Source organism: Aulonocara stuartgranti, assembly GCF_965226115.1.
Source record: "Aulonocara stuartgranti genome assembly, chromosome: 20".
NCBI lineage: Eukaryota > Metazoa > Chordata > Actinopteri > Cichliformes > Cichlidae > Aulonocara > Aulonocara stuartgranti.
This window is the reverse complement of record NC_138956.1, coordinates 28,898,316-29,139,772: the sequence shown is the minus strand read 5'-3', so window position 1 is coordinate 29,139,772 and position 241,457 is coordinate 28,898,316. Positions and strand designations below refer to the sequence as shown.

Below are 241,457 nucleotides of genomic sequence, written 5' to 3'. Positions count from 1 at the left end.
TCTGACCGCCAGTGTCAGCCTCGCTCCCAGGCTGGGTTGCCCCCTGTCAGTTCCCCACCCCCCCAGTTCAGCCGTTCTGGCCGTTTGCTTAAGCCCTGGGTCCTGGACTAGTTCTGCTGGGTGTTCGGGGGGGGGGGGGGGGGGGGGGGCATGTGTGGTGGACCACTAGAGGGCTCCACTCACACCCAGTGTATAGGAAGTGTGTTCCTGTGTTTTGTGGCGCGATATGCGCAGTTGATGTTGGAGACGAATAAAGAAGGAGTGAGAACTGAGAGCTCTGTGTCGTTGATGCTTACCTCCACAATGGCATGCTAGTTCAGTTTGCCAAAAAAATAAATAAAATGACTGCGGGTACTCAGAAGGGTCCTTAATAGTTTTTATGGCCCCCATGTTCTGGCGGATGGTATCCTGGGGGATCACTGAGCTCCTGAACATTCTGAAGTGCAACCTGGTGCCAGAGGATGGACATGAACATAATGTCCCAGAGGTGTTCTTATAGATTTAGGTCAGGCGACCATGGGGGCCAGTCACTGGTACCTGCTCCTTCATCCTCCAGGAACTGCCTGCATAATCATGCATCAGGAAGAACCCAGGGAGCACCGCATCATTGTAGGGTCTGACAGTGGGTCCAAGGATTTCATAGCACAGTTTGTAGAGGTCTTGTGTCCCTCCATGGATGTGCCTCCCCCCCAAAAAAACACTCACCCAGTGATGAGCCAGGCAACATAACGTTCTCATTGGCTTCTTCAAACTCTTTCGTGTGCTAACTGTGAACTTGCTCCCCTCATCTGTGAAAAGCACAGGACACCAGTACTTTTCACCTGCTAATTCCATGACAAATTGGCATTTGCCATAAAATACCACAGTAGTGGGCAGTGAACACAGGGTCCACTAGAGGACATCAAGCCCTCAGACACTGTGCACATTGTCAGCGATGTAGTTTAAGTTTGTCAGCCGTTGGTCCCCACACTGGTCTGTGTTGACTGATGGCAAGCAGATTTTCCAGTTTCACCAAAAACTCCTGAAAGCTCAGGTTCCACATGCAACAATTACAGTTTAGAAAAAAACAAAAATCACAAAAAAAAAAAATTTGTCTGATGTGAAATCACGTGTGAGATTTTTTTCCTGCTGTCATGCTTGTGTCATGGTCCTGGGTCGTGCGACCCAGTGTTTTGAGTTTTAGTCTATTTTGATGTTTATTGTTTGTTTAGGTTCATTAAGTTATTCTAGCTCATTTGTTATTATATTACCCTTGTGTTAAGTCTCCCTTGCCCTTCATGTGTTTATGTCTGTGTGTCTTATGTTGTCAAGTTCATGTTGTCGTTTCTGTCATCTTCCCCTGTACTCGGTCTCCCTGGTTCGTACGCCTACCTGTTATGTGTCATGTCTGTGTGGCTCTTGTTGTCTCGTTCGTTTCATGTCTATGTCTCCGTGTTTCCTGTTTTATTTTGAAAGAGTCTGTTCTTTGTTCACTACATTTAGATTACTCTCCCCTGTGTTGTCATTATGTTTCATTCTAGTCAGCTGTGTCCCCATGTGTCTCCACTTCCCCCGATCACCTCGTGTGTACTTAGTCCTCAGCCTTGCTGTGTTCAGTGTCGTGTCGTCTGTGTTATCTCCCCTACCCCTTGTCACAGTTTCCCAGCCATAGTAAGTCATAGTTTGTATATTGTTTAGTTATAGTCTAAATTCTCAGTAAGAGTCATAGTTTTCTAGTCTATGTTCAGGTTTTCCTTCAGTTACTTTGTTGTTGTTTTTTCCGTGAGTTTTCGGCCTAAATAAAGGCTCGCTTTTTGTTAAGTCCAGTTTTGTCTCCTCGCCTCTGTCTGCTCTTGGGTCCTCAACTCACTCCACATGGTCTGCCCCGGCAGTCCGTGACAGCTTGTGTATACCTGGATAATGAGAACATAAATAGCACCATCCACACTGTGTCCAGTAAACCTGCACACAGTAGCTGAATAACTATAATAATAGTACCTTATCAGAGAGAGAAAAATCTGCTTATTGGTAACTATTTATAATTTTAACTAATTGTTAAATAATAGCTTATGAACTGTGACTCCTCATGACAGTCTGAAGTGTATAGTATTATTTTCAATTCTCTGTTGAGGATAATTTACTGTAATTAATCCAGTTAGAATGTGTGAAAGTCTCTCTTTATTCATGGTCCTGCTGTTGTTTCATGTTGCAGGTGAGTTATTATTCCCATTAAGTGGATTTTTGCAGAACCCCAAGATTATTGTCATTATTGTCCAAGCTGACCTGTCACACTCTTTTTTTTTTTCCACTGTGGTAAAGCTTTATTGTGAAGTTGTATTTTACTAAAAAGGTTTCTGCTGTGAACTGGTGCTAATGATTAAATGTTAACCCTGCATTAATACCAATTAACCCAGTGTTTGAACAAAAATGAAATTGCTTAAAAAATGTAAGTGCTTTTAATGTGAACTGTTACAGTGCTTACTTTTTGTTACTTGAAAAGCTAAGAGTTTGGAGAAAAGCCACAAAAACAATATTGTGATAGCAAAGCATTAACGCTATGCGTAGAGTTACTAATAATGTTTGAGACCTCATAGAGGTCATCATCTTCTCATAGCACTAACCAGGTAGTTTTGTTGTCTCACCAAATAAAAAAAAATGAAATGTTCTCATATGGGAAACAAATGAGGTGATGTGCGGTCTGTGGCTCGGCTGCAGGGCAGGGGTAGTGCAGTGGGTTCAGGGGTACAAATGTAGCAACCACTTCATCCTCCCAACAACATCCCTTGACCCTTCGTTCTGTCAAAAAACACATCACGTGTCCATGATTTTTCACCACTATTTATTGAGTTCATAATGGTGCATTGAGATCTAGGAGGTGGAGGAGGGTTACTGGGGTGGCTGTAACTGAGCTGTGGCTCAGAAGGCAGAGCAGGTCGTCTACAAGTTGCAATGTTGGTGGTTCAGTGTGTGGCTGCAAAGTGTATGTTTTAGAATTTAAAGGTTTTCAAGTAACAGTAACAATAATAGAGCACAGTTGTCAGGAAGTTAATAAATAAGATTATGTCAACCCCTCCTACCTCTCAGCTGAGTTACACCCACTGCATGTATTGGTTATTCATGTGACCCACATGGTCTGTAAATGCTGTAGCAAATCCAGCGAGTCTTTGTTTTATAGTGAAAGGATCCAGTGAAATAGATCAAGCATGACCGTTCAGGTTCATCAGGTTCAGGTCTGAAGTGTTAAGAGACCACCTGACTGTGAGTCTTCTCAGCATTTCTATATGGAAAAATGATGATGGAATAACAATGTGCTGACACAATCTACATGTGTTTCTGGTATCATACCCAGCCTTTTGCTTAAAAAAGTTGATTTCTTAGTCTATAAATGTCAGCATTGCACCTACTGACATTTAATTCTATTGGGAGACTTCATTCCATTAAAACACAACAACACAAAGACAATTCAAAAGTCTAGTTCAGTGACTCCAATTAGATGAGAGAGCTGGTTCCCTATGCCTTTGGTTTGGGGAACGTCCTGTCAGCTCAGAGTCTGTGGCCTTCTTGGAGTCTCTGTGTGGGGTGTTCAAATGTGCTCCACCTGGAGACTCTGTGGTCCTCCTGGGAGAGTTCCACACTCATCCCTATACAACTGCTGCAAGTGCTTAGTCCACATTCAGTTGTATAGGGATTGAAGCAGGGTAATTATCTTTTTAATATTATTATTATTATTATTATTATTCACTATAATTATACAATCTTATTCATTAGAGTCACCTCTTTGGGTGTGAGGCAGGATAACCTTCAACAAGCTGCCAGTCTGCCACAAGGCTAACACATAGAGACAAATGATCATATATCATATGTGATTGGGTCATATGATTGTTGGGTTTTTTCACTGTATGTATTATTATAGGGTCTACCTTACAATCTAAAGCACCTTGAGGTGACTGTTGTTGTGATTCGGCGCTTTGTAAATAAAATTTAATTGAATCATTCACTCTGTCCAGTTTAGAATATGCATGCTTTTGGACTATAAGAGGAAACCCACACACAGGGAGAGCATGGGATTGTTTTAGCTTATTAATTAGCCAGCTTCTCTTATTTCTTTTAGTCTTATTTCCTCTTGTCCTGTGTGTGGGTCCTGTTCCCTGTCATAAACAATGACAACTAGTTTCACGATTTTGTCAGTGAGTGGAGGCAAATTAGAGATCAAATTCAATCTTAGGAAAGCAGGGCAGGAAGATACCTATCTGTTACAGGAACAATATATAATTAAACAAAAACCCATGTTAAAATACACAACTTAATGGCAGAAATGAGCCTGCTTTGCAACCTATCCTAACCTACACCACAGCACCACAGCTTTATGGTGATCAGGCAAATATGGCCTTATGTGTGATTACAACTGGCTCATCGTAAAAGTCTGGCTGAAATTGTATCCATCCATGTATCCATTTTATTTCGCTTATTCAGCGCTGGATTGCAGGAGTAGCAGCCTGAACAAAGAAGCCCAGACCTGAAATTTTACTGTTTTATTTTTTGTCAGTTGACACAAGACACTGACATGTGTCTACTGACACCCTGGTTTATGCTGTTGTCCTCCAGCCCCTGCAGCGAGGCTTGGCCACTCAGCTTTGGTTTTTTAAAGTAAAAGTCTTTTATTAAGGTCTGCGGGATTCATTAATCATGAACTGTTGCTGACACAACTGTAGTTTGAGTTCTTCTATCAACATTTGACACTATTTGGTTTCATAGGTGGTAGCTATTTTGATGACGCCACTTAGACCCAGGTGTGTTCGATGTGACTAATCACTTCCTGTCTCATGCACAGAAAAAGAATACACCTTCAGGATTCTACGCCCGTTTTTGTGAAAGATGGTCAGAGCACACAAACTGTTTTTTTTTCTACCAGCAAGCCCTCCTCCGCACAGAGAAGAACAGACCCTGAAACTCTGAATGCTTTGCTCTACAGAGTACAAGATAAATCTGAGAAACAAAGTAACTCCCTTGGATCTGTAATTGAATTGGAGCATAGAACACAACAGTTACTATGGTTACCATGACATACTTTTTCACCTGCATTCATCTAGCTTAAATTTTTTTCATTTGGTTTTAATTTCACTGAAAGACTGGTCAAGCTGGAAATTGTAGCTGTTGTAACAGGATGTAATCGTTACAGAAGGTTAATTCTACACTTTTGTGTGCAGCATAACTTCTGCACTGCCATGAGTCATGTCCTTTTGCTAAATTTCAATTTGTTTATGTACGCAAAGACTCTTCTTCATACACAAACTTTAATCATGTAATTCTGCAGCATTCTGTGTTGGGACCAATACTTTTTTTATGATATTGTTTCACATTATCCCGAGCATCCTCCAGCTATTAATAACACGTATGATTCAGTGCAGAGAGGTCTATTAACACCACAGTGAGTGAGAAAGGTCAGTGAAGAAGAAACACCCAGTGCATCATGGGAATCCCCCAGCAGCCTACACCTATTGCAGCATAACTAAGGGAGGATTCAGGGTCACCTGGTCCAGCCCTAACTATATGCTTTAGCAAAAAGGAAAGTTTGAAGCCTAATCTTAAAAGTAGAGATAGTGTCTGTCTCCTGAATCCAAACTGGAAGCTGGTTCCACAGAAGAGGGGCCTGAAAACTGAAGGCTCTGCCTCCCATTCTACTTTTACTAAATACTCTAGGAACAACAAGTAGGCCTGCAGAGCGAGAGCGAAGTGCTCTAATAGGGTGATATGGTACTACAAGGTCATTAAGATAAGATGGGGCCTGATTATTTAAGACCTTGTGTGTGAGGAGCAGGATTTCGAATTCTGGATTTAACAGGGAGCCAATGAAGGGAAGCCAATACAGGAGAAATCTGCTCTCTCTTTATAGTCCCTGTCAGGACTCTTGCTGCAGCATTTTGGATTAATTGAAGGCTTTTCAGGGAGTTTTTAGGACTTCCTGATAATAATGAATTACAGTAGTCCAGCCTGGAAATAATAAATGCATGAACTAGTTTTTCAGCGTCACTCTGAGACAGGATATTTCTAATTGTGCAAATGAAAGAAAGCTCCTGTCTTTTTGTGAATCCTGCTGTCTCCATCCATACATTGTAGCAGGTCTCACTTCCAGCTGGTGTCCAGCTTCTGAGGCATACACACTGTCAACATTCAATATCACACCTTCGACTTCTAGCTTAAAAGTCATGATTCTGTCTAACACTCCCTTCACCTCCACAATACTATTCACATGTTTTCCTTCAGAATTACACCTTCTCCATTTTTCTTCTTTTACATTTCAGTAGAACAGTTTCAATTCACCCTCCATGCTTTTGGCCTTGCAAACAACATTGGAGGTTCAGACTGTGCAGAATGCAACAGTTAAACTCAAAAGTGCTAAAAGTCAGCAGTCACCTCTATGAGCTGTTAAAAGTAAGCCACTGATAATCTTCATAACAGCAGTCTGTCAATATTTAAAAGAATAAAATAAGCAGTTGTAGGAAATATTGATTTAAAACACTTGATTGGGGTGAAGGTTGCAAGGTGTACTCTGTCTCTGAGCGATCAATCAGTGTCAGGCCATTACATGCAGGACTGCAGGAATCTTCTTAACTTTGTACTTTATATCACTGAAAAGTTTTATATAAATAAATGTTACTTATTTAAAATGTTCATGCTACTTTTACACACTACTTAACAAGCACATGAACTAACCTGTGAGGACTGATCGTATAAAACAATAATGACATCAACCACAAAGGGTGCAAAGTCTCACAATGTGTCAGAAGATAACCCTTGAAAGCAGTCGAATTTCTGCAGCAAGACTTGCAACCAGTTACACAACATGCATAATGTACCTAATATTTGTGCAGCCCTTGGTGATGTCTAGACAACCTTTCATAGTTTTCACAGAAGCGCCACAGTTTTGAGTGCATCATTAACATCCTTATGATGCAAACTCACCTTTTCAAAATCTGCTGAAAGAAAAGTGCAGGCATGTTCTGAAATTTAATAAATTTGACAAAATCCAATGAAACGCGTGTATTCATCATTATTTCTAAAGTTCAGGAATAATAATTCTTTTTCAGTAGGTGCTGCCAAAACAAAGACAGATGCCCACAAATAATAAGGAGGAAAATACACTAAACACTAAATGCTGATAAACCACAGAAATGACCTGTGAGAAGATCAGCAGCATGAAACAATACAAAGAGAAACCAAACAAGTGTTCATAGGAGGGTTGATCCATATGAACATGATGATTGGTCACTTCATTTTTAGGACCTTTGTTCTGTGAAACCAGCTTCCAGGTTAAATTCCAGTTATTTTCCTAAACATAAGCTGCCCTGACAGCTTTTGTTTCTTATTTTTTCAGCTGCTGGTGTTTAAGGGTTTGAGACTGAGACAAAGATTAGATATAAAAGCATAATTCAATCAGAAGTGTATTTTGTGTACAAATTTGATATGAGATCAGCAAGCAGAGTGTAGGTGCTATTTTAGCATCATGTATTAATGCTCGTAGAACAATGGAAAAATAAAAATCATGGACTAAAGTTCCATCTATGAATCTGTGTTTATTACTGATGCACATCAAGGAAACACAAAGACTTTAGACATATATTCCGATCTTCCAGCAACAGGGATGCTATTTTCTCGAGAATCAATCGGCAAACCTGTTAATCTCTAATTTGGAACCTACTTGGGTCTGCAGCATAAGCTTCCTTTACAATGTACCCCTCTTAGCCTTCTCTCTCTCTTAGCAGGTGCCTCATAGCAAACAACAGAAGTGTTACAACTGAGTTACAACAAAAAAACAAACAAAAAAATACAACAGTCAGTTTTCTTGCTGTTGTTGCCATGACATCATGGATAAATATGGTGTGGTTGAATTTATTTATGGCTTTTGATAAATCATTTCATGGTCAGATGTGGTTAATGTAGTTAGCTGTACTATAAAATAATATGTAATGTTTTCACTGACTGAACTAACGTTTTGTATGCCATCCTCAGCTGTAGTGTTAGCAACACACCCACACTGCTGCAGCCACTTAATATATCTTTTTTAACGGCAAAGTTATTTTGGGAGTAAGCATGGCCTAACAGAGTGACCTTGATATGCAAGTGTGACTCAGGTTCGGAAAAAAGCAAACATTTTTTGACTTGAGGTCAAATGTTTGTGGTGAGATGTGAATCCTTAAACTGGGCTGACTCAAAGGCGACTGCTTATGTATGATACGTGGATACATCAACAGATTTTATAGACTCAAACTGAACTCACACTGTGTTCATTTTTAAAATATAGAGTACTTTGCTAAAGTCTTGAGCTATCCTTGTATCTTTTATGTTTTTCTTCTAAGGAGCTAGCATTTGCTATCATTTCAAATGGTCAAGTGGACTTGAGCAAGAAGTTCTCCATACTTTCTAAAAGTATTAAAAAATCTCTTTTGACATTTGCTGCTTTTCCATTTTTAGTCCAGTCCTTTGTTTGTTAAGCCTCTTAACATTAACCGATGAATCATTCAAGCATATAACTGAAAGGATAAATGAGTGTTGTGTTAGCAAAGAACCAATGTTAAACTGCATTATTATTCACTTTGTTGCTAAAAGTCAGTCACTGAGAACTAAAGGAGATATATTATGTGATACAGATAAGCAGTCTGTGAAAGTCTTACAGACATCTGTAGATAATGGTTGAGGCTTTGTCACATTTTTTGGCTGCATGTCAGTCTTACTTGCATTACATGTAAGTAAGACTGACCCATCATGCAAAAACATCAGAAATAGTTTTGACTGGCATCAGCTTAAAGAGCCAACAGAAATCGAGAGCTTGATGCTTTTGAATCATTTCCTTGTGGCTGACAGTCAGTTAAAAACACTCCAGGCTCTGATCATCGTGTGTTTTTCTTCTTCTTCAGGCTGCTCTCTTTATAGGTCATCAAATCTGCCTCCATCTCATCTTATCCCTTGCATCCTCCGCTGTCACATGCACATCCCCAGTTCCAGCAAAGTTGTGATGAAGTTGTATTTTGTTTACAATAGAACATAGAAAACATAACAAACATAACAAACACACAGAAATGCAGAAAATGTACTATTTTTTTCACAGCTGTGGTGTTTGGTCCATTTAAATCGAACTGTGGTTTATTTTTCCTCTTGATGTGGTTCCTTTTCCAGATGTGCACATTGCACTCGGGTGTGGACCAAAACAACCACACTGAGACCTGTTGGAAGAGGTGGTCTGGGGGGGGGGGATTCCAAAGCAGTTTGTTTATGGTATGAAGGTGATCTGATCCCAATCTAAGCCGGTATGTGCAGGTTTGAGCTGATGTCTGCAACTCAGCATTTTCTGTTTCTTACGTTATATTGAAATATGTTAAGTTCTTGTGATGTTATTCTTAGTTATGATTTAGTTGAAGTTTAGTAGAAGTTTGGTGGTGATCGTGGCTCAAGAGTTGGGAGTTCGCCTTGTAATCGGAAGGTTGCCGGTTCGAGCCCCGGCTTGGTCAGCCTTGGTCGTTGTGTCCTTGGGCAAGACACTTCACCCGTTGCCTACTGGTGGTGGTCAGAGGGCCCGGTGGCGCCAGTGTCCGGCAGCCTCGCCTCTGTCAGTGCGCCCCAGGGTGGCTGTGGCTACAATGTAGCTTGCCATCACCAGTGTGTGAATGGGTGGATGACTGGATATGTAAAGCGCTTTGGGGTCCTTAGGGACTAGTAAAGCGCTATATAAATACAGATCATTTACCATTTAGTCTAGTTGTGTTATCTCCTTGTCTATGTAGGTTTCTCTCCTATGTGTCCCTCTCCCTCTCTCGCTCCCTCTCTCATTGTTAAGCTTGTGTGTCCCAGTTCATGTTTCTCTGTTTCCTGTTTTATTTTGAAAGTCTTGTGTTTCCACGTTCAGTGTGTTTGGTTTTGCTTCCCCTGTGGTGTCTTGTTCATCTGTGTCAGCTGTGTCTCCCTGGGTGTTTCCACTTCCCTCATTACCCTTCTGTGTATTTAAGTCCTCTGTCGTTCTTTGTTCAGTGTCACATCATCTGTTTTGCGCCCTCCGTGTCATGTTAGGTTTCAAGTGATTCATGTTCATGGTTTGTCTCATAACTTCTCTCATAGTCCTGCTATGAATCATGTTCATGCCTCTCTTGGTCGTAGTTATTATAGTCTAGTTTTTTCCTGTTAAGGTTTCAGTTTTTGCCACTATTTGTTTTGCCTTGATTTTGGATTCATGTTATCAGCTAAAATTAAGGCTCACCTTTTGTTTAAACAGCATGTTCATTTCTCCAGTGGCTGCTTTTGGGTCAGCTTCACAAGCACACCGGCCATCCCAGCTGTGACACCTGAAACCTCGACCACGTATGCTTTTCATTCTCAATGTGACAAGATACTATAGATGTACAAGGGTCTGTACAGACTAGCAACTAGCAGTGAAATGAACATAAATTCTCCATGTTTTCAAACAGACCAGAACAGCACCTTTTTCCTCTTTTACTTTTGTTTTCCTGCTCCAGGCGTATCTCTATATTTTGTAGTGACACATTTCGATTCACTTGGAGTTAACTTGGATTTTTCCCCTGTGAAAACAAACCAAACCACAGGAAAAAGCAGCAAGTTTACAAACTCATTAGCTGATTCAGACCAGAGTAAATCAACTATATGTGTAATATTAGCTCATGTTGAATTTGAAGGCAGAAATGCATTGCAAAAATGTTGGGATAGGTACACATTTCCCCCTGTTCTGTTAGCAACAGTCCATAAATGTCAGGTGTCAAAAATGGGTTGCATGAGAGTTTGGAGATCCAAAAAACAGACAAAACGCAAACTCAATAAAACCCTTTAATGCGGAGCTCCTACAGAGAAAATAATGCAGGTCGAAGCGACCTCAAGTTAGGCAAGCAGTGTTGGTCTAAAAGTAAACATAAATAAAAAAAAAACTGACCAAAGTAAATCGATCTCTTTCGCGTTTCATCTCCTGGTTTGTTTACTTCCATCCTTTACATTACTGCCATCTTGTGGCTACAGTCAGCTACTGGAGTTGTGCAAACTGAGGGGCAAACATATTTTCTGGTCATTTGCACATGCACATTACGGACAAACCGGTGGTTTTTCAACCTCTGCTAAGCTGATGGAAGACCAGCGCGCCAGGCAAGCTGGCAACGCCTCCGCTTTCACTGCTCTGAGATCAGTTACAGTCTCCAAATGGAAACACAGCTACCATTAGCAAGTAAAAGAACCTTCAGTGATTTATCATCGTAACAGATACGTTTTGTCTTGCTAACCACCTTGGCCAACACGTGTGATGTAGAGAAGATGAGTTCAAAACTCCTTTAGTACATGAACAAGGAAAGCGCCGATAATGTTGGAGAAGGGACGACAACTCTGACCAGATATCTAGGCAAAACCTGATGTTCATGAGCTCAGACACACAGACTCAACTTTAAAAAAATATGTTTTTACAAAAAAAAAGCTCATGAACAATACCTGTGTGTCCTCAGAGGACAGCCACCAACAGCATATGCTTTATAGAATATGATGATAGAGTTTAAAAAGGATTTAAAGTATTTCAAATAAGCTCTGCCTTAAACATATGGAATCACATTTAAGACGGATGGGGAAGATTTTTCTCAACTTTGTTTTTCTTAATTTTACTATAGAAGTAATAATATTATATAATCCTTTAGCCAGGAAAGAGTGCCGAAAGGCGAAGACCCATGTAGATAACCCAAGGGAATTGATAAGGAATGAAATTGATAATGAAATTGGAATAGCTAAATTCTCACCATGTGCCATACCTTGATGGGTTTTTGTCTAGTTATTTACAGTGCAGTGGACCTCATCGGGATAAAGGACAGTCAGTGGACTGGTTCTTCTAGAGTGCTTTTCTATTCGGAGTACTAAAAGCCCTTTATGCAATTGCCTCATTCATCTATCATTACTTTTCTATCCAACATTCACACACATTCATTCATGCATAGGCGAAGAGATTGGTGTTAGTATCTTGCCTAAGCCTAAGAACTGGCATGGCCATGGATGTGAGTGGGACACCTGATATGGTAAATCGTAAATGGACTGGTTCTTATATAGTGCTTCTCTACACTAGTGCTGGTATCAATAATTTGGCTGTGTGATTCAAATAGTTTGGCAATATAGTGTATGGTTTGAAAGGGGAGTAAAGGAGGGGGCCGTTTATGTCCACTGCGAACAGCCATCATTGAAAAGAGGTGCTGGCTACAATGCATCCTTGAGTTCCCCTCCCAGGTGCATCAACCCCCTCAGGTGATCTCGAGAGGTCACATGATGAGTTGGGGCAGGGTCTCCCAGTGGTTTCACCCTTAATGAGTAATGGTAATGACCCATACTTTTTTCACAAACTGCCAGATGTAATGACTGAACAATAGTGGGTCAGTCCTTAGGATCGCATCCAAAAGGGACAACCCACACAGGAGGTTAAATACCTGGGTCACCTTTCAAACTGAAGCTCGTTGTGTGACAGATGAAATATCTTCATAAATCTGAGGAAGTCTGGTTGCCTGTTTTTCAAGCTGTCAATTATAATATTTTGAAGTTCTTCAGCCAGGAAGGTGTGCAGGAAGGTGAATATGTCCAAGGACAATGCAGCCATTTAAATCCACAGTCCCCCATTTGCAGAGAATATTAATTACAAACAAAGTAGACAAAGGTTTGCATTTGCATTTTATAGTTTTTCACTGTAATTTGAAATACGAGGCCCAGAGATATGTTAGTGCAAGTGAGGAGGGTTGAAATAACCAAATAACCAGACTACCAGAGAGGTAAAAGAAACCACTCAGAGCCACTTGAATCTCTGAGGTCGTTATCTCTGATGCTGAGACTTTTCAGAGGAAGCTGATTTCTGCTAATTGATTTTAATTTTAATTTTAATTATTTTTATGAGCTGACAACCCATGAAAAAGTGAAAATTTACCACCAAAACATTCCAACAAAGTACTGGCTGTAGAGAACTGTTTTATTCTCACACACCCACACCCCTCTTCTCTCTCTCACACACATACACACGAGTATCGTATATGGCTCTGGTTTCATAAATGCTCCCCCTTTCTCTGTTTGAGCAGCCTTGTTTGCATTTACATTCCCCAGTAACCTGGAGACACCTGCATGTCACACAGACCAGCCTACTACTCTGACATTCTACTGCTTTCAACAAACACACACACACACACACACACACACACACACACACACACACACACACACACACACACACACACACACACTACACTATATGGCGTTATCTTGCAAGTCATGGTTTACAGCACAATTAAACAGATAGTAATGCTGTAATGTTTGTCTTGAGTTCAATGAGCATAAACCTTCTTCTTTCCATTTCCCTGCTCTCTCACTGTGATTTACTCCTGTAGGTTCCACATGCACACGATCATTGTGTCAAGGTGGCTGAAAAAGTGCTTTAAAGTCAACCTCTCCTCAGGCTTTTCCATGCATCATCATCATCACACTTACACCCTTACACAGTTTACCTCTATCCCTCCCACCCACCGACTCCTTGGTGACGCCTCACACCTCCGCCAATGAAAAAGATCTGTTGTGAGACAAAAGCGAGGTGAGCACACAAGTGACAACAACACCACCAACCTGAGCTATACACCGTATTTGGTGTGAAAGTAACCATAGCAGCCGTTAAGAAAAGCTGCCACTGTGACCATAAATAAAACTTCCTGATAGGTGGAAGATCATGGTATTTATTTCATAACAGCAAACAGATACGCAGCTACACAATGTAAATACACAATTTAATGCTACAGACTTTAATTTTTCATTAATGCCACTCTCCACTTGAACAGAGCTAATGTATTAATAAAAAAGAGTTTTTTTTGACTTCTCAGAGTTGCGACTGTAGATGAAAGCTGTGTGTCCAAGGGAAAATATTAAGTGCCAGCCTCTGTATGTTTGAATTGAAAACATCAAGTGTGCTTCAAGGCAAGAGTGTCTTAAATACAACAAGATAGATATGCTCCCGAACAAAGCAAAAATAAAGCAGAAGTATGTGAATCAGCAGACTTGATGCTGAATATCAGAAGACTAAGTTTAAAAAAAAGTGCCATGTCAACAACATACTTCACTGAAGATGGATTTTTTTTACATGTATGCCTTTATAGCAGGTATAGTTCTGGGACACGACTTCTGCTGCTAGGAAACTGTTTTTCCCCTTAAATAATGCCACATTTGTGATGAAAATGCATGTGTTTGTTGAGCAGCAGAGCCGTGCCCATGAAAAATTAGCCAAATCTTCTCTGCCAATGCCAAATTACTTATTCTGCTATGGACTCTTGTTACAAGATTTTGGTACCCCTGGTCCTGACAATCCGGTTCCTCTTTGGGGGCTGATTAGCATACATGTGAGTGCGTATCCTGCTACAGCAGTCAGTTGGTGTCTGCTCTAGGGATGGGTATCGTTTAGGTTTTATCCGATACCGGTGCCAAACCAGTACTTTTGAAACGGTGCTGGTGCTTAAACGGTGAGAACACAAACTTTGTCCAAAAACCTCTCATGTTCAGCTGTTTTTTTTGTAAAAAGATAACAATGTTAGCCTTTTCTGCAGCTATAGGGTATATATGGTATCACTCTTGGCTGGAAGCAGTGCATAAGCAATGGTTGTTCAAAAACCTCTCATGTTTAACTGTTTTCTGCTTTTTCTTTGGTCATTTTAGCTTTTTTGGCCAGGGTGAAGTTAGTATCATCAAACAAGAAGACAGCCGTATGTAACTACGACGCTGTTTGCTAGTTCACCTTATATGCATTAATTTAATAATGTGGTTAGCCTACTCAACGTAAATTACCCACGAACAACATTAATAAGCTACTCACGCAGAGAAGAACGGCTGCTGCTGCATCATCATCCGTCATAATTTCTGCTACACTGGCAGGGCTAGGGGCCAGGACTCTCCTCTTCGGGTTCTTGGGGGATGTTGCTAACTCCGGGGCCAATAACAGGCACCACACCCGCAGTAGATGTGCTTGGTGTGAGGTCTTGCAGCAAGCTATCAAATACGGTGCATTTCTCGGCTTTTAAAAAAACGCTATGCGTCGCCAGGTGTTTCATCAGATTCGAGGTGTTCCCTCGTTTGCACAGTATCAGCTTAGAGCATTTGTTGCAGGCTGCTGAGTTTACATCTTTTGCTGTGAAGTACAGGCATACTTTTCACTGCTTCGTCTTGGGCATTTTTAATCTGTATCTCTGCTCTAAAAGAACGTACGTACCTGGGCCCTCCTACTATCCTTGGAAAGGTAAAATGATTGGCTAGAATCCAAAGTGTATGACATCTCAGGAAAAAAAAAGCACTGAAATAAAGCACCGAAATGTGCGCTGCTTTTCGGTCTGGTTACCACCGTTTATGTCAGAACTGGTGCCATAATGGCACCGGATACTGGTACCCATCCCTAGTCTGCTCCAAGCATGCCACATTTAACTGATCTGGATGGGGGCAACTTCAAGATAGTGTCCGCAAAATCCAAGTTGCTGCATTATTTGGAGTGAGCCCGAGTACAGTCACTAAGCTGAAAGCCAACTTTGATATACAGCCCTCCCTCGCTATAACGCAGTTCACCTTTCGCGGCTTCACTGTTTCACAGATTTTTTGTGTGTGCAATTTTGCAGGCTTTCTTTTTTTTTTTTTTTTTTTTTTTTTTTTTACAGCGCATTGTGTTCTGCATCCTGATTGGCTGTAGACCATTGTCAATCAATCTCCTCTGTGTCTCCTGTACAGTACAGAATGCGTTCAGCTTGTCAAATTTACATAAATCTTTGTTCGCTAGCAGTGTGACTCTGAAGTGCTGCACTGTATGTTTGTAAGTTTTCTCCCCAACAAACACAACAATGTCGACGAAACGTTTTGTACCGTCATCTGGGTACTTATGACCAGAGTGTGTCTCAACAGCATTTTTCATTTTTCAACTTCCTCCATTTACTTCTTGCCTCTATCTCTTTCACACACACACACACACACACACACACACACACACACACACACACACACACACACACACACACAAACACACACACCCACACAGGGCAGATTGTTGATTGTTTTCTCCTTTCTTTTCACTTACAGGTGCCTTGGTCATTGTCATACTATACTATGTTACTAGGGGTGCAACAACACTCGTATCGATATTGAACCGTTCGATACAGTGCTTTCGGTTCGGTACGCATATGTATCGAACAATATAAAATTATTTATTTAATTTATTTAATCTACATTCCTCACAAGCCCACAAAGTTCAAGTCTCAGCCTGGCACTCTTTTTGCCTACAGGCAACAAAACTATTTGCCTGCTGAACAAAAACAGTGTTGTGCCTGAGTTTGATGAATGTGGGTTGGCCAGCACAGATCAAGTATGCCTTCCAAGAACCGGGATATCAGTTTAGAGGAAGATGGAGCTCAAGACGTATCCATGAAGCGTCTTGAGGCAACTTTTGTTGTGATTTGGCGCTATATAAATAAAATTGAATTGAATTGAATGTGTAGTGGGTTTTTTTTGTTGTGGATCTGCTTTCGACTACTCCGCCTAGGCTGCACTGTCGAGTGCAGATGCACTGAGCGCAGTGCAAGCTAAGCTCGTTGCAACATGGCAACTGCCTCAACGCTACCTGAAATTGAACCTCCCCCACCCTCTTTCAGATCTGGCCTTTGGAACTATCTTGGTTTTCATGTGAAGCATGACCCTGATGGTAAGCGCGTCATGGACAAAAGTAAAACAGTATGTCGCATGTGCCATGCAATGCTCAATTGGTGGGAACTAGTGCGTTAGCGCAGTTAGCTTGTTAAGGTGTTGATGCCATTCAGCCCCACGCACGGGGCGATCCGCGGTAACTTGTTAAAGGAGATTTGCCGTGTTGTGGCGTTAACGTCATTTCAACGAGATTAACGCTGACAGCACTAGTGTGAACACAACGAATATGACTGCACATTTAAGCCGACATCATCCTAGTGCAAAGACAAATGGAAGCAGACAAAAACAACAAGCACGCATGCTACTAACTTCACCCGAGTCATTTAGACAGCCGTTAGCACATGATTCTCCTTATGGGGACCTGATATGTTTAATATGCTGCTGAGAATATAGCCCAGAAGAAGCGTATAGTATAGCGTTTATTTTGGAAAGAGACATTTCTCTGTAATAAACTCTCTTTTCCAAAGATGAGTGATTTCTCGATCAGATAGATTTATTTTTATTATTATTATTTTGTTGTTTCAGCAACATTAAATTAACATTAAATCTATATTTATAATTTTAATAAATGACAAATTAAAAAGGCATGAACATTTTTTTGTATCGAAAAAATATCGAACCATGACACCAAAGTATTGAACCAAACCGAACCGTGAATTTTGTGTATCGTTGCACCCCTATATGTTACATATAATGTAATAACTGAAATAACACTAATAAAAATAATTAAATAAACAGTTAAAAGAGATACATAAACAAGAGAAGCCTATTTATAAAATTTATAGAGCACATCTTGGAAAAGCAAAATGTGTTTGGGACAACAAGGCGATTAGATCACGATTCAGATCGCAAAAGCTGCCAAGACAGGACAGAATTTAGAAAAAAAAAGAAAGTTGCACTTTATGCTTAGGTTTTAGCTCCAATTAACTTTCCAATTCTACAACTCTAACCACAAACACTCGATTTTCATATAAATGTTACAGATAAAAGCACTAACCGGTATACAGGCAGCTGTGGCTTTTGCAGCCGAAATAATCCAAAAAAGTTCCAGTGGAACAAACACAAACATTTATTCCAAGTGTCACAGGTTAAAACTATGTGGCTAGATGGGACGATGCACAACAAAACACAGTATGGCAAGTGTTTATGTTCAATTGGAATCCACATAATCTGCAGATTTCTTTTCTCATCTATTAATCACATATTTAATCATATCACATTAGTTATAGTAACATCACTTTCTCACTGTACCATAGTAAGAGCACTCCTGTCACTAGTTTACATGCATGTGGAATGTTAACACAGTGAGGTCATTGTAATGGGAGACGTTAAACAGATACTGGGACTCCTTCGGCTTATCAGGGATGTAAATCCTTAGGTGATGGGCACTCAGAAAACAAGGTCATAATTCACTCTGTGAGGGAGGAGGTATAGCCCCCCCCCCCCACCCCGTGAGAGGGCCCCACATGTGAGTTTGTGGAATGTTCTTTGTCTGTGTGTTTGTATACTGTATAAGATGTAAGGGCGGTGGCCGCAATTCAGAGCTGTCCTGGTGTTTCACTGGGATGCTCTCTCCACATTGCAATGTGTTTATTAAACCCACTTCAAATCAAGCTCACTGGGTGTGTTGCAGGTTATTGTTAAATTTTCCACAACACAGTTTAGTTAAATCAGTGGTATTAGGAAACAAAATGAATATAAAATATCAAAAGAAAATATGAATTTAAAGTAAAATAATTCCCCATTATGTTTAGTTTCTGGTGACAGAGTGAAGAATAAAATACTATAACACATGCAAAAGTTTAAATCAAAGGTAAGCCTGACGTCCAGAAAAGCACAGAGCACATATCAGCATAGTAGGAGAGCAACATTTCTGGATTACAGTTTTTATAAGAACAGCATTAACATTAATACTTTGTTTCCAAGCCCTTTCTGTAAAGTGGATCAGTCTCAGGCAGTGAATATAATGCTGATGTACAATGGTTGAAACATGGTGAAAACCTCGTTTGGTGCCTGCCTTCCCGTTTTATCCCACTTCATAGTTCAGGAAGGTAACTTTCCACTGTTGTGAGACACTAATAAATGATGCATCAGGCAGTCACCTGCTTGACTTCCCACATTTCCTTTGTGTGGTTTTGAGACAGCATGTTGCCATGACTTCCTACAAGGCATCTAAAAGCATTTTGCCATTTCCTCAGTACTGACTGCTCTGACCTGGAGGCTCATCCCAAACAAAATCACACAGAAATCCCTGCCTAATACAGAGCGGCAGGACTTTACTTCTCCTGCATGCTATGTGGTCTGTTTCAGTTAGCAACTTCAACTAACAAAGTTCATTATCAAACTCACGGCTTGATGAAAGGTCAGAGGAGCTAGGGTTGCTGTTGTTGAAAGTTCTCCTAATAATCTTTGGAACACTTTCACTGTGTGTGTTTTGATTTGTTTTTCCTTAAAAATCTTACCAGGTTTCTTTGGATGAAAAGGTTTCTGTTTTTTTGTGTTGGATCCATTTCATGAACCCAACTGCAGTAACTGTATGAATGTATGTATCGTTTCATCATAAGAAAGTGGCTTGGCTGTCATACAGCAGATATAGAACTAAGAACTGAGCACAGTGAAAAACTAACCAATACTCCCAGAGTGTGTCCTCCAGCAAATCAAAGAAAATCTTCTGGATTTATACCATAATCTGAACTGTTATTTCTTTGCCTGTACTCTCAGCCAGTGCTCATCCTCTCACCATGTTTCATGAAATATAGATTGGGAGTTTCTGGGTCAGACAATCAAACCACAGCCTTGGTGGTTCTCACCTTGGTGGAGAAACTACAAAGTGGCTCAATACACTTTGTGTTGAAACACAGGCTGTATCGAACTTGTCGTTCAAAACAAGTGGTGCACTCATTCTAGTGGTGTTTTCTATCAGACACAGGACTCCACGACTCCCTTTCTGTTGTGTTAGTAGGGATGACTGTTAAAAGCATGTAGATCAGCGCTTAATTTGACTGAGACTGTCCTTTTTTTTAAATTATATTTTTATTGAAGAAAAAAAAAGGGACTTGTTACAATAAAGTGCATTGACATTATTTAGTCAAAAAAAAGAGAAAAGGAAAAAAACAAAACAAAAAACCCCCAAACAAAACCCTTTTTCTTAGTCCATTTGTTTTACATTCTGATAGCAAAAAAATAAAATTAACTCATTGGCTTGACAATGTGTTAAATAATGCAGCATGTTTAACTTATTTACAAAAACTACATTAGGTACATATTATGAAGTTGAGGGTCAACCTGACATTGTACGACACATGGGAGATACACCAAGATACACCAATTCAGGGCTGGTCTTACCTAAATTCAGGGCGGATGGGGGACACAAAGCTAATCCATTTAATCCATATTTTGTAGAATTTGTCTTTCTGAATTTTTAAAAAGAATGTCAATTTTTCCATTTTAAATATTTCGAAAACCACATTAAACCAATCCTCAAGTGTTGGCGGAGTTGGATTTAACCACTTTCTGGTTATTGATTTTTTGCTGGCCGCTAATAGCCCTTGTAAGAGTTTTGTGTCCCCTCCCCAGACCGAGCCAGCAACCAAGCCCAAGTACAAATTTACAAAATTGATGTCAAATTTTATCTTAAAAACCTCACACAAAGTTTTATGGATTCCCAGCCAGTAATTTTTTAAGTTAGGGCAGTCCCAAAAGATATGATAATGATGTGCCTCTTCTGATCCACATCTTCTCCAGCATTCTGCTGTCCCATTTTTATATTTAGTTTGATCTAATAATGTTCTTCCAACAGTCAAATGTTCTTTATCCAAGATAAAGAACTTGTTGAGTACCAATGAAAATTACAAATCCTCTCCCAGTTCTCGTTTGTTATACCCATCCCCGATTCCAATTCCCATTTAATCTTAACATTTTGAGTAGTATCCTTCCTTGCTTGAAGGAGCACATCATATAGTTTGGAGATTGCCTTTCTCAGAGAAATATCATATGCTAATTTAACTTTCTTAAAAATTTCTGACTCAACCATATTTGGGTTTGGGATATTGCAGTGTTTATTAAAGTAATCCCTCATTTGAAGAAACCTGAAGAAATCTACTTGTCTTAAGCCATTTCTTATTTGTAAAGACTGGAAACTCTGTAGTGTGCCTTTATGTGTGAAGGAATGGAATGTGGGGGCAGCACGGTGGCACGGTGGTTAGCACTGTTGCCGCACAGCAAGAAGGTCCTGAGTTCAATTCCAACATCAGGCCGGGGTCTTTCTGTGTGGAGTTTGCATGTTCTCCCCGTGTTTGCGTGGGTTCTCTCCGGGTACTCCGGCTTCCTCCCACCGTCCAAAGACATGCAACTTGTGGGGATAGGTTAATTGGATAATCCAAATTGCCACTAGGTTTAAATGTGCGAGTGAATGTGAGTGCGAATGGTTGTCTGTCCCTGTGTGTTAACCCTGCGACAGACTGGCGACCTGTCCAGGGTGTACCCTGCCTCTCGCCCTATGACAGCTGGGATAGGCTCCAGCACCCCCCGCGACCCTGAAAAGGATAAGCGGAAGCGAATGGATGGATGGATGGAATGGAATGTTGTTAGTCCACTCTCTATCCAGGACTGAAATCTATTATCACTTTCATTTGGTCTAAAAACTGTGTCATAAGCACACCATCTAAATACTTTTAGTATTCGTTCACTACCACATATTTTAGTCACTTTATTCCATATTTTTAAAGTGTGGCTAATCCATGGTCCTTTATCTTCTAAACGGTCTGCCAATTTTTTATCTGCAATTGAGGCTTGTAGTTGGAATTTAGGGGTTGTATTGAATTCTATGAATTTCCACTTAGCTTTCAAATTCGGGTTACACCATTGCAGCAGGGGGATGACCTGAGATGCATAATAGTAGTATTGTAAGCATGGGAGCATTGCCCCCCCCCCCCCCCCTTTTTTTGCCTTGCTTAACGATCTAAATTTAATTCTTGGTTTTTTCCCATGCCAAATAAAGCGCGAAATCCATTTGTCCCATTCCCCAAACTGTGTTTGACTTACTTCAACAGGCAAAGTTCTAAATAAATAGAGGAGTCTTGGGAGTACATTCATTTTCACTGCTAATATCCTTGAGTTTAAATTTAAGAAAGGCACCAGATTCCACCTATCTAAATCAAATTTTATGGCCTGTGACAAGGGACCATAATTTACTTGTGATAGATTAGAAATATTCTTAGTTAGAATTATTCCCAAGTATTTAAGTGTTTCAGCTTCCCAATTTATATTATAATTATCTCGTAAAGTGTTAGATGCTGTATAGTTTAGTGTCATTACCTGTGTTTTGTTTAGGTTTAGTTTATAACCAGACAGTTCTCCAAAAACGGAGAGAGAGGACATCAACTCCTCAAATGATTCTTCAGGTTCCTTCAAAAAGACCAAGACATCATCTGCAAACATTGCCACTTTTTGTTCTTCCCCAGCAACTACAATACCTTTAATTTTGGTATTGTTTCTTATAAACTGACCAAGAGGCTCAATATAAAGTACAAATAAAAGTGGTGAGACTGGACAACCCTGCCTGGTCCCTCTTTCTAGAGTAAATGATTCAGATAAATCTCCATTGACTTTCACGCGAGCCCTTGGTTTATCGTAAAGGGATTGTATTATTAAAATGAATTTATTGTGAAAACCAAAAGTCTTCAGTACCCTATAAAGAAAAAGCCATCTGACTGAATCAAAGGCTTTCTCAGCGTCCAGTCCCACCAACATTGCCTGGACCCCATCTCTGTTTATTTGTTCAATAACATGTAGGGAACGCCTTATGTTGTCCAGTGTTTGCCTTTGTTGGATGAAACCACACTGATCCAGGTCTATTATGTCAGGTAAGATTTTTTCTAATCTCCGTGCCAGAATTGCTGTAAATAGTTTATAGTCCAAATTTAATACACTAATCGGTCGATAACTGCTACATTCTGTCCTATCTTTACCCTCTTTGGGAATGATGGAAATAACTGCTTCCTTCCACGAAGGGGGTAATTTACCCTTTTGCATAATCCAGTTGAATGTATTCAATAGAATAGGAAGCAAGTCCTCTTTAAGGTTTTTATACCACTTTGCAGTGTACCCATCCAAACCCGGGGTCTTGCCTTTTAATTTAGATATTGCCAGGTGAAGTTCTTTGGTTGTTATTGGTTGGAGTAAACTTTCGTTTTGGAGATTCGTTAAAGTTGGTAGTTTTAATTTGTTCAAAAAATTATCAATTTTTATTTCATCCGTTGTTTGTGGTTGGGTATACAGTTCTTTATAGAACAACTCTAAGCTCTCTTGAATTTTCTCTAATTGATTTTCCATTATCTTTGTTTGAGGATTTTTTATTTTAAGAATTGTGTTTTCCAATCTCTGTTTACGCAGTTTATAGGCTAAGACTTTAGAGGATTTGCTTCCTATCTCATAATATTTCTGCTTTAAAAGAATAATTTTCTTTTGAGTTTCTTGTGTATAAATTTCATCAATTTCGACCTATATTTTTTAAATTTCTTTTTTTAATCTCAGAATTACCTTTGCATCCATCTTCCCGTTGTAGTTGTTTTAACTTTGCCTGAAGGTTGACTAATTTTTGAAGCTTTATCTTTTTCAGATGGGAGGTCATTGAAATTATTTTTCCTCTCATTACTGCCTTTAAGGTATCCCATAATATGATTTGCAACACTTCCCCGGTATCATTTAATTCAAGAAAATCCTTTATTTCTTCTCTTAACTTTTGTTTTAGTATGGGATCGTTTAATATGGTTGAATTCAGTTTCCACAGCACCTTCCTTGCTTTCTTCTCTAAACTCAAAGACAGTGAAATAGGGCTATGATCTGAAAGATCTATCGTTTTAATTTGACATCCCTTTACTCTAGTACATTCTTTACTGAACATAATGAAATAGTCTATTCTAGAATAAGTCCTATGGGGACAGGAGTAGTGGGTATAGTCCCTGCTTTTAGGATGTAACTCTCTCCAAACATCAATTATCCCCAATTCTTCCATCAATTGATTAAATTTTTTTGTAAGAGCATTTGAGCTAATAGATGCTCCAGACACATCTAGTTTAGGATTCAATCTAATATTAAAATCACCTCCACAGATTACCAGACCTTGTGAATTCACCATTAAATCAAATATTTGTTTATATATTGTCCAGTTACTTCCAGGAATATACACATTTATAAACGTCATTTCCTGACCTTCAATTTTACCCGTAATTTTTATAAACCTTCCCTCCCCATCCTGTAGTTCTGATATATGTTCATTATTAATTGTATTTGAAATAAGTATAGCAACTCCTCTCCTATGTCCTCCCTTGTATGAAGACGAAAATACGTTTTTAAAACCTTGTCTTCTCAATTTATCATGTTCTGATTGACTCAGGTGGGTCTCCTGGAGGAAAGCCACCTGTGCTTTTTCCCTTTTTAATTTAGACAAAATCTTACTTCTTTTGACCGGATTTAGAACTCCATTTACATTGAAGGATATTAATTCAATTGGTTCTCCCTGCATTCATACCTTACAATTTCCCCTTTTCTCCCCCACTTCATATAAGCTGCTGCCTCGTAAACACAGTAAAACAAAAATTGCCACCAACAAACTAACAAAAATAAACAAATAAATAAAAATAAATAAATAAAGTTGTGAACACTTAACAGTTCTCCCTCTTCTGACTTCCACACGGTCCTCTTTCTGACCTGTAGCAAGTCCGAGGGAAAGCATCCAACCCAAAATGAGTTGCAGGGCCCTCTACTGTGGCAACAGTCATGATGGTCCTCTCCCCTTTTGTCCCTTTACTTCGATCAAATTACTTAACACATTTATGTTAAGTGTGGCTCTTTATCTTGTCTTAACCGTCGATTATCACTACTAAAGTCCATTTGTTATAGTTAGGATTAAGTTTAACCTGTATTATCCAGTGATGAACGTCTGAACGCTCGCAGTTTGTCTTTGAAGCTGCGTGGCTTCGCCGCCTCCGAAGTACGCCTTGTTCGCACGGGCTGCCATGCTGCTCGCTGAATCCTCGCTGAATCCTCTCCTCGCTGAATCCTCTCCCTCTTTGGTTTTTCAATCACTTTTACCGGCAGTCCCCGGCTCGCCATGTCCGCCGTTGCCTCTTCCACCGTGTCTTTCCATCTTCATAATGTACTCTCAAACGGGCTGGATACAGGGTTTGGAAACGTATCTTGTTTTCCTTTAATGCACGCCTGGCTTCAGCATATTCCTTCCGCTTTTTCAGAATTGCTGAAGCGTAGTCATGGTCGATGCTAATTAGGTGATTATCCATAGTGAAACCTTTTTTCTGCCATGCCAGACGGATCACCTCTTCCTTCATTTTAAAACTCTGGAATCTAACAAGGATAGATCTGGGCTTCACGTCTGGTGGAGGCTGTGGACCCAGGCCCCGGTGCGCTCTTTCAATGTGCATCTCCATTGAGGCAGGGATTCCCAAATTTTCTTTCAGGACTTTCTCGATAAACGCTACCATTGCTTTTGCGTTTCCTTCTGCGCCCTCAGGTATTCCATATATTCTCACATTCTCTCTCCTCGAGCTGCCCTCCTGGTCTGTTAATTTCTCTTGTAGCTGCTCTTGCATTCGCAGCAGGCTTGTTAACACTTCTTCTATATCTTGTAGTTTCTTCTCATTTCCCTCAATCCTGCTCTCAGCTTCATCCAATCTAGCATTTGTCTTTGTGAACTCTCCCTTAATTTCTTGTCGATATTCACGTAGTTCTTTAAGTATTAATTTGTTCGTCACTTCTTCCTCCGTGTTAGCTTCACCAGACATGTCTTCTCCGGAGCTAACAGTAGCGGCATCATGCGCTACCACATTTGCCTCTTTTGTCGTTTGCGTAGTAGTCTTCCTGCTTTTTTGTTTCGTGGCCATCGTTCCCCTATCCAGAAATTCACTAAGACTATTTTTGTCGTAGTAAATTGACTTTATGGGGTGATTCCTGGATTTTGATCGAGAGACTACGGTCTAAGCTACCATCGCTTAGTTGCCCCTGGAACCGGAAGTCCGACTGAGACTGTCCTGATGTCCTCTGAAAGCTCACCAGTGGATGATATAAGGACATATGTTCAAAAGTGTATGTCAGGAAGCCCTCTGCTAAGATTGGACAAATCTGTGAAATGTCATTGAAAAGAGTACAAAGAAAACATATGGTTATGAATGCTCCATGCTGAGTGATTGCTGGTTGCAAGCAGCTCAGGTATATTTTCTTGTTTTTTAGTATTTGTTATTCTTCATTGCTACTCAATACACCTTTGTTTTTACTGTTTTTTGGCAATTAAAGCTGTTTCATTTACACAGCTGCCAAAAAGGTGTTGGGTGTTTATTCTGTGGAAAGAGGAAAGAAGACAAGTAGTGGGACGAGGAAGTACAGGAACAAAGAAAGATGTTGGCAAATAAAAGGTGGGACAGTCAGGGAGATGAAGAAAATAGGTAGGAGTACTGGGAGACAAGATGTATGGCAAAGAGAGATTTCAAAAGAAAATGGTTACAGTGAGTTTTCTGTAACGCTGAATACTAAAAGAAGGCTAGGGATGTTAAGGATAATGATGGAAACGTAATGAATGAAGAGTGAAGACGGGAGGAGTTCTTTGAGTAGCTGATGAATAAAGAAAATGAGACAGAAACATGGATGGAGGGCAGTTGTTGAATCAAGAACTTCAGGAAATTAGTGAGCTGGAAGTGAAGGCAGCTATCAAGACAATGAAGAGCGGAAATGCAGCTGGTTGTGATGACTTACCTGTGGAGATGGTTAGCAGACAGGGCAGTGGTCAGCCATACCATGAACATATGGGAAAGAGATGTTGATGCTAGGTTAAGAAGAGAGGTGGTGATTGGTGATCAGCAGTATGGCTTCATAGAGTGAAGGAGCACTACAGATATGATGTTTGGTTTGAAAGGGTTGAGGATTGCTTTTGTGGATCTATAGAAAATGTAGGTTGCTTATCTAGGAACTGTGGTACTGCACAAGGACGTTAGAGTGGCAGAGAAGTGTGGGGATGGTAGGACATGTATGAAGGACGGCGAAACTGTCACATGGGTTTGAAGTGGGGGTGGGATCTGAGCCCCTTCTTTAGAGTAGTTTAAAACAGCTAACTGATCATCTGGAGGTGAATAGTTTATTTAAAGAGTGTGGCGGGTATGGTGTTAGGGGAGCCTGGTTGTCACAGCTGATCTCCATCATCTCATCGTGCCTCCCCTGGTTTTGATTAACTGCCAGGGCCCGGAGGAGAGAGCTGTGTCATGGTCCAAGTGAGTGCCTGGTGTGTGCCGTGTTTTTTCGTCGCAGCTCTGGTATCCAGGTTCTGCATTCGGGGTGGAGTTCCGCTCTCACACATGTTGCTCCCACCTGCAAGCCATCAAGCAGAAATCAGCTGACTAGCATTTAAAACTAGCATAAACTTCCAATCTCTGCCAGATTACCCCATGGTGGTAAATTGGAGCCTATGTTCTTCACTTACCTCACATCTCCGTATGCTTTGGTGCTCGGTCCAGGATCAGTATCCAATTTACCTGATGTTTTTGTCACTGGTCACACATCTGCTGCACAACTCACCTGTTAAATCAGCCTTGCTCAATGATTCCTGCCACTCAACTGGAAATAAGTAAATCTCAGACAATCTTACCTGCATGCCTTCCTGCTTGCCAATCACTTCTGGATTACTGGAGAAAAAGTTGGATTATCTGTTCCACTCACCTTGCCAGTCCTTGCTAGACACTTGCTTGGCCACTTTCTTTGGAACTCCTGGTTTTTTGGTTTCACAGGTAAGCACTCACCTTGTCAAGATTCACCTACTGCCAACCATTTACTGATTGGTAATAACTCCCCTCTAATCCTGAATTTTTAAAAAAGCTTTGATTTCTTGCAAACCTGTCTGTCCTTTGAGTCTGGTTTGGGTCCACTCCACGTACCCGCCCCTTTACATGGACCCAACAGACCCAATTCGGACCACTATATCTAAGCAGGATGCCATCATTGGGGAGGATGAGCAGGCACTACAGTGTCAGTCAATTTGTGATAAACAGGAGGAAATTCTCACAGCTCTAAAGGAGATTCACTCTAACACCACCACCACTCCCAGCTAGTCACCTCCACTTAAGGTCCCTTTTGTTGCACCTGAGGCAGTTGCCCAGCTTTCCCTGCAGCTGTCCAAATAGTGCCCATATCTGTGATGCCATGTTGTCAGCCACCATTTTCTGGTGAGTTGGGTTGCTGTGGGGGATTCCTGTTACAATGTTCTCTGGCAATCGGCCACTCACCCTGCTCGCTCTGATGCTGCTGCAAAACTCTCTAACTTTGGAGGATTGCTGTGTGTAAAAGAGCTGAAAAAGACTTTCGTTCACCCAGTTTCTGAGGGCTGCACAGCCAAGAAACGATTGCATTTACGACAGGGTAATCACACTGTGACCGGATTCATTATTAGTTTCTGCACAGGAGCTGCTGAGGCCTGCTGGCTCGATCACGCTCTTCAGGACATATTTTTTCAAGCGTAAATTCATCAAATGAAAGATTAGTTAGAATCATGAACCCGTCACATTCAAAGATTTAGCTCTCTCTGTCTCTCTCTGGATAAATAAACTCCTGAGGGAGAGAGAGGCTGAGAAAAACCACAAATACCATAAGGGACTGTTTTGATCATTTCCGGTGTACGTCTCCACTCTCTCCCCTCTGTTAGCAGCTTCTGCTACCACCTCCTTACACTTTTTACCTTGTTCACTTGCCGAACCCATACAGACAGGCTGGTCACTCAGGAGCTGAAGGAGAAGTGCTTCTGTGCCCGTGAGTGTTTTTATTGTGGCCACTCTATTCCTTACAGGTACTTTGACTCCACCCACTGGTAGTTTTGGAAATGTGGGGGGCAGCTCCATGGCTATGTCCAAGCCCTGTTTGCGATTACCAGTTACCCTTTGCCTCAACCAGCATTCCAACTCTCTCCATGCACTTACTTACTCTGGCGCTAAACAAAATCTCACTGATACTGAATTAGCTTAAAAACGAACCCTTCCTCTAATAATGCTAGATCCACCAAACCCTGCCACCGCATTAAACAGTGACATTTTGCCAAGATTACCCACCAGACCGACCCTGTCAGATTTATATCCTCTAGAAATCACTGGGAAACCATTACGTTTCCCTCCTCAGGCACCCCGTGGATTCTTGGCTATCCCTGGTTGGAGAAATACAACCCTTATATTCAACCCTTATATAAAATCAAGAGTTGGAGTCTGTTTTGTCTTGCTAACTGTTTAGAATCTGTGCTAACTACAAGTTCAAGCAATTCTCCCTCTTCACTTACACAACCGCCGTACCTGTCCACCATCCTGGAAGAATAAATTGACCTTCAGGAAGTATTCAAAGACAAGGCTCTCTCTTCCCCCACACAGACCCTAAAATTGTGCAATTCCCTCTTCTGTAGCCCGGCACCCTTTGAGTTGCCTTTAAAATCTGTCATGGCCATGTATTGATTACCGAACAGTGAAAAATAAATACTGATCCAGTTTTGCTAGATGGGGATCGGTCCGCCAGGACCTCTGCTCCTGGCCGCCGCCCAGCTCACAATGCACCCTACCCCTACAGTGCCTCCTGTGGGTAGTGGGCCTGCAAGAAGATGGGCCCCTGTTCTGTGCTAGACTGGGCCCCATTGACTAAGGCCCAGCCACCAAATGCTCGCCCACAGGCACCCTCCCCGGGCCTGGCTCCAGGGCGAGCCCCAGTAACCCTATCCAGGGCAGAGTGAACTGTTCCCTCGATGGTCTTCTTATAGGGGTCTTCTGAATCGCTCTTTGTCTGGTCCCTCACCCAGGACCAATTTGCCACAGGAGACCCTACCAAGGGGCAAAAAGCCCCCAGACAACATAGTGCCTGGGATCCCTGGGACACACAAACCCCTCCACCACGAAGGTAGCAATTTGTGGATGATGTGGTTCTGTTGGCTTCATTGGGTGATGACCTCCAGCTCGCTTTGTGGGAATGAGAATCAGCACCTCCAAATCCGGACGAGGCCATGGTTGTCAGTCGGAAATGGATGGAGTGCCCACTCTGGGTCAGGGACGAGTTTCTACCCCAAGTGGAGGAGTTTAAGTATCTCTGGGTCTTGTTCACGAGTGAAGGGAGAAGGGAGCGGGAGATCAACAGACGGATTGGTGCTGCGGCTGCAGTGATGTGGTTGCTGTAGCGGTCCGTTGTGGTGAAGAGAGAGCTGAGTGTAAAAGCACAGCTCTTACCGGTCGATCTACGTCCCGACCCTCACCTATGGTCACGAGCTGTGGGTAGTGACCGAAAGAATGAGATCGCGGATACAAGCGGTGGAAATGGGCTTCCTCCAAAGAATGGCTGGACTCTCCCTTAGGGATAGGGTGAGAAGTTTGGCTATCCGGGAGGGGCTCAGAGTAGAGCCGCTGCTGCTCAGGCTTTTTTTGGGTTTTTTTGGTTTTTCTTTCTCTCACCCTCTCTCTCGTACTTTTTTTCCGCTTCACTCGCACGTGAGCCTTGTGCTTTGCGCTGGGCAGAGGGGGGAGGGGCGGTAGTTACACTCGCAGTAGCACAGGAACAGAGCGGGAGGGAGAAAGAGAGCCAGGGACAACATCGTCACATTAGAAAGGTATAGTAATCATCCACAACTATTTTCAGTTGTGGATGATAAAGGATTCAGAAAGTTTATTCATGCAGGCCCATATGACAGAGAATATGCATGTTCTTTTTGTTTTCATATTTAAATTTATATTTAATTGTGTTGTGGTTTGCAGTGTTTTGTGTTGTTTCACTTTAAATTGGTTTAAAAGGAAAAAGCTGAACATTTATAGTTAAAAGTTGAACTGTGACTAGTTGGTTTTTGTATTATATGATTTATTTATTACATTTTATGTGGAGTGAATAAATAAAAGTATATTTACGGTGACCCTTAGAGACAAAGCACATACAAACTCCAAAACACGTATGAACTCTGAAGCACGTACAAACTTTGAAGCACGTACAAAACACAACAGAAGTGCTCCAGGATGCTGGGCGCAGTGTTGAGCTTGTGAGCTAGTGGCTACACAAGCCAGCAAGTACCAACGACCTGATTTGGTGTGTGGTAGTAACAGGTAAATGAACATTTTTGTTTTTAATTATTTGAATATATATATGAGTGCTTGTGTATAAATACACAAACAATACACATTAGCTTTCAATTGTGTAATTTAAGTGATCTAGGTAGCTCTGTTTTGGAAGTTCAGTTAACTCTAGGAATGTGTTTTGGAGTTTGTACGTGCTTTGTCTCTAGGGGCCACCGCATATATTTATATATAAACCAATATATATAAAAAAAATACTTTTTTTTTTTACATTAGTAATTCCTTTTGTGCCTAATTTTATATTATTGTTAATAATAAATTAATTAAAGCAACAAAACAACCTGAAGAGCCGGTTCGGAGCCGAAAGAGCCAGCTCTTTTTAGTGAGCCGAACCGAAAGAGCCAGTTCTTCCCAAATGGATTGTGCTTTTTGAGACCCTCAAAGTGCTTTACAATACCACGATTCATTCACTCTCATGTTCATACACTGGTGAAGGCAAGCTACATTGCAACCACAGTTGCCCTGGGGCAGACTGACAAAGGCGAGGCTGCCATATCGCGCCATTGGCCCCTCTGGCCATCACCAGTAGGTGGTAGGTGAGGTGTCTTGCCCAAGGACGCAACGACCGAGACTGTCCGAGCCGGGGCTCGAACCGGCAACCTTCCGATTACAAGACGAACACCCAACTCTTGAGCCACGATCGCCCTACACATCAGCCCGGCAACATCTTCAACAGGGGACACATGATTGGATGATGGGGTCAGGTGTGGTGTCAGCCTCCCCTGACATCACATCATAAACCCACTGCTCCACCCTCCCCTGCAGCTGAGCCACAAACCACACCCCACACATATTCTTTATAGATATAGCTCTTACAGGTTACTCTAGTGTTTTATATTATAACATATGATAACTTTTCCCCAGAGGCCTGCTGTCCAGAACTCTGAAATCCACCCAGAAATTACAACGCTGTGATCAACAGGGGAACTGCAGTTAACAGGCTGATAGAATTCGACTCATGTTTGCTTATCTTATCATTGTGAGCAGGGGAGACACCTCGCCCAGTACGTCCCCTCACCCACATCGGATCCATCTGAACTCAGCATTAACTACTGGGTAAGGCTCATAGGATCTCATAGTTAGGATCTTTTAATCACAGAGATGAAGCAGACTTCTTTTATAGGGGTTGTTGGCTCTGCAGATCGACACTCCTTTGACTAGTGTCCTGACAAAAAGTAGCTGGAGATGACTGCCGTCTACTAGCCCTCACCTCTGCTACTTCATCTCATTAGACTACAGGGAGTGCAGAATTTTTAGGCAAGTTGTATTTTTGAGGAATAATTTTATTATTGAACAACAACCATGTTCTCAATGAACCCAAAAAAACTCATTAATTTCAAAGCTGAATGTTTTTGGAAGTAGTTTTTAGTTTTAGCTATTTTAGGGGGATATCTGTGTGTGCAGGTGACTATTACTGTGCATAATTATTAGGCAACTTAACAAAAAACAAATCTATACCCATTTCAATTATTTATTTTTACCAGTGAAACCAATATAACATCTCCACATTCACAAATATACATTTCTGACATTCAAAAACAAAACAAAAACAAATCAGCGACCAATATAGCCACCTTTCTTTGCAAGGACACTCAAAAGCCTGCCATCCATGGATTCTGTCAGTGTTTTGATCTGTTCACCATCAACATTGCGTGCAGCAGCAACCACAGCCTCCCAGACACTGTTCAGAGAGGTGTACTGTTTTCCCTCCTTGTAAATCTCACATTTGATGATGGACCACAGGTTCTCAATGGGGTTCAGATCAGGTGAACAAGGAGGCCATGTCATTAGTTTTTCTTCTTTTATACCCTTTCTTGCCAGCCACGCTGTGGAGTACTTGGACGCGTGTGATGGAGCATTGTCCTACATGAAAATCATGTTTTTCTTGAAGGATGCAGACTTCTTCCTGTACCACTGCTTGAAGAAGGTGTCTTCCAGAAACTGGCAGTAGGACTGGGAGTTGAGCTTGACTCCATCCTCAACCCGAAAAGGCCCCACAAGCTCATCTTTGATGATACCAGCCCAAACCAGTACTCCACCTCCACCTTGCTGGCGTCTGAGTCAGACTGGAGCTCTCTGCCCTTTACCAATCCAGCCACGGGCCCATCCATCTGGCCCATCAAGACTCACTCTCATTTCATCAGTCCATAAAACCTTAGAAAAACCAGTCTTGAGATATTTCTTGGCCCAGTCTTGACGTTTCAGCTTGTGTGTCTTGTTCAGTGGTGGTCGTCTTTCAGCCTTTCTTACCTTGGCCATGTCTCTGAGTATTGCACACCTTGTGCTTTTGGGCACTCCAGTGATGTTGCAGCTCTGAAATATGGCCAAACTGGTGGCAAGTGGCATCTTGGCAGCTGCACGCTTGACTTTTCTCAGTTCATGGGCAGTTATTTTGCGCCTTGGTTTTTCCACACGCTTCTTGCGACCCTGTTGACTATTTTGAATGAAACGTTTGATTGTTCGATGATCACGCTTCAGAAGCTTTGCAATTTTGAGACTGCTGCATCCCTCTGCAAGATATCTCACTATTTTTGACTTTTCTGAGCCTGTCAAGTCCTTCTTTTGACCCATTTTGCCAAAGGAAAGGACGTTGCCTAATAATTATGCACATCTGATATAGGGTGTTGATGTCATTAGACCACACCCCTTCTCATTACAGAGATGCATATCACCTAATATGCTTAATTGGTAGTAGGCTTTCGAGCCTATACAGCTTGGAGTAAGACAACATGCATGAAGAGGATGATGTGGACAAAATACTCATTTGCCTAATAATTCTGCACTCCCTGTAGGCCTTTTCACTCAGAGCAATAACTCACTGGGGAGAAGCCAAACCTGTATGTAAACGTTCCTTTGAGCAACTCCTCAGTGGACCACAGTCCAGCCCCTTTCCAGGAGACTGGTTTCAGAACCAGAGTTTAAGGTGCCACTTCGCCACATCTGGCAAGTATTTGTCAAAGTCACACATTAGTTCCTTTCCCACCAGAGAAGTGTCATTCCATGTCCCTGTAGCCAGTCACAGAAACTGGTCATAGACCACGAGGGCCTTCGCCCCCGACTGCTGCACAGGTCACAGAACATTAGTATCTCACATCTCAGTAATGAAGACAGGCTTAGATGTTACCAGGTTTAAAAGTGACTCATGTGGCAAAGTTTTCTTTTTATATTTCCATTTTCAATTTTATTTATATCTGTCACCTCATTCATATTGTGAGGTAAAGACTGGACAATAATACATTTTGTAGTATAGATTTGTTTAGAGGCAGAAAAAAACACTGTGTTTTGTGATAAAGCAGTAGTATTGTGAGAGTTTTTGAGCTCTCCCACATGGAAAAATTAAGTGCTATACATAAGTCGTGACAGTGACTTCATGGGGGTGGGAGCCAGCTCTCACTTTGTTGCTTCCACTCACTGTCAGCACCTGAGAGCTACATCACATTACTGAAATATAAACAGGAAAACAAAAGCAAATGATGCAAAAAAAATATACTTCATATACTTATTACAGTTCTGGTTGCTGCCATAGCAATGAAGACACATGGTTGAGAGTGAGAGTGCTGTAAGGTTGCATGATAGAGAGTGATACAAAGAAAAACTGAATAATGGAAGGTAACAACAAGCACGGGGCCAATAGGGCTGTACTACTGCAACCAGAGTATGTACAGTTACATTTTTAATGCTAGACAACTAGAGGCTACCCCTCTCTGAGTCTGTTAGACGTCTCTTCCTGTTAAAAGGGTGCTCTTACTCCCCACTATTGCAGTGGATGCTCATATGATTGTTGGGTTTCTGTCTCTTATACTATATGATATTTGTGTTGAAACAGTTGAACATGACTGTTGTTGTGAGCTGATAAATGAAACTGAATTGAAATTTAATTAAGTACTCTGCCAATTAAGTATATTTGATAGCTATCAGTGAACAACAGATATAAAAATAATGTGTCAACTCACATTCAGCTGTCAGCTCTCCACATGTGTCAGTTTATCAGTAAATCATTGTGTTTCATGTAGTAAGAAACGTCTTAACTTTTTAATCTCTTAATCCTTTTGACTTTTTAGCCCATCCATCCATCCGTCCGTCCGTCCGTCCTCTTCTTCTGCTCATCCGGGGCCGGGTCACAGGGGCAGCAGCCTAAGCAGAGAAGCCCAGACCTACCTCGCCATGGCCACCTCCTCCACCATGTCCGGGGGAACACCAGGGTTTTCCCAGGCCAGCTGACAGATATAATCCCTCCAGTGTGTCCTGGGTCTGCCCCGGGGCCTCCTCCCGGTGGGACATGCCCAGAACACCTCACTGAGGAGGCGCCCAGGAGGCATTCTTGTCAGATGCCTGAACCACCTCAACTGGCTCCTTTTGATAATGTAAACAGAATTGGTCCTAGCACTGAACCCTGTGGAACTCCATAATTAACCTCAGTGTGTGAAGAGGACTCTCCATTTACATGAACAACTGAAGTCTGTTAGATAGATATGATACAAACCACTGCAGTGCAGTACCTGTAATACCTACAGCGTGCTCTAATCGCTCTAATAGAATATTATGGTCAACAGTATGGAACACTGCACTGAGGTCTAGCAGGATAAGCACACAGAGATGAGTCCACTGTCTGAGGCCATAAGAAGATCATTTGTAACCTTCACTAAAGCTGTTTCTGTGCTGTGATGAGCTCTGAAACCTGACTGAAACTCTTCAAATAAGCCATTCTTGTTAAGGGAATTTAAACAGGTGGATTTAGTGGCAGAAACACACACGGGTTCGGGATAGCGGTGATGCAGATTTATTTACAGTGATAGGGGAATATTTACAAGGGATGGGGCTATACGGGTGGCTGTAGCTCAGGTGGCAGGGCAGGTCAGCCACTAATCAGAAGGTCGGTGGTTCGATCCCAGGCTGCCTCCTGGCTGCATGCCAAATATCCTTGGGCAAGATACTAAGCCCATGTTTGCCTACTGGTGGTGGTCCGGTGGCCCAGTGGCGCCAGTGTCCGGCAGCCTCGCCTCTGTCAGTGCGCCCCAGGGCTACAATTGTAGCTGTGGCTACAATGTAGCTTGCCACCGCCTGTGTGTGAATGGGTGGATGACTGAATGTAGTGTGAAGCGCTTTGGGGTCCTTAGGGACTAGAAAAGCGCTATACAAATGCAGGCCATTTACCATATACAGTGACAGGGTAAATGTGCGAGGAGACAGGGCCGAGGGGATGAGCTGAGGTATGCGGGAGGATAGATGGCGCACCGGAGCTACCTGAGGACGAGGGACAAACAGAGTTAGGGGATAATGTCGAAAGTCGAGAGTTAAACTTAGGTGGACGGGGAGAGTTGGAGAGCTTACTTGAAACACAGAAATACAGGTATGGGCAGTGGTCACAGGCCGGTGTGAGGTAAATCTCCGTCACAGATCCAAAGAGGCCAACACAAAAGAAACAGGCAGGCGAGCAGGCGGCGAGACAGGCTAGTGCAGAGGGAGAGCAGGCAGGAGACAGATCTTAAAACATGCAGCTCAGGAGCTCATTCATCTTGCAAAAACACGTTACCACTTGTGGAAACGACAAAACTCCGACACCAGACATCCGTCACACACAACTCCATAAATGCTCCCACTGATGACGTCCGATGCACCACAGGTGTGCCGGAATGCCATCAAGCACCGCCCCGCCTACCTGTGCCGAAAAGGGAAACAAAACCCAGGAACAACAACACACATGCCCACCAACTCCTAATAATCCCTCTGCAGATGATCTGTTAGCTGTTTGACAACTACTCTTTCAAGGATGTTTGATATGAAAGGAAGGTTGGAGATTGGCCTATAGTTAGCCATTTCCTCTCCAGCTTACGAGTCATCTGCTTTAGGCTACGTGTTTGAGAATTATACCATGGAGTCAGGTACTTCTGATTTGAGACCTTAGTTTTCACCGGAGCTACAGTATCCAGAGTCGTACGTAGTGAGGAGGTGAAATTTTTAACAAGATGATCGACCTCTGTTGGAATAGCGTTCAGGTAGCTGCTCTGCTCTATGTTGGTACAGGGCATTGAAGATGATAACAGTGGGTGGATTATATTCTTAAACTTAGTTACAGCGCTTTCAGAAAGACATCTACTGTGATAAAGTCTACTCCCCACTGCTGTGTAATCAATTATTGTAAATGTTATCAGGAAATGATCAGACAGGAGAGGGTTTTCAGGAAACACTGTTAAATGTTCAGTTTCTATGCCATATGTTAAAACAAGATCTAGAGTGTGATTAAAGTGATGGGTGGGTTCTTTTACATTTTGAGAGAAGCCAACTGAGTCTAATAATAGATGAAATGCCATGTTGAGGCTGCCATTATTAGCATCTACATGAATGTTAGAATCACCCACAATAATTATTTTATCTGAGCTGAGAATTAAATCAGATAAAAAGTCTGAGAAATCAGACAGAAACTCTGTGTAAGGCCCAGGTGGACGATAGATGATAACAAATAGGCCTGGTTTTTGAGTTTTCCAGCTGGGGTGGACAAGGCTAAGCATCAGGCTTTCAAATGAATTAAAAGTCGGTCTGGGTCTTTGGTTGATTGATAGGCTGGTGTTGAGGCAAGAGTAAGGCAAAGTAAATCGATTTGTTGAACAATTATTAATTCATGTACTAACAAAGACTTGGAAGAGAGAGAGACCTAGTGTTTAATAATCCACATTTCACTGTTTTACTCTTTGGTGCAGATGTGGATACTTTTTGTTCTTTCTTTGTGATTTTTTTTTATGTTTAAGTTGTTTCTCCTCACAGGAGAGGCTGATGGCTGATGACAAAACACGGACAGATGGGACAGCTAGATGCAACAATGCATCTTAGATGATGTGGAGTAACAGAAAATGCTAACTTTGGGGCTTTAAAATGCTGAGTCAAGAAAGCATCATGGTGGCTTTATCTGTCTTTTATATTTTGTTTATACAGATACAGATCCAGCTTTTCACTGATAATGAGGACCGAGATAACTGCCAATATCCAGCAAAACTTTATATTTTTGTTGTCGTTTTAATTGAGAGATTACATCCATGTGAATGTAACTATGGGCAACCTATAGCCTTAACCATGTTTTCTTTTATTGCGACCATAGAGACAAGGGTCTGCAAACTGTGATAATGGGCTTATTTAAAGCCAAAAATGGGCTTTACTCAAACCCAACTGAGGAGCATTTGTTCCTTCACCTATCAAAACTTTTCCATCGTCAGAAATGGTTTTGTTCTTTTGATTTCAACAGGAATTTTAAACACTGTATATATGGAACATTTGCAGCCTCTCTGCCATAAACAAATAATGCGTGATTGTTTAGGCTGGAAGACTTTAAATTATGGTGTGTTGTATTTTTCTGAGCCAGTTTCCTCCATATAGACAGCCTATCTCACTCATTTTGCAAAAGACATTAGTTTTCTTCTGGATTGGAGTTTTTTTTAATTACATTTTTGTATTGCATATTAATGAAATTATATTTTGTGTCATTTTTCATGTATCCACTGGTTAAAAAAAAAAAAAAAAAAATCAGACATATTCAGACTCTGTAGCTGGACAGAAAGTGTCTCATCTCAGCTGTCTTTTCAGGGCAGTGTTCACAAGCCTTTATCACCTCCAGTTAATCAATTCACTCCAGAGGAAACTCCAGACAAAAGACACCAATAGACAAGCATCTCTCTTTCTCCATCCATGCAGTTCTACATTAGCAGTACTGGCCTTCAAGTTGCCTTGGTAACGCAGGTTGTAATCGTGTCTGAGTCAGAAGCTAAAGTGAATGTCCCTGAAACTTGTAAAAGATATTTATCCGGAAGGAGAGCAGTGAAAAAAAAGTACAGGCAGAACTCGGCTCCAACACAAAACCTCTGAAGGCAAACAGAGGAGCAGAAAGAAGGCAAGGTCAGACCCTTCCCCCAACGCCCCCTTCCACCCCACCACCGAATATCCACCTCCACATGCTCACGATTTTTTACACACACACACACACACACACACACACACACACACACACACACACACACACACACACACACACACACACACACACACGAGTTTGAATGTGCGGCTCTTTAAATCAGAAACGTAAACTGTTACATCAGTGCATTGTACTGATAATGAATTCACGTTGCAAGTATATCACCAGAGATCTTTAGGGCCACTGCACATGAGCTCCAACTCATCACTTTTATCTCCAAATAGAGACTTATCGATAAGTGAGTGCTTGGAAGTGTCATTTAGAGCATATTTTTCCAACTCAGCCACAAGAGGTCAGGAGAGAATGCTGCTTTTCAAGTGCTCGGACTAAAGCCATTGTAATAAAATGTCCTACATTATGTGCAATGTGAAACATTTTTTATTACACTCTCATTATGACGAGCACAGCGAATCCTTATTTAGAAGCACTAAAAGAGGAATAGTGCTTCTATCTATCTGAGTTCAGAATGATTGTACAACACACTGTTTATGGTGCTGGTTAATGTTCAGTTCAATTCAATCAGGTTTTATTTATATAGCACCAAAAACTACAGTAACACAGAGAAAGCAGAACAATTAGACGACCCCCTATGACAGGGGTCGGCAACTTGCGGCTCTTTAGTCCTTATAGTGCGGCTCCGCGTGGTTTGGGAAAATAAATTAGAAGTATTTAGCTGAAGTGTAATTTATTTATGTTAGTTCTTTTTTTAACTTGCACTTCTAAGTTGGAAGATTATTGTGATATTGAAATATAAAAATACAATTATATTCTATTATTTTTTCATCGCTCAAAATAAGCGTCACACTCGCGGAAGCCGATGTACCAGCCGAAACGCCGTGCATTTATCCAGACTTTCAACCCCAGGTAGGCCAATTATGGATCCACATTATGTCAGCAGCTATTCTCCTCCGTGAACTATGTTAAAAACAAACACCGCTCACGCCTCACAGATGACAGCTTACAGTCCTGCGTAAAGATAAAAGTGACTTCGTACAGCCTCGATTTGCAGACACTGTGCGCAGAGGTTCAGGAGCAGAAGTTCCATTGTAAACATATCACGGCAGACCCGACAATGTTTGCATGAACACGCTTTTTAGCATCTCTCTATTGACCACTTTTCACACACGGTTGCTGTACGCATACAGCCGGCTGTAGCTTTTCAGCTCACAGCCCGACACATACCAACACAACAGCAGAGATAGCACAGACGTTAAGGCGGCGAGGCGTGATTGCGGGTGCCGCTCAGCTGCGTCCGCCTCCCCTGCAGCGGCGCTGCAGACGACGCCCCGCCACACATATTAACCAGGTAAAATACATATTTAGGCAGAATTTTGCAAATATCTATTTTTCATCTTTTAGCAGCATAGTGCTTTTTTTCCAATAATTTTTTTTAAAAGTCAGGTCAAGGCTCCAAAAGCCCAAAGGGTGGCAGCTCACAACAGTTTTTGTTTGCTGGATCATTTTAGTTCAGCTGGGTGTCTTTCCTTTTGTTATATTTCTTTAAGAGTTCAAAATGTGTTAATTACAGAAATAAAATGTAATTTTCTCATTAGCACTTCAAGGATTTCATAAGCAACACACCTTAGTTGTTCACACAAAGCATAAATATCGCGCGGTGCCCCGCGCTTCACTCGGACTTTCTGACCACGTCATGATCCACCTAATCCCTGCGTACAGACAGAGGCTGAAGCTCTCCAAACCTGTCATGAGGACAAAAAAACTGTGGAGCAACGAGGCCGTGGAGGAGCTTCGCACGTGTTTGGAGTCCACAGACTGGGACACAATGAAGGCTGCTTCTAACAGCTTGGACGAGTTTACGGACACTGTCACCTCCTATATCCACTTCTGTGAGGACAGCATTGTGCCATCACGCACCAGGGTGAGTTATAACAATGACAAACCCTGGTTTACTCCTAAACTCAAAAAGCTGTGGCTGGAAAAGAGAAAGGCGTTCAGAAGTGGAAACAGGGACTGCTACAGAGAGGCCAAGTACAGGTTTACTAAAGAAGTGGACATTGCTAAACATCAGCACTCTGAGAAGATGCAGCAGCAGATCTCAGAGAATGACTCGGCCTCTGTGTGGAAAGGTTTTAGGAATATCACCAACTACAAGCCTAAAACCCCCCACTCCACTGATGACTTGCTCTTGGCCAACACCCTCAACGACTTTTACTGCCGTTTTGACGAGCCATCAGGCAGCCTTCACACCTCCAACGGCCCCAACAATAGAGGCACTTTGGACACTAATTCCCCCACCTCTCCCCCCTCCATAGAGCCATCACCACCTTCAAACTGTTCACCTACAACACCCCCCTCCTCACCCCACACAAAAGAGGATTTCACACCACCTCCTCCCACCACAACTCTTCATATTCATGAAGCAGATGTGAGGAAGCAGTTTAAGAGTCTGAATGCTCGAAAAGCTCCCGGCCCAGACGGTGTGTCTCCTGCCACCCTCAGACACTGTGCAAACGAGCTGGCCCCAGTGTTTTCTGGCATTTTCAACTCCTCACTGCAGGCATGTCATGTGCCTGCCTGCTTCAAGTCCTCTACCATAATCCCTGTCCCCAAGAAACCTAGGATCACTGGACTAAATGACTACAGACCCGTGGCTCTGACATCTGTGGTCATGAAGTCATTTGAGCGCCTAGTTCTCTCCCATCTCAAGACCCTCACGGCCCCCCTCCTGGACCCCCTGCATTTTGCATACAGAGCCAACAGGTCTGTAGATGACGCCATCAACATGGCTCTACACTTCATCCTGCAGCATCTGGACTCCCCAGGAACCTACGCCAGGATCCTGTTTGTGGACTTCAGCTCTGCCTTCAACACCATCCTTCCAGACCATCTCCGAGGCAAGCTTTCCCAGATGAATGTGCCTGATCCCATCTGCCGGTGGATCACTGACTTCCTGACGGACAGGAAACAGCATGTGAGGCTGGGAAAGAATGTCTCGGACTCTCGGACCATCAGCACTGGCTCCCCTCAGGGCTGTGTTCTTTCTCCTCTGCTCTTCTCCCTGTATACTAACTGCTGCACCTCCACCCACCAGTCTGTCAAGCTAATCAAGTTTGCAGATGACACCACCGTTATTGGACTCATCTCGGACGGGGATGAGTCTGCCTACAGGAGGGAGGTTGAACGTCTGGTGTCCTGGTGCAGCCACAACAACCTGGTGCTGAATGCCCAGAAGACAGTGGAGATTACTGTGGACTTCAGGAAGCACACAGCCCCACTCCCCCCCATCATCCTGACTGACACCCCCATCACCTCTGTGGACTCATTCCGCTTCCTGGGTACCACCATCACTCAGGACCTGAAGTGGGAGCCCACCATCACCTCCGTCATTAAGAAAGCCCAGCAGAGGATGTACTTCCTGAGGCAGCTGAAGAAATTCAACCTGCCAACACGGACGATGATGCAATTCTACACTGCAATCATCGAGTCCATCCTCACCTCCTCCATCACCGTGTGGTACGCTGGAGCCACTATCAGGGACAAACAGAGACTGCAGCGTGTTGTGCGCTCTGCTGAGAAGGTGATTGGCTGTAGACTCCCATCTCTGCAGGACCTGTACACCTCCAGGACACTGGGGTGTGCAGCTCGGATCTCAGCTGACCCTTCTCACCCTGGATACAGTCTGTTTGACCTGCTCCCCTCAGGCGGGAGGCTCCGGTCCATTCGCACCAGAACCTCTCGCCATAAGAACAGTTTCTTCCCCTCTGCTGTTGGACACATGAACAATAAACGTACGACTGTTCCCACCACTAACACATGACCCTACGCTGTGTTCACTGCATCATTCCATGTTTTGGCACTGATCACCACCTGCACTCATGTATATATCTTTCTACGTAGCACTTTTAATTCTTATTCTTACTTTTATTTTTTCATGTCTATTTAAGCGCAATTTATAACAGTATGGTTGCACTGAAGCACCGCAGCAATTTCCTAATGTTGTAAACCTGCTCAACATTTGGCAATAAAACCCTTTCTGATTCTGCTTCTGATAAAGGTCAAAAACAATATATACAGTGTTATCTTCATTTTAGATGTCAAAAAGTATTTGCGGCTCCCAGTGTTTTTGTTTGCGTGGAAACCGGGTCCAAATGGCTCTTTGGATGTGAAAGGTTGCTGACCCCTGTCCTATGAGAAAGCACTTTGGTGACAGAGGAAAGGAAAAACCAGGATCAGGAAGGGGCGGCCATGGGCCATGACCAGTGGTGGCTGAGGGGAGGGAGACAGGACAAAAGACCCTTTGTGGAAGAGAGCCAGAAATTATTAACTATTAATTTAATGGAAAGTGGTATATAAACACATGGTGTTATACACATGAGGTGAGAGAAGGAGAAACTCTCAGTGCATCATGGGCCTGGCTAACTTACATTAACCAGAGTTAATCAGTACTAAAATGTAACATTGGCTCAATCTGGGAATGGTTGTGTTAGCCCTGCAACAGACTGGGAACCAGTCTAGGGTTTTCCATGCCCATGACAGTCACATTTACATTTACTCAAGTACAAATGGAAACAGTAAAATTTGTGTTGTTTTGAAAAACGCTGAAAAATATTTCATTGTGTGATGTTTTTCTGTTTCACAGACAGGGAGCTCCTGCCAGCAATCTAGCCTACCGTAACAAGCACATTAAGCACCAGTTACTTGGGAATGGCATGACTGTTAGTGTCCAACAACAGGATCGTTTTAGAGAACTGCACTGAAATATTCTTAAATTTTTCAAAAGTCTCATGTTCCCATTCTTGAAACTTAATAATGAACAAACAACATAGCTGTTTAAAAAGTGACATCATCCATGTTTAAATTACAGCATTATTCACCTGTTTATATTTCATCTGTTTAATTTCCTGGTGGGATTCAAATTTTTATTTGTAGTTTCTGACTGCTGAAGTAACACTGGTGTAGTAATCTAATAGTCCTGAGCTGTCTACTAGAGAAATAAGCCTTTTGCACACCGGTCACATAAAATCTGCAAAATCTCTAGCCTCAGTAAAGTTTTTGTGTGTAAATCTGTGATTCAGCTTAACCGATCTTTCTTGTGACTAGTTTTCCCGGACCCGTAACCTACCCACTGTGTGGACGTGTGTGGAGAAGAGAGCACGTGTGAGGAGAGAGCTTCCCCTTCCCGGATTTCCCCCCCTGGACCCTAGGAACCCCCAGATTCCCCACTGTATATATTCTGCACCTGGTAATTGTGGAAATAAAACTCTGGTTTTGGAACTGAATTCTGCTCTGCACTTGAGTCCCTGCCATCGCTTGTGACAAGATCACTACATTTGGCAACAAGTGTGCTTGTAACAAACTGTGCACCGGGACTGAATATACAATGAAGTGGAAATTGTAAAATAATGTTATTTCACCTGAAACACACTGCTAGATGCTACACCTGGCCAGCTGGCTATCGAAAAATAATTCTCTGCCTCCTCAGATGTGGTCTTAACTCTGCCAACAAGAAAACCTGCCCTGCTGACGTCTGATGTCAAATATAGCCATGAGCCATGGATTCTCCCTGCTGCTGCCTTCTCCTGAGAACTGGGTGGACCAAGAATCTCAGATTCTTACTTTTGTTGATAGAAACATCAAGGCCAACTCATCATGGCTTTTTTCCCCCCACAGTACAGTTTTTGAGAATGAATTTTCCACAAAAGTAATATTGATTCCACCAGGGCCCTAACACCTTCCTCTGGTCCAGGAGGGATGAACAGCATTCCGGTAAGTTGCCAAGGGGAATACGCCAGGCCATGGTGAACTCTGAACCTTAGTCCACCAAACACCAAACCATCTGTGATGGCGAGGGACAGGTGACAAGTGAGTTGTGATGCTCGCATGGTGTCACGGCTCAACGGCACGAGGGAACAGGGATGGACACAGGCGCAGAAACCAACCCGGAAGCGAGGTGACAGAAAACAAATGATTTATTTCCGCCCACAGGTAAACAAAGGTGAAACACAAAGCGACGCCACCACACTAGTGGCGCGTAGGATTCGTCGGTGATAATGAGGGCGACCTAGACACCTCTAGGAGACGGCTGAACAGTGGGGACAGCGGGGAGGTAGAAACAGGACTAGGTAGGGGCCGGGGGCACTGGAACAAGAGGAGATCACGATCAGAGGGATCCAGCAGACAACCAATAATCCTCCGCAGTTGAATTGAATTGCCTTACTTGGTTTCAGATGGAGGGGACAGGTGGAGCGGAAAACCCGGAAGCGGTCGAGGCGTGGGGAGGCAGGCAGGTGAGCGGTGGGCCGGCAGGCCACGTTGTGTAAGCAGCTGGCGGCCCAGGTCCAGGAGGACGGGAGCGAGGGGAACAAGATCTCCACTCCGGGTGCTATCGCTGAGGACAAGAAAAGACAGGTCAGTCATCACACGGCGTTAAGACAAGGTTTAGGATGCTCCACTGAACTAACATGGGAATAGCAGATACTCAGGCGATGAGTGGTTGAGAGCGCAGGTCTGATATACCGCTGGCACGATTGCTCACAGGTGGTCAGCCAGGGAGGGGCAACCGGACTCCGCCTAAAGGAGGAGGAGCCGCTGTCTGAGACCTGCAGGTGCCCAACCAGACCATGACACCACCCCCCCCTCAAGGGTCGCCTCTCGGCGACCGGCCTCTGCCGAAAGCAAGGCGGGGTCGAGAATCCGGGACCGGGGAACCCAGGACCTCTCCTCCGGCCCGTACCCCTCCCAGTCGACCAGGAACTGCCTGCCCCTCCCCCGGCGGCGTACATCCAGGATGCGGCGGACCGTGAAGGCAGGATGCCCACCGATGAGCCGGGCGGGCGGCGGGGCAGCAGGAGGCGGGCACAACGGACTCACCACAACCGGCTTGACTTGGGAGACGTGGAAGGTCGGGTGGACCCGTAACGAGGAGGGCAACTTTAGCCTGACCGCGGAGCGGCCAACCACCCGCTCCACCTCAAAAGGACCGATGAAGCGTGGGGCCAACTTGCGGGAGTCCGTCCTGAGGGGAATGTCTCTGGCGGATAGCCACACCTTCTGTCCCCGGGCGTAGGCAGGTGCCGCCTTGCGGCGGCGATCCGCGTAGCGGCGCTGGCGGGCGACGGACAGGCCCAAGGCCCGGCGGGTGCGCGACCACACCCGTCGGCAGCGTTGCAGATGGTGCTGGACGGAGGGGACCTCAAGGTCGGTCTCGCGCTCCGGAAAAAGGGGTGGCTGGTAGCCGAGAGAGGCCTCAAAAGGCGAGAGACCCGTCGCTGACGAGGTGAGGGAGTTGTGTGCGTACTCCGCCCACGGCAATAACGATGACCAGGAAGCCGGGTTGGAGGCAGCGACGCAGCGGAGAGTGGCCTCCAATTCCTGGTTGAGGCGTTCAGTCTGACCATTAGTCTGAGGGTGGTGTCCAGAGCTCAAACATGGCTTCGCTCCCAGGGATGTACAGAACGCCCTCCAGACCTGCGATGTAAATTGCGGTCCCCTGTCTGAGACGACCTCCGAGGGTATCCCGTGCAGCCTAAACACATGGTCGACTAGCAGATTAGCGGTTTCAGTGGATGTGGGGAGTCTCTCGAGGGCGACAAAGTGAGCTGCTTTGGAAAACCTGTCGACCACAGTGAGGATCGCGGTCTTGCCAGAAGAAACAGGTAGACCAGTAACGAAATCCAAAGAAATATGCGACCAGGGGCGCCGTGGAATAGAGAGAGGCTGCAGCAACCCAGCCGGGCGTTGCGTGTTAGATTTGCCCCTAGCACAAACACAGCAGGCGGCCACATACTCCTTGACATCTTTATCAATAGACCCCCACCAGAAATACCTTTTAATGAGGGCACTCGTCCGCGCGCCTCCTGGATGGCAGGAGAATCTCCCCTTGTGGACCCAGTCGATCACTTTGGAGCGGGCCGCCTTAGGGACAAAGCGGCGGTCAGGGGGCCCTGTGCCGGGGTCCGGCTCGGTCTCCAGTGCCCGACGGATGTCCTTCTCCACCTCCCACGTGAGGAAACCAACCTTGACGCTCGCAGGGAGGATGGTGGGCACGGCGGACGACTCCCCCGCGGCGTCAAACTGCCGGGAAAGGGCATCCGGTTTCACGTTGCGGGACCCTGGGCGGTAAGAGATTGAAAAGTTAAAGCGACTGAAAAACATGGACCAGCGTGCCTGACGTGAGTTCAGTCTCTTGGCTGCACGAATGTACGTCAAGTTCTTGTGATCTGTCCACACTATGAATGGGTGCTCCGCCCCCTCGAGATAGTGCCGCCACTCCTCCAAGGCCAGCTTCACAGCCAACAGTTCCCTATCCCCCACGTCGTAATTCCGCTCAGCAGGTGATAAACGACGGGAGAAAAAGGCGCACGGATGGAGCTTGGACGCCGTGCCGGAGCGCTGGGATAACACCGCCCCCACCCCGATGTCAGATGCATCCACCTCGAGAATAAACGGTCTCCCGGGGTCGGGGTGAACCAAAACCGGCGCCGAGGTAAACAGTGCCTTTAACTTGGTAAACGCTGCTCCGGCCTCCTGGCGCCAAATAAAAGGGAGCTTCGGTGACGTCAGCCGGGTCAGCGGCGCTGCTACCTGGCTGTAGTTCCTGACGAAGCGCCGGTAGAAGTTTGCGAAGCCCAAGAAGCGCTGCAGATGCCGCCGGGACGCAGGTACGGGCCACTGCACGACTGCCGTAACCTTAGCCGGGTCGGTCTTCACCTGCCCCCCCGCGAGGACGTAGCCCAGGAAGGAGACGGAAGGTGAGTGGAACACGCATTTCTCCGCCTTGACGTACAATTTGTTTTCCAGCAACCGCTGCAGCACGGCTCTGACGTGCGCCCGATGTTCCACCACGTCTTTGGAAAAAATCAGAATATCGTCGAGATAAACGAAGACGAAGCGGTCCAGGAAATCTCGCAGGACATCGTTCACCAGGTTTTGAAAGACCGCCGGGGCGTTTGTGAGACCGAAGGGCATCACTAAATATTCGAAGTGCCCCAAGTGAGTGTTAAAAGCGGTTTTCCACTCGTCGCCCTCCCTGATTCTGACGAGGTGATATGCATTCCTGAGGTCTAACTTGGTAAAAATGGTGGCACCGTGAAGCGGCTCAAAGGCGGAACTGATCAGCGGCAATGGGTATTTGTTTTTTACTGTTATGTCATTAAGCCTCCTGTGATCAATACAGGGACGGAGCGAGCCGTCCTTCTTACCGACAAAGAAGAATCCGGCCCCGACAGGCGAAGAGGAGGGTCTGATGATGCCGGCCGCCAGGGAGTCCTTTATGTACTTTTCCATGGCTGCCTTCTCAGGATGAGACAGATTGTAAAGGCGGCTCGTGGGTAGGGGGGAGCCCGGTAACAACGTAATGGAACAGTCATATGGCCTGTGCGGGGGCAGTGCTTGGGCTTTGTCCTTGTTAAACACCTCCCTCAAATCGTGTTACACTGACGGTACGACAGAAAGGTCCACGTCAGCACTCGCGTCACGTGCGGGCTCGGCAACGGCTGACGGCGGGGCTGAGACGAGACAATTGGCATGGCAAAACGGGCTCCAACTTATTACTTTTTGCCCAGCCCAATCCAGATGTGGGTTATGTAGCTTTAGCCAGGTGAAACCAAGGACGATGGGGATGCTGGAGGAATGGAACGTCAGGAAGGGGAGCCTTTCCCTATGGTTGCCTGAGGCGACTACAGTAACAGGAGCGGTACGGTGAGTGATGTGGGAGAAAACTTGGTTATCCAGTGCTTTAACTGGGAGGCTAGACTCCAACTCGAACAGGGGAATATTCAGTTGCTTGGCTAGTTTCATATCAATGAGACTCTGCTCAGCGCCCGAATCGATTAACGCTCGGGACGTGTGGGTTGCGGAGCCGAGCAAGAGCGTAACCGGCAACAGGAAGCGGGGCTTAGAATCACTATAGGTACCGCCCACCCGTATCCCCGGACTTACCGGCGGGCGTCCCCTTTTCCCTTCTCCGGACAGGCGGCAATGAAATGCTCCGCGGAACCGCAGTAAAAACACGAACGAGCGCGGCGACGTCTCTCTCTCTCTTGCGGAGACAACCGGGATCGCCCGAGCTGCATGGGTTCCGGTTCCGGGTCAGCCCTCTCCCCAGCGACTGGGGCTGATGGCTGAACCGGAAGCGGCGACGGGGGAATGTAAACAGGTGACGCACGCCGCACTGGCCGACGGGTACTGGAGTTCCTCTCCCGCTCTCGCTCCCGCAGTCTGTTGTCAATGCGAAGCGAGAGCGTGGCTAACTCCTCGAAGGTAACCGGTTCGTCATGGGACACTAGCTGATCCTTCATGTCCTCGTTAAGCGACTGCGAGTAGACTCCCTGAAGGGCTTTATCGGGCCAGCCGACTGCCGCTGCGGCGGTGCGGAAGTCGATCAAGTAGTCCGCGATGCTACGGCGGCCCTGGCGGAGATTTAACAGCCGGCGAACCGCACTGCCCACCGAGACGGGGTGGGCAAAAGTCCTTTTGAATTCGCCGAGAAAAGCATCGTAGCTACAGGACGGCAACGGGTGTGTGCTCAGGTAAGCCTCGGCCCAATTCAGGGCTCGGTCGCGCAGTTTCCCGATTATATAAGAAACTCGAACCGTGTCCGAAACGAAAGAGCGGGGCGAACGTCCGAACGCCAGCTCGCACTGTAACAGAAAACCGCTACAGGCCCCTGGGTCACCCGCATACGGCTCCGGCTCCGGGGAGGCCGCGTCGTGAAACAGGTGACCCCGCTGGGGCTCGGGATCCGCCGCGGGCTGAGGCAACGGCGCGGTCGGGGCGGGCAGCGCTGAGCTACCGGCGGCGGGTTCCGACTCCGCCGAGGGTTGAAGGGACTGAATGTCGGATTGCATTTTAGCCTGCTCGTCTGTGAGTGTGTGCACTTGAGCCAGTAGGTACTGCAGCGTCTGTTCGTGGCTACCGATAATAGCCCCCTGCTTACTGATCGCTACGCGGGCTGGGTCCGCTGTGTCCATATAACTGGCCTGAGTATACTGTCACGGCTCAACGGCACGAGGGAACAGGGATGGACACAGGCGCAGAAACCAACCCGGAAGCGAGGTGACAGAAAACAAATGATTTATTTCCGCCCACAGGTAAACAAAGGTGAAACACAAAGCGACGCCACCACACTAGTGGCGCGTAGGATTCGTCGGTGATAATGAGGGCGACCTAGACACCTCTAGGAGACGGCTGAACAGCGGGGACAGCGGGGAGGTAGAAACAGGACTAGGTAGGGGCCGGGGGCACTGGAACAAGAGGAGATCACGATCAGAGGGATCCAGCAGACAACCAATAATCCTCCGCAGTTGAATTGAATTGCCTTACTTGGTTTCAGATGGAGGGGACAGGTGGAGCGGAAAACCCGGAAGCGGTCGAGGCGTGGGGAGGCAGGCAGGTGAGCGGTGGGCCGGCAGGCCACGTTGTGTAAGCAGCTGGCGGCCCAGGTCCAGGAGGACGGGAGCGAGGGGAACAAGATCTCCACTCCGGGTGCTATCGCTGAGGACAAGAAAAGACAGGTCAGTCATCACACGGCGTTAAGACAAGGTTTAGGATGCTCCACTGAACTAACATGGGAATAGCAGATACTCAGGCGATGAGTGGTTGAGAGCGCAGGTCTGATATACCGCTGGCACGATTGCTCACAGGTGATCAGCCAGGGAGGGGCAACCGGACTCCGCCTAAAGGAGGAGGAGCCGCTGTCTGAGACCTGCAGGTGCCCAACCAGACCATGACACATGGAAGAGGAACACACCCAGTTGCTTGTGAAAAAAGCCGTCGAGAAATTCTTTCCTTATCCATGATTGGTTGTATAAATTCCATAAAAATGGTCTCTCTTCCTAGATTTTTATATATTTGCCAGAACCTTCCTATTTATCTCACTTCCTCTTTCTCCAAGGAATTGGACTCGATTATCACTTCTTAGATATGGAACAACAAGAATCCTAAGATTTTGAAACCAAATGTACACAAATCCAAACTGAAGGGAGATCTGAGTTTACCAATATTCAAACATTATTACTGGGCTGCAAATCTGCGAGCGTTGTCCTTCTGGCACCAGACGTCCCCAGACGTCTTAGTAATTCTAATAACCCCCTTTGGGTTAAAATGGAGGCTGACGTAGTAAGGGACTCCTCTTTAGAGGCCCTGCTTTTCTCAAGAGTGCGGGAGGCTGACAGTTTTAAGAAAGTTTTGTTCCAAAACAATCTGTGCGTATTTTGAACCAAATTAGAGGTTTCCTTGAGCTGCTAAACTCACATTCACATTTTTACCGTTACCTACAAATTAGGCATTTTGTGCAATCCAATATCAAGAATTATCAAGATATTACAAATGAACATAACTTTTTAATGTGCTCCTGGGCCCTCCTTACTTCAAACATCTGATTTCTACAGTTGTACATTTGTTTGATGACAGTGTTGAGGCGCGGACTACGAGGATAAGAGATGCTTGGAGGGAGAAACTGGATATAGAAATATCAGAATAAATGTGGGACAAGTGCTTATCAAAAATTCATTCCTGCTCTGTTAACAGCAGACATCAATTAATACAATTTAAAGTTGTCCATCGGCTGCATTACTCCAAGGCTTGACTACACAAAATTTACTCTTTGACTTCCCCCATATGTGACAGATGTAAAATATCAGATAGCACACTGGCTCATGCTTTTTGGCATTGTCCCTCATTGACTAATTTCTGGTCCAGAATATTTGATTGGTACTCTAAAGCTTATGGAATCTTCATCCCACCCAATCCAGAAATTGCAGTTTTTGGCTGCATATGTTTCAGAACTATTGCTGCAACTACGCAGGTGCCAGTCAAACATGTACCATGGTGCTGCGGTTTCTCTGTTTGTTACATATTCATGATATTTGATTTACTCTGGATACTGGTAGTTCTTATTATTACTGTGCTATTTCTCGTCTTCTTGTCTGAGCACCTGAGCTGTATTTGTTTGTTGATGGGGTTTTTCTGATTTGAAAAATGTAAATAAGATATTGCAAAAGGAAATGTTTTTCCATGTGCCTCACTAATACACCATGGCGGTGTATATGAGATATGAAAAAACTCTGGAGCGAATAATGGCCTGAGTCGGGGGATCTGGGGGAACGTGTGCCGGTGGTGAGCGTCCTGCCCTGAATGGTAAACGGACTGATTCTTATATAGCGCTTTTCTACTCTCCTGGAGTACTCAAAGCGCTCTATACAACATGCCTCATTCACCCATTCACACCCACTCATCCAAGCACTTCTAAACTCAAGTGCAAACTAAACTACACTCACACACATTCATACTCCGATGAACGCATCAGAGGGCAACTTGGGGTTAGTATCTTGCCCAAGGATATTTGGCATGCAGACTGGGGAAGCCAAGGATCGAACCACCAACCTTCTGATCAGTAGCTGATCTGCTCTACCACCTGGGCCACCCCTAGCTGGTGAACCAGCAGGCCATTCCTAAAGTGCCCACTACCTTCCACTGAGGTTTCGTTGGAGAACATTTGCATGGAAATCATTTGGCCATTTCACCACAGTGCAAAGGGAAATAATTTTTTTGTTATTTCTTGTGGTTTATGCAATGCAATATTCCCAAGCAGTGCCGCTGAGCAACATCTGTTGTTCACACTGTGGGAGGTGCCCCAGGCCTCCATGGGATTGTCTCCCTTTGAGTTACTGTTCGGCAGGAAGCTGCAAGGGGTGTTGCACCTAATTAAGAAGACTGGGAGGAAGGCCCAAGGACAGCTGAGAATGGATTTCAGTGTGTTCTGGACCTGAGAGCAAAGCTTGGGTAGGTTGTCATGGCAGAATGTTCTCCAGGCTAAGGAACGGCAGCAGTGCCCGTAATACAGTGGGGCTAGACTCATTTTAACAGGGACATAAAGTACTAGTATTGCTCCCTTCTTCTAGCTAAAAATTACTTGCCAAGTGGCAAGGACCCTTTGTGGTCACACAGGGAGTAGGGGGCATTACTACAAGGTTGTGCAGTCAGACAAAGGAGGAGCCACACAGGTATATCACCTTAACCTCCTCAAAGTGTTCTTCTCTAGTGAGCCTGGTGAAAGAAGGAGATTAGGGCCAGAGCTGGCAAGTTCCACCATTTCTGCCTCCCTCCATCTCACACAGACCCACAGAGTGGATGTTGCTGCACTGCAAAAGCAATTTGTAGACATGTTTTCCGGCCTGCCTGGTCACACCAACCTCATAGAGCACCATTGTGAAGCATGCCCTTGTGCAACTGTCACTAAGCACAGATCCTCACAGGGCTGCATTCGGAGCCTCTTATTGGAGCGTACACCAACCCACCCAACCAACCAACGTCATTGTCAAGTATACCGATAACATCACCATGTCTGGGATCATCTCTGATGGAGATTAGACAGGGCAGAGAAAAAATTGTCCTGTTGGTGCTCAGAAAATAACCTAATGGTGAACGTCCTTAAAAGAAAAGCCATAATGGTCTTCAGGAGACACAAACTCAAGCTACTCACACACACACACGGACTCTAGTCAGACCAAGTCTTTTTCTTTGCACTACTTCCAAGCACTTTGCAACTTTTTCTCTAATGTCTACCTTTCTATTTAAAAATCATCTCTGTTTTTGTATATCCCTTTTGATTCTATATATTTCTCCTGTGTGCTATTCATTCCTGAGGTATTCAGTGAACACATTTGTACTGCTAGACGCTCATGGAGTGCAGTCAGCTTTTTCAGCTGGTGTGAATCATGCTGGGGGCCTGGTGCTGCCCAACTCTTCATACTGGAGAACCTTTCTTGGATGTCTGCCACTGTGAAGTTTTATGGAGGTTGCTGTGGTCTGCGGCAATGCTCACTAGCCACTGAGCAGTGCCGTTATGGGTTGCGTGCTTCTCCCATATGCTCTTCCAGTATTGCTTTGTCTCCAGCCTCGGTGGTGCTGTTCTCATCTTGTTCTCCTGCCCCTGAGAGTACACCTTGGATGGTTCTGTGGAGAACAAGAAAGAAATTGTCAGAATGGGCAAAACACTAACTACTGGTAAAAGCAGTTGCTTGGGGCTGTAAGATCAGAAGAAGAAGAAGAAGTGTAGTCGGATGGATCACCGCAGATCACGCCCCACCACACCCATTAAATGGCAACACGCTTATAAAGAAAATGCATTTGAACAGAAGAGTTGAGTATTTGTGTCCACTTGTCAGATCTTTTCTGGCAGTCCTGAAAAGCTCATTCTGCCACTGGTGCTTCGTATTAGGTGGCCAATGTGCTGCTAATCAGGTAACTGATTGGTGCATGATTAGCAGTATCTGTAAGCATGGACTCGGCTACAACGGTCAGTTGGTCTCAGCCCCAAACATGCCACATTTGACTGATCTGGGCCTGTGCCACAGGATGATTTCACACAGGTGTTCTTCAAACCAGCTTGATGTAGGAATATTTAGAGTGAGCACTAACATTTGCTCCAAATTGAAGGACAATATAATTAGGAATGTCAGAGACAGACGGTGAACATCCCATGGAAACAAAACCACAAGAAGACTGTTTCCTCACCCTGTCTGCATTTAGGAACTGTAAGCAGTTTTCTACAGATTTGCAGTCAAGGTTTGCTGGACGATGTGGCAGACATTTCTCTACTCAGAGAATCCAAAGATTAGGATGTAAATAAACAGAAAAATAAAATGCAAACCATATAACAAACCAATCAGGCATAAAATTATGACCACTTGCCTAATATTGTCTGTCCTTTTGCTTCCAAAACAGCCCTGAGTCATCGAGGCATGGACTTCTCTAGACAGCTGAAGGTATGCTGTGATATCGGGCACCAAGATGTTAGCAACAGATCGTTTAAATCCTGTAAGCTGCAAGGTAGGTATTACAATCGCATGGTGAAGGCAGATGGTGTGTATTTTTGTGAGGACCACAGGAGGCAAAAACTGGGAAAAACTAAATAAATAAATGCAAAACCCGAAACACAAGAACACCTTGGAAGCCAAGGAAGGATTCACAAGAGAAACACAGCTGCACCGACCAAGGCGAAACTGATGCAACATATACACACAAGAGGGAGATCAGGGAAGTGGAAACACGTGGAGAAACAGCTGGGACCAATCAGGTGCGACGACACAGTGGGAAGCAAAACTGAGCACACTGAACATGGGACGCAAGACTGTCAAAATAAAACAGGAAACATGGGGACATAGACCTGAGACACACAGGCTTAACACAACATGAACAAACAGAGGAAAAAGATGAGACACAAGGTGATGAACAGGGGAAGACACGTAAGAGAAACAGTGACAGGACTTAGATACAAAGGGGGAGAGGGAGAGAGACTGAGGGACAGAGAGACAGGTCACACTGGCGACACAGGAGTGAGACAAACACACAAGAGAAACCTCACAGAGAATAAACCACAATCTGAGCACATACATGCGTGTATTTACATATATATTCATATTGTAAATGCAAGTATGTGTACTTGTGTATATATTGTTTTTTTGTTTTTTTTCTGTATATGTCTGAAATAAAGATACAATACAATGTGAGAAAACCACGTTAATCCATTGGATTGAGATCTGGGGAATTTGGAGGCCAAACCAACACCTCAAACTTGCTGTTTGTCCTCAAACCATTCCTAAACCGTTTTTGCTTTGTGGCAGGGTGCAGTATAACTTTGAAAGAGAAAACCTGGCTATCTATTTAATGTAAAAGAAAATGTGATTTATCAGACTAGGCCACCTTCTTTTGTTGCTCTGTGCTCCAGCTCACAGACACATTGTGGACAGAAATCAGCATGGGCACACTGACTGGTCTGTGGCCATGCAGCACCATACAAACTGTGATGAACTGTGTATTCTGACACCTTTCTATTATAACCAGCATTAAATTTTTCTCTCAATTTAGGCTACAGTAGCTCGTCTGTTTGATCAGACCACACGTGGAAGCCTTCGCTTCCCACATGCATCAGTAATCCTTGGCAGCTCATGCACCAGTCACTGGTTCATCTCTGTTTCTTCTTTGGACAAGTTTGATAGATACAAACAGACTGAAGACTGAAAATAAGCCACAAGAGCTGCAGTTTTGGAGATGTTGTGACCCACTGTTTTAGCAATTTGGCCCTTGTTAAACTCACTCAAATCCTTATGCTCGCCCATTTTTCCTGCTTCCATCACATTAACGTTGAGGACAAAATGTTCAGTTGTTCCCTGTAACACAGAGGACCTGCCAAGACTCAGAAGCTTGTGTTTTGCTTTTAATTTCATTCACCATGTCTCTGTGGCTCTTCACTGTGCACTTCAGCACGTTGCAGTGCTCTCTGCTCCAGCAGCTCTCTCGTCCTCTCCGCCCCAGCAGTAACTGAAATAGCGAAGGTATGATTAGATGATGCTCGCCGGCTGCGAAAACCAGCCTGGTCTTCAGCAAGTTTTCTCAAAGTTTTTCTTTGTTTATAGATTTGCAGTTTTTGGTTCAAGTCATCATCAGTATGTGCAGGGGAGGGCAGGAAATAGGTAAAACAGTCATTGTCTAGTGACATGTGGAAACCACGGTGGAGGCGCTGCCAGTGGTATTGGGGAGCTTGTCAAAAATAATGGAATTATGAACACAGAAAAGTAATGTTGAAGTTTGATCCATTATGCAATATCATCTGGGAAGTACCTGATTGGCAATAGCTTAATGTTTTTGTCTGAAAATGATCCCAAACACAATGTCAATACAGTTAAAGCATACATGTGCAGAAGAACACACAGCAGAAGACAGAGAATGGCCTCCCCAGAACCAGGACCGCATTTTGATTGAAGCAGAATGAGATCATCTCATGACAGAGAATAGAACAAAAGGCAGCCAACAGTACTGTCATTCAAGAAGCTCGGAGAACTATTTCTTAAGGCTGCTTAAAGAAATTATAAGAAAGCTTGCCTAAAAGAGTTCATGCTGTGTTGAAGAATAAAGCTCATTAGAGTCAAAGGAGCTTGCAAAGAAAAGCGTCTGGACTTCTTTAAGTTGCTTGAAGACGTTTCACCTCTCATCCGAGAAGCTTCTTCAGTTCTAAGGTCAAATGGTGGAGAGTCCCAGATATAAACCTAGTGGGAGTATCCCCCCACAGAGGGACAAAAGGACCCCCTGATGATCCTCTAATCGCCTGAGCCAAGGTGTGAAACTGGGCGTGGGTCCCAATCAGCCAGAGTTTCGGGTGAGTTCATTGTGAAACCTGGCCCCACCTTATCATGCGAATTCCTGAGGTCAGATGGCCCAGGATGTGAGTGGGCGTTAAGGCGTCTGGGAAGGGATCTCAAAACTGGATTATAGATGGCAGAGAGTTGGTGTCATAAACCCCCGCCTCTGTTCAAAGATGGTCGCTCACAGTGGACATAGATGGCTTCTTTCACTCCTCTTTCAAACCATCTGTCCTCTCTGTCCAAAATGTGAACATTGGCATCCTCGAAAGAGTGTCCTTAACGCCCACTCACATCCTGGGCCATCTGACCTCAGGAATTCGCATGATAAGGTGGGGCCAGGTTTCACAATGAACACACCCGAAACTCTGGCTGATTGGGACCCACGCCCAGTTTCACACCTTGGCTCAGGCGATTAGAGGATCATCAGGGGGTCCTTTGTCCCTCTGTGGGGGGATACTCCCACTAGGTTTATATCTGGGACTCTCCACCATTTGACCTTAGAACTGAAGAAGCTTCTCGGATGAGAGGTGAAACGTCTTCAAGCAACTTAAAGAAGTCCAGACACTTTTCTTTGCAAGCTCCTTTGACTACGATGACCTGGATGACTGAGAACCTTCACAGACAAAGCTCATTAGAATTCTGCAAGCTTTGTTTTTTCCTTTGTTTTAATGTATGTACTACAAGTGAAAAGTTTGGACACAGCTTCTCATTTAATGGTTTTTCTTTATTTTCATGACTGTTTACATTGTAGATTCTCACTGAACGCATCAAAAAATATGAATGAACACATATGGAACTTTGCTATAAAAAAAAAAAGTGTGAAATAACTCAAAACATATTTGATATTTTAGATTCTTCCTAACAGCCCCTTTGCTTTGATTCCTGCTTTGCACACTCTTGGCATTCCATGAGCTTCATGAGGTCGTCTCCTGAAATGGTTTCCAACAGTCTTGAAGGAGTTCCCAGAGATGCTGAGCACTTGTTGGTCCTTTGTGAACAACTCTGCGGTCCATCCCATCCCAAACCATCCCTGGTTTTAGGTCAGGTGACTGTGGAGGCCAGGCCATCTGGGCAGCACTCCATCACTCTCCTTCTTGGTCAAACAGCCGTGACACAGCCTGGAGGTGTGTTTGGGGTCACTGTGCTGTTGAAGAATAAATGATGGTCCAACTAAATGCAAACCAGATCGGATGGCGTGTCACAGCAGGATGCTGTGGTAGCCATGATGGTTCAGTGTGCCTTCAGTTTTGAATAAATCCCCAACTGTATCCCTGCAATGCAACCCCCACACCATCACACCTCCTCCTCCATGCTTCATGGCGGGAACCATGCATGTAGAGACCATCTGTTAAGTCTAATTGTTTAATGTTGCCATTGTGTTTCTTAAATTTGTATAGTCTTAGTTTAAGCAGTAGGATCAAAGCTATTCCTTTGATCCTGACCACCTCTCCAACCACTCTGTACTGGGGGAGGTTTTATTGTAGATACATCCTATCTGAAAGATCTGTTTCTTTTGATGTAAGCTTCCTGCGTTTACGACCCTTTGGTCAGCAGGAGGTCTCACAGACACACACACACACACACACACACACACACACACTCTTACAGAAGTTCACACATATACATTTACATACAGTGCCTTGTCTTTGTAACCAAAGGGGGTTGCAAGGGGAGGTGTTTTGTAAACTATTGTTTGAAGTTTGTCAATAAAAGGCAGTGAGAGGAGGCCATCATCGTGGTCATTGTCGTGCGGGACACAGATGAGAGGCCTCCCTTGCGCAAGTAATGGATCGATCGACTGTCTTGTTTTCTTCATGATGAATAAGTCTCTAGAATTAGCGGGGTTTGTGGAAACACAGACCCAACACCATCTGTTCACCTTTTCTCCTCTGAACAGCTGATGTAGAGATGTGTCTGCTACTGGAGCTCTGTGTGGCATCTATCTGGGCTCTAATCTGAGCTGCTGTTAACTAGTGATTTCTGAGGCTGGTGACTCAGATGAATTTATCCTCAGCAGCAGAGGGGACTCTGGGTCTTTCTTTCCTGGGGCGGTGAGACAGTTTCATTGTAGCGGTTGATGGTTTTTGCGACTGCACTTGGGGCACATTCAAGTTTTCCAGACTGACCTTCAGTTCTTAAAGTAACGATGGACTGTTGTTTCTCTTTACTTAGCTGATTGGTTCTTGCCATAATATGAATTCTAACAGTTGTCAAATAGGGCTGTCAGCTGTATACCAACCTGACTGCTGCACAACACAACTGATGGTCCCAACCTCAATAAAGAAGGCAACAAATGAACCCTGACAGGCACACCTGTGAAGTGAAACCATTTCAGGTGACGACATCATGAAGCTCACTGAGAGAAGGCAGAGGGTTTGCAGCACTGTCAACAAAGCAAAGGGTGGCTACTTTGAGGAATCTGTGATATAAAACATATTTAGAGTTTTTACCAGTTTTTTTTTTGCTACATAATTCCATATATCTTGCTTCATATATTTGATGTCTCCAGTTTGTATCTTCAATTTATTAAGTAGTACAAATAAAGAAAAACATACATTAAATAAGGAGGTGTGCCTAAACATTTGACTGGTAGCGTGTATATATAGCTATAACTTAAACTAACATTTGAAACAGTAGTAGTATGATGGACCGAGTTGAAAAAGCAGGAGTACCAGAAATTAATAGAAAAATAGAGTTGCCATTTATTTAACCCCAAAATTATATTTACAAAAGTAATAAACTTAAGCTCATAAAAGAAACAAAAAAAACTAAACCCAGGCAAAAACTGCAAACTTAACAAAACAAATCACTGCCCAAACAAACATGACTGACCTAAACATGAAATGACACACAGGGGTTTATATAATGGCTGATCAGACCACTATGACACACGAGGGGGTAACTAAACAAAACACAGTCGTAAACAAACAATGATGTACAGTCTGGTTTGTTAACAAACAAAAGATCAAAGAAGAAAATCAAAACTACTAAACCTTAAACTCAATATTTAACTAAGTACAAATACTGTGTTTTATTTAAAGAAAACACACATTCTCCCCTTCAGCAAGAAGTGGTGGTGCGGTCCAGTTATCTCGCTTCGTATTTAAGGGCTTTAAACCCTGGCCGCCACGTTTTGTCTGGCAACTCCCAGGGATCGTGGCAGGTAAGAGGAAAGAAAAACAAAGGTAAGTCAAAAATCAAAGTAATGAACTGGTATGCATACAAAAGTAAACTAAATGTGCACGCTTACAAATAGAACAAATATATCCAAACCAAACAATAAACTTATTGGAAACTAAAGTGTGTTATTGTGTTCAAATGAAAAAATACATAGGAGTTACCGACTTTTAGAGCGTGGGTTTGGCCATCACAAGCAGGCAATTTAAAAAAATAAAATGCAACGTGTAAAAATCAACCCAAAAATGGAGAAAGACTGTAGACAGCTGTCAGATATGTAAACGATATAAGAACAAATAAACGATATCGAATTAGGAACAAGTAAAATAATGTAATTGTTATCTCACCGCCTAATCATCCAGAGTTATACATGACTCCAAAACTGCAAAAAAAAAAGTTGTCAAGGTGTCACGATCCTGGGTCTTATGACCCAGTGTTTTGAGTTTTAGTTCTTTTGATGTTTATAGTGTATGTTTAAGCTTATTAGGTTTCCTATGTTCATTTGCTTATTAGTTCCCCCTTGTGTTTTCAACCCCTGTGAAGTCTCCCTTGCCCTTCCTGTGTTTCATGTCTGTTTGTCTTATGTTGTCATGTCTGCGTCTCATTATATTTCCTGTTTTATTTTGAAGGGGTCCTGTGTTCCTATGTTCAATGTTTTTAGTTTTACTCTCTCCTTGTGATGTCGTTATGTTCATGTGTGTCAGCTGTTTCTCCATGTGTTCCCACTTCCGTCATTATCCTCCTGTGTGTATTTAGTCCGTGTGCTTTCAGTCATTCTTTGTCAGGTTGTCTGCTCATCCATGTACAGCTCCCAGTTTAGTTTCACCAATGCCCTTTTGTTTGTACCTTTTTTGCTAGCCTCAATAAACGGCTAGTTGTTTGCTAAATCCACGCCACGTTCAGTTTTTGGTCTGCGTTTGAATCCTCTTTTGCAAACACATACAGTCTGCCCCAGCCAGACTGTGACACAAGGGTATTTGCTGAGATATTGTAAAGTTGTTTTGAGTAGTCACCAAAAAAGGAATAATAAAATGACGTTGTTATTATTCTCAACTCAAAGAATACAATAATTCTTTATTTTCAGTAAAGAATTTTTAAATCATGTTAATTAAAAAGCCATGTAAACCATGCTTCTGTTTTGTATTTCAGCCCAAGGAATCGAACAAGAATTTTCTCCTTTTTCCTTAAAAGCGAGCAAACTGCGATAGATATGGAATGAGATTCTAAATTGTCTGACTTTAGATTTTTTTCGCATTTCCATGCAAACACTTTAATTTCTCAGAACTAACCGAGCACTACCACTGATAGAATGGCTGCAAGGCTTTTGAGGGTTCAATCTCAAAACCATAATAACCCCGTTCAGATAGTAAACTAGATAAACGTGTTGGTTTTTTCATCTATGCTCAGTTCGTGATAAAACATAAACTAGCGTACTGCCACAACACGGAATACTCATGCGTGGATCTGCCACAGGGTCCCTCTGTATGAGTAGGGCGAATAATTGAAGCTCACGGCCTTATCAATAAGCAGCCCCACGCGTGAGTACCGTCCCATCTGAAAATAAAAACAAATCCAGCATGCTGGCTCAATCTCCGCGAGCTACTTTCTCTCCCCACCAATCAGCGCGCCGCAGCTGCACGCTAAGCCACGCCTTCTGTTCTCTCGAGCTGGAACATTTTGTTTATCGTGCCAAAGAAGTTGTTACAGCTTCGATGTGGTACGATTGTGTTCACTGTTAACACGCAGACTTTTTACATATCAAAGCACGCAGATAGAAGTAAGGACGTCGTAGCGTAGTGCAGGGTTAGAGTAATGACAAAGAAAGACGTCCAGCCTCCATGCTTACTTTTAACAAAAAAGAAGTTATGGATTCTAACGACGGTAGGAAGAGACGCAAGGTAAGCGGCTTTGTGCGGGGCTGCAGGCGGAGTGTGGCCGGAAAGATGAAACGAGAGATGAGCAAAGTCCTGCGCTCCATAGCGCTGGACGATAACAACCGTAAAGAGCTCGTGCAGGGGGAAGAGGACGACTACGACTGCTTCCCTATCAGTTTCCTCCGCAGTGACCTATTGGAGCCCCACTTAGTCGTGGCTCCCCGGTACAGCCTGCTACGAGAGGTCGGTCGTGGAAGCTACGGGGTGGTGTACGAGGCTGTAGCTCGGAAAACAGGGGCCAGGGTAGCGGTGAAGAGGCTGCAGTGTGACGCCCCGGAGAAAGTGGAGTTGGCGCTAGCCGAATTCTGGGCCTTGACGAGCTTGGAGAACCGACACCAGAATGTAGTCCAGCTGGAAGAGTGTGTCCTGCAGAGGAACGGTTTGGCCCAGAAGATGAGCCACGGAAACAAGAAATCCAAGCAGTATTTGCGGCTCGTGGAGACTTCACTCAAAGGTACACACGCTGCTGTTAGCCGTGCAGTATCACCAGTACAGTAATGAAAGTACAGGAGCTGCTGTTGGAGCTTGTGTCGTGGTGATTTTACCGGCCTAAGAAATGCAAACTTTACGGTGCACCGTGTTAAAGCCTCGATGTCTCATCTGAGATGTCTCATTCAAGATCTAAGCAGAATGAGAAACGACAAAAGGCCATATTTAAATACCGCTGAAGTTTGGTAGTTACTGATAGGCAGTGTTAGCAGTATTGTGAGCCTGGTTTATTATTTATTCTATTTGACACAATGAATTTTTACACTCCGTTACAAATAAGAGAATGCTGCTGAGTTCACCAAAGTGCTGTAGACATAAGTTAAAAGGTGCAGGTTTCATTCACTAAAGAGCATTTAAAGCCAACTTCGTTGCAGCCTGCCGTGACGTCACTCCACTACTACCTATAGAAGGCACAGAAAAGTACACGGTGCTGCCCTGCTCACGAGAGAACACAGTGTACTACTTACAGCCTGCCCTTGTTAACTGAAATGTGACATGTTAAATAGCAATATTACAGTGCACTGTCAATGGCAGAGTTGTTACATTTTTAACTTAATATGATCAGTGCAATTTTAACCTATTTATCATATCGTTTGTTTACATTCATCAGCCCAGAGATACATTTAGTGATGTTTAAATGTGTCTTCAACAAACTGAAATTTAACATCATCTAACATCTTAATGCTGATGTTAAAAGCTGGGTTCTGAACAGGCCCAGTTTACAGTCTTGTTTTCTTTTAATAGCTTGCCTGTTACGTAAGTGTCACCACTGAGGCTCTCTGAATAAAATATTAATAGGAAATATTAATCCTAAGCTGGGATCTCTTGGATCCATCAAGCAATGACAAAGAACGCTTGTAGATTTGAAACATTGAGAAGGATTTGATTTGTATCTTTTTGGCCCATCAGCTTTTGTCGTGATCCACCTAACAAGTTTTTCAAATGCAGTCAGTGATCATGACACAAGCATGATAACTGAGTGCAGCCTTTGCTTAATGCCTGTGAAAATCTAGCAAATTCAATGTTATCATTGTGGACAGGTAATGGTCTTTGAAGTGATGAGAAAGTAAATAACTCCCAGTGTCAATAGGAGCATGATTTGGTAATTTACCAGGACCTGTACAGAATGTCAGCTAATACTGGTGTATGGCAGCTACAGTATATTGATCATTTGGGCATTATGTAAACTGATAAGTCTTATCTGTCTATACTGTAACAATTCTTTAAGAACTAGAAATACAAGATTTTGTTCAAAGTAGTTTTCAAAAACCTCTGTACCCAGTTTGATCTGGCTTTAATAATGTTCATACAGTACACATCAGTCCTCATAGGTCCCCATAACTAAAAGATTAGAAGTTTGAAACCTCAAGCACAGCTTTATTTTGAGTGGCGCAGCTAAATGTGTCAGCAGATTGTGATCTGTTGCATGCAATCACAAACCAGTGACAGTACTTTTCCCTCCCTTCCTCTTTAAACGGTCCCACAGTGTACCATAACAGTAGCTTTTACCAGAATCTTGCAGTTGACTTTTAAAATTTTCTTTCCTGGAGAAAGAAATGGCGTGACTTGTTTGAGTCAATGACGGATTTTTCTTCAATGCTGGTCACTGTCACGGCAGGGAGCACGACCGGGTTTAACTGCTCAGCAGCTGACTTCATTTCGGTGTTTGACAGTCTTCATCCCACTGTTCATATCTGCTCCCTTTGTTGTTGCAGGAGAACGTATCCTGGGCTACTCGGAGGAACCATGTTACCTTTGGTTTGTTATGGAGTTTTGTGACGGTGGGGACCTTAACCAGTACATTTTGTCCCGCCGGCCTGATCCCCAGACCAACAGGAACTTTATGCGCCAGCTGACCAGTGCTGTGGCTTTCCTGCACAGGAACAGTATCGTCCACCGCGACCTTAAACCAGACAACATTCTTATCTCACAGAAGTCTGGTTTTCCTATTCTTAAAGTGGCTGACTTTGGACTCAGTAAGGTTTGTGCTGGTCTGACCTCCAGAAACGGTGAAGAACATCCCATAGCAGGAGCAGGTGCCAGAGGGAGCATCCAGAACAGCTCGGTCAACATAAACAAATTCTGGTTGTCATCAGCCTGCGGCTCGGACTTCTACATGGCTCCTGAGGTGTGGGAGGGTCACTACACAGCCAAGGCTGACATCTTTGCTCTGGGCATCATCATCTGGGCAATGATCGAAAGGATTACTTTTATTGATGCAGAGTCCAAGCGTGAACTGCTGGGTACTTATGTTCGGCAAGGCTCGGAAATTGTCCCTGTTGGGGAGGCTTTGCTGGAGAACCCCAAGATGGTGCTCCATATTCCTCAGAAGGCCAGAAGCTCCATGTCTGAGGAGGAGAAGAAACTCCTCCACGAGATGCTTGCAGTAAACCCTCAGGACCGACCGGACGCCTTCCAGCTGGAGGTGCGGATGGACCGAGTCACATGTGCTGTTTGACAGACAGCACCTCCTATAACCTCTTATTTCCCTTACCACTCAAAGAAGGGACCTTTCAACTTCCCAGGTAAGATTCATGTCTTTATAAACCATGACCTCATCTGTCTGTTAGGAAAGGAAGCACATTAACAAAAAAATGTTGTAACAGAAGAACTGTAATGCCAAGATTAATTGTTGTTGTTATCATGTGGTTAAATTAAACTTAATTTGTTAATCAGAGTTCACCAGAGGCCTGGCAGAGGTTAACATTTACTTACCTAATACATGCTGTGGGAAAGAGACGGTAAAGTGCTTAAATCGTATAGAATAAAGAACTATGAGTCGATGATTACATGTGGTTGGGAGTTTAAATTGCTGAGTGGTCAATAAGGCCAGAAATGCCAGTCCATTTCATACTGAAGGTGAGCTTACTTATATCTTGGTTGCTACAGTACACAATCCTTCAGTTAAGAAATGTCCATTTCTTAATGTCCATTAATGTGCCGCTCAGGTGCGTCTGCCTCCCCTGCAGACCACACCCCGTTACACACACTAACGTGGTAAAATACATATTTAGGCAGAATTTTGCAAATATCTATTTTTTATTTTTTAGCAGCATAGTGCTTTTTTCCTATTATTCTTTTTTTTAAAAAGTCAGGTCAAGGCTCCAAAAGCCCAAAGGCGATATAAGGGTGGCGGCTCACAACAGTTTTTGTTTGCGACATGGATCATTTTAGTTCAGCTGGGTGTCTTTCCTTTTGTTATATTTCTTTAAGAGTTCAAAATGTTAAATAAATAAAAAAAAGTCATTTTCTTTGTAGCACTTCATGGATTTCATAAGCAACACACCTTAGTTGTTCACACAAAGCATAAAGGTAAAAAACAATATATACAGTGTTATCTTCATTTTAGATGTCAAAGTATTTGCGGCTCCCAGTGTTTTCTTTACATTGAACCCGGGTCCAAATGGATCTTTGGGTCTTAAAGGTTGCTGACCCCCTGTCTTAGAAGATTGATCGAGTAGATTGTGGACCATTTCTGTGGGACGAAAGACAAATTAGGCAGCATCTGATTAAAAATAAAATAAAATAATGAATTCATAATTTTGTCTTTGACTTAGTTATTTGTCACAATGTATTTGGCAGTCTGCAGAGGGCAAACTATTTTTGTGCCACATAGAGCTGGGCGATATATCGAGTTTTTAAAAAATATCGATATATTTTTATACGAGATATAAGATGTGACAATATCCTTTATATCGATATAGTCTATGTTACGTTATAATTATACTTGTGGAGCCGCAAGTTTGCCTCTCTTTCGTCCACTTTCGTCTTTACGCAACGTTACTCGGCCTCGCCTCTCCTTCACTGAACACAACTCCCCCTCCTCCCCCATCGCTTCACCTGCAGGAAGCGACAAGATGGACACAGCAAATCTCCGTTAACGAGTTACTGCGCATCGCCCCGTGCGTGGGGCTGGACGGCGTCAACGTGTTAGCTAGCTAACCACGCTAACGAGCTAACCACGCTAATGCCATGCAGCCCAGAGGTGCTGCACGGACTAAAATCCTTTCATTTTCTCAAAAGTTGACAGCGCGCCTTATGTATGAATTCTGGTTGTGCTTGATGGCCGCGAACCGATTTTATGTGGAACACGGCGCTCAGCAATCTGTCAAAAAATGTTTTAGTACGACTTTAGTAAGCTACGGAGCTGCACCGCTTGATGGATTGTCGGAGCATTACGGCTGAGCCTCGCGGAGTGATACGTACTGTGCTTCAACGTAATATTACCCTACTGTGTATAAGGACCATAAATGGCACCTGTTAAGAGACGTGGTTGCGAAGCGGATTACAAACTCCAGGCTGTCAGTCACGCAGTACAAGTTGGGAACAGAGCAGCTGTGAAATCTGTCTTTGTTATTGTGCTCAGCGTCTTTTAGTTTACATTTTGACTGCACAATTGTGAGCTTTTTGTTATGCACAAAAACAACATTGTTTTCTTTTATTTATGGAGCATTATTATTTAATAAATGCTCATAATTTATTTTTGAGTAAATTTTATGTACATCTGCTCTATGTTAATAAAAGTGCCTGTGTGACATCTGGGACACAGCTTTGACTAAGAACTCTCTTTTTGTTCTTACTTTATGGCTTTAAAAAAATATATCGAGATATATATCTTATATCGCCATCCAGCTAAAAAATATTGAGATATGAATTTTGGGTCATATCGCCCAGCCCTAGTGCCACATACATATAGAAAAGTTTCCCTGTCAGTATTGTTGATATCATTGCTTTGGTACAGCTTGCGTTTGTCATACGTAACATAAGGGTCACCAACATTTTTATCTGTGATGGAATTTTGTTTGACTCGCCATTAAATACGAATTGACGAATTTGGGGAAAAAGGCGCAGTGGGCTTGGGTACAGGCTTTTTGTTACTAACTATAACCCAAGAGCCAAGTTATAATTAATTATAATGACGCGTTTGAAAATGAATTAGAAAAGCAGTTATCTCTGTCCTCTGCTGATCTCTTGATCCATGGGAACCAAAGCCTCAGGTGACATCCTAGACCTGTCCCTTCACTTCACATACACCCAACTTCTGCTGACGTCTTGCCAGAGCTTCGCACGTCACTGCAGGATTAACTGAGGTAAAAATATCTCCGTATTCAAAATGAGGGATTCATTTTAAATGATCGTGTTTGACAGAACAAGTCTTGCTTAAAATGAACGAACAAATACAAAAGCGTTTATGGTAGGTGAGAGGAGGCGTGTCCATGTCCTCAGGGGAGAGGAGAGGGTGGTTCAGGAAGACTGCTGCGTGATCAGTACTGGGAACCAAACGGGGTACAACCCTGGCCTGAGGGCAAACAGCGTGTGTGTGTGTGTGTGTGTGGGAGGGAGAGGGGGGGCAGTGTGAGAGTGAATCAGAAAGCGTTGAATAAGCCTTCTGGATCTTTGGCATTTGTACAGTAAATGTGTTTTATGTGGTTTGTTTTCACACCTGACAGTTTTGGAAAACACTGACTTCAGTTTTTATCACCACAGAGACTGTTCAATAAACCTCTCGTGATACACAGCCTGGCTTATTTATGATCAGTGAAAACTTGGCCTGACCTTATGCTCAGTGTTGTTCTGAAGAGGGTGATATGTAAATCTCACTTTGGATTATTCTGAAAATGATTAAAAACCCCACAATGTTCCCTGCTTTAGCCCTAACTCGTACCACTTTACCCAGCTCTTTCATACTTGGTTATGTGCCTTTGTGATCAGTGTGCAGTGGGAAACACCAGGGCATCAAACAGATTTTAATATTAGACAAAGATAAGCCAACAACTAATGTCTACAAATGAACATAATTCAACAATAACAAAGAGACTGAGCAAAAATCGCAAAGCTGAAAACCACTGTAGACCAAAAAGAATGCAAAGGCTCATCTCACATTTCCAGATGTTTCTTAATAAAAAAGCATCTGGATGAGCCACAAGATATTTGAAAATATTTTGTCGACTAATAAAACAAAGGTTGAACTTTCTAGAAAGTTTTCATCCCATTAAACCTGACATAAAAACGTACATAGCATTTCAAATAAAGAACACCAACAGTCAAACATGGTAGTAGCATGGTGCTCTCTACCAGAACATCCTGAAGGAGAATGTGCAGCCATCTGAAGCTCAGTTTTTGCAGCAGGGCGATGACACCTGAAGTCTACCTCAGAGTGACCCCCCCCCCCCAAAAAATAAACCCCCTCAAAATATAGATTATAGTCAAAGTCCAGCATTAAAATCCTATTGAAATGCTTTGGGGTGACCTTAAACAGGCAGTTTATGTTAGAAAATCAGTGTGGTTGAATTTAAAAAATTCTGCAAAGAAAACTTGGCTAAAATTCCTCCAAAGTGAAAGACATTTATCGCAAAAACCTTGATTGAACTTCTGGTAGCCAAGGTTTGCACAACCAGCATTAGGTAGTTACTTTTTCATTTAGGCCAGGACCAGTTGCGTTGGATAAATCTACATCCTGGACCTAGATATAGAAGCAGAGGAATGGTCAAGGGTGCAGCTAGCATCCTGGTATCAGTAGCACAGTTGGATACGTTAAGCTGTGTTGTCAGGCTGCTGAAAGCTGATGCCTCTCGTTTTAGGGCCCACTGTGGTGGGGCTCCAATCCAAGTAGAAATCCTTGACTGTTAATTTTCAGGGGAACTGACTGGAGCATGAGAGTAGTGATGTAACTTCTGAACCCAGCACCAAGATAAGCCAGCTTTTCAGGAGACTTGCCTGATTTGAGGGGTGGTTTTGAAGAGGGGAGGAGTAGAGCCAACGAAGGAGCTTTTGCTGGTGGGTAATCTTCATTTATTGAAGCTTATAAAGTTGCAATTTTGACAAGATGGCAAGCGAGTGACTGGAGCAGAGAGAAGAAATGTGCAGAATGAATGTGACAGACCTGATTATTGTTTGGTAGTGCCAATGGCTGCCTAATGGTCCTACAGCATGGCACGTGGTGTTTGGTGTTGTGCTGTAACCATCCAGACAGCCTAAAGTTTGTTAGCCTTAAGTATTGACTACAACGTTTAGGCAAAATTTTATGCAAGTTGTTTTTCTGGAAAAGGGATAAAAAGTTTAAACATTAAAATTCAATTTTACTTGGATTAATCAGAAAATTGGCCTGAGATATTTCTACAAAGAGGTACAGAACAGTATCAAGCTTCCTAAGCTTGGTAATCCTTATCAGCCTTGTTTTTTTTCTAATCCTACAACCTGCTGATCCCTACTCAGTAGCTGAATCTTTGTGACAGTGTTTGTTGTTAGCAGTGTGGAGAGATGCTTAAACCTTAACTGGAAGACACTCATTCACTCACCCATTCAAATAACTGAATTCAGGTGTTCCAGTCACTTCCATCACCACAGGTGTGTAAAATCAAGCACGTTGGATTGTAGACTGCTTTTACAAACATGTGTGAAAGAATGAATTGCTCCCAGAAGCTCAGTGAATCCTAGTGTGACACTGCGCCACCACCTGTGCAACAAATCCAGCTGTGAAATGTCTTTGCTCTTGAGAATTTCAGTCAACTGATTGTTGTTATTATTACAAAGTAGAAGCAACTGGGAACGCCAGTGCCTCAGCCACAAAGTGATAAGCCACGTAAAATCACAGAGCGGGGTCAGGCGATGTTACGGTGCATAATACGCCGAGGTCGCCAACTTTCTGCAGAGTCAGTGTAGCTCAGGAAGTCAAGCAGCTCGTCTACTAATGCGAAGGTTTGACTGCTTCAGTTCGCATGTCAGATATTTGTGAATGGTAGATAGGAAGCACTTACTCATTGAAAAACGCATGTTTGAATGGGTGTGACTAAGTGGATGTACAAAGAGCTTTGAGTACTCATGTAGAGTAGTGCCATATAAGAACCAGTCCATTTACTCGCTGCAGACTTCCACACTTCAAGTGACCTTTATATTAACTGAAGAACAGTGCATAGAGAGCAGCTGCATCAAGCCTTACCAATGCACTGCAAAAGTGTTGGAGACTGTAGTTTAGTCTCACTGACTGCTTTGTTCTTCTTTCTTTGTTTTTAATACGAAAGCTTACATGAAAAGGAACAGACTGTGTTTTTTCCTGTTTTGGAAGTGGATAACATCCATATTCCTGCCCTGTCGTGCACTGCAAACAGGACAGCATTGTAGCCTACCCACTGTAGATATATCAGGACAACATTGTAAAATTATGGATTATTTTATTCATAATATCAGGATAGAATAACTACTTTTGCGGCAGTGTGTGCATGAAAATGTCCTGGTGAGATTGTTTAGAATGAAAACCTTTTGTAGTGCATCAAATGGCTGTTCAGGCGATGCTCAGCGACCTAAATCATTCTCCTGTTTGTTTGAACTTGAACTCTCCACTTGCCTGGATTAAGCATTCAGCTCCACAGTACTGTTCGCTGTCACAGACCTAATTCTGTGACGTAAGGTCTCTCAGCTTCCTGTCGCAGACTGGCCTCATTCTCTCGTGTCATGATTGGATAGCATGTTACGCAACAGGAACGGCTCACAGCATGGCTGTGGTTCAGTGGAAAACCCTGAGGGATTAGTGTTTGTAAGCACACAGAGAGAAGGGGAGGCTGTAGTTTTTGCTGCTTGTGCATATTTACTGGATATCAGGACATGTTTGACTGAGGGAGAAACCATCACACTCACCAATTTCAGACCAACGAGGAAAAGCACAATGTGTTGAATCTGTGGCTATCTTATGATCTCTCATCCAGTCAGCACGACGATGATGTCTTATTTTCTATTAATGAGATGTAGAAAGAATAAAAAGCTTGTGTGTGTGTGTGTGTGTGTGTGTGTGTGTGTGTGCGCGCGTGTGCGTGCGTGTGTACAGGTAAATGAGCTTTGCAATGTGAGCTCTGGAAAACTGAAAACTGCATGTGCCTGTATACAAGTCATTTGTACTGAGTGATGAGCACAGACTTGGAAAGTAACTGAGAGTAAACAAAAAACACAAAGTAAAATTACTGCTCAGTGTTTTCTTGCTGAATGAGTTCATCTGGATGCAGCAGTGTGGTAACTGGAGATCATAGAGGAGGAAAAAATGCTCTTGATGCGACTTAAATTTTCTCAACTTAACAACAATATTGTTACAACCACGTCGTGTTTGACGCACAACATGGTTGTAAATGAAGGTTGGGCGATTGGACGATATATCGATGATAGGCTGAGCGTTTCACTGATGGTTTTTACAAGAGATTTATTTATTTGCCCATGAGTAAATTTGCTAATAATGTTGGTCGAAGCTAACCGAAGCAGTCGATGGGAAAAATGATAGCGCTGAAGAGTGCGCCCAAACGTTTGTTTACTTAAACTCACAACAGAAAAAAAGAACGGCAGCAGCCTACGTTCAGAAATAAACAAAAAGATTTTATTGAAATAAAAACCCACAATGGAGGGAAACAACGAGAAGCTTTCTTCTTTTTTCCACTCTAACCTTATCTGCTTACAGACCAAACAACAGATACAAAAAGTCAGTTAAAAATCAAAATATTTATCACCAATCGTCGGTTTTTGGACTGACGACTGTCGGTTGGAAAACTGTTACATATTCTCCAACCTTATAGTAAATACCTGGGAGGCTCACTTAGGCTGCCAGAAACTGGAAAGTCCAGGCTAACAAGCCACCAGCTCAGTCATGTGTGATAGGCAAATCACTCCTTGTGTGATTCAAATGAGCATTTTCTTATGTGTGCAGTGAGTCTTCTCATTTGTGATTACACTGACAGTCCAGAATACAGTCTGTTGGCTGTCAGATACAAGGAGAGATTCATGGCATTTTCCTTCTCTTTAAAAATGCTCCATCTTAGTACTTTGTTTTCAGTTCTGTTGTTACAGGTGGATAAAATCAAGCACGCTTACTTTTACAAGTTGAGAGGGCTGAGTAACAACAAAAACTGAACATCAGGAACTTTATGGCTGGACTGCTCCTGTGAGTGTAATGTGTAGGTGGCCCTTTGAATCTAAATTCAAAGGTTTAAGCCCTTTATATCTGGTTTTCTTTATGTGCAATTAATTACTTTCATTCTAATTCTGAGCATTGTGTGGCGTATGACATTTCAGAATACTATAAATCATCATTATAGGACAATTTAACAAATATAGATTATTAAATATTATTATAGTGCAGGCTTCTGTCTTACAACATGATCATCACGTTCTCCAGTTTCCCCTGAAGGTGAAGTAGAGCAGCTCGCCTGCTAAGTGGAAGGCTGGCGGTTCAGTGCCTGCATGCCAAACATCTGTGGGTATGAACCCCAAGTGAACATTAGGTATAGAGAAAACATGCTTGTGTATATGAGGCGCTTTGCATGCATGTTTCCTTGTATAGAGAAATGTGGCGTATGCAGAGAATGATTCTGATTTACTAACATGCACAAGGCGGGTGTGTAAGAATGTTTCCACCCACGTGTCATTTGCGCTGTGGTCAGTAACATACAACATGGATACATGTGTTTTTGTGTTGTCTTCATAAAGGACATAGTTTGAAAGGTGGCATCGGATGGCCGGGGTGGAATATTTAGTGACATGAGTCAGCATTGATGTCCATGTGCGTTGTGCGTGACATCCCCTAATCCACCCCCACCCGCTCCTCTGCTGGACAATGAGATGAGAGTGCTGCTTTTGGTTGATGGCTTATGGGAGCTTTGGTCAGGAACATTTTGTCTTCTTGTGTGCAGCCGTGTGTCACTGCTATCCAGTCCAGAGCAGTGTAAGCTTCTGTACTGCACACACGTACGGTCCTTACTTTCAGGAATTCTTTTGATTTCATATGAGCTTTTTCAGCATGTTGTCCTTGCCACGGACACAAGAATGCTTATGTGCTATAAAGACAATGCGTTTGATGCTTTCACTCTTCATATGGCTTTTAGTACTCTAAAACAGAGAGGATGCTGATTGTGGACAGCAGCCTGAAGGCACAGTATGCCATGTTATGTACGGGCTCAGAAAGCGTGGGCTATTACAGGGCGGCTGAGAAATGCTGAGAAGCAGTCTTTACGAGAGTTTGGGAGAAAGCGTGATGAGCACACTGGTTTGTTCTTATGTAACATTGTTGTAAAAACAGGCTAGCTGAGTGGCTGCAGCGCTTGTAAATATTTCCTTTGGGTCCTCGGGGCTCTGAGGAAGAACTGCAAAAACCAGTTCTTACACAAGTGATCACAACGAAGCACCTCACAGTGTTCTGTGGTGTATTCAGAAGCAAAAAGACTAAAAGCTCAAGCCAACCCCTGCTTCTAGGCTTGGATGTCTATAATTTACGATAGGCAACCTTCCTGTACAGCCCAGCAAACCACCTTTTCTCACAGTGAATAACATAGAGCCACATCTCTTCCACTCTGCTGTCTCCATTCACAGCAGCTGTGTTGGATCTAATGGTGTGTAAGCTCTTTACATGATGTTAATCTGCTGACAGTCTGCATGCCATCAACCACAGACTCACAACTCTGTGGTGGCGCTGTCATGCTTTGTTCTCCTGCTTATTTCTCTTTGGTTAAATGTTGCCAACTGTGGCTAACTTCATTTTGACTTGTAAATAATAAATAGAAACAGTTTGATCAGCAGAAAGTGAGGATTTTGACCAACAGGAAGAGGGTTTGACATGGTTTGATATCTTTGGGTTTTGAACCTTTGTTGGAACAGAACTACACATATTTCACAATAAAATAACAAACAATGACTGTAATACCTGCTGTAAGGTGGCTGAGGAAGTAGAGTAGATCATCTGCCAATCAGAAGGTTGGAGTGTTCTTTTCCCAATACTTCATATGAAAAAAAGCTTTGGGTGATCAGTTAAAGTAGAGGAGTGCTCTATAAATACTAGTCCATTTACGATTTGTCATGTTGGGATTGCACACTGGAAATCATGTGCTTCTTTTTCAGTTTCATCCATAGCTGTTGTTTGTGTCCCCTCATTCTTTGTGTTGTGGCACAGTTCCTAACATTTGTCCTGACATTTAACAGGGTTGCAGCATTAAAGGTCAGATTATCATCACTCACATCCTAAATATCTGCTCATGAGAGAACAACATATTTGTTGTGGTCAAATCATGGTTCAGTGGTTAAAACTCTCACAGCAGAAAGCTCCTGGTTTGAACGTTGGCCATTCTGTGTCAAGATTTCATCCAGATACGGCAGTTTCTTCCCACACCCCATAGATGACGACATTAATTTGAATATTCTATATTTGCCATAAATGAGATTTAGATAAGGTGTGCAGGATAAAGCAGTGTATGAATGTATGGTTAAATCTGGCTTGTAGTCTAAACTGCTTGGAGTGATAAGTAAGAGTAGAAAGTTGCTGTGTGTGTTTGCTGCCTCTGGCAGTCCTACCACTTCCTGTAAGATACTGGTCTCCACTGCTGCTTTTTAATGAGGCAGTCTGCCTTTGAGTTATAAAACAAGAGGAGGCAGCAGGCCGTAGTTCTGTCCAGGATATACTGAGCTTCCACCTGGCCTGTTTTCTTTATTACACTTGCTTATAAAGAACGTTAAACAGAATAATTACATGTTGAATTCAGTGAAAGTGGAGTTTCACATTTTTAACCTTTTTAGTTTAACGACGGCTAGTTTCAGGACGAGAAAACACGACTAACTAGACTTAAAGCGTTGATTTCTCTAATGGTAACACAATGTGCTGTTTAAAACTAGCGATGCTACCTTCATTTGACTTCCAGTGTGGATTAAACACACAGGGAAAACCTCTGTGCAGCACCTCATGCTCCAATCAGACAGCGAAGAAGAAAAAATACACTTAAAATGCTAAATATTATATGAAAACATATTTATACCAAAAAATGTTTACAGTATATTAAAATATGACAAATTAACATCTGAAAAATAAATGGCGACTGAAAGTGTTGCACATTGTGCCGGGCATTATGGATGCACATTGTTCTATGTTCCATTATGCTATTTTTACTCCCGTAGTTTTTGTGAAATATTTTCTTTCTCTATACATAGTAAAATAATTTAGGCATCTTACATCTTAAACTTAGCACTGTGTGTTTGTACTTGTCTATTTTCCCCCATTTATACCCTTTGTATTACTACATTTATTGCTCATGTCAGACGTGTGCGTCCTGCTAAGCTGATCCACTTTTGTCCATAGCGTGTGCTGTGATGTTATGCAACATATGAAAAGAGGAACAAAGCGCTGCCAGCCTGAGCTGTTGCATGTCAGCCGGTGAGCTATTATTAGAGCAGTTCTGAACCAAACATGGACACATCCAACAGCAGGAAGTATGGCTGTGTGCGGCAGTGCTGTCATTTTTACTGCAGGTAGACACATACAAATGTGCACCATTCTACTTTTGCACCCAGTGACCTCAGTGCCTTTGCTATAGCATCCCTGTGCAGTGCACATTTCTTTTCGTTATAGTAGTTTGCAGAGCTCTTCAGACGAAACGCCTCTGTTATAGGGTTTGATTCAGAAGAGATCTAAATCATTTTGCATGCCACATATTACAGTGAGAGAAAATAGTTGATCTGCTGCTGAATTTGTAAGTTTGGTCAAGAAATGAATAGTCTCTATATTGATAGTTTCATTTTGATAGAGAGGGACAGAATATCAATCAAAAATCCAGAAAACATCTATTTTGAAAGTTATGGATTGATTTGTACGTCATTGAGTAAAATCAGTAATTGATCCTCTATAAAGTAGCCAGAGTTCTGATTGGCTGTGTACCCATGCAATACACAGATTACAGATTGTCAGTCAGATACTCCTGATCTCAACACATACGTTGAGATCAGGAATGAACATTAGGGATAAGAGACCTGCACAATGCTGGAATGGGCTACAGACAATTAGCAAGATCTGTTGGTGCGAGTATTCAGAACTGGAAGAAATACACTGCTCAGAAACATTTTAATCAGATTCTAGCTTCAAGTCAATGAAATGTCTGAGATATTGATCTCATCAATTAGTTCAGTTGTATTTATATAGTGCAAAATCCCAGGAGGAGTTGTCTCAATGCGCTTTATATAGAAAGGTAAAGACCCTACAATAATAATAATAATAAAACATACCACCAAGGCAACAAAGGTGTGGTTAAAGAAAATTAATGTCATCGAGTGGCTTAGCCTCCCCCTCCCCCAGGAAATCTGTGGAGGGAGGTGATGCTTCAAGTTGTCGAGTGTAATCCAAGAAACCAAATAGTCTGGCTGACATTCTGTCTCTACTACTATAAAATTAGAGACTGTTCTTTGGAAGTAAGCAAAGTTACAAATTCAGACGAGTATCAAATAATTTTCCTCTAGTGGATTCATTATATTGGAATTATACTCAAAAGAAAACGAGTCTTACCTGGTGGGCTTGACTAAACTAGTTTGTGTTTTCTAATTTTTTTCCAACCTGTTCTGGCTGTGCGAATAAATATGCGAATAAACATGCAAGGCAAGGCAAATTTATTTGTATAGCACAATTCAACAACAAGGTGATTCAAAGTGCTTTACAGAGACATTAGAAACAAAAACAAATAAAAAGCATGATTTAAAATTGATTAAAACAAACAAACTAACTAAACACACACATTTCACACCTGTTCGCGCGATCTGAACCGTTTTCGTAAGGGGAGCTACCAGTCCTTCTGTGGACGAGCTACTTTCTATTTTAAATTCCCTGAATTTAAAATACTCTCTAGACCCAGTCTAGACCCAGCTGGGGAGCTACCCAGAGCTCTAAACCCACTTAACAAACAAACAAACAAACAAACAAACAAACAAACAAACAAACAAACAAACAAACAAACAAACAAACAAACAAACAAACAAACAAACAAACAAACAAACAAACAAACAAACAAACAAACAAACAAACAAACAAACAAACTCAAAACAGGTAAAATCAGAACAGTATATAAAATCAAAACAGGTAAAATCAGAACAGTATATAAAATCAAAACAGGTAAAATCAGAACAGTATATAAAATCAAAACAGGTAAAATCAGAACAGTATATAAAATCAAAACAGGTAAAATCAGTAGTTAATGGAAGTTTTTAAATTTAAGCTTAACAAACAAACAAAACAGTATATAAAATCAAAACAGATAAAATCAGAAATAGATAAGATCAGTAGTTAGTGTAAGTTTTGAAATTTAAGCTTAAAAGTGTGGATTTGGTGCTTTATTCAAATGCAGCTGAGAATAGGTGAGTCTTCAACCTGGATTTAAATTAACTGAGTGTTTCAGCTGATCTGAGGCTTTCTGGGAGTTTGTTCCAGATATAAGGAGCATAAAAGCTGAATGCAGCTTCTCCGTGTCTGGTTCTGACTCTGGGAACTGATAAAAGACCGGATCCAGATGACCTGAGGGATCTGGAAGGTTCATACTGGGTCAGGAGGTCTCTGATGTATTTTGGCCCTAAACCATTCAGAGCTTTATAGGCCAGCATCAGAACTTTAAAGTCTATCCTCTGACGGAATAAACATGCGAATAAACATGCGAATGTTTCAATCTTGTGACCTTTATTGTACATTGTGGAAAAGAAGATCTGGTGATTTCAATAGGTTTGCAGATGTTTAACTTAAACTCACGTGATAGTTCACTCCGCTGTACTTTTTAGATTACAAAGTGATGTTGTATATTTCTGCTGATGACTTAATCAGTATAATTGTCACGGTTTGCACTGGCAGACTGTGTGGAGGGAGAAAGAGGACCCAAATGCAGACACTTGGAACGAAACTATAATTTAACAAAAGGCAAGCCGTCTATTTGTGGCGGGGAAAGGTACAAAACAAAAAGGCAGATGCACACTGAGGCGAAACTAACTAGAACTAAGCTGGGAGAAACTAAACACAACAAAGAACAAAACCTTGAATATGATTAAAAACCTGAGCATGGAAAAACACGGAGGTGTGGACATGATGAGAACTCAGCAGACAACCTGACAACGAATGAATGAAAACGCAGACCAAATGCACACAGGAGATCAGGGGATGTGAAACTAAACACAATGAACATGGGACACCAGACCTCTTCAAAATAAAACGGGAAACGTAATGAGATGCAGACATGAAACACATGAAGGGTGAGGGAGACTTAAACACCGGGGAATCTAAGAAACGATGAACTATAACAGGACAACATTGGTAATACAGAAATGAACTTAGATAATCTAATGAACGTAAACATAAACATCAAAATATATTACATCTCAAACCACTGGGTCCAGTGACCCATTATGGTGACAGTATTATTACTTTTGCTACTGATTTGTTCTTTCTGAAATGACTTTTGCTCCTTTATGCTGACCTGCTAATTCTTTGTCCCTACATCTGTGTCCTACACAGGTATCGACTCCAGTGGAAAAACGGACCCTGACAAGCTGAATTGTGAGGAATCTTCAATCATAATTTAAGCACAGAGTCACAGACTGCTCACTCCAAAACAGTCTGGACCAGTCTGCAAGTCAAACCACAACGACGCACTTCCAACTCCACGTAGTTCCAACACAGTCACTGTGGTGCTTTGGACTGGGGACGAATGGAGCACATAGTTTCTCTGAGAGCGACCTGGGCATGAAACTGTGCGTCTGTTTTGTAGTGGTGGACTTTTGTTCCCATCCTTCCCAGTATAGGCCTGTTCTTCCTTAATTGTGTAAGGTCTGTGACTGTGGCACAGGTTACTGTTTGTCATTGCACTCTACTGTACCAGTATTCAATCATTGTACTAATGATAGCAGTAGCTGTAAACGGTTGACATTCACCTCCCAGTGCAACCTTGTGCCTTAACAATGATGTACACCAAGTGCACTTTGATTTCTAAAACTATTTTGTGGGTCGCTTTTGAAAGTTCACACCAAGAAGGAAATTTACTGGAACCACTTTCATCTCATGTAAGCTGAGCAACTGAGTCTTCTGCTTTCAGTGGGGTTTGACACAATATTCCAGGCTGCATTAATATCATATGGGAAAGTGCCCCCCTCTGTCCAAACACTGAAGCACAATCATGAAACTGAAGCTGAGACATTGATTTAAACCAATGACAGGTGAAGTGATTAATGTTGATTACATTGAGGTCAGTTCTACAGCACAGTGAGTAGCACTGTTCCCAACGTCTGGTTTCATGGAGGCCCTCTCAAAACCATCGGGGCCCGAGGCATCCCAACATGCTAATGCCAGACACAACAGGACACCCCCAGAGTTTCTTCCTGTCAGTGTCCTGACAGGTCGGAGGTGTTTCGGGGTCGTGATCAGTGTCGCACTGGAGAAACACTGTGCGCATATGATCAGTTCTGTGCTCTAAAGGAAAAGTAGCAGGCCTGTATCAGCTCCACACAACCCTTCAGCAGGGAGTTCACACTATCCTATTGGCCGTTTGTTCCTGATTAATCCAAAGAGCACCTGATGGAAAAGCGCATCTATGTGGTAACGTGTAGTCATCCATGTTGAAAAGATACTGAGGATGGTTCTGTATTCTTTTGAATGGTGCAGCGTGAATCATGTGTATCGGGTCATATCTAAGCAGCACTGACCTGTTTATGGCAGAAGGACCTCTGATTAGCATCTGGAGACCATTCCCCAAACCAGCCACTGAAGTGTGTTAGACTCTTTGCAGTGTCGAGTGATGCTGTGGTTGGACAGACGCTTGTGGTTGGCTGATCGGAGCCCCTGTAACTCCTGGGAAACTTCTGGGATTTTTGACTTGATTTGTGAAAACTGGTCACTCCAGAAAATGAATAAAGCCATGGGGCTTGAAGGAAAAGAGCAAAATACAACACAGCAACTTTAGAAGGAGAGCGCAGTGTTAGATAGCTCTTCTAGCCTTCACTCCAGCATAGACCCGAGGAGCTCCTTTGGCTTTCACATCGCTGTATTACATGGTAGTATAATACAGTAGATTTTGAGGTGTTTTGTGATGTACCTCTACCTCATTCTCTCCACTCTGAAACCTCTTTCTTAGCTTTACTGTCTCTGTAGCAACCTTATCTTAGTCTGTGATACAAGACGCACTTTGAGTGGGATAGATTTTTACCTCAGACTCAATGACTTATTTTAATTCAACCTCTCACTGATATTTTTTTTTTCTTTTTTTGCTTAGTGACAACGAATCCCATTGTAACATCTACATCTGCAGGGTCTTCTGTCATAGATACTGTATAACAGAGCAATAAATATGTTGTCTTTAGTCAACAATGACAGATCCAGCTCAGAATAGTTTTAATGGCAGTTTGTGAAACAGACATAAATTTTAATTGGTTATGGTCATGGACATGAAGATGTGTGGGTAAGAAATAAATTAAACAAATGGTGACAGAAAGTCACAAGTCTACATACACAAACACATAGATTGGATTGCTTAAAGTATTTCCATAAGAACAGTGTTTGAAGGCGGATTCGCCTGCAGAAACATTGAAACCTGGCCAAGCAGTGCGAGTCAGTGTTGTTGTGGGACCTCACAAACATGTTTGTAATGTTTACACACTTATAAACTCGTTGTGAAGCATACTGAGATGTGCACCCATACTAATTCCTTGGATCCATTTCTGAGAGCCGTTTGTGGTGAATGCTAACACAACTTGAATGTGTTATTAAATTTGTGGTGAGTTTAAACGTTTGGAGTTTTGCTAATAGGCTAGCGTAACATAGACGGTCTTCCTTTTAAATTTTTGGGTTGTTGAATCTCTCCTGCTGCTCAGGAGTTTTGGTCACATTCATTTTTCTATAAGCACTAAAGACGAGGTTGATACCAAACTGTTATTCCTAAAGGCTTTACACACCTGCCCTGCTGCCACTTTCTGTACGAGTTAGCTCGTTTAGTTCTCTCGAGACTCGTAACGATTCCACTTTAAAACACTTTACTATGCAAAATGGTTCTGCCACAATGTGAGCACCACACAGAGCCACACCGTTCACAAGCTGTTGTAAGATCTTGAATTCCTCTAGTGCTGATTTCCAGTGAGTGCAGAAATGTTTCTTTGACATGTTGTTACATAAATACTGTTTTTGTAACTAAAGCTGACAGGAGCCATTAGAGAACCAAGAAAGGATTGTTTTTCTGTAACTATGTAACTATTCTCGGAATAAATGGTTAAAACTGTAAATGTCTGCATCATGTGTGTTACGTGTGAACTTTATTTTGTTTACAAAGTCACATCATAGCTGTCTTCCTTATTGGATGAAAATCAGATTATTTAACAAATGTAATATAATGTTGGGATTAGGGAAATAAGTTTAAAAAAGCATTTTAATTATGGTTGGGGGCAGAAAACTTTCAGAGTGAAAATAAATGTGAGTCAGTACAATGAAGTCATGGATGCAAGCATGCAGTCTGCATTTCCTCAGCTGAACCGTTTGACACTCAGGACAATTTTGTCAAACCACCGGAAAAAAACAACTTTATATATTCACTAGTAATTTAATATCTACAGTGGGGCAAAAAAGTATTTAGTCAGCCACTGATTGTGCAAGTTCCCCCACTTAAAATGATGACAGAGGTCAGTAATTTGCACCAGAGGTACACTTCAACTGTGAGAGACAGAATGTGGGAAAAAAAAATCCATGAATCCACATGGTAGGATTTGTAAAGAATTTATTCGTAAATTAGGGTGGAAAATAAGTATTTGGTCACCTCAAACAAGGAAAATCTCTGGCTCTCACAGACCTGTAACTGTCATGATCCTGGGTCCTTTTGACCCAGCATTTGTTTTCTCTTCGATTTTGGTTCTGTTCTTCCTCTGTTTAGTGTTTACTCTGTTCTGCCCGTGTGTTCCTGTATCTAGTCCGTGTTTCTTAGTTTGTGTCCCTTCATGTGCAAGTTCCTGTTTTATTGTGAAGGTCTGCGTCTTATGTGAGTGTTTTCAGTTGCCTCCCTAGTCTCGTTATGTTAATCACTCCCAGCTGTGTTTTCCACCTGTGTGTAATCTCCCTGTGTTCTCTGAGTGGTTGTATTTTCTGTCTTAGTAATTGCTGGTTCGTCTGTGTTGTTTCCCCTCGGTCTCCCTGCGTCTTCCCGTATGTATTTCCCCGGACCTCCCTGCATCCTCGTTTCTGGTTTGTGTTATTAGTTCTACCCAGTTTAGGTTTTCCTGTTTCATGGTACCCACACCATTGCTGTTTGTATTTTCGGTTGTCAAATAAACACTCACCTGCACCAGAGCTGCCGCATTTTGGGTCCTATTTCATATTCCACACGGCTTGCCCCGGCAAACCGTGACAGTAACGTCTTCTGTAAGAAGCTTTTCTGTCCCCCACTCGTTACCTGTATGAATGGCACCTGTTTGAACTCATCATCTGTATAAAAGACACCTGTCCACAGCCTCAAACAGTCAGACTCCAAACTCCGCCATGGCCAAGACCAAAGAGCTTTCGAAGGACACCAGGAAAAGTATTGTAGACCTGCACCAGACTGGGAAGAGTGAATCTACAATAGGCAAGCAGCTTGGTGTGAAAAAATCAACTGTGGGAGCAATCATCAGAAAATGGAAGACATACAAGACCACTGATAATCTACCTCGATCTGGGGCTCCACGCAAGATCTCATCCCGTGGGGTCAAAATGATCATGAGAACGGTGAGCAAAGATCCCAGAACCACACGGGGGGACCTGGTGAATGACCTGCAGAGAGCTGGGACCAAAGTAACAAAGGTCACCATCAGTAACACACTACAACGGCAGGGAATCAAATCCTGCAGTGCCAGACGTGTTCCGCTGCTGAAGCCAGTGCATGTCCAGGCCCGTCTGAAGTTTGCCAGAGAGCACATGGATGATACAGCAGAGGATTGGGAGAATGTCATGTGGTCAGATGAAACCAAAGTAGAACTTTTTGGCATAAACTCAACTCGTCGTGTTTGGAGGACGAAGAATACCGAGTTGCATCCCAAGAACACCATACCTACTGTGAAGCATGGGGGTGGAAACATCATGCTATGGGGCTGTTTTTCTGCCAAGGGGACAGGACGACTGATCCGTGTTAAGGACAGAATGAATGGGGCCATGTATCGTGAGATTTTGAGCCAAAACCTCCTTCCATCAGTGAGAACTTTGAAGATGAAACGAGGCTGGGTCTTCCAACATGACAATGATCCAAAACACACCGCCCGGGCAACAAAGGAGTGGCTCCGTAAGAAGCATTTGAAAGTCCTGGAGTGGCCTAGCCAGTCTCCAGACCTCAACCCCATAGAAAATCTGTGGCGGGAGTTGAAAGTCCGTGTTGCTCGGCGACAGCCCCAAAACATCACTGCTCTCGAGAAGATCTGCATGGAGGAATGGGCCAAAATACCAGCTACTGTGTGTGCAAACCTGGTAAAGACCTATAGTAAACGTTTGACCTCTGTTATTGCCAACAAAGGTTATGTTACAAAGTATTGAGTTGTATTTTTGTTATTGACCAAATACTTATTTTCCACCCTGATTTACGAATAAATTCTTTACAAATCCTACCATGTGGATTCATGGATTTTTTTTTTTTTTTTTTTCACATTCTGTCTCTCACAGTTGAAGTGTACCTCTGGTGCAAATTACTGACCTCTGTCATCATTTTAGGTGGGGGAACTTGCACAATCGGTGGCTGACTAAATACTTTTTTGCCCCACTGTACATTTAGCCTGATGTTTAATCACCCAGGAGCAGTTTGCCTTGGGAGACAATGGCTCCTGGGACACGTGATCCCTTCACCACAGTGAGCAGTGATTTATGCTGCAGTAACACTGTTCTGTTAGAGAGCACCAGGGCCCTGTTTCAGGAAGCCGGTTTAGTGGAAAAACTGAGTAAGTATACCCTGAGTTAACGAAAACTCTGGGTTTTCGGTTTCACAAAGCGAGTTCAGCTGAAGCCTGAGTGAGTCACTATGACGACACACGCCGTGAAGCTAACCTGCCCCCTAGCAGGTTTACCACAACTAACCCTGACTGTCTCCGCCCCTTTGTCGGAAACCTGACAGTAGGAAGTGTCGGACATGGCGTGCCACTTCCTTGAAGAGCCAGTAGATCGTGAAGCCCAAATTCTCCGCAGAGCTTTCCGCCGGGAGAGAGTGATCAGAGCGCGTTTGGACATTTTATCATTTCCTGATGATTTCCTGTGCGAACGTTACCGTTTCTCAGCACAATCTATAATTTATTTGGATAACATCCTCAGGCCATATATTACGAATGTGACACATCGCGGACATGCTCTCAGTTCATTGCATATTATTTGTATTGCACTTCGGTTTTTTGCAAACGGGAGCTTTCTGTATAATATTGGTGACGCTGAGCACGTTTCCAAGGCTACCGTCTGTCGGGCAGTCAGGAATGTTACAGTTGCACTGAAACGTCTCCTGTACTCGTCTGTGGTGTTCCCCGGTCATAGACCCACAAGATTTATCAAAGAGGGATGCCACAAAATTGCAGGTATCAGGATGACCAAAACTTAATGTATGATGTGGTGATACTTGGACTACTACTTAAATTGCACATTTATTTTCAGGGTTCCCAGGCGTGATTGGCTGTACAGATGGCACTCACATTCCAGTCATTGCTCCTTCAGTAAATGAAGGAGACTATGTGAACAGGAAGTCTTTCCACAGCATTAATGTACAGGTACATAGTTCCCTGTAGCATGTCAAACTAACAAATTATTTCATTATAGTAATGGATGCTAATTTGTGTTCTCTGCACTGTGAAGATCATATATGATGCTGCCAACATTATTACAAATGTGGAAGCCAAGTGGCCAGGCTCTGTCCATGACTCACAAATATTCCGTGAATGTACACTGAGCACAAAATTTGGACATGGTGAGTTGAGAATACTTTAAAATATATAAAGACCAATTGCTTCAGGGACATTTGAACTGAAGTGTACCCTTCTGTCTTAGGAGAGTTCACTGGCTACTTGCTTGGTGATAGGGGGTATCCATGTTTACCCTATTTGCTTACCCCTTACCCTGACCCTGAACCGGGCCCACAGCAGCGATATAATCTGGCTCATTGCAGGACAAGAGCCAGAATTGAAATGACTATCGGAATGCTTAAGGCCCGGTTCCAGTGCCTGCAAAGACTCAGGGTCACCCCAGAAAGGGCATGTGACATTATTGTGGCATGTGTGATTCTTCACAACATTGCCACAATTAGAGGAGAACACTGTCCTTCTGAACCAAACATCAGCAGTGATCCAAACCATGAACATCCTGACCCTCCCACGGACATACAAGATGGAAGAGCAGTCAGAGACACCATATGTCACAATCATTTCTTTTGACCCATCACCTCAACATGTTGAAAGAAGAATAAACAGATTTTTTGTTCAACTGGCTTTATTGGTCGCCTGTATTTCCTGTACACAAAGTATTAAAAGATGTAAACCTCATAAAGTGTCTCTGTTGCTTCCTCCTCCTTAACAGCTGTCAATGTTTCTTCATTATTTTCCTGTAGTAAAGAAATAGACAACATTGCTGTTCTACTGTAAACTCATATAATCTGTGGAGTATTACTCACAACTGCATGTTGGTCTGGCTCAACAGGAGGCTGCACCAGATGCAGTACACCATCAACTGATAGAATATGAGGTTTATACAGGTCACTTATAACTTACAAGGGACCAAATGGCAATTAACAAACATACCAATCACCTTACACTTCATTGTCATTATGCTCTCAAAGACAACCAAGACTGAGGCAAGGCAAAATCAGTAGGAAAATAACTTCACTACAAAATAATCCATTATGGTAAAGAGTTTATCAAATGAATGAGTAGCACTGCAAAGGTGACTGTGAAGAAAGGATGTATGCACATCATGTATTATTTTGAATTTACCCCTTATGTAGGCACTTGTGTCTTGCGGGGTTATTGCCTCAGAGGATGTCCCCGCAGAGATGCCTTCAGCCACAGGGCGCCCACTGTTTTGGCTGAGGGCCAACTGCTCAGCCTCTGTGAGTGGTGGTGGTGGAGGACCCCCACCTGTTTTTCGGGCCTCCGCTTTTTTTCTGTTGGCTATAACGGGCCACATTTGAGCATACAGAGTAAGCAAATATGTACTTGTAATGTGCTCAGATAATTTCAATAAGTGCTTACAGAAAGAAAATTAATGTAGCCTCTAACTGCAATTGATTTACATGGGACAAACAGACCAAGCACTACGGCTCATAATACAATTACACCTTACCTGTTTGGACTATATTTTTATATTTCATTTTTACTTGCTGCCAGGCACGTTTGGGGCCTGTTGGGTTGCACCTGCGCTCACATCACATCACAAAATAAAATGTATAAAATAACAAATAAAATAACATATGATAAAATAACGTGTTAAATGGGTGGAAATCCCTAGATCAATGTTTATATTAACACTCACGCATTGACTCTGTCGGCTATGTTTTGCCATGCATGCTTTTGCAGCTGTGGCTGTGTTACTTTTTTCCGCGGAATTTGCATGTTATCGGCATATGCTGCCATCAGAATTTCGGCCTCAAGCGCTGTAAAATACATTGACCGCGCCTTCTTTCCCTCCGTCTCCATGGTGACTCGCTTAATCTGTGCTCCGCTTATCAGGGCTTTATGTATCCTCGTCCGCGCGCTTCACTTGGGGTTAAAGCAACTCCGCGTTGACTGAACTAATTGTTATCAGCCTTTCTGAAACCGAATATTCCGAGTTGGACAGTTCGGGGTTACTCAACCGTGAGTGTCGTTTTTCACTCTGAGTTTTCCAAACCGGCTTCCTGAAACAGGGCCCAGATCTCTTAATCACTTACTTGGAATTAATGGTGCAAATTTGTCAAAAACTATTCTACACGCTTATTTCACAGTATGGTAAAAGTCAAATTTATATTCAGAAATGTTCAGTCTTTTGCAATTTGAGGCTTTTTTTCTTAGTGTCTGAGGACTTTGTAGGAGACATTTTTATTGAATCTGTCCCAAATTATAGATCCTGATTCATTCTGATGACAAGAAATACCAGTGAAGATTTGACCTTTAACAGCTTTTCAAGTATTCATGTCCCATACAGAACCAAAATGATTTTACAAGCTCTGAACATTACAGGTTTAAATCCATGAATGCACAGCAGTGGACTGTGCTATGGCTTAATAAAAAGGTCAGTTCTGTTCATAATTCTGATTAATAATAATTGAATGAGTTCTGAATGAGCCTTCTAATGATGCTGCCTAAGGGAAGCATGTATAATGTAAACAGAATTGGTCCTAGCACTGAACCCTGTGGAACACCATAATTAACCTCAGTGTGTGAAGAGGACTCTCCATTTACACGAACAGACTGGAGTCTATTAGATAGATATAGAGCCTGCTCTAATTGCTCTTATAGAATATTATGGTCATAATATTATTCTCACTCACTATGTATTAACAGACCTCTCTGCATTGAATCATATCTGTTATTAACCTCTGTCTCTCTTCCACAGCATGTCTTTTATCCTGTCTTCCTTCTCTCACCTCAACCGGTCGCAGCAGATGGCCGCCCCTCCCTGAGCCTGGTTCTGCCGGAGGTTTCTTCCTGTTAAAGGGGAGTTTTTCCTTGCCACTGTCGCCAAAGTGCTTGCTCATAGGGGTCATATGATTGTTGGGTTTCTCTCTGTATCTATGAAGCGCCTTGAGGCGACTTTTGTTGTGATTTGGCGCTATATAAATAAAATTGAATTGAATCGACAGTATCGAACGCTGCACTGAGGTCTAGCAGGACAAGCACAGAGATGAGTCCACTGTCAGAGGCCATAAGAAGATCATTTGTAACCTTCACTAAAGCTGTTTCTGCCATTCCTCTGCAGATGATCTGTTAGCAGTTTGACAACTACTCTTTCAAGGATGTTTGATGTGAAAGGAAGGTTGGAGATTGGCCTATAATTAGCTAAGACAGCTGGATGTAGTTATATAGGTACCTTAAAGGCCTGTGGTATATACATACTAGTAGGTTGATCATATGTAAAATGAAAGCATTAATCGATGGCAGGATTTCTTTGAGCAGTCTGGTAGGAATGCTACGTTCACACTGCAGGTCTTAATGCTCAATTCCGATTTTTTGATCAAATCTGATTTTTTTGTCTGCTTGTTCACACTATAAATAAAATGTGACAGCAAACGCGCTCTAGTGTGACTCCTCAAAGCGGCCCGCATGCACAAAAGAAGGCATCACACACAACGCGCTCTGTTTAGACCCAGACCAAACAGTATTGTTTGACTGATGGCCCTTAATGTAAATCATCAGATATGTCATCGGATATGGATCCCATAGGGTCAAAAAAGTCGGATGCGACTTTTTCCGATCATATCCGATCATGGTATGACAGTGTAAACAGCACAAATCCGATATTTTCAAATCTGATCTGGGTCACTTTCGTATGTGGTACTGAATCCGATACATATCTGATGTTTTAGAAAGCGAGGCTGTGTGAATGGTCATGTCGCATTAAATCCGTTTTTTACGTCACTGACACAAGACAGACGGCAATTATCAGCGCGGGAGAAGACATCGTGAACGCTTCCTGGCCATCCAGTGTAGATGTCAGTGAAACTGTTTGGAAGACGATGTTGGAGAAACGTAACATTTTATTTGTAGTGTGCACAAGCAGACAAATAAATCAGATTTGATCAAAAAATTGGAATTGATCATTAAGACCTGCAGTGTGAACGTAGCCTAAGAGTAAGTAGTCAGAAAGGAACTTTCACAGGGCAATCTAAAAATAGGCACCCTGCTCACAGTGGTCCTGAGGTACACGGGGACTTTAAATCATTTATGTATTTTTATGAGTGGCAACGTGAAACCTTTACAGCAATCCCTGTAAATATATTTTCCATTCCTAACTGTTGATTGATTATGAAAAAAATCAGCAAATGTCAGAGTTTTTAAAATCTTTTTGATCTAAAGAAAATGTGTCTGACATAAGTTATGTCCTTTCAGCAGCTCCTTCTCTAATGTGATGAGAGAGACTTTGTATCTGATTTTCCTGCCAGTGTGGACATCATAAGATATAAACACAATGTGCTTAATGGGGTGCTTACATGATAATTAGTGGGCCTAATGGCTTCTCTCTTTTTGTGTGGGCTTCGCTTCTCAAAAAAGAAGTATTGATCTGGGTAAATAATATCTTCACACAGAATGTCGTGTTCTCTAATGACAGCATCAAGGTGTCTAAAAGTTGTTTTAATGAGGCATTTTGTGAAAGGACAGAATCCACAAAGTAACTGATGTTTGAGGGTTTTGTTCTCTTGGTCTGAATTGTGTGTCAGTTGTTCTGTTTTTAAGTTTTATCTACCAGAAAAATCTCTTTTTGCACATTGATGACATCTTTTTCTTCTATGTTCTTTATTCTTTTTGTTATGATCTATTTGAAGCTCTTGTGCATGAATAGAATTCCATTTACATTTCTTTTTCTTCATTTTTAATAAAATCCATTCCAAATCATTGCTTGCCACTGCATTACCCTAAATAAAAATAAATTAATATATTTGTTTATTTGCGTTACTTTCCATTTTTTAATATTATCATATAAAATATAATGTTATAAAACAGGGCTGTAAAAATAAATGTTCTTGTACATTTCACTATGATAATATATGAGGTCGTCTCCTGAAATGGTTTCCAACAGTCTTGAAGGAGTTCCCAGAGATGCTGAGCACTTGTTGGTCCTTTGCCTTCACTCTGCGCTCCATCTCATCCCAAACCATCCCTGGTTTTAGGTCAGGTGACTGTGGAGGCCAGGCCATCTGGTGCAGCACTACATCACTCTCCTTCAAATAGCCGTGACACTGCCTGGAGGTGTGTTTGGGGTTACTGTCCTGTTGAAAAATCAATGATGGGATGGCATGTTGCTGCAGGATGCTGTGGTAGCCTTGCTGGTTCAGTGTGTCGTTAGTTTTAAATAAATCTCCAATAGTGTCACCAGCAAAGCCCCCTGACACCAAGTTTGACTTAAGTAAATACTAAACCTCCTCTTTATGTAACTGTCCAGTTGAAGCAAGAAAACAATGTGTGTATAAACATGAAAGGAGTTTTATTCTAAAACAAATTTAGAATCACCTGATTTACAGTAACTGTATCAACTTTTTCTGGGCTGATTTTGTCCCCGTCTCTCTTTCCAGGTACATTTCTGTCATGGTGCTGGGTCTTTTTCCGAGTACTTTGAGATTTTGTTCTGGACTTTTTATTTGTTCCTTTGTATTTGAGAAATGTTCACATTCAAGGTCTGATTAGTTGTTCTTGAGTTTAGTATTCTGTAATGCTTCTAAGTTTGTTATTGTTAGTTCCCTTAGTTCTCTGTCTTGTCATCAGCATCTCCTGTGAAGGTCAGTCTTGTCTCCCCGTCCACTCCCCGTGTCTGTCTGGCCTCTCCGTGTCCCGTCTCTGCGGTTGTCTGGTTCCCTGTCTTGTCTCATTAATACGTATTTAGTTCTGGTTCCTGTGTTTATCCCGTGTTGATCCCGTAATAATCTCTCTGTGTTTTGTCCTTTTGTCTCTCCGGTCAGTCATGCCTACCTGTCTGTTTGTCTCCGATACCTGTATCAAGTTCATGTGTCTTAGTCTGGGCCTTGGTGTGTGCACTACTTACAGTTTTATTTTAATACTTCCTCGCCTCGTGTTTAGTTTTGCTTCAACTGTCTTATGAATCTGTCCAGCTGTGCTCCAGGTGTGTCCACTCTGCATCTCACTGTGGTCTGAATCACCTCCTCACTGATGGGACTGTTCCTACCCACCTCAATTATTGGTTTTGCTTTTCCTCCTTAAAAGCGTTAATAAAGCTGTGACTCTGTCATTTAAACTTGAATAAAATGAAATTAACCTGCTTTATAGTTTGAGTTGCAGAGTGAGGGGGCAGTCTGCAGTTGGCTGCTGTTTCTGCCTCTTTCATACTGGACTGACCCACTTCTTATGTGTCGCTGTCTTGTTCTAGGGCAGCACGTGGCACTGACAGGCAACACACACACACACATTAACTTGCATCAAAGCTGAGATGTGCCTTCTGTTCATCCTAATCTGCTCTATCCAAATCTGTCTGAGTCACTCCTCTGTCTGACTGGAAAGTGGAAATCAAATATACAGTTTTAAACTCATAAAAACAATAATGCCAGTTATTTCCATGTGATTGAAGTGCATTCTTCTAGATTCGATTCAGGGGTTTAAGAAGATAATTATATTAACTTTTTAGAAATTACAGACATTTTTTATTCTTTATTTTTGGCACAGCCTCAAAATTCTAGCTCTGGTGTTGCTGAAGGATCGCGACAGGGACTGAGTTTGGGTTTAAAACTGGTTGTTTGTACTGAATGTTCTCCCTCAGATGCTTCCAGGACATCACAGTAACACTTAGTGACAGTTAATGAGGGAATGATTCAGTATTTCAGTGCTATAGAACAAAGAAAATAAAGAACAGGAAACTTAAGTCATGTGTTGGAAACCGTGCAAATGTGGCTTCACCGTCACTCTTTATTTTTTGAAACGGTCTGATGTAAAAGGAGTAAACTGTCCCACTGCAGACCATGTCGATATTAAAGAGAGGATCTTCGGTCTTAAAAATCCAGGCTTGTGTCAGACTTTACACATAAACTGAAACAAACAAATCCAAGTTTGAAGAATAGTTTTATTGTTGGTTGTTGAAGTATTTAATATTGATATTAATACAGCAAGTTGTATTTTCAATGTAAAGAGATAAACACCGGACATATGACCTCTACCTTGGACTTCTATTGTGTCATTGCTGTCTGCAGTTCCTGCTTTAATGATGCACTGCAAATCCAATTGCAGTTCCCACTTGGAGCCACTGCTACAGTATGTGGCCTGCTTCTCCTCTGACCCAGGTCACTGCTTTATTTGAAACACTTCCTGCCCTCTCTTCTTCCCACCAGCATTTAGACTGCAAGTGTGCACAGGTGTACATAGATCTGACTGATCCTAATCTATAGGGCCTTAATCTCCTGTGAGAATAAGCTGAGGGTGCAAGATGCCGAAGCATGATCCAGGCCGGCCCGCTGCAGGGTGCTCAGTCCAGTCCTTCTCTCTGTGTGTAGAATTAATTATTAATTATTTAATTAATGGAATGATTTACTCTTATTTGATTTCTCATACCAAAACCAAATCCTGTCACCACAAGGATTATCAGGCATGTGGTGCAGAATGAACATTGAACTACTGTAATATGTGCATAATGGATGAACACCGACCAATTTACATCTCACAGATACGTGGGTTTTAAAGTCAAAATGAGAATAAACAAAACAAACACAACAGGCAACACAAATCAACAACAAAATAAGAACCTAATTTCAAGGAAAATATGAAGGAAATTAAATTGCAAACAATGTCCAGCTGTGTGTATATTGATGACAGTAAAGATGTGATTACTGATCAGAGGGTTTCACTTTGTAGTGCAGCGCACAACGTTCAGTACACAATGTTCTGGCACATTTAGAGCCATGTGCACACGGCCTGGGAACTGATGAGGTGGAGCAGCAGAGAGCAGTGGCGCCCTCTGTCTGAGTTCAGTAGTCCTGCTGCTGACAGTCAATTCAGTTCAATTCCCTTCAGCTTTATTTATATAGCACCGAATCGCAACAAAAGCTGCCTCAGGGCGCTTTTACACCTGGGCCCTGTTTCAGGAAGCCGGTTTAGAAAACTCAGAGTGAAAAACGATATGCAGGGTTGAGTAACCCCGAACTGTCCAACTCGGAATATTCGGTTTCAGAAAGGCTGATAACAAGTAGTTCAGTCAACGCGGAGTTGCTTTAACCCCAAGTGAAGCGCGCGGACGAGGATACATAAAGCCCTGATCAGTGGAGCACAGATTAAGCGAGTCACCATGGAGACGGAGTGAACGAAGGCGCGGTCAATGTATTTTACAGCGCTTGAGGCCGAAATTCTGATGGCAGCATATGCCGATAACATGCAAATTCCGCGGAAAAAAGTAACACAGCCACAGCTGCAAAAGAAAGTGAGCATGCATGGCAAAACATAGTCGACAGAGTCAATGTGTGAGTGTTAATTTAAACATTGATCGAGGGATTTCCACCCATTTAACACGTTATTTTATCATATGTTATTTTATTTGTTATTTTATACATTTTATTTTGTGATGTGATGTGAGCGCAGGTGCAACCCAACAGGCCCCAAACGTGCCTGGCAGCAAGTAAAAATGAAATATAAAAATATAGTCCAAACAGGTAAGGTGTAATTGTATTATGAGCCATAGTGCTTGGTCTGTTTGTCCCATGTAAATCAATTGCAGTTAGAGGCTACATTAATTTTCTGTCTGTAAGCACTTATTGAAATTATCTGAGCACATTACAAGTACATATTTGCTTACTCTGTATGCTCAAATGTGACCCGTTATAGCCAACAGAAAAAAAGCGGAGGCCCGAAAAACAGGTGGGGGTCCTCCACCACCACCACTCACAGAGGCTGAGCAGTTGGCCCTCAGCCAAAACAGTGGGCGCCCTGTGGCCGAAGGCATCTCTGCGGGGACATCCTCTGAGTCAATAACCCCGCAAGACACAAGTGCCTACATAGGGGGTAAATTCAAAATAATACATGATGTGCATACATCCTTTCTTCACAGTCACCTTTGCAGTGCTACTCATTCATCTGATAAACTCTTTACCATAATGGATTATTTTGTAGTGAAGTTATTTTCCTACTGATTTTGCCTTCCCTCAGTCTTGGTTGTCTTTGAGAGCATAATGACAATGAAGTGTAAGGTGATTGGTATGTTTGTTAATTGCCATTTGGTCCCTTGTAAGTTATAAGTGACCTGTATAAACCTCATATTCTATCAGTTGATGGTGATGGTGTACTGCATCTGGTGCAGCCTCCTGTTGAGCCAGACCAACATGCAGTTGTGAGTAATACTCCACAGATTATATGAGTTTACAGTAGAACCGCAATGTTGTTTATTTCTTTACTACAGGAAAATAATGAAGAAACATTGACAGCTGTTACAGAGGAGGAAGCAACAGAGACACTTTATGAGGTTTACATCTTTTAATACTTTGTGTACAGGAAACACAGGTGACCAATAAAGCCAGTTGAACAAAAAATCTGTTTATTCTTCTTTCAACATGTTGAGGTGATGGGTCAAAAGAAATGATTGTGACATATGGTGTCTCTGACTGCTCTTCCATCTTGTATGTCCGTGGGAGGGTCAGGATGTTCATGGTTTGGATCACTGCTGATGTTTGGTTCAGAAGGACAGTGTTCTCCTCTAATTGTGGCAATGTTGTGAAGAATCACACATGCCACAATAATGTCACATGCCCTTTCTGGGGTGACCCTGAGTCTTTGCAGGCACTGGAACCGGGCCTTAAGCATTCCGATAGTCATTTCAATTCTGGCTCTTGTCCTGCAATTAGCCAGATTATATCGCTGCTGTGGGCCCGGTTCAGGGTCAGGGTAAGGGGTAAGCAAATAGGGTAAACATGGATACCCCCTATCACCAAGCAAGTAGCCAGTGAACTCTCCTAAGACAGAAGGATACACTTCAGTTCAAATGTCCCTGAAGCAATTGGTCTTTATATATTTTAAAGTATTTTCAACTCACCATGTCCAAATTTTGTGCTCAGTGTACATTCACGGAATATTTGTGAGTCATGGACAGAGCCTGGCCACTTGGCTTCCACATTTGTGATAATGTTGGCAGCATCACATATGATCTTCACAGTGCAGAGAACACAAATTAGCATCCATTACTATGATGAAATAATTTGTTAGTTTGAAATGCTACAGGGAACTATGTACCTGTACATTAATGCTGTGGAAAGACTTCCTGTTCACATAGTCTCCTTCATTTACTGAAGGAGCAATGATTGGAATGTGAGTACCATCTATACAGCCAATCACGCCTGGGAACCGTGAGAATAAATGTAAAATTTAAGTAGTAGTTCAAGTATCACCACATCATAAATTAAGTTTTGGTCATCCTGATACCTGCAATTTTGTGGCATCCCTCTTTGATGAATCTTGTGGGTCTATGACCGGGGAACACCACAAACGTGTACAGGAGACGTTTCAGTGCAACTGTAACATTCCTGACTGCCCGACAGACGGTAGCCTTGGAAACGTGCTCAGCTTCATCAATATTATACAGAAAGCTCCCGTTTGCAAAAAACCGAAGTGCAATACAAATAATATGTACAGAACTGAGAGCATGTCCGCGATGTGTCACATGCGTAATATATGGCCTGAGGATGTTATCCAAATAAATTATAGATTGTGCTGAAAAACGGTAACGTTCACACAGAAAATCATCAGTAAATGATAAAATGTCCAAACGCGCTCTGATCACTCTCTCCCGGCGGAGAGCTCTGCGGAGAATTTGGGCTTCACGATCTACTGGCTCTTCAAGGAAGGGGCACGCCATGTCTGACACTTCCTACTGTCAGGTTTCCGACAAAGGGGCGGAGACAGTCAGGGTTAGTTGTAGTAAACCTGCTAGGGGGCAGGTTAGCTTCACGGCGTGTGTCGTCATAGTGACTCACTCAGGCTTCATCTGAACTCGCTTTGTGAAACCGAAAACCCAGAGTTTTCGTTAACTCAGGGTATACTTACTCAGTTTTTCCACTAAACCGGCTTCCTGAAACAGGGCCCTGGTTAAGAACCAGGTGTAAATGTGGGACTAAGTTAGTTTTAACATTAAGACAAACTATGAATTCCTGCCTGTTGGCTATGATATATAAATATATGGGAAGCTATCGCTCTCTCTCTCTCTCTCTCTCTCTCTCTCTCTCTCTCTCTCTCTATATATATATATATATATATATATATATATATATATATATATATATATATATATATATATATATTAGGGGTGCAACGATACACAAAATTCACGGTTCGGTTCGATACTTCGGTGTCACGGTTCGATATTTTTTCGATACAAAAAAATGTTCATGCATTTTTAATTTGTCATTTATTAAAATTATAAATATATATTTTAACTCAAAAGTACAGTTTTTAAATTTAACCCTAACCCTTGTGCGCGTTTTTTATTTTGACAGCGAATGCGCACCTGCGGACCACTTATGTGCAGCCCTGGTTATTTAGCTCGTCATATTGCAGCCACAGAAATTCTTTTGTCAATGAAACCATAAAGCTGCACTTTCTTTTTGCCTTATAGTCTGATTTGTCATAACTTCTCCGTTTTGTGGTAAGCTTTTCTTTGGCTGTCACTTCTTCACCCTGACCTGTCTTATTTGGCTCAGCAGAACTGAAATGCTTTTACACGCGCACTCACATAAGCTCAGCGATTCTCTGCGCGATCAACCTCTCACATGTTTAAGCTGCGGGAGATTTCACTTGTCATGTTTGCATAGTAAGCTAACGATTAATAAGACGATGTCAGAGGAATTGGTGCACAAATTATCATCACTCACAGATCAGTGCTGTCGCTCTCTATACACAGTTCGCATGATTGCAAAGTGAAAGCAAAAAAACAAGCGCAAATTCAAACGCGACTTCAATATGTCACATATTGACAGTGGCTCACCGATGCCAATGACATAATTACCCAGCTACATTTCTGAAAGAATGCAAAAGCATTGACATATATTTTTCCTACAATAGCCCGACGGGCAGGGAAGAGATAGATTTTGGTAGCCCGACTGAAAAAATCGCTAGCTCCGGGACGTCGGGCTAGCGATATTGCAAGCCCTGTATCTGATTGAGGAATCACTCATCTTTGGAAAAGAGAGTTTATTACAGAGAAATGTCTCTTTCCAAAATAAAAGCTATACTATCCGCTTCTTCTGGGCTATATTCTCAGCAGCATAAGGAGAATCATGTGCTAACAGCTGTCTAAATGACTCGGCTAAAGTTAGTAGCATGCTTGCTTTTTTTTGTCTGCTTCCACTTGTCTTTGCACTAGGATGATGTCGGCGTAAATGTGCAGTCATATTCGTTGTGTTCCCACTAGTGCTTTCAGGTTAATCTCGTTGAAATGACCTTAACGCCACAACACGGCAAATCTCCGTTAACGAGCTACCGCCGATCGCTCCGTGCATGGGGCTAGACGGCCAACACGTTAACGAGCTAACTGCGCTAACACACTAGTTCACACCCATGTAATTAAGCATTGCATGGCACATCCAACATACTGTTTTACTTTAGTCCATGACTCGCTTACCTTCAGGGTCATACGTCACATGAAAACCAAAATAATTCCAAACGCCAGATCTGAATGAGGGTGGGGGAGGTCCATCTTGTAAGGAGAGCTTAACTTCTGTCTCGCTAGCTTGCCCTGCGCTCTTCCTTCTGACTATGCTGTCTGTGTTGAGCGCTCAGTGGATCTGCGCTGGACAGTGCAGCCTAGGCGGAGTAGTCGAACACAGATTCACTGAGCGCTCAACACAGACAGCATCGTCAGAAGGAAAATTGATAAAATAAATTACAAATGTTGTATTGTTCGATACATATGCGTACCGAACCGAAAGCACTGTATCGAACGGTTCAATATCGATACGAATATTGTTGCACCCCTAATATATACACATACAGTGGGGCAAAAAAGTATTTAGTCAGCCACCGATTGTGCAAGTTCCCCCACTTAAAATGATGACAGAGGTCAGTAATTTGCACCAGAGGTACACTTCAACTGTGAGAGACAGAATGTGAAAAAAAAAAAATCCATGAATCCACATGGTAGGATTTGTAAAGAATTTATTCGTAAATCAGGGTGGAAAATAAGTATTTGGTCAATAACAAAAATACAACTCAATACTTTGTAACATAACCTTTGTTGGCAATAACAGAGGTCAAACGTTTACTATAGGTCTTTACCAGGTTTGCACACACAGTAGCTGGTATTTTGGCCCATTCCTCCATGCAGATCTTCTCGAGAGCAGTGATGTTTTGGGGCTGTCGCCAAGCAACACGGACTTTCAACTCCCGCCACCGATTTTCTATGGGGTTGAAGTCTGGAGACTGGCTAGGCCACTCCAGGACTTTCAAATGCTTCTTACGGAGCCACTCCTTTGTTGCCCGGGCGGTGTGTTTTGGATCATTGTCATGTTGGAAGACCCAGCCTCGTTTCTGTTGTAATAGTAATTTTACAATGAATGTTGAAGAGATATTACTGCCCTCTGTTGGTGTGTCTGTGCATTACAAGCAATAAAAGGTGTTCGTTAAAAACATCAGGTTATGGGCCCAGAGGTCGCCAAGGGAAGCTGCTAACACGTTTTCTTTTGGGAGTCATAAACAGAATTGTGGGATTCACAATGGAAGATAGACTGTTTATTGACAAGCTGAGCGGACCGGAGAATTGGGCAACGTGGAAATTTCAACTGGAGCACCTGTTGAAGGCAAAAGGACTGTGGGGTATGGTACAGGAGACGGAGCAGTTAGCTGCGGATGCTAATGCCCAAGCGCGAGCTGAATTTGAACGGAAGAAAGAAAAGGCATTTTCAGTGCTGGTACTGAATGTAAGTACACCCCAATTGTACTTGATAACAAACTGTAAGACCCCCAAAGAAGCATGGGAGATGCTAAAAGCACAGTTTGAAAGAGATACTGTTGCTAACAAGCTATTTCTGAAGAAGAAGTACTTCCGGTGTGAAATGAAGGAAGGAGAACATCTCAATGATCATTTAAAGAGGATGAAGGAACTTACTGATCAGCTAGGGGCAATAGGTTCTGTAATTGAAGAGGAAGATCAAATTGTCACCCTTCTAGGTAGTTTGCCACCCAGCTATGCAACTGTTGTTACTGCTTTGGAGACAAAGATGGACAGTCTGACACTACAGTTTGTTCAACAAGCCTTGATAAATGAGGAACAAAAGCGAGTGCTTACTGACAACACCACTGTGTCCAGTAGTGTATCAGCGATGTCATCTCAGATGCATAGAAATGAACAGAGTGGATCAAAAACAGTGGGAGCAAACAGCTCCGACTCATGGAGATGTTACAAATGTGGGAAGGAAGGACATATCAAGCGTGATTGTCCAAGCATTAAAAAGAAATACAAGGCCCACAAGGCTAAAAGCGTGGTGTATAAGGACAAAGAGGACTCATATGAGGGAGCTTTTGTTGTAAATGAGTCATGTAAAAGTGATGCACAACAAGAAGAATGGTTAATTGATTCAGGAGCGTCAAAACACATGACATGGAATAAAGAAGCTCTACAAAACTACCAAGAGTTTTCAGAACCACAAACAGTGAAACTCGGTGATGGCAGAGTAGTTGAGGCTTTAGGTCTGGGCAACATAACAATGAAAATGTCATTCAGAGTTGGTAATGGAAAAGATGTCACAATGTATGATGTGCTGTATGTTCCCAAATTATCAATGAACCTTTTCTCAGTGGGAGCTGCTGCCAAGAAGGGAAACACAGTGAAGTTCAAAAGGACTCATTGCTACATAAGAGGAAAGAATGGAGCTCTCCATGGAATGGGAACACAAAGATCTGACGGATTGTATCAGCTGGATATTGAGGGAAACTGCACAACCTGTCATGGAGCGTCAACTGCTTCAGTTCCAGCAAGTATGTGGCATCAGCGTCTAGGTCACACTACAAATCTGAAAAAAGTCAAAAACTTGGTAAAAGGGGTTAGCTTTACAAATGAAGAGGAGGACATTTTTTGTGAAGCTTGTGTTGAGGGCAAATTATCAAGAAAACCTTACAAATCAGTGGGAGAAATACGAACAAAACGCAAGTTGCAATTAGTGCATAGTGACGTTTGTGGTCCTTTTCAAACTGAGTCACTTGGAGGAAAAAAGTACTTTGTGACTTTCATTGATGACTACTCCAGATATTGTAAAGTGTATTTCATAAGAGAAAAAACGGAAGTCCTGAGCAAGTTCAAAGAGTTTGAAAGAATCTTCTCAAATGAATGTGGACAGGGAGTAATAAGACTCAGAACCAGTGATGCCGGTAACGCGTTGCTTAGTAACGCGTTACTCCGAATATGACCACTTTTTCAGTAACGACTAATCTAACGCGTTACTATTTCCATAACAGTAGTCAGATTAAAGTTACTTGTCCAAACCACTGTGCGTTACTATTTTTTTAAGCAAAAAGATTTGGTTTCTTCTTTTCGTCTCAGCGGATGACAAACGCATACGTGTCGTGAAACGTCACATAAGCGACAGGTCACGTTTCCCGCTCACAAGCAGCCAGCGACGTAAAAAAGTGTAAACAACAATGGAGGGAGAGAGATGTTCGTTCTTTAGCTGGAAATATGGTCACTATTTTGAGTTTCTGTCAACTAAAGATTTAAATATTAAGGTTCGTTGTACACTCTGTGTTGGCGAAAACACTACGTCAAACTTAAAGAAACATTTGGAGTCGCAGCACAGCACAGTCAAACTCACAGAGAGAGTCCCACCAAGTGGTCCGAAGCAGAGAGCCGTGACTTCCGCAGAAGGTCCTACACCCCCCAAACAACAAAAGTTGGACTTTGGTGCAAAACCAGTAAGTGATGAAGAATTGAAGAAGTTGGTCGCGCAGTATATTGTAGAAGAAATGCTACCTATAAACACTGTTGACTCGCCCTCGTTTCGTGCCATAATAAAAAAGATCCCTACTTCTGTTAATGCCGAGTTGCCTCACCGAACGACTTTTACTTCTTACTTGGAGAAGGAGTTTACAGAAATGGAGAGAAATTTGAAGGCCACACTGAATGAGATTGACTTTGTTTCAACTACCGCGGATATTTGGACTGCTAACAACAGAAGCTATATGGGAGTAACGCTCCACTGGATCAGTAGAACCACATTAGAGCGTCACAAGGTTGCATTAGCATGTAGGCGAATTCGTGGTAGACACACGTATGATGTCATTGGTACAGAAATCGAAAACATCCACTCCTCTTATGGATTACTCAACAAAGTAGTTGCAACAGTTACTGATAATGGATCCAACTTTGTTAAGGCGTTTCAAGTTTATCATCCTGTCACGGAGTCCGATGATGAGACGGAGGAGGAAGAGTCCAGCCCCAAAGACGATGATGTCACTTTTTCTGATCTGTCAGAAATCCTCTCGGCTGAGAATGAAAGTGATGGTCAGCTGTCTCTTCCCCCGCACCGCAGGTGTGCTTCGCACACCATCAACATAATTTGCACACGTGATGTGGAGAAACATTTAACAACCAATGCAGAGAGCAGGGCTGTGTATAGGAGCAGCACAGCAAAATGCACAGCTCTTTGGACCAAATCGAGTAGATCTACACTTGCATCAGAAACAGTGGAAGAAATCAGCAAAAGAAAGCTCCTAATACCAACATCCACAAGGTGGAATTCCTTTTTTGATGCTGTAAAGAGAATTGCAGAAATCCCCATGGGTGAGCTGAATACTCTGTGCACAAAGCTAGGACTGAAGTGCTTCAAAGATCAAGAATACCAGTTCCTGCATGAGTACTGCATGGCCATGAAACCTCTGACTGCAGCACTGGACATTTTACAAGGCGACTGTCCATATGGAACTTTACTACCAACACTTGAAGTTCTGATGCAGAAGACCCAGGCTGTGAAAGATGACCTCTCCAGGATGACTGCAGGCCTTCCAGATGCCATTGTACAGGTACGCTCTATCTTGAAATTAGTCAGATTTTTTGCTTCATACAATTCACAAACATGGAACAGAATATTAATTATCATTGAAAAATAAGATTAAAACAATTAAAATGTTTACAAGTAACCTAAAACAAAATAAATCCATAATACTGATCTCATATTAGGCATGGTTTGCAAATAATTCAATAACATAATAAATTGTAGGCATAAAAATATCAATTATGTTTTTTAGGCTATTCAGACTCGTTTCGCCGGTGTGCTGGATGACAAAGATGCCCTTCTTGCAGCTGCCAGTTGTCCAAAATTCAAACTCTGATGGCTGAGAGATGCAGGAAGGAGGGAGCGAGAAAAACAGCTTCTGACAGCAGAGTGTTGCACCACTGCTCCTCTGGCAAAAAACCCTGCCAGTGTGCCCAGTGCTACTACATCTAGCAGCCAAGGTGAGATGGACTTTTTCACTTTTGAGGCAGAGCCAGAGGAGGAGACCTATTCTGCAGAAAAAGAAGTCATGGACTACCTGATGTCAGGCTACGACCTTCAGATTCTGCATAAATTTTCAAGCATAAAGACAATTTTTTTAAAGTATAACACTCCAACCCCATCAAGTGCTCCTGTGGAGCGACTTTTTAGTCTGGGAGGTTTGGTGCTCACGCCTAAAAGAAATCGACTTTCTGACAAAAGGTTTGAGAAGCTTCTGTTAATGAGGTACAACCACTGGTTTACTCGCTCCACTCTACTGTTTCCCCCATAACATGCGATGACAACATATACTGAAAAAACAGAGAATGGGGAATCCAATTTAAATAACTATTTACAAGTAATTGAATTAAGTTTATCAAAGTCACTTAATAAACTTATTAAAGTTTTCAAGTTGATTAACTTAAAACAATTACCTGCAAGGAAGTAAGGCAATTTAAGTTGGACCTGCAGTCTCTTTTTTTTTTTCATAAGATTAGTCCAAAGTTACAAAAGCGGACAATAGTGCTTACATGTGGATGGTATAAAAAGTATCTTAAGGGAAGTCAAGAAAGACTCTTTGTTTGTTTGTTTGTTTTTTTATAAAAAGTATTTATGTTAAGTGAAGTAACAAGACTGTCTTTATTTTCATACAAACAAGTATTTCTGTCAGGAAAAAAGTTTTAAGTTCAACTTCAAATGTCAGGAGATATATTGTTGACATTACTGTTAAAATACACTTCCAATAAAGTGAGTATTGGCAAAATCGGTTGATGTTTTTATGTTGAGGCAGTGGGGAGTGTTATTGGCAGCTTCTGAAAGTAACTAATAAAGTAACTAGTAATCTAACTTAGTTACTTTAAAAATAAAGTAATCAGTAAAGTAACTAAGTTACTTTTGGAAGGAGTAATCAGTAGTCCGTAATATATTACTTTTTCAAAGTAACTGTGGCAACACTGCTCAGAACTGACAATGGTGGGGAATACACATCTAAAGAGTTTCAAGAATATTTGAAAGCTCAAGGCATCCACCATGAAATGACTGTACCACACACACCACAGCAAAATGGTGTTGCAGAAAGAAAAAACAGAACTCTAGTGGAATCAGCTAGAAGCATGCTATCACATGCAAAGTTGCCAAACACATTCTGGGCAGAAGCTGTTGCTACTGCAGCTTACACACAGAATAGGCTCCCAACATCTGCTTTAAAGAACGAAACACCCTATCAGAGATGGTATGAAAAAAAACCAGACATTAGCCATATGAAAGTATTTGGTTGTGTTGCTTATGCTCATGTTCCAGACACAGAGAGAAAGAAGCTGGACAAAAAGGCAGTGAAAGTCCGTTTCCTGGGATATGCAACCAATGCAAAAGGCTACCGACTGTGGGATGAGGAAAAAGGAAAAATACTGATTCGACGAGATGTGGTCTTCAATGAAACAGAGTTTAAATGCAAACAAAGTGAAAAAGATCTCGGTTTGGGGAATGAGGTGACACTACACACGGGTGAAAGACAAACAAGTACTGAGGAGACTGTCACCAGTGAGGCTGCAAAAGGAGATCAGCGGATCAGAAGACCTCCAAAGAGATATGGATTTGAGGAGTTTGCTGATGCAGCTACAGTTGATCATTATGCAAACATCTGTTGTGTCACAGAACCAAATACACTAGAAGAGGCTATGTCAAGTCCAAATGCAAAGGAGTGGAAAGAAGCAGCTGATTTGGAATATGAGTCACTGCTAGAAAATGGCACATGGGATTTAGTGGATCTACCAAAGGATCGCAAAGCAGTTGGATCAAAATGGGTCTTTAAAGTTAAGCATCACAGTGATGGACAAGTGGAAAGATACAAGTGCAGACTTGTTGCCAAAGGCTATTCACAGATTTATGGTGCAGACTATGATGAAACATTCTCTCCAGTTGTACGATTTGGTTCAATTCGTACATTGTTGTCATTTGCTGTGCAAAACAATCTAAATGTGCATCAAATGGATGTTGTGACTGCATTCTTGAATGGACACCTGGAAGAGGAAATCTACATGGAGCAGCCAGAGGGTTACATCAAACCTGGGCAGGAACATCTAGTGTGCAAACTAAACAAGTCAATATATGGACTGAAGCAGTCTCCACGTTGCTTGAGCAAAGCTTTTACAGAGTTCATGAAAAGTATTGGTTTTACACAGAGTACTTCAGATCAGTGTGTGTTTTTTAGAACAGGTCAGGAGTTGGAAATATTGGCTGTGTATGTTGATGATCTGACTTTGATTACAGAATCAGCAGAGAGCATGAAGACCTTAAAGGACACTCTGAAGAAACACTACAAAATGAAGGACATGGGTGAGCTATCCTACATTCTGGGCATCTCAGTGGTCCAAGACAAGGACAAAAACCATGTTATGCTTCATCAGAGGCAGTATATTGAAAACATACTACAAAAGTATGGAATGGACAGTGCCAATCCAGTAGCAACTCCAGCTGACACAAATGTCAAATTAAGAAAGAGTGATAATGTCAGTCAACCTGTAAACCCAAGCATGTATCAGTCAATGGTTGGAAGTTTATTGTATGCTGCCATGGCCACACGACCAGATATTGCACAAGCAGTGAGTGTGGTGTCAAGGTTCAATGCAAACCCAAACACTACACACCTGACAGCTGTGAAAAGAATCCTGAGATATTTGAAAGGAACTCTAAACCTAGGGCTCAAATATCAAAGAACAGAAACAGGAACCTTGGTTGGGTATTCAGATGCTGATTGGGCAGGTGATCAGGACGATCGACGTTCTACAACTGGAAACATCTTTCTATTTGCAGGAGGTGCAGTCAGTTGGCTTAGCAAGAAACAAGCAACAGTTGCACTTTCAACTGCAGAGGCTGAGTATATTGCTTTGAGCCAAGCTGCACAAGAAGGAGTTTGGTTAAGACGACTACTAACTGAGCTTGGAATGGAAACCACAGCAACAGTGATCCTGGAGGACAATCAAGGAGCAATTGCAATCGCAAAAAATCCAGTCGATCATGCAAGAACAAAGCACATAGACATTCGTTACCACTACATTTGTGAATGTGTGCAAAATGGACAAATCCAGCTGAAGTACTGCTGTACAGAAAACATGAAGGCTGATATGTTAACCAAACCGCTGCCTAGACAAAAGTTTGAGTATCTCAGAGGGAAGATTGGACTGTGTTCAGTTTAAAAGGGTTATCATATGCTTAACATGCCTATACTATGCTTATGTTAAGATGGTGAGCATTTAACTGTAATGAAGAATAATAGTTTTGTCTAAGATGGACACAGTACATTTTTTGTGTGAGTTCAAAACAAAAGAGAAAATTTTTATTTTCTAGTAACACCGTGATATAGGTGCATAATGTTGTTTTTTGAAAGAAATAAGCAATGGCAGTCAAGTAAGTGAACTCCATGGTAAAATTAAGTGGGAGTGTTGTAATAGTAATTTTACAATGTATGTTGAAGAGATATTACTGCCCTCTGTTGGTGTGTCTGTGCATTACAAGCAATAAAAGGTGTTCGTTAAAAACATCAGTTTCATCTTCAAAGTTCTCACTGATGGAAGGAGGTTTTGGCTCAAAATCTCACGATACATGGCCCCATTCATTCTGTCCTTAACACGGATCAGTCGTCCTGTCCCCTTGGCAGAAAAACAGCCCCATAGCATGATGTTTCCACCCCCATGCTTCACAGTAGGTATGGTGTTCTTGGGATGCAACTCAGTATTCTTCTTCCTCCAAACACGACGAGTTGAGTTTATACCAAAAAGTTCTACTTTGGTTTCATCTGACCACATGACATTCTCCCAATCCTCTGCTGTATCATCCATGTGCTCTCTGGCAAACTTCAGACGGGCCTGGACATGCACTGGCTTCAGCAGCGGAACACGTCTGGCACTGCGGGATTTGATTCCCTGCCGTTGTAGTGTGTTACTGATGGTGACCTTTGTTACTTTGGTCCCAGCTCTCTGCAGGTCATTCACCAGGTCCCCCCGTGTGGTTCTGGGATCTTTGCTCACCGTTCTCATGATCATTTTGACCCCACGGGATGAGATCTTGCGTGGAGCCCCAGATCGAGGGAGATTATCAGTGGTCTTGTATGTCTTCCATTTTCTGATGATTGCTCCCACAGTTGATTTTTTCACACCAAGCTGCTTGCCTATTGTAGATTCACTCTTACCAGTCTGGTGCAGGTCTACAATACTTTTCCTGGTGTCCTCCGAAAGCTCTTTGGTCTTGGCCATGGCGGCGTTTGGAGTCTGACTGTTTGAGGCTGTGGACAGGTGTCTTTTATACAGATGATGAGTTCAAACAGGTGCCATTCATACAGGTAACGAGTGGGGGACAGAAAAGCTTCTTACAGAAGACATTACAGGTCTGTGAGAGCCAGAGATTTTCCATGTTTGAGGTGACCAAATACTTATTTTCCACCCTGATTTACGAATAAATTCTTTACAAATCCTACCATGTGAATTCATGGATTTTTTTTTCACATTCTGTCTCTCACAGTTGAAGTGTACCTCTGGTGCAAATTACTGACCTCTGTCATCATTTTAAGTGGGGGAACTTGCACAATCGGTGGCTGACTAAATACTTTTTTGCCCCACTGTATGTGTGTGTGTGTATACTTTTCTTCCCCTTTTCTTCATATGTTGTCACATTTATGTCAGCTGCTACTTGGACTGTGTAAAATATAAATTAGTGTTAAATAATCACAGAGGCTCACAGAGTTTATTGTGAAATCTAAACTGGCTCTAAGTGGTTATAAATGTATTTGGCAGCCAGATGACTTTAATGTCACAGTGAATTAAAGTCTTCTGACTGACCTGGTGGCCTCCATACGGAATGTTTCCGTACTGATAACTCTTTGTCATAAAGTACCCCCTGGTGGCTGAGTGTTTAATGTTCCCTGTTTGGTGGATATAAACCTTCATGTTTTATGGTACAGATATTGTACCAGATGGAGTTGCCAGAAAGGCCATACAAAGAAAAGTACTAGTGAACCGATGGATTTAAACCCATCAACCTGTTGCATAATAACATGGTTGTTGTACCAATGTTTGTCTAAATCCACTCCACAAAAACGAGTTTGAAACAATGAATCCAATTCTTTGTCACCAAAGTGTTTTCAGTTAAAACTACATAAGAATGTAGTTTGACTAAAGAATTTTTTTTTTTTTAAATATACCTGTAAAAATGTTTCCGTAATACAGACAAAACAAGACTAAACAAAGCTAAAGACAAACAAAGAAACGTGTTATTAATAGATTTACTTGTTGTTTATCTTTTCTCTCATGTAATTTTGTTCTGTCTATAAAATGGAAATGAGCTGCATTTTTTCATTTGGAAGGAACCGTAACTAATTTTGGATAGTTATCACTGTCGGATCATAAATAAATGATAAATGTTTAGTAAGTGCAGAATAACAGTGACAGCCAACATGTGCCAGTGGTATGATGTACATTAGACTGAAACAAACATATACAGGGAGTGCAGAATTATTAGGCAAGTTGTATTTTTGAGGAATAATTTTATTATTGAACAACAACCATGTTCTCAATGAACCCAAAAAACTCGTTAATATCAAAGCTGAATGTTTTTGGAAGTAGTTTTTAGTTTGTTTTTAGTTTTAGCTATTTTAGGGGGATATCTGTGTGTGCAGGTGACTATTACTGTGCATAATTATTAGGCAACTTAACAAAAAACAAATATATACCCATTTCAATCATTTATTTTTACCAGTGAAACCAATATAACATCTCCACATTCATAAATATACATTTCTGACATTCAAAAACAAAACAAAAACAAATCAGCGACCAATATAGCCACCTTTCTTTGCAAGGACACTCAAAAGCCTGCCATCCATGGATTCTGTCAGTGTTTTGATCTGTTCACCATCAACATTGCGTGCAGCAGCAACCACAGCCTCCCAGACACTGTTCAGAGAGGTGTACTGTTTTCCCTCCTTGTAAATCTCACATTTGATGATGGACCACAGGTTCTCAATGGGGTTCAGATCAGGTGAACAAGGAGGCCATGTCATTAGTTTTTCTTCTTTTATACCCTTTCTTGCCAGCCACGCTGTGGAGTACTTGGACGCGTGTGATGGAACATTGTCCTACATGAAAATCATGTTTTTCTTGAAGGATGCAGACTTCTTCCTGTACCACTGCTTGAAGAAGGTGTCTTGCAGAAACTGGCAGTAGGACTGGGAGTTGAGCTTGACTCCATCCTCAACCCGAAAAGGCCCCACAAGCTCATCTTTGATGATACCAGCCCAAACCAGTACTCCACCTCCACCTTGCAGGCGTCTGAGTCGGACTGGAGCTCTCTGCCCTTTACCAATCCAGCCACGGGCCCATCCATCTGGCCCATCAAGACTCACTCTCATTTCATCAGTCCATAAAACCTTAGAAAAACCAGTCTTGAGATATTTCTTGGCCCAGTCTTGGTGTTTCAGCTTGTGTGTCCTGTTCAGTGGTGGTCGTCTTTCAGCCTTTCTTACCTTGGCCATGTCTCTGAGTATTGCACACCTTGTGCTTTTGGGCACTCCAGTGATGTTGCAGCTCTGAAATATGGCCAAACTGGTGGCAAGTGGCATCTTGGCAGCTGCACGCTTGACTTTTCTCAGTTCATGGGCAGTTATTTTGCGCCTTGGTTTTTCCACACGCTTCTTGCGACCCTGTTGACTATTTTGAATGAAACGCTTGATTGTTCGATGATCACGCTTCAGAAGCTTTGCAGTTTTGAGACTGCTGCATCCCTCTGCAAGATATCTCACTATTTTTGACTTTTCTGAGCCTGTCAAGTCCTTCTTTTGACCCATTTTGCCAAAGGAAAGGACGTTGCCTAATAATTATGCACACCTGATATAGGGTGTTGATGTCATTAGACCACACCCCTTCTCATTACAGAGATGCACATCACCTAATATGCTTAATTGGTAGTAGGCTTTCGAGCCTATACAGCTTGGAGTAAGACAACATGCATGAAGACGATGATGTGGACAAAATACTCATTTGCCTAATAATTCTGCACTCCCTGTATCACATATATCATATATCCCAGGATCCAAATGCAGGACTCAGAGACAAAAGATAAACTAAAGGAGGCAAATTTAATTCTGTTACTTAGAAACTCAAAAAGAAATATAAAAATACCAAGGGCAGGGCAGGAGGAAACTAGGAGGGGAAATATGGGACTGATGGACTACATTTGAGAGGACAACATGATAAAGAACAGAGGGAAGCTGGGGACTTAAATACATAGACAGGCTAACAAGAGGATGGACAACAGCTGGGACCACAGCTAGGGCTAATTACAGACCAAAGAGACAGAGGAAGCAAACTGAACACAATGCCCACGGGATGAGAGATCAAAGTAAAACAGGAAGTAACAAACACAGAGACCAGGACTACGACGTGAACACTGGGGCTGGGGATGAACAGGCATGGAGACATAACAGACAGGGGACAAACAAAGAGAGACTGGACATACGAAGGCCCCATCATCATGAGCAACCAAGAACTAGAAGTAAAGAAAAACTCAGAAGCAGAAAGAGACGATATTATACTGAATACAAAATAATACAGACGGAACATAAATCATTTTTAAAAAAACAATAAGAATGAAATACACACACATCAACAATAGATAGGGGAGAGTGAGGTAAGATCAGCCACTTTTTACTCATGTTGCCCTGGATGTGAGAAAAAAATAACACAGAAATAGAATGATAACATATTCCTTTATTTCAGGATGTCTCCTTTCAAATGTAATGATCAGAATCTATGTCTGATGACGCTGCCCAAAATAATGACCTATTAAAAAAAAATGCTCCTTTGGCTCAACTTGCCCCAGATTAGGGGTAAATTGAACCTAGTCAGTGGGTAAACTGAGCCATCTTGGGGCAAACTGACCATGTAGTTTTTAAAATGTAAAACTGATCATATTGTGAAAACAAACCATTTTAACAGTTGTAAACCTGTGAGAACAAACCTGGAAACTGGTGGTTTCTAAACAAACCACCAGTTCAAAACCATTTATTCAAAAGAACTATTCAATATTCCAATGATCAAGGTTGCAGGGGAATATGAACTGTTGCTCCCTCCTTGCAGTTCCTCCAGCCTGTTGAGGTTGAGGTAGCTTCTTCAGCACATCCTTGCGTGGGAAAGATGCCTCATCATTTTCCTTGAACACAAACGTGGGTTTCTTACTGCTAGTGATCCCTCGGATTCTTCTGAGAAATCTGGCACTCACTTCGTTGTCTGCAAAGCTGTCAACCAGGCCAATGTAATGGTGGCTCCTGGATTTGGATGCAAATCTTACGATGACAAAGTCACCAACTACCAGGTCTGAGACATCTGGTTCACTTCTTTCATCGCTGGAACTCTCATACTCAGAAGTGTCTTCAAATGGGATGGGAACATCACTCTCCTCAGAGCTGCTTTCCACTGCAATTTTTGTCTGGGTTTGTTTCCTCTTCCACATTCCTTGCTTTTTGTGGATTATTTCTTTTTTGCCTTTCAGTTTATTTGTCCTTTCTTCATGGGCTCTCTCAATTGCCTGCTTTTCAGGTGTATCAGTCAGGATTCGTGTCTTCACACGCTTTCGATTTGTTTGTTTCCTGGGCTGCTGACTTTTGGGGAAGGGTAGAATATCAGTGGGAGACACATATCGAGCATGGTTGGGGTCACTTCGTGAACCACATGCATGTACAGGGTCTGGTGAAGGTAGCTCAGCAGAAAGAGAGGCTGAAACCACAGGTGCAACACCTTCAGCGGCAGGCTGCTGCTCCAGGTTGGGCCTGTCTGACACCATGGATGGCTCAAACTCTGCATCAGAGAAGATATCTCTGTTGTAAGGGAAAATCCCAGTGGCTCTAAATCCCGAGGAGATATTTCGTGGTGTCATTGCTGACATGAAAGCATCATTCACACAACCAGCAATTTGGTATATGCTGGCAGTTTTGCCTGGGTTGGACCTCATCGGAGCCCACTTGTTTTTTTCCTTTTTCTGCCACTACCTGCTTTGGTGTCTGTACTGTTGTTACACCTGTTTCGTCAACATTAAAAATCATGTTTGGGGGGAATTTATACCTGTCAAACAAAAAAAGAGCAATGATGATTAGTTAAATTTTTAAGTAATGCAAAAAATGTTAGCTGAGAGTACGCATATTTATTCACTTAACTGTTGTTTGTAGTTGTCATAAATAGTTATTAATGTTTTCAATTAGATAACTTCTGTTACCTGTCGATCACTTTAGCCAGATTGTCAAAGAACTCCCCAACTGTAGTCTTATTGAAGGCTGTAGCTCTTCCCAAAGATGTTGCCTCAGGCATACGGCAAGAGAGATGGTGGCGTGCCAAAAAATTCTTGAACCATTCTTTACCTAAAAAATGTAATGGTAAAGTAATAAACTACACAAAATACATTAGTCTGTGCCAACCTACTGAAATGTTGTTTCTTGCACTTCCTACCGGCTAAACCTTTCTCTGTCCAGTTGCTGGGAGTAGGAATGTTGTTTCTGCCTGCCAATTCTAATGCCAGTTCACGGCATTTCTTTGGGGAAATGCCATGGAACTGCTCTGCAAGCTTCTTGATATGCTCTAATAGCTCCTTCTCCACCTCCTCAGAGAAGACTCTCTTTGCTGAAGCTGTTCCACTATAGCCAACCGATTTGACCTCCTGTGTGTCCCTCTTTTTAATATATCTCCTGAGTGTTGACCTGTCAATTTGTCTTTCTTTAGCCACTGATCTTATGGACTTTCCTCCCTTGACTTCACTCGCTGCCCTTTCAATCTCCTCCAGGGGTGTTGAGCCCCAGCTGGTCTTCTGTCTGTAGGTCCTTGGCATGATATCTTTTCTATAATAGTTAACATATGACAAATACAACAAAAGGGTTCAGTATACTGAACTAAAATACTATTTAATAAGTCAGAGCCTTAAATAAATTTCAGTGCCTTATGGTGGGGTAGGTTGAACCATTGGATCAATTTACCCCATAGCCTTTGGCTCACTTTGCCCCATAGCCACCATTTTGAAAAAAACGGGCTAGCTTAGCAATTTAGGCTAATCTTTAGAAAACTTCTTCAGATGATATTATATTTTAGAAACCCACCAACATGTATAATATATCATCTTAGACACAGATACATTTGTTTTAATATTACAGTCAATTTACCTGATAGGCAGAAATTTTACTTTGACAAGCAAAAAACATTTTTTTGTGTAATACAGACTTACCCCTTCTCCAATGTGCTCCTCTTTAATATAGCAGGATGGAAATGATGAGTGCTTCCTGGATTTATGGTCACATGACAAAACATGTACACAGTTACCTAGATACAAGGGGTGGTTCAACTTACCCACTGGCTCATCTTACCTCACTCTCCCCTATTAATATTTGTCTAGTCTCAGCTCAGCCCTTATAACCTGAAATAATTATGTCAACAATAAACTAGCAGGAATAAAATGTTATAAAAACAATAGCTTGTATTATATGTTACAATATAACCAATAAAATTATTATAATCAAACAGAACAGCTTTTTGGTGTTATCAATATATTATTTTAGTAAAATAAATATATTCATAAGTTGTCAGTGACTTCAGTTCTTATAGCCCGACGACTGTACAATCATATTTCTTCTCTCCATAGCCTCAGCCATCAAGAGCCGGAGTCATGTGACTGTGTCCTGGCAGCACCAGCTACAGCTGATTTGGGTCCCTAATTTACTGTTTACAGGTGATGGTATCAGTCTTCTTTATGCACCTCCTCTGCATTTTTCAATTGTGCTTCTTTTGTGTTTTCCTCTTGTGTTACAACTGGGTAATGTCAAGGACACCAGCCAGTGAAGCTCCTGAAGGTTGAATAGAAACTACACAATAGAATGACAGGAAGCTTGGATGGGTTGTGGCACTGGCAGGATCCGTCTGGGAACAGGCAGGAGAGGTTGGAGATCTGGGTAGGATGCATTTAAAGCTTCAAATAAAGGTGAAGTCGACAAGATGAAGCCACTGGAGAGATCTGTCTTAGATGGGCCATCCGTGTTAGAGGGGTAGAAGAAAGACACAGGGAGAGCTCAGCTGGAAGTAGGCTCGCTGGGCTCAAGATAGAGCATTGCTCCAGCATGCTCTTGTCATGCTACTTGTTCATGTTTGCAGTATCCAAAAGTATTCTAAATAGTATTTTTTCCCATACAATAGTGTCTTTGGAGTGGCTCTCCGGTGCATTCAGCAAAGTATGAACGAGTGTAAATGTTAGATAGAAAGCACTTACAAAGAAAAAAGTGCTTGTGTGAATGGGTGAATGAGCCAAGTAGTGTAAAGCACTTTGAGTGCTCAGAGTAGGAAAGTGCTATAAAAGAACCAGCCCACTCAGCTCAGAAAATACTACAATAGGTACTCAGTTAGTTATTAACTCACCAGCTAGTGAGGATTGCACTATTCACCACTCGATAGTGGTCTTCTACATGATTTGTTTAAAATGAGGTCCTGGATGTGACGGTATCTTCTGGTCAATGTCAGTTTTAAGAATTGAACTTTATGGTTTTAATGTTACTATTACTGAAAGGCAGCAGTGTAATGAGATAAAATAGCTTATGCTCCATAAAACATACGTACTTCTTTGTACTCTCCACAGTTGTTTTTTAGCCTCCAGTCTGCCTTCCTGTAACTTGGTGGCTTGGAGGGAATCTTTTGACATATTTAGGCTCCCTAAGAGCAATTACATGTGTCTCTTATCTTGACAAGGCATGAGTTTTGCTATTACTACAAATTCATTCTGGAATGTTTATGTTTGAACAACTGTACCATATTTCTGCAGCTACTGTTTATATAGTTGCCTGTTTGATAAAACAGAAAGATATGTTCACAGTGTGTTTTAGACTAAGGGCTAAAAATATTGCAAAATAAACTATAAACCCTGTGTAATCCCAAAAGGACGCGACACGACTGCTGTCATGTTTTGTGGTTTTTATCGTTATCTGCACACAATCTCCTTTGTCACTCTGGCACTTTGCAGGTTATGCTGCCCTGGCTCCGATGCTCTCCTGCAGCAGCAGCCTCCTTCTCCCCGGCCCGGCTGCTACTGAAATAAGGAAGGCATGATTAGAAAATGCTCACCCCTGTCCCGTCTGTAACAACTGAAAATAAAATAAAATAAATAATAACAACAAAGGTCGATCAAATGGACCAATGCGGCAAGGCCGTGATGATCCTTTTGGCAAAGTAAATCCATTGGGTATCCTTGTTGGTCTTCAGACAACAATTCTGATGGCTAAAGAACCAAATGGGCCAGGCAAAAAAAAAAGAAAATGCTCACCGGCTGTGAGACACCAGCTTCCCTGACACCACACCCTGAACCCGTTGCTCCATGCCTCCCCTGCAGCCGAGCCACCAACCACACCCTGTTTTCTTTTTTGTTGTTTCTTTTTACACTAGGTCTTGTAATATCGGCAATATTACTTCTCAGTTATATCTTAATGTAAAAGATTGATGTATATGTGGCTGTAGCTCAGGAGGTAGACCAGGTCATAATTGGGAGGTTGGTGGTTCGATTCCTCCAGTCTGCATGCCAAAAATCCTCGGGCTAGACACTGTGAATGTGTGTGAATGTGAGAATGAAGCAAGATGTATAAAGTAGAAAAGCGCTCTAAAAGAATCAGTCCATTTGTAAGGCATTACAATTTGTGTGTCTTTCGACATTAAAATAACAACATACCGCTCTGCATAATAGTATCACGCACAGAGGGTTTAGCTGGTGGTGCTACAGATGTCACAGTGCCTGTCATGGTCCTGAGTCTGGGGACCCAGTGTTTATGTTTTTGGTTAGTAATATTCTTTGATTCAGTTAGTTTCTGGTTATATTTCTGGTGATTTCTCATTCTTTAGTTTTGTCTCTGTGTCTCCTTGTGTTACACGTTTCTTGCCTAGGAGAGCCACCTCCATGGGACAAGACTCAGCAGTCCATCTGTATCTAAAGGTCAAAGGTCACATTTTGGACAGATGGTTTGAAAGAGGAGTGGCGATGCCATATCCTCTGATGGAAGGATTCAGGTTACTGCGTTATACTGAGTTACACTGTGGCAGCCACTGAAGTGCTGTCTAAAACTGTATGCTTTCATTTTGGAAAATGAAGTTTGATGAATTAACTACTGGTTACTTTTTGCTGTGTAGCTGTGGAAATTCTGACAGTTGTCACTGGATTATTTTATAGTTGAAGAAATCTTAGAAACTGGAGGATTCTAAGTTCTAAAGCCTCTGCGCTCGTGCACCATCAGTCTGATTTAATGTGATGCTGTAAAGTTCAGGAGCCACTTTAAGGTCAGGCTCTCTCACACCCCAGCCCGTGCTGGGGGGCAGAATCCCTCACTCCAAATCTGCATCAACAACCGTGAGAATTTCACCACACCCGTGTCTTGCATAGACGACAAAGGATCAAAATTTAAGCATGGATTTTTGTGGTCTGACCTGTGTCCAGCTACTGTCCAGGGATCTCATGTGCAAATCAAACATAAATGTGATCTCCTGTCATAATGGCATCACCAAGCTGTAAACAGATTTGGACTATACAAAGGTGAAATACAGCCCTGCCATCCCAGCTTTTGCTTATGAGTGGAAGCTGGGAGACGGGTCTGTGGCAGAGCACTTTGTGCAGGCGGTGAACCATTGTATGTCTCCAGATCACTGCTTCATGGCTGTTGGAGACCTCCACTGTATGTTGCATTACTCCCCACAAGGCCCTGATGACAAGATTTGAGGTAGTATGGTGCAACAGAACCTGCGACTGACAGGCTACAGAGGACCCCACAGTGTTATTCTCCCTAGACTAAATACTTACAAGAAATTTATGTTGTGCACATTTCATTGTGTTTGCTCAGTCGAACTGGTGGACACAACGGCTTCACAATGTTTGGTCCAAACAACACACCCTCCAGACTTTATGCAGTCTCACCCACTGCTGGTAGAGGTCCCAGATGGACTGGGCCTCGTTAAAGTATGATATAGGATTGATTAAGATTACAATGGGCTGAGGAAAAGCCATCTGTGGGAACCTGGGAGTTCCTGTCCAAAAGGATTGCCGCGTGTCAATCCAGACCAAAAATGATAAACAATTGTTTTTTCTTTTCAATTCAATTCAGTTCGGTTTTATTTATATAGCGCCAAATCACAACAAAAGTTGCCTCAAGGCGCTTCATTTGAGTGAATGCGTGTGAGTGAGTGAATGTGTGTGACTGGACTGATGATGTGGACTAAAGGTTTGACTGACTTGACACTGAGACTGTCATGGTCCTGGGCCATGTGGGCCCAGTATTCTTAGTTTCTTGTATTTTTGTATTTCGTTCCTTATTTAGACCATGTTTTCTGAGTTTGTCCTGTTGTGTTGTTCCCTAAGTGTTTTCCCTTCATGGCTTTTACCCCCTGTGTGCCCCTCTGTGTATCTGTGAGCCCTCGTCTCTCCTTATGTTTTATTCCATGTTTCCCCTGCCCTTTATGTCTAAATTCTCCCCGTGCTCTCTCTCCCCCCTGTGTGCCCTCTATGTATTTATGAGCCCTCGTCTCCCTTTGTGGTTGTTTCATGTTTCCCCAGCCCGTTATGTCTGTGTTTTCCCCGTGCTCTCTCTCCTCCTGTCTGAACCTCTGTGCCTGTACCCGTCAGTGTTATGTCACCCCGCCCTGTCTCGTTATGGTTATCTGTGTCAGCTGTGTTCCCCGTGTGTTCCCACTTTCCTCGTTAACCCTCTGTGTATTTCTGTCTGCGTCTTCCTCTGTTCGGCGTCGCGTTCTCCCTCATGTTGTGTGTGTTCCTCCCTGTGTTTCTTGGCGAGCTTTGTATTTAGTTTTCCCAGTTTAGTTTTGTATTTCCTACGTTCTGCCGTGCCAGCATTAAAGCTGTGTTCTTTAAGTTTATCCCCGTGTCTGTGAGTCTGCATCTTGGGTCCTTCTCCTGCCTGCCACACAACGAATCATGACAGAAGAACGCGACCACAACATGGACCCAGCAGTTCACAACCCCTCCGCGGACCTCCAGGACGACGCGAACATGTCGGACCCAGCGACACGGAGGAGGGGGATCGTCCGGACAGTGGAGTCTCTCTGCGACAAGTGGCTGCACTGTTCCAGTGAGGAGGAACGAGAGGAGTTCGCCCGCCAAGTAGGGGTGTGCGTATCTGTGTTCCCCTGGTTATGGGAGACGCTGCACCCCCTCGTCAGCGACTTTCTCGTCTCCATCCTCCAACTCCGTCCGCAGGAGCAGCGGCCCGGTGGGCGTGCACCTTCACCAGAGCCGTGCCGTTGCGCCGTTTCCCCGCTGTCTCATGAGCCAGTAGCGGTCAGAGTTGGAACGGTGAGGCTCGCCACAGACACACCTTCCGCCCGCACCCCGCCGGCTTCCGCGTCTTCACCGCGGTTTGGCCGCACGGCGTGGCGCACGGAGACAACGGAAGCCATAGACTTTGGCGAGGAAGAGCGGCAGCAGGTGTTACGGGCTTATCGGGAGGACGAGCTCCGGCGGAAACCCTGGCTGATCCCGGAGGAGGACCTCTCACCTGCTGCACAGCCTACCAGCCGCTCGCCGTCTCCGATCCGCTTAGGCTATTTTTCGCCTGCCTCATTTCTGGCAAGGATGGGGGCGGACGACGGGGAACTCACCACTACGTCACCCTCTGTGTTGGCGCCATCAGCGCCCATCGCGCCAGCTTCCTCTGCTCGAAGGAGGCGGCGCGCCCGCCGCCATAAACCGGACAATGCTAAGACTACAAAACATGAAGTGGACGGCGGGTTCATCTTTGATAGAGTTATTTTTGTCGACCCTGAGCCTGCCATTTCTCGGACAGTTTTTTCTGAGCCTGCTCCTTTTCCTGCTCGTGTTTCTCCTCCCAGGTCAGTTCAGTTAGCTCTCTCGCAGCCCCTCACAACTCAGTTAGCACCCTCGCAGCCACCCTCAGTTCAGTTAACACCCTCGCAGCCACCCTCAGTTCAGTTAGCTCCCTCGCAGCCACCCTCAGTTCAGTTAGCTCCCTCGCAGCCACCCTCAGTTCAGTCAGCTACCCTCCTGGAAGCCCCCGCTGCCTGGTATTCTCAGCATCGGCATCTTTTCCCGTCAAGATTTATCGCTAAATCATTCGATCCTCCCTTAAGAGAGAGACTGCATCCTCGCTGCCTTCACCCCAGTACACCAGTGTCACCCCCAGTTCAGTCTCCAGTAGCTCCAGTGTCACCCCCAGTTCAGTCTCCAGTAGCTCCAGTGTCACCCCCAGTTCAGTCTCCAGTAGCTCCAGTGTCACCCCCAGTAGCTCCAGTGCCGCCTGTAGCGCAGGCCCCAGTAGCTCCAGTGCCGCCTGTAGCGCAGGCCCCAGTAGCTCCAGTGCCGCCTGTAGCGCAGGCCCCAGTAGCTCCAGTGCCGCCTGTAGCGCAGGCCCCAGTAGCTCCAGTGCCGCCTGTAGCGCAGGCCCCAGTAGCTCCAGTGCCGCCTGTAGCGCAGGCCCCAGTAGCTCCAGTGCCGCCTGTAGCGCAGGCCCCAGTAGCTCCAGTGCCGCCTGTAGCGCAGGCCCCAGTAGCTCCTGTAGCCCTGTCATTGCTCGAGACTGAAGGGAGGAATATAGAAGCAGGACTTTCTGTTTTGGAGCCTGTTATGTCAGCCTACATGAGTCTTGCAGTGAATGAGCTAGTCTGTGCCTCGGGACATCTGACACCTGTTTGCTTCTGGACTGTTAACTGTAAGATGTCAGGTGAATGCGTCCAGCCTCATGTCTCGTCAGCTGGAAGGTCCGAGGGGCCCACTCAGCCACCTGTCTCCGCTGGAGGGTCCGAGGGGCCCGTTCAGCCTCCCGTCTCCGCTGGAGGGCCCGAGGGGCCCGTTCAGCTCCCTTCCACGTCGGCTGTACAGGCTGCTTCTCAGCCTTCTAGGAATGGCGTGAGCTTTCTCTCCGCCTCAGACTGCCTTCTGCTTCAGCCGTCTCTTCCAGCTGGAGGGCCCGAGGAGCCCGTTCAGCTTCCTTCCACGTCAGCTGTACAGGTTGCTTCTCAGCCTTCTAGGAATGGCGTGAGCTTTCTCTCCGCCTCAGACTGCCTTCTACCTCAGCCGTCTGTTCCCGCTGGAGGGTCCGAGGGGCCCGTTCAGCCACCTGTCTCCGCTGGAGGGCCCGAGGAGCCTGTTCAGCCACCTGTCTCCGCTGGAGGGTCCGAGGGGCCCGTTCAGCCACCTGTCTCAGCTGGAGGGTCCGAGAGGCCCGTTCAGCAACCTTCCTCGTCAGCTGGGGGTTCTGGAGAACCGCACCAGCCTCATGCCACGTCAGCTGGAGGGTCCGAGGGGCCCGTTCAGCCTCCTGTCTCAGCTGGAGGGCCCGAGGGGCCCGTTCAGCCTCCTGTCTCCGCTGGAGGGTCCGAGGAGCCCGTTCAGCCTCACGCCTCGTCTGCTGGAGGGCCCGAGGAGCCCATCCAGCCACCTTCTGCTACGCCTGGTCCAGCCTGTGCTTCGTCCGCTGCAGCCTCAGAGCCTTCGTCCGCTGCAGCCCCAGAGCCTTCGTCCGCTGCAGCCCCAGAGCCTTCGTCCGCTGCAGCCCCAGAGCCTTCGTCCGCTGCAGCCCCAGAGCCTTCGTCCGCTGCAGCCCCTGAGCCTTCGTCCGCTGCAGCCCCTGAGCCTTCGTCCGCTGCAGCCCCTGAGCCTTCGTCCGCTGCAGCCCCTGAGCCTTCGTCCGCTGCAGCCCCTGAGCCTTCGTCCGCTGCAGCCCCTGAGCCTTCGTCCGCTGCAGCCTCTGAGCCTTCGTCCGCTGCAGCCTCTGAGCCTTCGTCCGCTGCAGCCTCTGAGCCTTCGTCCGCTGCAGCCTCTGAGCCTTCGTCCGCTGCAGCCTCTGAGCCTTCGTCCGCTGCAGCCTCTGAGCCTTCGTCCGCTGCAGCCTCACCTGCCGCAGCTCCGGCCTGTGCTTCGTCTGGTCCAGCCTCTGAGTCTTCAGCCTGTGCTTCGTCTGGTCCTGTGCCCACCGGGCCATGGCCAGCACGCCTGACACTGGAGAGCCGCCGCCGCCTTCCGCGCGGCCGGCCCCCTGAACTGCTCCGTCGTCTCCTCCGCCGCCGCCTTCCGCGCGGCCGGCCCCCTGAACTGCTCCGTCGTCTCCTCCGCCGCCGCCTTCCGCGCGGCCGGCCCCCTGAACTGCTCCGTCGTCTCCTCCGCCGCCGCCGCTGCCTTCCGCACGGCCGACCTCCGGACCAACTCTGCCACCTGTGCCACCCGCCTGGTCGGCCCCCCGACCGTGTGACCCGTGAACTCTTGTGCCTGTGGGCTCTGGGTCGGCCCCCTGAACTTTATTTTGACTATGGTCATGTGCTCCTGTGTTTTCTGTTGTTTGTTTTGTTTCCCGTTCTGGTCCCTCCGTCCTGGTCCCCCGCCTCCCGCCCTGGGTGGGTTGTTTTCTGTTTTTGTTTTGTTTCCCGTTCTGGTCCCTCCGTCCTGGTCCCCCGCCTCCCGCCCTGGGTGGGTTGTTTTCTGTTGTTTGTTTTGTTTCCCGTTCTGGTCCCTCCGTCCTGGTCCCCCGCCTCCCGCCCTGGGTGGGTTGTTTTCTGTTTTTGTTTTGTTTTTCGGGTTTGGGCTGTCAGGAGCCAGCCCTTTAGGGGGGGGTGGTGTCATGGTCCTGGGCCATGTGGGCCCAGTATTCTTAGTTTCTTGTATTTTTGTATTTCGTTCCTTATTTAGACCATGTTTTCTGAGTTTGTCCTGTTGTGTTGTTCCCTAAGTGTTTTCCCTTCATGGCTTTTACCCCCTGTGTGCCCCTCTGTGTATCTGTGAGCCCTCGTCTCTCCTTATGTTTTATTCCATGTTTCCCCTGCCCTTTATGTCTAAATTCTCCCCGTGCTCTCTCTCCCCCCTGTGTGCCCTCTATGTATTTATGAGCCCTCGTCTCCCTTTGTGGTTGTTTCATGTTTCCCCAGCCCGTTATGTCTGTGTTTTCCCCGTGCTCTCTCTCCTCCTGTCTGAACCTCTGTGCCTGTACCCGTCAGTGTTATGTCACCCCGCCCTGTCTCGTTATGGTTATCTGTGTCAGCTGTGTTCCCCGTGTGTTCCCACTTTCCTCGTTAACCCTCTGTGTATTTCTGTCTGCGTCTTCCTCTGTTCGGCGTCGCGTTCTCCCTCATGTTGTGTGTGTTCCTCCCTGTGTTTCTTGGCGAGCTTTGTATTTAGTTTTCCCAGTTTAGTTTTGTATTTCCTACGTTCTGCCGTGCCAGCATTAAAGCTGTGTTCTTTAAGTTTATCCCCGTGTCTGTGAGTCTGCATCTTGGGTCCTTCTCCTGCCTGCCACACAACGAATCATGACAGAGACAAAGACTGGACCAAGTTTAGGATTAGTAAATGTTGATAAACAATTAACCAAGTCGGGAAGAGAAGGGGGAATGCTTTGCTTTGCTTTGTTTTGCTTTTGGCAGGAGCAGGAGGAGAAGAGAGACCAGAGGGGAAGAGTGTAGTTTCACATAAGTGTGGAGCTGCAGACTTAACCTTTTGGCTGCTAATTTTGGGTTGCTGATGTTTGTTTTAAGAAAATTCTGTTTTATTGACTGGGTTTATATTATGGTATTACATTATATTGTTGGGGAAATGCCAAATGCTAATGGGGAGAAAATTTTTGATATAACTCATGTTACCATTAACCAAAGCAGGCCACTGTAGAAGTCAATGAAATTTTATAGAGGAAAACAGTTAGAACCAAAGCAAAATTTAGGAATTATGTAGGGGATTGGTAGAGTTCTTACACTGAAAATACAGTTAGGGGATAACAAACACTGGTCCAAGGGACCGAGGTTTATTCACTTTAAAAAAGTAAATTATTGAAAAGAGTACAATTGGGAAGGGTATGTGATACTAGCTGGCACTGGAGGAAAACAGGAGCAAAGTAAGGAAAGCAAATTCATTTTGGTAAGCTCCTGATTACCATGACACTCAGAGAATTTCAGGTTTAATTTGAAATAAGGGGTTATATGACCATTTTATGACTTTTTAGGTGTTTGATAATTTAGGTATGGTAAAACTCACGCATAAGTAATTGCTTATATGCTTACGCTTAATTGATTGAAAATGTCTGACTTCCCTTTGATCTCTTTCAGTAGAATAAACGTTTATAACCATTTTCATACACACATTGCAATCGTGCTCATAGGAGTTGCTACTCAGTCATGTGGAGGTCAAAAGCTTCGTTCAGTGTGATTGTCTGAACTGATATATTGTAGGAATGGCTTAGAGTACGGATGGGTAAATGCAAACACGCTTACACACACATAAATAATAATTAGGCTAATCCTGTTGATTAGAGAGTCCCGAACGTGATAGTCTGAACTAACTATGAATACCTGAACGAACAATTGATGAACACAGTAGATTATTGAGGTGTAGCAGAGAGAGGCGTTTTGTTTTCTATCCTTTACAGGAGAAGATTCCAGAACCAGAGCAAAACTACAAAGGGGTTGGCGAGAATCCAGGAAGGGTCAGGTTGAACGGATCGGGCCAAGAGAGAGGGACACGGATGTGATCCAAAAGAAGAACAGAGCACAAAGACACCTATCTGAAGAGTAGTTGTTTACATTGCAAAGAAGATCAAAAGCTCGTTAGACACAGGTTATAACGGGAGCATAAAAGTAATGAAGAGTAATGAGAGGGACTTTAGTAATAGTTTGTAGGATTTCTATGTTATGTAAATTGCCCAAACACAGTGTTCAGGCCGGATATGCGCTACCCGTTAAAGGGGGCGAAGAAACCAGGACTAAGTTGAACTCTATAGAGGATGTTTCCAAAGAATGACAAAAGTAATGTAGGACCTGTTGACAGGAAAACTAATTATGTCGGTTTTTAGTTAACAGTAGTTATTGAGCGAGTCAGTTAATTAGGTTAACTAATAAAATTAGTTCTTCTGGAAGATGATTGAATAAAGAATTATAAATGTTTTGATCACTCCTGAGTCCGGTTTTCTCTGTTCTAGCATGGGGATCAAAGAATCGGGTTTGATAGAAACTAGCCTCACGTGGCCAAATGCACTTCCCCTTGTGCTAATGCGCATTAGGGCTGCCACAAACGATTATTTTGATAGTCGACTAGTCACCGATTATTTTTGCAATTAGTCGACTAATCAGATCATGCATCCATTGGACGTACAGCATACAGCTTATTGCACCAGCAGCATCTGCTCTTATATAACTATCATTAGCTTACAGCTTTAAGTGTTTAAGGTATGTGCTAACTAAAAATAAAGACAGGATGATAGTTTATTACATTTTAATGAAATTTTCAGATTGTTTCGGTGAAGTTTAATAAACTCCTTGCTATCTAAAATATAACAGGACACCGGAGTATATTCTCGAGCATCTCACACTTCTGATAATCAGTTGTCTGCTTGATGTTTATTCAGCTGTGTAAAAACTATAACTTTAATCTCAGCCAAACCGATTTACTCAGGAACAAATAAAATACTAAAAAAAAAAGCCAAATAACATTTTTAAGTTATCTAAGTGACTTATATATGTTTAACCTGAGTAGCAAAAGACGGCGGTGGGTTTGAAAACGATTTGCCGGGAGTCCGGTGTTCTCAGCGGCTCTAGTGAGCTTTGCCCCCGGCTAGCTATCGAGCTAGTGGGTAACAGACGTCTCCGAAAACGTCGGAGCGCTTTTGAAAATATGTGGTGTCTTGATAAACTGAGCAGATATTTGAGGTTTACACACCTACATTCTCGCCTGAAAATGTTAAACGTTTATTTTGTGACCCAGAAAGAATAATAAGAGTAATATTAAAACTAACTAGCTGCCGCCATTGTTGGAAACTGAGCTGGGCTGCGCTATAAATTCTGGGACACAGCTTCTTCTTCTTCTTTGGGGTTTAACGGCAGCTGGCATCCTTGTACATGCAGTGCTGCCATCTTCTGTTTCAGTCCGTTATTACACTCTTAAATCCTACTACCTGCATCTTTTGGGATCTTACAAAGCTTCAAACGACGCGTCGACTTTTAAATCAGTCGTCGACGATTTTGATAGTCGAGGTAATCGTGACCAGTCGACTAATCGTGGCAGCCCTAATGCACATGCGCATGTCAACCAGACCTCCAGCACACCTTAGCCCCTACGGGGTGTTGTATGGACGTCCTGCCAGAATGAGGGCAGAACCCCCACAATGGACAGGCATGTCCACCCAATGGCGTAACAGTGAAAGCAGCCCTGCCCAGACCAGAAGAAGGACCTCTACACCTGTTTAAACCAGGCGACTGGGTTCTGGTGAAGGACTTCAGGCTGAAACACTGGAAGGCGAGGTGCGTCCCTGCTGATACTGCTGGGAGCAGCCCTCTGGTGGATGAATGTGGTAGATCCCAAGCTGCCCACAACACCAGACAACAACGGGCCCAACTCCACACTCACCACGCTCACTCCTTTGGAGCCCAGTGGTTGGACAGCAATTCCCAGAGTGGGTTGCTCCTCCACACAAGTGCAGCCGTATTTCTCACTGACCAGAGCTCAGGTGAGACAAGACGCAGCCACAGGAAAGGTAAACCCATTGATTCTAACAATCAAAACTGCAACACAAGTTCGTTTCACGACAGATTGCCAGAACAACGATCGAACCTACTTCATCCTGGGCATGCATTTATTACTTCTAGGTTGGACTACTGTTATTGGTATTATCTGGGTGCCTTGAAAAACTCCCTAAAATGCCTTCAGGTGATCCACAATGTTGCAGCAACAGTACTGATGAAACCTTTGTGTCAGAGCAGTTAGTGTAAATAGATCTTATTGGACATTATTTATCAAGTTCAGATCAGAAAGTTTAATAGGAAAGAATATTTTTTAGGCCTGTATAAAATAAACAGAGCTGTATTTTCCTGCTCTAATCCTTCATGTGTTGGCCTTTATGTCCAGAACACATAAAAATGATGCTTTACATTCATCTGGAGAGACTATAAGCCTTTTTGATTTAGGATGTGGCTAATCTTCTGCAGGGCTCCAACAGCTCCCACAGATGGTATTACTTTATCCTCAACCCAAGAGGATGGAAGGATGTTAGATGTCAGTGTATTAGAGGATGTTATTCTGTTATTTTCAATTACTTAACATAACATAAAATCTTTTGTAAATGTTGATTTTCAGTTTCTGGTGAGAAATCATCTCTTTGTGTTGCCACTGGTAAAGATAATCTCATGAATAGAAATAGCTGTGGCCTTTCTTAATTTTCCTCATGGCATATTATCATGTCAAGGTTTAGCTGTATCACTTTGACACATTCGATCTAACCTGGGAAATTCTGGAAAGAAACTGCATTTTCTCTCCAGTGCTGAGGAGCTCTCCAGTATCAAACACAAAATTATCACTGCAGCATCACCACAAACCTCATACAACGTACAGCTCTGGGGTACGTATGAAGTGTTGGGATACTCACAAAAATCATCTTTGTATTACATGTTAATTGTTAATTTTTAAAAAAGTAATGGATTATATTATACAATATTTTTACCTTACTTTTTCAATAACGTGGCACATGCATCGTCACATATTTTCTGTTTTTTTCCTTTCAGCTGCTTCCTTTAGAGATTGTCAATTCAACCTAGTTTTATACTAACAGCCAGCCAAACAACATGGCAAAAATGCTGTTTTATTTGGAGCTATGTGAATAAAATTGAATTGACTTGGCTTGAATTGAATTAAAAGTGGTCATAATCGTGTGGAAGGAATCATCCAAGGACCTCCTCAATCCCACTGACATGAGACTTTGCCTCCTCCTGTGTCTTATGTTTTACGGAGTCGTGGCTCTGCGAGGACATCCTGGACAGCGCGCTCAAGCTGGAGGGCTTTCATCTGCTGCGCGCGGACCGGCAGGCCTCTCTCTCTGGTAAGACCAAAGGTGGAGGTGTCTGCTTCTACATTAATAGTGGCTGGTGCACAGATGTGACAGTGATTGCTCAGCACTGCTCTTCCTCTCTGGAATACCTTTTTATTCACTGCAAACCGTTTTATTCTCCGCGGGAGTTTGCTTCATTCATCCTGGCTGCTGTTTACATCCCGCCAGATGCGGATGCGCAGGCAGCTCAGTGCGCACTCGCGGAGCAGATACTCCACATGGAGCGGACATTCCCGGACTCTCTCATCATTGCTCTTGGGGACTTTAACAAAGCCAATCTGAGCCATGAGCTTCCCAAATACAAGCAGTATATTAAATGCCCGACCAGAGAGGAGAGGACATTAGACCACTGTTACAGCACGATCAGCGGGGCCTATCGTGCGGTGCCCCGCGCTTCACTCGGACTTTCTGACCACGTCATGATCCACCTAATCCCTGCGTACAGACAGAGGCTGAAGCTCTCCAAACCTGTCGTGAGGACCAAAAAACTGTGGAGCAACGAGGCTGTGGAGGAGCTTCGCACGTGTTTGGAGTCTACAGACTGGGACACAATGAAGGCTGCTTCTAACAGCTTGGACGAGTTTACGGACACTGTCACCTCCTATATCCACTTCTGTGAGGACAGCATTGTGCCATCACGCACCAGGGTGAGTTATAACAATGACAAACCCTGGTTTACTCCTAAACTCAAAAAGCTGTGGCTGGAAAAGAGAAAGGCGTTCAGAAGCGGAGACAGGGACTGCTACAGAGAGGCCAAGTACAGGTTTACTAAAGAAGTGGACGTTGCTAAACATCAGCACTCTGAGAAGATGCAGCAGCAGATCTCAGAGAATGACTCGGCCTCTGTGTGGAAAGGTTTTAGGAATATCACCAACTACAAGCCTAAAACCCCCCACTCCACTGATGACTTGCTCTTGGCCAACACCCTCAACGACTTTTACTGTCGTTTTGACGAGCCATCAGGCAGCCTTCACACCTCCAACGGCCCCAACAATAGAGACACTTTGGACACTCATTCCCCCTCCTCACCCCACACAAAAGAGGATTTCACACCACCTCCTCCCACCACAACTCTTCATATTCATGAAGCAGGTGTGAGGAAGCAGTTTAAGAGTCTGAATGCTCGGAAAGCTCCCGGCCCAGACGGTGTGTCTCCTGCCACCCTCAGACACTGTGCAAACGAGCTGGCCCCAGTGTTTTCTGGCATTTTCAACTCCTCACTGCAGGCATGTCATGTGCCTGCCTGCTTCAAGTCCTCTACCATAATCCCTGTCCCCAAGAAACCTAGGATCACTGGACTAAATGACTACAGACCCGTGGCTCTGACATCTGTGGTCATGACCCTCACGGCCCCCCTCCTGGACCCCCTGCAGTTTGCATACAGAGCCAACAGGTCTGTAGATGACGCCATCAACATGGCCCTACACTTCATCCTGCAGCATCTGGACTCCCCAGGAACCTACGCCAGGATCCTGTTTGTGGACTTCAGCTCTGCCTTCAATACCATCCTTCCAGACCATCTCCGAGACAAGCTTTCCCAGATGAATGTGCCTGATCCCATCTGCCGGTGGATCACTGACTTCCTGACGGACAGGAAACAGCATGTGAGGCTGGGAAAGAATGTCTCGGACTCTCGGACCATCAGCACCGGCTCCCCTCAGGGCTGTGTTCTTTCTCCTCTGCTCTTCTCCCTGTATACCAACTGCTGCACCTCCACCCACCAGTCTGTCAAGCTAATCAAGTTTGCAGATGACACCACCATTATTGGACTCATCTCAGACGGGGATGAGTCTGCCTACAGGAGGGAGGTTGAACGTCTGGTGTCCTGGTGCAGCCACAACAACCTGGTGCTGAACGCCCAGAAGACAGTGGAGATTACTGTGGACTTCAGGAAGCACACAGCCCCACTCCCCCCCATCATCCTGACTGACACCCCCATCACCTCTGTGGACTCATGCCGCTTCCTGGGTACCACCATCACCCAGGACCTGAAGTGGGAGCCCACCATCACCTCCGTCATTAAGAAAGCCCAGCAGAGGATGTACTTCCTGAGGCAGCTGAAGAAATTCAACCTGCCAACACGGACGATGATGCAATTCTACACTGCAATCATCGAGTCCATCCTCACCTCCTCCATCACCGTGTGGTACGCTGGAGCCACTATCAGGGACAAACAGAGACTGCAGCGTGTTGTGCGCTCTGCTGAGAAGGTGATTGGCTGCAGACTCCCATCTCTGCAGGACCTGTACACCTCCAGGACACTGGGGCGTGCAGCTCAGATCTCAGCTGACCCTTCTCACCCTGGACACAGTCTGTTTGACCTGCTCCCCTCAGGCAGGAGAACCTCTCGCCATAAGAACAGTTTCTTCCCCTCTGCTGTTGGACACATGAACAATAAACGTACGACTGTTCCCACCACTAACACATGACCCTACGCTGTGTTCACTGCATCATTCCATGTTTTGGCACTGATCACTACCTGCACTCATGTATATATCTATCTACTTAGCACTTTTAATTCTTATTCTTATTTTTATTTATTTATTTATTTTTCACGTCTATTTAAGCGTAATTTATGACAGTATGTTTGCACTGAAGCACCGCAGCAATTTCCTAATGTTGTAAACCTGCTCAACATTTGGCAATAAAACCCTTTCTGATTCTGATTCTAATGTCTTCTGTAAATGAATCAGAGTCTGGGGACGAGGGGAACGACTCTCCCATCACTAGGAGCGAGGTCACTGAGAATAGAATTAGAATAGAATAGAATAGAATAGAATTCAACTTTATTGTCATTGCACATGCACAGGTACAGGGCAACGAAATGCAGTTTGCATCCATCCAGAAGTGCTTAGTGATATAGATATATTACAATATATATTAGCAATAATATAGATATGTAAGTATATTACAGAAATGGGTCTATTATGTTATAATGTACACGGTATGAAGTATGTTGTGAATATTCTATAACTATAAGTATGTACAGGCTGTAGTGAGTACAAGCTATGTACAGGATATGGACAGGATATAAATATGAAAAACTATACAGAATATGAAATAAATAACTTTACAGGAATCTGAGATATACAGCTATACAGAAATGGGAACTATGCAAGTTGTAAACAGTTGTAGGGTTAAAAATTATCGTATGTACAGAATGATTGTTTACACAGGGCTATACAGTAGTGCAGTTAAGGTAAGTGAGGGTGTGGATAATTTCTACAGAGGCTATATAAAGTGCTAGTGGTTGTGAGTGGTGGTTCACTCCATGTTATTATTGTGTGTTTGAGGGTACAGTTGTCCATTGTGTGTGTGTGTGTATGTTCAGTCCATGAGTTAACGTGGGTCAGATGTCAGGAGGCAGAGTTCAGGAGTCTGACAGCTGTGGGGAAGATGCTGTTCCGGTACCTGGTGGTCTTAGTCCGGAGGCTCCTGTAGCGCCTCCCAGAGGGCAGGAGGGTGAAGAGTCCATGTGATGGGTGACTGGGGTCTCTGATGATTTTCCCAGCCCTTTTCAGACACCGCTTCCTGTAGATGTCTTTTATGGCAGGAAGTGGTGCTCCGGCGATGCGCTGGGCAGTTTTCACGACCCTCTGCAACGCCTTCCGGTCCGAGGCAGAGCAGTTCCCGTACCAGACTGTTATACAGTTGGTCAGGATGCTCTCGATGGTGCAACGATAGAAGTTCACCAGGATGTCTGAGGACAGGTGGTTCTTCCTCAGAGTCCTCAAGAAGAAGAGGCGCTGGTGAGCCTTCTTGACCAGCTTGGAGCAGTTGGTCGTCCAGGTGAGATCCTCGGAGATGTGGACTCCCAGGAACTTGAAGCTGCTCACACGCTCCACAGCCGTCCCCTTAATGTGGATGGGTGGATGTGGGTCAGCATTCCTCCTGTAGTCCACGATGAGCTCCTTGGTCTTCTCGGTGTTAAGCAGCAGGTTGTTTGTGTCGCACCACTCAGCCAGACGATCCACCTCCTCCCTGTAGGCGGCCTCATCGTTGTCACTGATGAGGCCAATCACCGTGGTGTCATCTGCAAACTTAATGATGGTGTTGGAACCATCAGCAGGTCTGCAGTCGTGGGTGAACTGAGGCAGTTAAATAACTTCTTGGTGCCCAGGGCACTGGGGTAGATGAAGTTCACCCTGTGTTCCTAAAGGCTCTGGATGTTGTAGGGCTCTCCTGGTTAATATATTGCTACAATATTGTCTGGAGATCTTGGTGGTGCCTCTGGACTGGGAGACTGGGATTGTGGTCTCCATCTTTAAGAAGGGGGACCAAAGGGTGTGCCCCAACTACAGGGGGATCACACTCCTCAGCCTCCTTGGGAAGGTCTATGCCAGGCAGTGTTGGGAAGGTTACTTTTAAAATGTATTCCATTACAGAATACAGAATACATGCCCCAAAATGTATTCTGTAACGTATTCCGTTACGTTACTCAATGACAGTAACGTATTCTGAATACTTTGGATTACTTAATATATTATCATGCTTTTTACAACAATGTGAATGTACTATTGCTGTGATTTATTACTATTACTGAAGGTCCGCGACTCCGAACTGTAGTAAAGGGACCTCTGACTAATACGGCGGGGTCCCTGTCGGCTTGTAGCCGAAAAATAGCTTTACTTTGTTGTGTGGGTCAACTTTTCTTGCGAGAGACAGAGAGAGGCATTGAAAGACTGCTCCAACGGAACTTATTGTTTTCGGAGGAAAACACGAACACGGTGTACAGTCGAGTCTTAATAGCTTACTTACAACTGGGCTCGTCAGGCACTCTTCTTGGCTGAAGTGGTTATTATTATATTTACATGCTTCCAGCTCCCGTTTTTCCTCGATGACAACTCGTACCTTATTCCATTCCCCTTTTTCTCCCTCCTCGCGCTCACAGAACCATAACGTGTATGGCAGTCCATTCTCCCTGCAACACGGACTACACTGCCCATGATGCTACATTCTTTAGAGCTATGCTTGTAGCATTCTGCCTGTTAGCTTAGCACAACAACAACAACAACAAAAAGGCGCTCTCTCACCCAGGAAACACACAGTCGCAGAGAGAGAGAGAGAGAGAGCGTCGCCCTGTAACCATGGCAACCGTAACGCTGCCGCCTGGAACAACAGAACGTAGCTGTCAAACAAAACCCAAACAGTCCTGACCCGCGACAAAATGAAACAGGAAAGTACCGCAGTGTAATCCATTTATTTCAACAAAGTAACTGTATTCTAAATACCACCTTTTTAAACGGTAACTGTAACGGAATACAGTTACTCATATTTTGTATTTTAAATACGTAACGGCGGTACATGTATTCCGTTACTCCCCAACACTGATGCCAGGGTACTGGAGAGGAGAGTTAGTCCATTAATTGAACCTTGGACACAGGAGGAGCTCTTTTCACCACTTTTCATCCTGGTTGCAGGGTTTGAGGGTACATGGGAGTTTGCCCCTACATGTGTTTTGTGGACTTGGAGAAGACAACCATGTTCCCCTGAAAATCCTGTGGGTGCTTTGGGAGTATGGGCTGTCTATTGCTAAGATCTATTCAATCCCTGTATAACCATTGCAGGAGGTCTGCACTGCAATAAGCTGGACTCATTCCCAGTGTGTGTTGGACTCTGCCAGGGCTGCCCTTTGTGTTCATAGTTTGTATGGATAAAATTCCTGTGTGTAGCCAGGTGTTTTTTGGTGGCCGCAGAATCTCATCTCTGCTTTTTGCAGATGTTGTGGTTCTGCTGGGTTCATTAGGTGGTGGCCATCAGTCTGCGCTTTTCACAGCCAAGTGTGAAGCAACAGAAATAAGAATTAACACCTCAAGTATGAGGCCATGGTCCTCAGCCATAAAAAGGTGGAGTGCCCACTCTAGATCAGGGACGACATGCTCAAGCGGAAAGTAGCCTGTTGAAGTTGCTCGGGAAACTCACAAGGATGCCTCCTGGGTGAGGTGTTTTGGGCATATCCAACTGGGAGGAGGCCCCCGGGACAGACCAAGAGAGGGATTACTCTTGGCTGACCAGCTGCAGGAGGTGGCTGGAAAGAGGGATGACTGGGCATCCTTATTTAGGCTGCTACCCCCTCAAATAAGCAGAAGACGATGGATGGATGGATGGATGGATGGATGGAAGGTATAAAAATGGTTATAATTTTTAAACAGTAATAGAGTACTTTTGTTAAGTCTCTTGAATTAAAGTTGAAAAATGTGACTTCAAATTTGCTGTGGTGGCGTACAGAAGCAAAGTTCCAAAAAGCTATGGATCTAACTTTAACTACATGACCTGATTTCAGTACTTGCTTCAGTTATAATTAATAAAACTCTAAAACTCCATCTGTTCATCAACTTTGTTTTGGACAATCTCAGCCGCTCCCCACAACGTTGCATGCAGCTTTCTGTTTGCTCCATCTGCTTTGCCTTCTCCTTCACCTCAATTTTCTTCAATGCAGCATCCTAAGTAACTTTACACATACAGTGTGTATGTGGAGGAAAAAGATCTCTATTGGGGTGATAGTGCACTATAAGGTCATTAAGTTCCCCCATGTGTCATTTCAGCAGGTCAGTTTGACTTAAGTTTGTTTGAGATTTTGTTAATTGTTATCTTGAGTTTATTGAGTTGACCTCTTTTATTGGTTTGCCTGTTTAAGTTTTTTGGCTTTGTTAAATATCTTCTCATATTTTGGGGTCAATTAAACCCCTTTTTTAAACACCTGTGTCCTTTATGCCTTACTGCTTGGTCCCTGACAGTCTGGTTAACAAACTGATAAAAAACAAAACATGCTTCAGATGAGTCAGTATCTAATCTGTTATGTCTAGTCAAGTGGTCAGGTTTCAAATTAACTGTGGCTATTTACTGTTAAATAAGTTGTTCAGTAACTATGTAGCTGCTGAGGCTAACTGGACGGAGAAGTACTGCAAAGTCAGCAGAATGCCAGGAGTTAAAAGTACTACAACAGTGTGTGCACCTCCCGAATGATTGTAGCTCTAAACAACTGCATAGACAGTTTATGCCAGTGGTTTTTCAATCATATCTATGTAATAGATTCCAGTTTGATCATGTAAATGGAGAGTCCTCTTCACACACTGAGGTTAATTATGGATTTCCACAGGGTGCTAGGAATGATTTGTTTACAATATACATGCAGAGCATACGTTTTCACTGCTATGCAAATGACACACAATTTATTGACCCATTCAGCCAGATAACATACACCAAATATTGAAATTGCAGGAATGATTTAGGATATAAAGATCTGGATGGACTCTAATTTTCTGTTTTAGTTTTACTTGCTTTGCAGGTAAAACTGACGTTATTGTACTCAGCTCTAATAATCTTAGAAATAAGGTGTAACTAGATGCTTACTGTGGATGACATGCAGCAGCATCAGTACTGACAGGGACTACAAAGAGAGAGCAGATTTCTCCCTTATTGGCTTCACTTCATTGGCTCCCTGTTAGATCCTGAACCAAATTTAAAATCCATCTCATCACATACAAGGTTTTGAATAATCAGACCCCATCTTATCTTAATTATGTTTGTAATTTCTCTTGGTCTGTGTGATGGTAAGCTCCACACCTCACCACCAGTTAATTCATTTTAGTTTACTTTGCAGTCACTACTTTAAATATATTCTACTTATTGTTCAATATCGTTTCTTTATTACATTTATTTTTCCATCACACCTTCCAATGTTTGTATGGTGTGCACACATATTAACACTGCAAGTTCTGTTTTATGTTGTATTAATACATCTTTGTTTGAGTTTCCTGGGGTTTGGCTTCTCCTTCCTGTCTGGCAAAGGCTGGGAGAGCTGAAGTACCACCGACTAATTGGATGAAACCACATGCTTTATTGCCTTGGGGGTGTTTCAAGTTGTTTAATTGTTTTGTATTAGTTGGTTATGTGGCAGCCATTTTGTTTCCCCCATGTGTGTCATTTGGTTTAGCTAAGCCGGTATTTAATAACCAAACAACCTTTTTGATTGCCTTTAATGTCTTGCTTTGGTTGTTTGTTGTTGTTTTGCAACTTAGAATTGGTTCTTAATTTTGAACAAATTAAATTGAATAGCCACAGTTTTTTTTTTTGTTTTTTTTTTTACAATTTTCAGCTTTACTTGCTATTTGCTTGCCAAATCAAGGCACAAGAACATCATGTATAATTTAAAATTAGATCTCTGCCTTATGGTTTATGTCTCTGCATTTCTTAGTTGCTGTCTCCACTGTGCCAAGTTCACGTCTCTGTGTCATACTTCCTATTTTACTTTGAAGGTCCGTGTCTTATATGAATGTGTCCTGCTTTGCTTCCTTGTCTCGTCAGTCCTGATTTCTCCCAGCTGTGCCCTCCTGTGTCTCATTCCCCTCGTTACTTCCCAGTGTATTTAAACCCTGTGTTTCTCTGAGTCAGTGTTGCGTCGTCCCTCATGCCGTGTGGATCTCCCTGTGAGTTTAGTGTGTTATTCCCCAGTTTAATTTAATTTCCTTTGTATGCTCGTTTTTCTGCGGCCAGCAAATAAAGCTGTGGTTTTGAGTTCGTCCCTCGAGTCTGTGAGTCCTGCATTTTGAGTCCTCATCTCCTGCCTGCCACACAGCGTTTCATGACAGTACAACGCAACCAGACATGGACTCAGCAGGCTCCTCCCGGGAAAGCTATTTGGCCCGCATCTTCAGCCTGTGGAAGCGCGTTTCCCACGCCTCGGACACTAAAACAATGTCACTGGGATAAATGCCATCGAGGCAATTCTCAAGGGGAATCCCCATCTTCGCGAGCTCAGGATTTTCGGGCCTACTTTCCAATCTGCATAAAGCCAAGGAGGCAGTACGAGCTCGCGAGCTCGCCATGCCGCAGCAACAGTCGCTAATGGAGCTCGTCATACCGCAACAGCGACCGCCACAATCGGAAAACATTTCCACGCCGCTGCCACAGAACTTGTTTCGAAGGAAGGAAGGTTCAGGGCTTAAGCAATCAGCGTCATGGGCTCATCCGGTTAGAATAAGAATAAGCAGCCATCTAATTCAGAATTATTCACAGGGTTCTCCTTTTATTCTCAACTCAAATCAATAAGGCAAAGAAGGAAGGAAAGAAAGACACATGGACTGCTCTCTCTCAGCTGCCGCCCCATGTGGGAGTGAAGAAAGAGTGAGGGGTAGGTGAGTGCAGTCCTTATATAACGAGTGACAGGTGAGTGCAATTAAGGCCAAGCACCACACCCAATCAAAGGTGAGGAAAAGAAACAAGGTGCATCTGGTGAAGTGAATGTGCTAGAAGGTGAGCCTTTACAACAGAACTCCTCTCCATCCACCCTCCGCTCTGACTGTCACTCACCCGCTGCTTTTCTCGCAGCAATGTGGTCGGAGGATGAGGAGCCGGCCGTGACCTCTCCGTCTTTGCCAGTTTCCTCCATCCCCGCACCTCCGGCTTCCCGAAGAAAACGGCATTCACGCCACCGACACCCACAGCCGGACCCCGAGACTTCTGAGGTACCAGCTGTGGTGAGTGGAAGGGACAATCAAGATTTTCCTGACTTTGGGACTGTTTATTCTGGGGCTGTGTTTGCTCACTCTGCCCAGCCAGAAGCTCACTTGGCTGCCCAGCCAGAAGCTCACTTGGCTGCCCAGCCAGAAGCTCACTTGGCTGCCCAGCCAGAAGCTCACTTGGCTGCCCAGCCAGAAGCTCACTTGGCTGCCCAGCCAGAAGCTCACTTGGCTGCGTCTCCTGTGTCCCCGCTAGCACAGTCATCAACTCCACTCTCACCACCACCGTTACTACAGACATCAGTTCAGTCCCCTGTGGCAGTGCAGACGCTCTCAGTTCAGTCTCCCGTGCAGTCATCTACTTCACCACCATCAGTAGCTCAGCTCCCCGTGTCTCCAGTGTTTGAGTTTCTTGTTTTCTGTCACTCTGTATTGTGCATTATGTTCTCATGGTTGGTCTTTTGTTACTCCCTCGAGTCTAGTTTCTTGTGTTCAAAGCTTAGTATTTCCCTCTGTGTATTTTGGTTCTTAGACCTCTGCCTTATGGTTTATGTCTCTGCATTTCTTAGTTGCTGTCTCCACTGTGCCAAGTTCACGTCTGTGTCATACTTCCTCTTTTACTTTGAAGGTTCGTGTCTTATGTGAATGTGTCCTGCTTTGCTTCCTTGTCTCGTCAGTCCTGATTTCTCCCAGCTGTGCCCTCCTGTGTCTCATTCCCCTCGTTACTTCCCAGTGTATTTAAACCCTGTGTTTCTCTGAGTCAGTGTTGTGTCGTCCCTCATGCCGTGTGGATCTCGCTGTGAGTTTAGTGTTATTCCCAGTTTAATTTAATTTCCTTTGTATGCTCGTTTTTCTGTGGCCAGCAAATAAAGCTGTGGTTTTGAGTTCGTCCCTCGAGTCTGTGAGTCCTGCATTTTGAGTCCTCATCTCCTGCCTGCCACACAGCGTTTAATGACAAACCGTGATCGCCTTTCCACAGAGTACTCACTCAAGGTCAGAAAGTCTAGTTGTCTACCTAAAATATTCAGCTCCACACAGAATCTAAAAAAAAAAGTCTCCTCGTTTCATCAGCCCTTTTGAAATCTTGTCTGCTGATTACCCCCTAAACCTTCTGGGTTACAGGACAGAAAAGGCTTTGCACCACATTCCTAGTATATGCTAATGAGTGTCTCATTTCACAGGCGAGGGCATCTTTACTAATTAACTGATGCAAATGTTCTGTCCTCGTCAGTGATTGAGGGTAATGGGCGACTGAGTCACTGTGCCTGTTGTGAGCATTGGCACAGTCTCATCAGCTGGCCTGGTCTGCAGGGGTGAAGGACATTTAAAAGGTCTGATAAGAGGAGACCGTCACAACAAAGGCAGAGGACTGCAGATCACAGGACAAAGGGGAACACTCAACGCAGCTCAACTGTAATCTTGACTGAGAGCACATGAAACCAGTAATTAAGACTGCTGTGCATTCACTGGTATTATTAAGGTGGCTAAATATAATTACGATTGGTGAGATGGTGTGGACAGAGGAATATGATATGAAATGAGTTGCAGTGTAAACATGGAAGCAGAGAACGATTACCAACTAGCTGCACAAACAGATATTGTAACTTTTCTGTTAAAAAAAATAAATGAACGTTTCTGGTACTTTTATGGCACCTTTCTACTCCAATTGTGCACTCACAGTTTTCTATTGCAAGTGCTTTGAGTAGACAAGAAAAATGGAGTAGTGGTAATTTTACACTTTGATTGCAGCACTTTCATTAACACGCATTCATTGATATACTTGGTGCAACTGAAGGTTGTGCCTAAACATGAGGACTGGAGGAGTCAGGGCTTGAGCCACTGCCCATATTCCTGACAGATAACCCACTCTACTACCTGAGCCACAGACACGTGGAGCTGATTGAGGCAAATAGGTTTGGAGATTTAAGCTCCGTGCTGATGGCCCTTCTCCACCAGTTCATCAACAACTCTATGTTGGTAACCAGGCCTCATGTTTCATGCTTTCTATCCCAAGTGCATTACTTACCTTGTTGTCTTGTGCTCTAGTTTCTTCCGGAAACTCCACGGCTCAGAACTACTCCTCTCTTGGATTCTGGCTTCCTTACCTGCTCTCTGGAAATCTTTCCATACCTCACCTGCCTGCCCTCCTGTAATCTCACAATCTCAGAACAAACAGAACTCACATCAGCCAGTTCACATCGTCAAACTCACCCGGACCTACACCACCTCTCCCTCAACCCTTCTGTCACTCGTCCTGCAAAGTAAGCTGGGAAAAACTATTATCCTCCCCTTTTCTGGAGCTCACTGCTGGTTGCATTCTAATTCCATTCTCCTCTCTCCTCGGTATGTACCCGTCACGCCCTAGTTGCCTTCCTGGTCTTGTTTCTGTTTTGCCACAGCCACGCTACCACGGCACGTTCACCAAGCCACTGTATATTTTGTCCCTGCCAAGCGTTAGTTCTGAAATTAAACATTGTTAAATCGTTCCTCCCATCTCTGCTCTGGGTGCACTTCAGTTACCGGCCTCCGGCCTTTTAACAGATATTGCTGTTGTTCTTATTGCACAAATAGACAAGTGTGCAAAGGTAGAATGCATACTGCATCAAGGACAGAAATAACAGCCTTATAATGCTAACACAACTCTCTCCCCTCTTTGCAAGCATCTCTGCAGACTTCATGCTAACAAAAAGCTAGCCAAGTAGTATAGCAAACTACTTTCTTAGGTGAGTTATTATCTGAACATGCGCAACACAATATGATTGTGTTGAGAATATGGCCTCTGGAGTAAGCACAGATCTCAAAGGTGTTCTTTGGACTCTGTATCCTTGTCCAGTGTGTTATGGCATTAGTGATATGCCCAAAGTTAAAATCTGCTTCTGATGCTTTTGTGCCAATGGGAACTACTCTACAAAAACAAAGTAAGAAGAGGTGAGCGGGAAGTTCTGTCCTGAGGCAGCTAAAGAGAAGTGTGAAATGACCGGACCCACACAGCGTACAATTAGCATGGTGTAAGCTTTATTTTTGGCCACAAGCACTCTTATTGAGTTCGACACTGTCTCTCTGCTCTGTCTGTGGCTTCCTCCGGGGCTACATCTGGCCGAACCTACTCACCTTTCCCCTCCCCCGCGAGCATGAGAGGAAATCAGCCACAACCATCTTTGTCCCTGGCCTACAGACCACCTTGAACTTAAAGAGCTGTTGGCATCCTTCATGCGGTGGAACCACTGCAGCGGGGCGTGGTCTGAGCAGAGCGTGAATGAGCACCCTAGGAGGTAATAGCACAGCCAATCAACTGCCCGCTGGATCACCAGAAACTCCTTTTCTATGGTGCTGTATAACAGGTGTGAATAACAGTGGCTCCCCACAGAGAGCCTCTTTGACCCGCACAAATGCTGCCTGGCACTGCCCTGTCCACTAGACCAGATCTGGGGCACCGTTACAGGTGAGATCAATCAATCGACTGGTCAGGTTGACGAATTTTGGCACGAACTGGCGGTAGAACCCTGCCAGCCCCATAAGCCGTCTCACCTCCCTTTTGGTCTTGGGTTCGTAGGCAGGATGTGATTGTTGCTGTTTTCTCCACCTGTGGGTGCACCTGCCCACCCCCCAAGTGGTACCCCAAATACTGTACCTCCCTCCGACCAACTGCAAATGCCCATGGTCTGCGTGCAGCCCGTGTCCACCAAAGCCTGGCGTACACCCCCCTTGACACCTTACCAGAATGCGGTACATCCTTCCTGGGCTGAGGGGAGGGTGAAACACCTTGCCCACCTCCATCAGCGGACACTCCCGCCTCAGTTGTCCTGGTCATCTGCACTTCCAGCACTCCTGTGACTGTGCCGCTCCCAATGGCTCGGGGTGTAGTGCCAGGCGCTTCCAGGGTCTGGAAGGGAGAGAGACAAACTGGTTAGTTGCACTCTCCGTCTGCGTCTGATTGACCGGGGCTGGGCCAGGGGGCTTCCTCTGAGGGTCCAGGCTGCAGCCACCTTGCAGCTTCCGCACCCAGGAGAATGGCTGTTCCTCTCCGGACATCCGACACCACCGATGGTCTTCCATGGAAAGCCCTAGACGATGGAGCACAACACGGCAGATGTCATCAAACTCCCTTCAGGATGCCGGCGGCAGACTCAGGGCTGTCATCTGGGCCTCCCCCCGACAGCAGCCGCGGCAGCCATTCCACCGCCGGCCAGCAACACGCCTCCAGTGTGGCATGGAACGTCTCCAAAAAGACCGCATGGTCAGTGGCGTTGTTTTTGTTTTTTTTAAATTGTCTTGTTGACTTGTAGTAATGTCTTGATGCCTTTTGTTTTAATAAAAGGTTATTGAAAAATCTAAAATCTCTCTGTCCCTTGGCCTCTCTCTCTTTTTCTGTCAGTATTTAGTCAGTCAGGACTTTGTTTACTTTTTGTCTGACAAATAACAAAACCTCTATTAACACACTCACAAATAAGCGCACAGCTTTCTCCATGCCCTTTATTACAATTTATATATATTTATATATATATGCTGAAATGCAGTTTGTCTGGCCACCTTAAAGTGTGTTCAGTTTCTGTTCAAACACCTATAAAACTGTCATCAAATACAATTTTTCTAAACCATCTTGTAAGTTGACCAAAACCTCCAGAACTTTAAACAATGAAACATATCATAAGAATAGTCAACAGGGTCATACTTACTCCTTCAATAGTGTGTTGACAGACGGCCCCTTCTGATGTAGCCACAAGAATGTGATGTGTGTAGTTGGTGAGTTGCACTTTCAGAAATGTACAGAACAGTTTGCATATAAAGAAAACAATAACAATCCCAAAACGCGATTCCCACAGCCATGTAGACCAAATCAACAGGTGCCAGTAACTAATAATAATAAAGTTTATGTTGACAGTCTCCACAGCCTCTGGGTATGAGCAGCTCTTTATCCGCTTCAACTCTCTGGGAGTTGTTGAGGATGTTACAAGTAATTTCAAATCATTAACACTGTAAGAATTGTGTGTTTGGTATGAAAGACTGGTGAAAATTTCTTTTATCTTTAGTGCTTTGAGATGTTTGTGTTCAAACATTGCTGCAAATTTCAGTGTCTGAAAAAATGGTTTGAACATGAGTTGGCCAACCATAGTTCAAAAACTTTGTCTTGAGAAGTATTCAAAATATGAAGATACAATTTCACTGCACTTATTATATATGTTTAACATTTGGACCATAAAACCTTTATGCAAACCGATTAAGCAGAAAATGCTCTAAAGTGATGAGAGGTAGAATGATCCGCTCAGTCATGAAGCTCTGAGTGGAAAAAAGCTGTTAGTACTTTTATTTCTGTATGCTGGTGTAAATACTGTTCAATCAAAAAATCAATTTGGTTTCAGTGCTCAGTTTGTTTTTTCCACCACATGTTCTGTCACCCAGGTTTATTGGACCTTTTAAGATCACCCATCCACTTACCTGCTCCATGAATATTCATCTCATCTTTCACGTTTCTCTTCCAGCCCTCACAGTTGGCCTGTTGCATGTGCTCCTTAATCCTACAGGGAGTGCAGAATTATTAGGCAAGTTGTATTTTTGAGGAATAATTTTATTATTGAACAACAACCATATTCTCAATGAACCCAAAAAACTCATTAATATCAAAGCTGAATGTTTTTGGAAGTAGTTTTTAGTTTTAGCTATTTTAGGGGGATATCTGTGTGTGCAGGTGACTATTACTGTGCATAATTATTAGGCAACTTAACAAAAAACAAATATATACCCATTTCAATCATTTATTTTTACCAGTGAAACCAATATAACATCTCCACATTCACAAATATACATTTCTGACATTCAAAAACAAAACAAAAACAAATCAGCGACCAATATAGCCACCTTTCTTTGCAAGGACACTCAAAAGCCTGCCATCCATGGATTCTGTCAGTGTTTTGATCTGTTCACCATCAACATTGCGTGCAGCAGCAACCACAGCCTCCCAGACACTGTTCAGAGAGGTGTACTGTTTTCCCTCCTTGTAAATCTCACATTTGATGATGGACCACAGGTTCTCAATGGGGTTCAGATCAGGTGAACAAGGTGGCCATGTCATTAGTTTTTCTTCTTTTATACCCTTTCTTGCCAGCCACTCTGTGGAGTACTTGGACGCGTGTGATGGAGCATTGTCCTACATGAAAATCATGTTTTTCTTAAAGGATGCAGACTTCTTCCTGTACCACTGCTTGAAGAAGGTGTCTTCCAGAAACTGGCAGTAGGACTGGGAGTTGAGCTTGACTCCACCCTCAACCCGAAAAGGCCCCACAAGCTCATCTTTGATGATACCAGCCCAAACCAGTACTCCACCTCCACCTTGCTGGCGTCTGAGTCGGACTGGAGCTCTCTGCCCTTTACCAATCCAGCCACGGGCCCATCCATCTGGCCCATCAAGACTCACTCTCATTTCATCAGTCCATAAAACCTTAGAAAAACCAGTCTTGAGATATTTCTTGGCCCAGTCTTGACGTTTCAGCTTGTGTGTCTTGTTCAGTGGTGGTCGTCTTTCAGCCTTTCTTACCTTGGCCATGTCTCTGAGTATTGCACACCTTGTGCTTTTGGGCACTCCAGTGATGTTGCAGCTCTGAAATATGGCCAAACTGGTGGCAAGTGGCATCTTGGCAGCTGCACGCTTGACTTTTCTCAGTTCATGGGCAGTTATTTTGCGCCTTGGTTTTTCCACACGCTTCTTGCGACCCTGTTGACTATTTTGAATGAAACGCTTGATTGTTCGATGATCACGCTTCAGAAGCTTTGCAGTTTTGAGACTGCTGCATCCCTCTGCAAGATATCTCACTATTTTTGACTTTTCTGAGCCTGTCAAGTCCTTCTTTTGACCCATTTTGCCAAAGGAAAGGACGTTGCCTAATAATTATGCACACCTGATATAGGGTGTTGATGTCATTAGACCACACCCCTTCTCATTACAGAGATGCATATCACCTAATATGCTTAATTGGTAGTAGGCTGTCGAGCCTATACAGCTTGGAGTAAGACAGCATGCATGAAGAGGATGATGTGGACAAAATACTCATTTGCCTAATAATTCTGCACTCCCTGTATTTGAGCTTAGACATGACAGTTTCTCCATCACATGAAACATTTAGGTCGCATTACTGAACACCTAAGTACTCTACTACATTTGAACAGGGGGTGGTTGTTCAACCTGCTTTATATCAATTTGTAGAGCAGACTTTTTCATTTCACAACCTACAGCTTTGGTGTGGATGATTTATGTCTGACATATCTGCTGTTTACCAAGTCAGACCCACGTCAGTACAGCCTCCTCCTGTGAGACTGAAATATTGAGATTCAGTAATTTTTTCAGAATTCACATTTCTATCCTAATAACAGGTTTTTGTCTAATTAAAGTCAGAATTCAACTGAAAGCTAAAAACCACATAAGTATAAAGTAGTATTCCTGATAGTGTAAACACTTTCAGAGACTATTCTAAGCCAGTACTCCTCAACCTTCCACTACAAGTTATGAGATTTATTAAAATCCAAAGCACTAATATAATTACATTTTTGAAGGTACCACTAATGCTTGACAGCAGCTACTTAAGCAATTACTTTTTGATTGAAAATTTTCTTTAGTTTGTTCTGTATGTTCAAACAATAAAATAAAATAAAAAATCTTCTTAAGTACAAAATAAGCAGTTGGTGATAAAGGATTTGAAAATGTCCCAAGTATCAAAAAGATCCCTGTTTGAAATAAAGATTTATAAGTTTGCAAGGTGCCATGAATTTAACTCCATCCATTTGCTTCTGCTTATCCTTTTCCAAGGTCGCTGGAGCCTATCCCAGCTGTCATAGGGCGAAAGGCGGGGTACAACCTGGACAGGTCGCCAGTCTGTCGCAGGGCTAACACATAGGGACAGACAACCATTCGCACTCACATTCATTCGCACCTAGTGACAATTTCAATTATCCAATTAACCTATCCCCACAAGCTGCATGTCTTTGGACGGTGGGAGGAAGCCGGAGTGCCCGGAGAGAACCCACGCAAACACGGGGAGAACATGCAAACTCCACACAGAAAGACCCCGGCCTGATGTTGGAATTGAACTCAGGACCTTCTTGCTGTGTGGCAACAGTGCTAACTACCGTGCCACCTGAATTTAACTCATTTAACTAAAAAAGCTAAAACCATCTAAATATTGGGAGGTCTGTTGACTGCCAAAACCCGGAGTTCCTGAAGTCGGCTCTTTAGGCTGACTTCAAAAACAAATTAGTCCTCAGTCTGATGAAAACATTTATTACTCTGCAAGCAACAACTAGCAGGTATCTGTCTGCACTGTGATGGCTAGTCTTAGCTCATAACTTCACCCTCATAATTAAATAGGATTGTTTTTCTAGAGAAGCTGGCATGGCAGTGGACAAATCCTAAATGTCAAAGTGGAAATTAAGTTTAAACAGGCTTTTATTGCAGACTAACAGAAATCTGCTTCCTTGGTCAGCACTAGACTAAGGCTATTCCTGATTTAGCTAAGCTTGTTTCCTGAAGGAAGATTAGAGCTAGTCTAGGCATAAATTAAAGTTTAAATGAAACCTCCCAGCAGGCGGGTTTAACTTCAGATTAATGTTGTTTGCTGAAGAAGACACATGAATCACTTAGAGCACAGGTGTCAAACTCCAGGCCTCGAGGGCCAGTGTCCTGCAGGTTTTAGATGTGTCCTTGATCCAACACAGCTGATTTAAATGTCTGCCTAAGTGCTTTCATGCACACTCCAATAAAGGCATCTCTGTCCTCCTCAGGAATACTGTCATGCAAACTAGAGCAGCGTTATTTAGTGTTGGTTCTGCCAACACTTCAGATTAGCATCACTTGGTTGACTAAATTTAAATTAAAGATATTGAGAGTTAACATGTCACACAGAAGCTCACACTCAAGCCTTTTAATTCAGCTGTATGTTTTTAATGAATACATTATAAATCAATCCATTTGCTTATCCTTTCCCAAGGTCGCTGGAGCCTATCCCAGCTGTCATATGGCAAGAGGCAGGGTACACCCTGGACAGGTCACCAGTCTGTTGCAGGGCTAACACACAGACACAAACAACCATTCGCACCTATGGGCAATTTGGATGAATCAATCCCTACAAACTGCATGTCTTTGGACGGTGGGAGGAAGCCCGAGTACCTGGAGGGAACCCACGCAAACATAGGGAGAACATGCAAACTCCACACAGAAAGACCCCGGCCTGATGGTGGAATTGAACTCAGGACCTTCTTGCTGTGCGGCAACAGTGCTAACCACCGTGCCACCGTGCTGCCCTACATTGCAGATCTGTATTTCTGAGTTGATTCAGATCTTTTTACTTAGAGAGGGTCCCACATGACTGCATTACTGGAGATTAAACAGAATATAAATTGTTTAAAGTGAGCAGTGAGCAGAAAGATATATAAAGATATAGAAATTGAAATCGATACCCAGCCCCAGGACTTGTCGAAAAAAGTGCTTGTACCATACTTTATATAGTAAAGTTACAGCAGGATACAAATAATATCAGGCTGATCCTGCCACAATTTGTTCCCTGGTTCAAACCACGGACAAACATTATCCCACAGCTGTTTATGTTTTTAAACCCATTTTGCACAGAGAGGCATTTTTTGAAAAATGTATTGATAGCAATGTTGAATATTATTACACAGGAAAAAAAACTCCATGTTAAATAATTACACCTTGACGCCTCTGCCTTTCTAAATGGAGGGACAGTAACTGCCTTTGTGTATGTAAGCTTGTAAAACCTGCAGATAGTCAGATTAACAGTATTTTGTCTCTATCTGCCATTCTGCAATTCATCTCATGTAAACAATAAGGTGGCGCACAGCGTGACGTGAAAAAAAGGCGCATACCTTTGACGTTGCATGATGAACTCTGTATTCCTTGTTCACACATAAACGCAAAAGGAGTTTTAAAAAAATCTCTGTTTTCGGTGATTCAAAAACGCAGTTTCCGTGTGGACGAAACAGCTGCGTTTTCAAAAATATCCGTGTGGGTGTGGACGTAGCGTAAAAGAGTCAGTAGTTTATTTTATTACTACCTGCAATTTGCAGATTACTTGTATTTGCTTAATTGTTTACTAAATGTTTGAGGTATGACATAAACCGCAATGGAGCAAAATATGGGTGTGTGTGGTTGGAGGATGTGTCTGTGCGCGCGGGGGGGCGCAACATTTTTCTTGTAAAACAAAGGGGGGCGCAGCAAAAAAGTTTGGGAACCACTGGTCTAAGGTATAGTGCAAAATGTATTGGTCCCAACACAGAAGTCTGTTCAACATGTGATCAGATATGATTGAACCACTGCAGCTCTAAATGTCTTTAAGATAATACGGTGGTCAGTGGTATAAAATGCTGCTCTGACGTCTAGAAGGACAAGCATTAGTCACTAATGCTGTTTAGTAGTACAGCCATACTGGTTATTAACAGGGCAACACATTTAATTTGACCAATGACCATTTGTATAAAGGCAAGGCAAAAATATTTTATGTCTGTTTTTCATTTAGTCATGACAGTAAAATCAGTAGTGTCAGACTGAGGAAAGATGCATGGACACAGGCTGTTGTGATAGAAGAAAAGATTGCACTTTAAGCCTAATTTTTACTACCTCTGGCTTAGATAGCAGCAGAATAAAATGGTCTAGTGAAGTGATGTATCTAACAGCAGTCTGAGGGCTTGTGTCTGTCAGCGTAAATGGAAATGCTCAGTGAGCTGAAACCAGCATCTGTCATGACGACAGTAAATCAACTGATCTGCAGTGTCTGCCTTTTACTCCATGCTTGTTTTTGAGTTGTTCACGTGTGTAGAATGAACCTAGCACTTAAACCTGACATCATGCAAGTGTGTAACAGGCACTCTGGTCCACTGTGTGAATGTCACAGTTTGACTCTATTTGAAGCTTGAAATGTGCACGCGTGCTCAAATCGCAGTAAGCTGCAGTACCAGCAGAGGGTGATATTTTATTTCAAACCAACATGAAACGAGTGATGGGAAAACATTTAAAGGGACGATACAAACACATGTAGATGTATATACACATCAGTCACCTAACTTAATGTTTCTGGCATAGAAGGCCTATTATTACAATCATTATTGAATTTTCTTATTAATTCTATTGGTTAAACTTACAGATGATTTTATGATCAGTTTGTAAGCAGTTAAGGATAGAATAGAATAGAATAGAATAGAATAGAATAGAATAGCCCTTTATTGTCATTGTACATGTACAACGAAAGTATGGGTGCTCCACGCCAACTGTGCAGGAGAAAAGAAATGTATACATACATACATATATATATATATATATATATATATATATATATATATATATATATATATATATATATATATATATATATATATGGAGTCAGGACGCCAGGTCAGGGGGGAGATATCATCACCCCCACCCGAGATTGGGTACATAGCCCCAAGTGCGATAGGAGAAGGATCGTTGAGTGCGAGAGGAGCTGACCTGAAAAATAGGATCATGGCCAAGCTTGAAACCTGGATCCCCCGTAGCCGGTTACCAAGATTACGTGAAGTACCCTCAGAAGGTCTGCTAGATGATGTTAATGCAGCACTACGGGCAATACCTACAACCACGATTACCGACACTAACAAGCTGATCTACAATACGGCAGCAGTGATCAGTGAGATGCTTGGCTACAAGTTGAACAGCCACAAGGGGCAGTACCCTCCATGGAGAAGGAGGCTAGAGGGCAAGATCAAAGTAGCACGGAGAGAGGTTAGCCAACTAACGGAGTTGCAGAAAGGTGCGACGAATAAGGTGCCTAAGAAATACAGCAAGCTGTCCATACCTGAGGCCTTGGAAACTGCCAAGCAAAGACTCACAGCCTTGGCCAGCCGCTTGAGGAGGTACACCAGAGAGATAGAAGGCAGGAGAATAAACCAGCTGTTCTCCACAGAACCAGCAAAGGTGTACTCTCAGTGGCAAGGGAACAATAAGAGAACAGCACCACCAAGGCTGGAGACGGAGCAATACTGGAAGAGCATATGGGAGAAGGATGCAACCCATAACGGCAATGCTCAGTGGCTAGAGGATCTGAGGGCAGACCACAGCGACCTCCCTGAACAGGGTCCAGTAACCATCACAGTGGCAGATATCCAAGAAAGGGTCTCCAGTATGAAGAGTTGGACAGCACCAGGGCCCGACATGGTTCACGCCTACTGGCTGAAGAAGCTAACTGCACTCCACGAGCGTCTGGCAGCACAAATGAACCAGCTGCTAGTTAACGAGATACACCCGGAATGGCTAACTGAAGGCCGGACGGTCCTGATCCCCAAGGACCCCAAGAAGGGACCGGTCCCCTCCAACTACCGACCAATAACCTGCCTCAGTACTACATGGAAGCTCCTGTCAGGCATCATATCGGCTAAGATGAACAGGCACATGGGTCAATACATGAGCGGGACACAGAAAGGAATTGGCAAGAATACCAGAGGCGCAAAACACCAGCTACTGGTAGACAGAACAATCAGCCGAGACTGCAAGACCAGACTGACCAACCTGTGCACTGCCTGGATTGATTACAAGAAGGCCTATGACTCAATGCCCCACAGCTGGATACTGGAATGCCTAGAATTGTACAAGATCAATGGGACCCTAAGAGCCTTCATCAGGAACTCAATGGGGATGTGGCGTACAACACTAGAGGCCAACTCCAAGCCCATAGCACAAGTCACCATCAAGTGCGGGATCTACCAAGGAGATGCTCTGTCCCCACTGCTGTTCTGCATAGGCCTGAACCCCCTCAGTGAGATCATTAACAAGACTGGCTACGGATACCGACTACGGAACGGAGCAGTTGTCAGCCACCTCCTGTACATGGATGACATCAAGCTGTATGCCAAGAGTGAACGAGACATCGATTCACTGATCCACACTACCAGGCTATACAGCAATGACATTGGAATGTCGTTCGGACTGGAGAAGTGTAGTCGGATGGTAACAAAGAGAGGGAAGGTAGTCAGAACTGAGGGGATTGAACTACCAGAAGGCAACATTGCAGACATAGAGGACAGTTACAAGTACTTGGGGATCCCGCAGGCGAATGGGAACCATGAAGAGGCCGCTAGAAAAGCTGCAACCACCAAGTACCTGCAGAGGGTCAGGCAAGTCCTGAGGAGTCAGCTGAATGGTAAGAACAAGATCCGGGCCATCAACACGTACGCCCTGCCCGTGATCAGGTACCCTGCTGGGGTAATAGGCTGGCCAAAGGAGGAGATAGAAGCCACTGACATAAAGACAAGAAAGCTCCTTACCATGCATGGAGGGTTTCACCCCAAGTCCAGCACCCTGAGGCTGTACGCTAAGCGGAAGGAAGGGGGCCGGGGACTGGTGAGTGTCAGCACCACAGTCCAGGATGAGACAACGAACATCCAAGAATACATTGGGAAGATGGCCCCAACTGACCGAGTGCTCAGTGAATACCTCAGGCAGCAGAAACCCAAGAAAGAGGAGGGAGACGAGGAACCAGCATGGAAGGACAGGCCCCTGCACGGTATGTACCACCGGCAGATAGAGGAGGTGGCTGATATCCAGAAATCCTACCAGTGGCTGGACAAAGCTGGACTGAAAGACAGCACAGAGGCACTAATCATGGCAGCACAAGAACAAGCTCTGAGCACAAGATCCATAGAGGCTGGGGTCTATCACACCAGGCAAGACCCCAGGTGCAGGCTGTGTAAAGATGCCCCAGAGACAATCCAGCACATAACAGCAGGGTGCAAGATGCTATCAGGCAAGGCATACATGGAACGCCATAACCAAGTGGCCGGCATAGTGTACAGGAACATCTGTGCCGAGTATAACCTGGAAGTCCCGAGGTCAAAATGGGAGATGCCCCCAAGGGTGGTGGAGAATGACCGAGCTAAGATCCTGTGGGACTTCCAGATACAGACGGACAAAATGGTGGTGGCTAACCAACCGGACATAGTGGTGGTAGACAAACAGAAGAAGACGGCCGTAGTGATCGATGTAGCGGTTCCCAATGACAGCAATATCAGGAAGAAGGAACACGAGAAGCTGGAGAAATACCAAGGGCTCAGAGAAGAGCTCGAGAGGATGTGGAGGGTGAAGGTAACGGTGGTCCCCGTGGTAATCGGAGCACTAGGTGCGGTGACTCCCAAGATAGGCGAGTGGCTCCAGCAGATCCCGGGAACAACATCGGAGATCTCTGTCCAGAAGAGCGCAGTCCTGGGAACAGCTAAGATACTGCGCAGGACCCTCAAGCTCCCAGGCCTCTGGTAGAGGACCCGAGCTTGAAGGATAAACCGCCCGCAGGGGCGTGCTGGGTGTTTTTTATATATATATATATGTACACAAAAATAAGACATCCCAGATCTGAATGAATGAAATATTCTTATTAAGTACTTTAAATACTTTGTTTCAAATCACACAAAAATTATCAATGGAAATCAATTGAAGGTCTGGATTTGGAGTCACACCCAAACTCAAAGTGGAAAAACACACTACAGGCTAATCTAGCTTTGATGTAATGTCCTTAAAACACATCAAAATAAGGCTCAGTAGTGTGTGTGGCCTCCACGTGCCTGTATGACCTCCCTACAACACCTGGGCATGCTCCTGATGAGGTGGCGGATGGTCTCCTGACAGATCTCCTCCCAGACCTGGACTAAAGCATCTGCCAACTCCTGGACAGTCTGTGGTGCAACATGGCGGATGGAGCGAGACATGATGTCCCAGATGTGCTCACTTGGATTCAGGTCTGGACGGGCGGGCCAGTCCATAGCATCGTGTTGCAGGAACTGCTGACACACTCCAGCCACATGAGGTCTAGCATTGTCTTGCATTAGGAGGAACACAGGGCCAACCGCACCAGGATATGGTCTCACAAGGGGTCTGAGGATCTCATCTCGGTACCTAATGGCAGTCAGGCTACCTCTGGCGAGCACATGGAAGGCTGTGCTGCCCCCCAAAGAAATGCCACCCCACACCATTACTGACCCACTGCCAAACTGGTCATGCTGGATGATGCTGCAGGCAGCAGAACGTTCTCCACGGCGTCTCCAGACTCTGTCACATGCACATGTGCTCAGTGTGAATATGCTTTCATCTGTGAAGAGCACAGGGCACCAGTGGCCAAGTTGCCAATCTTGGTGTTCTCTGGCAAATGCCAGCACACTCTCCTCTGAGGAGCAGTAGAAGGCCAGCAGCAACTTCTGGTCCAGTTTATTTTTCCTCAGGACAGGGAGGAAGTGCGGCTGCTGCTGGGTCTTCTTTATCTGAGCGATGTTGTTGTGGGTCCAGGTGAGAACAGCAGAGATGTGAGTGCCCAGAAACCTGAAGGTGGAGACAGATTCCACCCATTTTCCATTTATATTCAGAGGAGAGTGGACCTGTCTGTGCCTCCGGAAGTCCATTATGAGATCTTCTGTTTTAAGAACGTTCAGCTTCAGGAGTGGCCTCAAACTGAGCAAAGAAGTTGTTGAGCTCCTCTACGAGTTTGAGGCTGCTGTTGGAGGGCTACTTTAGTTAGTTAGTGAGAGTCTGGATAACTCTCCACATCTGGCAGGGGTTGTTGTCAGTGAGGAAGCCCTCTATCTGCCTCCTGTAGGCCTCCTTGGCCTGTTCGATGCCCCTCCGCAGGTTGGCTCTGGCAGTGCTATACAGGGAACTGCCTCTCAGCCTGAAGGCTGATTTATGAGTTCTGATCAGAGCCTGTACTTCACTTGTCATCCAAGGTTTTCGGTTAGGAAAAACCTAGATGGTTTTTGTCACTGTCACATTTTCTTAAAACACTTTATGAAGAAAAGGACAGACTGAGTGAACCAATCAGATCAAAACAGTCCTGTAGTAGAAGAGCATTTGCTCTTCTACTACAGGACTACTATTTATCTGGCCATGTTTTAATGACCCAGATGCTTGGAGGGTCTACTGATAGTTAATAGCAGTAGACCCACACACACACACACACACACACACACACACACACACACACACACACACACATCTGCCATTTCTCAAATTGCATTTCTCATTCAACACATTAATTAGATTTATACTTTGATTATATTTTGATTAGAGATGATTTACCTCTAGCAAAAGCACATATAGATGACATCTGTTTTAGCACGCTGTATCATTTCTAACATATAAATAAATGAACTGATTCTTATGAAGCACTTGTCTACTCTCTCAGGGCTCTCAAAGCACTTTGTAACACATGCATCATTCACTCAGGGATATTTGGCCTGCAGACTGGAGCAGATGATTCGTCTCGATGACCTGACCTGAAAGTTTCTATAAACATTTTCTCATGATTATTTCATGTTGGCTTAAAATAAAAATATCTCCCTCTGCTTGTACTGTAAATCCTTGTTAAAAACATACCTGGCAACACAATGGACAATGCCAAACAACAATGCCTTGTGTAACTGGGGCAACTCAGGGTTGAGTATCTTGCCCAAAGACACTTTAAGATGCAGACTGGAGGGACTAATCCAACAACCTTCAGAAAGGTGCACAGCCTGTCATGGCTGGCAGGTACACAGACGTACCTAATTAATTCAATTCAATTCAATTTTATTTATATAGTGCCAAATCACAACATAAGTCGCCTCAAGGCGCTTCATAGATACAGAGAAAAACCCAACAATCATATGACCCCCTATGAGCAAGCACTTTGGCGACAGTGGGAAGGAAAAACTCCCTTTTAACAGGAAGAAACCTCCGGCAGAACCAGGCTCAGGGAGGGGCGGAGCCATCTGCTGCGACCGGTTGGGGTGAGAGAAGGAAGACAGGATAAAAGACATGCTGTGGAAGAGAGACAGAGGTTAATAACAGATATGATTCAATGCAGAGAGGTCTGTTAATACATAGTGAGTGAGAAAGGTGACTGGAAAGGAAAAACTCAATGCATCATGGGAATCCCCCGGCAGCCTATGTCTATTGCAGCATAACTAAGGGAGGATTCAGGGTCACCTGGTCCAGCCCTAACTATATGCTTTAGCAAAAAGGAAAGTTTGAAGCCTAATCTTGAAAGTAGAGATAGTGTCTGTCTCCTGAATCCAAACTGGAAGCTGGTTCCACAGAAGAGGGGCCTGAAAACTGAAGGCTCTGCCTCCCATTCTACTTTTAAATACTCTAGGAACAACAAGTAGGCCTGCAGTGCGAGAGCGAAGTGCTCTAATAGGGTGATATGGTGTCCACAATTTCTCTGATCATTAATGGGAGCACTGCTGTTAATGGGTGAGGCTAGTAACTGTGCTTAAGGCTACTCAGTGAGTGTATAAGCTCAGCTTCAGGACGTAGGCAAATAGAACTAGGCATGCCCCTCTGACATCGGCGTAATTAAGTCCCTAGCAAGTGATATTTAAAGAGTGACTCTTTAAATGGAGAGACGGTCGAGACTTCTCGTACTGGGGTTACTGGGAATTTAACAAGAGCCAGAGAAATTTAAAAAATAAATAAACAATTTTTTTTAGGTGAATTCTTTGAAATAAATAAATACAAAAATCTAAAAATGTAAAACATACATCTCATTGGTTGATTTGGTGTGAAAATTCTGCCTACATGACAAAGGTGTGGGAAAGAATAGGAAGCATAATAATAATAATACGTTTACTTATACTACTACTACTACTACTACTACTAATAATAATAATAATAATAATAATAGAGAATTCAGCTGACAGCAACATATAGTGAGATGTATTGCTTTGCAACCAATTACATTTTTTATTTGTTTTTGTTATCACTAGATTGATAATTTCCTGCTTCATCTCTTGTCCTTTTTACAAAAATGTTGCATTTTCCTTTTTATGTTTATCTAGTTTTTTTTTTTAAACTTTTGCACGATCTCATATTATTTGATAAATTGAGTTGCTTCGGGGATGTAACTGACTTTAAAAATCAAATAAACCAAAAACAAAAAAATAAAAACATTTGTTATGTGTTAGGTAAGTGAATGGATGGATGAGCTGACTGAGCCATGAACAGCACTGCTATTTTGAAGCATGGAAGGCTGATAGTCATGTATGTATGTAATTAGAAATGACCATATGCATACAACGTTTTTTTTTTGTTTTTTGTTTTTGTTTTTTTGTGGTTCCTGATTTCGTCAGGAATATTTAAAAAATAATGCATCATTTTAAAAAAAAGAAAAAAAAGAAAAAGAAAAATACTGCTACTAAAATAAAATAGTGAGAAACAGCGAGATTAAGTCCGTCCAATCGGCTTCTTCTAGATCCAGAATTAAATTAAGCACTATAAGAAAAAATATACCAGTTTATACGTTTTTAACCAGCATGCTACACAAGCCTTTCAATATTTATTATTTATTTCTAGAATTTAAGGCAGACTACCCAAGAGGCGCTGTTAATCTCTGTCCACGCTGACAGGAAGCTCTCTGGCTGTGGCAGATAAGAAGTACACGCACGTGTTTTTATGACTTCACGAGTTTTGGTAAGAGATAGCTATTTTTAGACAGAATACGTTGTGAAATCTGCTCTCACTCACGCCTGCATTTTACTCACTAGAAAACGTCTCCACTTAAACTATTATTCTGAAAAGCGGAAGTTGTTTTTGTTGTTTGATACACAACGCTAATGATTCGTCTCCCTCGTTCACGGTAACTAAAGATGGAGTCGCCAGAAAACCTGCATGGTCCAGCAGTCGGTGTCGCGCAGGATGCTACACCAACCACCGTGGACGTGGACACCGCAGTGTTTCTGCTGGGAGCGGGTGTAACAACCCTCACACACCCGCTGCTGTACGTCAAGCTGCTAATACAGGTAGCCGGTGTAGCTAGCTAACAGTCATCATAGAGGCTGAATATGAATATACAGCTTCCGTGCTGTTTTTGGAAATATGTCAACTCATGCTTCTATTTACTAATTTAGCTTAGCAGTGAAATGTAATCGCTTGCTGTGGGTTACATTTATAACCGCTATGGGCAGAAGAGTCTATAGTGTTGTCTTGTTTTCCTCATCGATACGAAATTGCGTTTGACTTTTAAATCCGAGCCTCACCTCAAAAATACTGTAAATCTAAGCAGTTATTTCTGCTCCGTCGAACCATTTACAAATGTACTGTTTATACAGGTGGAAAGCTGCAGTCAGCTGAGACTGAAGATGCCACTAATGTTTCTCCCACTAAAACGTCCAGATGAACAGAATAAACTTTTTAGGATTTCCTTACCTGGATGATGCATCAAGACATTCTGTTGTGCTCATTCTGTAAAACCCTCCAAACTTAGAATGAACATCCAGCATTGTTTTAAACACTGAAAATGTATTGCAAAAGCTGGATGACAGGAAAAACTATAAGCCCCGAGTCCTGTAGTCAAAGACTCTGATGGCTCTACTGTGAGGTCCGTTTTCCATTTTCTCCAAATTTTAAACACACTTGACTTGGAACAAGCTACATCTTTATTTTGGGGCCATGCTTTTGTTTACTTAGCCAGATGTTACAACTTGTTAAGGTCTGCAAGCACCCTCTTTTCACTATTTTGAATAATTAGGTACATATATATTAGGGGTGCAACGATATTCGTATCGATATTGAACCGTTCGATACAGTGCTTTCAGTTCGGTACGCATATGTATCGAACAATACAACATTTGTAATTTATTTTATCAATTTTCCTTCTGACGATGCTGTCTGTGTTGAGCGCTCAGTGAATCTGCATTCGACTACTCCGCCTAGGCTCGACAGTGCAGCCTAGGCGGAGTAGTCGAATGCAGATTCACTGAGCGCTCAACACAGACAGCATAGTCAGAAGGAAGAGCGCAGGGCAAGCTAGCGAGACAGAAGTTAAGCTCTCCTTGTAACAGGCAAATTGAACCTCATTCAGATCTGGCGTTTGGAATTATTTTGGTTTTCATGTGACGTATGACCCTGAAGGTAAGCGAGTCATGGACTAAAGTAAAACAGTATGTTGGATGTGCCATGCAATGCTCAATTACATTGGTGTGAACTAGTGTGTTAGCGCAGTTAGCTCATTAACTTGTTGGCCAGAGATTTGCCATGTTGTGGCGTTAAGGTCATTTCAACGAGATTAACCTGAAAGCACTAGTGGGAACACAACGAATATGACTGCACATTTACGCCGACATCATCCTAGTGCAAAGACAAAAACAACAAGCATGCTACTAACTTTAGCCGAGTCATTTAGACAGCTGTTAGCACATGATTCTCCTTATGCTGCTGAGAATATAGCCCAGAAGAAGCGGATAGTATAGCTTTTATTTTGGAAAGAGACATTTCTCTGTAATAAACTCTCTTTTCCAAAGATGAGTGATTCCTCAATCAGATACAGGGCTCGCAATATCGCTAGCCCGACGTCCCGGAGCTAGCGATTTTTTTCAGTCGGGCTACCAAAATCTATCTCTTCCCTGCCCGTCGGGCTATTGTAGGAAAAATATATGTCAATGCTTTTGCATTCTTTCAGAAATGTAGCTGGGTAATTATGTCATTGGCATCGGTGAGCCACTGTCAATATGTGACATATTGAAGTCGCGTTTGAATTTGCGCTTGTTTTTTTGCTTTCACTTTGCAATCTGCGAACTGTGTATAGAGAGCGACAGCACTGATTGGTGAGTGATGATAATTTGTGCACCAATTCCTCTGACATCGTCTTATTAATCGTTAGCTTACTATGCAAACATGACAAGTGAAATCTCCCGCAGCAAGCTTAAACATGTGAGAGGTTGATCGCGCAGAGAATTGCTGAGCTTATGTGAGTGCGTGTGTAAAAGCAGCAGCATATATATTTTAGTTCTGCTGAGCCAAATAAGACAGGTCAGGGTGAAGAAGTGACAGCCAAAGAAAAGCTTACCACAAAACGGAGAAGTTATGACAAATCAGACTATAAGGCAAAAAGAAAGTGCAGCTTTATGGTTTCATGGACAAAAGAATTTCTGTGGCTGCGATATGACGAGCTAAATAACCAGGGCTGCACATAAGTGGTCCGCAGGTGCGCATTCGCTGTCAAAATAAAAAACACGCACAAGGGTTAGGGTTAAATTTAAAAACTGTACTTTTGAGTTAAAACATATATATTTATAATTTTAATAAATGACAAATAAAAAATGCATGAACATTTTTTTTGTATCGAAAAAATATCGAACCGTGACACCAAAGTATCGAACCGAACCGAACCGTGGATTTTGTGTATCGTTGCACCCCTAATAAATATATATATGTGTGTGTATATGTATATAGATAGATGTGTATAACTCCCTGCTCCCCCCTGCGGGTGGTCTATCCTTCAAGCTCGGATCCTCTACCAGAGGCCACTTCCTTTATCTGTTGGTGGTACATACCGTGCTGGGGCCTGTCCTTCCATGATTTTATGAGAGAGATAATCTCTGAATAATACTTAAATCTATTAGCCAGAACTAACCAACCAAGTCGGTGATGCCATGTGGCACAAGATGGCGCTAAACGTGTTCTGCTTTTGAAAGCAGGTCTCCTAAATGAACCTTTACTCTTGTAGTGTTTCATGTTCACTTTAATTAAAGCAATGTGATTTGTTTGGGGCCTCTTTAATGAAGCCAGTTCTTAAACATAAAATAGCTTCGATCCACTGCAGATGCTTGTGATGGACGACCTGTCCAACGTGCACTTTGGGTGTCACTCTGTGACAGCTGGGTTGAACTGCGTGGACTGATAGTTTTGTGTCACATCTGTAGTTTGAGGATGTGCTTTCAGAGTTTTTACTGTGTTTTACTTTATTCAAATCAAGGTTGGTGATTCCATAACTTTTGATAGGACTGTAGACTGTACACCTCACAGTCATTAGATTTCAGCGATCGCCTGTGAAATATTTTTGAACTCATGTGCCCAACAGCTCTCTTCACCATCTGTATTTAAGATTTATTTAAGTTTTTTTCAGTGCAGACTTTAATGTGAACATGCTGTTCTGGCACACTGATGTCCAAAAACGTGGAAATTTTACACTGATTTTTCTTCTAGCTTGTCATCTGTAAACCACATCACTTAACATGATTGGTCCTTTATTGTGATTTTTGCCTCTAAATAACAGCAAAACAAATTTAGTTGTTCTACACTTTATCTAGTTATTGGTGATTCTGCTTTAATCGTCTTTCTGGCGTCAGAGCAGATGACAATGAAGGAGACATGAATCTGCTGGTTCAGGATAAATATAGATTCAGTAAAATCATAATTCATGTTGGCAGTAATGACACTGATCACATCAATTGGAGGTCACTACAATGAATATTGAATTGGTGTGTAACTTTGCAAAGCAGTGTCAAACAGTTTTTTTTCTGATTAAATCCCTTGAATTAGATTATCTAATGAACCCACTCTGAGCTAATGCTGAGTTTTCAGATCTTGTGAGGAAGAAGGTTGGAGAGACAGTGAGCACAACTGGATCTGAAGATGTACTCATCCTTTTGTTCCGTGTTGATTGGAAATCCAGATCCTAACCCAAACCCGGATTCTTTCATCTAACACCGGAAAAATAAGCAAAAGGGTAAAAAACAAAAACAAGCCAGTGTGCAGGTTCACAGTGTGGACAGCATCCCAACATCCCTTTAGTGTCTTTGCTGGAATTTTCAACTGTGAACTGTTCCAGTCAGCTTAACTGCTTATCTTGCAGAAGACAAAGGGATAAACCCTGAATCTCTTCTTCACCTAATTTTTATACCTCTGTTACAGAATGGCACAGCTTCTCAGGTGACATCTGGCCTCACCCATTGTGACATCCAGTCATGTGGTTGACAACTGATCAGCCACCCTTATCATTCTCTCTCTATCTGTTTGACTTTTCCACATAGCTGATATAAACCAAAGTTTAAACCTCCATCCACCCATTTCCTTCTGCTGATCGAGGCAGCAGAGAAGATCGCACACAAACATTTGTACAGAATACACAGCACACTTACACACTGTATTTAAGAAGTCAGACGTCCTTTTAGATTAGTGCCTCGTTGGTGTCACTCATTCCCACACACGTCACATCTTTTCCACACACACATGAACACTTACTTTCCAAGGTTGTTTCTACACAGCTTCTCAGTAAGAGGACTGTGATTGGAATCATTGTTATAGATTATATTTTCTTATTCATGATATTGGTCAAAGCTACACCTGATTAGACTCTGATTAGCTTTAAGCTATAATTAACTATCAGCAAAAACACATGTGTTATGGTTCAACACCTGATTCAGAGTCACACTGCTGCAGTCGTATGCAGACGCTAATCTGCACGGGCCAAATCTGGATCATGTCTGCAAAAATCCAGCCATGAGAATAATTTTCATACTCAACCCATTTCTCATTTGACATATTAGTCAGACGTGTACTTTGTTTTATGTCTTGATTAAGAATAAAGCTGATTTACTATTAGCAAAAGCACATCCAGATAAACTGGTTTTTATTGAGGGCGGCGTTTTTATTCCAAAAGGCAAATTGATGACACGTTGCTGAGATGGTCATCTTTCTTTAATTTCATCTCATTCAGTGTTTACATTTTTTACTCTTTCATTTTGGCTCATTATGTCTGTTTTTCAAAACCTGAATTGTTCTGTCTGTCACTGATTTAAAATAATGATTTAAATGTATTTTGGTCAGTTGTTTAAGTCGTCCAGTCTGTTCTTGGAAAGCAAACACCCGAAGCTGTAGTTGAATAAAAGAAAATGGTCATGTAGAGAATCTGTTTAATTGAAACTGCTGTTGTCTCCAGGTGGGACATGAGCCTCTTCCCCCGACTGTGGGAACAACTATGTTTGGAAGGAGAGTTTTATACCTGCCCGGCTTTCTCTCTTATGGTGAGTGAAGTGGGATTAATGGATGACTTATCGTCTAACTGGACAAAGCATGAACATTTTACAGGACATGAATTTGTTTTCAGCGCAGCATATTGTGAAGGTGGATGGAAAGAGAGGACTTCTTCGTGGCCTCTCACCACGTATTGTATCCAGTGCCATCTCTACTGTGGTGAGGAGCAAAGTTAAACAGGTAAGCAGGAAATGAGATTAAGATGGTACAAAGGGTACAACCCTTCTTGCTAAGATGAATAAGCAGATGTTTCTCTATAGCTGGATCCATCAGAGGTGCCTGTATAAGTCATTTGAATTAGCAGTTCTGACAGTGTGACCTCCATCAAGAATCTCTGTGATTCAACTTGAACTTAACATTAAACTGTTAAAACTGTTAAAAATTCCCTTTGTTATCTTTAGATTTCAACCTGGACAAGCTGGAGTATTGTATTGATTGTAACTCTTTAAAATCTGAAAGATAAAGAACAAAAACGGAGCTGCATATGTTCTATATGTTCTATTGCAAAGGCTTATACAGAAGCACAATGATGATAGCCAATGATGAGGGCACACTCTGTACTTTACACAGAGTGTGGGAACCAAACTGTTAAACAGCTGATATTAGACTTTCCTTACCAGCCTTCGTATTAAAAACGAATACGTATAAACACTACACTCTGACTTTTCCCATACTGCAGTGTTACTGAATTATTACTTTAACATGCTGCTGAATGTTTCACGTCACAGTGTTTCAGATACAGCACAGGGTCACTGTGCTTATATTTATGTGGCCCCAGCAGGGCCATGCTGCAAATAAGATTTTGCCCTGTGTATTTAAATGCCTCTAAAACAAGAGGCATTTGCCAAGTGTGTGAAGATTACAGGCACTCGTCTGACACTATACTGCACTAACACAAGTACAGTTTTATGAAATGAAATGAAATTGTCATTGTTTTCCAAAAACCTGTGGATGGAATTTAAGATGATTAAAACTCGAGACATGCCTGTGGTCTCAATGATCTGTAATTGGCTGAAACAGCTCGAACAGGAAGTGATTTATTTACTGCCACCTTATTATTAAAGCTAAATTAATAATATTCAGTGTTGAATAGAAACCTTGGGTTTTTATCGTTCTCCTGTATGAATCACTAACAGCAAGCTCTCCCAGCTTTGCAGGCTGCTTTTGTCTGGAGGAAAGTCTCCTGAATCAGTGGGATGCCATTTCCAGTGTTTGTGTTCCCTTTTTGTTGTGATGTCCTGACAGAGGACAAGTTATTTCAGGTTTCATGCCAATGTTGTGCTAATGTTTTGGTTTTTTTTTTCTTTAAATAATATTTTTAATTTGGTTTTTATTGCTGCTCAGTGTTGTTGTCATTACTGGTTCAGTTTTTGACAAAAGCACATTCAAAGCTTTTTCCCATTCAGTGAATTTTCATAATGATAATAATCCTCTGCTGTCACATTGCTGTAACATATGGATTTTCAGCCAGGGCACAGTTTGATAGCAGAAGTGTTACAATAGGAATCAATTTCAATTCCTTTTTATTATCAATTAATTCATTTTTGCCTTTCATGTAAACATGGTCTGTAATTTTCTGTAATCTTGCTGCAGTTTGTAGTCAAAATATTAGTGAAGTTCAAAGGACTTACATGTTGTTTATTTGTTACCAGTTACAAATAAGAACAGCTGATGTGCTTGAATAGGCCTTTGAGAGATGACAGGCAGTAAAGTGTAATCACTGTGCTCACGCATATGATTTTATTTAAAACATGCATAAGAATTTGTGGTTCTGCAAAAATAAACTTGGGTTTTTAAGTGATTGTGCAGGTGGAGCTGTAGATGATTGATGTTGTCGATGAATGTTATGTTCTTTAAATATCTGATTACACAATAGTGTGTTTTGAAGGGTAATCGGAGTTCTTTGTTCAGCAGATAGACGTCCTGTTTAAGAACGGCGACCAGCAGAATTCACTCAGGAAAGTGGTCAAAGAGGTGAGACAACTCTGTGAGGGCTGTTCTTCACTTCTTTCATTTTGAGTGTAGCTGAACTGATGTACAAATGTTTCCTTATTCATAAGTTGTGAAAAAGACAGAATACGATGATTTGAAAATCATTTAAGCCCTAAATTTAAAGGGTAAATGGTTCAATGATGATCAGTATCAAATGCTGTAACTGATAGATTTGGTTTTATTTGAAAACAATATTGGATCCTTTTTGATTAATCAATGTATTTCCAGAAAATTGTGAGGGCACAGCGTAAAACCTGAAATGTGGTATCATGCCACAAAATAAAAACCTTGCAAAACATCTTAGAACTAGTTACTACAAGTTTTCCACTACTTCCTACTGGACCTGGTTTTTAAGGTTTCCCATTGGTTTCCCAATTTGCAAATTAATGATCAAGAAAAATGACCTCAACGCCCACTGTCCGTCAGTAGTGCTAATTATAGTCATTATAAAAAAATGTAATATTTATAACTTTATACTGTTTATATATGGGGAAACCTGCCGTCATTTGCAGGACCGTAAATGGACCAAAAGCGAGTTGGACCTCCTTTTGCCTTCAGAATTGTCTTAATTCTTCATGGCAGATTTTCAACCAGGTCCTGAAAGGATTCATCAGAGATTATGTTCCTTAAAAAATGCCAAAAAGTGTCTAGAAACAACCTTCATCCCTAAAATACTTTTTTGAGAAACCAAATGTTGGTAGGGACCAGAAATTGTGCATAATTCCTGTTAGGAAGTTCTTATATTTTCCCTGGAATTTCTCTGGGCAAATTTGAGACAGGCAAGTGGTGATCAAGTGAAAAATCTGGAAAGCAGAGGATATTTGTAGACATTGTCTTGCTATTTCTGGCTTTGAAAAACGTTCTCTTTACATTGCTTTGTCTCCCAGACCTCACATGAGATGATCATCCAGTGCCTGTCCAGAGTAGCCACCCATCCTTTTCATGGTATGTCAGCAACCGGAAATGTTTATTCTGCCATGAAACATTTCTTTTGAGTAAATAAAAAAAGCTAGGCAGAGATTAGTAAAATAAAATAGTGCTGCAGTCACCTTACAGGAAGAGATTTCCTGGTTTGAACTCCAGCTCCTGAGCGTCCAATGGGTTCTGTGGCTCCGCCCACAATCTAAAGAGACGCATGTTTGTGAGTCTAAAGTGACTGTAGGTCTGAGGTAGATAAAGTGCTCAAAGTTTATAGAACAAAGCACTCTGTCAACATATGATTAAAATGTGACTGTAATCTAAATAAATGTGTGTCGTCAGTATAACTAAAAAAAGTACTGTGTTCTTTTTCTGTTGTTTTTAACTACTGATTAAGTATTTTCAGTGTTGGGAAGGTTACTTTTAAAATGTATTCCATTACAGAATACAGAATACATGCCCCAAAATGTATTCTGTAACGTATTCCGTTACGTTACTCAATGACAGTAACGTATTCTGAATACTTTGGATTACTTAATATATTATCATGCTTTTTACAACAACGTGAATGTACTATTGCTGTGATTTATTACTATTACTGAAGGTCCGCGACTCCGAACTGTAGTAAAGGGACCTCTGACTAATACGGCGGGGTCCCTGTCGGCTCGTAGCCGAAAAATAGCTTTACTTTGTTGTGTGGGTCAACTTTTCTTGCAAGAGACAGAGAGAGGCGTTGAAAGGCTGCTCCAACGGAACTTATTGTTTTCGGAGGAAAACACGAACACGGTGTACAGTCGAGTCTTAATAGCTTACTTACAACTGGGCTCGTCAGGCACTCTTCTTGGCTGAAGTGGTTATTATTATATTTACATGCTTCCAGCTCCCGTTTTTCCTCGATGACAACTCGTACCTTTCCACTCCCCTTTTTCTCTCTCCTTGCGCTCACAGACCCATGGCAGTCCATTCTCCCTGCAACACGGACTACACTGCCCATGATGCTACATTCTTTAGAGCTATGCTTGTAGCATTCTGCCTGTTAGCTTAGCACAACAACAACAACAACGAAAAGGCGCTCTCTCACCCAGGAAGCACACAGTCGCAGAGAGAGAGAGAGAGCGTAACCCTGTAACCATGGCAACCGTAACGCTGCTGCCTGGAACAACAGACCGTAGCTGTCAAACAAAACCCAAACAGTCCTGACCCGCGACAAAATGAAACAGGAAAGTACCGCAGTGTAATCCATTTATTTCAACAAAGTAACTGTATTCTGAATACCACCTTTTTAAACGGTAACTGTAACGGAATACAGTTACTCATATTTTGTATTTTAAATACGTAACGGCGGTACATGTATTCCGTTACTCCCCAACACTGAGTATTTTTAATTGAATTCTGTCTTTACTGCGTGCATTGAAAATTTGTAACTCCTTTTAATGCCTGATTGTGAACAGTGGCCTAAAATGTGAAGGTAGTGATTTGAGTCGTCACATGAAGCAGGAATCTCATGTTGGACTAACAGACTTGTTTACATATTGAACTATTCTGAGGCATCAATCTTTGTTTGCAGTTTACAGTATGTAGCATGTTCCCAGTCCTCATGAAAGTGTTATGTTGTCTGAATGAAATGATCTGATAAACCTTTCTGCGTTGGCAGTTATGTCGGTACGCTGCATGGCTCAGTTTGTTGGCAGAGAAGTCAAGTATGGGTAAGACTTTGGTTTATACATAAATTTCATACAAGTGTTTTGTAGATGAAGAAAGTGGATTAAAAGAAACATTCTACACTCACATCTACATAAAAAAGCAAGATGATATTAAAGGTCTGTCTGATTTTTAGTGGGATGCTCAGCTGTATGGTCAAGATTTTCAAGGAGGAAGGAGTTGCTGGCTTCTATGTGTGAGTCATGCTTTTATTAGTACAGTCTGTCCTGCTCAGATATCGTGATCTTTCACCTCCAACCATCATAGCAGTGTTTGTGTGTTTGCAGTGGTCTCATACCGCATGTCCTGGGAGAGGTTCTGTTTCTGTGGTGTTGTAATCTCCTGGCTCACTTTATTAACACCTATGCTGTGGATGAAAGTGTAAGTCTGTCACCTTTACCTATTTCAACAAGCTTTGACAATAAATATAATTTTATAATAGTACTGTATTTTTATTAGGAAAACTATTGTATGTTCTAGGTGGGCACTTGAAGAGCATGTTCAACACCCGCTCTACCTCCTGAGCCACGCCTACCTTTGAGGTTGTGCCTCAGAAGGTAGAGCGCCCTTATTTTCCACAAAGCAAAAAAACAGAATTTAAAATGTAGTCAAAATGCAAAAATTAGATAACATTAAGTGGCTCAAGTGTAATGGACAGTACAGTGCAGTAAGGGGGATTAAACAATGGGAGGTTGCACACTTGACAGATTAACAGATGAATCTCTGTATTATACGTATTATCCTGTTCATGTGGTATCAAAGATTTCCTGTGTACATTCAAAAACATACCGTAAGAGCTACAATGTGACAAACAAAAGAGCTCTCATGAAACTTTAAAATTCCTGTCATAATTTAAAATCTGTTAATATAATCCAATTTGTATCCCTTCAACAAAATAAGACCAGATTCCTGTCAACGGAGCAAAGGCCCGGAAGTACACCGGAATATTATAACACTTAATTTAGAAAGAAATCTAAACTTTATATAAATGATTGCAAATCTTAGAAATCTATTTGGCCAATGCTGCTAATCATACAAAACACAAAATATTTTCTTAAAGTTGACACTGGCTATCCTGATGTGATAATGGACTTGCACTTATATAGTGCTTTTCTGCTCCACTTGGCCCATTTCCACACACACAATCTTACAAGTACATTTTTCTATGTCTGAGTGCTTTCTATAGAAAAATATATTTTTGACATCTGACGTTATTAGCCATTTCAGGGTCAAAACTCTTCTTTAAAGAGTTAAAAATGGTCTTTTATCTTCTATAAAATGATAGGTTTGGCTGTTCTCCCAGATGTTCCAATCAAATTTAACACTGAGGCATCCATGAAAAAGAGGATTCACAAGGTTCAAAGAAAGTTATCTCACTGAAAATGATATGCCATGTTCTGACTGAAGGATTTATAAAAACAGCTAAAAGTTGTAGCTCTGCTATCACTATGAATATAATACAAGAAACAAAACATTCTCATCTTAATGTAACAGTTGAAGTCTTAGTTAGTCGAGTGGTTCAGGGGGTTGGGAAGCTCATCTTGTAATCGGAAGGTTGTAAGTCTTGGTCGTATTGGTCGTTGTGTCCTTGGGCAAGACACTTCACCTACCACTGGTGTTGGCCAGAATGGCCGATGGCGCGATATAGCTGCCTTGCTTCTGCCCCAAGGCAGCTGTGGCTAAAACTGTAGCTTGCCTCCACCAGTGTGTGAATGTGAGAGTGAATGAATAGTGGAATTGTAAAGCGCTTTGAGGATCTCGAAAAGCGCTATATAAATGCAATCCATTATTAGTCTGAGAGTCCTTTTTTTTTTTCTTTTCTTTTCTTTTTTTAAAATTTCAACATTCAAATATTTGGCGTCTAGCGGACTGTGAGCCCATGGATTCTAATTACATCGTAAGGTTTTAAAAACTGAGCTTAAAAATGCAGTGCACATGAATAGTGCTAATAAAAAAGCAGAGAGGCCTACAGTGAACATAGATTATTTTTAAGGGTTTTTTTTAGTATTGTTTGTATTAAAACAAAATACAAAGCATTACAATACATGAAAAAGACAATAGCATTAAAAAAGGAGGAGTTTGGACCCAGAGGCAGGGTTGTTACATCATCACTTAACAAGTGGATAGTCTCATAGACAAAAAGCTAAGCTAGTGTTTATGGCAGAGGTATTATTATCATCATCACCAGCTAGACAAAAGCCTGGGCTAGGCTAATGACAAAGTTGCCTTATTGCAAATAAACAACATACAGAAGAGGCACACTTGATACATGCAGACCATTAAGCAGTGTTGGAACACACTGTGGTACCATACGCTCGAAAGCATCAGTTGAACAGAAAGTAGTGTGATGGTACAAGAATGGTGAGAAAAAGGTGATTAACAATGGAAGAGAGACAGACCTTCATATAAATGTCGGTCTGTCCTACAGAGAAACTGCAAAGAAAGTCAAGGTGTCAGTGAGTTTAGTTTCCTTCAGCATCCAAAGGCTCAGAAACAAACTGACAGGAAGAGGTCTGCAGACCCAAAGACACGACTCAATCAGAGGACAAGTTTCTGAGAGTTAACAGCTGTGTGATAGGCGGCTGACAGGACAACAGCTTCAAGCACAGCTTAATAGTGGTCGTCGTAAGAAAGTCTCAGTTTCAGCTGTGAAGAGAAGACTTTGAGCTTCAGGTTTGACAGGACGAGTTGCAGCAAGAAAGCCAGACGTCAGAATAAGACAAAGAGGCTTGGCTGGGACATGAAACACCACCATTGGACTACTGAAGACTGGAAGAAGGTATTATGGACTGATGGATCAACATTTGAAACCTTGTGTTCATCACACAGGATCTTTGTGGTCGAGTAGGTAAAGGATGGTTCCACAGTGTGTGGTGTCAACCGTCAAACATGGAGGAGGAAGTGTGATGGTCTGGGGCTGTTTGCTGGATCCAGGGTCGGTGACTTGTACAGAGTGAGAGGCTCCCTGAACCAAAACACGTACCACAGCATTGTGCAGCACCATGCAGGACCCTCTGGTATGAGCCTAGTTGGTCAAGGCTTCATCCTACAGCAACATAAAGACCCAAAACATAGATCCAAGCTGTGCCAGAACTACCTCAGGAACAAAGAACAAGGTGGTGAGCTTGAAAACATGGAGTCCAGCACAGTCTCCAGACTTAAACCCCATCGAGCTGGTTTGAACTGGACAGAAGAGTGAACGCAAAGCAACCTACAAGGTCCACGTTTATGGGAACTTCTGCTACAGATATGGGAGAATATTTGATTTCTATTGTAAAAAGAAGCCACGACTGTCTTCAGCTGTTATATCTGCCAAAGAAGGCTACTCTGATGGGTTAAAGGTTAGAATACACTTTGGTCTATAAACTGATTCCATGATTTCTTTTTTAACTCCAATTACTTATTTGTGCTATGCTTTCATTTCAGAGTGCAATCAGACAATAAACTGCGTAATTTTCAATAAAGAACTTGAAAATGTGGTGTTCTAAAACTTGTTACTGGTAGTTTATGAGGATTGCTGTGAAATTTTAGCTTCATATACTAGTTGTCTTTTGCATTTTACCAGATAGGTTTATTTTTTTAATTACCCATTACTCAGACATTTTTATATATGTCTCCTATAATACATACAGTACATCTGGAAAGTATTCACAGAGCTTCATTTGTTCCACATTTTGTCATGTTACAGCCCTATTCATTGTTCACTGCAAAATGTTAAATACAATAACCTATAAAAGCAATTGCTTGAAATTCTTGCAAATTTATATTCATAAAGAGAAAAATATAACAAGTACTTAAATATTCACAGCCTTTGCTTAATACTTGAAACACCTTTGGCAGCAATTACAGCCTCATGCCTCTTTGAGAGTGATGCTACAAGCTTTGCATACCTATTTTTGGGCAGCTTATTTCCCATTCTCCTTTGTGGAACCTCAGCTGGGGAGCAGCAGTGCACAGCCATTTCTCTCCAGAGGGTTTCAGGCAGATTTCAGTCTGGGCTCTGGCAGGGCCAGACATTCACACAGTAGTCAGGCAGGTTCTCATGTGTCTTTTACTGAGAAGTAGGCTTCACCCTGGCTACTTGGAGTACAGGAATGGTTGTTTCTGAAAGCTTCTCCTCTCTCCACAGAGCAATGCTGGGAGCTCTTTACTAGAGTGCCCAATGGGTACTTGGGCACCTCCCGAATAAGGCCCTTTTACCCAGATCATGTAGATTGACATGGTCAGACAGTTCTGGTGGTTCCAAACGTCTTCCATTTACGGACAATGGAGGCCACTGTGCTCATTAGAACCTTCAGTGCTGCAGAAATCTTTCTGTAGCCACCCTCAGATCTGTGCCATGATACAATCCTGCCCCTGAGGTCAATTCCTTGGTCTTTATTGATTACAAAATCATCCAGTGATCTATAGTGTCCGGGTACCATGCACATGTTCATATGTCTTATCAATATTTCATTCCTCTGCAGCCCATCCTGTGAGAGTGGTGGTCCCACAGTAAACCCACTTAGCTTTTTCATGCTGATCCTTGCCAGGCTGTGAGCTCAGGCTTGGCCAGCAGACGTTCACCCATAAGCCTCTATCCTGTTCCTGGTGACAGGGTAGGATCCCCGCTGACCCTGTCCCGAGCAGGCTACATTGAACCTTTATTAGATTTATTATACTGCGTAGGGTGTCTGGCTCCTCACCCAGGACCAGTTTGATTTCGAAGACCCTACCAGTAGCAAATTGCACTTGACAACAAAGCTTCTGGGATTACTGGAGCACACAAACCCATCACCCTCACACACCAAAAACGAAAATGATGAATGAAAGAAAACGTGTAATACCGGTGTTTCAGAGACACTTGTATATGCTTACATGGTAATTTGTTGTTTATTATACAAACGATTGTAACTATTGAACTTTAAGTGCATTAGTTTTAGTTTCTGGAAACATGTAAATTCCTTCAATAACATTTCCCCCTCTCTTTACATTTCTTTGCAGTTCAGTCAGGCCTCTGCAGTGAGAAGCTACACTAAATTTGTGATGGGCGTAAGTTCTCTCTTCAGACCATGAAAGGTTTCTCCTGTATGTCATAATTCAGTAATAATGCAGTGTGCGTTTTGTGCCTCATTAGATTGCAGTAAGTGTCCTTACATATCCATTCATGCTGGTTGCTGATCTTATGGTGGTAAACAATTGTGGGTGAGTCATTAAGCTAAACACAGTTATGAACTTAAAATGTAATATTGATTTAAACCTGATGCCGTAGACTCTTTCAAGGTTTATAATTAGCTTTTTATCGCACTCATATTAAATGGTTTCAGCGATTGTTTTTTTTTCTCTCACCAACTTGAAACATGATGCTGTGATTGCAGGTCTGTGGAATACAAAAGAATAAAAAGACAAAAGTTGCACAAACCTTCTGGAAAAGGTTAAATTTAGTCAACAAAGATTAGAGAAACTGGAGCTCATATCATTTATAACTTTTTAAGGGTAATTTCAATCAGATGGCAGTTGGATTCCTGATCTCATAGATTTTTTTCATACAATGATTAAGAACAAAGTGGTGAAATTCTAAATGAGGAACTTCCTGTTTTTCATATGACTGCCACATACATGTTTTCTAGCAGCTTAGATTTATATATATATACTACGAAGGAAGGGCTTTAGTATGTGCTTTCCAGGTTATGTCCAATAATTTCAGCAGAACTGAAGTTGTAGAAATATTTCAAGGACCACTGGTAGACAAAGGACAAGCACCAGTGCTCATAACAAAAGTTAAAGTTTTAAATATGTTTACAGATTCCTCCATGAACTGCTCTTGTGTTACCATGTAGGCATTGATTGGAGTCTGACAGCATTTCCAAATCACTAAAGATCTCGAAATCTGACTAATGTGAGGCTCATACAATAAATGGTTCATCATTTTTACACTTGAAGTTTGTCTCCAGAACAGGGGCTTTTTGTGCTACATTAAAGTCTTTATTATGTTTACAGTAAATATGCTTTTAATATTTTTTTGCAAAATAATCGCTGATGCTTCAGTCTGACTGCTGAGCTTTGTCTTGTCAGACTGGCTGCAGGACTTCCTCCTCTGTCGCCCGTCTTTAGCTCCTGGCTGCACTGCTGGAATCACCTGAGCAACAAGGTACACTCACTATGTCACATGGCATTTGATTCCTTAATGCCATTTTATTATTCCATGACCAATTCACTGGAACTCAAAATAGAGGTAATAGAGATGCTGATGGATGCAGAAGCTTTAGGAATGTTCAAATTAACAATCTGTAAAAGAAGGAATGCACTGGCTGGTTCAGCAACACCAAAAGGCCTGAAATACCACAGAAGACAACTGAAGAGGTAGAATTCTTCCTTAGATCAGAAAAAACATTCACAGTATGTAGCCATGTCAAGAAAGGAGGTAGTCGGTCTATCACTGTCAAAATCTATAATCAAGAAACACCTTTGTGAAGATAAATGCAGAGGGTTCACAAAAAAGTGGAAACCACTTGTACACTACAGTAGGATAGTGGAGAGTAAGCAGGACACTGCCTGTCAAATAGGGTGGAGGTAGTGATGCAGCATGTGCATGTATGGATGCCAAGGGAACAGGTCACTTGCTGATAGAAGTAGCAGGGTGAACTGCGACGTGTACAGGCCTATGCTCTCTGCTCAGGCAAAGCATACTGCAAAAGCCAGTCAGAAGACCAGAGCTGGAGTTCCCCAGTGCACTATATATTTTCCTATATTCCTTCTCTTTGTCTCCCTCACGCCAGGGTCACCTCTTTAGAGGATCCAGTTTCTTTTTCCGCCGAGTGCCCTTGACCTCCATCGAGGACTAACATGGTCATCGCCACCACCTGCTGGGATGTTCTTCACCTTTTGCTCAGAAACATTTTCCAAAGATATCGATCCCTTCCTTTGTCATCAGCCTGCTGTATCCATGTCATCAGCCTGCTGTATCCATCCAGACAGCTGGAGCAGCAGAACCTTTTTTGAAGTATGAGAAGCACATTCATTGTTATGATTATACCAGCTTCTACTCCTTTCCTCCCTGCTTCCAAACAATGCACCAACTATGGGCACCGTTTTGTTGCTGAGACTCACAAAGACATTTTAGAAATGATTCTCACATGAAATGATTTATTTGACTGACTTGCAGTGAGAACAGTACTTCCAAATTGCACCAATATGTTTGTTGGTACCTCTGCTATAGTCTGCAGCACTTTAAACATCTCTGGTTGTTTTAAAACTTGTCATTTTGCTTGATTTTAGATGTTATTAATCCACTCCAGTGTTGCAGCTGAACAGATGATCTGTTTTCAGTTTCTTTGCAATTAAAAACCTCTGTCTTTTTCTTGATGTTGCTCTTGCAAACTGAGTAAAGAGGTAATGCTATTTTTTTAAGTAAAAAATATTTTCTTTAAAAGAGGTTGGAGAAATGTATGAAAGTCAAGAAGCTCAAGATATTATATATACCAGAGTCTAATAAAACGGAGAAATATGATTATGAAGTTTGTACAATGTTTTCTTTTTTATCAGTCAGCCTTTAAACCTTTAAACCTGCCAATCGAGTGGTTTAAAAACCTGTTAACAGTCTGTTAGTTCTGAAAGCGTCCATGTTCGCTGATACATGTGACTGATAAATGAATTCTGCTTTATGTGTGTGACTCTAGTAACAACCCCACCTGCCTGTTTTTATTGATAAAAAATAAAATCTTTGCCACAACAGTGTTCACTTCATATTCAAAATGTGAAATATTATATAAGTTGTATACTGATGCTTTAAGATCCAATCTTAAGCAGTAAATAAGAACATATTGAGGGTTACTAGATATAGAATAGTAGATATAGAATAATAGAATAGTAAAGAATAGTTCATTGCCTGGGCCACTTTTTTTAACATGAATAAATAACTCACCGTTTTTCTAAGGCGACAAGTTTACATACTTTTTGAAGTTCTCTGAACTAATGAGGTTTTACAGTGATGAGCAGATAATCCATAGGTAAGTTTAAATTAACTATTCATTAGCTTTCTAACAGCCTGATATTCTGAGGCTTTGTAATATAAACACTGTAATAAAGGTTGCGAGCTTGAGTGCTACAGAACATCAGAGCTGATAATAAATTACGCCTGTAGTGTTCCCCCAACACAGGACGGCTCTGTTTAAAAAGTCCCAACCTCTGATCAATCAAGACTTTATTCGCCACATGCAGGTTGCCCTGCAGTGAAATGGGACACCCCCCCCCACACACACACACACACACACACACACACAACACCTATCACAAGGGGTTACAGGTCGGAGATCGGTAGCGTTACAGAAAAAAACACTGAAATATACACTACAATGGGAAAGTACAAGAGGAAAAAAAGAGACCTCTACTTGTGCTGGGCTCCTGGGAGGACAGCATGAGAACAGGAAACGAAAAAACTCCTCTGCACAAAAAGAAGCACATGAATGTCCACAGCACAACATTATGGAAGACGTGACAAGCCACAGGGTTGGGTAGGGGGTGAGGAATAGTTCGAAGCAACGCAGCAGCCATCCTGCCCAGCGCTACCATTCCAGCGCGGGCTCAGACCCGCCATGTTCCCCAAGAGGGAGCAAGCATCGAAGGCGTTTGGAAAGGCAGGGGGATGAGTGTGTCTGCGATCCTGTGGGACTTGAACAGTAAGTAGTATAGAGCCTGATGGAGCCCAACATTTACTACCTCTGTTGTCCAGTCGTCTACCCTGACTCGTCTGTTAAGAAAAGAAAAAGCCAGTAACACCTGTGCACTTGGTAATTAACTGGGCCCAGTTTAGTGGCCTGAACAGCAGGCCCTGAGGTTCTGTAACTTTTAAAAGGCTCCAGTAACCTGTAGGAGCTATTTAAACTGAGGATGAATATTCAGGGTTTGCTGTTTCACAAATGATTAAAAGGAGAATGTCTACAATTTAGACTTTGGTGGATATTACAGGATATTTTATTAAAGCAGTTTGGCATGAGCAGAGCAGAAGCAGAGTCAAATAATAATAAATAATAAGCTGTTTGCATCATGGTGTTTCATATCCATGTTTTTAATCACAAGCTGGAGAATAATACTCAGACGAGACCCAGACACGGACAATGTCAAGGACTGGAGACTAGTTCGTGACATCGGTCATTCGACCATGGTTCTTCTTAGAAAGAAAATAACGACAACAACAGTGTTTAAGGGTTTCAGCACCTTTGTGTTTTTTGCATTTGACAGTGTTGTGATGGCTGCCTTTACAGCAAAACAGCACTCCTGCTTCCCAAGCTCTTCAAATAGCTGCACAAGCTGTCAAATTGTATTGTTTTGGTTTCAAAGAGACATGAAGCGTTCTTTCCAAAGTCTCACCTGCATCACCCCATTGTGTTCAGAGTGAAGGTAGGGCAGGTAGGTGATCTTTCCGATCCTTTTTGGATTTCCAGTGAGCAGTGGATAGGCAGCAGGTGAGTAGTAGCAGATAGCAGACCAGCTTCAGACAATCTGAGGAAGTAACAGGTTAGCGTGGGGAGTGATCCAAAGCACCGGTGACAGGAGACACAAGGAGCAAAACACTTAGCACAGAAAGTTACGAGGAGTTTAAAGCAAGCATAGAGGCCGATTTAGCAGTACAGAACATCTGACGACCTGGCGAACGTCTGAGGAGGTCCTAAATACATCCAGGGTGACTGCTGCAGATGACCAGGACTATGACAGATGTCACTTTGAGACAGATGCCCTCGATCCGTGTGACAATGATTGAAAAGATTTTAAGGTGCCAAATCTATAAAGTTCTAATCTCAACAGGTTTGTCCAATAAGAAAAGATAGTTTCATAAGAAACTAAATTCACTTCCAGCCCTATTTTATTGAACAGGAAGCGTTTTCACAGGGTTACACATCCATAAGATAGGGGGTGTTTGCCGTGTGATGGAGTGATACTGTGGTTTAGTCTCAGGTCATACTGCTCATTGAACAAAAAACACACAAATCAGGTGTTAAAATGCTAAACCTTGGGTTTTACCTCCACTGAGAAGTGAGGAGCAGCAGTTTTGAAAACTGAGCTGAATGTTAGCGGGAACGAACATCTCCAAAAACGTTGGAGCAGTTTTACACATGGAGTCTGTCTTGTTAGACTGACCAGAAGATTAGATCATTAATTTCTAGACTAGAAAATATTCATTAATATGAATTAATAATTAATTAAATGTTTAATAATAAAATTAACTGATATTTATTTAATTATTTATATATACTTTAATTGATGCCATATTTAATTAATACTTCATGATGTATTTATTTAATTCATTTTGGCACACATGGCCCTCTGTATTTGTCAGCCTGGCTAAAGCTCTGAAAACAAAGCCGGGGTTATTCCCATCTTATCTTTTTCAAGATATGTATTTACGAGTTACACCAGGGAGTCAAGTACTTGTGATTTGTGGATTTCTTTGTTAGTATCCAGATGTATGTAACACTAATAACACAACAGCTGACCTCTGTGAGAGCAGAGTTGAGGTGGCTGCTCTGCACTGTGTTGGCACATGAAGAAGATAACACTGGAGGGATTACATCCATACACTCAGTTACAGCACTTTCAAAAAGACATCTCCTATAATGTATTCCCCGCTGCAGTGTAATTCATTATTGTAAATTTAAAGTTATTAAGAAGTGATTATGCAAAAGACGGTTTTCAGGAAACACTGTTAAATATTCAGTTTCTATCAGAACGAGAGCCAGAGTGTGATCGGAGAGGTGGGTGGGCTAATTTACACTTTGAGAGAGGCCAAGTGAGTCACAGTATGTTCAACACTGAGGCTGTCATTTTCAGCATCTACGTGTAACTATTTTATCTGAACTGTTCACTAAATTAGATAAAAGACAGATGGAAGAGTAAAAGAGTTCCTCTGTGTCCACTGTGAGTGTCCATCATTGAACAGCGCGGCGGCTGACCACACCAGCTGTCTGCCACTTACAGTGTAGTTTTGACCTTAATAGGTCACATGACAGGGTGAGGCAAGGTCTCACAGTGTTTTCACCTGAAACCTCAGGTGATCATTACAGACGCCTTTTTCACTCCTTGGCTCAAGTGACGAGGCTCGTGATTAATAGTGGGCCAACAATCCTCTTAAGAGACAACCCCCACTAGGGTTTTTTTTTTAAATTTAATTTGTATTTACATTTTTTTAATCATCTATAAGAAGATGTACATTGAAAAAAATGTGTGAATAATTTCATTTTTTTAACTTATTAAATGCATCTAAGACTAAATCAGTCAGTGAATGTATTACAGCTCTGAGACTTCAGCCCTAGGATGTCAACATCATGATAGTGCTGCTTTGCTGGGACCTCAGCAGCTCATTAAGATCCACTTAGTGCTGACGTCACTAAGCTGCTTACTGCTGCAGGTGAATGGAGGAAGGAACTGAAAAAGATTTGTTTACACTGATGTAGGACTCAAGTCTAGCAGGCAACATCATGAGCACTGTTTTATTGTAGATAGTAAATTACCTGACTGATTACTGACAATCCGGATTTTGGATTTTGTGGGCTGCCATGGAGTGCAGTGGCAAGGTAACTGCTGCTTGATTCATACAGGATGAAGATTTTGTTTGTTGAAAAAAGAAATAGGTCAGGAATACAATTAAAAGGCTCCAGTGTTCAATCCATTATGTGGCAGCACGTTTTCACAGCAGACACCATGTCATAGTGAGTGAAACAATAACTTCAGATATAAAAATTAGGATGTTTTAATGGTGTGTTTGACCTAAATTCAGCAGCACAGTCAGGACTTCTACTCCTTTTCTTACAGCTGTAAGCAGTGCTTCCATTTTCTTATTACACCGTGAGATAGTAGCAACAGAAGATAAATTTAGTCTTTGTCTTACAAATGTTTTGCATAAACACTGTTTTACAACAAGTGATTCAAAATTTATGTAAAATAATAAAGTTTGATCAGTCTTAAACTGTCAGTAAAGAAGTAAAATTGATGCATTAATATGTGGATTAGTAGTTTTTTAAGATGGTCTGCGTTTAAGGATTTAAGTACTTTTATACAGCATGCCATGCAATTTTGTGTAAAGTTGTGTTACACATCATAGGATCTGTGTACATTCGTACTATATATGCTGATGTATTTGACTGTACAGCAGAAGCAGCACTCCTGACATGACAGGGATTAGACTTTAATTTTATTACAGGCTTAGCTATAATAATAGTTAGCTTAGAAGCTATAGCCCTGCAAATGAAAGAGCAAGCACACAAATAAATATAAACTATATAAAACAAACTTTATTATAATTACTATTATTATTAATTTCTTTCCTTCACCCTGTCACATACACAATGATACAATGCTTTCATCTACACTGATAACACTTTGAAAACAAGTCAAGAAACACAGGATGTCATATTGTTAAATGGAAGGTAAAAGTATCAGCCTACAGATGGATGAGATCAGTGAAAACAAATCAAAGTGAAAAGAACAGGGCACCACTGAAGTCACTGGTTGGTGGGAGACATTACTGGCCTTCTGGTGGTCATTTTGTAGGACTATGGCAGCACTCACCCAGTTCCTGCTTGCAGAAAGAGGCAGATACCAGTACTGCTGATGGGTTTTTACCTTCTATGAACATGTCCAGCTCCCCTGTATGCTCTTGAGTCTGTTCAGGGAGACACAGCAAACCTTGTTTGCCTTGTTTGTACCATCCTGGAGGAGGTGAACTGCCTGTTCAACCTCTGTGGGGTCCAGGTTTCCTCATGCTACCAGTGGTTGCACTGACCCTAGGCAAATGTAAAACTAATCAAAAATAGTCAGAGAATATGAAGAGGGACAGATGTATTCATATTTTGGGAGTTGTCTCAGTGCTGCCCCTCTAGTGCACCTGTTGTTAATTTCATTAACACCAAAGTAGCTGAACCTGATTAACCACCCCCTCTGCTACTTAACTAACCAGATCAATAGATATATTTACACATGCCAATCGATGCATCAGGGATTAATCCATCAACGATAAACATCCTGCATCCATCCATTCAAAGTTTACACAATATTTCAATTAGAACTACAGTGCAATTCTTCTGCATTTCTTCTAATAATCCAAAATAACCTCTTTGTTCACCTAAAAAGTCTTGAAGCCATGTCTGAGTGTCAGCATCTAACTGCAATACTTCAGTCCTCCATGAAACACTTCTGTCACTCTGATGTGCTCTCTGGGGTTTGATCAGCTCACTAAGTTTGTCCATTTTGTTAAATATACACCTCACATTCCTGATGATGCTTGCTGAAACAGCTCGATTGAAATCTCATTGTTTGCTATGAAGTTCCTCCAGGATTACGATCCTCATTCTGGGTACCACAACAGTCAGAGCAATCAGCTGTTGCTGATTTCTGTTTCCAAGAGAGTACGGGAAAACGAGTAGCAGCCTGGTAAAACCTGACTTAACCAGTCAAGGTAGTGCAGGTTTTCTTCTAAATGGAAGATTGATGCTTTGATCCCTTGCTCCTGGGCAAGATACTGTACACCATGTTTCCACAATCCATCCATCAGTGAGTGTGTGAATCTTAGACAAAGCAAAGGCATATATTGAAAATGCTGTGCTGATGCATGAACGAGTTTTGCAGCTAGAGAAATAAAGTGCTACATAACTACAAAATATCAAAAGAAAATGTAACTTTTGCATGAATCAAAATGATCGAGAGAAATGAATGTTATCAAGTGATAAAGTTAATAGAATAAAAAATAGCTTCAAGAGAGCTCCAAATTTGATCTTTTTACCCACACACAGTTTTAGGAGGGTTGTAACATGATTAAAAAGGGATTTTTCCTCTTCCAACAGTAATTATCAATCTTCTCTTTCTGTCTTATAACAATAGGTGACGCCCCAGCTGATGATCACAATAGGGACAGCTGTGATTGGCTCGCTTCAGTTTGGCTACAATACTGGCGTCATCAATGCTCCTCAAAATGTGAGAGTTTCATTGTCTGAATGAAGAATGTAAAGGAGGAAAAAATATACATATTTGAAAATGTGTGAGAACAAATGGAATTAGAATAGCGATACAGTAGTTAGTTTCACTGATGAAGATCAACTCTTTTTTTTTCAGTTAAGGTTTTGAAGCTGAATCCATGTGGTATATTTACTGTTTTCACATGTATTAATTTATGTGGCTTAAACATTCCCATCTCAAACAAACGCGTCAGTGTTAAATGCTGTTAACACATAGTGAAAAGCTCCGATGACTTAAAAGAACATTTTTATGAAATCACAATGCCAGTTGCACTCCACACGATGACTTCAACAGGGTTAGCAGTTGTCCTCTGAGACCCACCACCCTGCAAGTAGATAGCCAGTGGTCACTCCAGCCTCTGCAACTCCGCTGCCTTTAAGCTGTGGCATATCATAGGCCCTGGCCTGCACAGAGAGACAAAATAACACCTCCACTATATAATTCATAGCACAAAACCCATCCATCCCAAATATATCCGGTTTCATCACATTACATACCTGCACAGAGAGACAAAATAACACAGCAGTGTTTGTAGTGTGGGCTATAAGTAGACCAGTGTATCAGTGCAATCAATTACACCTGCCTAGTAGTCCAACCACATTACAGCCATTGGCTCACCAGAAATGTGACACACACACACACACACACACACACTCCCAACCCAGTGCAACTTCACACAATAATATGGAGATGAATTAAAACAGGCACATTAGTGTACCATGTTACACTCTGGGTCTCTCCTGAATGACTGAACTTCTCACCTTATCTCTAACGCTGATTGCAGAAAACTAATTTTTACTGTGTGTATCTGCAATCCGATTCTATCGGTCATTACCCAGAGCTTGATGCCATCAGTGAGAGTAGGGACATAGAGTGACCGGTAAATTGACAGCTTTACTCAGCGCTCTTCATCTCAACAGACCAGAAAAGCACTCAAATCTGCAGTGGTGTGGAATCTCATTACCTCCCCCCTTACATGTGACCAAGAACCAGAAATACTTAAACTTCTCCACATGAGCCAACAACTTCCCGACCCTGAGTGGGCATTCTACCCTTTTCCTGCTGAGAACCATGGAGTCACATTTGGAGGTGCTGATTCTCTTTCCCGCTGCTTCAAGCCACCACCTGGTTAAGGCAAGAGAACCATGTCATCTACAAAAAGCAGCCACAAGATCCTGTAGAAGGCGTCTACCAAAGTAGAAGCCTGCTGCCACTTGGCTCCACCTACAAATTCTACCCATAAAAATTCTGAAGACTCACTGTAAACAAGTCAGACTGAATTCAATCCCAATCATATAGCACCAAAACACAACAGTTGCCCCAAGGTGCTTCATATTGTAAGGTGAAGACCCTACATTAATACAGAGAAAACTGCAATGGTCAGTAAACCCACTTTGAGCAAGCACTTGGCAACAGTGGGAAGGAAAAACGCTCTTTAACAGGAAGAATTCTACAACTGTGCAAGAGAGACAGATAATAAATATAACTAAGGATTAAATGAAGAAGAAGAAGTATTCCTTCCATACCACTGATTTTACTGTACCACTGATCCTCGGTTGAAGTCCGCGGTGCCTATACTATACAGTGTGAGTAGAGCACCCCTCCTGAGTTACCTGACATTTAGCCAGAACTGCTTTAACCTCCTAGAACCCTGCGTCCACATATTTGGACATCACATTTTGGGTTATTTAGACCAAAATACTCAATTTTGCTCTACAATGGCCTGATATCCACTTGCAAGGACATTATACTGCCACTGTTCTATCGAAATTTTAAACGAATATCCTCATTTGTGGCTCTCATTTTTCTTAGAAACAAAAATCAGGTAAAAAAAAAAAATCTGGTAATTCTTTGTTTTTACATTTATCGGGCCCCAATATGCCCAAATATCAAAAAGAAATTAAAAATGCATGCTGTGGAAGACTTTGGGTCTTAGGAGGTTAAGGCTGAAGAAAAATCATCTTTAAATTGTCACTGGGTCCCAGTGTTTGTGAGTTTCTTTGTATTTTGTTATTCATTTGTGTTCTTCATTTCAGCTTATCTAGCTAAATTCTGCCACACCTAGGTTACAGTTCATGGTTTATCAGGTTCCCCTTGTGGCTCACCCCTGTGTTTTAGTCTCCCTTATTGGTTAGTGTATCTAATCTGTCATGTCATGTCTGCGTCTTTTTATGGTTCCTGTTTTACTTTGAGGGGGTCTTGGGGTCCATGTTCATTGTTTTAGTTTCACTTCCACTGTGGCATCATTAGGTTCATTCTTGTCAGCTGTTTTTCCATGTGCCTCCATTTCCCCTAATAACCTTATGTGTGTGTTTAAGTCCTCTGTCTTCCTTTGTTCTGTATCTGTGTTCTGCGTTACCTCCATCATGTCACAGTTCTCATAGTCATTATCTTGTTTCAGTCATAGTAAAAGTCATGGTTTTCCCAGTGTGTGTTTAGATTTTCCCTCATTTTGTTTGTTGTGTTTTATGTTTGTGAGTTTCAACCCCAAAATAAAGGCTCGCTTTTTGTTCAAGTTTAGTTTTGGCTCCTCGTCTGTGTCTGCACCTAGTCCTCCTCACACACTCCACACGGTCTGCCTTTGCAGGCCGTGACATGAATGTAGCTACATACATGCGCATGAGGTATCATGTTCACCAAGTTAGAATGGTATCAGAAGGTTAATGACTGACTGTATTACTCTTACATATGACCTGTTGATGAAAGTTCTGGAGAGAAAGTTAAAGACCACCCAAGTCATGAAGTCTGAAAGAGTTGGAAATATTAGACTCTGGAAATTAAATGACAACGCAGTGTATCCAATATTTGTCTTCGTATTTCACCCTGAGCGTAAAGTATTAAATCACCAAGGGTCACTAAGCAAAAGTTGGGATTAAAGTGCTGTTGTGTACATAAGAGCTACTTCACTTTACTTTAATCTGTCTTTATGTGTCTTACAATAAGACTGTTACTGCGTACTGTTTTATGTTTTAGATCATTGAGAGCTTCTACAATGAGACATGGAGCAGCAGGTTTTCAGAGCCCATCCCTCAGACCACTCTAACAGCTCTGTGGTCTCTCTCTGTGGCCATCTTCTCTGTGGGAGGGATGTTTGGCTCCTTTTCTGTCGGTCTCTTTGTTAACCGCTTTGGCAGGTATGACTCTCTCCGTTGCTAACAAGATCTATATACATCCATATTTTTTTTTAAATTAAATTTAAAAATTAAAATTTTTTTAAAGTTTTCTTATTAAAGAGCATTTATGGTAAATTATTTTTTAAAGGAGGAACTCCATGCTCATGGCCAATGTGCTTGCATTCATTTCTGCAATATTTATGGGATTCTCCAAATTGGCTGCTTCCTTTGAGATGCTCGTTATTGGACGTTTAATTGTGGGTGTCTATTCTGGCCTGTCCACTGGTTTTGTGCCCATGTACATTGAGGAAATCTCACCCACATCTCTCCGGGGAGCATTAGGAACGCTGCATCAGCTTGGTGTAGTGATCGGCATTCTCATGGCACAGGTGAGAGCCTTACATTTTTAACCACAAAAACAGTTGATTAATAATGCGTATAATCACTTTCATAAGTTCCTAGATAATGACATATTTTTTGTGATTTTTGCCTCTGTACACTCTGCACACCACCACAGGAGAGTCCAGTGTTACAGGGCTATACTCTGCTCACATTCAGCTAAATGCTGTAAAAATATTCATTATCCACGTGCATTGTTTCGCAGTGTAGACCGCAAAAGCCACCCAAGTGTTATTCAAGGCAAAGAAACTGTATTCGCTATGACCAAGAGAGTCACCTGATTTCAATCCAATAGATTGTGCTTTCTAGTTAATGAAGACAAAATGAAGGCACAGATGCCAACAAACAAGGCAGCTGCAGTGAAGGCCTGGCAACGCATTGACAACACTGCAGTTTCTACAGGATAAGACACAACTATACTGTAGATAATTTTAGTAACTTCCAGGTAAACAGTAGAACAGCACCACCAAGGTTGGAGATGGGACAATACTGGAAGAGCATATGGGAGAAGGACGCAACACATAGCAGCAATGCTCAGTGGCTAGTGGATCTAAGAGAAGACCACAGCAACCTCCCTGAACAGGGTCCAGTAACCATCACACTGGCAGACACCCAAGATTCTCCAATATGAAGAGTCAGACAGCACCAGGCCCCGACATAGTTCGCGCCTACTGGCTGAAGAAGCTGACTGCACTCCACAAGTGTCTGGCTGCAGAAATGAACCAGCTGCTAGTGGATGAGAGACACCCAGAATGGCTAACCGAAGGCCGGACAGTCCTGATCCTCAAATACCCCCAGAAGAAACCAGTCCCATCCAATTACCAGCCAATAATCTGCCTCAGTACCACATGGGGGTTCTTGTCAGGCATCATAGTGGCTAAGCTGGATAGGCACATGGGTCAATACATTAGCAGGGCAGAGAAAGGAATTGGTAAGAATACCAGAGGCACAAAATACCAGCTACTGGTAGACCGAGCAGTCAGCCAAGACTGCAAGACTGACCAACCTATGCACTGCCAGGATTGATTACAAGAAGCCCTATGACTCGATGCCCCATACCTGGATCCTGGAACTATACAAGATCAACAGGACCCTAAAAGCCTTCATCAGGAACTCAGTGGACAAGCAGAAGAAGACAGCTGTAGTGATAGACGTAGAGATACCAAATGACAGCAAGATTAAGAAGAAGGAACACAAGAAGCTTGAGAAGTACCAAGGGCTCAGAGAAGAGCTGGAGAAGATGTGGTCCCAGTGGTAATCAGAGCACTACATGCAGTCACTCCCGAGCTCGGCGAGTGGCTCCAGCAGATCCCAGGAACAACACTGGAGATCTCTATCCAGAAGAGCACAGACCCAGAAACAGCTAAGATACTGTGCAGGACCCTCAAGCTCCCCGGCCTCTCGTAGAGGACCCGAGTTTGAAGGATAGACCGCCCGCAGGGACGAGAGGGGAATTTAATTTTTAAAAAATATATAAATGCTGACACTTCAAGCATTTGATGTCGTTACTAATTTACTGTTGTGTATATTCCAAGTCTGAAAGGGGCTTTCAAATAAGGAGTCTATTGTATACATTGTTTAGATTTTTGGGCTTGAATCCATCATGGGGAATGCATCCCTATGGCCCCTCCTACTGGGTTTTACTCTGCTACCATCTGTGCTGCAATGTGTCCTGTTGCCTCTCTGTCCTGAGAGCCCCCGATACCTCCTCATCAACTGCAACGAGGAGAACAAAGCCCGCGGCGGTAAGATGAACACACTGTCATGAGAGACGACGAAAAAATCAAATGCAATCAAACAGGAACATTTGGGGATTATAGATTACAGTACAAAGAGGCAGGCATGTTCTCAAATGTCCTGACTCCCAATGTCTAAAACTAAAAATTGCTATTCATTAGAATAAACACAGAAGAATACACACATAGACACTCAAATACACAATAGAGACTCATTGTAAACAACACCTATATCTCAAGTTACACAAATAAATCTTCTTTTATCCACACAATTTCTGCCAAAACCATCTAATATACTGCTAGACAGTTGTAACATAACATCATAGAAATAACTACTGTCTTCCAGTCCTAATTAAACTACGGGGTACTGATGACGTGAGTGAGGAAATGGAGGAGATGAAGGAGGAGAGCCAGCAGATGATGAAGGAAAAGAAGGTGACCATCCCTGAACTTTTCCGCTCCCCCGTGTACCGCCAGCCCATCTTTGTTGCCATCATGCTGCAGCTGTCACAGCAACTGTCTGGTATCAATGCTGTAAGTCAAATGAGCAAAAGAGAACTTGTGCATTCTATTGTAGTGAATGCCATCGAGTATAAAACAAAGGGTATAAGATAAAATGTTTTACATCTCTTAAGCTACATAGATTACAAATGACCTAAACAATAACTTTAACGACCATTAAGTAATGAGATCCTATTTAGTAACATGAACTACTGCTACTACTAAAATGATTAGTCATAACTCATGTTCTTGAAATCATTATTCATTAACAGTGCATTCGAGTTGAAGTGCAAGGTGTAGAGAAGAAATTCATGCACAGAAAGATATAAAGTTCAAGTATCGCACCTGTGTCTTGTGTCTGTCATCTTCTGTAGGTGTTCTACTACTCAACTATGATCTTTGAGCGAGCAGGCGTGTCCCAGCCTGTCTATGCAACTATCGGCACAGGAGTGGTCAACACTGCATTCACAGTTGTTTCTGTAAGTTGCAAAAGAACAAGTTGAAACAAAAAAATAAGCTCTATGTATATATACATATATAAATCCTATATATATCCTAGGAACAGATAAAATACTGCACAAGCTCCCAGGCCTCTGGTAGAGGACCCAGGCCTTAAGGATAGACTGCCTACAGGGACGAGAGGGGAATTTTATATTCCAGAATGAGAGAATCTCGGTCGGAGGGTAGGCGGCTAACAGAGGTGTGCAACAGTATCATTAGAAAACAGGTCCTGTATGAATAAGATACATAACTGTACATAACTGAGGATCTATAAACTGCCAAACAAAATACCAGAGCAGTGGCGTGTCTAGAAAATTTTTGTTGGGGGGGCCAGGTAGGGGCACAGATTTGGAGAAGGGTGGCCGATGTAATTGGCAGATAATGTTAAAAACAATTCTACCAACCGTTAACCATAATTCAATAATCCTATAAACCTAATAACCAAATGCACTTTTAACTCTTATTAGAATGAGATTTTAACCACTACGGTGCAAAGTTTTTAGATACTGCGTTGATAAAGTACAAGAGATACAATCAGTCAGTGTTTATTCAGCATTCAAGGACATCAATATTTGCATAGTATTTTTACTGACATGTAGTGCACATATGTTTTGGGCAAAAACATTTTTGAATATTAAAATACAAACATTTTTAACATACAATTGGCAAATTAGCCAATGCAAATGCAAAACCAATGCCTGTTTTAAAAAAAAGAAGATAATCTTCTCACAAACTGGTGTTTGATTTTGAAACAGGAAAAAAGTGGGGAAACAAATGAAAAGACGAACATTTGAATAAAACCTGAAAGCAAGTAAATACTTTCTATGCTGCCTTATGGTAAACTTTGGTAATATTGAGAACAACACTGGCTGATGATGAAATACAGTCAGCTGGCATGGTGACACTGCCAGTATTAACCTGCAGGGCTGGACTGGGAAAAAAAATCGGGCATTTTCACTACAGATTGGCCCACCAGGTATTAAAGCCATAAAGCCTTTGAATGAAAACAGATGCTGTTGTGACAGTGATGTACGCTGTCTTTTTGGTATATGTATGATTTCTATACATTTTACGTCAGATAAAAACTTTGTTCGCAAGATTCAGATAATTATTTAATAAAAGCTAAATATTTTAAATGAGAATAAGAAAGAAAAGTATTTCTTTGTGCCCTCCTCTCCCTGTTAATGCCCTACCTGGCCCCCTGGAAACACTTTGCTAGACCCGCCCCTGCACAGTTACCAGCTGTCAGCTACATAGAAAAGGATCCTGGTGTTATTTGTCTCTCAGAAACAGTTCATAACTTCCCTTCAACTCATTCATGTCACCTAAAAGGTAAACCTGTTTCTCCATCACAGCTCTGATGATTCAGTAAGGACATCTCCTGGTTTCATCCTCATGTTTCCCTCTCACCACATATCCAAACCGACATCATGACCAGCAGCTTTACAGCTGTGGCTCCAGCAAACATCAGCTGATACTAGAAAGTAATATTAAATAAATTCTAACAACAGCTGATCAAGCTTAAACGTGCTGCTGTTGTTTAGCGCGACATCCGCTGGTTTCCTCTTTCTGGCGCAAAGTGGGCGATAAACAAACAAGAGAGACGATCAGCTGATCATTGATCAGTTTCATGATTGAAGTAGCAATAGAAGAGGGAGGGGAGATAAGAGAAGAGGCAGCTGTGCAGCGTAACGACAGAATAACTCCAGCTTTGTGTCTTTTTCCATCCTAGCTGAAGTACGGGACAAACTGCGTCTCTTCTCAGCTCAATACGAAACGTGTAATATTTTCTCTGAATGGGGGACCATTCCATTTTTTAAGGAGCTGTTGGCAACTCTACTAATTAACCTTATGAATAAAATAAAGTTCACTATCAATAACATCATAGCAACCGAACAGCTGTATAGAAACTCCGTCATGCTAGCTCACGCAGTACGAGGTATTGTAACTGACTGTAAAAAGTCAGCACAACGAAAATAAACTCCACCTAAACTTGGTTTATATCTGACCCAGATAGACTGCAGGTCATAACTTCTTACCTGAAGTTCAGTTCACCTGACACTCGGACCGGCGGCCGCCTCGGGGCTCTCCTCCTGCTTCACCTTCCCTCATCCACCTGTTGCCTCTGTGGAAGCTCCGCCACAGCCACCACCAAACAACTGAGTTATTTTTACACATCGACCTGCATCTGGCCAATCCACCACCTCTCATGTTCATGCCGTTACAAAAAAAAAAAAAAAAGTCATCAGCCCACCATGCAAACGTCCGATGGCCAGTCCAGCTATGTTAACTTGTTAATCTTTTGCTGAAAAAATGTTTTCTGCGGTGCCGTCTTTCGTGCTTGGCTCTCCTACCTTTGCTAACATGATGCGCATAGAGCAGAAGCCGGTGCTGCATTCACTTACCCTCGGATATCTGAGCTTCACTGTGAAACCATAATCGTACATTTGATATTTCATTAAATTTTATTGTTTTAGCTTCGGGGTGGCACCTGGGGTGGCCAGTCTGGTTGGGGGGGGTGGCCTGTGCCCCCCCAGGCCACCCCGCTGGACACGCCATTGTACCAGAGGTCAAAAGAATAAATAGCCTGTCCTCCAAAGACCTATCCAGGGTACAGTCCCAGCTGCATGGGAACAATAGTACAAGAGCAGACCCATGAAGAGCTAATACTGAGCAATGTTGGAAAAACACACAGGAGGAAGGAATTCTCGTGGAAGACCTAAACCAATACCAGGTGGATAGCTGGGAGAAATGATTAAGGAAGAGAAAAGATTTTGGTATACCGCGGTGTTCTTTTTAGCCTCCAGAGCTGTAAACTGGCTACATTTATAAAATGTATCATTTATACTAAGGAAGGCTGAGTACCTAAACATGTAACACACTGAGCAGGAAAGTGCAGCTAGCTAGTTGGTTATGAACTAAGCTAAGCTGACAAATCCCTAAAGTCACAGTGAATGAATACTGTGAATATTAGATAGATTCAACAGAGAGTGTGCTTTGAATAAGGCACATGAAGATTAAACTATAATAATAACAATAATAATAAAAATACATGTTATTTAAAGGCGCCATCCTCCTGCAAGTCCACCACCCGCAGGAGGCGCCATAGGGGGTCGTGTGCATTGTGTGGTGGGCAGCGGCCAGGAGTGGAGGCCCTGGTGGACTGATCCAAGACTGGCATTTGGGACATGGAATGTCACCTCTCTGGTGGGGAAGGAGCCTGAGTTAGTCCGTGAGGTTGAATGTTCCTGGCTAGATATAGTCAGGCTCACCTCAACGCATGGCTTGGGCTCTGGAACCAGTCCCCTGGTATTTTAATATCTCCTTGGCTTACTGCCTGTATGTTGGGGTTCCTCCCGGTGGATGAGAGGGTTTGTTCCCTGCACCTTTGGGTCGGGGAACAGGTCCTGACTGTCATCTGCGCTTATGCGCTGAGTGGCAGCTCAGAGTACCCAGCCTTTTTAGAGTCCCTGGGTGGGGTGCTGGAAGATGCTCCGCCTGTTGTCCTAATGGGGGACTTCAATGCTCACGTGGGTAACGACAGCGAGAACTGGAGGGGCGTGATCTGAACCCAAGTGATGTTTTGTTATTGCACTTCTGTGCAAACCACAGTTTGGCCATAACGAACACCATGTTCGAACATAAGAGTGTCCAAAGTGCACGTGGCACCAGGACGCTCTAGGCTGCAGGTTGATGATCGATTCTGTAATCATATCACCAGAGCTGCGGCCATATGTTCTCGACACTCGGGTAAAGAGAGGGGCTGATCTGTCAACTGAAACCCACCTGGTGGTGAGTTGGATTAGACGATGGGGGAGAACACTGGACAGACCCGGTGCACCTAAACGTATAGTGAGGGTGTGCTGTGAACGCCTAGCAGGCTGTGCTAACTGTGCTGTGGCCGCAAGGTGGTTGGTGCCTTGGCTAGCCCAATAGGACAAGTGGAATGTGGCTCCGGCAGTGGCTGAAGCAAATACTCAGGTGTGGGAGGAGTTCGAAGAGGCCATGGAAAAAGACTTTCAGACTGCCTCGAAGAGATCCTGGCAAACCGTCAGGCGACTCAGGAGGCTGTATGTGGTACTGCGTATAGTGCTGGTGGAGCGCTACTGACTTCGACTGCGAAAATTGTTGGGCGGTGGAAGGACCTCCTCAATCCCACTGACATGTCTTACGAGGAGGAAGCAGAGTCTGGGGATGAGGGAGGTGACCTGCCAATTTTTGGGGGTGAGGTCACTGAGGCAGTTAAACAACTCCTTAGTGGCAGTGCCCCTGGTGTGCATGAGGTCCGCCCTGAGTTCCTGAAGGCTCTGAATGTTGTAGGGCTGTCCTGGCTGACACGCCCCTGCAATGTTGTGTAGAGGTCAGGGGCAGTACCCCTGGACTGCAGACCGGGGTGGTGGTCCCCATTTTTAAGAAGGGAAGAAGGGAACTGGAGATCAACAGATGGATTGGTGCTGCGGCTGCAGTGATGCAGATGCTGTACCGGTCTGTTGTGGTGAAGAGAGAGCTGAGCGTAAAAGCGAAGCCCTCAATTTACCGGTCGATCTACGCCCCTACCCTCACCTATGGTCAGGAGCTGTGGGTAGTGACCGAAAGAATGATATCGCGGATACAAGCAGCGGAAATGAGCTTATTCTGAAGGGTGGCTGACTTCTCCCTTAGGGATAGGGTGAGAAGTTCAGTCACCAGAGAGGGGCCCAGAGTAGAGCCGCTGCTCCTCCACATTGAAAGAAGCCAGTTGAGGTGGTTCAGGCATCTGACAAGGATGCCTCCTGGGCAATGTTTCCTCTAATTTAACTAACTCCCTGAGCGGTCCCTTGGACCACTGTGAGCAACATTAGACGTGTGCACTGTGGACACGCCGCATCGAATCCATCCAAGTTACATGGTTTATTAAAATAATCAAATTACAGCATTTACATTTATGTTAGACTACTTTTAATTAACTGCTTTAGTCCACTTACAATGAGAATTAAAAAAAAATCTTGTTCATGACCTGTGTAGTATGTTAACACTATTACAAGTAAAAATAACTTGAACTCCAATTTTGAAAACAAAATTTTCTTTCTTTCTTTCTTTCTTTCTTTCTTTCTTTATAAAGCTCTGACTTGTATTATGAGTCTGTGGTCTGGGAGAGAGTCCTGTAGCTCTCTGTCTGCAAAATACAGTATATTCAATTCAATTCAATTTTATTTATATAGCGCCAAATCACAACAAACGTCGCCTCAAGGCGCTTCATAGATACAGATATAATGAGCAATGCTGGGCAATTAATTATATAGTTACTTCTTCAAAAAAGTAACTGAGTTATGCAAACAACAAAGTTTTTTGCAGCAGTTTACCTAAAAATGCAGCCAAGGCGTTTTTTAAAATAAACATTTTAAACTATTTACAGAACAATCAGCTGTTCTGCATCAAATTTGATGCCACACAAATTATTTGTGTCACTCCAAAAATAATTTCTGTCCACTATGAGATAAAGGAGAACATCAAAAGCCTGATACCTGCAGGCCTGACAACAGGAGATGTATCACTCCTGTAACACCTGTAACATTCAGTAGTCGCCGTATTGTTCTGACACACACAACAAAACTATTTACTACACTACACACTAACTGCACAAGATTTTCCCTAAATGTCGCAAATCTCTCACATCTCAAAACACCGCAGTCACTCCTAAAACTTCCCCCTCCCTAAACAACTATGTGCCATGTTGCCATAACATTTTCTGATTGGTCGACATGGTACATTTTACGACCAATAGGAAAGGGTGGGGGTTTTTCTTGGATTTGGCTTTGACCGTTTCTTCCCGCAGTAAATATAAACAATGATAGTATTCAGGAAGAAAACCAAACATTTCATATATTTTTATCTTTGGTTTTACGTGGCCTATCAACACAATTTAAAAACTGGTATAAAGTCAACACATTTTCCGTCAATTGTTCTGTCTGTCCTGCTCACATCTCCAATAGTTGTACACGTTGTCATTTACGTGGCTTCACTCCACATCAGCCACGCCGCTTTGCTAGCTAAAGCACCGGTGTCGGCACATAAGGACGCTGTCATAGACGAAGTTGATTAGCTGCCTATATACGAATGTGAATCGCATAATTGGCTGGACTATGGGATAAGGTGACATCGTTCTAATCCCATACTGGAGCAGCCAGTCACTCACTGACTAACACTGCAAAACAGAATTGTTAAAGTATTAATTTTAATTTCAATTCAGGTTAGATTTTCTGTGCGCAGAGACCGTGCCACCAGTGCGCAATTATGCATGCGCGCAGCTTGGAGGGAACATTGCTCCTGGGCGCCTCCTGGGTGCGGTGTTCCAGGCATGTCTCACCGGGACGGGACCCGGTGCACACCCAAGACACACTGGAGAGATTATATCTCTCGGCTGGCCAGGGAACACCTTAGTGCAGCGGTCCCCAACCTTTTTTGCGCCACGGACCGGTTTATGCCCGACAATATTTTCATGGACCGGCCTTTAAGGTGTCGCGGATAAATACAACAAAATAAAACTAGTACCGGTACCGAAAAAAAAGAAAATTTATTCATAACACACGTGAAAAGACCCAGGAAAACAGAGTAAATGATAAAAACGATAACAAAATAACGCTGAAAACCGATAAAAACCCTGAAAACTATACATTTCATACCTGAGCCTCAACTCTCGCGGCCCGGTACCAAACGACTCACGGACCGGTACCGGTCTGAGGCCCGGGGGTTGGGGACCGCTGCCTTAGTGTTCCACCGGACAAGCTAGAGGAGGTGGCTGGGGTTGAGGGAGGTCTGGGCTTCTCTACTTAGGCTGCTGCCCCGCTACCAAGCCCCGGATAAGTGGAAGAAGATTAATGGATGGATGGATGGATTGATGGATGGATGGATTTCAGGTTTCAGAGCTCAGCACAGCACAGAAACAGCTTTAGTGAAGGTTACAAATGATCTTCTTATGGCCTCTGACAGTGGACTCATCTCTGTGCTTGTCCTGCTAGACCTCAGTGCAGCGTTCGATACTGTTGATCATAATATCCTATTAGAGCGATTAGAACATGCTGTAGGTATTACAAGTACTGCACTGCAGTGGTTTGTATCATATCTATCTAATAGACTCCAATTCGTGCATGTAAATGGAGAGTCCTCTTCACACACTGAGGTTAATTATGGAGTTCCACAGGGTTCAGTGCTAGGACCAATTCTGTTTACATTATACATGCTTCCCTTAGGCAGTATCATTAGAAGACATAGCATACATTTTCACTGCTATGCAGATGACACCCAGCTCTATCTGTCCATGAAGCCAGATAACACACACCAATTAGTTAAACTGCAGGAATGTCTTAAAGACATAAAGACCTGGATGGCCGCTAACTTTCTGCTTCTTAATTCAGATAAAACTGAGGTTATTGTACTCGGCCCTGAAAATCTTAGAAATATGGTATCTAATCAGATTCTTACTCTGGATGGCATTACCTTGGCCTCCAGTAACGCGGTGAGGAACCTTGGAGTCATTTTTGACCAGGACATGTCCTTCAATGCACATATTAAACAAATATGTAAGACTGCTTTCTTCCATTTGCGCAACATCTCTAAAATTAGAAATATCCTGTCTCAGAGTGACGCTGAAAAACTAGTTCATGCATTTATTACTTCCAGGCTGGACTACTGTAATTCATTATTATCAGGATGTCCAAAAAACTCACTGAAAAGCCTTCAGCTAATCCAAAATGCTGCAGCAAGAGTCCTGACAGGGACTAGAAAGAGAGAGCATATTTCTCCTGTTTTGGCTTCCCTTCATTGGCTTCCTGTTAAATCCAGAATTGAATTCAAAATCCTGCTCCTCACATACAAGGTCTTAAATAATCAGGCCCCATCTTATCTTAATGACCTTGTAGTACCATATCACCCTATTAGAGCGCTCCGCTCTCGCTCTGCAGGCCTACTTGTTGTTCCTAGAGTATTTAAAAGTAGAATGGGAGGGAGAGCCTTCAGTTTTCAGGCCCCTCTTCTGTGGAACCAGCTTCCAGTTTGGATTCGGGAGACAGACACTATCTCTACTTTTAAGATTAAGCTTAAAACTTTCCTTTTTTCTAAAGCATATAGTTAGGGCTGGACCAGGTGACCCTGAATCCTCCCTTTGTTATGCTGCAATAGATGTAGGCTGCCGGGGGATTCCCATGATGCATTGAGTTTTTCCTTTCCAGTCACCTTTCTCACTCACTATGTATTAATAGACCTCTCTGCATTGAATCATATCTGTTATTAACCTCTGTCTCTCTTCCACAGCATGTCTTTATCCTGTCTTCCTTCTCTCACCCCAACCGGTCGCAGCAGATGGCCGCCCCTCCCTGAGCCTGGTTCTGCCGGAGGTTTCTTCCTGTTAAAAGGGAGTTTTTCCTTCCCACTGTCGCCAAAGTGCTTGCTCATAGGGGGTCATATGATTGTTGGGTTTTTCTCTGTATCTATGAAGCGCCTTGAGGCGACTTTTGTTGTGATTTGGCGCTATATAAATAAAATTGAATTGAATTGAATTGAATTGATAATATGAAATAAGATGTTATCTAAAAGTTTCAATGAAATGGGCTACACAGATAAACAACACAAAACACCACTGTGCATTGCAACAGGAACAGGAAGTGACACTGTGTCGCAGAGAGAGCCAACACCAAGTGAAACTACCCAATGAATAAGAGAAAGGAAATCTGATTTTATTAAATGAAATATGGCATCACAGAAGTTCTGGCACAATCTTGTGCTTTTAATGTGTAACATTATAACATATAATGGAGTCGTTATATGCTGGAGTCAGTGTCCGATGACCTCGAGTCACTGAGCGCAGCACAGGCATGACATGTCCTATCTGTGGTTTGGTGAATTAAGGTTTGCGTGAAGCCCAAGTCCACTTGTGGCTCTCGTGAACCCCCTTGGCATCTTACTAGAACGCTATATATTCCTCTCAGCAACACAGAATACTGGACTGAACGTAGCATCTCAAGCTGGTGCTGGTTCACCACCACCTGCTCTGCTGCATAGAGGCTAGCTCTGCTACCATCTTTGCCAGTGCCTGGACTGGCTGCGTGGGTTGTGGGTACATCATGTTGCACTGAGTTTTATGAGTTTTAAGTTTTATTCCATATATTTTGGGGGATTTTTTAAGTACTGTTGAACAGTAGATGATTATATTACTGTTTTTATGATGGTTTCCTTTGGGCATTTTAAATATTAAATTTTTTATTAATGGATTACAGTTATGATCCATTGATATTACCTCCACTGTGAATACTGGTATTATGTTTGGTTTATGTTGTCATTTTGTAACATCTGTATGTCTTGTAGTTGTTTGTGGTGGAGCGTATGGGCAGGAGACCCCTTCACCTCATTGGTCTGATGGGAATGGCCGTTTCAGCAGTTTTTCTAACCGTGGCCATGGCATTGTTGGTAAGTGTTTGTGGTCACCATTACTGAAAGCAGGCCTTTTGAATTAAAGGGTAGGAGTGCTACAATGTTACTGTAGATCAGGGGTCCCCAATCCCATACCACGAGGGCCGGTGTCCCTGCAGGTTTTAGATGTGTCCCTGATCCATCACAGCTGATTTAAAGGCTAAATTACCTCCTCAACATGTCTTGAAGTTCTCCAGAGGCCTGGTAATTAACTAACCATGTGATTCAGGTGTGTTGACCCAGGGTGAGATCTAAAACCTGCAGGGACACCGGCCCTCGTGGACTGGGATTGGGGACCCCTGCTGTAGATCAAGAGTAATAAAAATCTGACCATGTAAAAAAAATAGACCATGAAACTGATCATTTTCTGTGATATGCTTTGCTCTAAGGACCAGCTAAAGTGGATGTCTTACATTAGCATTGTGGCCATCTTCAGTTTTGTAGCCTTTTTTGAAATTGGCCCTGGCCCCATCCCATGGTTTATTGTGGCTGAACTCTTCAGCCAAGGGCCCCGTCCTGCTGCCATTGCAGTTGCTGGTTTCTCCAATTGGTCTGCCAACTTCTTAGTGGGGATGTGCTTCCAGTACATTGAGGTAAGACAGCTTTTATTTAAAATTTTGTTTGTTTGTTTTGGGGCTCCTATTTTCAGTTGTACAACTGAGTGCTTTTGCTCCATGGATTAGACAACAACAGATTCAGTTGGCTACAGGTATAATCCGGTGAACATAAAAACTCTGTAAATATGCACTCTAACAACAGAAGATCCAATCAGAATTCATAATTCAGTTTGAATTGACTGCCCTTAAAAGACAAAGAGCCAATTTTTTTTTTTAAATAAATTTGGTATTCAAGCAATACACTCTCAGCACCGGTCTAGGAAAGTCCTGTTCTGTGAGTGTCTTGCGGACCATTTGTATTTCAATTTCTATAGCTCCAATTCATACACACACACACACACACACACACACACACACACACATATATATATATATATATATATATATATATATATATATATATATATACAGTGGGGCAAAAAAGTATTTAGTCAGCCACCGATTGTGCAAGTTCCCCCACTTAAAATGATGACAGAGGTCAGTAATTTGCACCAGAGGTACACTTCAACTGTGAGAGACAGAATGTGAAAAAAAAATCCATGAATCCACATGGTAGGATTTGTAAAGAATTTATTCGTAAATCAGGGTGGAAAATAAGTATTTGGTCACCTCAAACAAGGAAAATCTCTGGCTCTCACAGACCTGTAACGTCTTCTGTAAGAAGCTTTTCTGTCCCCCACTCGTTACCTGTATGAATGGCACCTGTTTGAACTCATCATCTGTATAAAAGACACCTGTCCACAGCCTCAAACAGTCAGACTCCAAACTCCGCCATGGCCAAGACCAAAGAGCTTTCGAAGGACACCAGGAAAAGTATTGTAGACCTGCACCAGACTGGGAAGAGTGAATCTACAATAGGCAAGCAGCTTGGTGTGAAAAAATCAACTGTGGGAGCAATCATCAGAAAATGGAAGACATACAAGACCACTGATAATCTCCCTCGATCTGGGGCTCCACACAAGATCTCATCCCGTGGGGTCAAAATGATCATGAGAACGGTGAACAAAGATCCCAGAACCACACGGGGGGACCTGGTGAATGACCTGCAGAGAGCTGGGACCAAAGTAACAAAGGTCACCATCAGTAACACACTACAACGGCAGGGAATCAAATCCCGCAGTGCCAGACGTGTTCCGCTGCTGAAGCCAGTGCATGTCCAGGCCCGTCTGAAGTTTGCCAGAGAGCACATGGATGATACAGCAGAGGATTGGGAGAATGTCATGTGGTCAGATGAAACCAAAGTAGAACTTTTTGGTATAAACTCAACTCGTCGTGTTTGGAGGAAGAAGAATACTGAGTTGCATCCCAAGAACACCATACCTACTGTGAAGCATGGGGGTGGAAACATCATGCTATGGGGCTGTTTTTCTGCCAAGGGGACAGGACGACTGATCCGTGTTAAGGACAGAATGAATGGGGCCATGTATCGTGAGATTTTGAGCCAAAACCTCCTTCCATCAGTGAGAACTTTGAAGATGAAACGAGGCTGGGTCTTCCAACATGACAATTATCCAAAACACACCGCCCGGGCAACAAAGGAGTGGCTCCGTAAGAAGCATTTGAAAGTCCTGGAGTGGCCTAGCCAGTCTCCAGACCTCAACCCCATAGAAAATCTGTGGCGGGAGTTGAAAGTCCGTGTTCCTCGGCGACAGCCCCAAAACATCACTGCTCTCGAGAAGATCTGCATGGAGGAATGGGCCAAAATACCAGCTACTGTGTGTGCAAACCTGGTAAAGACCTATAGTAAACGTTTGACCTCTGTTATTGCCAACAAAGGTTATGTTACAAAGTATTGAGTTGTATTTTTGTTATTGACCAAATACTTATTTTCCACCCTGATTTACGAATAAATTCTTTACAAATCCTACCATGTGGATTCATGGATTTTTTTTTTCACATTCTGTCTCTCACAGTTGAAGTGTACCTCTGGTGCAAATTACTGACCTCTGTCATCATTTTAGGTGGGGGAACTTGCACAATCGGTGGCTGACTAAATACTTTTTTGCCCCACTGTATATACATATATATATATATATATATATATATATATATATATATATATATATATATATATATATATATATATATATATAAAATGTATAATGTAATTATTAGCTTGTTGTCTGCAACAACAACAGAATTGAGCCTTTCCCTTTAATCCAGCAACTCTGTGGCCCCTACGTCTTCATCATCTTCACCATCTTGCTGCTCGGCTTCTTCGTCTTCACCTACTTCAAGGTTCCAGAAACTAAGGGCTGCACTTTTGATGAGATTGCAGCGGGCTTCCGCCAGACAGCAGGTCAGGGATCTGACAAGTACTCAGCCCCGGAAGAATTCAACACCCTGAGGGGGGATGACCCTGATCTTTGAAAGTTTGTTCATGTAGGGACCACTGTTGTCCATGTTTTAGATATTTCATCCATTAATGTTAGAGCCAGTAATCCACAGTGTAGGGGCTTTCACACAGAGTTACCATGGGCTTGATCTGTAGCACAGCAAACTGTTGGTCACTAGTAAAAATGACATCCCAGTAGGCATTCAAAATGAACCAAGTGTCATTTTGTAACAGAAAAAAGCCGGGTTAAGTATATGGAATCACTATATAGAACCCTCTCCTTATTTATTACGGGAAATAGAGTTTTGAACCTTTTTTTTCTTTTTGCCCACACGTCTCTTTCAGTTTTGGAGTTAATGATATAAAACATTAGATGGACTGTTTCATGTTTGATAGGTGACAGAAAATCTTGGTTGTGTGCTTTTTTATATACATTTGATTTTGTTTAATAATTAAGACTTTAGTCAAACGTAATATGTTAGAACTACAAATGTGTTTACATGTGTGTCAAACAGAGAAAATGAAACTTAACAAAGTTTAATAATTGATTTTTTTTGTCTTTCTGAGTTATTAAATTAATACCTATAAAATGGCACTGGATGTGATGTGACATACATGAAGCTTGACTTCTGCATTGTGTGGCCTCACTGCAAATGCATGTTAGTGTTTCGTCTCCCTGTACGCTCCCGATGTTCCCACTCTGCCTGCAGAATATCTTTGGAGAGTCTCCAATGCTTTTAAATGTTTTTCCTTCAATTCAAGTAAAAAGCATAGACGAAGAATCTTGTTGAAAAGAAGTTAGTCTTCTTAGCCTTTGGTTTATATTGAAAAATGGATTTTACCCTCAACTATAATCTCTGGGAAACCTATCCAATTATTTTGGTGCCTAAATCTAACCACACACATGTTGTTCAGCTCCATGATGACAAAGCTCTAACTATTCCAAACATTAATACTTTAATTAAACATTCAAAAAATAGAAGTGCTAGATCTCCATCACTCATTTTCCAATTCAGTCTTATTTATACAGTGCCAAATCACAGCAACAGTGATCTCAAGCCATTTTGTATCCTAAGGTAAAGACCCTTTATTAATACAGCCAGATGGCCACCTCTGTTCAAGCACCTTTGCAATAGTGGAAAGAAAATCTTCCTTTAAACTAGAAGAAACCTTTAGCTGAACCAGGGTTCAGGGACAGGGTGTCTGTCTCCCGAATCCAAACTGGAAGCTCGTTCCACAGAAGAGGGGGCTGAAAGCTTAAGACTCTGCCTCCCGTTCTGCTTTCAAATATTTAAATAATATCATTAAATATACCATACTAACGTTACAGGACCAAAACTTGTGTTTCAGTTTCTCTCCTCTATGTTAAGTACATTGCTCCCTTTATTTAGAAAATAGACATAACAGTGAAAACACCACTATTCTCATGCTAACACACGTTAGCATGTTGGACACACTGAGTGTGAAAGTCAAGCATGCTGTAGAGGTATTTTACAGTTGTCAGAGAAAACACTGCAAACATCAATGCGTGTGGGAAGGAAACTATTTACTGAGACCACTAATCTACATAAACACATTAAACATCTTTTTCAGCAACATTATCTTACCCATATCATATATTTAGACATTCAAATAATATATTTGGCCCATTTAAATGTGTTTATTTTATTATAAGTGAACAAATAGACCTCAAGCATGAACTGTGAAAATGCCTGAATATAGGCCTTTTGTGTTAACCAAAGTCAAGTCACTGTCATTTATATAACATTACGTGTATAATTACATGGTTCACATGCTGCTCCAAGGCAGAGCTGAGCTCTCTGGAGCTGCACGGCTCCCCCTGCTGGTCCTTAGAGCTTCTAGGGGCAGGGGGCCAACCACAGCAGAAGTATACCTGATGGGACCTGTAGTTCTTTTGATGGGCCTGGACACGGTGATTAGAAACACTCATACTTGTTGAACAGGTTCAGTTAATGAAATACTGGGAGTACCCGGAATGGGTAGACTGTACAATTCACATTCATCTCTCATTATGACCACAGGGTATGTATCTGTACATGTCTGCATTTTACCCAACTCCTCAGCAAGTGGGCAAACGAAAACCAATTATTTTGTCCTTTTCTATCATGCTCAGCATCCTCATGCAAGGGCGATGTTGGTTTGTCTGTTTGGAATTCGGTGTGTGTCACCTGTATGCAGTTTTTGATACGGGCGACACGGGCGGTTGCCCGGAGCGGCATCGTGGTGGGGGGCGGCATCACGGGCATCGGCAAAAAAAATAAATAAAAAAATGCTCGTACTCATGCTGCCCCGACGTCAGCCAGCACATATTGGGAATGGTACAGGCACCAATCGGTTTTCTATTGCCCATTTGCTGGCAGTAAGGGCGCCCTCCGTTTGCGAGGTGCCTGCTGCTTGCGGCACAGGGAGGAGAGGGCGGGGCGGCGGGGGATTCTCTGACTGGCTGGAGCAGCGTCTAATAACCAACTCGCAAAGTAAACAAAATAAAAACAAAACAACAAACACGAAAACACCAGACATCATGATACAGACTTATAATTTGCTCGGTGCGCCTGCTCGCTGCTGAAGTCAAAGTAAACTTTATTGTCATCTCCGCTACATACAGTCCAGTATATAGAGAGACAAGACGACGAGGCTCCAATTACAGCAAGAAAACAATAAATATAAGAAGAGTAAGAAAATAAATATACACTTTAGGACTCGGGGTAAAGGGATCAATAACAATTTAAAATTTATAATTTACAGTTTGATGATTTAAGGTCTCACACACAACCCGTTGAAAGGGGAGGGGGGGGGGGGCTGCTTTCAAATAGAGCACATTTCATTCATAATGATGTAAATCCAAGCCCATTATGTATTCACGATTTGAATCCTGGGTTGTGTGAAATCCCAGAAATGCACCTTAGACAAAGTGAATCTGTGAACTAAGGTGTAGGTGTGTTAGGTTATGTTGTGGTGATCCTCGAGTTGGGGGATGGCTGTTCATGGAGTGTAAAATTAAAACCAATGGAAGATGGACAGGAAAAGTTCAAAGCCATCAGGTGCTCAGTTTAGAAAAAACAGAAAAGGAGGAGAAACGAGCAAAAGATACAGGTAAGCAGATGTGTCATTGGATTATGGCAGCTCATCCTGAAACAATCAGTCAGAATACTTTATTAATCCCTAAGGAAATTATGTGGGTTACAGTTGCACCAAGAAGAATTGGTAAAAATAGCAACAGTTACAGAATAAACTCCAAAAAAATACCTTATGTTACAGATTTTAATATTAATTAGTCATTGTTAATTGTTGATTTGTCCTGTTCTCATTGTATGACGAATTATGATGGCTTTTTGGTAGCCGTTTGCATACCATGCATATCTGTCTCTCTTCATATGTGTATGTTTCTCTGGTGAAATACAGTATGGTTCCGACAACAGTTTTATGTTAATGTACAATCCTTAATAAGTTGTGTGTGTGTGTGTGTGTGTGTGTGTGTGGGGGGGGGGGGGGGGGGGGGGGGGGGCAGAGGGAGTGTTCGCCCGGGGCGCCAAACAGGCTAGGACCGCCACTGCCTGTATGTTACTGACCAGTCAACATTTATATTTGCAATAGATTTTGAGTAATCACTAAAAATGGAACGTAGATTTAGAAACTACACTGCAAGCTAGTGCTGATTATTCTGACACCCATTCTAACATGTCATAAAAGCTTATACAGATACAAGAACCCAGAAAACTAACTTAAACTGGACTTTTAAATAAAAAAAAAAAAACAACTCACTGGAAAATACATTTTGCAAAATGATAGAAATTTTAAACTTTAATTGCTTCTTCCATTACTAATATTTTTTGCAGAAATACAAACTATACTTTAAACGTGTCTTCTGCTTGGCTCAACATGATGTAGGTGATCTGGTCAATAAGCTGTGACATGTACATTTACACGTTGAATTACTCAATATGTGGAAAATCCCCACATGCCACTTGGCTGCTGGAGTGTCATGTACTGTATGACCTGGACTTTGAACTTGACGTTAGCACTAGCACCTAATAAAGCCACTTGTCACTACAGACCAGCGTCGATGCCCAGCTCCATACCTCCCACCCACACAGTTACTGGACAAGTTACGTAAGTGAAGGAAAAGTATTTAATAAGTATTATTAATCATGTACATAAGGCAGCAGGTGCTTTAAGTGTGACTCTTGTCATGACATCAAGTTCATCATAAGGTGTAAGATTTGCACACATCTTACATATATTTGATCACTACACTAGGTTCTCACCTATAATAACACATTAATGCTCATTCTTACATGTAGGCCATCTGAACTCTTTGTAAGAGTAAAAGTGAAATGTTCACAATTCATGTTCTGAGGTCATCGTTTGGAGGTTTAGTTGTTTAGCACAAGTTTCCCTTTGAACAAATGATCAGCTCCACATACGTAAAAACAAAACAGGTTAATCTGCCTGACAGTGACATTACTCATCAGGAGCCAACATGACCGCACAATTTCATTGATCATTGTTTCCTATTCACTCAAAGGTTTGAAAAATCAATAAAAACATCTTTACAGTTTGATATTCATACTCTGTAACGTTAATGGCATTTTTTAAAAAAAAAAAAAACTCAACTGTTCTTAGTGTTTTCTTTTTTTTTCTTAAAAAAAAAAAAAAAAAGACTTTATTCAGACAGTTTCTTCACTGTGAAGCTCTGGAGGAGCGTCGAGCAGCTCAAACATGTCATCGATGACTTGCCACAGGCAGTTCTCCAGAGGGAAGTCATTGTCCACCAAATTGACGAGGAAGTAATTGTCATGGATATATTTAATTATCATCCGAGAAGGAGACTCGTCTTCATAGAGTTTGCCCCACTGCTCAATCCACAAGGCAAACGCCTCATCCTGAGAAGATATGAGAACATCTGGGTCAACACAACATGCCAGAGCTTTTACATCACACTGCACTCTGTCTTTAAAGTTAAAGATTATACAAAAATACAGAGAAAACAAACAATCAGATAAGCCCGTATGAGCGAGCAGCTAGTGACAGTGGGAAGGAAAAACTCCCTTTTAACAGGAAGAAACCTCCAGCAGTACCAGCAGCAAGGAGGGGCGGGGCCATCTGCTGCGACCGCTTGGAGCTGGTTCCAGAGCTCCGCCTCCTACTCTACCATTAAACGCAGTCATACTTTATTATTACCCCTTTAAACCTTAAATATTTCAGTCATTTAAAAACACGACACAAGGTTTAACATTCCCCAAACTGTGGACAGAAAGAAGACAGTGTCTCACCTTCCAGTACATGAAACTAACTGGGTCCACTACAGTCGGCTGAACAATCTCCCTTCCGGCGAAGATCCCCCAAGTCACAGCATTTGGTTGCATTTCAGGGGCGTTGGTCAGGTTACGGCCCTGCATGCAAAATGTTCACCATGACCAATGTTTACACACACACACACAACCATGGAGTGACTGATGCTTTGTGAACAAACTTACATTCACATTAACAATGTGATAATTCACACGGGGCTCGTACTTCTTCAGTACTTTAAGAAGAGCGGTCACATTTTCACTGGAGGTGAAAAACTCCAGATAGGCCTGTCGGTTGAATAACATCCATATTAACAATAGCAGACTCTGAGTATCCCATCTGAAGGTACTGAAAATACTGTTAGTGTTTGTACCTTCTGGAAGACATAGCCCCCTGGAGGTCCCCAGCCCACAATGGGGTCTGTGGAGGGTTTGCCATTGATGTTGGGCTGAGAATTGATGGTGAGGACTCCTCGCCTGTTCACTTTCTCCAGTTCATCCTTCAGAAGGTTGGTCTCTGGGGCCAGAGGCTCGTCATTCCAAGGCAAACACATCACCTACAGCAGAAGAGAAAGCCTTAGCCTGCTGTTACTGCTGCTATATACAGAAGACTTGCTGTGGAAGAACGAGTGGCTACGTGGGGTATGGTTAAAAACAAAAACCTGTTCTCAGAGTGAGTGTCAGTGTTTCCAGTGCACTCAGGACAGGATTCATTTAAACAGAGTAACAATGGCACACCAGCCAACCACAAGGTTAGTTTTCACACTTGACTTATCTAATTTAGCTGGAACATACAGTAGACAACAGCTTTGTATACTTAAACCAAGGACAGATATAGGAAATCTGTGGTGCCACAGGCTGGGAAAGCTACGAGTGACCGAGCTCCGTGGTTCATCCTGGATACCTTGTGTCCGCAGCGATTTGGCTGAGCTGTAATGTAGCAGGTAAAGACTTCGAAGACGCTCTCCTCATTTTGTAGCTCTTCACCCCACATTTGCAGCAGTGCATCTTTAGATGATTTGCTCTTCAGGTAGAACAGGTAATAGTCATTCAACTCCCCAAAAGCTGGAGACGAGGAATTTCCCCTGAGGACGAAAACAAGACTCTGAGCTAAAGTTCAATAAAAGCTGAACGAGGTTCCAGAAAGTGATTAGATTAAAAAAAAACAAGAAACAATAATAATACAATTTAACGCGTGTGCACATTTCATAGTGTCAATGTGAGCGCTCGAGCAGAGTAGGAAACAACCAGTCCATCTGAAGAATGAGTCACATATTTAACCTCCTAGGACCTGGCGTCCACATATGTAGGAATCACATTTTTGGTTGTCTAGACCAAAATACTAAATTTTGCTCTACAAGGGCCTGATATCCACTTACGAGGACATTATACTGCCTCTGTTCTATTGAAATTTTAAACAAGTATCCTCATATGTGGATCTCATTTCTTAGAAACAAAATCAGGTTTAAAAAAAGTTAACTCTTTGTTTTTACATTCATCAGGTCCCAATCAGCCCAAATATCAAAGATAAATTAAAAATGCATGCTATGAAAGCGTTTGTGTCTTAGGAGGTTAAAGGAGAAATGCATAAACAAGCAAGCAACAGGGTCTTCTGATGGTGAGCTTTTGAGCAACAGCGAGCCTAAAACCTGCATCATACTTCCCACGTCTGCCAGTCTGCCAGGGTCCACTCAGCTCAGAGTGATGGCAGTTTTCTTGTTAACACACAGTGAATACAATGGTCATGAGGACATCAGTGTGTTTGCCGGTTTAATACCGAAAAAGAAAAACTGCAGCTACAAGAACACACATTAGAAAACTTATCACATAGAACAGCTGTTAATGTAACTCCAGTATGCACTTAACAGAGTCAAAGGCTGGAGATGAAGGATGATCCCTGTGGACAACAGCACGACTCACAACTCGTATGCAAGTTCTTACATACACTTATGCAATAATTTGCATAAATTGAGGCATTCAACAAGAACAGCCCTCATTTAATGTCTGAAATGCAACAATGAGGACATCGTGATAAATGAACCCTACCATCTGCCATTGGGGAAGTCGTCCCAGTCCTGGGTTCTGTAGATGTAGCTCTTGGGCCTGGAAGCCCAGAAGATGGGTCGAACATCTTCTACCTTCCGTTTGGGATGGGCGCTCACTGCCCAGGGCAGAGGCCGCCTGGCACAGAAAGACACTGTCAGCCTCTACAGCACTCTCTCAGGGCAGGAAAAGAAATAAAGGCCTGCTCTACAAAAGACACTGCTCAGTGAAATGAAGCAAATACTTTGGTCACTACTTTGATCACACATGAGTTCTTGATGAACGAAGCATTCAAGCTGAAATACTTTACTCATGTAACGCTGTAATGTAATGATAATAAAATTGTCAGTGGAGATGTAATAATCAACCTTTTAAGCAGATTCAAAATTACACCTAAATTGGAGTTAGAACTTACAGTTTGATTCAACACAGTGTTAGCATGTCAACATGTGTCACGAAAGTTGGTGTGAGGCAGTAATGTTTATGGGAATCTCCTCCCAGACTTTGAAAAAGGCATCAGTGAGCTCCTGAACAGTTAATACAACCATCGGCAGATCTGCAACTTGAGCAAATCTCACTGTGGAATCAAATTCCACCCAAGATGACTGGTATAATATCCTATTAGAGCGATTAGAACATGCTGGTAGGTATTACAGGTACTGCGCTGCAGTGGTTTGTATCATATCTATCTAATAGACTCAGATTTGTTCATGTAAATGGAGAGTCCTCTTCACACACTGAGGTTAATTATGGTGTTCCACAGGGTTCAGTGCTAGGACCAATTCTGTTTATATACATGCTTCCCTTAGGCAGTACTATCAGAAGACATAGCATACATTTTCACTGCTATGCTGATGACACCCAGCTCTATCTGTCCATGAAGCCAGATGACACACACCAATTAGTTAAACTGCAGGAATGTCTTAAAGACATAAAGACCTGGATGGCTGCTAACTTTCTGCTTCTTAATTCAGATAAAACTGAGGTTATTGTACTCGGCCCTGAAAATCTTAGAAATATGGTATCTAACCAGATTCTTACTCTGGATGGCATTACCTTGGCCTCCAGTAACACTGTGAGGAACCTTGGAGTCATTTTTGACCAGGATATGTCCTTCAATGCACATATTAAACAAATATGTAAGACTGCGTTCTTCCATTTGCGCAACATCTCTAAAATTAGAAATATCCTGTCTCAGAGTGACGCTGAAAAACTAGTTCATGCATTTATTACTTCCAGGCTGGACTACTGTAATTCATTATTATCAGGAAGTCCTAAAAACTCCCTGAAAGCCTTCAGCTAATCCAAAATGCTGCAGCAAGAGTCCTGACAGGGACTAGAAAGAGAGCATATTTCTCCTGTATTGGCTTCCCTTCATTGGCTTCCTGTTAAATCCAGAATTGAATTCAAAATCTTGCTCCTCACATACAAGGTCTTAAATAATCAGGCCCCATCTTATCTTAATGACCTTGTAGTACCATATCACCCTATTAGAGCACTTCGCTCTCGCTCTGCAGAACTACTTGTTGTTCCTAGAGTATTTAAAAGTAGAATGGGAGGGAGAGCCTTCAGTTTTCAGGCCCCTCTTCTGTGGAACCAGCTTCCAGTTTGGATTCAGGAGACAGACACTATCTCTACTTTCAAGATTAGGCTTAAAACTTGCCTTTTTGCTAAAGCATATAGATAGGGAGGATTCAGGGTCACCTGGCCCAGCCCTTAGTTATGCTGCAATAGACGTAGGCTGCCGGGGATTTCCATGATGCATTGAGTGTTTCCTTTCCAGTCACCTTTCTCACTCACTATGTGTTAATAGACCTCTCTGCACTGAATCATATCTGTTATTAATCCCCGTCTGTCTTCCACAGCATGTCTTTATCCTGTCTTCCTTCTCTCACCCCAACCAATCACAGCAGATGGCCGCCCCTCCCTGAGCCTGGTTCTGCCAGAGGTTTCTTCTTGTTAAAAGGGAGTTTTTCCGTCCCACTGTCGCCAAAGTGCTTGCTCATAGGGGGTCATATGATTGTTGGGTTTTCTCTGTTGTATTATTGTAGGGTCTACCTTACAATATAAAGCGCCTTGAGGCGACTGTTGCTGTGATTTGGTGCTATATAAATAAAACTGAATTGGTGAACACTGAGGAACCCAGCATGCCATAATCATCATTTTACGTGACTGGAGGCCTCTCACATAAATCATCACTTTAAACAGATGACATCATCTTACACGGTGCAAACCCCGTCTCGGCAATTCTCAACACACCAACTCGATTTGGGAAACTCTCAGGACAAAATTAATTTTAGTATATTATTATTATTTATTTATTATATTACAGGCCCAAACGTGTCATATCGCATAGACGAGGATCTGTCTGACAGAGGTGAAGTATGGCTGCGAGTCGAAAAGGCAAGATAGTAATGTGCTTTGGGGAGTCTATCGCCATATCCTCTCATTATACCCACATGGTCAGGGTTTGATTTCCAGTCTTTAAAGTAGTAAATGCAGCATCATTCCAGACTCCTTACAAGCACGTGTCAAACTCCAGGCCGAAATCATTTTATACAGATTTATTATTAGTGTTATGCATGGTGATATGAGGTGCTAATAACACAGAAACTACAGATCCCATAATGCAGCGCTGCAGCCGCCTTGCCGAAGGCTAGGCTAACTGGGAACATTCCTGCGTCAATCAAGTCAAACTTCTGTTATTACAAAGCTAGCCACTCACAATGGCGAAGCGAAAAGTCGATTCTGAAAGCAGAGCCTTTCAGCACCGGTGGGAGGCTGAATATATGTTTACAGACATTGCTGGTAACCCCGTGTGTCTTATTAGTGGAGCTAATATGCTGTAATTAAAGAATTTAATTTAAGACGGCACTATGACAAAAAACATCAGGATTAGCTGAAAAACCTAAATGCAGAAACTACAGAAGGTAGAAGAGCTAAAGAAGAATCTAACATTTCACCAGAGAAAAATCACAAAGTGAAGCTGTTGTGAAAGCAAGTTTTATTGTAGCAGAGGAGATAGCCAAATCAGCCCGGCCATTTATGACTCTGAAGAGCTGCATGATGAAGCTGTGCGACGTCATGTGTCCAGACAAAACGCAGATTTTGGCAAATGTGAGCCTGAGCAGAAACGTATGTCAAAGTGTAACCGACATTAGGGCTGGGCCATATTATACCGTTCACGGTAATACCGGTATAATGTTAGGCAACGATAGGAAAATGAAATATCGCGATAGAATATGAGTAAAACGCGCATGCGCAGTGCCTTTGTTTTCATACGCACATGGCCGATTGTTGAGTGAAACAGATGAACCAGAATTGGTTTGTAAAAATGGTGCAACTTCAGTGATGTGGAACTGGTTTGGTGTTTGTCCACAAAGCACATTTTTTTGCAGAACATGCAAGCGGCCGTCGGACTAAGATGCCCTTAAATCTGGGAGTAATCTGGGTCCTAAACTCGATCTTTTTCAGGTCAAACGAACACTGCAGCATCACTAAGAGTTAAAAACTGTCTAAATTCTTTCATCTTTAATAAAACGATCAGCATTGCTGCTTTACCAGGTGTAACTATGAAGTTTAACTTCCAGGCATCCATGAAAACAAAATGTATTACATTTAACGGAGTTAGAAGCTAGCAGGAAGCTAGCGGAAGTTAGCTCGCTAGTTACCTAAGCATGATATTGCATGTTCTGACTGAGAGATTTCTGAAAAAAATCAAACGTACAGCTCTGCTATCACTTCCAACATAAATGAAGACAGGAAACTAAACAGCAGTGACGTTTGTAGGGTTACTGAAGTTGGGCTAGCTGGTATATAATGATGTGCTACGTGATCGCTAGCGACACAGCTATGTTAGCATAACATAAACAGTGAAGCTGGAGGACGAACACTAACACTTTTCCACTTATAAAAGTTAACGTGAAGGTTCTTCATGGTTAGAGACAAATGCAATCGCATGGCAGGATGCTGTAAACGGACCAAACTTCAGTCAGGAGAACAACTGAGATAATCCATCCACAATACGAGGTTAGTCATTAATATACTGCAACAACATGGGAATAGAGCCGCTGCCAGAGAATTCAACATTAATGAATCAATGGTACAGAAGTGGAGGAAGCAAGAAGAATGAGTTTAATAAAGTTTGATTTATCTGACTGCTTTGTTTCGCTTAATGTGCCTTATAATCCCGTGCACCTTATGGTCCGAAAAATACGTACTGCACGCTGCAGTTTAATGTTGCAAAGCACCTCTTTTTAACTTCAGTGGATATTATACATGGTTGTGCTCAGGATATGTCAGCCCATTTCTACTGGAAATGCCTTTTGGTTAAACTTTCAGCAAGGAATTTGCATTTGCACTGTTACATTTTTATAAAGCTTTAATGTACATAAAAACCAGCTTCTTGTTTAAGTGAAAATAAATGGAAGGTTGTCTTTTTGCGCTAGTAATGTTGTGGAGTTGTATTTTGTCACGCATCAATTATATCGTCAGTTATATCGTTATCGCAAATTTTCAAATATATATCGTGATAAATATTTTTGGCCATATCGCCCTGCTCTAACCGACATGAAACTGCCCCGGGACAAACAACAGATCGAGCGCCGGTGTTGTCGTCAGGATGCGAGTAAAGATGCAGGAGAACTGTATCGGCGAGTTAACAGCATACTGCATCACACACCAGGAAAGGCTGTGTGGTAAAGTCCTAAAAATGGAGCATGTAATGATCACCGTAACGCAAACCGTAAATTTTATCTGAGCTAAAAGTTTAAATCACCGTCAATTTCAGTCTTTTATGTGGGAAATAGATTCAGAGTTTGCTGACATTCCTCATCATACAGAGGTCCGTTGGCTGAGTTGGGGAAAAGTTCTCAATAGAGTTTTTGAGCTCAGCAAGGAAATCTGTCAGTTCATGGACATGTATGATGTGGTGAAGGCATTTCAAGTGAAGCTGTCACAAATGCACCAGTGCAACCTGCCCCACTTTCCCTGTTGCCAAGTAATGTTGAACCAAGTCAGCGGACTTTGCTGATAAACTGAGCGCACTGCGCACGCCCGGCGCTTTGGTGACTTTGAAGCACAAAAAGAGAATTTTGAGCTGCTTCGCAACTCATTTACGTGGAAACTGCACCTGTGCAGATTCAGATGGAGCTGCAGTGTAATGATACACTCAAGGCAAAGTACGACACTGGATGGCCCGCACAGTTTATTAGTTCCATTCCTGAAGCAATGCCCCAGCTCCATCTACATGCGGCTCCAACCTTGTATATGTTTTCATTTATTTTTTCTGTGGTTTTTGGCAGCATGTTCATATTTCTAACTTAGAATCGGAGTTAATATTGTGTGGAGATGGTTGACGAAACTACATTTTCTTATTAAACTCGACTGAATCTCACTTTTGCTCAAAGCACTGGTGTTTGATTGACTGACCTGGGGTCTTCTATCCACAGGCCCAGCTGTCGAAGCACCTCCATGGTCGCAACTTCACGGTTCAGCGTGTAAAAGTGGACACCTGGCACCTTGCCACTATCCAGCAGCACACGGCACATCTCCACTGCTTGCTGTATCCCATAATTACGGATAGCAGCATCGTTGTCTTTGATAGGCTCGATGACTTGGGTGATCTCCTCTGGGACCTCAAGCTTGGAGAGCTTGACAAGCTGACGCAGAGACTGGTAACCCTGAACAACATGAACACACGAAAGTTGAGATCCACTCCTGTGCAGCTCTAACAGAACGTACTGTTATCCAGCAGCTTTACGTGTGGTCAGCACTGCTGTCACTGTGAGACTGCTAATGCTACAATGTCTGTCTGAAACATTAGCTCCATCGAGTCGTCTTTCCCTGTGTGGAAGGCAAAAGGGAAATCTGGACCATGACGAGTACATTTAACACTCTTTAGTATCACTGCAACCAGCTACCCCTTTGACTGCTCCATGGTTCAGATGACGAAAGAGGAAAGCACAATCACAGGGAGTGTAAAGAGTAACAGAACACAACACTATCACTTCAAAGAGGAGAAAATTGCTTTGAAGATAAAGGTAAGAGGATTCCTGTTCCTAGAAGAACTTAGTTACCTGAATGGGGAAGATTCCTGGTAAGATGGGACATGTGATGCCAATGGCTCTGCAATCATCCAGGAACTTGAGGAAAGTGTCGGGCCTGAAGAACAGCTGGGTGATGACAAAGTCTGCTCCAGCATCCACTTTCTCCTTCAGGTGCCTGAGATCAGCTTCATAGCTCTCTGCTTCAGGGTGGCCTGTGGGGTAGCCTGGACACACACATTTAAATTAGCGACAATCCACTCAAACTGCATCCTGCTGACCTCGACGGTGAGAACATACCAGCGACGCAGATGTCAAAGTAGTCATCAAACTCTGAGCGGATATGTTTGACAAGGTCGATGGCATAGTTGAAACCATCCTCCTCTTTCTCCCAATCTTCTCCTATTGGGTCTGTGAAGATATTTGGCACATGCCTAAGGTTTAAAAACATGCACAGCTGGATGAGACAGGTCGCATCCTTGTACAACAAACTAGATGAGCTTTGAGCGCCGATTAAAACAAAGAGGGAGATCCATTAGTTTGTATGAATCGGGGAAAGTGCAGCTGAATCGAGGACGTGTTACGGTGAAGGAACGTCTCCACAGATTGGGAAGCATTAGCAGTGGGAATGCATCGATTTTAATTGCCAAAGAAAAACTCGTCCGTCAGCGATCAGATTGTTGACATTCAGCCATCAGCTGATTCAGATGTAGCGTGTGACATCACTCGCTGCATGTAGCATGCCTGCTAACGCAGCATTTAAGTGCTTTTATGGTTGTGACCGATGATTTTAACAAAGTGTCACAGAACATTACAAACAGGACATAAACTGTCCGCCTCTGCAGAGCACTGCTCGTGCATGCGGCGCTGTGTTAACAGTCCATTGTAATGTCTTGATGGATGTTCAGTCATCCAGGTAAAGAAATCCCAAAAGTTGATTCTGTTCATCTGGACGTTTTCAGTGGGAGAAACGTGTCGTCACTCATCCAGGTGACTTCTTCAGTCTCAGCTGACTGCAGGTTTCCAACCTTATAAACATAATGATCATTTGCCTGAACTGAAACTAGCACCACTGAAGGAACAATGGGCCGGGAGGTCAGTTCCTTAATCATAATTATGCAAATTCTCATGAGCATTGATCAGCAACCATCAGGCCAGGACTCTGCAGTCTATTTACACCTACAGGCCAGAGGACACTCTTTCAATGATGAGGATGAACACATCCTGGACAGGGAGGAATGCTGGTTTGAGGGCGGAGTCAAGGAGGCCATTTACGTGAAAAGGGAAAGACCATCTCTGAATGGAGGAGGGGGTCTAAGGGTACATCTGTCACCATCTTACAATGCTGTGATAGCTGCCATTCACCAACTCTGTGAATCATACTCATGACCACTGATCAGTGGCTGTTGATCAATGGTCATGAGAATTTGCATAATAATGATTAAGGGACTGACCTCACAGCCCATTGTTCCTTCAGTGGGCTGGTTTTAGTCATTATGCAAATGTACTGTTTATAAGATTGGGGAAACCTTCAGCTGAGACTGAAGAAGTCACCTGGATGAGTGATGAAACGTTTCTCCCACTGAAAACGTCCAGATGAACAGAATCAGTGTTTGGAGAGTCCACTGTAACCCACGCCAGTGTGGAGAACACAGTCCACTGTTACACCGAGCAACTTCACGTCACCTGACATTTGTCTTTACTACATTTTTTAAGCCATTCGAAATCATGCTGCTTGTTGATTTTCAAATATTTTTCTTGCTTGCAGTAAGACCAAAGTAAAGGAAAAAGTAGGTCTGACATTGTGTTTCTAATTCTCGTCTCAGAAGCTGAATGATCTGGAATATTTCAGAGCACAAACGCTGCAGCAGGATGTCTCCATCAGGTTTTACATTTGCAGTTTATTAGGAGTTTTTTTTTCTTTTTTTCCCTTTTAAATAAATGGTACATCCTGAGAGATTTAGTACATCACAGGCTGTACAGAAAAATGGATGATTCCATTAATAATGCATTTAATTTACGAGTACGAGTGTTGTTGGCGTGCTGCTGTGTGAAGACATGATAAAAATACTCGACAGCCAGTGCTACCCTTCAGTGGGTACGCCTCTCTAAATCCCACATCCTCTTGTTCTCGAGTTATTGCATTCACAGGATGACAATGCCCCATCAACCCTTTATGGCTGCTGAGCTGCTGCAGCCCAGGAAGTACAGCGGATCATCTAATGACTGAAAGGTTGATGGTTTGATCCCTGGCTCATACTAACCCCAAGCTACTCTCCAACAGATAAACCGGAGAGCAAGTGTTAAACAGAAGAGTGCTGGTATGGCTACCATCAGCATTACCTCCTCTTAGTGCCATGATATTCTTCAGGCCCAGGTGCTTTGCTTTTGCCAAGTAGCCAGTGATTTTCTCTTTGCTTTGATTGCAGCAGGTTAGGTGGAGGATGCTCTCCAGGCCACAATAGTTGACAGCTGTGCTAGCAATCATCATGGATGAAGTTTCCTTGTCTGAACCCGGGTCGCCTGCTGGGTGCCAGGTAATGTCGATGAACAGGGGCCCACCAGAGCCCATACGGTCAAACCTGTAGAAAAAACACAAAGGCACACTCAAACCAGGTGTGGGAGTGAGGTAGTAAAGATGAACACATACATAACAACTACAATCTGGACTTGAGGGCTGGGAGCCAAACCGGGACACGTTTTCCCAGATGGGCTCAGTAAGGTGTTTTCAGTTTTGCAGATAAGATCATAGTGTGTACAGTGTTATGTTTCATGAAGCTTTTATTGTCACACATTTGAGGACGTCTGCTGTGGAAAATTTATATCAATGTTTGTACTTTTTTGGTGGATTGTTAATTAGTCTGTGTTGGTCTGCGTGTTGGGTTTATTAGTCTACCAAGAACTGGATGTGCTCCAGACAGTGAAGAACACTGTTTTGTGTCTTAGAGTTCCCTGGATACATATCAGAGAGATCACATACTTCATAACAGAACAGCTGTCAAATTGCAACCTTCTGTTGATTTTGCTCATAAAAAGGATTTTTGTGATTAAGTTAAAGAAGGCGTGAAAAGGTCCCAATCGCGAAATCGGTCAATTTTATAAGCATTAGAATAAACATCCTGAGATAGTGGATGCTGCCTGTGGACCAAAACATGAGTTAAAATAAATAAATAAATAAAAGCAGGACTGACCGCCATCATGACTTTTTGGGATATGTTACTGCCAGAGTCTGTCACTTCTACTGGATCCCCCCCCTACACACACACACTATCATCTCTCCTGTTGCTATACATAGCCCTACTAGCACACTCCTGCCTTTCCTTGTCCCTCTTCAGTTCCCATCTGCACCACCAACAGCCCCACCAGCGGTCGCTGTTAACCCAGGGACGTCTCATTCTTGATGCGTCCCGTTTAAGTTCACATACCGTGATATGAGGTTAACAGCCCCACTGGCTGTGCGTGGAGGGAAGAACTCCAACGAGAACCAGCGGTCTCCGGACTCCATCCTTCTGCGCATCTTGTCCCGCAATCTGTCCGACCGGTACGCATCCAGCACCGGCGTGGAGCACCGGGAGCTCTCCTTGGAGCTGTCCCCGCCACTGTTGCTGGCCCCGCTGGAGTCGCTCTTGCACTGGCAGGTGCCATCCCCTCGCTGAACCTGGTTCACCATGACTGTAACTTACACTGGGAAGAAGAACAGATACGGCGGCGTGTTCAGATTTAATGTTGCCTGCATGAGAAAACGTGTTAAAGCACAACTTTAGCTAAATGTTCTCCACGAAACTTTTCCACATCCCGCATATAACAGCTGTTTCGGACTTACCACTATAGCAGGCAGCACGGCACTCACACACTCCTACCTCTGACCCTTTACATCACGGGTTAATTATGGTCTGACTGAATGGTGACCGACGGCTGTGATAACGTCGGTTGCTTAACAGCGACGCGAGCGGCTCGTTATAACTCTTGCGCGCACGCGCTGCTTAAGCTAGCTGTCCGGGCTCAGCACGTGCTCAGGCTGCATTCACACGTAAACGCAGAATCGACACATCGAGTCAACCGAGTGCGCCTAACGCCATCGTGCTGGACTGATTTACACTGGTGCAATGTGCAGATAGTTTATACCACCTCCTCGGTCCTGCTGCCTTTATGCCCCTGAGCTCCCATTCGTCCACAGCCACAAAAATAAGCACTGCTACAGCTGCTGCGAACTTTACGCTAAACTGCTTCCTCTTTGGAGTTTTCCAACAGTTTGCATCCTTTACAGTTGCAATACTGCCCCCTTCTGTTCTTAGTGCTCATTCTCCAAATGGTCTGCAACACAAAGCGCTCTTCTGAATCAGAATTCTGCTACACGATTTGGTCTTTCGTGTAATTATCAGCTTTATGTTGATCTTTCCAGATTCTGCTGCCTCCTTTCGATTGATCCCATCCTCCTCCTCCTCTGACGCACAAACTCTCCACATGCCCTCCTTCACTACATCCGAACTTTCAGAGGTCTTCCTCTGTCCCTCCTGCCTGGCAGCTGTCACGTATCCTCTCTGCACGTGTCCAAACAATCTCAGCCTTGCATCTCTAACGTTGTCTCCACTGGCAGCTAAGGAGAAGAGGCTGAGGAAGAATCAGTAAGGGCCAGCTCGTCAGTTAAGGACTGAGTGAGACACGGGTGGAGTGGAGGATTTACCCAGAGGACAGGTGCATTATTACAAATGATCCCACTGCATAAACTAGAATGTGTGACACCTGACCGTGGGCTGTGTGGAAGCACACCAAACATCCTTTCCTATCCCGAGCCCTCTGTCCTATGTGCTTAAACGCGCGTGTTATTTATGGTCCTGTCACATCATCAGCTGTGGCATGTAGGCTCAGACAGGGAGAAGCTCATAATCGCTGTGTACTGAGAAAAGACGTACATACCTGCAGAGACGCCACAAGAACCCGAAACACACTTCCTCCTGCTGGGCTTCAATACAACACGGGAGGCCTGTGACCCTTTACTGGGATCAGTGAATCTCCTTTTATTACCACGTTAACGTCCCCACAGTGCCGTTGGGACTGCGGCCACTCTCCATGGCTGATGGGCTCAGCCTATCAGGCCTGGTTGTTGCTGGTACTGCTGTCCACGGTGCAGCAGCAGCCACCCGACAGCTAAAGTGGCGCTTAATTGGACACATACAAACAAACAAATGTGTGTGTGCTTTTTTTCAGGTTCTGCCGTTAATAATCTTATAAATCGCCCTGGTGTGTTTCATTGTAATATTCTCCTCCCGAATAATATCCGTGTCTGCGCCTCTCTGTCGTAAAACTGACGCTGCGTGTCTTCTTAAACCCGAGCGGGAGTTTTTAAAAAGGCTCCCGCTGTCGTGTTAGTAACAGCAGATGACGCCATTATAGATTAGAGTCACAGGAGAGCCACAGCAGGCAACCAAGACACTTTTAAAGTGAGCCTATGAAGCTGCAGCGTTTAGTTTAAATCTGTGCCGTTCGACTCTGAAGTCTGTCGCAAATCCATCACACGGCTACCACAGACGAACAGTCGCAAAACGTTCATATTCAGTATGGCCAGTTCTGTGTACTGTCTGTTACAGAGCAGACATCAAATATCCGAGGTTGGCACTTTAAGAGGAACTGTCACTTTCTAATTTTCTACGGGAAGCAAACGCAACATTGTCCTCACGCGAGACTTGCGTTGTTGCGTTTACTTGTCATCGGAAATCCGCAACTCAAACTTACTTGGAACGTTATTTGTTATGAATACATTTTAAAAATGTAAAACGTTAGAATTCAGCTATATTCAGATATGTTCGGTTATTTTCTCCGTTCTTTGTTTTACATTGTTTATTCTACTGTATTTTCAAAGTCGTCTAAAACAACCTTTACTTTTTATGACAGCCCCTGAATACAGCATGACACAACAACGAAAATGGCGTGCTGTGGAAGATGTTTTTGTTGCCAGTGTTGTTGTAGAGAGGGAGAGACACGGACCCCAGAAGAGCTGGTAAAGAAAGACGTGATAACAAGCACAGGAAGCATCATCTGCTTATGTTGTGTTTACTTTGGGGTTCTTAGGATTTCCTCTGAGCTATTCTAAGCGCTTTATTCTGGCTGAGCTGCTCCACCCCGCTGCTCACTATGTTCTCTTGTCTTGGTTCTTTTGCAGGAAAGCGAGGAATACTTATTAATGCACATTATGAATGTATAGTCGTTAAGTCAGCTGTAATATTGCTGCTTACAGAAGAGAGAGCTTCCCGTTTTTCCGTGTGACGATATAGTCCGTGGACCAAACTCCATTTATAATTTCCTCAGATTAAGCAATCTTCTTATTTTAATCAATTTAATCTCTGCCTCATTTCATATGGTTTTAATCTTTCAGTAGGTGTGGGAAGCTATTGTGCAATGCGGCGTGTTTGTCGCGTGGAAAATAACCTCTTTCTATTTATTTCCCCACATTTTGAATGTTGTGATTACACCAAGCAAAGGCGTAGTCTTACAGGACCTCCGAGAAGTATACTGCGAAGGCAGTATGGACATAGCCCGGCTTTATTTGCGTTAGTTAAACATGTAACCTGGAGTTTGTGCATTGAGTTGAACGCTGCTCTTAAGTAAAGCTGTGTAATTCTAACGGGACAGCTTGACATGAAAGCTCTGAAACTTTCAACTACATACATTTAAAAAGTAAAGGTTACTAATCGCTGTAGTTTGTAACCACAGCAGAGTAAATGGAGTTTATTGATGGACTAGGAGACCTACTGTGGAGACAATTACCTTCCAACTGTAACTGTTCTAGTTCCACAATGTAAAACAGATTTAGATCAGATTACAACCAAATATAAAAACTTTCATTGATTTTCTGTATTGACAGTTTAATATATGCAAATCCCAGCAACAGTGCTGCTTATGTCTTCATTTTGTGGTTTCACTGAGGCACAGCTTCACATGTTGCACATATAAAACATATTCCATGTCTAAGAATCTGTGAACAAACTGTTGCTTCTCGCTGGTTTTAAACCATAAGTCTGAGCATCACTTCCTACAGGAACTAAGTGTGTCCAGTGTTGGATGCTTTGGATGGTGGTGCAGGAGTCAAGTACTAATTCCACACTCATTTCTTTGTTTATTTCCTCTATTTATTTGTTATTTATTATTTTTTCCAACATGCAGGCGCACACATTTAGCTGAACTTTTAGTAGGAAGCTTAATTTGTGGTCAAATATCCTTGTGTGTATATGTAAATACATACATAATTATTATTGTTATTTGTTTGTTTGTGTGTTTGTTTGTTTACCCCCCAGACAATCCTTGGGGAAATCCCAGACGAGGAACAGATTCTACCCAGGAAAGACTATGAGGTGAGACTTGCTGGAGAAAGCCTTCAAAGAGATATTATATTATGTGTTTAGAGCAGAAATGCCAGAGCAGATTAATTTTTTTCAGTACTGGACACAATCGATGTGTGAGGCAGGAAATAGTCACACAGTGTTTTGTGTCCACAGAGCTTGGATTATGACCGCTGCATCAGTGAGCCTTATGTGGAGGTCCTGGAGGGGATGGACAACAAGGTAAGACAGGTTAAATGTGTCATCTGCTCCTGTGTGGATGACGCCTGTGCAAAGGCTGTCACCGATGCACGTTTATTGTTTTACATCACATGATGAGATCACTGATAGTAGGACTTGTGCCAGCAGCTGATCTGTTAAACTGTATGTGATCTGTATTAAAGTTGATGTTCCACAAAGCTCTGTGTTTTTAATCTTGATCAGTGTTACTAATCAGCTTTTCATATTTGATTGCACAGACACACAGAAACCACTCTATTATAAATATTGAGCTAGCTCAAATATTTTAATATTAATTTGAACAAACCTCCTTTTAAAAATGTTTCCTATTTTCTAAAAGTTGTGAATGATTCATTATCAGATTAAGGAAACATTTTCTATGCAGTGTTATGTTAGAACAGGTCACGTGGGATCTGTCCACTTTATTGGGGCAGATCTCAAAATCCAAAGAAATATGACTGTAACAGTAGTTTGAATCTAGAAGTCACGTGGATCGTTGATGGATTTAAACTTAGACAGCATCACGATCTTTTAGCCTCCATTTAATCAAAGTTTCTGTAACATGTCACGGTCACTGCAGTGATAATAACAGTGTTCCAGGAATTAGGAAACACAGCAGAGAACAGCACTCACCTACAGCTGGGAGGAGGTCAGGGATGAAAGCAGCAGGGCCGTTAGGATACTGTCAGACAGTACTGCTACACATGGCCACAAGAATATCAATGAAGACTCTGAAGAATTACTGTGAATTATTTGTCAGCGTTACGTTTCCATTTATCCAGTCATAGAGATATTGATGCGACTGCCCTGGAGTGCCACTGTTACGCCACCATACCTGCAAACGTTCTAGAGCTACGTCATTGTCACCAAGCTTTATTCTTCGGCCCTACATTCGATGTATGAGGCATATACAGATGGCAGCATTTGTATACAGATCATTGAAAGTCCTGCGGGCTGTACTACGAAGCACGATTAGCATGGTTAGCTAAAGTTAGAGGGGTTTTCTGTATCGGTTTTCAGTGGCTCTCTTTTTACCTGCTAAACCACTATAGTAGCTTATGCTGAACACAGCCTGGTGACAGGGAGGTTCTGTTCCACGTCTCCATCACTTTTATTTACAGCATTTTTAATCCTGTATAGATTCAATGCTGGGGGAATACATTTAGTATGTGGAGCTTGTGAACTCTCACTAAAACCACAGAATAAAGCACAAACTGTGCGACTGGGAACGTGTGTGTATTATTCATCCAACGCAGAAATGTTTTTAGTCTCTTATATATGAGAGAAAAAAACTGTTTTTTATTTTCTTGTCTGCCAACAGAAAGCCAAAAAATATGAGGCGGTGCATTGGATGATGGTGTTTGCGATCGGGGTCACAGTGGGCCTGGTAAGGTGCATTCTGGGTCTTCTTTTTGTTTTGCTGGATTTCAGCTGCTCAATAAGAAACGTTGCTCTCTTTCAGCTGGGCCTGTTTGTGGATTTTTTCGTACGCCTCTTCAACAAACTAAAGTTTACTGTGGTTGGTGATTGTATCCTTTAACATGACTCTGTACGTGGAGGATGGGCAGATACCAAAGCAGCTAAATATTGGGCAGAAATGTTGTGCCTTAGAAGATCCTCGCACAGAAGGAGAGCGTTTGTAAAGTTGCACAAAATATTGCATTATTTCCTTCAGAGATTGCTGACAGCAGGTGCGCATTTTTATGCCCTTTTTCTTTTGTGTTTGTTTGAACATTGTCCAGAGTTGGTCCAAACAAATGTCAGGTCTATCTTTTTGTTCTAGAAAGAATTCAGAGTGCGTTCATATGATGCAGATGCTGTAATAATAGTGTGAAGTAATGTTTGGTTCATCCTGTGCTGTATATGTGTGTTTTCATGCCTGGGTTTGATCCCTTCGCTAGTATCTGTCATATGGTTTCTATTTACTGCCTGACTCTTCATCTAAAGAGTGTTACTGTGTGTAACCACACTTTGTTTGTTGATGTGGTGATTCTACTTTAACTGAAGCCTCCAGCTATAGAGAAGTGCAGTGACAAAGGCTGTCTGTCTTTGTCCTTGCTGGAGCTCCTGGCGTTCAACATGACCTTCGTCTTCATTGCCAGTGTACTCGTCCTCATCGAGGTAAACATCTCAGCTGCAGCTGACAAACTCAGGAAAGAACTCCTGCTTTAACAGTTAAAGTGTGCAAATTCTGCGGTCCTTGCATTTGAGACCTGTCTACCTGCATCTCTACCTGTCCAAGTTTGTTAACTGGTTGTAGCATGTTGTTTCATTCTGGTATGTTTGTGATAGTAGATTACACACTGACCTGCAGTATCGTGTTTTCAGCCTGTGGCTGCAGGATCAGGGATTCCAGAAATCAAAAGTTACTTGAACGGAGTGAAGATTCCTGGAATTGTTCGACTACGAACTTTTCTCTGCAAGGCTGCTGGAGTCCTGTTCAGTGTAGCTGGAGGTAAAGTGCGTTTGACTCCCTGACATTTACTGTACGGGGCGATCGTGGCTCAAGAGTTGGGAGTTCGCCTTGTAATCGGAAGGTTGCCGGTTCGAGCCCCGGCTCGGACAGTCTCGGTCGTTGTGTCCTTGGGCAAGACACTTCACCCGTTGCCTACTGGTGGTGGTCAGAGGGCCCGGTGGCGCCAGTGTCCGGCAGCCTCGCCTCTGTCAGTGCGCCCCAGGGTGGCTGTGGCTACAATGTAGCTTGCCATCACCAGTGTGTGAATGTGTGTGTGAATGGGTGGATGACTGGATATGTAAAGCGCTTTGGGGTCCTTAGGGACTAGTAAAGCGCTATATAAATACAGGCCATTTACCATTTACCCAATAATAATATTATCAACAACCCAGGGTAGATGCACACACACAACCTCCTCCTCCTCCCTGGCTACTACTGTTGTTTCCTTCCTGGAGGCGCAGGGTAGACTCTGTGTAGAGTTTTCATGTTCTTGGGCTTGTTTCTGAAAGTTGTGTAAAATATGGACCTCACAGATGCCCTGCGGTATTCCCTGCGTGATACTTGTTAAGCATCTACTTTTGTAACCTGCAGACACCACAGGCAGTCCTGTACTCTGACAGCAAAGCACTTTATTGGAATATTTTGTGTTGTGATCATAATGACTTCATATGGGAGGTGCAGAATTGGGAGCAAACATAGAAGAAATATCTTTGTGCTCCCGGTGGTGTTTTAGGTTAACTAAGGCAAAACAAGATCACTAATGAGGTTTTATACTTTGAGTCAAGCAGTGTCAGCTTCTGCTAACTTTAGAGCAAAATGATGTTGATGATGAATGATGAGCCAGGGTCAGAAGGCTGATGGACTGACTCTGTGTGCTCAGGTCTCTTTGTGGGGAAGGAAGGTCCAATGATCCACAGTGGAGCCATCGTGGGAGCCGGCCTTCCTCAAGTACCCCAAAGCTTATTCTAGTTTGCTTAGTTCTAGTTGTTGTTGTTGTTTTGTGAAACATTTTGGACACTAAAAATAGCACTGGTGTTATTCTTGTGATTTGTCTGGTCATACTTGTGGATATCAGACCTTTTCTCTCTCCATCAGTTTCAGAGCATTACTTTCAGGAAGATCAAATTTGACTTTCCCTACTTCCGCAGCGACAGGTATGTGACAGTAACGATCCTGAGTCAAACTAAAGTTGGAATATGGTGTAAATGTAAATAAAAACAGAATACTAGGATTTGCTCAGTGCTGTGTGATACACAGCAGACCTTGATATCCTGAAAACCTCAGGGACCTGCTGGGGACCTACAGATGTAAATCTTTACTGCATAATTGCCCAAAGTTAAACCAGACTCTTAAACTGGACCCTGACACTGACTGGGAGCCAGTATAACTGCTTTTGCAAGGGTGTGACATAAGTTTACTTAGAAGCCTTGTAAGTGACGAACTTGCAGATTGTGGTCCGTGGCTCAGCTGCAGGAGGCGTGGAGCAGTGGACGCATCGTTGGAAGAAGCTGACCGACACAGCTTCATTCAAGGAGAGTCTGTTGAGAAAAAAGAACAAGGGATTAATAATCTGGATAAGATGAAACATGGGAATGATTTCTAATACAGAGCATGGTGTGAATTCACAGCTGCACTCTTGTCCTCCTTACTAATCCTCTGCAGTTCCTGATTCACTGACTTTGCTCCATCCATCCTCTCTCTTCATTCCTGAGCCCCTCACAGCACTCCTACCATCTTCTCAACACACTCTCTCCACTTGTTAGTAGATTTCAGTTGTTATTGTTAACCACACTAACCTGCTGTGCATCCTTTCCTTTCCAGCTCATTTTCTCTTTGTAGACAATCAGTACAAGTCCTTTTGTCCTTCGTTATCATCCAGCCTCGCATCCACATCCTAACCTCGCCTGTGCTCCCGGCTGCTTTGTTCATCTTTCTGCCTAGGCCACATTTTCTTTGACTATTTCCTCATCTTTCTCTTCTGACTTCTTCACTCACCTCTTTTCACTCTCAGTTTGTTTATGCAAACCACTTTGCATGTAATCATTAGTTACTACTAAGCTTTGACTCTTTTCCCCTGCTCGTCTTGGGCCCTGTCTCCTTCCCTTCACCCCCAGCTGGTCGCTGCCCCTCCCTGAGCCTGGTTCTGCTGGAGGTTTCTTCCTGTTAAACAGGAAAAACTTAACAGGAGGCCAAGTGCTTGCTCACAGGGGATCTTCTGAGTGTTGCGTTATTATACTTTCTTTACTGTACAATATAAAATGCTTTGAAGCAACTGTTTTTGTGATTTGGCACTAAATAAAACAGCATTCAACACCACCCCTTTAATTTCCAGCTTCAGGCTCATGATCCTGTATGACGCTGTCTTCACCTTCGCATTATTTATGTGTCCTCTCTTAAAGATTATCCCTACTCTGGTATAACAGAGACTCTCCAATATTATCGACCAGCTCTCTCTCTGTACTATACAAAGTCTATTTTTAGTTGTTCAAAGAGTTTGAATAATCTCCAAAGCAACGAATTTTCTTGTAATTTGTAGTTTACACAATGTTCCAACTTTTTGGCACAAACACTGTTACTGCCTCCTAGCAGTGTAGCATGTGTGACATGTGACTGACAGTTTTCTTACCTGTTCTTTAGGGACAAGCGAGACTTTGTGTCAGCTGGTGCTGCTGCTGGAGTAGCTGCTGCCTTTGGTGCGCCAATCGGTGGCACCCTCTTCAGTCTGGAGGAGGGCTCGTCATTCTGGAACCAAGCCCTTACATGGAAAGTGGTAGGTCACCCTTTATAGTTACTTCACCACAATTTCTTTGATAAAGATGCACGGATACCTCTTTGGATATCATATTTAGGAGTTACACTGAAATGCTATAAAATAAAAATTCATTCTATTCTTCTATTTCTATTTTACCTGCTTCATTTGTCATCAAATAACAAGAGAACAAGCTTTACTTGCTCGTCAGTCAATTGTAAAATTGAGCTCTGAAAATGTGCAAAAACGTCTTTAAACCTAAACAGTTGATGGTTTTGACCTAAAGCTGAAAGTTTGCACGACAGATTAATGTTTGCTTTGGATCAGAAGTACACCAAGAGGATAAAAGTACATGAAATTTGATCCTGTCATTTTTCCCTTATTTGCAACAACAATCCATCTGCTTTATAGATATAGCCAGGTAGACCAGGACACAGTGCACCATCCAATCTCTCTGACCTTTACTGACCAATGAGTGTGATTAAATGTTCCTCTTGTCTATCTACTGTTTTAGCTCTTCTGTTCCATGTCGGCCACTTTTACTCTCAACTTCTTCCGTTCGGGAATCAACTTCAGCAAGTGGGGCTCCTTCCAGCTGCCTGGCCTCCTGAACTTTGGAGAGTTCAAGGTTAAGAGTTTCTTATCTTGTTATTCCATGTGGTACAAAATGTATCTTCAAAGATTATATATAGTATTTTATTTTTTATATAAAGTATGATGCTGAAATAACAGACTTTAGGTCTACACAGTGACTCATTGTATTGATTGACTCATTGATTTGATTTTGAGGACGGCTCCAAAAGCAACATGCCAACCCTGTGGGTAGGGAAACACTGATCTGGGGTGACTAAACTTTACCATATGGTACTTTTTTATGTGGTTTCTTCCTTTAAAAAGGGAGTTTTTCTTGTCGCCAAATGCTGTTCACAGGGGCTCACGATTGTTGGATTGTAGGGCTTTACCTTACCGTATAAAGTGCCTTGAGGCACCTGTTTTTGTGAGTAGGTGATATGTAAATAAAACTGACACAAATGAAGTTAAAACATCTGAATCTCAACTAATCTGTTCTGACATGTTTACATATGGATTTAAAAAACAGAGTCTGTGGGGTCACCATTAGCCCAACTGTTCCACCATCTCACCTCATATCTGCTCCTCACATCATCGTTACTGCCTCTTCCTGTCTGTGATATCTCTTGCAACCGACCCAGTTAATACCCGCTGTGCAGAGCTTTCCAGTACTCGATAACAAAGTTGATGTTGAACTGATGTGACAGCTGCTGACATGACTAAAGATCTGCAGGTCATGCACCACTCAATTTATGTAACCTGGCAGCTGTGTTGAAGACGCGAGTGTCGGATTTCGCAGGTCTTTAGCCCAATTTTAATGATGTGTCAGTATAGATGTGCAGAGATTGACAGATTCTACAGAGGGAGATGTTGCAACACTTTGCAAAGATTAGACTTTGTAGAAAAAAACTTGGAAAAAGAAGCTTGGTGATTCGTTTGCTTCCAGTTTTGACTTTTCCTTCTGTACCCACATGATGGCACCGGTTCTGACATAAACGGTAGTAACCAGACCGAAAAGCAGCGCACATTTCGGTGCTTTATTTCGGTGCTTTTTTTTTCCTGAGCTGTGATACACTTTAGATTCTAGCCAATCGTTTTACGTTTCCGAGGATAGTAGGCGGGGCCAGGTACGTACGTTCTGTTAGAGCAGAGCTACAGATTAAAAATGCCCAAGGCAAAGCGGTCAAAAGTCTGGCTGTACTTCACAGCAAAATATGCAAACTCAGCAGCAACAAGAGCTTTAAGGTGATACTGTGATACTGTCAAAAGAGGTAACACCTCAAATCCGATGAAACACCTGGTGACGCATAGCGGGGTTTTTTTAAAGCCGAGAAATGCACCGTATTTGATAGCTTGCTGCGAGACCTCACACCAAGCACATCTACTGCGGGTGGGTTGCCTGTTATCGGACCCGGATTTAGCAACATCCCCCAAAAACACGGGTCAGTGTAGCAGAAATGATGAGGATGATGATGCAGCAGCAGCCGTTCTTCTCTGCGTGAGTAGCTTAATGTTGTTCGTGTGTAATTTACGTTGAGTAGGCTAACCACGTTATTACATGAATGCATGTAAGGTGAACTAGCAAACACCGTCGTAGTTACATGCAGCTGTCTTCTTGTTTGATGGCAGATACTCCCTTCACCCTGGCCAATAAGGCTAAAATGACCAAAGAAAAAGTGGAAAACAGTTAAACATGAGAGGTTTTTGGACAAAGTTTGTGTTTTTTCCATTGTTTAAGCACTGCTTCCAGCCAAGAGTGATACCATATATGCCCCATAGCTGCAGAAAAGGCTAACATTGTTATCTTTTTACAAAAAACAGCTGAACATGAGAGGTTTTTGGACCATTCTTTAAGCACCGTTTAAGCACCGGCACCGTTTCAAACGCACCGGTTTGGCACCGGTATCGGATAAAACCTAAACGATACCCATCCCTAAATATCAGCCTGATGTAAATATTATTATGGTTTTATTCCTCTTGCTGACCAGTGTCCAGATGGAGACAAGAACTGCCACCTGTGGACAGCTGTGGATCTTGCCTTCTTTGTCCTGATGGGTGTGGTGGGCGGCCTTCTGGGGGCGCTCTTTAACTGCATGAACAAGAACCTGGCCAAGTATCGCATAAGACACATTCATCCTAAGGCCAAGTTTATCAGGTGAACTGTTTGACCATCTTTGATCCCATCTGTGCTTTTCATGTTCATCAGACTGTGACACTAGGACGCGAGCAGTTTGGTGTAAGACAAACATGAACTGAAGTGAAAGGTTTTTAAAGTGATCAACTGATAATGCATAAATGTGTGAACAGCATCTACAATTCAATTTTATTTATATAGCACCAAATCACAACAAGAGTCTCAAGCTGCTTTATATTGTAAGGCAGACCCGACAATAATAATGTTATCTCAGAGCCAAGCTGCTGTTCACAGTTGGAACAAACATAACAGGGAACGTTCAGAGCAGGACAAACGTTAGAAAGGCAAAGGCTTTATTACAAACAATTCCTCAGTAAATTCCTGAAATCTGTGTATAACAAGCTGGTAGATGTGTGGTTGGTCAACACCCAGAATATTACCTGAACGTTCCTGTGTTACATCATAGCATAAATAAGCATACCACTGTCATTTTGTTGCATGGAGTATAAAGCTGCATGCAAAGGAATGGAAGAAGTCTCACATACTGACATCTGTAGAGAAACAAACAAGGAAGCCTAGAATGGGCCATAAAGCCTAGATACGAGACCTGTGTGGCGCACACACACTGTTCCCTGTGTGCCTGCACGGTTCCTCTCCAGGTATTCCAGTTTTCTCTCACAGTCCATGCAGCATGTGTAATAGAGTCATTGTTCAGTCTAATTTGACCATGCATCAGTAAGTGGATCGAATAAAATTCTGTATGAATGTATGATTAGATGTAAAGAGGACAAGATAATATATCGTCTGAAGCACTTGGTCACATGGTCAGTAAGACTAGAAAAGTGCTTTATAAGTACCAGTACAATGATCTCCATGGTAACATATACAAAAACCTGGAAAGTAGAGCAGGGCGATATGACCAAAAATATTTATCACGATATATACATTTGAAAATTTGCGATAACGATATAACTGATGATATAATTGATGTGAGACAAAATACTTTACAACTCCACAACTTTATTAGTGCAAAAAAACCCATCAATGTATTTTCACTTAAACAAGCAGCTGTTTTTATGTGCATTAAAGTTATATAAAAATTAACAGTGCAAATGCAAATTCCTTGCTGACAGTTTAACCAAAAGGCATTTCCAGTGGAAACTGGCCGATATAGCCTCAGCATAACCATGTATAATATCCACAAAACTTAAAAAGAGGTTATACACACACAATACAGTAATATTATGTTGAAGCGCAGTGCGTATCACTCTGCGAGGCTCCTGCCTACGATAGTCGTAATGCTCCGACAATCCATCAAGCGGTGCGGCTTCGTAGCTTAGCAAAGTTGTACTAAAACATTTGACAGATTTTCGAGCACCGTGTGCCACATAAAATCGTTTCGAGGTCAGTAAACACAACCAGAATTCATACATAAGACACACGGGATTATAAGGGGCACCGTTGATTTTCAGAAAAATCAAAGGATTGATTTTAAGTGTGCCGCATTTTCCAAAAAAAGGTAATAACGACGGCCCGCTAGCATGCGCTACCAAAAATAGTGCTTTGTTGTGTATCTGATGGACGAAATCTAAACCAGTTCTACACCACTGGAGTTGCAGCATTTTTTAAAACCAATTCTGGTTCATCCGTTTCATTTAACGATCCGCTTTTGCCCTTCACATTCTCCGTCGCCGCCATGCTTTTTCCGCCATGTGCGTATGAAAACAAAGGCACTGCGCATGCACGTTTTTACGGCGCCCCGCAGGGGACATGGGAGAAAAAAAAAATTAAGACGGACTTTTGCGAGATCTCGCAAAAGTTTTAGCCACATTCTTCGGATGCCGGCTCGAAGCCGACCGGGAGGTCGAGGCACGATGTGCGGTGTTCCTCCCGGCTGTAGTAGGTCTCGACGCTAACGGGAGGTTGAAGGCCAAAGAATGCAGCTAAAACTTTTGCAAGATCTCGCAAAACTTTTGCGAGATCCCGAGTTTGTTTTGCGAGATCTCACAAAAGTCCATCGTAATTTTTTTTTCTCCCATGTCCCCTGCGGGGCTCCGTACGTTTTACCCATATTCTATTGCGGTATTTCTTTTTCTTATCGTAGCCCAATATTATACCGGTATTACCGTGAACGGTATGATATGGCCCAGCCCTACTGGAAAGTCACAAACAGCTCTGTTCATTATGGAAAGTAACTGAGTTGTGTTTAGAAACTCCTTCTGGTGATCCATGTTATGTATCAGGACCAGGAACATGCAGAACGGGTCTGTAAACATTTGGACCAAAGATTTCACTGTTGTTTCACTGCCACAGTGGTTAGAGTGACACTGCCCTCAAAGCTGTGATACATCCACATTTTCCACTGGAAAATACATTTCTGTTCTCAGTAGAAGCTGGCACAGATATGTCAGACTCAAACGAGATTCGTCTCCTTTACAAACAGCACTGTTAGTAATGAATGAGCTCCCGTCCCAGTTTTCTATCATTTGTTTAAATAGATTCTTCCCTAAAATCTGCGCACTGAGAGAAAGATGATGTATTCTGCTGAATAAATTAACGAGGCGCTCCTTTTAATTGATAATTTTCCAATCAGTTACTGTAATTGTGTTTCTTTTTATAAAGGTGCAAACTGTCGTTAAATATGTGCCTAACTTTGTTAACCAGAGGATAATAAACGATTGTTCTAATGTTCCAGAGTTTTAGAGAGTCTGCTGGTTACCATGGTGACAACAATTGTGATTTTTGCGGCTTCCATGCTGGGTGAATGTCGTGACCTGTCCACTCCCACAGCTCACAACACCACGGTAAGAATTTTAATAATCTTTGCATTACTCAACAAAAACACCACAGGTGTGTTTTCACTGGTCTAAACGTTAAACGTATGTTATGATTACTGTGATATTTTAGCTTCAAATACTCTTTAAGATATATTTGTGTGAAAAACAATCTGTCAGCCCACTTTCAGGCCTTTTTTTTCCTCAGATTGAAATCTGTCACACCATTTGAATGGGAATAATTCAGAAACTATTAATGACAAAAGCCTGACATTTCCATGAGCCTTTCTTACCATTAAAATGAACCAGGATCTGTAATCTGGGGCCGATGTATCAAAAAGACACTGGCTAATTAAAATATCAAAACTAATTCAAGAAGTCTTGCAAAGTTAGCATTAAACTACATGACAGTTTTTATTTAATATTGTACTGACGTCTTAATGGTGCATAGTTAAATTTACTTTACATTTCAATGTTCTTGCTGGATTGAGCAAATATGAAAAGTTGTACCACAAAAATAAGACTGTCCTGTTCAAACAGAGCAGGATTCTTGAGTTTTCAGATGCTTTGCTAACAGAAAATACTTTAGTTCAATATGTTTTCCTTTTTCATTCCATCTGTAATCATCAAAGTTTCAGAATATTTTCTGCTCAAATATTTACTTAAATATTTATGAACATGTACCGTGAATACCATCTTCAATTCATTGGCCAACATGGTAAATGGACTGGTTCTTGTGGCACTGGTCTACTGTGCTGGAGCATGTAAGTGCTTTCTATCCAAAAGTCTCACACATTCATCAGAGAGTATCTTGGCCCAGGATATTTGGCATGCAGACAGGGATCAAACCTCTGATTAGTAGGTGACCTGCTCTACCTCCTGAGCTGATGCCACCCCCAGCACAGCTGCTTGCTGTTGGCTAGAGAGAAGCCTCAAACCATCAGACGGCCTTTTCAGCTTTAGACTGAGACTCACACACGCATCAAGAGAAGTTCCCAAACCATATGACACCAACCTCATTGAGGCCAGATATGGTACTTACAGCTATTTCTCCCTGAAAGAGTCCTTGTAGTTAAGCTTACAGTTCCCTGTGAGGATCGTGCTGGAAGAAGCAAACAAATGCAAACATCCAAAGTACCGAGAACTTGTAGATCAGTGCCGGTGGAGAGGCTGAGTACATGTGAGTGAGTGACTATAAGTCCATAGAAGCGGGATCCCGAGGTTTTCCTGCCTGCTCCCTGTGTACGACCTACGACCTTTCTTGGACTACAAGTGTTTCTACCATTAAAATAAATGAGGATCTGCAATTTGGCACAGATGCATCACAAAATATGAGTATTGGCCCACTAAAATATGGAAATTATTTCAAGCTGTCTGGTAAAGACCCATACAGTATTAAACTTCACATTTTAATCAGTGATGATGTCTGAATGATATATAAGCTTATTAATTTTTTATTTATATGTTTAAACTTTAAATCATAAAAGTTTTATACAAATCAGGTGGTCAAGCAGAACATCTCCTAAAAATGTGCTGATTTATGACAGAACGATATATTAAAAATGACAACACAGCATTTCATCTGTTATTAGACTCAGTTGGCTTCTGTCAAAATGTAAAAGAACCCACCCACCACTTTAACCACACTCCACATCTTGTGTTAACATATGGCATAGAAACTGAACATTTAACAGTGTTTCCTGAAAACCCTCTCCTGTCTGATCATTTCCTGATAACATTTACATTTACAATAATTGATTACACAGCAGTGGGGAGTAGACTTTATCACAGTAGATGTCTTTCTGAAAGCGCTGTGACTAAGTTTAAGAATATAATCCACCCACTGTTATTATCTTCAATGCCCTGTACCAACACAGAGCAGAGCAGCTACCTGAACGCTAGTCCAACAGAGGTCGATCATCTTGTTAATAATTTTACCTCCTCACTACGTACGACTCTGGATACTGGAGCTCCGGTGAAAAATAGAGCCTCACTATGTGACCATGTTAACCTGTGACGTATGTTTTTTAGCTGGCTGGCAGTGAGGACATCAACTCAACCATTCGACAGTTCTTCTGCTCAAACAAGACCTACAATGACATGGCAACACTGTTCTTCAACCCACAGGAGGCAGCCATCCACCAGCTCTTCCATCAGGATGGTTAGATGAGTTCACACATGATTCATTCCATGCATTACTCATGTACCCCGTACAGTGAAGTGGCATTTTAGGCCATTTTTCAAAAATCAAGTTCAATTCTATCAATAAACTGGTTTCTAACTCTCCCCCTCAGGTACCTTCAGCCCTGTGACTCTGTCAGTGTTCTTCTTCTTATACTTCCTGCTGGCCTGTTGGACATATGGTGTGTCTGTCCCCAGTGGCCTTTTTGTCCCCTCACTGCTGTGTGGGGCAGCTTTTGGACGCTTGGTTGCCAACGTGCTCAAAGTGTAAGAACTAATTAGAATATGCTTTTTCTCACTTTTTCTCTGTCACAGCCTTGTGTTGAGCTGAACTGAGAGCAGTCACTGTTGATACAAGCACTTTTTTCTGCTCAAGTGTTTTCTATCTAAGGCTACGTTCACACTGCAGGTGAAAGCACATCAAATCTGACTTTTTTGACCCTATGCGACCCATATCCGATCATGGTATGACAATGTGAACAGCACAAATCCGATATTTCAAATCCAATCTGGGTCACTTTCATATGTGGTACTGAATCCGATACATATCTGATGTTTTAGAAAGCGACTGCTGTTTGAATGGTCATGTCGCATTATATCCGTCTTTTACGTCACTGACACAAGACAGACGCCAATTATCAGCGCCGGAGAAGACAAACGAGAAAGCATGGCGGCCATTGTTAAAGCACGGCTCTCTGTTTTCTCAGTGTCCTTCTTTCTCTAATTAATTTGTCAAAATTCTGTCGGTTACGACTGTGCAGAAATTGATAGGCTGCTGCAACAACACCTACTCACTCTGTAGCCGCCATTTTTACTTCCGTAAACAGAGCGCGTTGTCTGTGACGTCTTCTTTTGCGCATGCGGCCGCTTTGAGGGCCGTGAACCGTTCACACTAGAGCGCGTTTGCTGTCACATTTTATTTGTAGTGTGAACAAGCAGAGAAAAAAAAATCGGATTTGATCAAAAAATCGGAATTGAGCATTAAGACCTGCAGTGTGAACGTAGCCTAACATTCACATCTATGGGTGGATGCACCAGAGAGCACCTTGGGGTTAGTGTATGGCCCAAGGATATTTAGCAGGTGTGATATTTAGGTATCAAACCGCCCAGCTTCCAGTTAGTTGGTGCCCCTACACTTTATATTACACCCCAGCCTAAGACAGCCAGAGAATACCATAGAAGTAACTCCTTGTTCCTCACTCCCAGTGCTGCGGCAAGATTTGCACTCCAAACATTTTGGTGTATTTTCCACTTACAAAAGGTCAGGGTGGGTACAGCTGAAACTCACAGTGTTCTCAGGGGAATTACCCCAAAAATAAACAAAAGCAATGCAGGACTCTTACATCCTTCGCTAACAGAAACAGGAGAAATGTGTTTACCTGGGCTATTTGTAGAGAACTGACAGTACATACAAAGCTGCTAATCCAGCTCTTCTAGATTCAGACATTTCTTGATTCAGAAACACGACACAATCTGTCTGGGAGTCAGGAAGAAGGTGGAGCCAAACTGGTCTGGATGGGTATCAATTAAAAGGTGGTGCATCCAATCTCCAACAAGCTGCCACCTGCAGCTTACATGATAGAAAAGACTGAACAAAATGAACAGACATTATCGACCTTATCAGAGTAAAAACAAAGCAAACTGAGTCGTAACACTTTCAGTTGTCACATTCTCTCATAGTGGTTATACTGGTTCTTAATGAGTCTGTCCTCTGTTAGGAAACTGGGAATGGACATCTACTCAGGAACCTTTGCTCTCATTGGAGCTGCTGCCTTCCTTGGAGGTGTGGTCAGAATGACCATCAGCCTCACTGTCATCCTCATTGAATCCACCAATGAAATCACATACGGGCTGCCCATCATGATTACGCTAATGGTACACAACCATGTGTTTTTGCACTTTGCACTGTTCGCCACTGTGACCTGAGTTCATGTGCAAATTCTTTTGTGTTGACTGTCAGGTTGCCAAGTGGACTGGTGATTTCTTCAACAAGGGCATCTATGATATACACATCCAGCTGAGAGGAGTGCCTCTGCTCGAGTGGGAGACTGAGGTAGAGATGGACAGGTAAGAATTGTTGTTGGCAACAAAAAAGGACAGTTGGCCCTTGTGGTGGATGAACTGTGTTGTCAGCATTGTCAGTAGGCGTTGGTATCCCTCCTTAGCCCAGAGCAGTTCAACTCTCCAGATCAATGCAGCTGCCAACCTCAAGTATCTATTCGTTTTTTTTCTTCTGTTGCCTACATCATTGAACTTCTACAGCCTTATGTTCCTAGCAGGTCTCTGAGGTCATGTGATCAGGGTCTTCTTGTCATTCATCATACAAAGCTGAGAACTAAGGGAGACAGCTTTTGCCACTGTGGCTCCCAGACTGTGGAACTCTGTCCCACTGAGCATAAGATCTCTGGACTCAGTAGCTTCTTTCAAAAAACAACTAAATCACACTTTTTAGAATTGCATTTTGCTAACTGTTGTCTGTTTGTTTTATGCTTTGTTATCCTTGTGTGAAGCACAAGAAAGGTCTAGAAAGGTGCTATATAAATAAAGTTTTACTTACTTACTTGCTTACACAAAGCACAGGTCTGATACTTCATTGTTCCATTCAATGCTCGTCTGGGGCCGGATTGTGGAGCTAGCACCCTAAAAGCAAGAATGCCCAGAGCTCCAGCTTATCTGCGGGAACCACAATCTCATTCTTTCGATCGCTACCCAGAGCTTGTGACCACAGGTCATGTAGGGATGTAAATTGATCAGAAAAGCTTTACTTTTATGCTTCGCTCTTTATTTACCAAGACGAATCGGTACTGTAGACGCAGCATCAACCCATGTGTTAATCTGCCTCTCTTCTCACTTGTGAAAAACACCCTGTTATGACCCGGCTTGAAAGCCGCAACATAAATATGGAGACGAACACCAGAATTTCAACAAGAATAGTTTTTTCTAAAATTACATGGCAAGTTGGCTAAAGTAGCTGGCACCACCAAGGCAAAGACTAGTGATCCTCCCTGAAAGCCTGCCTCAGGTATGCCTTTATCCACACCTGACTAGGTGTGGTCAATTAGCAACAGCTGAACACTCTTGCACTGTCACTGCAAAGAGATTAGGGACTGCAGAGGGGCGTAACACACCCTGAGACCCCGAGACACAATGCTCGGACCTTTATGGCACCTCCTGCAGGTGGTGGGTCTACAGAAGAGAGACTGGCTGAGTCCGGCCAAACCCCATGGGCTAAAGCCCACCCACCAGGCACTCTCCATCGAGCTACCTCCCCAGGCCTGACTCGAGGGTGTGGCCCCAGTAATCCTGTCCCGGGGAGGGTACAAAACGAGCCTCCTCAACCTAGCATCACTGGAGCACACAAACCCCTCCACCATGGTGAGCAGCTGAAGGGTTAAGGTGGAAATTGAAAAATGAGGTGGTTTATGACAAGACTTTATATTGCAGAGCTGATCTGTCAGGGGATTTGATGTTGCCTTTCATCGGTGAATACACGCCTCAAACGGTTTAGATGCTTGAGATTTTTGCAAATAGTTGAAAAAAATGTAGGTGAAAAATGAATTTAGTCCATTTTGGTGAAAGGCTGAAGCAGTGTCAAAGCTTCCTCGATGCACTTCATCAAAAAGACAAAGCTGTCAGTCTCAGCATTAGCATGAGAGGCTCTGTCTCGTTTTCTGCCTTTACAGATTCTAGGAACCCCATGATAGGGGCAGGGATAGCTCAGTAGGTAAAGTGGTCGCCCCATGATCGGAAGGTCGGCGGTTCGAATCCACTTAACGGCTACCCTGAGGTACCCCTGAGCAAGGTACCGTCCCTACACACTGCTCCCCGGGTGCCTGCTTAGTGGGCTGCCCACTGCTTCACAGAGTGAATGGGTCAAATGCAGAGAAAAACAAGTAATTTCCCCATGGGGATCAATAAAGTATCCATTATTATTATTATTATTATAAGCCTGCAGTGTGAGGGTGAGGTTAAAAACCCAAACTGTGTGATTCGAGCATGGTCGCTCTTCCTGTGGACTCAGGTTGTCTTTATCTCTCATTTCTTCAAGGCTGACAGCCAGTGATATCATGGAGACCAACTTGACTTACGTGTACCCCCACACCCGAGTCCAGTCTCTAGTCAGCATTCTGCGCACCACGGTCTACCATGCCTTCCCCGTAGTTACTGAAAACCGTCAGAATGAGAGGGATTTCATGAAGGGCAACATCCTGATCAGCAACAATATCCACTTCAAGGTATGTCCTGCTCTTTTACAGAGCTCAAGCTCAAGCTTCCCGTCCAAATGGAGGTGATTAAGGCTCCCCCCACCAGGGGCAGCAGTGACTTTGAAACATTTCTTTAGTGACACTGTAGCCCCTCCAGCAATGTCCTTCAGGTTGCTTCTGCTTTTTTCTTCGTTTTTTCTAATTCCTCATTGCTCGTCCCATAATATAGTTTTGATACAGACACGTCATCGATTTAACAAAGAGCATGCAGACTTTTACAGCAGTCAGTAATTTGTATAATTCTGAAAAGAATGTGGATTTGTTTCCCTTCCAAGATTAAGAATTAAACAACAGTAGAAACTATGATTGATTTGGTCAGCTCTATTTTGCCGTGTCATTCATGCAAATTGATCCTCACAGTGTAAACATTTGGTGTATCAGTCTGTCCAGTAAGGAAGCAGAAACCAACATGCATCAGTTTCATCTGCTTGGGTGCAAATGAAAGTGTGAACACGAAGAGAACGGGGAGCCACCGGTGGTCTCCACATATGTATGTGCAGCCTGAGTGTGTCTGCAGTGCACTTGTTGTCACTTGTGAAGCAGATCAAATGGATTCATACGGTTTGTGCTTCCTAACAGGTCAGACTGTGATGATCGAGTTTTCTGTCACTGGTTCTATCATTTCGATGGTCTGTGTTGAAGTAGTGTTTAACAAAACCTAGAGGCAGCAGGAAATGTTACTGAGCTAAATAAAGTATAAAAACCAAAGTAACATCAGCTACCGAGCTTGTATTTTTGTCTCCAGGGAGAATCAGTGGGTTTGAAAGTGCGAGCCCATAGGTTTGGCTCTGTAGTGAGCAAAGCTTTGCAATATGTTGATGTGCAGATAATTATTTAAGAATTTCATGTTTCTTTATTTTTGGATGAAATCATTGTTGTGGTTTTTGAAGGCTGTGTTTTCTTCTAACCCTTGACTGTTACATGTAGAAATCCAGTGTTGTGTCACGTGCGGGCGAACAGCGACGGCGCTGCCAGTCCATGAAGTCGTACCCATCGAGCGAGCTGAGGAATGTTTGCGATGAGCAAAGTGCTGCAGTCGAACCTTCAGAAGAGGGAGAAGACCTGCTGCAGCAGATGTTAGAGAGGAGGTAGGCCAGATAAACACATCCAGACAGTCTCTGAAGTTTTACCTCTAAATTTGATCTCAGTGGATTTTAAATCAAACAATCAAGTTGTGATTAAAGTGCAGACATCAAGCTCTAATTCAGGATGTCTGATAACAATACGGCAGTAACTATTAATACTTAGACATTTATAGTTTCAGAGGGCCAGAAGTAATTAGACAGCTGACTGACGAGCACTCGGCCTAGTGTAGCATAGCAATAACAGAGTTCAGGGTCACCTGATCCAGCCCTAACTATGTGTTTTATGAAAAAGGAACGTTTTTAGACTAATCTTAAAAGTACAGACAGTGTCTGTGTCCCAAATAAAAACTGGGAGATCCACAGACGAGGGGCTTGAAAGCTGAAACCTGGATAAAATGGGGCCTAATTATTTAAGGTTTTGTATTTGGTAAATGGACCGAAAACACAAACATTTATACCGGAGTTGGTCAGGCTTAGCATCTTGCCCAAGGTATGTATTTGTCATGCAGACTGGTGCAGCCAGGGAATCAAACCACCTCCCGATTAGGAGATGACCCGCTGAGCTACAGCTACAGCCACCCCTTGAGAGGAAAGATTTAAAATTCAGAGAAGTTTGAATGTTACAGATTTGATTACAATCTCTTGTCATCATCAGTGTCAGAGGTTTGTTTTTTGTTTTTTGAAGTTTGTCCGAAATAATTCTTTAGACCAAGAGGAGGCAGTATAACCAAGGGGACCCAGAAGCAGCGCTCAGGAGCAGGGGTGGGAACTCCAGGGGCCGCTGTCCTGCAGGTTTTAGATGTGTCAGCTGATTTAACCCTCTCAGGCTCAAATTAAGTTTTTGTTGCTAATGCACAAAAGAATACCTGCAGTGGTACTTCTGAGTAAAAAAAACCTCATAAAATATGTATGTGGGGTAATCAGGTTGTTAGCTTTTAACTGTTGCAAATCTGCAACGCCTGCCTTGAGAGGGTTAAATGGCTAAATTACCTCCTCAACATGTCCTGAAGTTCTCCAGAGGCCTGGTAATGAACTGAACATTTGATTCAGGTGTGTTGAACCAGGGTGATACCCAAAACCTGCAGGACACCGGCCCTCAAGTCCTGGAGTTCCCACCCCTGCTCCAGACAGATGACAAATGACCAGAGAAGCTGATGTCGAATGGCGTAGTATAATGAGTTGAACTGCTAATATTTACCACAAGTTTTTGAATTTACTCCTCATGCTGTCAGTGCACATAGTAACTACAAGTATTTGTAACACTGCCTTTCATTCTGTCTGTGTTTTCTTTGTGGTGCATAATAACTGCAAATAAATCTGGCACTCCTGTGATTTCTGTGCTGCAGGCATGCTCCCTACCCTAACCTGTACCCAGACCAGTCTCCCAGTGAGGAGTGGACCATGGAGGAGCGCTTCAGGCCGCTAACCTTTCACGGTCTCATCCTTCGCTCCCAGCTGGTTAACCTGCTCATACGAGGGGTGTGCTACGCCGAGAACCAGTCGGTCAGTCATTGACACACATGTGTAGATAATAAATGAGATGACTTTTTCTATACGAGCAGTTTCTCTGTACCCTCTGACGCAGAGCACCAATCAGCCTAGGTTGTCGTATGCAGAGATGACTGAAGATTACCCACGCTACCCTGACATCCATGACCTCGACCTCACCCTGCTCAGCCCTCGCATGATAGTGGTACGTTCGATTTACCTGACTGAGACAGAAAATAATCAAGCAGAAAACTCAGATTCATTAACAGGCCGTCCTTTCTGTGTACCCAGGATGTCACCCCCTACATGAACCCGTGTCCCTACACTGTTTCACCCAATGCCCGCATCTCCCAGGTGTTTAACCTCTTCAGGACTATGGGCCTGCGACACTTACCCGTGGTTAATGCTGTTGGAGAAGTAAGTGATTTGGGCTTTCATGCCTCTAGTAAACGTGTGAGGAAGCCACAGAGTTGTTGTGTTATGTTGTCCTCACCAACTCAACTCTTTTTTTTTTTTTTTTTAGATTGTGGGAATAATCACACGACACAATTTAACCCACGAGTTCCTGATGGCCAAACTGCGACAGCACTACATCACCATTTGACCCAGCTGCCTCCCCTCAAACCTCCTCCATCCCTGATAGCGTTCTGACACACACACATGCACATACATCCTCTGTACAGTAGGGGGCGTCGTTATCCAGGTAACGAAACCTTTCAGCTGTCAATCACTGCAGTCTTTTTGGTCTTCTTCAGTCCAACCTCCAGTGTGCTAACACACACACACACACACACACACACACACACACACACACACACACACACACACAATAAACCATAAACCACAGATATCGATGCTGATTATTCAAGAACACTTGCTGTGCATTCAAGCTGTGAGCCGCAGAGAGTCATCCTGCCATCTGATGAAACAGCTGCAGAATGATTGATAGCATTAAAAGCATTACACACGTTAATGCGAGATTCTCACTAGTATTCCGATAATTCTCAAGGACATTATGTGTTCCCAGAGGAGGAACAGGTCCATGCACGTCCACCTTCCTACAAATATTTAACTCTAGAAGTGACGGCAAGGATTTTTCTGTCATATATAAACATGAAGCAGCTTGTTTATCCAGTGAGAATGCACCATTAACCCTGTCGTCAGTACATTTGGTGAACATTGTATCATCTTAATTTGTCTTTTGTTTTGCTGAGCTTCCAACGTGTCTCCACTGGTTAAAGAGTTGATACTAAAAAGAAAGAAAAACTCAAAGACCCTACAGTACTAGAGGGAGAACCCCAGCAGTCAGCAGCAGCAATGGTAAGAAGGAAGAGCCCCCTTTAAACGGGAGAGATCTTCGTGTGGTTTGAGGGGGAAACCAACTGAACAGCTCTTAGACAGAAGGAAGATCTGCATCTTATAATAAATTCAAACTAGCATGTCCGTCTCACTCTAATCATCTAAAAGCAGCAGTGGCTTCAGTGCGTTGCTGATTGTTTTTCTCGCAGTTTGACGCACAGGACACAAACTTCCAAAATGAAATGTCATCTACTGAGGATTCCCGAATGGCTTCATGACTGAATGTTGCTTTTGATGTTTTGATTTTGCTTTATCACTATAGCACTTTTATTTTTGTCTGTATATTATTTGAATCTTTGTGATGAACTGGATATGTGCACTAAAAGCAGGCGGATGTCCCCACGGTCTGACACTAACCCAGAGCTCAGCAGTAACGTTGTGACCTTGTTGCACATGCCGTACTGTAACATTTGTAACCACTTGAGCTGTCTGTAAATCCATGTTTGTGTTCACAGAGTTCAGTGTTGGACTTGTGAGGGCTGTGATGATCAGGTTTCACTGACCAACGTGTTATGTCATTTAAATATTTTTTAATGCAGAGCCATATTTTAGAAAAACAAATGTCTATTATGTATTTTGTTTCTCATACTATTACTTTTTTCAACAATATGTTTCTAATCTGATTTTCCGGTACATCATTTCACTGTCATTCCTAAAAGGGACTAAAGATGTGAGTAAAGGCAAGTCAAAGAGGTGAAATTCCTTTATGTGTATGGTTATTTTATTATTGGCAAGCACAACAGCACACGTGTACGTCAAACATTTCTTATTTTAGTGTAGCCTCTGCGCTGTGGTTTATTTTTATACAGTTTTATCTTTATGATTTACTGACTCTAGTCAGTGAGCCCATCAGTGAGCGATTCGCTCACTGATGGGCCGAGGCTGCCCTGGATCGTGGTCACATACTAGAGAACGCGCGATGTAAAACCATTCTTATGTTGCCCTCTGTTCTATGACTTAAATAAAGATCCTTGTTTTGTGTGTTTGTGTTTGTTTTGGTTTAAATAAGATGTACGGTCCGTCCTTTCTGAAAGCATTGGGGCGGTGTGTAAAACAGAATGTAGTGATTAGCAATAAAGGCATCGTTTATTCAAAACAGAATAAAATCAGAGTTTAAAGTGAGGAAATGTACCATGATGGCAGCAACATGTCTCACTGGACGTTTACTGCCGTGAAGCATCTTCTCTTGTTTTCATTTTTATAGTTCATCTTGTTTCACATTGTGCCAGCTGTCTTTAATTGGTGAAAGATCTGCATTGCAGCCAGGCAATTTCAACACTTTTTTTACTATTGTACTACGAAGCCATGCTGTTATAATAGATGCAGTGTTCCATGTAGTTCAGTTCAATTCTATTTATATGCCACCAAATCACAACAACAGTTGCCTCAGGAAGCTTTATGTTGTGAAGTAAAGACCCAACAATCAAACATCCCCCTTGGAGCAAGCACTTGGCAACAGTGGGAAAGAAAAACTGTTTCAGCATGAGAAAACCTCCAATATACAGACAGTTTATGGAAGTGAACTTTATGCTATGGACAACAATGCAAAGTGGGGATGAAAGGTGGTTTTACAGTAACATTTGTAGTGCAGAGAACTAACATGGTCCATATAGAGCTTTGTATTTTGCCTGAGAAGCAGTTCTTAAACGGTACCGTTGTTTTTGTTGTAAAATATGCGTGGTTTCTTAATTTCGTGTTCATTTTGGGATCTAAATGGGTAAATCATTTTATTCAGTAATCACAGAAGCTGCACTTTACACAAGAGGGCTTGGAGGGAATCTGGAGGCAACCACTCCAGTGCTGCATGGGCTGTTTTTGTGGGGGGATTATACATCTGTGGGGCAGCTTGGAGGGATGAGGGAGGTGCCTGGTGTTATATATTTCTCCTAGTTCAGTGTTTTATTAGGAGGAGATCTTATTTCAAGTTGTTCACATTTATTTTTGGTTTTGTTTTACTGTATGACATTGATTGTGGCACAATTAATTTTGATAACCCTTATTTTGTATGGCAGTGGAAATCAATCAGAGACATACATTTACATGACTAATTATATAAGATTTCTCTCCAGGGCGCTGGACCTGGGGTGAAACACTCCATGCATAGTCAGGAGCTTCCTGGTCTTGATATCAGTGGGTTCTATCTCTTCCTTTGGCCAGCTTATTATCCCAGCAGGTTACCTGATCAGGTGTTGATCTTGTTCTTACTGTTCAGCTGACTCCTCAGGACTTGCCTGACCCTCTGCAGGTACTTGGTGGTTGCAGCTTTTCTAGCAGCCTCTTCATGGTTCCCATTTGCCTGTGGGATCCCCAGGTACCTGGAGCTGTCCTCTGTGTCTGCAATGTTGCCTTCTGGTAGTTCAGTCCCTCAGTTCTGACTACCTTAACTCTCTTTGTTACCATCCAACTACACTTCTCCAGTCCGAACAACATTCCGATGTCCTTGCTGTAGATCCTGGTGGTGTGGATCAGTGACTCTCGTTCATTCTTGGCATACAGCTTGATGTCATCCATGTATCCGTAGAGTGTCTTGTCAATGATCTGAGGGGGTTCGGGCCTATGCAGAACAGCATAATTTGCGCTTTGGCACAGTACTACTGTTTGCTCTTGACTGAGTAACTTTGTTGGCATGTTTGTATGTCTCCATTTTGGCCAAAGTTCAATTCAATTCAATTCAATTCAATTTTATTTATATAGCGCCAA

At 42.8% G+C, this 241,457-nt stretch overlaps 7 protein-coding genes and 3 long non-coding RNA genes across 17 annotated transcripts; 5 read left to right on the top strand and 5 right to left on the bottom strand.

Annotated features, from left to right (window-relative positions):
* Positions 1–44,714: 44,714 nt before the first annotated feature.
* Positions 44,715–48,597, bottom strand: LOC309696965 (uncharacterized protein). 2 transcript variants are annotated; one of them, XM_082518526.1, is made up of 4 exons: positions 47,964–48,597; positions 46,589–46,874; positions 44,981–45,151; positions 44,715–44,901 (listed from the first exon to the last, which is right to left on the bottom strand). In XM_082518526.1, the coding sequence occupies exons 1-4, from the start codon at positions 48,046–48,048 to the stop codon at positions 44,835–44,837; spliced, it is 609 nt and encodes a 202-aa protein (XP_082374652.1). In that variant the 5' UTR covers positions 48,049–48,597; the 3' UTR covers positions 44,715–44,834. The 2 variants fall into 2 exon arrangements, 1 of the variants encoding a protein (XP_082374652.1); XR_014273708.1 differs by lacking the exons at positions 44,715–44,901; positions 46,589–46,874; positions 47,964–48,597 and adding an exon at positions 45,225–45,368 and having other exon boundaries at positions 45,049–45,151.
* Positions 48,598–49,819: 1,222 nt separating this feature from the next.
* LOC309696969 lies at positions 49,820–186,847 on the bottom strand. 2 transcript variants are annotated; one of them, XR_014273710.1, is made up of 3 exons: positions 186,386–186,839; positions 50,086–50,467; positions 49,820–50,006 (listed from the first exon to the last, which is right to left on the bottom strand). It is a non-coding gene; the product is annotated as an uncharacterized lncRNA (long non-coding RNA). The 2 variants fall into 2 exon arrangements; XR_014273709.1 differs by having other exon boundaries at positions 49,820–50,467; positions 186,386–186,847.
* stk35 (serine/threonine kinase 35) lies at positions 61,728–81,535 on the top strand. Its single transcript, XM_082519537.1, has 3 exons — positions 61,728–62,471; positions 64,222–65,031; positions 78,783–81,535. The coding sequence occupies exons 1-2, from the start codon at positions 61,922–61,924 to the stop codon at positions 64,962–64,964; spliced, it is 1,293 nt and encodes a 430-aa protein (XP_082375663.1). The 5' UTR covers positions 61,728–61,921; the 3' UTR covers positions 64,965–65,031; positions 78,783–81,535.
* LOC309697735 lies at positions 94,369–95,456 on the bottom strand. The gene is made up of 2 exons (XR_014273893.1): positions 95,141–95,456; positions 94,369–95,055 (listed from the first exon to the last, which is right to left on the bottom strand). It is a non-coding gene; the product is annotated as an uncharacterized lncRNA (long non-coding RNA).
* LOC309696549 (uncharacterized protein) lies at positions 100,943–104,859 on the top strand. Of its 2 annotated transcripts, XR_014273535.1 has the most exons (3): positions 100,943–101,911; positions 102,137–104,446; positions 104,771–104,859. XR_014273535.1 is itself a non-coding variant. In XM_082517824.1 (2 exons), exons 1-2 carry the CDS (start codon positions 100,985–100,987, stop codon positions 102,218–102,220), a joined length of 1,011 nt encoding a protein of 336 aa, XP_082373950.1. In that variant the 5' UTR covers positions 100,943–100,984; the 3' UTR covers positions 102,221–103,126. The 2 variants fall into 2 exon arrangements, 1 of the variants encoding a protein (XP_082373950.1); XM_082517824.1 differs by lacking the exon at positions 104,771–104,859 and having other exon boundaries at positions 102,137–103,126.
* LOC309696972 lies at positions 110,101–112,764 on the bottom strand. Its single transcript, XR_014273713.1, has 3 exons — positions 111,852–112,764; positions 111,622–111,763; positions 110,101–111,470 (listed from the first exon to the last, which is right to left on the bottom strand). It is a non-coding gene; the product is annotated as an uncharacterized lncRNA (long non-coding RNA).
* LOC309696957 (mitochondrial carrier homolog 1-like) lies at positions 154,060–171,823 on the top strand. 3 transcript variants are annotated; one of them, XM_082518513.1, is made up of 13 exons: positions 154,060–154,156; positions 154,333–154,485; positions 159,405–159,489; positions 159,573–159,679; positions 161,414–161,473; positions 162,379–162,436; positions 164,064–164,115; positions 164,247–164,306; positions 164,398–164,491; positions 169,094–169,141; positions 169,227–169,294; positions 170,165–170,240; positions 170,869–171,823. In XM_082518513.1, exons 1-13 carry the CDS (start codon positions 154,139–154,141, stop codon positions 170,932–170,934), a joined length of 945 nt encoding a protein of 314 aa, XP_082374639.1. In that variant the 5' UTR covers positions 154,060–154,138; the 3' UTR covers positions 170,935–171,823. The 3 variants fall into 3 exon arrangements, with proteins under 3 accessions (XP_082374639.1, XP_082374638.1, XP_082374640.1); XM_082518512.1 differs by having other exon boundaries at positions 161,411–161,473; XM_082518514.1 differs by lacking the exon at positions 154,060–154,156 and having other exon boundaries at positions 154,372–154,485; positions 159,578–159,679; positions 161,411–161,473.
* LOC309696951 (solute carrier family 2, facilitated glucose transporter member 1-like) lies at positions 175,515–197,334 on the top strand. Its single transcript, XM_082518502.1, has 10 exons — positions 175,515–175,659; positions 177,962–178,054; positions 181,070–181,230; positions 181,358–181,598; positions 183,191–183,353; positions 183,691–183,878; positions 184,220–184,324; positions 193,686–193,787; positions 194,180–194,383; positions 196,571–197,334. The coding sequence occupies exons 1-10, from the start codon at positions 175,642–175,644 to the stop codon at positions 196,775–196,777; spliced, it is 1,482 nt and encodes a 493-aa protein (XP_082374628.1). The 5' UTR covers positions 175,515–175,641; the 3' UTR covers positions 196,778–197,334.
* Positions 197,335–200,874: 3,540 nt separating this feature from the next.
* mthfr (methylenetetrahydrofolate reductase (NAD(P)H)) lies at positions 200,875–215,688 on the bottom strand. Of its 3 annotated transcripts, none has more exons than XM_082518489.1 (12): positions 215,059–215,688; positions 213,567–213,825; positions 212,485–212,723; positions 210,442–210,552; positions 210,175–210,368; positions 209,528–209,778; positions 204,101–204,235; positions 202,959–203,139; positions 202,429–202,611; positions 202,241–202,342; positions 202,037–202,156; positions 200,875–201,646 (listed from the first exon to the last, which is right to left on the bottom strand). In XM_082518489.1, exons 2-12 carry the CDS (start codon positions 213,809–213,811, stop codon positions 201,431–201,433), a joined length of 1,977 nt encoding a protein of 658 aa, XP_082374615.1. In that variant the 5' UTR covers positions 213,812–213,825; positions 215,059–215,688; the 3' UTR covers positions 200,875–201,430. The 3 variants fall into 3 exon arrangements, with proteins under 3 accessions (XP_082374615.1, XP_082374614.1, XP_082374613.1); XM_082518488.1 differs by lacking the exon at positions 215,059–215,688 and adding an exon at positions 213,965–214,668; XM_082518487.1 differs by lacking the exon at positions 215,059–215,688 and adding an exon at positions 214,270–214,620.
* A 346-nt stretch (positions 215,689–216,034) lies between these two features.
* clcn6 (chloride channel 6) lies at positions 216,035–239,738 on the top strand. The gene is made up of 23 exons (XM_082518484.1): positions 216,035–216,139; positions 217,434–217,490; positions 217,635–217,700; positions 219,019–219,084; positions 219,160–219,226; positions 219,712–219,818; positions 220,026–220,152; positions 221,033–221,100; positions 221,248–221,306; positions 222,790–222,922; positions 223,416–223,529; positions 225,460–225,626; positions 228,301–228,409; positions 230,411–230,540; positions 230,674–230,827; positions 232,279–232,435; positions 232,521–232,627; positions 234,609–234,795; positions 235,753–235,913; positions 237,257–237,413; positions 237,496–237,603; positions 237,690–237,815; positions 237,922–239,738. The coding sequence occupies exons 1-23, from the start codon at positions 216,065–216,067 to the stop codon at positions 238,000–238,002; spliced, it is 2,583 nt and encodes an 860-aa protein (XP_082374610.1). The 5' UTR covers positions 216,035–216,064; the 3' UTR covers positions 238,003–239,738.
* Positions 239,739–241,457: the final 1,719 nt, after the last annotated feature.

Coding starts and splice junctions, on each gene's coding strand:
- mthfr (XM_082518489.1), bottom strand. CDS start 213,811: ATGGTGAACCAGGTTCAGCGAGGGGATGGCACCTGCCAGTGCAAGAGC. Junction 212,724..213,566: donor GCTGTTAACCTCATATCACG/GTATGTGAACTT, acceptor TTTTTTCTACAG/GTTTGACCGTATGGGCTCTG. Junction 202,157..202,240: donor ATCACATTGTTAATGTGAAT/GTAAGTTTGTTC, acceptor TTTTGCATGCAG/GGCCGTAACCTGACCAACGC.
- LOC309696951 (XM_082518502.1), top strand. Junction 178,055..181,069: donor TCATCAATGCTCCTCAAAAT/GTGAGAGTTTCA, acceptor TTTATGTTTTAG/ATCATTGAGAGCTTCTACAA. Junction 194,384..196,570: donor TGTGCTTCCAGTACATTGAG/GTAAGACAGCTT, acceptor CCTTTAATCCAG/CAACTCTGTGGCCCCTACGT.
- LOC309696549 (XM_082517824.1), top strand. CDS start 100,985: ATGGAGAGAAATTTGAAGGCCACACTGAATGAGATTGACTTTGTTTCA. Junction 101,912..102,136: donor TTCCAGATGCCATTGTACAG/GTACGCTCTATC, acceptor TATGTTTTTTAG/GCTATTCAGACTCGTTTCGC.
- clcn6 (XM_082518484.1), top strand. CDS start 216,065: ATGGCGTGCTGTGGAAGATGTTTTTGTTGCCAGTGTTGTTGTAGAGAG. Junction 217,701..219,018: donor TGGAGGGGATGGACAACAAG/GTAAGACAGGTT, acceptor GTCTGCCAACAG/AAAGCCAAAAAATATGAGGC. Junction 230,828..232,278: donor GTTGCCAACGTGCTCAAAGT/GTAAGAACTAAT, acceptor GTCCTCTGTTAG/GAAACTGGGAATGGACATCT.
- LOC309696965 (XM_082518526.1), bottom strand. CDS start 48,048: ATGGAAAAGTACATAAAGGACTCCCTGGCGGCCGGCATCATCAGACCC. Junction 46,875..47,963: donor GGCCGGATTCTTCTTTGTCG/GTAAGAAGGACG, acceptor CTTACCGCCCAG/GGTCCCGCAACGTGAAACCG. Junction 45,152..46,588: donor ACGAGTGCCCTCATTAAAAG/GTATTTCTGGTG, acceptor TCTTGTCCTCAG/CGATAGCACCCGGAGTGGAG.
- stk35 (XM_082519537.1), top strand. CDS start 61,922: ATGCTTACTTTTAACAAAAAAGAAGTTATGGATTCTAACGACGGTAGG. Junction 62,472..64,221: donor CGTGGAGACTTCACTCAAAG/GTACACACGCTG, acceptor TTGTTGTTGCAG/GAGAACGTATCCTGGGCTAC.
- LOC309696957 (XM_082518512.1), top strand. Junction 159,490..159,572: donor GCCCGGCTTTCTCTCTTATG/GTGAGTGAAGTG, acceptor ATTTGTTTTCAG/CGCAGCATATTGTGAAGGTG. Junction 169,142..169,226: donor ACACTAAATTTGTGATGGGC/GTAAGTTCTCTC, acceptor GTGCCTCATTAG/ATTGCAGTAAGTGTCCTTAC.